The sequence below is a fragment of the Nomascus leucogenys genome, chromosome 1a, assembly GCF_006542625.1.
Source record: "Nomascus leucogenys isolate Asia chromosome 1a, Asia_NLE_v1, whole genome shotgun sequence".
Taxonomy (NCBI): Eukaryota; Metazoa; Chordata; class Mammalia; order Primates; family Hylobatidae; genus Nomascus; species Nomascus leucogenys.
The window spans coordinates 66297509-66552642 of NC_044381.1; the positions used below are offsets into that span (position 1 = coordinate 66297509).

At 42.1% G+C, this 255134-nt stretch overlaps 8 protein-coding genes and 1 non-coding gene across 17 annotated transcripts; 4 read left to right on the forward strand and 5 right to left on the reverse strand.

Annotated features, from left to right (window-relative positions):
• Window positions 1-59332: 59332 nt before the first annotated feature.
• Window positions 59333-59808, reverse strand: LOC100594475 (60S ribosomal protein L32). Its single transcript, XM_030810111.1, is given in 2 exon segments — window positions 59333-59649; window positions 59651-59808. Coding segments are annotated over 2 exon segments (405 nt in total). The 3' UTR covers window positions 59333-59402.
• RPS29 (ribosomal protein S29) lies at window positions 59342-68543 on the reverse strand. 2 transcript variants are annotated; one of them, XM_003267643.4, is made up of 3 exons: window positions 68421-68543; window positions 68077-68176; window positions 59342-59867 (listed from the first exon to the last, which is right to left on the reverse strand). In XM_003267643.4, the coding sequence occupies exons 1-3, from the start codon at window positions 68480-68482 to the stop codon at window positions 59826-59828; spliced, it is 204 nt and encodes a 67-aa protein (XP_003267691.1). In that variant the 5' UTR covers window positions 68483-68543; the 3' UTR covers window positions 59342-59825. The 2 variants fall into 2 exon arrangements, with proteins under 2 accessions (XP_003267691.1, XP_004087178.1); XM_004087130.3 differs by lacking the exon at window positions 59342-59867 and adding an exon at window positions 65677-65777.
• Window positions 68544-81369: 12826 nt separating this feature from the next.
• Window positions 81370-95958, forward strand: LRR1 (leucine rich repeat protein 1). Of its 3 annotated transcripts, XM_030810108.1 has the most exons (5): window positions 81370-81876; window positions 82903-83010; window positions 83717-83815; window positions 88716-89437; window positions 95542-95958. In XM_030810108.1, exons 2-5 carry the CDS (start codon window positions 83005-83007, stop codon window positions 95780-95782), a joined length of 1068 nt encoding a protein of 355 aa, XP_030665968.1. In that variant the 5' UTR covers window positions 81370-81876; window positions 82903-83004; the 3' UTR covers window positions 95783-95958. The 3 variants fall into 3 exon arrangements, with proteins under 3 accessions (XP_030665968.1, XP_003267694.1, XP_003267693.1); XM_003267645.4 differs by lacking the exon at window positions 82903-83010 and having other exon boundaries at window positions 81620-81876; XM_003267646.4 differs by lacking the exons at window positions 82903-83010; window positions 88716-89437.
• Window positions 95959-100513: 4555 nt separating this feature from the next.
• Window positions 100514-102490, reverse strand: RPL36AL (ribosomal protein L36a like). The gene is made up of 2 exons (XM_003267649.3): window positions 102382-102490; window positions 100514-100966 (listed from the first exon to the last, which is right to left on the reverse strand). The coding sequence occupies exon 2, from the start codon at window positions 100929-100931 to the stop codon at window positions 100611-100613; it is 321 nt and encodes a 106-aa protein (XP_003267697.1). The 5' UTR covers window positions 100932-100966; window positions 102382-102490; the 3' UTR covers window positions 100514-100610.
• Window positions 102491-102527: 37 nt separating this feature from the next.
• On the forward strand, window positions 102528-105279 carry MGAT2 (alpha-1,6-mannosyl-glycoprotein 2-beta-N-acetylglucosaminyltransferase). The gene is given in 2 exon segments (XM_030810125.1): window positions 102528-104120; window positions 104123-105279. Coding segments are annotated over 2 exon segments (1338 nt in total). The 5' UTR covers window positions 102528-103066; the 3' UTR covers window positions 104407-105279.
• Window positions 105280-107265: 1986 nt separating this feature from the next.
• DNAAF2 (dynein axonemal assembly factor 2) lies at window positions 107266-117595 on the reverse strand. Of its 2 annotated transcripts, XM_030810115.1 has the most exons (3): window positions 115530-117595; window positions 110272-110415; window positions 107266-108127 (listed from the first exon to the last, which is right to left on the reverse strand). In XM_030810115.1, the coding sequence occupies exons 1-3, from the start codon at window positions 117414-117416 to the stop codon at window positions 107621-107623; spliced, it is 2538 nt and encodes an 845-aa protein (XP_030665975.1). In that variant the 5' UTR covers window positions 117417-117595; the 3' UTR covers window positions 107266-107620. The 2 variants fall into 2 exon arrangements, with proteins under 2 accessions (XP_030665975.1, XP_030665976.1); XM_030810116.1 differs by lacking the exon at window positions 110272-110415.
• A 10556-nt stretch (window positions 117596-128151) lies between these two features.
• Window positions 128152-172176, reverse strand: POLE2 (DNA polymerase epsilon 2, accessory subunit). 4 transcript variants are annotated; one of them, XM_030810119.1, is made up of 19 exons: window positions 171931-172176; window positions 167390-167490; window positions 163293-163368; window positions 158432-158509; window positions 158203-158296; window positions 153591-153665; window positions 150105-150188; window positions 148872-148928; window positions 148391-148439; window positions 147097-147169; window positions 139735-139907; window positions 139063-139152; window positions 138843-138897; window positions 138222-138278; window positions 138057-138134; window positions 135498-135606; window positions 134493-134669; window positions 131873-131940; window positions 128152-128267 (listed from the first exon to the last, which is right to left on the reverse strand). In XM_030810119.1, the coding sequence occupies exons 1-19, from the start codon at window positions 171996-171998 to the stop codon at window positions 128249-128251; spliced, it is 1581 nt and encodes a 526-aa protein (XP_030665979.1). In that variant the 5' UTR covers window positions 171999-172176; the 3' UTR covers window positions 128152-128248. The 4 variants fall into 4 exon arrangements, with proteins under 4 accessions (XP_030665979.1, XP_030665982.1, XP_003267698.1 ...); XM_030810122.1 differs by having other exon boundaries at window positions 138222-138281; window positions 163289-163368; XM_003267650.4 differs by having other exon boundaries at window positions 138222-138281; window positions 171931-172093.
• On the forward strand, window positions 168345-168467 carry LOC115836070. Its single transcript, XR_004031077.1, has one exon. It is a non-coding gene; the product is annotated as a U6atac minor spliceosomal RNA (small nuclear RNA).
• A 4327-nt stretch (window positions 172177-176503) lies between the features above and the next one.
• On the forward strand, window positions 176504-240261 carry KLHDC1 (kelch domain containing 1). 2 transcript variants are annotated; one of them, XR_004029585.1, is made up of 14 exons: window positions 176504-176683; window positions 193553-193623; window positions 194095-194212; window positions 194657-194775; window positions 208586-208664; window positions 210712-210795; window positions 214140-214223; window positions 214695-214753; window positions 218333-218445; window positions 220229-220301; window positions 225735-225819; window positions 229369-229421; window positions 236474-236885; window positions 240150-240261. XR_004029585.1 is itself a non-coding variant. In XM_030810128.1 (13 exons), the coding sequence occupies exons 1-13, from the start codon at window positions 176588-176590 to the stop codon at window positions 236658-236660; spliced, it is 1221 nt and encodes a 406-aa protein (XP_030665988.1). In that variant the 5' UTR covers window positions 176504-176587; the 3' UTR covers window positions 236661-238032. The 2 variants fall into 2 exon arrangements, 1 of the variants encoding a protein (XP_030665988.1); XM_030810128.1 differs by lacking the exon at window positions 240150-240261 and having other exon boundaries at window positions 236474-238032.
• The last annotated feature ends 14873 nt before the right edge of the window (window positions 240262-255134 follow it).

A 255134-nucleotide genomic window follows, 5' to 3' on the forward strand; every position in this document is an offset into this window, starting at 1 on the left:
TAGTTGGAAGTAAAGCTCTCCTCAGCAAATGTAAAAGAACAGAAATTATAACAAACTGTCTCTCAGACCACAGTGCAATCAAACTAGAACTCAGGATTAAGAAACTCACTCAAAACCGCTCTACTACATGGAAACTGAACAACCTGCTCCTGAATGACTATTGGGTACATAATGAAATGAAGGCAGAAATAAAGATGTTCTTTGAAACCAATGAGAACAAAGACACAACATACCAGAATCTCTGGGACACATTCAAAGCAGTGTGTAGAGGGAAATTTATAGCACTAAATGCCCACAAGAGAAAGCAGGAAAGATCCAAAATTGACTCCCTAACATCACAATTAAAAGAACTAGAAAAGCAAGAGCAAACACATTCAAAAGCTAGCAGAAGGCTAGAAATAACTAAAATCAGAGCAGAACTGAAGGAAATAGAGACACAAAAAACCCTTCAAAAAATTAATGAATCCAGGAGCTGGTTTTTTGAAAAGATCAACAAAATTGATGGACCGCTAGCAAGACTAATAAAGAAGAAAAGAGAGAAGAATCAAATAGATGCAATAAAAAACGAAAAAGGGGATATCACCACCGATCCCACAGAAATACAATCTACCATCAGAGAATACTACAAACACCTCTATGCAAATAAACTAGAAAATCTAGAAGAAATGGATAAATTCCTCGACAAATACACCCTCCCAAGACTAAACCAGGAAGAAGTTGAATCTCTGAATAGACCAATAACAGGTTCTGAAATTGTGGCAATAATCAATAGCTTACCAACCAAAAAGAGTCCAGGACCTGATGGATTCACAGCTGAATTCTACCAGAGGTACAAGGAGGAACTGGTACCATTCCTTCTGAAACTATTCCAATCGATAGAAAAAGAGGGAATCCTCCCTAACACATTTTATGAAGCCAGCATCGTCCTGATACCAAAACCTGGCAGAGACATAACCAAAAAAGAGAATTTCAGACCAATATCCTTGATGAACATTGATGCAAAAATCCTCAATAAAATACTGGCAAACTGAATCCAGCAGCATATCAAAAAGCTTATCCACCATAATCAAGTGGGCTTCATCCCTGGGATGCAAGGCTGGTTCAACATACGCAAATCAATAAATGTAATCCAGCATATAAACAGAACCAAAGACAAAAACCACATGATTATCTCAATAGATGCAGAAAAGGCCTTTGACAAAATTCAACAACCCTTCATGCTAAAAACTCTCAATAAATTAGGTATTGATGGGACGTATCTCAAAATAATAAGAGCTATCTACGACAAACCCACAGCCAATATCATACTGAATGGGCAAAAACTGGAAGCATTCCCTCTGAAAACTGGCACAAGACAGGGATGCCCTCTCTCACCACTCCTATTCAACATAGTGCTGGAAGTTCTGGCCAGAGCAATCAGGCAGGAGAAGGAAATAAAAGATATTCAATTAGGAAAAGAGGAAGTCAAATTGTCCCTGTTTGCAGATGACATGATTGTATATCTAGAAAACCCCATTGTCTCAGCCCAAAATCTCCTTAAGCTGATTAGCAACTTCAGCGAAGTCTCAGGATACAAAATTAATGTACAAAAATCACAAGCATTCTTGTACACCAATAACAGACAAACAGAGAGCCAAATCATGAGTGAACTCCCATTCACAATTGCTTCAAAGAGAATAAAATACCTAGGAATCCAACTTACAAGGGATGTGAAGGACCTCTTCAAGGAGAACTACAAACCACTGCTCAATGAAATAAAAGAGGATACAAACAAATGGAAGAACATTCCATGCTCATGGGTTGGAAGAATCAATATTGTGAAAATGGCCATACTGCCCAAGGTAATTTATAGATTCAATGCCATCCCCATCAAGCTACCAATGACTTTCTTCACAGAATTGGAAAAAACTACTTTAAAGTTCATATGGAACCAAAAAAGAGCCCGCATCGCCAAGTCAATCCTAAGCCAAAAGAACAAAGCTGGAGGCATCACGCTACCTGACTTCAAACTATACTACAAGGCTACAGTAACCAAAACAGCATGGTACTGGTACCACAACAGAGATATAGATCAATGGAACAGAACAGAGCCCTCAGAAATGATGCCGCATATCTACAACTATCTGATCTTTGCCAAACCTGACAAAAACAAGAAATGGGGAAAGGATTCCCTATTTAATAAATGGTGCTGGGAAAACTGGCTAGCCATATGTAGAAAGCTGCAACTGGATCCCTTCCTTACACCTTATACAAAAATTAATTCAAGATGGATTAAAGACTTAAATGTTAGACCTAAAACCATTAAAATCCTACAAGAAAACCTAGGCAATACCATTCAGGACATAGGCGTGGGCAAGGACTTCATGTCTAAAACACCAAAAGCAATGGCAACAAAAGCCAAAATCGACAAATGGGATCTCATTAAACTAAAGAGCTTCTGCACAGCAAAAGAAACTATCATCAGAATGAATAGGCAACCTACAGAATGGGAGAAAATTTTTGCAACCTACTCATCTGACAAAGGGCTAATATCCAGAATCTACAATGAACTCAAACAAATTTACAAGAAAAAAACAAACAACCCCATCAAAAAGTAGGCAGAGGACATGAACAGACACTTCTCAAAAGAAGACATTTATGCAACCAGAAAACACATGAAGAAATGCTCATCATCACTGGCCATCAGAGAAATGCAAATCAAAACCACAGTGAGATACCATCTCACACCAGTTAGAATGGCCATCATTAAAAAATCAGGAAACAACAGGTGCTGGAGAGGATGTGGAGAAATAGGAACACTTTTACACTGTTGGTGGGACTGTAAACTAGTTCAACCATTGTGGAAGTCAGTGTGGCGATTCCTCAGGGATCTCGAACTAGAAATACCATTTGACCCAGCCATCCCATTACTGGGTATATACCCAAAGGACTATAAGTCATGCTGCTATAAAGACACATGCACACGTATGTGTATTGCGGCACTATTCACAATAGCAAAGAGTTGGAACCAACCCAAATGTCCAACAACGATAGACTGGATTAAGAAAATGTGGCACATATACACCATGGAATACTATGCAGCCATAAAAAATGATGAGTTCGTGTCCTTTGTAGGGACATGGATGAAACTGGAAACCATCATTCTCAGTAAACTATCGCAAGGACAAAAAACCAAACACCGCATGTTCTCTCTCATAGGTGGGAATTGAACAATGAGAACTCGTGGACACAGGAAGGGGAACATCACACTCCGGGGACTGTTGTGGGGTGGAGGGAGGGGGGAGGGACAGCATTAGGAGATACACCTAATGCTAAATGACGAGTTAATGGGTGCAGGAAATCAACATGGCACATGGATACATATGTAACAAACCTGCACATTGTGCACATGTACCCTAAGACCCTAAAGTATAATAAAAAAAAAAAAAAAAAGAATTCATTGTTAAAGCCAATAAATAATGTGGGCAACAAAGGTTGTTAAAACTACTTTTCTTTTTCATCCAAAATGACCATAAAGCAATGAGATTAAATTTTTAAATGTTTATGGTTCATAATACTAGTTCTGGAGGCAGACTAAGAAGAATTTTCTCTATGTTTTAGGGAAGGACAGCAGAAGAATAAATGTGTGTTATCGATCTTATGATCTCTTTAGAAGACAACAATTGCTTGGACAGAGAATCTCTAGTAAATGCGTATCATCAGGAATACAGGTCATATAAAGAGGGAACCAGGGCCCCCAACTTCCACTGCCAGCCCACTGACAAAGTAATATCCTGCCAAGCCCAGAAGGGGACATAACTCTTGGAACTGAAAGACATGCAATAGGATTTTCAAAACTACATGAAAATAAGTCCATAAATTGTGAAGTAACTTACAGAGTACTATAAATTTTATCCAACACAGGGCATTGAGACAAAGGCCATGAGCAACGTGAGTGCCATCTTGAGGCGAAAACTACCATTCACAATCACTCCAAAATCATTTGTTCCATCCACACCTGAGTAGAATATTCATTCAAAAATTTAAACCTCAGACTTTTTACTTTGTAGATCTCTCATCTGTTTTGTTTGTTTTAAGACAGGGTCTCACTTTCTCACTCAGGCTTGAGTGCAGCGGCGGAAACATGGCTCACTGCAGCCTCAACCTCCCAGACTTAAGCGATCCTCCCATCTCAGCCCCCCAAGTAGCTGGGACTACAGGCATGTGCCACCACACCTGGCTAATTTTTGTATTTTTTTGTAGAGACAGGGTTTTGCCTTGTTGTCCAGACTGGTCTTGAACTCCTGAGCTCAAGTAATCCACCTCGGCCTCCCCAAAGTGCTGGGATTACAGGCATGACCCACAATGCCCAGCCTAAGTCATCTTTAAGATATATGTAAAGTGCCTGGCACAAAGAAGGTTTTCAATAAATGTGATTGAACTCCTTCAGCTATATTAGGCTGGGCTGAATTACTAGCTCTGTTCTTAAGAGAGACTGGGTATGTCTAAAATTACCAAATTCTTCAATCTCAACAGTTGAGTTTAGCAAATTTATTCATAGCTTTCAACACATGGAATTCACTTGAGGTTAATCATGTATCCTTGTAGTTCTCAAAAAATGCTAAAGTGGGAAAGGACTGGAAACATTAGTGCCCTTTGCAGAATATGCCCTTTACTCTGTTGCCAACAGAGTAAAGCATCCAAGTCTCTGCCTTGTTGGTTTTCTTCCTATCTCTCCCACTCCTCTGTACTTCAACTAGCCACAAGGCTTCCCAAAAAAAGACCTCAGAAATATTGTTGCAATGGCTATGCCTCCAAGCAAGGGACATGAAAGGAAGAACAGTCCCAAACTGCAAGTTTCTGTTAAAATGTCTGCCTGTTAAAACCACAAGTTCCCATTCCAACAGGTGTAGCTTTAAAAAAAAATAAATAATAAAAACTTTTAAAACGGTAAGTTTAATGACTGAACTTGCAACCTTTCCCTACCCAATCAAAACCCTGACTCTGCTTCAGCTGGGGAGTGACCTGGTCATCAGTCTTCAGGTGCCCCAAACACACCACCTCACTTAGATTCTTTTCTTTTGACATCATTGTATGGCAGACGCACCTAATAGCAGTAACTTAAGCATACCCGGAGAATGACGCTATGGTCTAAGAAGAATGTGTGTTTGGAATTCCAACCTAAGGAATTCAGGAGTGGCCAACCCTGAGTTTCATTCCTTATCTATGAGGAACATCTGAACCCCAGCCCATCCCATGTAACACAGGCCATACAGGGGATCAAGGCCCTTTGTTTTGGATTAAATGAAGATTGCCAGTGGAGGCTGCTCAGGGGAGGGTGCTAAGTGAAAATGCTATATAAACTGCATGCTTTTTACAAACAGTAGCAGTTCTCCTGTCCAGCCTGCTGCCACTGGATAGGAGAACCACTACTGCTTGTAAAAAGTAATGTGGGCCAGGCATGGTGGCTCACGCCTGTAATCCCAGCACTTTGGGAGGCCGAGGTGGGTGGATCACAAGGTCAGGAGTTTGAGACCAGCCTGGCCAACATGGTGAAACCCTGTCTCTCCTAAAAATACAAAAATTCGCCGGGTGTGGTGGTATGCACCTGTAATCCCAGCTACTCAGGAGGCTGAGGCAGGAGAATTGCTTGAACCCAAGAGGCGGAGGTTGCAGTGAGCCAAGATGGCTCCACAGTACTCCAGCCTGGTGACAGAGCAAGACTCCATCTTGGGGGGAAGAAAAAAAAAAGTAATGTGTAAGTCCCCTTAATAAACCCTATGTCTCATTCACTGGCTCTGGGTCTCCTCTTTGGCTTCCCAAACATGGTACCATTCCTATAGAAGTCAATAGGGGTCTGGCATGGCAAACATGAAATTTATTTGTTCCATCACAAAAACTTAGGAACAATTTTATCAACAACAGCAAAAAAAGATTATGTTTTATATAGCAAGTGCTTGTGATTCTTCAGCAGCATTACAACTGTGAGTACCTGAGTCCACAGAAAAACCATCTCTCAACTTAGAGCCAGATGGACAGTCTCAGAGTCTTCCATTAACATTCACCTGCACTTTGGTCAGTGATTTGCTGGGTGCTTGAGTTTGCTTGCAATAGTAGATGCCAGTGATTTAAAAACTATTAGGAGGAGAGCTTAAAACAGAGATAATTCTATCTGTTCACTTATTTATTGTGGTCCTTGCCTTTTGTCAGAGGTAAAGCACCAGAGTCACAGGATCATAGCCTGAGAGCAGCTGAGGTTCATATACCATTCTCAATGTCTTCACTGGTTACATTTCCCAAATGGAGATCAGTGTTCAGAATGCAGTAAGGCAAAAACCAACCACAATTAACTCAAAAAGGATACACCTGGGGAGATGTAGCCAAACTCCGAAGACAATACATCTTCCCTCAACCTAATGAATAAAAGGGTATTAACTACAAAGTAAACATAGCCCAGGGCAAGGGATTAAGTGACTTTCCTGGGACTGAAGAGAGAGGGAGAATAAAGACAGGTTCAGAATAATGTATATGGGGATTAAGAACTATTAATAAAACAAGACAAGAAGTAAGATGTATTTTACTATTAACTACATTTTTGTTAGTATATTGGTAACTCTTTGTGCCACTGTAGTTCCTGTTGGAAAAGGTAAATGAAGGTAAAATTCTGCATACTAAGAGCCACGTTGACGATTCAAATTTAAATGCTAATTGGGTACAGGAAAGTTACCTCCTAGATCCTTAGTGACTCAAAGTTTGGATCTAACTACAGCTCTAACCCTTGTTCTGAATGTCAAAACCCTGCCTTGCATGGTGTCAGCAGCCTAATTAAAGAAGTACCAGGAGAGTAAAACCAATAACCTTTGTTAAATTACACTATTTTCCCAAAGCCTTATCAATAGCAAACAGCATAGCCAAATCCCAGGGATCAAGATGGGGGAATAAAATGTTCCCTGAGGCTTTCAGCGAGATATAACAGGTCTCAAGGAAGACTTCAAAGCCAAGCAAAACCTTCCTCAGTGCCCTACATAGAATAGCACTGAACTCATAATTTACTCTACTGAGCTAGAGCAAGAAATCCTGAGCCCTGTCTGTGGCTTCCTTCTCCCTCCCATGGCCTTCAGGCAATGGAACTCCAGGGGTACCAGAACCTTGAGGAAAGCATGCTACACTCTATTGTTGAGAGGTAAGAGGGACCTCACAGATAGAATGAGGTTTCTGTGAGCCTCTACTCATAGTCAGTGCTCTGCTGTCCCTGAGTCCAGAGCAAAAGCCAAGTTCTAAAGTTGGTGGGAGAAAATGTTGCTCTTTAACAGAGATGCAGTGACGCCACCACGCTCATACACACACCCCTCGGTGCACCTCTGGGCAATTAGCCAAGATTCTCTGGTCTGCCATTTATTGCAAACTATGGCTTTGTTAAGATCAGAGATCTCTGACAGCATGAAGACCAATCTCCACAGTTCTTCCTGCTCTCATGCCACTGGCCATGGAGAACGGTAGGGGCCTCCGTAATAACAAGGAGAGTGTTCACCCACGGGGCAAAGGCCTATCCGAAAGACAGGCAGCCCAGTGTGGAGGGGATCCCTGATGCCAGGATGTAGCTGCATGTCTGTCATGCATAGGACTTACAATTGGCTAAGTGATGGCACCCAACAGTATCAGGTCCTAATTCTTGGAATCTGTAGATGTCACCTTCTATGACAAAGACTTTGCAGGTAAGATTAAGAATCTTGAGATGGGGAGATTATCTTATCCTGTATTATCCATGTGGGACCTAAACACAATCACAAGTATCCTTTTAGGAGAGGCAGAGGAAGATTGGACACACACAGAAGAGGAGCTGACCCAAGGTGACCATGGAGACAGAGATGGAAGTGATACAGCCACAAGCCTAGGAATGCTGGCAGCCACCAGCAGCTGAAAGAAAGAGCCTGTGAAGGGCATACAGCCCTTCCAACATCTTGATTTGCATCCAGTGATACTAATTTTGGACTTCTGGACTCCAGAACTCAGAGGGAATAGATTCCTATTGTGTTAAGCCACCAAGTTTGTGGTAACTAGTTACAGTGGCAATATGTAATAGATTCAAATTATCTAACAGGAGTTTTCTTATGCAAAACTTAACTAAGTTTACTTCAGGCTTAAAGAGTACAATTCTTAATGAGAAAAATTACTAGTATGTCCACAAAGTGGAAAGTACTGAAACTACATCTGTGTTATCTGAATTGTGTCCTCCTAAAATGGAGGTGTTGGGCCAGGTGTGGTGGCTCACGCCTGTAATCCCAGCAGTTTGGGAGGCCAAGGTGGGTGGATCACCTGAGGTTGGGAGTTCAAAACCAGCCTGACCAACATGGTGAAACCCCATCTCTATTAAAATTACAAAAATTAGCTGGGCAGATCACAGATCAGGAGTTCAAGACCAGCCTGACCAACATGGTGAAACCCTGTCTCTACTGAAAATACAAAAATTAGACAGGCATGGTGGCAAGTGCCTGTAATCCGAGCTACTTCGGAGGCTGAGGCAGGAGAATTGCTTGAACTTGGGAGGCAGAGCTTGCAGTGAGCCAAGATCGCACCACTGCACTCCAGCCTAGGCGACAGTGCGAGACTCCGTCTAAAAAAAAAAAAAAATCAAGTGCTCAAGTCCTACTCTTAGTACCTCAGAATGTCACTGTATTTGGAGACAGAACCTTTAAATTAAAGAGACAATTGAGTTGAATGAGATCATATGGTAAACCCTAATCCAATCTGACTGTTGGCCCTACAAGAAGAGCAAATTTGGACACACACAAAGAGATATCAGGGATGAGCACCCACAGAGCAAAGACCATGTGAGGACACGGGGAAATGTAGCCATCTGTGAGCCAAAGACGGAAGCCTCAGGAGAACCCAACCCTGCCAGCACCTTGATTTTGGACTTCAAGCCTTCAGAACTGTGAGAAAATAAATTTCTATTTTTTAGGCCAGGCACGGTGGCTCATGCCTGTAATCCCAACACTTTGGGAGGCCAAGGTGGGTGGATCACTTGAGGTCAGGAGTTTGAGACCAGCCTGGCCTACATGGCGAAACCCTGTCTCTACTAAAAATACAAAAATTAGCCAGACATGGTGGTGGGCACCTCTAATCTCAGCTACTTGGGAGACTGAGGCAGGAGAATCGCTTGAACCCAGGAGGTGGAGGCTGCAGTGAGCCAAGATCACACCACTGCACTCTAGCCTAGGTGACAGAGCAAGACTCCATCTCAAGATATATAAATATATAGTTTAAGACACCCAGTCTGTGATATTTTGTTTTAGCAGCTCAAAAAGACTGATACAGTTAATGACCAAAACCTCTTGTCTCCCCACTTCCACATCCCTCAAGAAGTTTATATATAGTCCCACTCAAACAAGATTGGCCCAAGGAACCTGTGACAGGAGGCCAGTGTTCAACCTGTTTTTAACATAAACTCACTCTGTTTGTCTTTCTCTTTGTTGCCTTAGAAGGAGTCATCCTGCTCATTCTAGGGTATAAAGCAACTTTCCACAGAATGGACTGCAAGCACTTCTCCCTCTCTTCCCTTCTAAGGGAAAGAGCATTTCTTGCAGCATTTCTAAAGGCTACGGCCCTCTTCCAGGAAAAGTGGATGGGCACTTTTGTGGTTTCTGGGTCTAGGCCTAGCTAGAGGAAAACTCCAGTGCTTCCTGATGAGCCAGTAACCCCACTCTGAAAGAAAAAAATATGTGTGGGTGTTGCTGGGTAGGGTAGTAAACATTTTGCTAGACTGAAGAACAAGGCAGTGTATAAGGAAAAGAGTCATGACCCTAGAAAGCGGAGAAGAAAACAGAAGTTGCAGATGGAGACCTGTCATCTTGCTTAAGAGCAACTCCCCAGAGATGGAAAGGCCTCTTTATAAGAATGGACAATGGTGACCATAATGGACTTTAGCTCCATGGCACTCCAACCTAAGTGGAGGGCGGTAGCCGTGAAAAATGACTTTTTTAAACCTGTGCTCTTGATGAAAAGAAGGGCATCAAGAAGGACTAAGAACATAGAGACACCACTAGAAGGAGAGGCCTGAGTGGAACTTGATGAGGACCAGGCAGTGGTCCTAATGGGTGGCCGAAAGGAACATGCCAGCAAGGAAGGGAATCCTGAAAGAAAAGGTAAAGCTGTTACACCAAAGGTCACGAAGTTCACTATTTTGTTTCCCTGTAAGGGAATTCTAGGAAGGGAGCATCTATAAGAAGAAACTCTTTGCTGAGTATCTTAAGTTATATTTGGAAAATTTTCTGTATTAATCAGATTTCTCCACAGAAACAGAACCAATAGAATATAGATAGATAGAAAGAAATGTATTATAAGATATTGGGCCAGGTGCAGTGGCTCATGCCTGTAATCTCAACACTTTGGGAGGCTGAGGCAGGAGGATCACTTGGGGCCAGGAGTTCAAGACCAGCCTGGAAAACATAGCAAGACCTCAAAATTTAAAAATACTAAAAATTTAAAAATTAGCTGTGCACGGTGGTGCATGTCTATAGTCTCCGCTACTCGAAGACTGAGGTGGAAGGAATGCTTGAGCCCAGGAGTGTGAGGCTTCAGTGAGCCATGACTGTACCACTGCACTCCAGCCTGGTTAAGAGAGCAAGACCCTGTATCAAAAAAAAGAAAAATACTATAAGGTATTGTCTCATGAGATTATGAAGCCTGAGAAGTCCCACAATCTGCCATCTGCAAGCTGGAGGCCCAGAAAAGCCAGTTGTGTAGCCGCAGTACAAACCCAAAGGCCTGAAGACCAGGAGACCCAATGGTATAAGTCCCAGTCCAAGTTCAAAGGCCTGAGAACCAGGAGCATGGATGTCCAAGGGCAGGAGAGGATAGAGGTCCCAGCTCAAGAAGAGAAAACAAATTCCCCTTTCTTCCACCTTTTTGTTCTCTCAGGCCCTCAACAGATTGGATGATACCCACCCACATTGGTGAGGGCATCTTCTTTACTCAGCCCACTAATTCAAATACTGATCTGTTCTGAAACACCCTCGCAGACACAGCCAGAAGCAATGATTTCCCAGCCATCTGGGCATCCCTTACCCCAGTCCAGTTGATCTATAAAATTATGCATCATACCCTGTGTTATGGGTTGAATTATTTCCCACCTCCCCGCCAAAAAAGATATGTTGTAGTCCTAACCTTCAAGTATGTCCGAATGTGATTCATTTTGGAAATAGGGTCTTTACAGAAGTAACTGAGTCAAAATGGAGTAATCGGGGGTGAACCCTCATCCAATATGGTGGTGGTCTTATTTAATAAAAAAGGAGAGACTGGATGCGGTGGTTCATGCCTGTAACCCCAGCACTTTGGGAAGCCAAAGTGGGTGGGTCACTTGAGGTCAGAAGTTCAAGACCAGCCTGGCCAACATGGCGAAACCCCATCTCTACTAAAAATACAAAAATTAGCCAGGCATGGTGGTGCACACCTGTAATCCCAGATACTTGGGAGGTTGAGGCAGGAGAATCACTTGAACCCAGGAGGCAGAGGTTGCAGTAAGCTGAGATCATGCCACTGTACTCCAGCCTGGGTGACAGAGCAAGACCCAGTCTCAAAAAGAAAAAAAAAAAAAAGAAGAGGAAATTTGGGCACAGAGACAGACACAGAGGAAACATGATGTGAAGATGCACAGGGAGAATGCTATGCGAAGACAGAGGGTTAGAGTAATATATCCACCTACCAAGAAACTCCAAAGATTGTTGGCAAACCACCAAAAGCTAGGAAGAGGCAAAGAAGGAAGCCCTGCAGGTTTCAGAGGGAGCATGGCCCTGTTGGCAGCCTGCTTGGGACTTCTGGCCTCCAGAGCTGTGAGACAGCAAATGTTTGTCGTTTTAAGCCACCCAGTCTGTTGTTATGGCAGCCCCAGGAAACTGACACATCCTTCTTTTCCAAATGTATAATATATGCCAAACTTTTTCATTTTAACTCCCACACCATTCTCCAGCAATTCCCACCCCACCCAAACACACTCATTCCTCTCTCAATGACTCAGGAAGGTAATGACTCCAGTGGATTAATCACTTCAAAGTATGTAGTATCAAGGATTTTCAAACTTTTTTTTAAATGAAAGCAAATTCAACCTGTCAACAAAGTGAAAGAGATGTTTCTCCCACATGCTTTTACTTTGATTAAATATTTATTTTAAACAATATTACATTATTGTCATTTGACAGCCCCCTCACCACCCCACTTCAAACCTGGTACCAAGAGGAAATAATCCACTCTATATGCTCTAAAGATAAAAACCTGACAACAAGGCTTGTGACACTTTCTTCCTCCTGGGCTCCTGAGAAAAAGGGGCCTCCCACATTAGAAGTTTTATATGCAGTTTCCCATAGAACAGAAGGCCCAATGCCAAAGACAAAGAAACAAACAAACAATAAAAAACCCACTAAGCAGTCACAAATGATTGTTATGATCCTCAGGATATTTTTAATTTTTTGTATGGTGGTTCAAAAAATAATTACATTAAAAGCTAACAAGCAAAATAAGCAATAAATAAGAATATATATGTGTGTGTATATATATATGTATTTTTTTTTTTTGAGACAGAGCCTTGCTCTGTCACCAGGCTGGAGTGCAGTGCCGTGATCTCAGCTCACTGCAAACTCTGCCTCCAGGGTTCAAGTGATTCTTCTGCCTCAGCCTCCCAGTAGCTGGGACTACAGGTGCACGCCACCACACCCAGCTAATTTTTGTATTTTTATTAGAGACAGAGTTTCACCATGTTGGCCAGGATGGTTTCGATCTCTTGACCTCATGATCTGCCCGCCTTGGCCTCCCAAAGTGCTGGGATTACAGGTATAAGCTACTGTGCCCAGCCAAGAATATTTTTTAAAACTTAGTCTTTGACATGGAACACATGATTCTGAAGGTCAGAGATAAGAATTTTTTAGATAACTCACTCACTTGGGCAGAGTCATGTTTGTTCAACAACTAAGGTATGACTGTGTTAGGATTGAGTTTGGTTGCATGTAATAGAAATTTGACTACACTGTCTTCACAAATTATGGTTTATTTTTCTTACAGAACCAGAAATTCAGAGGCAACCCCACCATGATGGGAGCAGCTGCGCAAGGAAATCACAAAGGATCCAGGCTTCTTCTAACTTCCGGCTCTTCCACCTTTTTAGCATGTGACTTTTGCCCTCATTGGCACAAGATGACTGCTTAACCCCCAGTCACTGAATCTTTCTTCCAGGGAAGGGGAAAGGCAAAAGACCAAAGGTAAAGATATGTGCCTACTGAAACTTCCCCTTTTTTCAGGAAAAGAATAGCATTCCTGGACTTATATCCCACTGGCAAGAATTCTGTTACTCTGTAAGAAAGCCTTGGAAATCCACTTTTACTGTGTTGGTTGGTTGGTTGGTTGGTTGGTTTGTTTTTGAGACAGGGTCTCATTCTGTTGCCCAGGCTGGAATGCAGTGGTGTGATCCCAGCTCACTGCAACCTCTACCTCCCAAGCTCAAGCGATCCTCCCACCTCAGCCTCCCGAATAGCTGGGACTACAGGCCCCCACCACTATGCCGGACTAATTTTTGTATTTTTAGTAGAAACGAGGTTTTGCCATGTTGCCCAGGCTGTTCTTGAACTCCTGAGTTCAAGTGATCCTGCCTAGGCCTCTCAAAGTGCTGGGATTACAGGTGTGAGCCACTGTGCCAGCCTACTCTGTTCCAGTATTGCCCCAAACAAAATCTGAGTTGTTAGTAAGGAACATGGAGGTGAATGGCACTGGGTTGTGGGGACATTTAGCAGTTTCTGCCATGAGGTATGGAGAAGAAAAACCAAAAATGCTCTTTCTCTCTTAAACTGTAATATCTCTCCTACTCTTAGGACACAATTAAAGCAGTATGTGCCATCACTGAATCCTATGAGGGGAGGTAAAACCACCTACAAGATAAACGAGCTTAAATTGCTAAAAAGGAGTTCTAGACTGCAAATAAGCAAGAACTTCTTAACAAAGAAAACCAACAAACACAAACTCAACCAGCCATTAGCAATTGAATTCCTCCTTAGAAGAAATAAGAATCATATCCTACAGAAATTGTTGTACATGTACGTCAAATGTATGTACAAGGATCCGAAATGTTGCACTGTTTGTAAAAATTGAAAGTTGCAAACAACCTTAAATACAATAAATAGAGAAGCAATTTTAAAAAATATATATATATATGGTATGCCCGTATATTGGGAAGTCTAAGCAGCTGTTGGAAAATAGGTGGACTTGAATGTCTAACATGGAAGGGATTCCAAAATGTGTTGTTAAATGATGTAAGTGTACACATACCACACTGTAGAGGCTGGGTGAGGAGGAGCAGTGCGGAGGACAAAGAACGGGGTCAGTAGGACAAGGGAAATTACATTTTGCTCTTTCTACTTCTGTATTACTTGAAGTTTTACAACAAAAATACATCTATTACTTTTGTAACTCTTTAAAATAATAAAAACAAAGACTAAAATTATATGTTTTGTACAACATGACACTTTAGTATTAGGAGACCTAGACTCACTTCTATCACAAATTTTGAATATCAATTTCTTCATCTGTAAAAACAGGACAGATTGGATTGCCCAAATATAGGACAATTTTGAGAAACAAATGAGAATATCAAAGTTCTTTGAAAAACTAGAAAAGCCCTATATAGTAGTCCCTCCTTATTCAAGATTTTGCTTTCCAAGATTTGTTATCCACGATTAACCACATGGCCCAAAAATGTTACATGGAAAATTCAAGAAATAATTCATAAGTTTTAAATTGCATGTCATTTTAAGCAGCGTGTTGAAATTTCTCACCATCCCACTCCATCCCAACAGGGACATGAACTAACCCTTGGTCCGGCATATTCACACTGTCTACACTACCTGTTAGTCACTTAGTCACCTTCCGGGTTATCAGATCGAAAAAACATAATATATATATAGGGTTTGGTACTATCCTCAGTTTCAACCATCAATTGGGGGTTCTTGAAATGTATCCCCGAAAATAAGGGGGCTATTGTATAAGCAGATGTAAGATATCATTATTGCTCACTAAAAACCTTCCAGAACTCATTCATTCATTCATTCAACAAACCTTTTCTTTCTTAGGGAGGGGCCACTGTTCTACACACTAGGGTTCCAAAGATGAGTAATATATTATCACCACTTTCAAGGAGTAACTGAGAATCAATAATCACAGATATTATAATGGAAAAATAATGAAAAGACCTATGCTCCTCCATGAAAATTCTGTAATAGAAACTATAGATAGAGAGAAAGAATGTGAGGCCCATAGGATGGAGTGAGGGGGAGAGGAGGGCTAGTTAAGACATCTAGAGTCAGGCTTCCAAGCCACCTTCCTGGCAGGTATGTCCCTTTTTGCTCCAACCTGGCTCATTCTCAGTCTGCCCAACATGTTCACTATTGCTATTTTAGAAACCAAGACAGAACTTTTAAGGCTGATACCAAAACGTGCATGTGTTTGGGGAACAAAGATGTTCAGTGTAATCCTGGAAAACAGGGCCCTCATCTGATTCAAGAGCAATAAAATACAGATCATTGAAACAGCAACAACGTTGCTGACACACTTACAAAGAAAGGAAGCACCAAAGTCCCTCTCAGGCTTGGGACTCAATAATTAGAATCCTGTCAAATCACTGGAGTCATAGATGAGAGGGCAAAAGAGGTCACCAAAGTTCCATCCAGAGGACCATTGGTCATCCTCCCCTGAAGCCCCATTTTACAGGTGAGGACATCAAGGCTTCCCCCTAGTCCTCTGGACTTCCAGACCACTCATCTTCCCCTAAGCAAGATAAATACATCGTTGTCCATCAATCAGAGGGTCAATGATCCTTTATAGATATCAGTAAGTTTTCCAAATCTGGTTTCTTGGAACCGTCAGTACAGTGAATAAAACTGTGAGACACTACATCACGTTGTTTATTGCTTTTTGCACAATTCAAACTGGCATCTGTTCAGCCCAGGGTTATTTAAGGCCATGGTGCTGGAGTGTGCAGTGAAATAAATGGGGTTTCAGCTAATGAAATTCTGGCACAAAGCTGAGGTGTTTGAAAAATCTCTAAATCCATCTAGTGGCCTGTCCCTGAGCCAAGAGCTGCTGCTGTTATATGACACAATAAAAGAGATGCTGTGTAAATTTCAAATATTTTATTGAACATAAATAATTAGAATATCTAACCATTTGCTAAGGCAGAAATATCTAGCAGCTAATGTGCAGAATGCAGATGTTCGCAAACTACAGAAATGTCAATTTGCTTTTAAGTTCCTTTTAAGCAATTTTTTACTCTAAAGAAGTAAACATCTATAACTGGGAATAAATCGTTTGTGGTTTGGGCAAAATGTTTAGAAATATTCAATAAAGCAGCCATATAAATATTCAGTTATGGAGATAATTTGATTTAAATAGATGGTACTTTCAATAAATAAACATTTTTCAACATGAATCAACATTTTAAACAACCAGCAAGCATCAAAACCCAGCTGATGTTTCAGGCAAATCTTTGGAAAACATTTTATTTAGCAGTTCTTCTTATATATGCTCCACAATGTCAATGATTCCTTCATAGTCTTTATTCTCAGGAACATTTGCATGAAAGCAGTACCTTTTCTTAAGAGAATTCATCTTCTTTCAGCACCACATTTTATTACGATCTTTTCTTCTTTGCAGAGTTACATTGCAGTGTTGTGGAGTCCAAGGTTGAGAACAACAGCAGGAACCAGCCTAGGTTTAAATTGTCTCTGCCATTTAAAACTGTGTGATCTTGGGCCGGCCACGGTAGCTCACACCGATAATCCCAGCCCTTTGGGAGGCTGAGGTGGGCAGATCACCTGAGCTCAGGAGTTCGAGACCAGCCTGGCCAACATTGTTAAACCCCCATCTCTACTAAAAATACAAAAATTAGCTGGGCATAGTGGCGCGTGCCTGTGGTCCCAGCTACTCAGGAGGCTGAGGCAAGAGAATCGCTTGAACCCGGGAGGCGGAGGTTGCAGTGAGCCGGGATCACACCAATGGGCAACAGAGGGAGGCCCTATCTTAAAAAAAAAAAAAAAAAAAACTCTGCAACCTTGGGCAGTTTAACCTTGTTTAGCTTCAATATCATCATTTATGAAATGGAAATCATAATACTCACCTCATAGGAATAAGTATTAGATAAGATCATGTGAGTCAAGTGCCCAGAAAACACTCGACAAACTTACCTGTTACCATTTTATATTACTTGGTATAAATTGAGCTTTCCATTTGAATCATTTAAAACAGACTTTGGAGTGAATTAACGACATTCAGAGCGACCTGGATGAGATTGGAGACTATAATTCTAAGTGAAGTAAATCAGGAATGGAAAACTAAACATGGTATGTTCTCACTGATATGTGGGAGGTAAGCTACGAGGACGAAAAGGCATAAGAATGATACAAGGGAATTTAGGAACTTGGGGGGAAGGGTGGGAGGGGACAAGGAGTAAAAGACTATAAATAGGGTGCAGTGTGTACTGCTCAGGTGATGGGTGCACCAAAATCTCACAAATCACCACTGAAGAACTTATTCATGTAACCAAACACCATCTATACCCCAATAACCTATGGAAAAATAAATAGATAAATAAAAACTATATATCTGATTTTTTTAAATGACAGGGCAAGAGGCAAGGGGCAAACTGTTCCCCTGCCAGGCTGTTTGATAGAAAAAGGAATGGTTATCTTGGTTCTAAAGCTTCAATCACACTGGATCCTTGTGTTTCACATACCTTAAGTTTAGAGCCAACTTTCCAACTTTCCAAAAGAATAATTACAACAGGAAAGAAATGGGGTCAGCTGTTCTCGCAGTGCTTTTAAACAGGAAGTGTCGGAGCTTGTGCAGGGAAGCAGCTCATAGCACTTCTTTCCTACTCATCAACCCAAAGAACCGCTCAAACCCAGGAAGAAGATAGAGGAGCACGTCTCACCAAACACAAGTTGACCCTAACTCTAAATCATCCACAGTCAAAAAATTGATGCTGCATCTGGTTGACACTGCCTATAAAAAAATTTTTTAAGAAATGATTCTGCCTATAAAATGAAAAATATATAAAACAGATTTTGGACATCCATTGTTTTAACTTGTAACTACTTTTTTTAATATTGTTAAGGACAATAGAGATTGGTACGACATTCTTGGAGAGCAATTTGGTAATAGCTATCAAAATTTGAAATGCACATTTCCTTTGATCCAGCAACTACACTCCTGGAATTCACCTATCACTAGCTAGGTGGCAATATGTTATTAGATCAATGTCCCAGAATGTTCACTGCTACATTTCTATAATAATAAAATAAAGTGACAAATGCCCATCAATAAATGATTAATTACCATGAACCCCCAGTTATGGAACTTGTCACAGTAGGATTTTACCTTTGTATGTTTGGTTATGGGGTGATTTCTCTTTATTCCCTGTGCAAAGAGAACACTTGTTCCCTCTTCTGAATTTTCCTTTTGTATGGAGAGAATCCTGGCAGTGATACACTGCTGACCTCTCTCTGCCCCTTGAGGCGCTCAACCCAGGGGAGGCAGAGGGACTTGTGTGATTGGCGAATTTCGGAAGAATAACTGGACATGCTCTGCTCAGCAACTCCCTTTTACTTCTTTAGAGAGAGAAGTCCACAGGGAACAGGAGCTCTCTTCTCTCCAGGATATTCACCAGGCAGTCCCCAGAGTGGGGAAGTCAGCTATGGTCAGCCCTGCTGGTGACTGAGTGGGTACAGCTGCCCAACTCCAGGCATCCGAGTTAGGAAGTCCATGTGGTTTGCACACTATCCTATATCTTCCAACATAGCCTTTAGCAATAAAAGAGGTAAATGATGTAATCTGTCAATCTTTTCTTTTATATTTCAATTTGATCAGAACTTGGGAAAGGAAAAGGGATGCATTCGAAGGTCCTCATGAAGGTTACTGTATGCCCCACAAATGTAAACTCTTTGGAGATGGGAATTATATCTGCCTTGCTCATCAGTATATCCCTAAAACAGAACCTAGACCCAAAAAATGAATGAATGAATGAATGAATGACACAAACGATGTTATTTTAAAAGTATGTGATGTGTCTGTGTGTGATTATATAAATGTAGTTTCCTTAAGAGGGAGGGACTAGGAAAGGAGGCACCTTTTCAGTGTATGTCTACTGGCACTGTTTAGATTTTCTAACCACATTTATGTGGCAGTTATTTCATTAACGAAGTAGAAATGGAAACTGTCCACAAAAGGTTATTGTGAAGCATAATTATGAGCCCTTTTGTGTTCTCCTTTATATCTTCCTTTAATAAATAAATATTTTAAGAGAAAACTCCATTAGAAAAAAAAGAAGGAAGGAAGAAAAGGAGAGAGGAAGGGAAGGCAGGAAGTCCAGAAGGAGGGAGGGAGGGAGGCAGGGAGGGAGGAAGGAAGGAAAGAAGAGAGGGAGGGAGGAAAGGAGGAGGCGGAAAGGAGGGAGGGAGGAAAGGGAGGAAAGGAGGGAGGAAAGGGAGGAAAGGAGGGAGGAAAGGGAGGAAAGGAGGGAGGGAAGGGAGGAAAGGAAGGAAGTAAAGAAAGAAAAGAGGAAGGGAAACATGGAAGGAAGAAAAAAATTCCTTAACAAGACCTTTTTTAGAATGAGTGATCACTCCTCTACATGTCAGGGTTCTTGGTTGAAAAAAACTAGAAACAAACTAGCTACATTAAACAGAAAAGAAATGCATCTGAAGGCATCAAATGGCTAACAAAGTTGATGGGAAGGCTGGGGAACCAGCTTAAAAATGAGCAGGGTCCAAGGCAGCCCAGAGCACCACCATGATGCCACAGAAACTTATGGTGATGACCATGCCACCTAGGACATGCACAGACAGTGGCCACACTGATGCTCTCACTGAGCCATTGGGTCCTCAATTCTGCTGCCACAGTGAGTCTGCTCTGGTCCTTCTGTATCAAGGTTCAAAGTTCAGAGCAGAAGCAGCCAGTTAGCCAAGGTGAGGTTATCTGCCCAAGTGGAGGGTTGGCCTTTGGTAGGATGAGGGAGGGATACCTCACCCCCTCATTGTCTCTAGCAAGAGGGTGGATAGTTTGGGTACAGATGCTGGGAGGGAGGTGGTTTTGGAGAAGAGAGATGAAGAAATCTGACTGCTTGCTTCTGCTTTCTCAATGCATTATGACAAAGGACTATCATGCCCTTTGAAGAGAGAAGTGAGAAAGCACCGTTAGAGATTTGAAAAAAGAAAAGGTGTGAAATCGCACGTTTGGAGGGGGGTGGTCCAGTTATTTACTGCTACATAATAAGTGACCCCAAAACAGTGGCTTACAAGAATATAATAATTTATTTTACTTATGATTCTGGAAGTCAAATATGCCCAGCTAGGCAGTTCTCGCTTAGAGAACTCATAAGTTTGCAGTCAGATGGTGGGTGGGGCTGGGGTCATCTGGAAGGCCTATTCACATGTAAGCCTAGCTCCTGGGCTGGGGAGGCAACAGCTGGGGCTCCTCAAAGATGTCTCTCTCTTTCTCTCTTTATATATATTTTTTTAAATATTTATTCATATATATACATATACATACACATACATATACATATATACATATATATGATTTGTTTATATAGCTCTATATGTGTATTCACATGGCAGCTTAAGGTGTCCAATGTCCTAAGATAAGTAAATAGAATCTTCATGGCTTTTTCTAACCTAGTCTCAGAAGTTACCTGAGGTCCTTTCAGCTGTGTTCAAGTCATGAAAGCAGTCACAAAGAGCTGCCCATATTCAGAAAATGGGACATAGACTCTATCTCTTAATGGAAGAAATGCCCAAGAATTTGCTGAAATATTTTGAAATCACTGCAAGTGGGAAGAAAAACAAAAATATTAAAGAAGTATAATAAAACTGTTGGGCTATATCAAGCGCTCATTTGAGATAGGTACACATGAGTTAAAGAGAGACCCTTTGGCAGAGCTGTGTTTTTATCAATCGACTTTCGGCTGCTTGGGTACCAATCCAGGAAGGAGAACGGTTGGGTGTAACATGGACTTTGTCAACAACTCCTATCATCTCCATGAAGATGAAAGCACTAGGAGAGCAGAGACCTTGTCTGTCGCACTCATGGCAAGATCTCAGAGATTAGAATTGGGCTTTGTACAAAGGGGTCCCTCAATATATCTGTGTTATGGTTGAACCTGGCCCTTTTTTGCAGCTTTTGTTTAAGATGTTCTTTCCAATCAGGATGCCTCCCCACCGCCCCCATCACCAATTCACTATATGACTTTGCAAAGATCACTTAACTGCTTGGAACTTCTTTTTCGCACCTATAAAATGAAGATTATATGATATTTAAGGTTCCTTTCCGGTGTAAAAATCATATCTTCCTATCTTATCCCATTCATCTGATGACTTCCAACAATGATGCCAAAATACATCAGCTCAGATGAAGGCACCAGCTCAGGTGCCCTCGGGTTTTTGCCTTACAACTGATCCACTTAAGACACAGCCTCTGAAAACACATTGAATCTAAAAGCAAAGCCTCCTACACTCAATAAATCCTTGCTGGATTTCAGCAAGAGACTGCAGATAGAGAAGTATTGATGCTGGAGCTGTAAAGTGCCTTTGAGAAAAGACATATCTGGCCCATTCTTTGCCCTCTTGGGTGTTCACATCCTTTCTTAGCTATCACCCAACCCAGTTGGATAAATATATCTCTTTTTATCTTTCCACATATGTCAATCCCTTTCTTTCCTGAATCATTTCTGTTGCTTTACTCTCAACCTTCCCCATTCTGTCTCTTCCTTTTCAATGCTTAATGTCAGGACCATCCACAGGGTAGAAGGTAGGGGGGTATGCAGTGGAAATAGAGGGGTGGAGGCAATAGACAAATAACACTTAGTAAGACAGCAATATTCACTGAGCATTGTCTGTGCCCTGAAAGCTGCAGTACATCTGGGAGTGAGATTCGCAGAGCTGTCAACTACCTATGTGGTGAATTTGAGGGCCTGAAGTAGGGTCTCCTGCTAAAAAATGGCTAGCCTAGATTCAAATGCCACCTCCATCACTAACTAAATGTGTACGTGACCTTGAATATGTTAATCCTTAACCATTCCATTCTTCAGTTTCCTCCTCTAAAAAATGAAGATGATAGTACATCTGACTTCACAAAGTTATTGTGAAGACTGAATAAAACAATACATGTTAAGTGCTTAGAACAGTACCTAGCACATAGTAAGTGCTCAATAAATGTGAGATATTATCTATTATCTTTCATGGTGTCTGAAATTCTACCTATTAAAGACTTAACCCTTGTGATTGAGGCAGAGAATCTACCCTTGGTGTTAGTCAAGGATATTCTATTAAATATATTCTATTATAGTCTATTCATATTCTCAAGTTAAGACACCAGTTGTGCTCCTGCCTTACTCTGTGATAAATGAGATTACAACCTTGGGCCCCTGTAACTGTTCCTGCTTTTATAATCTGCCCAATGTCCAATTCCTCTACCACAGGCTCTATGCCTTTAGTCTCCATCTAGTTGCTAAAATCCAGCTTCTGAAATTCAGACCCATGGATGGAGTTCTTCCAGGTATGCAGTAGCTATACAACACATATTCATTGACTGACTGGCCAGCTACCTTCTACTGGTCTCCTTGATGCTGACCTAGAATGGTGCCCCATATACACCCTCCTCTGTGCTCTCTCACCTGCACTCAGCGGCTGCTTCCTTACTGCCCATATCTGAGCCCTCCTGCCACCCTCCGTGAGCAGACAGGTCCAAAATATCAGCCAAACCACCACCCTGTTTCCATCTTCTTGGCTGATTAAACTAGATCATTAAATCTTTGGGAGCTCTTCTCTTAAACACATATTCCATGAATCCCCTGCTCTAAAACTTCACTTTTCCAGGGTCAGACAACAAGGATCCACTAGTCACATTTAGCAACGTGTACCAGCTTCCTCCCTTTTCTGCATTGCCCTCTGCAGCTCTCCATGGGTGTTCCAGTGACAGCCCCCCACTCCTCCCCACTGCCCAGGATCCCTGCTGAGTGCAGGAAAAGAGTCAAAACTATGACAGAGGAGATAAGGCTACCAGATCAAAGGGTTCAGGACAAGAGATGAGTGTAAATTAAGGCTGGAAAAGTAGGATGGTACCAGATCAAGGGGACTTGAAAGGAAGCAGACAAGTCTGAATGGGAGATTGGTATTAGAGGGATGTTTCAGGAGGGGTTCTGGCCCAGGTACTCCATGTTGGGATGAGAAGGGTTTGGAGGTGAGAAGACCAGTGAGAGTAGCATAGACCCCTTTGAAACTCAGCAGAAAGGTAGACCTTTGGTCCAGGGAGAAAAAAATACTGAAAATTTTGCATAATATTTCAGGGAGTTGACAGATCTTAAAGCCCATTCATAGGACTCTCTGGGGCATCCCTGAACTTTTAAAAATCCCTGGAACAGAATCTTACAACCAATCAGCACCTGGCATAGGGTGATCACCCAGATGGTAGTTGTTATGCACTGAATGTTTGTGTCCTTCCAAAATTCATATGTTGAAGCCTACTGTGGTTTGAATGTGTCCTTCCAAAATTCCATAGTAAACTATGGTTACTAGAGCCTAACCTATTGGGGTTTATTAGACCTAACCAACCCTAAGGAAGGGAAACACCCAACTGCAGCACTCCCTAGCCATTCTGTCCAACCTCAGAAGGGAATAAACTGAGAAGCACTTGGGAAGTTCACAGTCCAAGGGCACAGGCTCAGTAAAAGCCCCAATCATAGCAAATCATAGCACCACAGATTGCTTCCCGTCCTCCCACACCTTACCACCACATCACTTAAGGCCTATTTACGAGAGATTTATTTTTACCCAGTGATATGGTTTGGGTCTATGACCCCACCCAAATCTCATGTCAAATTGTAATCCCCAATGTTGGAGGTGTGGCATGGTGGGAGGTGATTGGATCACAGAGGCAGATTTCCCCCTTGGTGCTATTCTTGTGATAGTGAGTAGGTTCCCATGAGATCTAGTCATTTAAAAGGCTGTGGCACCTCCATCCCAACTCTCTTAAAGGCTGCAGAAATTTGCATGAGTCAAAAGGAGCCAAGTACTAATATCCAAGACAATGGGGAAAAGTCCTTGAAAGCATTTCAGAGACCTTCTCGGCAGACCCTCCTGGAGACCTAAGAGGGAAGAATGGTTTCAGGGGCTGAGCCCAGGGCCCTGCAGCCCTGTACAGCCTCAAGACACTGCTCCCTGCATCCCGGATACTCCAGCTCCAGCTGTAGCTCAAAGGGGCTCAGGTACAACTTGGGCTGCTGTAGGCCCTTTAGAGGGTGCAAGCCATAAACCTTGGCAGTTTTGACGAAGTGTTAACCCTATGGGTTTGCAGAGTGCAAGAGTTGAGGCTTAGGAGCCTCTGCCTAGATATTAGAGGATGTATGGAAAAGCCTGGATGTCCAGAGAGAAGCCTGCTGCAAGGCTGGAGCCCTCATGGAGAACCTCTTCTAAGGCAGTGCAGAAGGGAAATGTGGGGTTGGAGCCCCCACACAGAGTTCCCACTGGGGCACTGCCTAATGGAACTGTGAGAAGAGGACCACCATCCTCCAAACCCCAGAATGGTAGATGCACTGGCAGCTTGCACCATGCACCTGGAAAAGCCACAGGCACTCAACACCAGCCCATGAAAGTAGCCACAGAGGTGGAGCTGCCCACAGCCTTGGGAGCCCACCTCTCACACCAGTGTGTCCTGGATGTGGAACATGGAATCAAAGGAGATTATTTTGAAGCTTTAAAGCTTAATGACTGCCCTGTTGGGTTTCAGACTTGCATGGGACCTGTATCCCCTTTTCTTTGGCTGATTTCTCCCTTTTGGAACAGGAGTATTTACCCAATGGCTATACCTCCACTGTATCTTGGAAGTAACTAAATTTTTTTTATTTTACAGGCTCATAGGCAGAAGGGACGAGCCTTGTCTCAGATGACACTTTGGACTTTGGACTTTCAAGTTAATGCTGGAATGAACTAAGACTTTGGGGGACTGTTGGGAAGTCATGATAGCATTTTGCAGTGTGAGAAGGACATGAGATCTGGGAGGGGCCAGAGTGGAATCATATGGTTTGGATCTGTGTCCCTGCCCAAATCTCATATCAAATTGTAATTCCCAGTGTTGGAGGTGGGGCCTGGCGGGAAGTGATTGGATCATGGGGGTGGGTTTCCCCCTTGGTACTGTTCTCATGATAGTGAGTGAGTTCTTGTGAGTTCTGGTCATTTAAAAGTGTGTGGCACCTCCTCCCCCTCTCTCTTGCTCATGCTCTGGCCATGTGGGATGCTTAACTCCCCCTTTGCCTTCCATCATGATTGGAAGTTTCCTGAGGCCTCCCCGAAGAAGCTGATGCTGTCATGCTTCCTGTACAGCATGCAGAACTGTGAGCCAATTAATCCTCTTTTCTTCATAAATTACCTAGTTTCAGGTATTTCTTTTTAGGAATGTGAGAACAAACTAATACACCCAGTATATCATGTCAACTTTCAATAACAACAACAACAAAATGACAAGGCAAACTAAAAGACAAAAGCCAAGTTTGAAGAGACCAGAGCAAACATCAGAACCAGACTCAGATATGGCAGAGATGTTGGAATTATCAGAGTGGGAATTTAAAACGACTGCGATTAATATGTTAAAGGCTGTAATAGGAAAATTAGACCTCATGCAAGAACAAATGGGTAATGTAAACAGAGAGAGGAAATTCTGGGAAATAACCAAAAATAAATGCTAAAGATCAAAGATACATTACAAAAATTAAGAATGCCTTAGACAAGCCTACTAGTAGACTGGATGCAGCTGAGGAAAGAATTTCTGAGCTACAGTGTATGTCAATAGAAACTTCTAAAACTAAAGAACAAGCAGAAAAAACATTTTAAAAAGAAAACTGGAATATCCAAAGAACTGTGGGACAACCACAAAACCCTTGGCTTTCCAAAAATCTCAGATAGATTCATAATATTTAGAAAGGACCTCACTTTTCCTCCAGCTCAGGCTCCAGATAAACGAAAATTTTCTGACACTGAGTTAGGCCACCAGCTGCCATTAGTATGGTATTAGAGAAGAGGTGAGTTCCCAGATTGGATCTCAGTGGCATATCCCTGGACAAAAGGGAGTAGAAAGGAAATAGAAGAAAACAGCATGGCTTCTGGACTTAAATTTTTATGAGGTCAAGAACCTTGTTAAATCCCTAAACCCTAGCAAGTGTCTAGCACATAGTCATAAAACTGTAAATAATTGTTGGGCACAGTGCTCACCTCTGTAATCCCAGCGCTTTGGGAGGCTGAGTGGGAGGATCACTTGAGCCCAGGAGTTTGAGACTAGCCTGGGCAACATGGTGAGATCCTGTCTCTATAAAAGAAAAAAAATTGTAATCAGCAGCACACCATAGTGTGTGCCTGTGCTCCTGGCTACTAGGGAGGCTGAGGTGGGAGAATCGCTTGAGCCAAGGAGGTTGTGGGTGCAGCAAGCCATGATCATGTCACTGCACTCCAGCTGGGTGACAGAGCAAGACCCTGTCTCAAAAAAAAAAAAAAACTATAAATACTTATTTAATGTGATTGTTTTAAACATATGTCCACAAATTCTTTGATATGCCTCTCCTTAAAAGGTAGAGTTTAATTTCCCTCTGACTGAGTATGGATCGAACTTACTGGATCACATATATTGATTAGAATATGGAAGAAGTGATAGAAATGTCACTTCCAAGATTAGGTTATCCAAAGACTGGGATTTCCACCTGCTATTCTCACTCTCTCTCTCCCTCTTTCTCCTGGATCCCTCACTGTGAGGGAAGCCATGTCATAAGCAGTCCTATAAAAAGGCCCACATGGCGTTGAGCTAAAGCTTCCTGCCAACAGCCATGAGAGAGTTGGGAATGGATCCTGGAGCCCTTCAGATGATGGCAGCCCAATAGCTTAACTGCAACCTCATGAGAGACATCAACCCAGTGTCTTGGTTCCCAACCTACAAAAATTATGAGATAATTTTTTTAATTTGTTATAAAATTTGAGGTAATCTGTTACACAACAATAAATAACTAATAATGTGGAAAGACAATAAAATTCCAGATATCAGTGGTTTGATTGAAGAATAAAGTCAAAATAGCAAGACTAGGAATAAGAGGGGTTACACTGGAAATGGAGTTATCTGTGTGAATAAAGGGCATTGGGAGAAGCAAACTAATGCTTCTCCAAATGTCAGCATGCCAATATAGAAAAAGCAGAAAGAAATATGAACTATGGCAAGCTCAGTGGAAACTGGATTCCTAAGTTCATTGAAGCCTCTGGTACTGTAGGGTACACTACCAATAGAAACTCGGTAACATTAAACAAATGCACAGTGCTATCATTAAGGAGAAAGTGAACAGAAACTTTTTCCCTTGGGGAAAGAGAGCAAAGGCAAATCATCAGACCATTAAAAAAGATCAAGAATTAATCTTTACTCTTCTGCAGCTAGAACAAGGAATACCAGATAACACAAACTCTTTGTATTCAGAGTCACTTTTTCTGGTCACCTGAATATAAATTAATGAAGTGTTTGTATAAATTCAATCTTAACTGGATGAATTTCAATAAACTTTCCATTATTATACATTAATAGATTCCCCAGAAATTTTTCACCACGTTCAACTTTTCCTAGGCAGCTCTTGCAGCTTTTTTCCCGAAGTTTGAATTACTATGTGACGACCCTGTTTGTCCTCCTGGCATTATGATGGGGGTGAAGTCCAGCAGGGCTAAGACTCGAGTTCTGGTCCCAGCTCTATCTAACCAGTCATAGGACCTCAAATAGGACCTTTCCTTTCTGAAACCTACCTCCTTATATATCAAACAGAGTTGATAATGCCATACTTCACAGCACTGATGTCAGAATAAATAATAGATGAAAAAGCACTTGGGAAACTGTAAAGTGCAGTACAAATTGAAAAGGTGAATTCCTTTTAGTGCCCATATTTTTCAAAGAAGGCCGCCTCTCAGCTACTGTCCTTTCCTCCATCATTTTAGATCTTTTATTAATAGGAAATGTTCTCTCCAGTATCTGCTCTCCCTTTGATTATAACAATAATGATCTATCCGTGCTTTCACCCACCCGCCCACCTCCTTTCCTCTCCTGTTGTTCACATTATTATTTCTGCCTTCTCAGAGCCTGCTCTCCATTTCCTTTCACTCCCTCTCTGCCTTCCTCCACATGGGAGACATTTCTCCCCAGTAAATGCTTCAGGCCTGCCCTTGAAAAAACCATGGTGGAGTCATTCTGTTACCTCTTTTCAGGAGAAAGAGCTACCCCAGCGAGGGCTTGTGCCACAACTCTAAACGTCAGGTCTGAATTACCTGGGCCAGCGCAGTCCAGGACTGCCTGTAGCCCAGGGATACTTACATTCTGACCAACACTTTCTCGCTTTCCTAAGGCACCAAATTCTCCAGTGTTTTAAATTCCAGGAGATCTTATCTCCTACCAAGTTGGCCTACACCGCTTTCCCATGGGGAGACAGTTGGTGATTACGAACACGGGCTTCAGGTCGGGCCAAGGCAGGCGGATAACAAGGTCAGCAGTGTGAGATCAGCCTGGCCAACATGGTGAAACCCTGTCACCACTAAAAATACAAAAATTAGCTGGGTGTGGTGGTGCACACCTGTAATCCCAGCTACTCGGGAGGCTGAGGTAGGAGAATCACTTAAACCCAGGAGGTAGAGGTTGCAGTGAGCCAAGATCACACCATTGCACTCCAGCCTGGGCAATAGACTGAGACTCCGTCTCAAAAAAAAAAAAAAAAAGAAAGAAAAAGAAAATGGACTTGAGAATAGAATGAGTCACCCTGGGCAAGTGACCTAAACTTTCTGGGCTCCGGTTGTCTCATGAGGATAACATCTGCCTCCCAAGGTCACAGGTATGTGTCAGACAGGACCCATACACAGAGTGCCAAAAAATGTGCCAGGCACAGAAAATGGCTCCATAAATGTTAACTCATCAGGGATCATTACTGTTCACAAGGGTTCAGTTCTTTTCTCAAGCTATCCTGGCCTCCTGCTGCCACATTCCCTTCCTCTTTCAAAGTTCTCATTCCCTTTCCTCCTGCTGATCCTAATAGGCCCATTAGGGCTCACCCCTCTGCAAAGTTCTTCTTCCCACACCAGCCTACAATGAGGTCTTCCTCATTAGAACTCTCATAGGCCTTGTCTTAACCACTCATTTACTTGTCATGTTCTTCCTAGTGCTGTTCATTACCTTTCTATACGTGATGCCATTTAGCCTGAGCAAGCTTTATTTGCTGATTTTATGACTTGTTATAAGTACTTTACCAAAAAGTACTTTACCTTTATATAGGCCCAGTCATGTGGATGCTGAATTTTGAAACAATATAAGGATACGCCAATGAGTAACACTGAACAGATCGGTGTCGGCCACATTTAGGGTCCAGCAGTGGGCCAGGCTTTCTTTGCAGCTCCCTTTGTATTTTCTAGAGATGGTCCAACTAATAAGAGGATACAGTTCCAACACTGCTTTGTCAGTAAAATCATCAGAAATGGAAATAAGAAAAGAGATATAGACTTGTGTTCTGGAGTGGTAGTGAGAAGAGTCTACAGTTAAAAGGTAATCAGATAAAAGTCATTAGATTCTGATTAAGGTCATCTGGCTGGAAATTGCAAAATGTACACCTGGAAGTCTTGATCTTTAAAACAGATAAAACCTGGGGCAAGGTTAGTAAAGTTGAAAAGGAGAGCCAGCAATAGACAGCAAGGAGGGGCAGTCAGGAGACAGAGATGTCCCATCACATCATAGGTGCCAGGGCAGGGCTTCCCAGGACCCGGGAATAGATTTCAGCAGCCCCTACAAACTGAGGATGCCCTCTGGGAAGACCACATATTCCTTAGCCTCTCCTCCTGGCCCTATCCAAAGAGACTAAATCAAGGCTATTCCCAAGGCCAATATTAAAGGGGGCCAGGATGATTTCAAGGATCCCTACCCAAAGAAATCTCTCCCCACCAACTTGCTGATTCTTAAAAAGCCTTTTTTCCTGCAATTAGAGACTGAGGTTAAAAGGTAAATGCAGTTCACCCATTGACTGAATAATCAACAACTGCAGACAGTGCTAAACCACCCTTTCTGGGTTTTATTTGGGTATGAGGGAATCAAAAACACCAGTGAAGGATGAGACTCCAAAGTGAATCAACCAACTGTGAACTTCAAAGCCAAAGAGAATTTGTGTTCCAGGATAGCTTTCTCCAGCTGTGCTGGTATGCACAAAGGCAGCTCTGCTACTTAGGACACTTTGTGACTCTAGTAAGGTGTAGAGTTGAACTGCAAGCAACTCTAAACCCTCCAAGAAGTAAAACATCTTAAGGCTAGACAAGGTAGAAAAAGGCGACCACTAGCAAACCACGTGGGCCTGCCCTGGAACTGTGCCACAGTCAAAGTACAGTGGTTAGTAGTCAGAATAATTTTTGAAGAGATTTTCTCCACACATGTCAATTAGCATTGAAGGGGGTTGATATGGACTGAACTGTGCTCACCATCCACCATCCATATGTTAAAGCCTTAACCCCCCATGTGACTGTATTTGGAGATAGGGCTTTTAAGGAGGTAATTAAGATTAAATAAGGTTATAAGGGAGGAGCCTTAACTCAATAGAACTTGTGTCCCTATTTTAAAAAAAAAAAAACAAGGGCCGGGAGCAGTGGCTCACACCTGTAATCCCAGCACTTTGGGAGGCCGAGGCAGGCAGATCACGAGGTCAGGAGATCAAGACCATCCTGGCTAACATAGTGAAACCCCATCTCTACTAAAAATACAAAAAATTAGCCGGGTGTGGTGGCGGGCACCTGTAGTCCCAGCTACTCGAGAGGCTGAGGCAGGAGAATGGCATGAACCCAGGAAGCGGAGCTTGCAGTGAGCTGAGATGGCGCCACTGTACTCCAGCCTCGGCGACAGAGTAAGACTCCGTCTCAAAAAGAAAGAAAGAAAGAGAAGATCAGGCACGGTGGCTCATGCCTGTAATCCCAGCACTCTGGGAGGCTAAGGCAGGCAGATCACCTGAGGTCAGGAGTTCCAGACCAGCCTGGCCAACATGGTGAAAGCTATCTCTACTAAAAATAACTTAGGCGTGGTGGCACATGCCTGTACTCCCAGCTACTCAGGAGGCTGAGGCATGAGAATAGCTTGAGCCCAGGAGGCAGAGGTTGCAGTGAACCAAGATCACACCACTGCACCCTAGCCTAGGTGACAGAGCGAGACTCTGTCTCAAAAAAAAAAAAAAAAGTAAAGGAAGAGACACCAGAAATACATGTACACAAAGGCACTGTGAGGACACAATGAGAAGGCAGCCATCTGCAAGCCAGGAAGAGAACTCTCACCAGAAACCAACTTGACCAGCACATTGATATTAGACTGGTAGCTTCCAGAACTATGAGAAAATAAACTTCTATTGTTTAAGCTCCTCCGTCTGTAGCATTCTGTTATGGCAGCCTGAGCAGAAAAATACAGGGGTCTAATTTATAACTGTCCAACACACACACGCACACACACACAGAGAAAGAGAGAGAGAGAGAGAGAGGAATACTTACCAGCAGAGAAGGCAATAGGGAACTAGGGCTGGCCCTTGCAGAATTCTTTCAATGGGCTCGAGGATAGGGGATGCAATGTCCGTGAATACTCCCTGATATGGTTTGGCTGTGTCCCCACCCAAAGCTCATCTTGAATTTCCACGTGTTGTGGGAGGGACCCAGTGAAAGGCAATTGAATCATGGAGGCAGGTCTTTCCCAAGCTATTCTTGTGATAGTAAGTCTCACAAAATCTGATGGTTATTATAGCAGGGAGTTTTCCTGCACAAGCTCTCTTTTTGCCTGCTGCCATCCATGTAAGGCATGACTTGCTGCTCCTTGACTTCTGCAATGATTGCAAAGCTTCCCCAGCCATGTGGAACCATAAGTTCAATAAACCTCTTTCTTTTGTAAATTGCCCAGTCTCAGGTATGTCTTTATCAGCAGCGTGAAAACAGACTAATACACTCTCACATTAGTAATTTTTACCCCATCCCAACATAGTTATTATAATAGAAAAGTTTTTTCATAGGGTATTAGTACATACAGTTCAACAAACACTTATGAGGCACCTACTGTGCCAAGCAGTAAGGCAGGGAGTACAAAGATGATGATATCTGCCTTCAAGGACCTTATAGCAGGCTCACCAAGATCCTGGGCTGAGCCACGCTCTGCCCATTCCTCCAGGCAGTTAGTTCATACTGTGCACCTGAACCATAAGTATTCCCTAATCCTACAGACCCCCAGCTCTCTGGATGGTTTGCTAGTGGACACCTTTTTCTACCTTGTCTTGCCTTAAGAGGTTTTACTTCTTGGAGAGTTTGGAATTGCTTGCATTTCAAAAAGAACCCAAGGTTCTTCATTTGCAGTTTTTCTTGTTTTTGGAAAGCAGAATGGTGGCTGGGAAGAGCCCTGGACATGGAGTCGGGTCTGGATGAGTTCCAGGCTCCCACTTCAAGCCGATGACCTGTCTGACCTAGTCTCCACCATAGGTAAATGAAGACAATAATACTTACCTCATAAAATGTTGTGAGGATTTAAAGAAATGTGTATACTTAAGTGCAAAGTTATATAAACAAAATGCAGTAGTACCGATAACTATCACATACAGACTGTTCTCTACACACCAGGAACTGTGGTTCTTAGAGATAGATTTAAAAAAAAAAGGAGTGTTTTTCCTTTTCTCACAGACTCAACAAAACATTCTGACACCAGGTGTGGGGATTTCTTCCCATACATCAAGCAATCAGTGTTCCAGCAGACACCAAATAGATGCCCTCTAATTCAATTCAACTCTGATGCTATCAACCTGGAGATAGCATCAGGCCCCAGAGGTTAAGGGCTCCTCCCACAAGACTGCCTCCCACTTCAGATGCCAGTTGCAGGCCCCAGGTTGTGACCTATGCTTCTGCCCAAAAGGCTGTAAATCAGGGTTCCCATGACTTCCTCCCAGGGTTCAATTAATTTGCTAGAGCAGCTCACAGAACTCAAAGAAACACCTTACTTACATTTACCCACTTATTATAAAGGATATTCAAAGGATACAGATGGACTGCTGGATGGAAGAGATGAATTGGGCAAGGTACAGGGGAGGGGCGTAGAGCTTTCATGCCCTTTTGGGCCAGCCAGGCTTCAGGCATCTCCACATGTTCAGCTATCCAGAAGCTCCCCAAGCTCAGTCATTCTGGGCTTTTATGAAGGCTTCATTGCATAGGCATGATTGATTGAATCATTGACCAGTGAAGATCAACCTAACCTTCAGCTTCTTTCCCCTATCTAAAAGTTGAGGGGTGAGGTTGAAAGTCCCAAGGCTCTAATCACATGGTTGGTATCCCTGGCAACCAGCACCCCCACTCCTAAGGCTGAGAGCCCCGGCCACCAGTCATCTCATTAGCATACAAAAAGACACTTACCACTTAAGGGATTTCAAGGGATTTAGGAGCTGTGTGCCGGGAACAAATGGCAGAGACTAAATATATATTTCTTATTATATTACAACATAACAGTGGTCAGTCTTCACAATAACCATGACAAGTCTATGACATGGTGCTCTTATGATCCTCATTTTTACTAATAAAAAAAACAGTGCTTTGAGAAGTTACATAACCTGGCCAAGGTCACAGGACTGAGAATTTGAAGCTTGGTAGTTCAACTCCTGATCTCTAGGTACCTATTAACTTATTATATTTTCCCCCTGGTTGCATAACCTTTTCATCAATTATCTTAGGTACTTTCAAGTCATTTGGATTTATTCCTGATCATCATAATGTAAAGGATTGATACATACTTTACAGATGAGAGCTGCAAAGAAAAGAAAGAAATATAATAAGTAGAAACTTAAGTAACAGGCTAATCATTAGAAAGGTTTAAGAGAGACTACTCATTCAGGCTGCTGCCAAGTCCACGCCTCTAAATGCACTCCATTACTCTTTTAAAGAACCCTAATGCATGAAGTTGGTTATTATTATCAAATCTCTGGCATAAGGGAAATTTTTCTGATTTTTTAACCTTAAAAATTGTTCCTTTTAAATCATCATATTAGACTACCTTTTTTTTACCATTCAGATAGGTAAGCAGGAATGTCTTTTTTTTTTTTTTAATTGAAGAAAAGCTTAGTTTTTCCCTGCAACTGCATATAAAGCCTTTTAACTGTGTGATTACTCTGCCATCTAGCTTTCTAAGCCTATACAGCTGTTCATGAGATACTCCTGGGGTATATTAGGGATAAGCACAGCTTTGGTTTAAAATGCCTTGGTTTAGATTACTTAAATGTTCAATGATCACACACACACACACACACACACGACAATAACAGTAATCATCATGTCTCCTCCCCAACAGGAAAAAGTCCTTGTTTGAAATGTCAATCTACAACGTTGTAAGGAACCCCTGAGCCAGTTGAAATTTCTTCTTGTTAAATAAAGGTCAACTGAACAGCGTTCTTTCTTTTCAAGTATCTGGAATGCAGATTTTGGACTTAAACTGTGTAAAGTTAACATGAAAGGCCAACAGATAAATCACTGAGCATTCATCCATCTGTTGTTTGACTAAATCTTATCAATGTAGATGAAAAGAGAAAGCTTTTTCTAGTTGTCTGTGTATGTCATGGGACATACCCTGAAGTTACCCAGAATAGTGTTTATTATAGAAATATTACTGTTCCAGGGCTAAGTGCAGTGGCCCATGCCCATAATCCTAGCACTTTGTGAGGCTGAGGCGGGCAGATCACTTGAGGCCAAAAGTTCAAGACCAGCCTGGTGAACAAGGTAAAACCCCATCTCTACTAAAAATTATTATTGTTCCTAGACAATAGTAACATATCCCTTAGGAAATGAAGAGAAATCTCTATTTTCGGCCTGAACCTGGGTTTGAGACCATATGAAATCACAGTCCTTAGAGCTGGACATGGTGGCTGTATTTGGAGATAGGGCTTTTAAGGAGGTAATTAAGATTAAATAAGGTTATAAGGGAGGAGCCTTAATTCAATAGAACTTGTGTCCTTATTTAAAAAAAAAAAAAAAGGGCCAGGCGCGGTGGCTCACACCTGTAATCCCAGCACTTTGGGAGGCCGAGGCAGGCAGATCACGAGGTCAGGAGATTGAGACCATCCTGGCTAACATGGTGAAATGCTGTCTCTACTAAAAATACAAAAAATTAGCTGGGCACGGTGGCGGGCGCCTGTAGTCCCAGCTACTCGGGAGGCTGAGGCAGGATAATGGCATGAACCCAGGAGGCAGAGCTTGCAGTGAGCCGAGATTGCACCACTGCACTCTAGCCTGGGTGATGAGCGAGACTCTGTCTCAAAAAAAAAAAAAAAAAAAAAAAAGAAATGGACCAAAAAGTCTACAGCCATACCATCCCAAACAAGCCAATCTCATCTGATCTCAGAAGATAAGCAGGGTCAGGCCTGGTTAATACTCAGATGGGAAGAATGAACCAAAAAGATAGCTGAGCATTTTCTGTAAACAAAAAATAAAATCCTAAGCCCCTCCACCAACTGAACAGATTCCGTCTGAGCCAAGGGAGCCACAGAAAAACCTGAAAACCTGACTTCGCAGCCATGACCAGGAAGGAGGTTAGATATGCCTCGTTACACCCTCCTCCCTTTTGGAGTTTAGGCACAACTGACAAGCATTAACATTAAAACACTGATCATAAGACTGACAAAACAGACTCTTTGTGGCAATAAGATACCAAATTCCAACCTGACACTAGTATAGCATCACATGACAGAGAGCAGACCCTGAAGAAAATGAAAATATTTTACCCCCAAATATATTTATTTGACATATTTTGAAATGGCCCTGAAAAGCTGTCTTTCATAGGGGAAATTTGCATCTTAGAGAATCTTTATTAATATAGTCAGGACTTTCCTGGATATAGAAGAGATTAACTAAGAGTCTGACACCTTTTATGATTCAAAAGGAGACATTTACTATCTATTCTCTCTGAAGGCTGTTACCTGGAGGCTTCATCTACATAGCAAGAACCTTGGTCTCTTCTGCTGAGTCATGAAAAGAAAATAAAAAGAACCTAGTCCCCTAAACCCCCTTTATCTTAACTAAAGCATTTCTTTCTATAGTCTTTAGACAAAGCTTAATTCTTCAATCAATTGCCAATTAGAAAATCTTTGAATCTAACTATGATCTGTAAGTTCCTCCTCTTCAAGATATCTCACCTCTGTGTGCTGAACCAATGTACACACTGCATGTATTGATCTATAATTTCAGCTATAATTCCTTTCTCCTTCAAATGTGTAAAACCAACCTGTAACCCAACCATTCTGGGCAAACTTTCTCAGAACCTCTTAAGGCTGTTCCTGGGCCATGGTCACTCCTATTGGCTCACAATAAACCTCTTTAAATCTTTTCCAGAGTTTGGTTTTTTTAAATCAACATTTCAGTGGGAAAAAAATGTATTGTTTCTAGCACTCTCTCCTGGCTTATCTGATTCTATTGATACAGGAGCTAGAAAAAATTTTTTAGGCAGATAGTGAGGGTAAGAGAGTCCTCAGCAAGATTTCCCTTTTAATAAAAATCAGCCCCAAAATCATTTCTTTTCTAACAAAGAGCAGCCTGAAAAATCAAGCTGCAGACAGATAAGCAAGCTGGAAGCTGCATAGGTAAATGCCGGCAGCTGTGCGAATAGAAAAGGGATACCTGGAAGCCAGGTATGTTCAACATGGAGGCTCCATCTTCCCTTTTCTTTGTCACCAAGTATGCAGTAAAGAAGCAGGCAACATGGTGCTGGCCAGGTAGAGAACCTATCTGCATAATAAAGGATTAGGTGGTGAAAGATTAGGGTGCAATGTAAATGGCACACCTGGTCCAAGCAATCCTTTGCACCCTATGTAAATTAGACACCATCTCCTCAAACTCATCTATAAAACCAACCACCTCTTACTGCAAACCAGGAGATCCACTCAGAACCACCTCCCTCTGCATGAGGGAGCTTTTCTCTTTTGCCTATTAAACTTCCACTCTTAAACTCACTCCTTGTGTGTCTGCATCCTTGATTTCCTTGGCATGAGGTACCTCAGGTATTACCCCCAGATGGATGATGCCGCTTCACTATTAGGTTTTATTATCTTTGGCCTACTCATAACTCTGTAAATAACTGATAGCAAAGCAAAAATTCTTGTCTACATACATGAAAGTAGATTCTGACTGCTTGGAAGAAACACTGATTTCCCTCCACCCGTAGTGTTAAAGAAAAAATTATAGGCCAGGCATGGTGGCTCACGCCTGTAATCCCAGCACTTTGGGAGGCCGAGGCAGGAAGATCATGGGGTCAGGAGATGGAGACCATCCTGGCTAACACAGTGAAACCCCATCTCTACTAAAAAATACAAAAAATTAGCCGGGCGTGGTGGCGGGCACCTGTAGTCCCAGCTACTCGGGAGGCTGAGGCAGGAGAACAGCATGAACTCAGGAGGCAGAGCTTGCAGTGAGCCGAGATAGTGCTCCTGCACTCCAGCCTGGGCAACAGAGCAAGATTCTGTCTCTAAAAAAAAAAAGAAAGAAAAAAAAAAAAAAAACAGTGGCTCACGCCTGTAATCCCAACACTTTGGGAAGCTGAGGCGGGCAGATCACCTGAGGTCAGGAGTTCGAGACCAGCCTGGTCAACATGGCAAACCCCGTGTCTACTAAAAAAAACAAAAATTAACTAAGTGTGATAGTGGGTGCCTGTAACTCCTGCTACTCAGGAGGCTGAGGCAGAAGAATCGCTTGAACCCAGGAGGCAAAGTTTGCAGTGAGTTGAGACCATGCCACTGCACTCCAGCCTGGGCAACAGAGCAAGACCTCATCTCAACAACAAAAAAAAAATAAAAGAGAGGGAAAGAAAGAAAGAGAAAGAAACAAAGAAAGAAAGAAAGAGAAAGAAAGTGAGAGAGAGAAAAAGAAAAAAAGAAAGAAAGAGAAAGAGAAAGAAAAAAGAAAAAGAAAGAGAGAGGAAGGAAAGAAAGAAAGAAAGAAGAAAGAAAGAAAGAAAGAAAGAAAGAAAGAAAGAAAGAAAGAAAGAAAGAAAGAAAGAAAAGAAAGAATTATTCAATGATACTTCTTAAAGCATGGTAAGGCACACTTTATTCAGAACCATTGAGATAAGTATAGGGACCACTACAACAGGATTTTGTAATGAGACAGAGAGATTGTGCCCAACTCCAAATACAGCATGGGCAAGTGAAAATTTACAGCCAAGAACCAGGGTGGAGGTCAGTGGATGGAAAATTACTAAGAGGAAACATCAAGGGTAAAGGGGATTCTGCATAAACCCACCTAACAGGAGTCTTGCTGAAGACAGGCCAGGGTGATCAGACATCACCTGGGGGATGATGGAGGATCGAAGGTCGAAGATGATCAGACATTGAGAGTAGGGGGTTTCTGTTCAAATGTCTTACCAGAGTTCTTGCTAAAATTGGATTTTACAAATGCATAAATGGGCCTAGGAGAAGTTTCAAGAGCCTGACTAAAGTTTGGTCAAGAAAAGAATCTTTGTCAGTAGGAAAAGCCGGTTTTACATTCATTTGTAAATTTATTTCACGGCCTATTTTTGTTTCTACTCTTTCAAGTTCTTCTTTGAAATAGCTGTAAAATCTTTCTGGTTCCTTCATCAATTAATGAGTTATGCCTGTAAGAAAGTCACGAATTTGCCGAATTTACTTTTTTTTTTTTTTTTGAGACGGAGTCTCGCTCTGTCGCCCAGGCTGGAGTGCAGTGGTGCGATCTCGGCTCACTGCAAGCTCCACCTCCTGGGTTCACGCCATTCTCCTGCCTCAGCCTCCCAAGTAGCTGGAACTACAGGCAGCCACCACTACGCCCGGCTAATTTTTTGTATTTTTTAGTAGAGACGGGGTTTCACCGTGTTAGCCAGGATGGTCTCGGTCTCCTGACCTCGTGATCCGCCCGCCTCGGCTTCCCAAAGTGCTGGGATTACAGGCGTGAGCCACCTCACCCAGGCCCATTTTTTTTTTTAATTATCCTCGAAGAGACCTTATTTTCTTACCAGCCAACTTAGGAGAGGAGTGGAAATCAGATAGCAAGAGAATAAAGGGCTAGATATTCCACTGGGTTTCTCTAAAGTCCCCAGACTCAGTTTAAAAGAGAAGGGGCAGCCAGGTGCAGTGGCTCACACCTGTAATTTCAATACATTGGGAAGCTGAGGCAGGAGGATCTCTTGGCCCAGGAGTTTGAGACCAGCCCTGGAAACATCTCTACAAAATGCCATCTTTACAAAAAATAAAAAATAAAAAATTAGTCAGATGTAGTGATGCACACCTATAGTCCTAGCTACTTGAGAGGCTGAGGTAGGAGGATCACATGAGTCTGGGAGGTTGAGGTTGCAGTGAGCCATGATCTTGCCACTGCACACCAGCCTGGACAACAGAGTCAGACCCTGTCTTAATAAACAAACAACAAACCAGGCACGGTGGTTTACGCGTGTAATCCCAGCACTTTGGGAGAGTAAGGCGGGCAGATCACCTGAGGTCAGGAGTTCGAGACCAGCCTGGCCAATACGGAGAAACCTCGTCTCTACTATAAAAATACAAAAACTAGCCAGGCATGGTGCTGCGTGCCTGTAATCCCAGCTACTCAGGGCGCTGAGGCAGGAGAATCCCTTGAACCTGGGAGGCGGAGGTAGCAGTGAGCCAAGATCACACCACCGCACTCCGGCGTGGGAGACAGAGTGAGACTCCATCTCTAAAATGAAATGAAATGAAATGAAATGAAATGAAATAATGAAATGAAATGAAATAAAAGCAACATGACAATCCAGCCAGGCTTTCAGCCTCAGGTCTGAGCCTCATAGCCTGAGTGTCATTGAAATGGTCACATCTAGGCTCAGGAATCCCTTTGATTTCCCAGTTTTCTAATTAAACCAGCTTGGATGAATCATGGCTTTTCCCAGAAGAGTCAGGAACCTCAGATATCACATTGTAGACAATGTACTGAGCACAATGATTACTTCCCTTTACCTTAAATAAGAATATTCCAAAAGCATATTCCTTACTTAACAAAGATATGACCATGACCATTCATACAATACAGTAACCAGAGTTTCCCAAAAACTGAGACAAAATTGAGAAAAAAAATACTCAATCTATTTAACATCCCTTTGTGCACTGTTGCAGGCAGTGTAATTAAGACCTTGAACTTTGAAGTCAAACAGCCTGAATTCAAATCCCACTTCTACCTTTTTTTGTAGCACTGTAGAAGTAATTGACCTAACTTCTCTGGATTCCAAATTTCCTTATGTGTTAAATGAAACTAATAATAATTCCCTCGCAGAGGTTTTGTGAGAATTTTAAAGTGTTTGGCAGGAACAGATGCATAGTAAATCCTCAACAAACGGTAGTTATTATTATTGTTATTAGATTCTACACTTCTTTTATATAAAACATATAACTGGCCGGGCGCAGTGGCTCACACCTGTAATCCCAGCACTTTGGAAGGCCAAGGCGGGCAGATCACGAGGTCAAGAGATCAAGACCATCCTGGCCAACATGGTGAAACCTGTCTCTACTAAAAATACAAAAATTAGCTGGGCATGGTGGTGCGCACCTGTAGTCCCAGCTACTCGGGAGGCTGAAGCAGGAGAATCGCTTGAACCCAAGAGGCGGAGGTTGCAGTGAGCCGACATTGCGCCACTGCACTCCAGCCTGGCGACAGAGCGAGACTCCATCTCCAAACAAACAAACAAACAAAAAAACATGTAACTATACTATCGTACAGTAGTAAATAGGATAGGAGTTGAGGCTGAAGGCTTTGTGATCAAAGACTTTTAATTACATTTTGAGGGCCACCCCTCCCCTGCCCCATTCCTAAGGTCCAGCCTCTGGAGCCTCTTTTATAAGGGCACTGCAGTAATTTGAATGTGTTCCCTAAGTTTAAGGGTTGGAAAGTTAATCCCCAACGTAACAAGTATTGGGAGGTGGGGCCTAATAACAAGTGATTAGGTCATGAGGGCTCTGCACACATGAATGGATTAATGTCATTATCAAGGGAGTGAGTTTGTTATGAAAGCAAGGTTAGCCCTCTCTTGCTTTCTTGCTCACACCCTCTCTTGTCCTTCCAGCATGGGATGGCACAGTGCAAAGGCCCATGCTATATGCTGGTGCCATGGTCTTAGACTTCCCAGCCTCGAAGACTGTGAGCCAAATAAACTTGTGTTCATCATAAATTACCCAGTCTATGGCATTCTGTTATAGCAACACAAAACAGACTAACATAGGCACTAATCCCATGACCTTATCACCTCTCAAATGCCCCACGTCTTAATACTGTCACACTGTATCACACCGCGGATTAGGTTTCAACACATGGAAGGGGGGAAGAGGGGGCTGAGAACAAACATTGAGACCATAGCAACAATAAAACTTCCAGAAGATAATACAGAAAAACATTCTCATGATCTTTAATGAGGGAAATATTTTTAAATGTTTTTTTAAAAACCATAAATATTGATAACTCATACTATGTTAAAATAAGTAATAACCGGAGGGTTTACCAGGTGATTACATATGAGATTTTTATGCAAAAATTGTATTTCTTTTCTATATCCAGCAACAAACAACTGGAAAATGTAATTTGAAGAAATACACCATTTAAAATAGAATTAGAAAAAATCAAGTACCTAAGATTCATTCTAATGAAAGATGTACAGGAACACTACAGGGAAAAATAAAAACTTATTAAGAGACATGAAAAAAGATCGAAATTAGATGCATACTATATTTGCTGATAGGAAGACTATCATAAAGATATTAATTTTCCCAAAACTGATCCACAGATTCAATGAAATTCCAAACAAAATCCCAACAGGATTTTTCATTGAACTTAACTAGCTGATTTTTAAATGTATATGGAAAAGTAAAGATTTTAGAATAGCCAGAATATTTCTGAATAAGAAAAGGCATGGGGAGACTTGCCCTACCAAATGTGAGGACTTATTATGAAGCTGTAGCAATTACAACAGTATGATCAAAAATAGACCAATTGACCACTAAAATAGAAAATAGAGCTCAGAAACAGACCCAAGCATGTTTGAAACTTCGGTATATGAGAGAGGTTGCATATCAGATTTGTTAAAGTATAATTTTCTAACGGATTCAAAAAACTTCTTTTATGCAAAAGATTTTATTCAATTCATTGACTAATGAGAAAATCTGTCAGATGCTAAAATTAGCCCAAAGAACATTTAATGCGTTAGATGTGTATAGAGGCAATGTAAAAAAAGAAATTTTAGGTAGTTTTGGATTTATGGAAAACCAGTTCCTATTTCTCTAAGAGTATTTGTTCTATTGGATAGAAATGATTTACATATCCAGTAGAAAAAAATCTTTAAGTTAATCTCTGTTCCTACAGAGTTGTAACTTGCTCAACCATTGCAGAGTCAAGCCCGGAACCTCACTTGAAGGATACCCAATAATCTCTTTCTTCTATTTCCACATTTCAATAATTATTTTGATACATGAATGGGAAGAAAAGAGACTATTTAATAAAATAAAAAGAACTATTTAATAAAATAAAAAAAACCATATATAAATGGTATATATACCATATATTCATATATGGTATTTCATCTCTTTTCATATGAATGACTACTTTCGTATGAATAACTACAAATATATATAAAAATAAACTCCAGATGAAGTAAAAATTTAAGTATCAAAAACAAACTTGAACACTCTAAGTATTAAATATAGCTGAATATCTCTTAGAATATGGGAAATTAAAGAATCTCTTTTTTATTTTTTCAAACTTTTACATTCAGAAAATACATACGCAGGTTTGTTACCTGGGTATATTGGGTAATGCTGAGGTTTGGGTTATGAATGATCTCATCACCCAGGTACTAAGCATAATACCCAATAGTTAGTTTTTCAACCCTTGCCCCCCTCCTTCCTTTCCCTCTTTAATGGTTCCCAGCGTCTATTCTTGCCATCTTTATGTCCATGAGTACCCAATGTTTAGCTCCCACTTGTAAGTGAGAACACGTAGTATTTGGTTTTCTCTTTCTCCATTAATTTGCTTAGGATAATGGCCTCCAGCTGCATCCATGATGCTGTACAAAGGACATGGCTTCATTCTTTTTATGGCTGCAAAGTATTCCATGGTGTATAAGCACCACTTTTTTTTTTTACCCAATCCACTGTAGATTAACACCTAGGTTGATTCCATGTCTTTGCTATTACTGTGAATAGTGTTGTGATGAACATGTGAGTGCATGTCTTTTTAGTAGAAAGATTTGTTTTCTTTTGGATACATATCCAGTAACGGAATTGCTGGGTCGATTTGTAGTTCTGTCTTAAGTTCTTTGAAAAATCTCCAAACTGCTTTCCATAGTGGCTGAACTAATTTACATTCCCACCAACAGTGCATAAGCATTCTCTTTTCTCTGCAGCCTCACCAGTATCTGCTAGCTTTTGACTTTTTAATAATAGCCATTCTAACTTGTGTGAGATGGTATCTCTGTGGTTTTAATTTACATTTCACTGATGGTTAGTGATGTGGAACATTTTCTCGTATGTTTGTTGGCCGTTTGTAAGTCTTCCTTTGAGAAGTGTTTGTTCATGTCTTTGCCCACTTTTTAATGGGGTTATTTGTTTTTTGGGGTTTGGTTTGGTTTGGTTTGGTTTGGTTTGGGACGGAGTCTCGCTCTGTTGCCCAGGCTAGAGTGCAGTGGCACGATCTCAGCTCACTGCAATCTCTGCCTCCCGGGTTCACACCATTCTCCTGCCTCAGTCTCCCGATTAGCCGGAACTACAGGCGCCTGCCACCACGCCCGGCTAATTTCTTTTTGTATTTATGGTAGAGATGAGGTTTCACCTTATTAGACACGATGGTCTGGATCTCCTGACCTCGTGATCCACCTGCCTCGGCCTCCCAAAGTGCTGGGATTACAGGCATGAGCCACGGCACCTAGCCTAATGGGGTTATTTGGTTTTTGCTTATTCAATTGTTTAGGTTTCTTATAGACTCTGAATATTAGAAATTTGTCAGATGCATAGTTGTGAATACTTTCTCCCATTCTGTAGGTGGTTTATTTACTCTGTTGGTAGTTTCTTTTGCTGTGCAGAAACTTTTTAGTTTAATTTGGCCAACTTGTCTATTTTTGGTTTTGTTGCAATTGCTTTTGAGAACTTAGTCATAAATTATTTCCCAAGGCTGATGTCCAGAATGGTGTTTCCAAGGTTTTCTTCCAGGATTCTTCTTTTTTTTTTTTTCCACTTTTTTTTTTAATTATTATACTTTAAGTTCTAGGGTACATGTGCACAACGTGCAGGTTTCTTACATATGTATACATGTGCCATGTTGGCGTGCTGCACCCATTAACTCGTCATTTACCTTAGGTATATCTCCTAATGCTTTCCCTCCCCCCTCTCCCACCCCTCTTTTTTTTTTTTTTTAAAGTTCCAGGATACATGTTGATATGGTTTGACTGTGTCCCCACCCGAATCTCATCTTGAGTTCCCATGTGTTGTGGAAGGGACCTGGTGGGAAGTAACTGAATCATGAGGGCAGGTTTTTCCCATGCTGTTCTCGTGATAGTGAATAACTCTCATGAGATCTGTTGGTTTTAAAAACTGGAGTCTCCCAGTTTGCCTGCTGCCATCTAAGTAAATGCAACTTGCTCCTCCTTGCCTTCTGCCATGATTGTGAGGCTTCCCCAGCCATATGGAACTGTAAGTCCATCATAAACCTCTTTTGTAAATTGCCCAGTCTCAGGTACATTTTTATCAGCAGCATCAAAATGGACTAATACACATGTGCAGGATGCACAGGTTTCTTACATAGGTAAACATGTGCCATGGTGGTTTGCTGCACCTATCAACCCACCACCTAGGTATTAAGCCCTGCATACATTAGCTATTCAACTTCTAGGATTCTTATAGTTTGGAGTCTTACATTTACATCTTAATCCATCTTGAGTAAATTTTTGTATATGGTGATAGGTAGGGGTCTAGTCTTTTTCTTCTGCATATGGCTAGCAAGCTATCCCAGAACCATTTATTTAATATGGAGTTCTTTCCCTATTGCTTGTTTTTGTCTACTTTGTCAAAGATCAGATGGCTGTAGGTGTGCAGCTATATTTCTGGGCTCGCTATTCTGTTCCATTTGTCTATGTGTCTGTTTTTGTACCAGTACCATGCCGTTTTGGTTACTGTTGCCTTGTAGTATAGTTTGGGTATACATCACATACTTGGGTAATGTGATGCCTCCAGCTTTGTTCTTTTTGCTTAGGATTGCTTTGGCTATTCAGCCTCTTTTTTTGTTCTATATTATTGTTTTTTTCTAATTCTGTGAAAAATGCTATTGGTAGTTTGATAGGAATCAAATCTATAGATTGCTTTGAGCAGTATGGCCACTTTAATGATATTGCACCCAGCTGGGATTGCTTCTTGATTTGCCTCTCAGCTTAAATATTGTTGGTATATAAAACGGCTACTGATTTTTGTACACTGACTTGGTATCCTGATACTTTACTGAAGTCAAGGATTTCTTAAACAAGACCCAAAAGTACAAACTATAAAAGACTGACAAATTTAGTATATTAAAACTACCACTTTCATTCATTGAAATACATCTTAAAGAAAGTGTGACATTATAAACTGGGAGAACTACTTTCAATAGGCATAACTGAAAAAGGATTAGTACTAATAATATATAAGGGGCCGGCACCGTGGCTCACGCCTGTAATCCCAGCACTTTGGATGGAAGAGGCAGGAGGGTTACCTGAGGTCAGGAGTTCAGGACCAGCCTGGTCAACATGGTGAAACCCCATCTCTACTAAAAATACAAAAATTAGCTGGGCGTGGTGATGCACGCCTGTAATCCCAGCTACTCAGGAGGCTGAGGCAGAAGAATCGCTTGAACCTGGAAGGCAGAGGTTGCAGTGAGCTGAGATTGTGCCATGGCACTCCAGCCTGGGTGCTCTATCTCAAAAAAAGTAATAATAATATATAAGGAACTCCTACAATTAATAAGAAAAAGACAAATAGCTCAATTGAAAACTGGGTTAACAACATGAATAGGCATTTCACAGAATAGGAAACACATACGGCCAGTAAAAATATGAAAGGATATTCAATTTTACTGATTATCAGGAAAATAACAATCAAGACTCTAATGTATCATTTTATGCCCATTTTACTGGCAAAATTAAAACAATACACTAACAATTGCAAGTGTTGATGAAGAGGTAGATCCATGAAATATCTTTAAGCTTAACAGTGGGTGTGTAAATTGATACAACCACTTTGGAAAAACATTTGACAATATCTACTAAAACTAAATATATACCCTAAAGTGCATTCCATCCACTATTAGGAATAGACCCAAGGCCGGGTGCGGTGGCTCACGCTTGTAATCCCAGCACTTTGGGAGGCCAAGGTGGATGGATCACTTGAGGTTAGGAGTTTGAGACCAGCCTGGCCAAAATGGTGAAACCCCCTCTCTAGTGAAAATACAAAAAAATTAGCCAGATGTTGTGGTTGGCACCTGTAATCCTCACTACTCGGGAGGCTGAGGCAGGAGAATCGCTTGAACTTAGGAAGTGGAGGTTGCAGTGAGCTGAGATCATGCCACTGCACTCCAGTCTGAGAAACAGTGGGATGCCATCTCAAAAAAAAATAAATAAATAAACTGGATGAATAAACTGGGATATATTCACATAATGGAACATTATACAACAGTCATAAATGATGACATATAGCAATACCCAACAAATATTAATAAATCATAGCAATATAAAAAAAAGTTGTCAAAATTGTTTAAGATGAAGACACATCAAATGTTTCTAATTCCAAATGTCTTAAATTACAATATAAGTAAAACTGGACATTTAAGCTGAGATGTAGCTGAAGAGTAGTTATGCCAGGTCACAACTTTTAGATAAACAAATTCATCTATTTTTTTGAAGTATAGGAGTAGGTTGCGTGCAGTGACTCACGCCTGTAATCCCAGCATTTTTGGGAGGCCAGGGTGGGAGGATCACTTGAAGCCAGGAGTTCCAGCCTGGCCAACAAAGTGAGACACTGTCTCTACTTAAAATAAAAATAAAATTAGCTAGATGTGGTGGTACACACCTGTAGTCTCAGCTCCTTGGGGGACTGAGATGGGAGGATTGCTTGAGTTCACGAGTTTGAGGCTGCAGTGAGCCATGATCATGCCACTGCACTCCAGCCTGGGCAATGGAGCAAGACTCTATCTCTGAAAAAAAAATTAAATGTACATTTATCACATGAGCCAGTGATTATACTCCTGGAAATTTATCCAAGAGAAATAAAGACATGTGTCCACAAAAAGACTTGGAAAAAAATCATGCTAACATCCCATCTCAGCCTCCCAAGTAGCTGTGACTACAGGCACATGGCACCATGCCCAGCTAATTTTTATATTTTTGTAGAGACAGGATTTCACCATGTTGTTTAGGCTGGTCTCAAACTTCTGAGCTCAACCAATTGGCCCGCTTTGGCCTAACTCAAATGTTTATCAGCAGAAGGCCAGGCGTGGTGGCTCACGCCTGTAATCCCAACGCTTTGGGATGCCGAGGCGGGCGGATCACAAGGTCAGGGGTTTGAGACCAGCCTGGCCAACATAGCAAAACCTCGTCTCTACTAAAAATACAAAAATTAGCTGGGCATGGTGGCACATGCCTGTAATCCCAGCTACTCAGGAGGCTGAGGCAGGAGAATCACTTGAACCCAGGAGGCGGAGGTTGCAGTGAGCCGAGATCGCGCCACTGCACTCCAGCCTGGGTGACAGAACGAGACTCTATCTCAAAAAAAAAAAAAAAAAAAAGTAAAAGGAGATGGTACTTGGAAATCTCCTGGTCCAGGAATTTCATCTAATGGGTAATCAAAAATGTTGGCTCTTTAAAACAAAGCAAAAAAAATTTTTTTAATGTTGGTTCCTTCTCTTTCTCTCTCTTACTCATTCTCTGTCTTTCATCCTAAATATGGAAACTCTTATGCTCTTAAGCACCTTGCTGGCATCTTTGTAGAAGATTTTAAAGGATATGTACACTGGAGAAGACAACAGTTTCTGGATTCTAATTGATTCTGCTTTAGAGAAATTTTTTGTACCTTACTGCTGTAGGAATGGGAGTCTATTCCAGTCAGCTAGGGAAAGAAACAAAATTGAACTTATAGAACAAACTGATGAAATTCATGGTTTAGGCAATGGTGGTCTATAGTATGCCAAGAAATACCTTCCTGGTATGGAAGCAATATGGTCCTATGCAGCCCTTGCAGATTTAAAGCATCAAACAAAAGACCAACAGATATTTACAGATTCTACAATGATACTACTCAGAAGGCTGAAGGGGGAAGATCACTTGAGACCAGAAATTTAAGACCAGCCTGGGCAACATAGTGAGATCTCATCTTAAAAAAAAAAAAAAAAAAAAAAAAAAGAGGCCGGGCACGGTGGCTCATAGTGAAACTTCATCTCTACTAAAAACACAAAAATTAGCCAGGTATGGTGGCGGGCGCCTGTAGTCCCGAGAGGCTGAGGCAGGAGAATCACTTGAACCTGGAGGGCAGAGGTTGCAGTGAGCCAAGACTGCACTGCTGCACTCCAGCCTGGGTGACAAAGCGAGACTCCATCTCAAAAAAAAAAAAAAAAAAAAAGGAGGCTGGGCACAGAGGTGGCTCAGGCCTGTAATCCCAGCACTTTGGGAGGCCAAGGCTGGTGGATCACCTGAGGTCATTGTTAGAGACTAGCCTGGCCAACTTGGTGAAACTCCGTCTCTACTAAAAATACAAAAAGTAGCCAGGCGTGCAGGCGTGGTGGCGGGCACCTGTAATCCCAGCTACTCGGGAGACTGAGGCAGGAGAAGCACTTGAACCTGGAAGGCAGAGGTTGCGGTAAGCCGAGATCGTGCCATTGCACTCCAGCCTGGACAACAAGAGCGAAACTCCATCTCAGAAAAAAAAAAAAAAAAAAGAAGGCCAGGCACGGAGGTGGCTCAGGCCTGTAATCCCAGCACTTTGGGAGGCTGAGGCAGGTGGATCACCTGAGGTCAGGAGTTCAGGACCAGCCTGGCCAACATAGTGAAACCCCATCTCTATTAAAAAAACAAAAAGTAGCCGGGCATGGTGCTGGGCACCTGTAATCCTAGCTACTCGGGAGGCTGAGGCAGGAGAATCGCTTGAACCTGGGAGACAGAGGTTGCAGTGAGCCAAGACCATGTCACCGCACTACAGCCTGGGCCACAGAGCGAGTCTCCATCTCAAAAAAAAAAGAAAAATTAGTCTGATGTGGTGTTGCATGAATGTAGTCCCAGCTACTGGGGAGGCTGGGCAGTTTGGTTTCATTCACTTTTGGTTTTCCCCTGTGTGCTGTCCTGAGACTGAGTAGTCCATTATCTCAGTGTTCTAGTCTGGTAAATGCTAAGTCCCTTTATTTGCAGACCTAACACTCTCGATCAGGAGCCTGGATGTTGCAAGGACCACTGGAATGAGAACAGCGGCAATGAAAATAGGAAGGCATCTCTGGAAAAAGTGTGACCTCTTGGGGTGACCGAGGCATTCATTCCACAGTGGGTTGAGATTGTGCTCCCTGAAGATGTGCCAGGAGGATCAACATACTCTTCAGGCCCCCAGAGTCATAGTAATTCCCATTCTAGGTGATTATCTGACAAAACAACAAGTGTGAGATGTTTGCTCCTAGTGTGTACGGCCTCCCCTTGAGTCCTCAGATGCCTGGAGATGATTTATGCCTCACGTCCCCAGCCTTCAAAGTCCTGCACCATCAAAACCATCCACAGTCAGCTATCTGTGCCCTTTTTACACAGTAACTCATTTGGTACTTGCAACACTTCGGTGCTTATTTTATAGATGAGATTATCTTCTAGACTGACCCACATTTCATTGACATTGTATTATGAAAACAACTATCCAATTGGGAATTTTTCACTAGGACAGGAAGGATTATTTTAGTGCTTAGATAACTGTAAACCAGCTAGTCTTCGTGTAAATACAGATCAAAAAGAGAAAAAAAGAAGTTAAGCCTTCAATATCAGCCAGGAGAGGGTTTTGTTTGTTTGTTTGTCTGTTGCCCAGGCTGGAGTGCAGTGCAGCAATCTCGGCTCACTGCAACTTCCGCCTTCCGGGTTCAAGCAATTCTCCTGCGTTAGCCTCCTGAGTAGCTGAGATTACGGGCGCTCACCCCTACACCTGGCTAATTTTTGTATTTTTAGTATAGACAGGGTTTCGCCATGTTGGCCAGGCTGGTCTCAGACTAACCAGGAGAGAGTTTAATAAATATTCTTGCCTGGAGGTTGCCTCCACTGGATCAGATGCTGATCTATCCTGCCTTACAGGAATTCAGGAAATGAGCTTCACTTATTGCAGCTCCCAACTCCTCTGTCTTCACCTCTCCCCATCTCTACCCTTCTCTCTCTCATCTCCTAGAAAGATTTACCTTCAGTCTTGCCCAAAAGCAGACCTACTAATTCCAGGCAGGCCTGAGGATTCTTCTTGGCTCAGGCATCCACATAATGCAATTAGGTTTAGGTAAGGTCTCAAAACCTAGCATCCCCTGCAATTATAACAAGGCCGAGCATGTGCACTTATGGGCCAATTACTCTCAAGAAACTTTACAGATATTGTCTCATTTTTTCAACATTGTATTGCATTGAAAGAGGTAGGGGCCAACTGCAGTGGCTCACACCTGTAATCCCAGCACTTTGGGAGGCCAAGGTGGGTGGATCACTCGAGGCCAGGAGTTCAAGACCAGCCTGGCCAACATGGCGAAACCCATCTCTGCTAAAAAGAAATACAAAAATTAGCTGGTTGTAGTGGCACATGCCTGTAGCCCCAGCTACTTGGGAGGCTGAGGTGTGAGAACTGCATGAGTCTGGGAGGTGGAGGTTGCAGTGAGCAGAGATCCCACCACTGCACTCCAATCTGGGTGACAGAGTGAGACTCTGTCTCCAAAAAAAAAAAAAGAGGTAGGAAGTCAACATTATCCTGTTTTTCACACAGAGGTTAAGAAATTGAGCGTACAAAGAGTAAATGACAGAGTCAGGAAATAGTGAGACCCTCAGAGCCCTTCTGTTCATTTGCTCTTCACACAGAGACAGAATAGAAAGGAGCAACATGATATAAACCAGCACAGAGTCCTAACTTTCTTACCTCAGAAAAGCCTAAGTTTAACAACTGCTGTTAGAAATCCTGATCAGTCACCTGGTTCTGCTATTCTAAATTTCGAAAAAGAGGTAAGAAATCTGGTATAGAGGAAGGAGGTATTATTGCATATAGCAAGTTAGCAAGGTATCTTGGTCTGTTTTGTGCTGTATAACAGAAGACCATAGACTGGGCAATCTATAAAGAAGAGAAATTTATTTTCTCGCAGCTCTGGAGTCTAGGAAGTACAAAATCTGGGTGCCAGTATCTGGCGAGGGCCTTCATGCCATGTCATCCCATGGCAGAAGGGTAAAGAGAGAGACAGTGCAAGAGGGGGCCAAAACCAGCCTTTTATAAGGAGCCCAGCCCCAAGATAACAACCCACTCCCAAGATAATAGCATTAATCCATTCATGAGGGTGGAGCCCTTGTGACTCAAACACTTCTTAAAGCTCTCAATACTGCTGCATTGGAGGTCAACATATGAACTTTGGGGGATACATTCAAACCATAACACAAGGCTTTGTAGAAAAAGACTTTTGTAGCCAGAAAGAACCTTAGATATTAAAGATCTAATAACCCTTTCATTTCACAGGAGATACAAATGAGGCTTGGTCAAGGTCACGCACCATGGTTATGACAGGAGTCTTGGGTATCCTGAATCCCAAGCCAGTGTTCTTAGTTCTTTCTATACAGCATGAATGCTCCAATGACTCCAGCTTCCAGACAAAGTACAGATGTATCCTGCACATCTACTGTTCATAAACGATTTTCCACCATAATGGCTCTTGAAAATATCTTCTTTTGGGCCACGTGCAGTGGCTCACACCTATAATCCCAACAGTTTGGGAGGCTGAGTCAGGCGGATCACCTGAGGTCGGGAGTTTGAGACCAGCCTGGCCAATGTGGTGAAACCCCATCTCTACTAAAAATACAAAATTAGCCAGGTGTGGTGACGCATGCCTGTAATCCCAGCTACTCAGGAGGCTGAGGCAAGAGAATCGCTTGAACCTGGGAGGCGGAAGTTGCGGTGAGCCAAGATCGCACCATTGCACTCCAGTCTGGGCAATGAGCAAAACTCCATCTCAAAAAAAAAAAAAAAAGAAAAAACCTTCTTTCTCTGTTACGCCATAAAGCGGTAAGTCAGCAGGCCCAGGTGGCTCAGGAACTACACATTCCAAAGAAAGGCCTGTCTTCGGAAGGACTGGCCATTGACCCACTCCAAGAAGATAACCTCTGGGCCCTTGGAATATCGAGCCTATTAAGAATGTTTTTCTATTGCTGAAGCCTTGGGTCATTTTGTATCCATGTGAGCTCTGGGGAGCAGTGTCTGAGGAGCTGAGGTCAGTGGGTGCTGCATGTCTATGTGACTGACCCAATAAAAACCCTAAACACCAAGGCTTGGGTTAGCTTCTCTGATTGACAACACTTTGCACATGCTGTCACACATCCTTGCTGGGGAAGTAGGTAGCGTCCGTGTGAGTCCACTGGAGAGGAAAACTGGAAGTTTCTACCCAATTTTTCCTGGATTCCACCCCATGTGCCTTTTCCCTTTGCTAATTTTAATCTGTATCCTTTCACTGTAATAAACCATATCGGTGAGTATAATAGCTTTTCTGAGTCCTTTGAGACCTGCTAGTAAATCATTGAGTCTGAGAGTGGTCTTAGGAACCCCCAGGATACCAATGTACATTTTTTTTTTTTTTTTGCTCTAAAACACTCTAAATAAATGTACTATGATAACTGATCTTTCAACACTACAACTTCAGGCAAAGAGACACCAATTTACACAACAAAACAGAGACCATCACATAGAACAAAAGTGAACTGTGTTTGGATGAACTCAAAATGTTTGTTTTAGGTACATGCACCAACTGAGTAGGAATAAAAGGAAACATCTTGAGAGACTTCATTCTGTGCAAATGAATGAGTACCATTTCCATGAGTTTAGCCTTTATTGTGCCCTAAAGAAGTTTTCCCGCACTGTAACTTTATTTTTAAGAGTAGTTTGAGTGCAAAACAGTAATAATCCCCAGAAAAGGTGAAAATTGGTCAAGAAAATAGTACAGAAAGAATACGCTTTGCAAAGAATGATGCCCTCAGACCTCTCCTACCAACCAATACTCCACCATTGGCAAGTTCCATAGACTTGTGTTTGTTGTGTGACATAGTGTGCACGGTATGTTTTCATATGCTTTCTGTTTTATAGTAAAGAATTTGACTGGCTTTTGTCTCTGGTTCCTAGGAGGCAGACTCAAAATAATTAGAATTCCCTAAGTAACAGGGATATCTTTATTTTTCATGAGCCTCTTGGATCACACCTGAATTTATTCTGGAAGATGAGATGACTCAAGATGGAGGCCACTTACCAGCGAGACCAACCATGTGATTAGATAGTTGGTGCTTTGAATCAGCCTGACCTCCAGAGTAAGGGGTAGGGGTGGAGATTTAGTTCAATCACTTGGCCAGTGATTTAATCAATTATACATATATAATGAAATCCCAATAAAAACTTTAGATACTGAAGCATGGCAAAGCATCCAGTTTGTTGAACACATCAATGTGTTGAGAGGCTGACACACCCAGATTCCGCAATGCAGGACATGAAAGCTTCGAATCCAGGGCCCTCCTAGACCTTACTTTATGTGTCTCTCCATTGGCTGGTCCTAACTTGTATCCTTCATAATAAAACATAATTGAAAATAAAGCATTTTCCTGAGTAATGTGAGCCATTCTAGCAAATAGGCAAACCTGGAGGAAATCTTCAGAAACCCCTGGGTTTTATTTATTTATTTATTTATTTATTTATTTATTTATTTTATTGAGACCTAGTCTCACTCTGTTGCCCAGGCTGAAGTGTAGTGGCACCATCTCAGCTCACTGCAACCTCTGCTTCCCAAGTTCAAGCGATTCTCGTGCCTCAGCCTCCCAAGTAACTGGGATTACAGGCGACTGCCACCATGCCTGGCTAATTTTTGTATTTTTAGTAGATACGGGGTTTCACCATGTTAGCCAGGCTGCTCTCGAACTCCTAACCTCAGGTGATCCACCTGCCTTGGCCTCCCAATGTGCTGGGATTACAGGTGTGAGCCACCGCACCCGGCCAAACCCCTACATTTGTAGCCAATTGACTGGGGACTCCCAAAGTGTGACTGGCATCAAAAGTGAGGACAACCTCGTTTGGGATCATGCCCTTTAACTAGTGGGGTCTTCTCTAACCCTAGTTAGTGCAAGAATTGAATTTCAATATACCGGTTGAGGTCAGAATACTTTCAAATATTGTACATTACTTTCATGAGCTTTTTTTCAAAGTTTAACTAGTATATTCTTCTTTTTGTGAAAATTACCCAAGTACCTTGTAGTGTCATAGAATAAATATTTTTTTCTGAAAACTTAATGGAATTTTTTCACTTAATAGCTTTTAACTCAGTGGTGGAGTTTTCTGGAACAAATTAAAGTCATTAACAAGGAGCAAGTGTATTTAGAAAATCTATAATGAAGGACACAAATGAGAAGTGGTCATTGTCATCATGCTTTGCCCCCTTGGCAATAAAGAAGCTATAGTACTCAGAAATCAGATAATGAAGTCTCCTGACCATGTAGAAAACTTTAAAGAAAATTGTGTTTAAAGAGATTACCCTGGCCTGGCATGGTGGCTTACGCCTGTAGTCCTAGCATTTTGGCAGGCCGAGGCAGGTGGATCTCTTGAGCCCAGGAATTTAAGGCCAACCTGGGCAACATGGCAAAAGTTTATCTCACCAAAAATACAAAAATTAGCCAGGCTGGTGATGCATGCCTGTGGTCCCAGATACTTGGGAGGCTGAGGTGGGAGGATTGCATTGAGCCTGGGAGGTTGAGGCTGCAGTAAGCAAGATCACACGACTTCACTCCAGCCTGCATGACACAGTGAGACCCTGTCTCCAAAGGAAAAAAAAAAGAAAAAAAGAAAGAAAAAGCGAGAGAAAGAGATTACCAAAAGAAAATACAAAAAATAAAAAAAATAGGCTGGGCGTGGTGGCTCATGCCTGTAATCCCAGCACTTTGGGAGACCAAAACAGACGGATCACTTGAGGTCAGGAGTTTGAGACCAGCCTGGCCAACGTGACAAAACCCCATCTCCACTAAAAATATAAAAATTAGCTGGGTGTAATGGTGCGCACCTGTAATCTCAGCTACTCTGGAGGCTAAGGCAGGAGAATCTCTTGAACCCAGGAGACAGAGACTGCAGTGAGCCAAGATCGCACCACTGCACTCCAGCCTAGACAACAGAGCTAGAATTAAAAAAAAAAAAGAGAGAGAAAGGTGACTTCTCCCCAAGAGTCCTGACAACACCAACGATTAAACCACACTGGGCAGAGGACTATTCAGAATTTCAGAAGCTATATTTGACAGAACTGGCCTAAGACAAAATTACACAATGGTAAAATTTGTCTCCTATATCCTTTTTACATTGGGTCAACACCCCTTGGATTTCTCAAGCATGTCAGCACTATTGGAGTGGACCATCTTTACCTTTTGGCCTCAGTTCCAAATATGCATTAGTTTTTATAAACCCTATCTTTTTATGGTTGTCTGAATATGTCATCTGTGCTAGAGGCCCACACTTAGTCTTCATGAATGTTAATAAGACTTAATTACCATCAAAGGAAGAACAGATGCACAAGTGTCATCATGAAATGGGATGTGTGGGTGTGTTAAAAGAAAATCCAGGGTGAACTAGACTCAGTCTATGAAATTCAACTAAACAGATTGCCAAGGGACAAGTTTCATTTCTTTTTATTTTAGCCTCTTATTGATTTGTCTGTGCTACCAGGAATATTTATCACTCCGCAACTTGTCCTTTAATATGTGATCTTGTTATTATTTAGGAAACGAAACGAAAACCTCCTTTGGCATTAAAATAATGAGATATTACTCCTTATGGGCAACTGTTAGGGGTTTTAGTAACCCACATATCTTTGGTTCCCTGGCTTATTGATTTTTCTAGCACTTGCTGTTAATGCTTGATGTTTGGCAATGGAGTCTCAGTCTACACGAGGGAGCTGTTTACACGATCAGCATAATTATTATTGGGTTGTACAATGTACATGAAGCTACTGGTACTTACACTCTTACAACATTATTATTAAACTAAACCATTTTTTGTATTTCATTGCTGTTACAGTTAAGGTCATAAACACACCTATGGTGATCCCATTCGAACCTAGATTATATACAGTAAGAAGTTACGAAGTCAGCTCCTGAATATGGACCTGTCCTAAAATGTGTTCGGAGAGATCAGTGGGATCCTGCATTACTGGTGGCAGAACCACTGTAAGATACAAGCAGGAAAAAGGCGTGATTTTTCTCTTAACACCAGTCTCTTTCTCTCCCTGCGTCTCCGGATACTTCACTCTCCTGCCTTTTTCCCAGACCTTAGTAACTCTAGCCATAGTCTCTATCAATGGAAATGCACTCCCTTTCCTATTTGTCAGTGATGTTATGTAAGTATTTCAAAGTTATGTGAATTAATCAAGGTTTTACAATAAACCTTTAGTGGCAGCCTGCTGGATCTGGTGAGCTGACTCGGAACAAAGCACTGGTAAGAAGGAGTCACCCACGAAGAAATTGGAAGGCCTGAGCAAAGAACAGAAATCGAGGAAGATGACCAGATGGAATATGTCCAAAGTGAAGCCAAGGTTGGTCATTTAGGCTTAGAGCACAGCTTCCTGAAATGTGTCCTTTGGACTCTTGGAACAGGGTCCTCTTGAGGTCCACACCAGCCACTTCTAGAGCCAGAGACTTTGAATCCTTGCCCCAGGATCAGTGGTTTTCAAACTACACAGGCAGTCAGGGATCTCTTTCTCTTTCTTTTTTTTTTTTTTTGAGACGGAGTCTTGCTCTGTCGCCCAGGCTGGAGTGCAGCAGCCTGATCTCCACACTGCAAGCTCCGCCTCCCGGGTTCATGCCATTCTCCTGCCTCAGCCTCCTGAGTAGCTGGGATTACAGGCACCCACCACCATGCCTGGATAATTTTTTTGTATTTTTAGTAAAGATGGGGTTTCACTGTGTTTGCCAGGCTGGTCTTGAACTCCTGACCTCAGGTGATCCACCCCCCTCAGCCTCCCAAACTGCTAGGATTACAGGCGTAAGCCACTGTGCCTGGCATCAGGGATCTCTTTCTAAGGGGCCTAATAGGAGCAATGAAGTGGGTGAGTGACAGAAGGAAGGGGAAGGCATTATGGTTCTACAGGCCTTCAATATTTCTGTCCCATAAACAAATAATGGGAATCCACCATTTGTTTATAGCAGTCAGAAGGTCCAGTCTGGAATCTGCTCAAAGAATTTTCACCAAAGGAAGCCAGTTCTGGCTTCTCTAAATTATTTTCTGGCTGAGCACAGTGGCTCACCCCTGTGATCCCAACACTTTGGGAGGCCAGGGAGGGAGGATTGCATGAGCCCAGGAGTTCCAGATCATCCTGAGAAACATGGTGAGACTTCCATCTCCACGAAAAATTTTATAAAAATTAGCTGGGCATTGTGGTGCACACTTATGGTCCTAGCTACTTGGGGTCTGAGGTAGGAGGATTACTTGAGCCCAGGAGGTTGAGGTTGCAATAAGCCATGTTTGTGCCACTGAACTCCAGTCTGGGTGACAGAGCAAGGCCATGTCCAAAAAAATAAAAATAAATTCTAATTTAGCAAATGACTTTATGTTCAAGACATTAAATGATAATTACCTCATCCAGATTAAGCTTGTGACTTTCTGCCTCTATTCTTTTAAAATTCTAAAAGATAGAAGATACCTGGAACTAGCACACATAATCTAGGCTAATTTTTGGACCCTGTATAGCTTTGATTCCTACACACACATATACTCAGTCTATCTACAAACTGAGATAGTTTTATGAGATAGATCTTTTATGTTCTACATTAACCTTCCAGCTAATAGTGCAGTCATTTTTTTTTTAAGTGGTACAAACATGACTCATTGAAACCCAGACCTCTTGGGCTCAAGTTATCCTCTCATCTCAGCCTCCTGAGAAACTGAGACTACAGACATGCACCACCACACCTGGCTAATTGTTTTTGGGTTTTTTTTGTTTGTTTAATTTTGGTAGATAGGGGATCTCCTGATGCTGCCCAGGCTGGTCTGGAACTCCTGGCATCAAATGATCCTCCTGCCTCAGCCTCCCGAAAGGCTAGGATTACAGGCATGAGCCACTGTGCCTGGCCTCTTTTTTTCAATTGTTGTCGATATCGAGGAAATTAAAACACTTTATTATACCCTTCTTAATCATACCACTAGAAGTGCCTTTTCTCTGCCTACCTAAAAACCCAAATCCCTAATACACCAATTACCATTAAAGATAGTTTTTAAGAACGATGTCCTAGCAGAGGTTATGCAAGCAGGCTGCTTTAAAACTGTTGAAGGCTGGGCGCAGTGGCTCATGCCTTGATTATGGTTTGTGGGCTCTGTGTCCCCACCCAAATCTCATCTTGAATTGTACTCCCATAATCCCCACATGTTGTGAGAGGGACCTGGTGGGAGATAACTGAATCATGAGAGCGGTTTCCCCCATACTTTCTCATGGTAGTGAATAAGTATCACGAGAACTGATGGTTTTGTAAGGGATTTCTGCTTTCATGTCTTCCTCATTTCTCACTTGCCGCTGCCATCTAAGAAGTGCCTTTTGCCTTCCACCATAATTGTGAGGCATCCCCAGCCACATGCAACTGTGAGTCCAATAAACTTATTTTTCTTCCCAGTCTTGGGTATGTCTTTATCAGCAGTGTGAAAATGAACTAATGCATGCCTGTGATCCCAGCACTTTGGGAAGCTGAGGTGGAAGGATCCCTTGAGGTCAGGAGTTCGAGACCGGCCTGGCCAACAGGATGAAACCCCATCTCCACAAAAATACAAAAATTAGCCAGGTGTGGTAGTGGGCACCTGTAATCCTAGCCACTTGGGAGGCTGAGACAGGAGAATCACTTGAACCTGGAAGGTGGAGGTTGCAATGAGCTGAGCTTGCAATGAGCTGAGCTTGCATCACTGCACTCCAGTCAGAGCAAGACTTCATCTCAAAAACAATACATAAAGAAAATTTTAAAAAATAAAACTGTTGGGGGCATTAGCCACACGAACAACTGTCCAAAAGCCAGGGTCTCTGGTTTTTGTTGTTTTTGTTTTTACAGTTTTATTGGTTTTATTTAAACCCCAATAAAACAAACACATTCACTGTCTATTCACTTTCTGCACTGTGCAGGCTGGCATTGGCATTGGTGACTCTGATGACCACCTGGGCTGTTCTTTCCAAGATGGCTTTGCAGTTCTTGGAGGAAACATCGTGAGTGATCTCAACACAGTAAGATTTGTTGCACACCAGCAGTACTTCCAGCTCCTTAACGTTGTGGACCAGGAACTTCCAGAAGCCACTGGGTAGTATGTGCTTTGTCTTTTTGTTTCTCCCATAACCAATGTTGGGCATAGATCTGGCCCTCAAACCTTCTATGAACCCTGTTGTCAATACCTCTGTGTTTCCACCAGTTACACTTAATTTTGACATATCAGTTTGACTGGTGCCCAGTGAACTTCTTGGTGCTCTTTTTGATGATCTTAGGCTTCACGAGTGGTCTCAGGATGGCCATGATGGAGGAGATGGGTGTCACCTCCATAGGCAGTGCCAAGGAAGACAGCTCAGGTCTTTCTGTAATGGTAAAAGAGGACCCATAAAAAGTGAAAAAGCAATGATGCCCAACCAAATTCAATAAATTTGTACTGCATGCCTGCCCTGTAAAACATGTTATGTCACTATCAGGATCTAGATTGAGTGGAATTAATTCAGAGAACACCAAAGATCACTCTAAATCATGTCTTAGAGAAACAGTTGAAATAATCAGAGATGGTTATACTGGAAATAAGAAGATTCTAGGAAAACATGAGAGCCTTCATGCCTAAATATTTAGCCCTTTTTTTCTTCAGAGATTAGACTTGTTTTGTACAGGACAACACAGAATTAATATCAATGAGTATCAGTCAAAATTAGTAGAATGAAATCATAGCAACCTAAGAAAAAACTTACTATCAAAGCAATCTAAAAATAGAATGAGCTGTTTTAGGAGGAGCAGAAGCCTCACTGGCAATATTGGTACCAGGGACATTATATACTGCAGTCTCTGGATACTCAGTCTCTAAGTGAGTCTTAATCAGACACTGCTACAAATCAAATCATAAATCACATTACCCAAAGTCAAATGCTGCTAACATAATGATATGTTTCCTTCTGATTTTTTTCCCTGTGTACTTGTTTTTTAACAAAATAAAATTTTAGCACATATACAATTTTTCACTTTTTATAAAAAATTATTTCTTTTGGCAATTTTGTAGACTACCAATATTTACCAAAGCTTTCACTTTTTTTTTTTTTTTTTTTGAGACAGGGTCTCACTCTGTCTCCCAGGCTGGAGTGCAGTGGCATGATCTCAATTCACTGCAAACTCCCTTTCCCAGGTTCAAGTGATTCTTGTGCCTCAGCCCCCCAAGTAGCTGGGATTACAGGCACACACCACCACACTCAACTAATTTTTGTATTTTTAACAGAGACGGGGTTTCACCATGTTGACCAGGCTGGTCTCAAACTCCTGGCCTTGTGATCCACCTGCCTCAGCCTCCTAAAGTGCTGGGATTACAGGCATGAGCCACCATGCCCAGCCAGCTTTCACTTTTTGTTGAACATTTACAGTTTAGTGGTAAGAGCAGTTTTCAAGACACACTACCTAGTTGAATCTCTCTTACTAGCTATACAATCTTGGGAAAGTTACTTATTCATGGTGCCTCAGTCACCTCATTTGTAAAATGGGGACGGTACCTCAGGGAGTTGTATTAAAGGAGATTCCATAGCCAAAATGTTTGTGTCCCCCATAAAATCCACATAATGAAACCCTAGCCTGTGGGTTCTAGGAGGTGGGGCATTTTAGAAAGAGATTAGGTCATGAGAGGTCAACCCTCATGGTATTTGTTCCCTTATAAAATAAGCCCAAGAAAGCTCATTTGCCCTATCCACCATGTAAGGACACAATGAGAAGGCACCATTTATGAATCAGGAAACAGCTCTCATCAGACATGAAATCTACCAGCACCTTGATCTCAGACTTCCTAGCCTCCAGAACTGTAAGAAATAAATGTCTGTTATTTAAGCCACTCAGTCTACTGGATTTTGTTACAGTGGCCCAAAGACACTAAGACAGAATCCAAACCTAAGAATATATCCTCTGCCAGAGTGGTGGCTCACACATGTAGTCCCAGCATTTTGGGAGACCAAGGCAAGAGGATTACTTGAGGCCAGGAGTATAAGACCAACCTGGGCAACATTGCAAGACCCTGTCTCTACAATAAATTTTGAAAAAGAAAGAATAGATCCTTTATGTTCCAGTGGTTGTTTGGGCCTCTCCTATAGCACCTACCATCTTTTGCCATCAACACTTATTGAGCTTTTACTAGGTAATTTAGTTCAATTCCCCAACAAATGAGGACCTATTCATCTACAAGGCATCTTGCTATGTGCTTTGTATGCGTGTAAATATGAAAGGAAACATTTGCTCCTGCCCTCAAGCAACTAAGTGATCTTTGGGAATAAGAGATGCACAGTCCTTTAACCATACAGTAAGTGTGTTGTGGATATTAAGGGCATAAGCACTGATGTCAGACAGACCCAGTTCCAGTCATTTTGTCTCTTTCTTTGGGAGACCTTGGGGAAATTACTTAATCTCTAAGCCTCAGTTTCCTTGGCTGTGTAATGATGATAATATCTACTGAAATGTACTCTAAGACTTGAAAAAGGCAATATGCACAAAGCACTTAGCATAATGTCTGGCACATAGCAAATTTTAAAACGGAATCTTTATCAAGTAAGCATTATTCAACCCCTACTAGAGAAGCCAGACCACCTATCCACAGCAGCCTCCCCACTCACTACCACCATGTATATACACAGGGATAGGACTGGATAGGAAGTGTTTCCCTTCCATTACCTGAGGCACTGCACGTCTCTTACAGAATTTACACCAGGCCATCACACTAGATAGACCAGAGCCCAGCTCACCCAAGAGACTCTCATGACCAAATCAAACACATCTCACACCCTTGTTGACCTAACTCACCACTACATGTGTAAGCTTCTCTCATCATCTCCCAAATTTTTTTACATTTGCTTAGCTGACACAGCTTCTCATCCACTCTATCTGCAATACCAGCTCATCCCATTACCAATAAATCTTTTCTACATCCTCAACCTCATCTCCCAATATTCTTCACACCTCCTTACCCAGACTGAAAACTAGCTCTTTCCTAGACACTTCCCCAACACCAACTTTATCATCACATACACCTGGGGTTCAGGGTTAGGAGCATAGGTGGATTTACTATGAAGCTTATGAAACTTAAGCTCCAGTATCCCTAACTTCTACAAGCTCCTTCTAAGGGAAGTATACTAGGAATGTGTTCAATCACATGTTTTCAAAAAATTGGCGGCCAGGAGCGATGGCTCATGCCTGTAATCCTAGCACTTTGGGAGGCTGAAGCGGGTGGATCACCTGAGGTCAGTTCGACAGCAGCCTGGCCAACATGGTGAAACCCGGCCTCTACTAAAAATACAAAAAATCAGCCAGGCATGGTGGCAGACCTGTACAGGCACACCTGTAATCCCAGCTACCTGGCAGGCTGAGGCAGGAGAATCGCTTGAACCCGGGAGGCAGAGGTTGCAGTGAGCCGAGATTGTGCCACTGCACTCCAGCCTGGGCGACAGAGCAAGACTCCGTCTCAAAAGACAAAAAAAAAAAAAAAAAAGGCTGGGCGCGGTGGCTCATGCCTATAATCCGAGCACTTTGGGAGGCCGAGGTAGGCAGATCACCTGAGGTCCGGAGTTCAAGAACAGCCATTGACCAGCACGGAGAAACCCCATCTCTACTAAAAATGCAAAATGAGCTGGGCATGGTAGCGCATGCCTGTAATCCCAGCTACTCAGGAGGCTGAAGCAGGAGAATTGCTTGAACCTGGGAGGCGGAGGTTGCAGTGAGCCAAGATCACGCCACTGCACTCCAGCCTGGGCAACAAGAGCAAAACTCCATCTCAAAAAAGAAAAGAAAAAAAAATTGGCAAAGATAATTTAGCTGCAACCAGTTAAGATGCTCTTTCCATTCCAGCTTCCCTTCTATCACACTTCCCCTCCTCTCAGATTAAACTGGGGTTACCAATTCTGTCTTAATCAAAGGCACACAATACAGTTGATCACTCACCTCTCTGCTTAAAACAGATCCTACTTGGATGTCTAAGACACGTCTCAAAGTCAACATGTCCAAACTGAACTTTCTATTCTTCCCAAACCTGGGAAGGCCTATCTCACCAGCAATTCTATCCTTCCAGTTGCTCAGGCCAAAATCCTTGGAGTCATTCTTAGACTGGGTCTCATTCTGTTGCCCAGAGTGCAGTGGCACAAGCCTCCCAAGTAGCTAGGCATGCACAACCACACCGAGCTAATTTTCTCTTTTAAATTTTTGCTATTCTCCCGCCTAGGCCTCCCCAAGTGCTGGGATTACAGGAGTGAGTCACTATGCCCAGCCCCTAGGAGTCATTATCTACTCCTATCTCCCATATCAGTTCCTTCAACAAACCATGTCTCCCACAGTAAGGTAAGGCTGGTTGTAGCGGTGCTCACCTGTAATCCCAACACTTTGAGAGGCCAAGGCGGGCTGATCACTTGAACCCAGGAGTTCAAGACCAGCCTGGACAACAAACCCCGTCTCTACTAAAAACACAAAATATTATCCTGGCATGGTGGTGTACACCATGTCCCAGCTACTCAGAAGGCTGAAGTGGAAGGATAGCTTGAGCCCAGGAGGTTGAGGCTGCAGTGCGCCACTGCACTCCAGCTTGGGTGATAGAGAAAGACCCTGCCTCAAAAAAAAAAAAAAAAACTTAGTGACTATCTCAACCACTCCCATCTGTCCTAATGCAAGCCAAAATCACTTGCCTAGACTATTGCAATAGCTTTATTTCTACCTCTGCCTCAGTGAAATGTTTTGCTCTTAAGAACTTAGTTCATTGCTGGGCACAGTAGTGCATACCTGTTGTCCCAGCTACTTGGGAGGCTGCAGGAAGATCAGTTGATCCCAAGAGTTCAGATTAACCTGGACAGCATAGTAATACCCCACCTCGACAAAAGTAAGTTTCCAAATGGATGCTCATCTCACAATATCTAACTATAACCTACAGGGCTACTACAGACCCTGGCCAGCTTTCTCACTCTTCAGCCACAACTTTGCTATTTCTCTGATTCCATCCAGGAATTCTCTTCCCCACAGAATCTATGCTGTAACCTCTATTAAGTTCATAAGCCAAATTTAAGTATGGCTTTCTTCTGACCTCAACATCTAGCACATATACCTCTTTTAACCTGCTTTTCTTCAAATAATGCACATTACGTATTGCTGCTCTATCAGCATATAAATTCAATTGAGAACTTTTCATTCACTACAGAATTCTGTGTCTGGCATACAGAAACTCAAGTATTTGTACAATTGTTATCCACAAGTAGTATAACACTATTCCAAACTTGGATAACGTAGCGGCTCTTGTTCAAATGTACACCAACTCAGGAGGCACAGGGTATACCCTAACAGGGCATTTCTAATAGGCTTCCAGATGACAACGTGTCAAATCCCAAGAATTTTCACCTACCTTCATTTATTCCATCTCATGTCAGCCACCTGCATTACCAATGTTAAAGCAACCACACACTACACCTACGCTTCTCCTTTTACTGAGTCCAACTTGCACAACCCCTCAAAGTGCTCCCAACTGCTTTTCTCCACAAATACGCACATGCACACATTGACAGATGAGAGACCCTGTATCTATTCAAAAGTGTGTGAACATATATGTATATAAATTCCTTAAAACATTTTTTTCTTTAAAGAGACAAGGTCTCAGTATGTTGCCCAGGGTGGTCTCCTGGGCTCAAGCAATCCTCCCACTCTGACCTCCCAAAGGGCTGGGATTACAGGCCTGAACCTGCCTGGTTTTGTAAAGTATAAAAATAAAACTGGCATTTACCAGTTTACTGGCTGGTATGATTTTATGTTAAATTCAGGGAAAATAAGCCACTGAGACAAGTTTATTGAGAAGGTAATAAAATTTAAGTTTTTAAAAGATTTCTTGCCAGGCGTGGTGGCTCATGCCTGTAATCCCAGAGCTTCAGGGGCCCAAGGCGAGCAGATCACGAAGTCAAGAGATCGAGACCATCCTGGTCAACATGGTGAAACTTCCATCTCTACTAAAAATAGAAGAATTAGCTGGGCGTGGAGGCTGAGGCAGGAGGCTTGAACCCAGGCTGCAGTGAGCCGAGATCACACCACTGCACTCCAGCCTGGTAACAGAGCGAGACTCAGTCTCAAAAAAAAAAAAAATTTTTTTCTATAAACAATTAACTATTCCAGTCACATTAAAACACTCACAAACTGAAGGGTTTTTCAAATGTTTATTTTATGTACAAAGAACTATCATGGTTTTTCATTGCGTAGATGCCTTGGATAATCCTTTGAAGGAAGATCGTTTAGTCCAACTGAAAAAAAAAGCAGACAATGATTTATTTCAAAACGCTTTAAATCTCTACTTGATTCTCACAAAAAAATGGCTCAGTGTATAATGTTATAGAATTACAGAACTGGACCTTTGACCTATCCAACCACACCAGGTTCTACGTAGTTTAAATATTTACTGAATGCCTACTCCAGAATCAACCATGTTTTAGAATGATTTTTAGTAACGCTATCCCGCTTCTTCAAAGTCATGTTTCCCAAAACACTAGTAAATGATCTTTACCAAATGCACAGGATAGTTCTTCAGTAGGCAACTATAATTACACAGTTCATTTTTTTTTTTTTTTTTTTTTTGAGACAGTCTCGCTGTTTCCCGGACTGGAGTGCAATAGAGCCACCTCCACTCATTGCAACCTCAGCCTCCTGGGTTCAAGCAATTCTCCCATCTCAGCCTCCTGAGTAGCTGAGACCACAGGCGAGGGTCACCATACAAGGCTAATTTTTGTAGAAACAGGTTTTCACCATGCTGGCAAGGCTTGTCACGGAAACCCTGGGCTAAAGAGATCTGCCCACCTTGTCGGCCTCCCAAAGTGCTGGGATTTCAGGTGTGAGGCACCTCACCTAGCTCAGTTTATCTAGGACACAGAGCTAGGGCGTGGGCCAAGGTCCATTTTCTTACGTATGATATACTACCTCTCGAATTAGGCGAACCTCCTCATTTTAACAAGAAGCATATACTGATGAAGTATTTGTTCAAGGCTGCCAAGCCTGAGTTTAAAGGTACTTTCTCTGTCCCTGCTGCACTGCAGAATTCATATTAACAATTTACAACAGACAGGGCGCCGTGGCTCACACCTGTAATCCCAGCACTCTGAGGGATCAAGGCAGGCCGATCTCCTGAGGTCAGGAGCTCAAGACCAGCTTGGCCAACATGGTGAAATCCCATCTCCACAAAAAAATAAAAATAGGCCGGGCGTAGTGGCAGATGCCTGTAATCCCAGCTACTCGGGAGGCTGAAGCAGGAGAATCGCTTGAATCCGGGAGGGGGAGGTTGCAGTGAGCTGAGATCAGGCCACTGCACTCCAGCCTGGGAAACAGAGGGAGACCCAATTTCAAAGAAAAAAAATAAATTAACATCATTATAGGACAGTACTATCCAATACAAAATAATTAAGAATCAGAAAGTTGGTGATTTTTATCTCAAAGAGCCAATAATAAATTCGTTTTCACCTTAAAAAAAAAAACCCAAACTACTATTTAAAAGATTTTTAGAAGCCAAAAGTTTCATATAGTCAAAAGTGTCACATAAACATTAGCTTGACTAAGATGATCAAGAGATAGAAGCACTAAATGCAGACCCTTGTTTGCTGAATCTTAACAATGTCTTTCTGGCCCCAAACTTTTAAGTTCATTCCAGTATATGATGCTATCAAACATTTTGGGTTGGCCGGGTGCGGTGGCCCATGCCTGTAATCCCAGCACTTTGGGGGGCCGAAGCGGGCGGATCACGAGGTCAGCAGTTCGAGACCAGCCTGACCAACATGGTAAAACCCCGTCTCTACTAAAAATAAAAAAAGTTAGCCAGGCATGGTAGCGGGCGCCTGTAATCCCAGCTATTCATGAGGCTGAGACAGGAGAATCGCTTGAACCGGGGAGGCAGAGGTTGCACTGGGCCGAGATCACGCCATTGCACTCCAGGTTCGGTGAGTGCGACTCCGTCTCAAAAAAAAAAAAAAAAAAAACAAAAAAAAAAAAAAACACTTGCGGTCAGCGGTTAATACATAGATTTGGTTAGAAAATATCTAGGTACAGCCGCGCGTGGTGGCAAGAGCCTTTAGTCCCAGCTACTCGGGACGCCAAGGCAACAGGATCGCCTGAGACCAGGAGTTCGAGGCTGCAGTGAGCCCTAACAACGCCACTGCACTTCAACCTGGGCGACAGAGGGAGACCCTGTCTCTAAAAAACAAAAAGAGAATAGGTACTTATAAGATTGATAAGTGAAATAAATGTAAAACAATTTTAGTGGCTTCTGTAAAGTGAATTTCACTCAACACAATACACGGCACCTAAAACTGGCTAAGCTATCTAGGTAAAAAAGGGAGTAGAAAAGACTAAGTCCTTCACCTTCTCCATTCTGTTAATCTGACTGCCCAAACCATCAACACCGTCACCAGCTACCAACTAAAGAGGAAAAGCTCCTGGTCGAATGCTCAGAATTACCACCCCAGGGAAGATCTGTCCGGTTGTCTTCCGCGGAAAAAATAAAGAACCCCCACAACCTTCTCTGCCCAAACAACATGGAGTACGCCTGCAGACGCCTACCTTAATGAAACCGATATCCTTCGCGTACTGACGGAAACACTGGCGGCACATATTGAGGCCGTATTTCCGGATCAGACCGTGCCGGTTTGAACAGACGCGACTGTAATAAAAGAGACAGCGGTTTTGCAGGTCACAGAAATTACAAGACTCCGCACTCAGACGGCTACTACCCGCATCCCGGGACTCCCGGGACTCCCAGGCCCCACTACAGGCCCGTAATGGCGGCACCAGTGACTCCCAGTTGGCGTGCTCCCTCGTGCCGCCCGTGGCCCCCTCTACTTGAGATTTTAAACAGCCTAGCGCTGCAGGGCAACGCTTCTCCAAAACCACAAACTATTTCTCACCAAGAGCGAGAACCCTGGCCGAATTTACGCGGGTGGCTCCAGTACAGCTGCTGATGGCCCATCTTGCTCTCAGCAGTGCAACGAGGTAAAAGGAAGAAGTTGGCCCACGCATGCGCTCTTCAAATTTTTGAGACAGTTTACCCAGAATGCAGTGCTGAAAGGAAACGCGTGCGCAGTGTGGTCAGGTTGTTTCGCTGGGTGAGTAAAATGAAATCTTAGAGGCGTTGAGGGCTGGCCCAGTTGATGACGTCACCATACCACAGCTTCTAGTGCTATTCTGCGCCGGTATCTGACCGCCGGGCGCGGTGGCGCGTGCCTGTAGTCCCAGCTGCTCGGGAGGCTGAGGCTGGAGGATCGCTTGAGTCCAGGAGTTCTGGGCTGTAGTGCGCTATGCCGATCGGGTGTCCGCACTAAGTTCGGCATCAATATGGTGACCTCCCGGGAGCGGGGGACCACCAGGTTGCCTAAGGAGGGGTGAACCGGCCCAGGTCGGAAACGGAGCAGGTCAAAACTCCCGTGCTGATCAGTAGTGGGATCGCGCCTGTGAATAGCCACTGCACTCCAGCCTGGGCAACATAGCGAGACCCCGTCTCTTTTGAACAATAAATACGTTAATTTTGGACTCTCAAGAAATGAGTATTCTCATAATCTCTTTTATTGATTAAACCTTTTACTTTCTTTTAATTAAAACGTTACACTTGGGAAAGGAGTTTTTTCCTCGACTCACTAGTGACACCTACTGGAATAAATTTGCAAAACAACTTAAAATCAGCTGTAATGATCACGAGTCAACAGTAGGGTTTGCTTTTATTCTGTTAAAGAGAGTACGTTTTCAAATTTATTTTTTTGACACACTCCTCCAAGAAATATATCTACACCATTCCAGAAAAAAATGAGATTCTTTGGCATTTAGTGTATTTGATTCTTAAATGTAATTGGCTGAATGTAAAGTAATAAACAAGTAATGTGCAGTGTATGTTGCTTTGACCAGATAATTTGGTGACAAAACAACTAATGAGAAGCAAATGCAAAAAGGCAAAAACCCAATGTTAATAAACGAATTTCTGCTGAAAGATGCCTACATTCCATATGGTCATTTATAATGCCTCCAGATAAAACTGCTCTGAAATCAAAGCTTTAACTGGATTTATAAAATGTAGCACAGGGTGCAACAATTCAAGAAACTTTTACATATAAACTTTTATAAATTGAAATACAACACTTCTTAAGGTATGTTATGTCAGGGTTCTAGTGGGGTCTCCCTACCCAATCATTAAGTTAGGCATTGTATTATATGATTAAGGAAGGAGGGGAGTCAGAGATTTGTAAACTAGATATAACTTGTTTCTTGCCCTCAAAATTTTCTAATCTAATCTGTGGAAAACAGGATTATCTCCAAGACTTCAACGTACAACATTTGTGCATCAACAACCCATATACAGCTAAGGAAAATATTCTGTATTCAATGATGGGTGTGCTCATGAAGTATGAAAGGAGCCAAGAAGAGAAATTAATTCCAGTTTGAGGTACATTTGAGAGACCTTTGAGGCAGACCTTGAAGAATGGGATTTCTACAGGCAGCATTTGACAGAAGGGAATGCCTGGTGAAAGGAAGCGCTTGAGCCAAGGTAAGGTGAACAACTTTGTGTAACTAGAATAGAAGATGCACAAAAGGCCTAGTGATAGGAATGAAAAGGTATTTTATTTTAAAGCCTCATTGGGCAAGATCCAATGTCAAGCTTTTACAACTTTCCTATAATTTATATCAGTCACTAATGTGTGGTTTCCAAAAGCTATTTGCCTCTCAAAAGCTAATCTAACATTTGTCCACACTTTCTTAGGCCTCTTCTAGTTGGTCTCCATAATATTTAAAACATTACAGTGGTTCTGAAATCAATTCCATAAATATTTTTAGTACTCTGATATATAATCCTTTGGGCCTAAAGAAGTGAATTCATTTAGGAGAGAAAAAAAGACAAATGAGAAGCAATTAGTTGCACTTGAACAATCTTAATCTGAATACTTAAGTAATTCTTTTTTTGTTTGTTTGTTTGTTTGTTTGTTTTGAGACGGAGTCTTGCTCTGTCGCCCAGGCTGGAGTGCAGTGGCACAATCTCAGCTCACTGCAAGCTCCGCCTCCTGGGTTCAAGCCATTCTCCTGCTCAGCCTCCCGAGTAGCTGGGACTACAGGCGCCCACCACCACGCCTGGCTAATTTTTTGTATTTTTAGTAGAGACAGGGTTTCACTGTGTTAGCCAGGATGGTCTCGATCTCCTGACCTCGTGATCTGCCCGCCTCGGCCTCCCAAAGTGCTGGGATTACAGGCGTGAGCCACCGCGCCCAGCCTTGAATACTTAAGTAATTCTTAATGCTTATTCTAGTCTATACATTATTCTCTTTGATAGAGATATTGCAAAAATGCAGCTAAGAAGTCGTACTTCCTTTCAGTTTTAAGATATTGTGACACCATCTATCCCAAACAATGAAATTATCCATTTCTTTTTCAATAAACTGAGAACACAGCTTTAAAAGTTCATTTTAACTCGGTGTTTATCAAGAGCTTTTATGTTTTTGTTTTTGTTTTTCCTTTTTTTTTGAGACGGAGTCTCGCTCTGTCGCCCAGGCTGGAGTGCAGTGGCACCATCTTGGCTCACTGCAACCTCCACCTCCTGGGTTCAAGGGATTCTCCTGCCTCAGCCTCCCGAGTTGCTGAAATTACCGGCACGTGCCACCACACCCGGCTAATTTTTTACATTTTTGGTAGAGAGGGGGTTTCACCATGTTGGCTAGGCTCGTCTTGAAGTCCTGACCTCAAGTAATCCACCCACCTCAGCCTCCCGAACTGCTGGGATTACAGGAGTGAGCCACCACGCCCGGCCTAAGAGCTTTTATCTTAATCCTGTAGTCTTCTTACAGTTTCTTAGTTCTTTTTTTTTTTTTTTTTTTTGAGACGGAGTCTCGCTGTCACCCAGGCTGGAGTGCAGTGGCGCGATCTCGGCTCACTGCAAGCTCCGCCTCCCGGGTTCACGCCATTCTCCTGCCTCAGCCTCCCGAGTAGCTGGGACTACAGGCGCCCGCCACCATGCCCGGCTAATTTCTTTTTGTATTTTTAGTAGAGACGGGGTTTCGCCGTGTTAGCCAGGATGGTCTCGTTCTCCTTACCTCGTGATCCGCCCGCCTCGACCTCCCAAAGTGCTGGGATTACAGGCATGAGCCATCTTAGTTCTCTTTTATACATGGGTTTGAAATGCTTCTTCTTTTAGAACACATTTTCCTTTAATAGGATATTTATTGGGTTTGGGTTCTTTGTTTTTTTAAAAATGTACAATGAAGTGCAAAGAAAAAGAAAAAAAAAGTGCCATAAAGTCCTTGCCCAGATAACCCTACTAATATTTTTCTTTTGAAAAACTAAAAATATACATGTAAGATTGAAGCATTCTAACACTACAGAGTATAGATCTTATTTTTAAGTACATTGGAATAATATGCATGTTAGGACACTATTATTCACGATGTCTTTAATTTTCTTTCTCAAATTATTCCTATAATCTTCTGTGATCATCCATCCAGAATTTAATCATTTAAAAACCTTCATCTTAGGCATATACACTGCTGATGGGAATGTAAATTACTTCAGCACTGTGGAAAGCAGTTTGGTGATTTCTTAAAGAATTTAAAACAGAACTGTCATTTGACCAGCAATCCCATTACTGGATATATATACCCAAAAGAATATAAATCATTCTACAATAAAGACAAATGCATGTGTATGTTCATCGCAGCACTATTCACAATAGCAAACACACTGAATCAATCTAAATAGCAATTTTTTAAGCAACAGTAGACTGGATAAAGAAAATGTACATATACACTATGGAATGCTACACAGCCACAGAAAAGAACAAGATCATGTCCTGCGCAACAGCATGGATGGAGCTGGAGGCCATTATCCTAAACAAACTGACACAGGAACAGAAAACCAAACACCACGTTCTCACTTATAAGTCAGAGCTAAACATTGAATACACATGGACTCAAAGAAAGTAATGGACAGCAGGGCCTACTTGAGGGTAGAGGGTGGGAGGAGGGTGAGGATTCGAAAAGTACCTGTTAGGTACTAAGCTTATTACCTGGGTGATGAAATAATAACCCCTGTGACACACAATTTATCTATAGAACCAACCTGTACATGTTCCCTTGAAACTAAAAGTTTTTTTAAAAACACCTGGCTGGGCATGGTGGCTCACGCCTGTAATCCCAGCACTTTGGGAGGCCAAGGCAGGCAGATCACAAGGTCAGGAGTTCGAGACCAGCCTGGCCAATATGGTGAAACCCGGTCTCCACTAAAAATACAAAAATTAGCCAGGCATGGTGGCGGGCGCCTGTAGTCCCAACTACTCTGGAGGCTGAGGCAGGAGAATCTCTTAAACCCAGGAGGCGGAGATTGCAGTGAGCTGAGATTGCGCCACTGCACTCTGGCCTGGGCAACAGAGTGAGATTCCATTTCAAAAAAAAAACAAAAAACCCTGCATCGCTCTTGAGTTACTTTCAGTTTCAGAACCTTTAGGAATAGAATCATACTTTTCCTCTAAACTTTACAAAACCTATTTTACCATAGACAGAGTCTAAAATACATGTTTTGCATGTTTGGTTATTACAATATGCACACTTCAGTATCATGCCCCGGTTTTTTCCAGTTGGTTAGAATTAGTTCTTTTTCGTTTTTTTTTCTTTTTGAGATGCAGTCTCACTCTGTCACTCAGGCTGGAGTGCAGTAGGGCCATCTCAGCTCACTGCAACCTCCACCTCCCAGGCTTAGGCGATTCTCCTGCCTCAGTCTCCTGGGTAGCTGAGATCACAGGCGTGTGCCACCGCTCCCAGCTAATTTTTGTGTTTTTAGTAAAGACGGGGTTTTGCCATGTTGGCCAGGCTGGTCTTGAACTTCTGGCGTCTAGTGGTCTTCCCCCTCGGCTTCCCAAAGTGCTAGGATTATAGGCATCAGCCACCGCACCCAACCAGAATTAGGTCTTCATTAATAATAATTAACCCTTCAAAAAAGCCCAATTGTTCAATAGTGTTATGTGTTTGTCCTTATCTATTTTAGCAAATATTAATATTTTAATTAACTGTACATATTATATTTTAAAGTAAAACATACATACTTCAGGAAAGGGGACTCAGAAAAAGGAAAAAAATACATACATACATGCATACGTTAAATATATTGTTAAAAGTCTTTCTCCAACCCTAGACCCCTATTTTACCAGTCTCCCTGTCCAAACCAACAAGTTAGCAGTTTTTAGAAGTTCTTTGTTTGTTTGTTTTGACAGAGTCTCACTCTGTTGCCCAGGCTGGAGGGCAATGGCACAATGCAATCTCAATCTCAGCTCAGGGCAACCTCCGCCTCCTGGCTCAAGCGATTCTTCTGCCTCAGCCTCTCAAGTAGCTGGGATTACAGGTGCATGTCACCACACCCGGCTAATTTTTGTATTTTTAGTAGACACGGGGTTTCACCATGTTGGCCAGGCTGGTCTCGAACTCCTGACCTCAGGTAACCCACCCGCCTCAGCCTCCCAAAGTGCTGGGATTACAGGGATGAGCCACCATGCCTGGCCCAATTTGATTTTTTTTTTTTTTTTTTTTTTGAGACGGAGTCTTGCTCTGTCAGCCAGAATGGAGTGCAGTGGCGTGATCTCGGCTCACTGCAACCTCTGCCTCCTGGGTTCAAAGGATTCTCCTACCTCAGCCTCCCGAGTAGCTGGGATTACAGGCGCCTGCCACCATGGCCGGCTAATTTTTTGTATTTTTAGTAGAGACGAGGTTTCACCGTGTTAGCCAGGATGGTCTCGATATCCTGACCTCATGATCCGCCTGCTTCGGCCTCCCAAAGTGCTAGGATTGCAGGCATGAGCCACCATGCCTGGCCCCAGTTTGATTTTTTAAAGTCCACTTAGCAAGATTCAATTTGATTTTTTGATGAGACAGAGCATATTTTCCTATGTTTATAAGCCAGACATATATCTTTATCTGGGAACTTTTTTGAGTCCAATTTTTTAATCCATTAGTAAGCTAGTTTATATATTTATAAATACTTATGTATAAGGAAATACACCTTTGACCTTCATATAAGATGCAAAGTTATTTTCTTTGCCACCATACCAGATTCTTACTTATTTTTTAAATTTGTTTATAGTATATTTTGCCATGCAAAAAGTTTTTATTTTTTTTTTAGACTAGTCAAGTGAAGCAGTGGAAGTGGAGAAGGAACAAATAAATCTGTAACTGGTTGTAATTAATTAGTTGTAAACTCCACTGCACTCGGACCAGCATCACGCAAAAAGTTTTAAAGTCTATTTTTTTTTTTTTGAGACGGAGTTTCACTCTTGTTGCCCAGGCTGAAGTGCAGTGGCGCAATCTTGCCTCACCTCAACCTCCGTCTCCCGGGTTCAAGCAATTCTCTTGCCTCAGCCTCCCCAGTAGCTGGGATTACAGGCATGTGCCACCACCCCTGGCTAATTTTGTATTTTTAGTAGAGATGGGGTTTCTCCATGTTGGTCAGGCTGGTCTTGAACTCCTGCCAGCCAAAAGTCTATGTATTAAAATTAACTTGCCAGGCGCGGTGGCTCATGCCTGTAATCCCAGCACTTTGGGAGGCCGAGACGCGCGGGTCACCTGAGGTCGGGAGTTCGAGACCAGCCTGACCAACATGGAGAAACCACGTTTCTACTAAAAATACAAAATTAGCCCGGCGTGGTGGTGCATGCCTGTAATCCCAGCTACTCGGGAGTCTAAGGCAGGAGAATCGCTTGAACCCAGGAGGTGGAGGTTGCAGTGAGCTGAGATTGCGCCACTGCACTCCAGCCTGGGCAACAAGAGCAAAACTGCATCTCAAAAAAAATAAAAATAAAATTAACTTGTCACAGTACTGCCTTTAGGTTTTGCATCAAAATTCTTTAAAGGTTACATGTGTTTTCCTGTGATATTTTTTAAGTTTTTATTTTAAATCTTGAAACCACCTAAAATTTATGTCACTGTTCCCCAGGAATGAGGGAGAAATTCAGCTTTTTTCCCCTCCCAAATGGCTACTTATCCCAACACAAGCCGTATTAATTGCATGTAAGGCTGCTGTATTCTAGCACAATGCATCCTTTCACAAATATTTGCTAAATGAATAAATGAAAAGCAGTATTTGTTTATTCTTTCTACAAATATGCATTGAGTACCGACTGCATGTAACCACCATGCTAGGCTTTGCATATAACAGTAGTGACTCGGAAGCCAGGAAGCATATCATCTAGCGGTGAAGATAAGCATTAAATAAGTAATTATATAGCAATATTTTGAACAGGATCAAATTCCTCTTACGGTCAACACTCAAATGTTTTGGATAAAATATGACATTTTGGTCGGGCACGGTGGCTCACGCCTATAATCCCAGCACTTTGGGAGGCTGAGGTAGGTGGATCACCTGAGGTTAGGAGTTTGAGACCAGCCTGACTAACATGGTGAAACTCCATCTCTACTAAAAATACAAAAATTAGCCAGGCGTAGTGTAATCCCAGCTACTCGGGAGGCTGAGGCAGGAGAATTGCTTGAACCTGGGAAGTGGAGGTTGCAATGAGCTGAGATCGTGCCATTGCACTCCAGCCTGGGCAACAGAGCAAGACTCTGTCTCAAAAAAAAAAAAAAAAAAACGCTTTAAAATGCAGAGGTGAGCTTACAAGAAAGGGGTATACTGGGGGCAGGTGCTAAGTGGGAACTGAAAAACCAGAGGCTGTCCTGGGGCAATTTGTCCTGCTAAGTAATATTAAATATAACCTGGATTCCAAAGGGAGCAAGAGACAAGCCTTTGGGCAACTGTATTTAATCAAACTGTGATGAGTAGAAATCCATGAAGGTTTTTGGGAGAAATTAAATACAGCATCTGAGACTTGAGTTCTAGTCCTGCTTATTCTAACATTGACTATCTATGAGGTCATGGTCAAATAGTATACCTTTACTCTTAATTTCATTCCCTTTTGTGCAAAATGAGAGAATTGAAGTAAAATATCTGTAAACGACATTTCAGCTCTAAAACTTGAGGATTCTATGATAGGATATCCGTCTACAAATTTAATTTGCCTGCAGTATGGATGGTGGATTATTACAACAGCTTCCTAACTGATCCATCTGCTTTCAGGCTTGCTCTACCTCCAAAACCATCTTTTTACTGACCACAAGAACCTTTCCTGATCAGGTCTAAATTTTATCCTGCTTAAAATTTTTCAAAGGTTTTCCAGAACTTTCAGAGCCTGGGGGACAGGGTGTGAACCTGTCTCAAAAAAAAAAAAAAATCCTAAGTGTTAAATGAATGAATAAATGTATTGAAGCAAGAAGACCTGGTATATTTAGCAACAGCTCTGTAGCAAAGTAATGCAGCTCTGAATTGATATGGCAGTGCTAAGAATGGAAAGGTGGTCATTCATTAGTAAATAATCGTGGAAACACAATCTGTAAGACATAATCAAAGAGTGTCACTGAAGAAAGGCAGCACTTAGAGGAGTGAAAGTTGCAGATACCAGGATGAAATCACTTTTGTCAGAACCAAACAAAATAGGGCCAGAAAGGCAGAAAGGAAGGGGCTCATGTTTGTATGTCTGAGATAAGAACTGTTTCTGGGCTGGGCGCGGTGGCTCACGCTTGTAATCCCAGCACTTTGGGAGGCCGAGGCGGGCGGATCACGAGGTCAGGAGATCGAGACCACGGTGAAACCCCGTCTCTACTAAAAATACAAAAAATTAACCGGGCGTGGTGGCGGGCGCCTGTAGTCCCAGCTACTCGGAGAGGCTGAGGCCGGAGAATGGCGTGAACCCGGGAGGCGGAGCTTGCAGTGAGCCGAGATCGTGCCACTGCACTCCAGCCTGGGCGACAGAGCGAGACTCCGTCTAAACAAAAAAAAAAAAAAAAAGAACTGTTTCTGAAGACTTTCTAAAAACTCGGCAAGAGATCACTTCACATCCTTCACACATGTCCTCCTTTGCACAGTTGGCAGGTTTCAGACATATACATATATTTCTATGACAAGGCTTATCATTCTTTAGGACTGCAGTAATTTAGATAAGAAGCTCTCAAAAGAACACTTGCCCAGTAACAGCATCTCCACCAATGAACTGATGACAGCTCTGGCTCTGAGCCTCTGGAACCAATGAACTGTTCATTGAACAGAACTCTTGCCTCTGTTTCCAAGCAGCTTTATTTGAACTCGCCCTTTTTGCCAATAAAAGCTTCTTTTACCCTTCCCTCACTGGACGTACTTTTAGCTTGCCATTTCATGCGTCCTGAATTCTAATATTCTCTTCCCATTTCTGAATAAATTCAACATATTTAGAGATACTTTTCTCCTTTTTTTTTTTCCTTTTTTGAGATTGAAAGAGGTCTGATTTTTAGGTGCATATTTTTTAACTATTTAGCTGTATTGAGTCTTAGATGATGTTTACCACTAAAAAATAAACTAACTCCAACATCTGGATCAAATGTGCTAGGGCAAGCAAGTCTACATTGTCCATAGATTGTGACCTCCTTCTTTAAGAATCTGACGTGGGCGGGGCATGGTGGCTCATACCTGTGATCCAAGCACTTTGGGAGGCTGAGGCAGGAGGACAGCTTGAGGCCAGGAGTTCAAGACCAGACTAGGCAACATAGCAAGAACCCCCATCTCTAGCAAAAAGTAAAAAAAACAAACAAAAAAACCACACACATCTGGCCATGGTGGCATGCACCTGTAGTCTCAGCTACTCAGGAGGCTGGGGCAGGAGGATGGCTTGAGCCTAGGAGTTTGAGGCTGCAGTGAGCTATGAATATTGCCACTGCACTCCAGCCTGGGTGAAACCCTGTCTCCAAAACTAAGCTAAACTAAAAAAACAATTCTGATGTGACTGTGATTTTACTAGCTCAAATATAGTGAGCTACAAATCGAGCAAAGTTCACTATGACTACAAATGAAAAGTTAAAGAAATCCATTGTCGGCAGGGCGCAGTGGCTCACACCTGTAATCCCAGAAATTTGGGAGGCCAAGGCGGGTAGATCACCAGAGGTCAGGAGTTCGAGACCAGCCTGACCAATACGGTGAAACTCCGTCTGTACTAAAAATACAATAATTAACTGGGCGTGGTGACGGGCACCTGTAGTCCCAGCTACTCGGGAGGCTGAGGCAGGAGCATCGCTTGAGCCAGGGAGGCTGAGGTTGCAGTGAGCTGAGATCATGCCACTGCACTCCAGCCTGGGCAACAGAGTGGAAGGAAGGAAGGGAGGGAGGGAGGGAGGGAGGGAAGGGAGGGAGGGAGGGAGGGAGGGAGGGAAAGGAGGGAGGGAGGGAGGGAACCATTATCTGCTGAATGCCTAGTATATGCCAGAAAGCCAGGGAAATAAATGAAAAGTGCTTGCAAAAAGGAAGGTCAAGATGCTAAGGAAGGTTTAGCGGAAACTGAACTGGGATTTGATCATATTAATTAATATGAACAAAAAGAGAGAAAAGAATGTAGTTTGTAGGCCAGGTAGAAGACGAACCAATTTTATAGAAAACAAATCTAAATGTTATATCTTTTATTTCTCTTGTCAAAGACTTGTAGCCCAATTATTTTTAACTCCTTATGTATTTCCATTTTCAGTCTGTCTACAAGGAAAACTAACTCGAGGTAATTAAGGATAGAGATCAAAGGGCAGATTTTATTTGTATGGTGGTAAAGTTCAAAAGGCTCTTTGCTTCACAAGCAATCCACTAAGACCAAAAACTTTAGGTGCACTCTAGAGTGTCAGATCCAAGTATTTAAACCATTAAATTTGGGTGGACAAAGGGGAGGATGTGGAAAGGGAAATGAGATATCAAAAACTGATAGATGTTTAAAAAAGAGGTAGTTTGGAAACTACCTTTTTTGAGACTGACAGGAAGATACGTTTTTGGCAGTATATACCACTGTTTCATTCTAAAATCAGCATTGAACTGTTATGTAACTTTCATCTATTTAATTACGGAATCCATGCTTCAACAACCCAAGCCTAAGTAACACCAAATAAAGGATTGAGATTGAGGCTTTTTTTTTTTTTTTTTTTGAGACAAGGTCTCGCTCTGTTGCCCAGGCTGGAGGGCAGTTCTTCGCTCACTGCAACCTCTGCCTCCCAGGCTCAAGCTGGGACTACAGGCGCGTGCCACCCTGCCCAACTAATTTTTTTTTCTCTTTTTTTTTTTTGAGAGTCTCGCTCTGTCGCCCAGCCTGGAGTGCAGTGGCACTATCTCGGCTTACTGCAACCTCCGTCTCCTAGGTTCAAGCGATTCTCCTGCGTCAGCTTCCCGAGTAGCTGGGACTACAGGCACACGCCACCACGCCGTCTAATTTTTGCGTTTTTAGTAGAGACGGGGTTTCACCATGCTGGCCAGGCTGGTCTCCAACTCCCGACCTCAGGTGATTCTCCCGCCTCGGCCTCCCAAAGTGCTAGGATTACAGGCGTGAGCCACCGCGCCCGGCCTAGTTAATTTTTTAATTTAAATTTTTTGTGGAGATGAACTCCTGGGCTAAGCGATCCTCCTGCCTCGGGCCTCCCAAATTGTTGGGCTTACAGGCGTGAGCCACCGCACCTGGCGGAACATTTCTACTCTAATGACAATTATAACAGTTTTTATAGTTTTCCTAGCTCCCAACTGTACTTACAAGTTCAGAGTCCATTTAATATACTTGTAATAATTTAGGCTGGTGTTTTATTATCTTTTCTACATTATTACCCTCTCAAAGAACAAAAGCAGGTAACTCCTATAAAGTCTAATAGTCTGAAAATTGTAGTGTCCGTTTTCTCTTTAGCCATAAAGTTAAGTTTTGCTTAAATGCTGAGTAGCGTTTTAATGCTCTACTAGATGTACATGAAAGTAATTTTTTTTTTTTTTTTTTTTTTTTTGAGACGGGGTCACTCAGGCTGAAGTGCCAGTGCGCGATTACGGCTCACCGCAGCCTCTCGACCTCCCCAGGCTCAAGTGATCCTCCCACCTCAGCCTTCCCAGTAGCTGGGACTACAGACACGCGCCACCAGGCCCGGCTAATTTTTTTGTATTTTTCGTAGAGACTGGGTTTTGCCATGTTGCCCAAACTGGTCTTGAACTCCTGGGCTCAAGCGACCTGCCTGCCTCAGCCCCCCAAAGTGCTGGGATCACAGGCGTGAGCCACCGCGCCCGGCCATAATTTTATTTTAATCACTATTTTTCAGGAACTGTTACGTTTTAAAGAATGAGGAATTAACCGACAACACTTCAGGTTCAACATGTAAATAGGGACGCTCATTTGAGAATAAATCACACTTTGTCACAGTTGTATTGAAAAATCGGTATTTCTGAACGTCATTTTACCATTACGGAAGTATAACTCAGACACAATAAAATGTTTAATATACGGCTAGGATTAGGTTAAGGTGAGAGGCGCCTAGAGCACAAATTTTAAGGAGGCAAGACTACGACCCCGACAGTGAGCGCCTCCTTAACATTTGCTCCCCAGGCGCTTCCCACTCCCCAGCCGGGCCCCGTCCTAGTTCAATCAATCAAGAAAATCAAGAGTACGAAGGCCTTGTGCGGTCTGGACGGTCTTTCCACGTCTTAGGTGCAGTTAAGCCAGTCACACTCCATCCACCCTACCCGCCATGGAAAATTATTTGTTCAGCAGGAATTGCCAAGTCAAATACAGCTATATAAAGCCCCCCTCCGACGTGCCAGGTATGCCTCCGGAAAGCAGCCACCAAAACCACCAGCAGCCCGTCCGCGCCGGGAAATGCGCCCTCGCTGACTTACGGGGCCACTCAGACAGTTCTAAGTGCCTTTCCCTGTAACGCAGAGGCACACCTGCCTTCCCTCGGGAAACAGCGGCCCGACGTGCGCCGGCAACGCGTAAAGCGTCAACAGCTGAAACCCTTGGAATCTTCCCCAAACAGAAATAACCGCCGCTGCCAGCTGCGCGCTCGGGGGAAAAGACGTTGCGCCCCCGCCGATTGCCGGTTTCCGGGGCGCTACCCCGGATCTCAGGTGGTCAGTCCCGGTACGCAACCACGGCGAGGACCCGGCACTGCTAACGGAGATGGGAAGCCGTTTCCCGCGGGCTTCATACAGACACGGTATTAAGACAGCCCGAGTCGCGGACCAGTCCAACAGGCAGGCGGATCAGTGGGCAGCCCGCGTGCGCGAGGACCCCGGTGGCGGCACCGGGTGGCGGGAAGGAGGAAGTTTCAAAGCCAGCTGACCTGGTTGTGGCCGTTGGGCAAGATGAAGCTACACTGTGAGGTGGAGGTGATCAGCCGGCACTTGCCCGCCTTGGGGCTTAGGAACCGGGGCAAGGGCGTCCGAGCCGTGTTGAGCCTCTGTCAGCAGACTTCCAGGAGTCAGCCGCCCGCCCGAGCCTTCCTGCTCATCTCCACCCTGAAGGACAAGCGCGGGACCCGCTATGAGGTGCGTGAAGTGGGCAGGCCCTGTCAGCCTCGCGTTCTCCTTGAAGCTGAGAAGCGGGCCGCCCTCGGTCCTCATGCGCCCGGCTGCTCCATAGACGAGAGCCCGCCTTGGGGGTTCCTGAACTCCCAGCCCTGAGACCTACCACCAGCCCGACTCCAGGGTCCTGTACGTCTTCCTACGGACCCCAAAGAAGAAAGCTTTGAGAGTGTACCTTTTCGCTATTTTTCCTCGCCACTTTTATGACTTTGAATTTACGGTGTTGCTATTTAGTAGTGGATGGCAATCCCGCCTGTTTCAAGTTTCTGAAATTTTGCGTGAAACAACTCTAAATGAAGCAGCTGTCCAGCTGTAAAATAACTGCACTTCTTTTCAGTGAATTCTTTCTCCCACAATATTTTCCCTAGCTTAAAAAAGCAGGTCATAGCATCCTGCACTTGCCTTGTCTTGATATTTGTTATGCTTATAAGTACTTGTTTAATAACTATCTCTCATCAGATTATTGACTCTTTAAGTGTAGTTACCCTGTCAGTCTTATTCATTGCTATGTCCCAAGCCCCTATTAGAGTACCTGGTACATAGTGGGTTCTGAATCAATAGTTGTTGAAATCTAAAGCAGATGCAACAGCAATCATTAATTTTTTTTTTTTTTTTTTTTTTTTTTTTTTTTTTTTTTTTTTTTTTTTTTTTTTGAGACGGAGTTTGCTCTGTCCCCAGCTGGAGTGCAGTGGCGCACTCTCGCTCACTGCAAGCTCCGCTCCGGTTCACGCCATTCTCCTGCCTCAGCCTCCGAGTAGCTGGACTACAGCTCCGCCACACCCGCTAATTTTTTTTTTTTTTTTTTTTTAGTAGACGGGTTTCACCGTGTAGCCAGATGGTCTCGATCTTTGACTTGTGATCCCCGCCTCGCCCCAAAGTCTGGATTACAAGCTTGAGCCACGCCCGCCTTTTTTAAATTTTAAATATGCCATTTATATAGATGATAATCATTAAATTTTTTTGAGCACCCATTGTCAGTCATCGTTCTAGCACTCAGGATAGAATAGCAAAGGAGACAAGATTCCTGCTCTCATGGAGTTTGTATATAACCTACGGGGAGGTGTGCCCACCCCAGGCTAGTGGACTGAAGTTATGAAGGCAAGTAACTGCTATTGGTAACTCTTCCTACAGTTACATAGTTGGAATGGGAGAAGAGGAGCATTCTCTCAAAACATGGTGATCCTGTTCTCAAAGGAGAGTTACTGGACAGACAGAGCAGTAACATCTACCACCAGCTAGATGAGGAGTATAACTTCCCAACTGCTAAAAAAAAAAAACACTTTAAAATTTGGCCAGGCGCCGTGGCTCATGCCTGTAATCCCAGCATTTTGGTAGGCCCAGGCAGGTGGATCGCTTGAGGCCAGGAGTTCTAGACCAGCTTGGCCAACATGGTGAAACCCTGTTTCTACTAAAAATACAAAAATTAGCCGGGCATGGTGGCACGCACCTGTAATCCGAGCTACTCAGGAGGCTGAGTCATGGGAATTGCTTGAACCTGGGAAGCGGAGGTTGCAGTGATGGCACCACTTCACTCCAGCCTGGGTGAGAGTGAGTGAGACTCTGTCTCAAAAAAAAAAAAAAAAAAAAAAGTTTTTTTTTTTTTTTGAGGGGTCTCTTTCTGTTGCCCAGCCTGGAGTGCAGTGGCGTGATAAAAAAGCTTTAAAACTTAAAATGAAAACACTCAGACTCAAGGACTAAAAGCCAAACCAAAGCCTGGCAAAGTAACTGGCACATTCTAGTTGTAATAAATGTTACTGAGTAACAATAATTAGTTTTGTTCTTTTTTTCTACTGGTTTTATGCAGCTAAGGGAGAACATTGAGCAATTCTTCACCAAATTTGTGGATGAGGGGAAAGCCACTGTTCGGTTAAAGGAGCCTCCTGTGGATATCTGTCTAAGTAAGGTATGGTATTAAAAACATTAATGATTAATGTTTGGCTGTATTTTCTTTATTTTTTAGAAACAGAGTCTTGTTCTGTCACCCAAGCTGAAGTACAGTGGCACAGTCATAGCTCACTGCAGCCTGGAACACCTAGGCTCAAGCGAGCTTCCTGAATATCTGGGACTACAAGTGTACCTCACCACTCCCGGATGAATTTTTAAAATAACTTTTTGTAGAGACGGAGTCTTGATATGATGTTGCCCAGACTGGACTCAAACTCCTGGCCTCAAGTGATCCTCCTGCCTCAGCCCCCCAAAGTGTTGGGATTACAAGCATGAGCCACCATACTTGGCCTGGCATGTATTTGCTTGCTTGCTTGCTTGCTTTTTTTTGTTTGTTTGTTTGTTTTTGTTTTGAGATGGAGTTTTGCTCTTGCTGCCCAGGCTGGAGTGCAGCGGTATGATCTCAGCTCACTGCAACCTCCACCTCCCGGGTTCAAACAATTCTCCCGCCTCAGCCTCCCGAGTAGCTGGGATTACAGACGCCCACCACCATGCGTGGCTGATTTTTTTTTTTTTTGTATCTTTAGTAGAGACAGGGTTTCACCATGTTGACCAGGCTGGTCTTGAACTCCTTGACCTCAGGCGATCCACCCACCTCAGCCTTCCAAAGTGCTGGGATTACAGGCATGAGCCACTGTGCCCGGCCTGGCCTGTATTTTCTTTAAAGAAGGCTGTTTGCACATTCTGATATCCCATATAGCTGAACAGGGACAGACTCTTGCAGGCTTGTTTGAAGAGGCAATGGCACAAGAGGCAGCTTCCCAAATACGCTTGTGTGCCTTCTCAAAGGGCAAAGTCTGCCTCAGTAAGATTCCCAGGATGGGAAGAAAACTGGGTTTGCTTCTGTGCTGAAGATGGAGCCCTAGGGTATTCTTAGACTGGAACTCTATATGGCAGCTGCACAGGTCTACAGTTTGCCAGCTAAACCACAGGTTACAAATCTAAGTTTGTTGTAATAAAAGAGGAAAAAATTCAATTAGAACCATCTTGTATTTTATTTACTGTAATCATTCTTCTTTCTTTTTTTTTTTTTCTTTTTTTTGAGATGGAGTCTCATTCTGTCACCCAGGTTGGAGTGCAGTGGGAAGAGCTTGGCTCACTGCAACCCACAGGTGGGTGCCACCACTCCTGGTGAATTTTTGTGTACCGCGCCCGGCCCCTACTGTAATCATTCCTTTTCTTTTTTTTTTTTTGAGACAGAGTCTCTCCCTGTCACCCAGGCTGGAGTGCAGTGGCGTGATCTCGGCTCACTGCAACCTTCACCTCCCGGGTTCAAGCGATTCTCCTGCCCCAGCCTCCCAGTAGCTGGGATTACAGGCACGTGCCACCATGCGCAGCTGATTTTTTGTATCTTTAGTAGAGACGGATTTCACCATGTTGGCCCAGCTGGTCTCAAACTCCTGACCTCGTGATCCACCCACCTCGACCACCCAAAGTGCTGGGATTATAGGCGTGAGCCACCGTGCCCGGACTGTAATCATTCTTATAAAAACATAAACTGAGGCTGGGTGCCATAGCTCACACCTGTAATCCCAGCACTTTGGAAGGCCAAGACTGGTGGATCACTTGATCTCAGGAGTTCAAGACCAGCCTGGGCAACATGGTGAAACCCTGTCTCCACAAAAAAAAAAAATTAGCCAGGCGTGGTTTTCACACCTGTGTTCCCAGCTACTTGGGAGCCTGAGGTGGGAGGATCACTTGAGCCTGGGAGGCGCAGGTTACAATGAGCCAAGATTGCACCACTGCACTCCAACCTGGGCGACAGAGCCAGACCCTGTCTCAAACAAAACAAAACAAAACAAAAATACCATAAACTGGCTGGGTGCAGTGGCTCACACCTGGGAGGCCAAGGCAGGAGGATCACTTAATCCCATAAGTTAGAAGCTGGAGGCCAGACACGGTGGCTCACACCTATGATCCCAGCACTTTGGGAGCCCTAGGTGGGTGGATTGCTTGAATCCAGGTGTTCAAGATCAGCCCGGGTGACTTGGTGAAACCCCATCTCTACAAAAAAATTAGCCAGGCATGGTGGTGTGCACCTGTAATCTCAGCTACTTGGGAGGCTGAGGTGGAGGGTCACCCGAGCCTGGAAGGTCAAGGCTGCAGTAAACTGTGATTGCAGCCACTGCACTCCATCCTGGTTGATAGAGCAAGACCCTGTCTCAAAAAAAAGTTCAGGGCTTTGGTGAACTATGATTGTGCCACTGTACTCCAGCATGGGTGACAGAGCAAGACCCTTTCTCAAACAAAAAAATATATATATAAACCATTAGAATTTTAAAACTGGTGGTTTTTTTCTGCCCTCTCCCCTTTTCCTCTTTCCCTTCCTGGTGGGTGGAAACAATGTCTCGTTGTTCGACCTTGTTTTTTTTTTCTTTTTTTCTTTTTTTTTCTCTGTCACCTAGGCTGGAGTGCAGTGGCACCATCACAGCTCACTGCAGCCTCGACCTTCCAGGCTCAGGTGATCCTTCCTTCTCAGCCTCCCAAGTAACTGGGACTATAGGGGCACTACACCATACCAGGCTAATTTTTTTGTCCTGGTAGAGACAGGGTTTCACCTTGTTGCACAGACTGGTCTCAAACTCCTGGGCTCAAGCGATCTGCCCACGTTGGCCTCCCAAAGTGGTGAAATTACAGGCATGGTCCACCACATCTGGCCCAACTGTGCATTATTCTTAACTCCAAGCAAAGTGCTCTGCAACATTAAAAGTTTGATAGCTAAAGAGTTTGGATTGAATGGAATAATTTTGTCCCATCTCCTCCTTGTGATTTTTCATTTTTTTCTTGACTTGCAGCTTATTCTTTCACTAATTCTTCCTTTCTATCTAAAATCAAGCTGAGATCTTACTGATTTTAAAAAAAGAAAAAAATTTCTAGAAAGACAAGGCTGAATTCATTGTCTCCACTTTTTATCTTTTGACCTTTACTTTTACTGGTTTACTAAAAACACTGTCTCAGAGATCAGTGATCTTTTTACTTGTCTATCACAGTATTATTATTTCTCATTATTTTTGCACTCTGTAGAATTTGACAATGATAATTACCCTTTTCTTAATAAAACTCTTTCTTTTCTTGGTGTCTATGACAGGGCACTATGGTTTACCTTCAGTTTTCTTCGTCACTTCTTTGTCTCCTGCTTCCAGCAACGTTTTTTTCTATCCCCAAAATAAAGGCTTTATTTCAGTCCTCTGCTGTTTTCTGTCATACTTGCCTTCCATTTGATAGTCCAGCTGTTACATGGGTGACTCCCAAGTCTGTGAGCCAGTATGCTTTATTGTACCTAGTTGACCCAGGTCTTCTCCAGACTTTTCCCTACTCTGGTTCATTGTGTACAGTGCTACCAAAATAGCATTTAGCTCTTGTCATGTAACTTTCATACTTAAAATCCCTCCACTTTACGTTGGCATCTGAGCTCATTTGCAATCTGTCCTCATACTATATTTCCAATCTTTTGCTCTACATAGCTTCCATGTTCCAACAAAAATTAGCTTTTTTTTTTTTTTGATATGGAGTCGCTCTGTCGCCCAGGCTGCCGTGCAGTAGTGCAATCTTGGCTTACTGCAGCCTCTGCCTCCCAGTTTCAAGCAACTCTTCTGCCTCAGCCTGCCAAGCAGCTGGGATTACAGGCGCCTGCCACCATGCCCCGCTAATTTTTATATTTTTAGTAGAGACGGGGTTTCACCATGTTGGCCAAGCTGGCCTCAAACTCCTAACCTCAGGTGATCCACCCACCTCGGCCTCCCAAAGTGCTGGGATTATAGGCGTCAGCCACCAGTCCCGGCCTTTTTTGTTTGTTTGTTTTGTTTTGTTTTGTTTTGAGACCAAGTTTCACTTGTGTCGCCCAGGCTGGAGTGCAGTGGCGCGATCTCGGCTCACTGCAACCTCTGCCTCCCAGGTTCAAGCAATTCTCCTGCCTCAGCTTCCTGAGTAGCTGGGATTACAGGCATGTGCCACATTGCCCGGCTAATTTTTGTATTTTTAGTAGAAAAGGGGTTTCACCATGTTGGCCAGGCTAGTCTGAAACTCCTGACCTCAAGTAATCCGCCTGCCTTGGCCTCCCAATGTTCTGGGATTATAGGCGTGAGTCACTACACCTGGCCTTAAACTCAAATTCTTTTTTTTTTTTTTTTAATTTTTCAGATGGACTCTTGCTCTGTTACCCAGCCTGGAGTGCAGTGGCACAATCTTGGCTCACTGCAACCTCCGCCTCCTGGGTTCAAGCGATTCTCCTTGCTCAGCCTCCACAGTAGCTGGGATTACAGGCATGCACCACCACACCCAGCTAATTTTTGTATATTTAGTAGAAACGGGGCTTCATCATGTTGGCCAGGCTGGTCTCAAACTCCTGACCTCAAGTGATCCACCTGCCTCGGCCTCCCGAAGTGCTGGGATTACAGGCGTGAGCCACTGCGCCCCACCTAAACTCAAATCTTAAGTGGAATATTCAGTCATTTCCTATCTTATTTTATACTCCTATGATTTCCCTTTTTGTTATTTTTTGTTTTTTGAGACAGTCTCACTCTGTTGCCCAGGCTGGAGGGCAGTGATATTATCATGGCTTACTGCAGCCTCTACTTCCTAGGCTCAGGTGATCCTCCCACCTCAGCCTCCCAAAGTGTTGGCATGATTTCCCTTTGAACAGTTTTATTTAGAATGTGTCCCTCCATGTAATTTTTTTTCAAAAACTTTTAAACTTGAAATTTAGTCAAAATAAAGTACTAAAAAAAGTTTTACAGCCAATTTCAATAAATCATTGTATCACATTCATAAGTAATGCTATAGAATTTGTTATGGGAAGAACTAGCATGTATGTATTATCTCCAGTGGAATTTATAATTCTACAACTTTTATTTGTTCAGGCCAATTCCAGCAGTTTAAAAGGTTTCCTTTCAGCTATGAGACTGGCTCATAGAGGCTGTAATGTTGATACACCAGTTTCAACGCTCACACCAGTGAAGACTTCAGAATTTGAAAACTTTAAAACTAAAATGGTTATCACATCCAAAAAAGACTATCCTCTAAGTAAGAACTTTCCATATTCCTTGGAACATCTTCAGACTTCTTACTGTGGGCTTGTCCGAGTTGATATGCGTATGCTTTGCTTAAAAAACCTTAGGAAATTAGACTTGAGTCACAACCATATAAAAAAGCTTCCAGCTACAATTGGAGACCTCATACACCTTCAAGAACTTAACCTGAATGACAATCACTTGGAGTCATTTAGTGTAGCCTTGTGTCATTCTACACTCCAGAAGTCACTTCAGAGTTTGGACCTCAGCAAGAACAAAATCAAGGCACTCCCTGTGCAGTTTTGCCAGCTCCAGGAACTTATGAATTTAAAACTTGACGATAATGAATTGATTCAATTTCCTTGCAAGATAGGACAACTAATAAACCTTCGCTTTTTGTCAGCAGCTCGAAATAAGCTTCCATTTTTGCCTAGTGAATTTAGAAATTTATCCCTTGAATACTTGGATCTTTTTGGAAATACTTTTGAACAACCAAAAGTCCTTCCAGTAATAAAGCTGCAATCACCATTAACTTTATTGGAATCTTCTGCACGAACCGTATTACATAATAGGTAAGATTTTAATAGTCATGTAATGTGATGTCTTTGATAGCATTCTAATATTCTCATCAAACTCAGAGTAATAAAATCTAACATTGCTTACAGTACTATGCACAGTCGGACCCTTTGCTATAATGGTCTTCTTGCTGTTCCTTACCTCTGCTTAGAATGATTTTTCTCCAGGAAGTCTCATCGCTCACTCCCTCACTTCATTCAGTTCTCTGCCCAAGTGTCATCCCAGAAAGGTCTTACCTGTCCATTATATCTAAATTTTATTTCTTACCTCCTTACATTGCTTGATCTTTTTTTTTTTTTTTTTTTGGTCATAGGATTCATTGCCTATTATATATTTTTAAACATTTTTTTTGTTTACTGTCAGTTTTCCCCACTAGAATGTAAGATCCATGAGCACATGGATGTTGATTTATTCTCCACTATTTCCCTAGGATCTGAACCATGTATCCCCTGCTCCTAGCATATATTAAGCACTCAATAAGTAGTTAAATGAATGAATGGCATTGTTTCTCAAAGTGTGCTCCCCTGACCAGCAGGATCTGCATTACCTAGGAACTTCTTAGAGATGCAGATTCTAACATTCCAGACCTACTGAATCAGAAACTGAGAATGGAGTCCAGCTATCTGTGTCTTAGTGAGTCTTCCAGGTGATTTTGATGTACTCTAAAATTAGAGAGTTGGCATAGTGATGAAGGGTGGTCTTTGGAGTCAGACTTAGGTTTGATTCCTGGCTTAACCTTTTTTTTTTTTTTTTTTTTTTTTTTGAGACGGAGTCTCACTCTGTCACCCAGGCTGGAGTGCAGTGGCGTGATCTCGGCTCACTGCAAGCTCCGCCTCCCAGGTTCACGCCATTCTCATGCCTCAGCCTCCTGAGTAGCTGGGACTACAGGTGCCCACCAACATGCTTGGCTAATTTTTTTTTTTTTGTATTTTTAGTAGAGATGGGGTTTCACTGTGTTAGCCAGGATGGTCTTGATCTCCTGACCTCGTGATCCGCCCGTCTCAGCCTCCCAAAGTGCTGGGATTACAGGCTTGAGCCACTGCACCCGGCCTTTTTTTTTTTTTTTTGAGACAGGGTCTCACTCTGTTGCCCAGGCTGGAGTGCAGTGGTCCAGTCTCAGCTCACTGCAACTTCTGCCTCCTGGACTCAAGCAACTCTCCTGCCTCAGCCTCCTGAGTAGCTGGGATTACAGGCACCCACTACCATGCCTGGCTCATTTTTGTATTTTCATTTTATTTATTTGTTTGAGACAGTCTCACTGTGTCACCCAGGCTGGAGTGCAGTGGTGCTATCTCAGCTCACTGTAACCTCTGCCTCCCGAGTTCAAGCGATTCTCCTGCCTCAGCCTCCTAAGTAGCTGAAACTACAGGCACCCGCCACCACACCTGGCTAATTTTTTTTGTATTTTTAGTAGAGACGGAGTTTCACTATGTTGTCCAGGCTGGTCTTGAACTCCTGACATCGTGATCTGCCCACTTTGGCCTCCCAAAGTGCCGGGATTACAGGTGTGAGCCACCGCGCCCGGCCTTACTTTTTTAATTTTTGAGGTGGAGTCTTGTTCTGTCACCCAGGTTGGAGTGCAGTGGCACAATCTTGGCTCAACTATAACCTCCACCTCCCGAGTTCCAGCAGTTCTCCTGCCTCAGCCTTCCCAGTAGCTGGGATTACAAGCGTGCGCCACCACGCACAGCTAATTTTTGTATTTTTAGTAGAGATGGGGTTTCACCATGTTGACCAAGCTGGTCTCCCAACTCCTGACCTCAGGTGATCTGCCTGCCTTGGTCTCTCAAAATGGTGGAATTACAGGTGTGAGGCTCTCAAAGTGTTGGGATTACAGGCGTGAGCCACCACACCCGACCTATTTAACCTCTTTGATTCCATTTTCTCAGCTGTGAAACAGGAACAATAATACCCACCTTATAGAGTTGTGATGATAAATGAGCTAATGTAATGCCAAAGCATTTGGCATATAGTAGGATTCAGTAGCTATTGGTTCTCTTCTCCTTGTCTTTGAACACTAACTGCATTTGGTTTCATGAGACCCTGAGCGCCAGATTCGTTTTGTTCCGGCTTTTTGTTGTTGTTGTTGTTGTTGTTGTTGTTGTTGTTGTTGTTGTTTTGAGATGGAGTTTCGCTCTTGTTGCCCAAGCTGGAGTGCAGTGCCCAAGCTGGAGTGCCTCCCGGGTTCAAGTGATTCTCCTGCCTCAGCCTCCCAAATAGCTAGGATTACAGGCTCCCACCACCACGGCTGGCTAGTTTTTTGTATTTTTAGTAGAGATGGGGTTTCACCATGTTGGCCAGGCTGGTTTTGAACTCCTGGCCTCAAGCAATCCACCTGGCTTGGCCTCCCAAAGTCCTAGGATTACAGGCATGAGCCACCATGCTCAGCCATTGTTCAGGCTGCTTTTTATTTTTTGAGACAGTCTCTTTCACTGTTGCCCGGGCTGGAGTGCAATGTCGTGATCTCAGCTCACTGCAATCTCTGCCTCCCGGGTTCAAGCAGTTCTCCTGCCTCGGCCTCCCAAGTAGCTGGGATTACAGGTGCCCACCACCATGGCCGGCTAATTTTTTGTATTTTTAGTAGAGACAGGGTTTCACTATGTTGACCAGGCTGGTCTCAAACTCCTAACCTTGTGATCCACCTGCCTCGGCCTCCCAAAGTGCTGAGATTACAGACATGAGCCACCATGCCCAGCCTGTTCAGGCTTCTTGAACGCATGTGTGGAAGTTAAGATGTGTACCAAAGTATTACTGAGAGCCTATGAAATGGTAGAAAGATCATATTTCAAATAAGAAATTCTTAACTTTTTTAGGGGGGAGGCGCTCTTAAAACTGACCAAAGTTAAGGATCCAGAAAACTGTACACATGAGTACACAGAATTTTGCATAAAAGGAACCTGGCTCCCACTGAAACCCAGTCCAGTCCTCTCTCCTGGCCATCCCCAATGTAAGAACTCTTACTCTAAACCAATGGTTCTCAGATGTTACTTCAAATTTAGAATAACCTGAGAAACATTTAAAACATCTGAAGGCCGGGTGCGGTGGCTCACGCCTGTAATCCCAGCACTTTGGGAGATCGAGGCAGGCGGATCACGAGGTCAGGAGTTTGAGACCACCCTGACCAACATGGTGAAACTTCGTCTCTACTAAAAATCCAAAAATTAGCTGGGCATAGTGGCATGCACCTGTAATCCCAGCTACTCAGAAGGCTGAGGCAGGAGAATCACTTGAACCCAGGAGGCAGAGGTTGCAGTGAGCCAAGATGGCACCACTGCACTCCAGCTTGGGAGTGCAGATTGAGACTCCGTCTCAATCAATCAATCAATCAGTTAATTAAATAAAATCACCAGAGGTGATACTGATGATTCAGGTTAAATCCACTGATTTGAGGGAACTCCAAATGGTATCTTTTGGCAGTGAGGTACACCTGAGGCTATTGTTTCTCTAAGACATACATAAAAGAAATTGTAAGAATTATAAGGCTGGGCGCAATGGCTCACGCCTGTAATCCCAGCACTTTGGGAGGTCGAGGTGGGTGGATCACTTGAGGCCAGGAGTTTGAGACCAGTGGGGCTAATATGGTGAAACCCTGTCTCCACTAAAAATACACAAATTAACCGGGTGTCATGGCGGGCACCTGTAGTCTCAGCTACTGGGGAGGCTGAGGCAGGAGAATTGCTTGAACCCGGGAGGTGGAGGTTGTAGTGAGCCGAGATCGTAGCACCTCACTCCAGCCTGGGCTGCAGAGTGAGACTGCGTCTCAAAAAAAAAAAAAAAAAAAAAAGGAAGAAAGAAATTGTAGATTGTGTTTATTCAAATTTGAAAATTATGTCCAAATGAGAAATGTTATAGTTTTGATTTGAAAAGACTATAACAAGTTTGGCTAAATGATCAGGTAAAAACATGCTGAAGTCCAACTCAAAAAAGTACAAAGTTGGAAGGAAAAAAATAGATGATCAAAATATGATATAATTGGCAAGGCACAATTTGGCAGAATAGTAATTTATTAGTGCTGAATGATTTCGCATTATAGCATTTATATTGCTTTTTAAATCTTACCCCTATTAATATAGCTTTCTTGTAAGATGACCGAACCTTTGTTGAAGTGTAATTTTGCATGTTTTAAGCTCCCTTGTTTTAAAAAGTATATAGATTTAAAGTTGTGACACCAATACCTATTATCTAGCTGTTGATAAATGGCTCTAACTACTGGTTACAAGCATACAGTTATGATCTATTAGGAAAATATGTGGGAATTTAAGTTATGTCAGATAGAAAATACAGTTTTTAACTGTTATCTGTTTCCTCAATCTAGAACCATCTATCCTGAAAGAGATTAATGTAAACATGTGGGAGACACTCCCTGGCAGAGTTTTTAAAAAAATGGTTACTTAAGCAACAGATTAATAAGTCTTTTTATGAAAAATTTAAAAATTGCAAATAGGGCCATCCTAGCTCCCGTACCAAAGGTAACCGCTGTTTTTTTATTTGAAATGTGTATCTTTTCAGACTTTTCTGATAGGGTTTTAAACTCTCATTTTAAGTTATAAGACTAGGCTTGTTTATTTGTTGAAAAATATCTGAGCACCTATTATGTGCCAGCCTAAGCTAGAGACTAGAGAAACAACAAAGAACAAGACACTGTGTGGGAGGCAAAGTGGCTGGAGGAGCATGGTTGTGTTTAGCGGGGAGGTTTGGGCAGTGGGCAGGCAATCTCAAGACTGTCTTTTAGTGTCTTGTAGATGATTTAAAAACTTGACCTCAAGGCCCAGCGCAGTGGCTCTTGCCTGTCATCTCAGCACTTTGGGAGGCCGAGGTGGGCGGATCACTTGAGGTCAGGAGTTCAAGACCAGCCTGGCCAACATGGTTAACCCCCATCTCTACTAAAAATGTGAAAATTAGCCAGGCCGGATGCGGTGGCTCAAGCCTGTAATCCCAGCACTTTGGGAGGCCAAGGCGGTGATCGAGACCATCCTGGCTAACATGGTGAAACCCTGCCTCTACTAAAAATACAAAAAATTAGCCAGGCATGGTGGCAGGCACCTGTAGTCCCAGCTGCTCGGGAGGCTGAGGCAGGAGAACGGCATGAACTCGGGAGGCGGAGCTTGCAGTGAGCCAAGATTGTGCCACTGCACTCCAGCCTGGGAGACAGAGCGAGACTCCATCTCAAAAAATAAATAAATAAATAAAAAATAAAAATTAGCCGGGAATGTTGGCGTGTGCCTGTAATCCCAGCTACTTGGGAGGCTGAGGCAGGAGAATCGCTTGTACCCTGGAGGGGGAGGTTGCAGTAAGCCGAGATTGCACCACTGCACTCCAGTCTGGGCAGCAGAGCGAGACTCCATCTCAAAAAAAAAAAAAAAAGTTTGGGCCAGGCTCGGTGGCTCACACCTGTAAGCCTAGCGCTTTTGGAGGCTGAGGCAGGCGGATCACGTGAAGTCAGGAGTTCGAGACCAGCCTGGCCAACATGGTGAAACCTCGTCTCTACTAAAAATACAATACAAAAAAAAATTAGCTGGGCGTGGTGGTAGGCGCCTGTAATCCCAGCTACTTAGGAGGCTGAAGCAGAAGAATTGCTTGAACCCAGGAGGCAGAGATTGCAGTAAGAGCGCGCGCCACTGCACTCTAGCCTGGGTGTCAAAGCGAGACTCTGTCTCAAAAAATAAAAATCAAAAGTTTGACTTGGGCACCATTGAAGGGTTTTAAGTGTGAGAGTGAAATGCCTTAAGCAAGGTAAGGTTAGCCTTACTTGCCCAGCCACTAAAGTAAAACTCATGTCCCAAGTAACATGTATTTTAAACTTGTCTTACAGAGTTTAAATTTCTCTTTTGAACAATTGATCCCTGGAAGAGCCTATTTAAAGGACAGGTGACTTTTTCATTCTATTTAGGGAGTTATGCTATTAAGTGGTTGTGCTGGAAGATATTTTATGGTGTGGTATCTGAAGTTTACAATATGTCATATGTTGTATTTTAGTATATTTTAAATATACTAATCACTTAATAATTTTATTTTTCATTGTTACAATTCCGTGTCCTAATAATTCATGTCCTGAATCTAGTAACATGTTATAAAATATTTTTATCATTCTTTCCAATAGGATTCCATATGGCTCTCATATCATTCCATTCCATCTCTGCCAAGATTTGGATACTGCAAAAATTTGTGTTTGTGGAAGATTCTGTCTGAACTCTTTCATTCAAGGAACTACTACCATGAATCTGCATTCTGTTGCCCACACTGTGGTCTTAGTAGATAATATGGGTGGTACTGAAGCACCTATTATCTCTTATTTCTGTTCTCTAGGCTGTTATGTAAATTCCTCTGATATGTTAAAGTAATGAGTGAGACCTGAAAAAGAAATTTCAATAACAGATCAGTTTGGGGTGCATGTATGATTTAGCAGCATCAAATTGGAGTAAGGGATGATTTCTGTATACTTGCTGGAGAGGAGGAATGTGTATAGTTACTCATTTAAATGACTCCAAAACTTTTATTAAAACCAATTTTAATTTTACTGTGGTGTTAACTTTTTTTAATTTATTGCACTTGTGTTTATTTCACCCTAAAGTTATCTTTTAATGTTAAACAGATATTGATCCCAGTTACTCTGTTCATAAGAATTTTATCAACTTTCTTCTTGCATTTCAGTTAAACACATCTGAGTTTCTGTACGCAGAAAATATCCGTTGGAGAACTAATATATCCTAAATTATAGTGAAAACTTGTTTATTATGAAATTATATGTAAGTTTTTAAGCATACCACTTTTTGTGTTTTTCAGATACATTATTCTACATGTGGAATTTACATTTACCAAGCAAAAAGTAGGAATTGTTTCAGGAAAGTCTTTAGGTTTTATAATTTTTTAAAATGTTCCCATAGTAATTGTTGTGATTTCTTTTTTTGTTTTTGTTTTTCTGAGATGGAGTCTCTCTCTGTCTCCCAGGCTGGAGTGCAGTGGCGTGATCTCGGCTCACCGCAACCTCTGCCTCAGCCACCTGAGTAGCTGGGGTTGCAGGCACACGCTACCATACCCAGCTAATTTTTTGTATTTTTCAGTAGAGACGGTGTTTCACCATGTTGGCCAGGCTGGTCTCGAACTCCTGACCTCAAATGATCCCCCCATCTGGGCATCCCAGAGTGCTGGGATTACAGGCTTGAGTCACCATGCCTTGGGATTGGGTGGGATGGGAAAGGGAACAGAAAATTGCTTTTTTTTTTTTTTTTTTTTTTTTTTTTTTGAGACAGAGTCTCACTCTGTCACCCAGGCTGGAGTGCAATGGCATGGTCTTGGCTCAATGCAACCTCCGTCTCCCAGGTTCAAGCAATTCTCCTGCCTCAGCCTCCCAAGTAGCTGGGACTATAGGCGTGTGCCACCACACCCGGCTAATTTTTTTGTATTTTTAGTAGAGACAGGGTTTCACTATGATGGCCAGGCTGGTCTCAAACTCCTGACCTCATTATATGCCTGCCTTGGCCTCCCAAAGTGCTGGGATTACAGGAGTGAGCCACCGTGCCCGGCCAAAAATTGCTACTTTTTGCTGATTACATTTTGTATTATTAGGGTGGGTTTTTAAATTATTTTTGTCACATAATATGACAAAAATGTCATATTATGTGACAAAATGTTTAATACATTATTTTTGTCATGTTAAATGACAAAATGTTTAATGTTTTTAATTTTAAAAGTAGTGGCAATACACCAGCTAAATGGTGATTTGGGCCTGGTGCAGTGGCTCATGCCTGTAATCCCAACACTTCAAGAAGTCGAGGCGGGCATATTGCTCGAGCCCAGGAGTTCAAGACCAGCCTGGGCATGAAGACAAAATCCTATCTCTACAAAAAATGCAAAACTTAGCATTGTGGTCTACGCCTGTAGTCCTGGCTACTCTGGAGGCTGAAGTGGGAGGATCACTTGAGCCTGGGAGATTGCAGTGAGCCAAGATCATGCCACTGCACACCATCCTGGGTGACAGATGGAGACCCTGTCTCAAAAAAAGATGACGTGAACTAGGGCATAATGGAAAAATAACCAACTTGAAAAACTCATGGAAAATAGAACCAGTATTAACTTTTTCATTCTGTTCATTCCCACTGACCTACCTCAAGTCAGCCTCTCCACCAGAACATAGCAATAACCTCAGCCTGGTGTTTGTGAACAAAGGAAAGAATAAAAGTTACTGGAGAAAAGCCCTCTCCAGTGTTAATGTAATCGCTGTTTTGGGCTTGTTAGCAGGGTCTCTGTAAGATTATTTCTTACAAAATAATTACCGCGCCCGGCCCCTACCATCACTTTTTAAAGAATGTTTTAATGCAGCTATTTTGTAATATTTATGGACAATCCCTCACCAACCTATGAGTTTAGAAAATTCTAAAATTTTACTTAGGGAATTCTTGGTTTTAAAGACCGAAAGTGAATTAACTAGAATACAGTAGCCTGGGCTTAAAATCTCATTTGGGTTCATGGTACTTCTCTCATAGGGTGATTTTTAAAGATTAAATGCTGCTTATAAAACAAATGTTTATTTGGGTCATTTTTTTTTTTCTTTTTTGGAAATTCAGATACTCCTGAGTAGATGCAGTTTTTTTTGTTTTCTGAGATGGAGTCTTGCTCTGTCACCCAGGCTGGAGTGCAATGGCGTGGTCTCGGCTCACTGCAACCTCCGCTCTGCCTCCCGAGTTCAAGTGATTCTCCTGTGTCAGCCTCCCTAGTAGCTGGGATTATAGGCATGTGCCACCACGCCTGGCTAATTTTTGTATTTTTAGTAGAGACAAGGTTTCATTATGTTGACCAGGCCGGTCTCAAACTCCTGACCTCGTGGTCCGCCCTCCTCAGCCTCCCAAAGTGCTGGGATTACAGGCATGAGCCACCACGCCTGGCCATCTGATTTTTGTATAGTGGAGACAGTGTTTCACCATGTTGGTTAGGCTGATTTCGAACTCCTGACCTCAAGTGATCCGCCCACCTCAGCCTCACAAACTGCTGGGATTACAGGCATGACCCACTGCTCCCAGCCATTCCAGGTGTTTTATAAGCAGCATTTAATCTTTAAAAATCACCCTATGAGAGAAGTACCATGAACCCAAATGAGATTTTAAGCCCAGGCTACTGTATTCTAGTTAATTCACTTTCGGTCTTTAAAACCAAGAATTCCCTAAGTAAAATTTTAGAATTTTCTAAACTCATAGGTTGGTGAGGGATTGTCCATAAATATTACAAAATAGCTGCATTAAAACATTCTTTAAAAAGTGATGGTAGGGGCCGGGCGCGGTGGCTCACACCTGTAATCCCAGCACTTTGGGAGGCCGAGGTGGGCAGATCACCTGAGGTCAGGAGTTTGAGACCAGCCTGACCAACATGTGGTGAAACCCCCATCTCTACTAAAAATAAAAATAAAAATTAGCCGGGCGTGGTGGTGCGTGCCTGTAATCCCAGCTACTCAGGAGGCTGAGGCAGGAGAATTGCTTGAACTCGGAGGCAGAGGTTGCAGTGAGCTGAGATCGCGCCACTGCACTCCAGCCTGCGCGACAGAGTGAGACTCTGCCCCCCACCCGCCAAAAAAAGTGATGGTAGGCCAGGTGAGGTGGCTCAGGCCTGTAATCCCAACACTTTAGGCTGAAATGGGTAGATAACCTTTGAGCCCAGGAATTTGAGACCAGCCTGAGACACAAGGCAAAACTCCGTCTCTATAAAAAATACAAAAATTAGCCAAGCATAGTGCTGCATGCCTGTAGTCCCAGCTACCAGGAAGGCTGAGGTGAGAGGATAGCTTGAGCCTGGGAGGCCAAAGCTGCAGTGAGCTGTGAGTATGCCACTGCACTCCAGTCTGGGCAACAGAGCAAGAACACTGTCTCCAAAAAAAGGAAAAAGTGATGGTGATTATTTAAAAATAAAGTTGTATACATGATTTTTACATTTTTTTTTACAATCAAATGCAGCTATAATAGTTATTGGGATTATGTGCAAACCATCTGTTACTCCTACACACCCTAGCCCTTTGCATTGCTCTATTCAGTCATTCCCATGTATCTTAGTCAACTTAAATTCATATACAAAAGGCAGAATTTGTCCTCTTATAACCCCTACCTTTTCCCAGTTTTTCATTTGATACTGAACTTTTCTTGCCTTTCATAATTACAAGGCTCAACTTTTTTCCATTGTGAATTTCAACCTTTTTGTTTTCAGTCATAAATCCTAAACCTTCCCAACTGTCAAGAAGTTCTGGCCAAGCACAGTAGCACACTGTAATCCCAACACTTTGGGAGGCTGAGATGGGAGAATTGCTTGAGCCCAGGAGTTGAGACCAGCCTAGGCCAACATAGTGAGACCCCATCTTTTTTTTAAAAAAAGAAAAGAACAGAAAATTAGCCAGGCAAATTCGCCAGGCATAGTGGTGCCCAACTACTCCAAGGCTAAGGCAGGACCTATAGAGCCTGAGAGGCCACAGTAAGCCATGAATGTGCCACTGCACTCCAGTGTGGGTGACAGTGACAGATTGTCTCAAAAAAAAAAAAAAAAATTTGAGTACCTCCCAGAGTGTTCTAAGAGGTTCAAAAAACAAAGTTTATACCATCTTGGACTTTCACTAGATTGAGAACTTTAGTTTGAAGTCAATTTTGAACTATCCTTTTATATTCAAGGCCACAGTCTGTAACAGTACTGTCCAAAAGAACTTTCTGCAGTGGAAATGTTTTACATCTGTGTTGTCCAATAAACTAGCCACATGTGGCTGTTGAGTACTAAATCTGACTAGTGTAACAGGAAACACATTACCTGGCCAGTGGCAGAATATTTGCAGTCAGCTCTTACTATCCCCCAACTTCCATCCTTTGCCCAACCCAGCCTGCTATACACAAGCCTAGCATATCTTGTTTCTTCTCTTGCAAAATCTTAAAGATCCTTCTAAGCTGCTCAATGTTTATGAATTCATTCAACATTTGAAATTGACCAGAAAACAAAAAGTAGTAAAGTAGTATTTTCCCTTCATATATATATAAACTTGTTAGTAAACTTTCAGGTGGGACTACACTAAACATGGAATTCTATTTATAAGTAAAAACCACAAAAGGTTTGCGTAAGAATATCACTGTATTTATTTTCCCTCAGGTAATTTTTCTATGGCTTCACCATTTTCTCTTCAAAATTAGAAGAAAAATATCCCAAAGTTTAGAACTGGATCACTTGGCCCTTTCTCTTCTTATCTCCTCCCAGTTCAAAATGCTTGCACCTCTTAATGGCCAGCATTCTCTTGGATCTGCAGTTAGGCTCAACACATTCCAGCCTTAGCACAATCTTCTTTGTGGTCTTAGCCTTCTTCCGGAAAATTGGCTTTGTCTGCCCACCATAGCCACTCTGCTTCCGATCATAGCGCCTCCTTCCCTGGGCATACAAAGAATCCTTGCCCTTCTTATACTGTGTCACTTTGTGAGGCTGATGCTTGCCACACTTCTTACAGAAGGTTCTTCGGGTTTTAGGTACGTTGACCATCTTTGCACAGGGCTGTTTTGTCTATATGATGAAAACTGTAGTAAAATATTTAAAATAAGATAGCAGACATTAAACATTCCGAAAAGTGAAAGTGCTAAACAAACATATACAGGAAAACCGTACACATAAATGAGTAATATAAAAATCCACCACGTACTCATTTTCCACATGAATAAACGCACGTACAAGTACACACCTTTTTGAAACACTTCGTTTAAATTACTGGAAGACTAATTTGTCGACCTAAAGAACTGAGGCAAGGCCGGGCACGGTGGCTCATGCTTGTAATCCCAGCACTTTGGGAGGCCGAGAAGGGCGGATCACCTGAGGTCGGGAGTTCGAGACCAGCCTGACCAACATGGAGAAACCCCGTCTCTACTAAAAATACAAAATTAGCCTGGTGTGGTGGTGCATACCTGTAAGGACAATCGCTTGGGCGGCGGAGGTTGCCGTGAGCCGAGATCGCACCATTGCACTCCAGCCTGGGCAACAAGAACGAAATTCAGTCTCAAAAAAAAAAAAAAAAAAAGAACTGAGGCAAAATTCATATAAGTAGTGTTTATTTGGGCCAAGTTTGAGGATTGCAACCCACAGCACAGATTCAAAATGCCCTGAATAGCAGCAGTTGCAAGTGGGTTTTTAGAGGAAAAAACGGCAGTTCCTAAATTTTTTACCAAGAATTTACATTAAAATAACACACGCGATTGATTGGCTATACATCATTCTTTTTATGACAAATTCCAGGAACGCGGACAGAATGGGTGAAGCAGCTAGTCAGGAATAAAATGCCAGGCATTAAGTGGGGGAGGCGTCTAAAGTCCCATACCGCTGTCTCTCTTGGCCCAGCAAATTTTGCACATCTCAAATAACTCACAATGCTCCGAGCCATTTTTCTTTTCTCATATAGAACAAGACTCACGAAAACCGACAACAGCAGCTTTAGGAGGCCCAATACAGTCAGTTTTCTGTACGAAATGGGTTTAATTTATTGTGACTGCCCCAAAAGAAAAGCGCGGTTCATCTAATTTTCTTCCGCAGAAAAAAAAGTTAAGGACCAGAGTTTCTTTGACTCCCTTCCCCCCACACATCCTCCTCCATTTTCCAGCTCTAGAGAATGGCTGGGGCAGTGCGCGACGTTGTAGCTACGGTTACGACCCGCCCCGTTCCTTCTCCGAGAACCACATCAGCGTGGTATCACTTTTACCCGCCGAAGCACAGTCACCCGTCAGCAGCCTCCAGGGCTGACGTGTCCTTCGCAAGCCGGCGCGCCTCGCGATCCTACAGCCGCCATACCTGAGACCTTTTCCTGAAGGGAGAAGCCTGCTCTCGAACTAAGGCCGGCAAGGGCCGTGGGTCTCGCCTTCCCTTTCCTAAGAAGGCCTAGTCCTACCCAGGATTCTGAGCAAGGGAGGCTCCTATTGGAACCGCTACAGCCTCGTTCTTAGCTTACCGAGAAACGAAGTCCGACACCCTCGCCTTTCGCAGCTCTAGCCAAACAGGAAAGGGAAGAAGGAGGCGGAAGTGGGAACTACACCTGAGCGACAGTACTGCGAACCAATAGGCAGCCGGCCACGGCGGCCAGGCGCCTTCAGTTGCGTCTAGAAAGCACCAACCAACGGTCTAAGGGGCGGGCCGGAGGGGTGTGGGCCGGAGGGCCGCGGTGTGCCGCGGGCAAGTTGCGGGTTGTCATAACGGTCCCCGTCGGAGTCGGGGGAGGCCGCTTCGCTCGGTCCTGGCCTCTGTAACGATGAGAGCGCAGAGGACGCAGGGCCGCTGGAGGCGCAGGTAACGAAGCTAGGGTGCGGTGGGACCGCGGCTGGGCTTCTTCCGGGACCTGTGGTGCTGAATGGAGACGACGGAGATGTAGCCGAGCCGCGGCTCCTAGCGGCGGCGCTGATGCTCGAGCTGTAGCTGCCAGGCGAGGATGTGTGGAGCGCAGGCGGCGCGGGGTAGCTGAGAGGTCTCGGGCCCCAGGACCCCCGGGGCCCGGGATGAGTTAGCGAGGGCAGCCGCGGGGGCCAGTTCCGACCGTGACAGGCCAAGGCGACGGCCGCCGCCCGCCCGCCCCTTCCGTGCAGAAGCAGCTACTCCTTTCCGCGCCCGGCCGCCCGCCCGCGCTCCCGGCCCTGGAGACCATGAGGTTCCGCATCTACAAACGGAAGGTGCTAATCCTGACGCTTGTGGTGGCCGCCTGCGGCTTCGTCCTCTGGAGCAGCAATGGGCGACAAAGGAAGAACGAGGCCCTTGCCCCGCCGTTGCTGGACGCCGAACCCGCGCGGGGTGCCGGCGGCCGTGGCGGGGACCACCCCTCTGTGGCTGTGGGCATCCGCAGGGTCTCCAACGAGTCGGCGGCTCCCCTGGTCCCGGCGGCCCCCCAGCCCGAGGCGGACAACCTGACGCTGCGGTACCGGTCCCTGGTGTACCAGCTGAACTTTGATCAGACGCTGAGGAATGCAGATAAGGCTGGCACCTGGGCCCCCCGGGAGCTGGTGCTGGTGGTCCAGGTGCATAACCGGCCCGAATACCTCAGACTGCTGCTGGACTCACTTCGAAAAGCCCAAGGAATTGACAACGTCCTCGTCATCTTTAGCCATGACTTCTGGTCGACTGAGATCAATCAGCTGATCGCCGGGGTGAATTTCTGTCCGGTTCTGCAGGTGTTCTTTCCTTTCAGCATTCAGTTGTACCCTAACGAGTTTCCAGGCAGTGACCCTAGAGATTGTCCCAGAGACCTGCCGAAGAATGCCGCTTTGAAATTGGGGTGCATCAATGCTGAGTATCCCGACTCCTTCGGCCATTATAGAGAGGCCAAATTCTCCCAGACCAAACATCACTGGTGGTGGAAGCTGCATTTTGTGTGGGAAAGAGTAAAAATTCTTCGAGATTATGCTGGCCTTATACTTTTCCTAGAAGAGGATCACTACTTAGCCCCAGACTTTTACCATGTCTTCAAAAAAATGTGGAAACTGAAGCAGCAAGAGTGCCCTGAATGTGATGTTCTCTCCCTGGGGACCTATACTGCCAGTCGCAGTTTCTATGGCATGGCTGACAAGGTAGATGTGAAAACTTGGAAATCCACAGAGCACAATATGGGTCTAGCCTTGACCCGGAATGCCTATCAGAAGCTGATCGAGTGCACAGACACTTTCTGTACTTATGATGATTATAACTGGGACTGGACTCTTCAATACTTGTATCTTGTCTTCCAAAATTCTGGAAAGTGCTGGTTCCTCAAGTTCCTAGGATTTTTCATGCTGGAGACTGTGGTATGCATCACAAGAAAACCTGTAGACCATCCACTCAGAGTGCCCAAATTGAGTCACTCTTAAATAATAACAAACAATACATGTTTCCAGAAACTCTAACTATCAGTGAGAAGTTTACTATGGTAGCCATTTCCCCACCTAGAAAAAATGGAGGGTGGGGAGATATTAGGGACCATGAACTCTGTAAAAGTTACAGAAGACTGCAGTGAAAATCACAATTACAAAAGCAAAAGTGACAGTCTTCTATTTTTGATATTTGTCCAAACAGGACATACAATTGAATAAAAGAGTTTAGGAACTGGTTTCTGCTTTAATACAAAAACAAAATCTTGTAAAAGGTGTCCAAATACATAGTAATCTTTTCCAGTTATATCTGATTAAGATTTAAAACTGAAGGTTTCATTTTAGGAGTAGGGTTTTAAAGCTCAATCTGTATCTGCTAAAACTGATTATTGTTGATTGAGAGAAGAGGGGAAATTTTATTTAAATTGCATCTATTAATCTTTTTATCTGAAACTTTGTACACTTTTCCACTTTCAAAACCTATTTTAAGTGCAGCAAAATTTATTTAAAACTGTCATAGCAGTAAAAAGTATTACGATGAAATTGTTAGGGTATTAATGGAACAAACCCAGTTTCACTCTCTTGACACACTTATTAGGAAGGGATTGCTTCACGGGTTTAATAATTAAAAAGTTATGTTTGTTAAACACCCTGTCAGAACAGTCATTTTCAGTATTAGATTCCTGTACTATTGTGTTTTGAGTGTGTTTTGGAACCTTCATAGAACACACTTTCTTTTGGAATGTATTTGATTAATAAGAAAGTTTAAACATCGTTTTCACCTCAATGTAGAAATACAGTGGTTTTGTTTTTTTTTTTCTTTTAGTGCTGACGAAATAAAATACTCATTTTTGCATAAAAAGATTCCTAATCCTTTTGCAGAATAAGTTTTGTTTACTCGTTATACCAAAATTCAGTGAAGGCATTCTACAAGTTTTGAGTTAGCATTACATTTTAATATTTACTATTGCTACATTGTATAATTGAGTTTGAAATAAAACCCAGTTTATGACAATGCATTCCCTGTGCAATAAACTGTTTGGCTTTCAAATTACCCAGGCATTGAAAATGAACGATAAAAAGTTGCTGTGTAAGGGAAATACAGCCTGAATTGTTTTTGAAAGCCAGAAATGATACAAAGTTCAGTCATGCCAAAGTGAAATACTTTCTAGTGCCAGCTTTAATTTAAATCATACTTTTTAAAAGGACAGATACAGAAAATTATAGGAAACAGGCTTAAATTTTGCTCCATATTTAATGTAGACATTTATGGAAGTTTCCCTTAATTTGTAATTGCATTCAACCAAAAATTTCTCATAAAAGACTAATTTCTGTGTAAAGATATTAGGGGCCAGGTGTGGTGGTTCATGTCTGTAATCCCAGCACTCTGGGAGGTTGAGGCAGGCAGATTGCTTGAACTCAGGAGTTTGAGACCAGCCTGGGCAACATGCGAAAACCCATCTCTACCAAAAATACAAAAAAATTAGCCGAGTGTAGTGGTGCATCTGTAGTCCCAGCTACTTGAGAGGCTGAGGTGGGAGGATCCTTTGAGTCTCGGAGGCAGAGGTTGCAGTGAGCCTAGAGCATGCCACTGCACTCCAGCCTGAGCAACAGAGCAAGGCTCCATCTCAAGAAAAAAAAAAAAAAGTTATAACTATTAAGTGGCAGTCTCAAAATTATTGCATCAATTTAAGATTCATAGTAGTTTAAGAGCACATATGCTTATCTAAGGTGAGGCAAATAGTTCTCTTGCTTTACAAGCTAGCTTTAGACTTACCCTCACAGCCCAATCTGGTGCAAGATTTTATCTGGGCGTTATAAATAAGGGTGAATCAGGAGGCTTTGTACCTATTTCTGGTACTCTGACCTGACATCACTAGTTCAAAGAACTAAAAAAATTAGGTTATTTCCAGGACTGAGCTAAGAAGGCCAGAGTCTGAAGTAGTAGCTGTTTTTGAAACAAATAGATCAGCTCCTGGCTTTGGGGTTAGTGATTAGATCAACAGATATTTCCCTTTCTGCATTTCCTTCCTTTCATTTTCTTTGGCTGCCCTAAAATTTTTTGTAAGAAAAAAACCTCTTAGGATCTTCTCTTTGCCTCACATTTTAGGTGTTATAAAGGAAATCGATTATGCAGGAGGCTGAAATGAGAGGATCACTTGAGCCTAGGAGTTTGAATCCAGTCTGGACAACATAGCAAGACCCATCTCTTAAAAAAAAAAGTGATTGGCTGGGCGCGGTGGCTCACGCTTGTAATCCCAGCACTTTGGGAGGCCGAGGCGGGCGGATCACGAGGTCAGGAGATCGAGACCACGGTGAAACCCCGTCTCTACTAAAAATACAAAAAATTAGCCAGGCGTGGTGGCGGGCGCCTGTAGTCCCAGCTACTCGGAGAGGCTGAGGCAGGAGAATGGCGTGAACCCGGGAGGCGGAAGTTGCAGTGAGCCGAGATTGCGCCACTGCACTCCAGCCTGGGCGACAGAGCAAGACTCTGTCTCAAAAAAAAAAAACAAAAAAAAGAGTGATTAGGAAACACTGGCTTTTTGTGTGTGTGTGTGTGTGTGTGTAATAATGTAATGAAAGCAATTTTCCTATCAGAGCAAATTGCCAGATTTTAAAACTTCCAGTTTTACTGTTTAATTTCTATAAAACCACAAGATGTTTTAATATTTCAATAACTTCTAAGAAATACTTCACAATTGAATTTTGAAAATCATTACTAAATAACTAAATCTATTATACTTTGTGACAAAAATATATATAGTTTGTGTGACAAAGTAAAATATAGTTGATGAAAAATACATTTTATCTTGTGAATTTGTATCGTAATTCTTTAGATTAATATTGGTTAGTAAAGTTCTTTCCCCTCTAAGCTCTATTTCAAGCTTAAATATGTCCTACTTAGTGAGACTGAGAAACAGTTTTGAAATTCTACCCCTCACACATGTACTCATAATTCCAGTTAATTGCATTCTTGAGAATTACTTTGTGTGACAAACACAACTTAGTATTTATTTTGAAATTTTATTAAAGTAATGACAAAGCAAAATTTCACACAGAAGTATATACACATAGGTTGTATTAAAACTAAATGTTTTAACTCTCAAATAGAAAACATACACATCCATTACAGGAATCACAAAACTTATCTCCACAAGGAAACTTTAAACTCCAGAGGCAAAAAAAAAAAATTATCTCCAATTTCCCCCATGAGAATAAAAATTACAATTTTTTTTTAAAAATTGCAAATTTTAATTTTATACTTTAATACCTTTAGTTTTAAGACAACAGTTAACAGAATCAATTTTAGATACAGGCATTTTTTAACCTTAATATTTAAAAGTCCAAAATTATATAGAATTAATCCAAATCATATAGCAAAGAATTCTGAAAACTGAATGCACAATTGGTCACATGATCTTTAATGACCTGCACACTACCATCCTGCATATTGGTTTCTTTTATGCTGTCAAATCCAGGTATATTGTGAACTGTAGTTTTGTTCAGTAATGAAGATAGGTGATCTCCATCTGTTTCTTTCTCTTCAGTTATTACTGACTCGTTTAAGTTATCTTTTTCCTCATTTGAACAAGTAGCACTTTTTTCTTTTATAAATTCAGATTGCATTTTTGACTCAGGTTGCTGAGATTTTCCAAGTATCATTTGAGAAACATCAAGAGACTCTTGTTGAAAGCACGTAACTGAACCAAAGCTATCTATTTGTAGTGCTTTAACTGCTATAGATGAATCAGAATCAGTTGTAGAGGTGTTACAATGTTCTATATATTCCTTTTCAGTTAGATGACTTTCTTCATTTACTCTTTCCTCCTTTCCTTGTAGGTGATCAGAGTTACTACATTCTTGCAACTGTGTCAAGAGAAACAGCAAATTAATAATTATTTTAAATAATACAAAATTAAATTGTACTACCCTCTGGAAATAAAATTTTTAACAGTTGTGAGGTAATAGCCCTTACAAACCTGCAGGTATACTTCCAGGCTTCCCTGTCAAAATTCATCCTCCAGGCTGGGCACAGTGGCTCATGCCTGGAACCCCAGCACTTTGGGATGCCAAGGCGGGCAGATTACTTGAGGTCAGGAGTTCGAGACCAGCCTGGCCAACATGGTGAAACCCCATCTCTATGAAAAACACAAAAATTAGCCGGGTGTGGTGGTGCACACCTGATAATTCCCTCTACTTGAGAGGCTGAGGCAGGAGAATCACTTGAACCCAGGAGGTGGAGGTTACACTGGGCTGAGATAGTGCCACTGTACTCCAGCCTGGGTGACAGGGTGAGACCCTGTCAAAAAAAGAAAGAAGGAAAAAAAAAAAGACAGGCAGCATTTGAAGGATGACTTTTTTTTTTTTTTTGAGATACAGTCTTGCTCTGTCGCCCAGGCTGGCACAGTCTCAGCTCACTGCAACCTCTGCCTCCAGGTTCAAACAATTCTGCCTCAGCCTCCCAAGTAGAGGGGATTACAGGCAGGCACCACCACGCCCGGCTAATTTTTGTATTTTTAGTAGAGACAGGGTTTCACCATGTTGCCCGCCTCAGATCCACCTGCGGATACCCATCTCCGCCCCCCCCCCCCCCCCCCCCCCCCTCCAGTTCAAACAATTCTGCCTCAGCCTCCAATAGAGGGATTACAGGCAGCACCACCCCCGGCTAATTTTTGTATTTTTTGTAGAGACAGGGTTTCACCATGTTGCCCAGTCTGGTGTCGAACTCCTGACCTCAAATGATCCACAAACTGCTGGGATTACAGGTATGAGCCATCATGACTAGTCTGCTGCCAGTCTTTTTTTTTTTTTTTTTTTGAGATTGAGTCTGGCTCTGTCGCCCAGGCTGGAGTGCAGTGGCGCGATCTTGGCTTACTGCAAACTTTGCCTCCCAGATTCAAGCGATTCTCCTGCTTCAGCCTCCCAAGTAGCTGAGATTACAGGTGCCCACCATCACGCCTGGCTAATTTTTATATTTTTAGTACAGACGGGGTTTCATTATATTGGCCAGGCTAGTCTCGAACTCCTGACCTCAGGTGATCCGCCCACCTCGGCCTCCCAAAGTGCTGGGATTACAGGTGTGAGCCACTGCACCCAGCCTACTGCCAGTCATTTTTTAACAATGTAAACCTGGCACTAATATCCTGATTATATCCTTTCACAACAATAATCCATACTTTTCAACATGGTCTACAAAACTATTTAACAGTTATAAGCACATTGAATTTCTTGAATTTTCCTGAATTCCTCTAATTTTTCAGAGCCGCCCTTCTAATACGTATTTCTGTCGATTGTGGTAGTTACTAAATCATTTGCATCTTCAATACTGAAGACTATAAAAATGACCAAACTTAAGACTGAATTAGAACGTACAAATTGTATAACATAGTCCCCATGGTCTGAGAGTCAAAAAAGATTGTATGTCCCTGGACTAATACTCAAACTTCCTAAGTGTTAGTTTCTCTTTGTTCCTCATTGTAGGGTTATTTTGGGATTAAATGAGATAATGTGAATATGAATAGCAAAGTGTTTAGCACATAATAAATACACAGACAAAAGGCTTTTCTTGGCTAGGCGCAGTGGCTCATGCCCATAATCCTAGCACTTTGGGAGGCCAAGGTGGGTGGATCATGAGGTCAGGAGATCGAGACCATCCTGGCTAACACGGTGACACCCAATCTCTACTAAAAATACAAAAAATTAGCCGGACATGGTGGCGTGCTCTTGTAGTCCCAGCTACTTGGGAGGCTGAGGCAGGAGAATCGCTTGAACCCAGGAGGCAGAGGTTGCAGTGAGACAAGACTGCGCTACTGCACTTCAGCCTGGGTGACAGAGCAAGACTCCATCTCAAAAAAAAAAAAAAAAAAAAAAAAGACTTTTCTTCTCTTAACATCACTCTGCCCAACCATTATGTAAATTTTGTTTAAAGTTATGACATTAAGAAATCAATAATTTGTTAGGTTTTAACTCTGTGCTTCATTACCCTCTATAGAGCCCACCAACTTCCTTACCTTTGCATTAATTTCAATCTTATTATCAGTAACTTGAAGAACTTCAATTAATGGTGGGGTTAAGGACATAGACTGTTTGAATGGAGAGCTCAGGACCTCTTCAAGAAACTCATTAACATTTTCTTCATTGACAAATAACCTTTCCTAAAATAAAAAGGGAAGAAATATTCTGCCTTATAAGTCACACTTGACAACAGTTGTATCTCAAAGCAGCTCACAAAAATTCTCACATTGTTCAGGGTTACACTTTTTAAAATGTTTATTTTAATGTTATTCCTATGAGCTGTCTTGGAAAAATTTAAGTTTGGTATTGTATGGAGCAATAAGAGTTGTACTGAGAACAAACATAAATGTATAGAAAAAGAACCTAAAAGAAAGAGGTCTTGGTACTTTTTCTGTCTATTAAATCTGACCTTTTAGTATTTCTTTTCTTTCTTTTTTTGTTCCTTTTGTTGTTGTTTTGAGACACAGTCTCACTCTGTTGCCCATGCTAGAGTGCAGTGGTACAATCTCGGCTCACTGCAACCTCTGCCTCCCAGGTTCAAGCAATTCTCTTGCCCCAGACTACCGAGTAGCTGGGATTACAGGCGACTGCCACCATGCCGGGCTAATTTTTGTATTTTTGGTAGAGATGGGGTTTTATCACGTTGGCCAGGCTGGTCTTGAACTCCTGACCTCAAGCTATCCACCTGCCCTGGCCTCCCAAAGGGCTGGGATTACAGGGGTGAGCAATCAAAGCTGGCCTCTTTTAGTATTTCATAAGAATAACATCATCGCTGGGGCTATAAATGGGATCCCAGATACAAAATATAATTCAGCTTTAAAACATTTCCTAATGAGGTGGCTAAGAAATACACATGAAAAGATCTATTCAAATTTTGTGTGACCAGTTGCCTCTTAGTTCTTGGGCAGGTAAGAGCCAATTACAGTATTTTATTTCAAAGAAGTGGTGTGTTTTTTTGTTTGTTTTTGTTTTTGAGACAGTCTTGCTCTGTCACCCAGGCTGGAGTGCAGTGGCATAATCATGGCTCACTGCAGCCTTGACCTCCCAGGCTCAAGTGATCCTCCCGCCTCAGCCTCCACAGTAGCTGGGACCACAGAACATGCCACCACTCTCGGCTAAGTTTTGCATTTTTTTGCAGAGACAGGTTTTTGCCATGTTGCACAGGCTGGCCTCAAACTTATGGACTCAAGTGATCTACCTGCTTTGGCCTCCCAAAGTGCTGGGATTACAGGCGTGAGCCCCCCCCCCCCAGCGCCCCCCCCTTTTTTTTTGGCCTTGAGACAGGGTCGCACTTTGTTGCCCAGGCTGGAATGCAGTGGCACACTCATAGCCCCCTGCAGCCTTCACCTCCCTGGCTCAAGCATTCCTCCCACCTGTGCCCCCAAGTACCTGGGTACCCCGGACTACAGGTGCATGCCATAATGCCCAGCTAATTTTTACATTTTGGGGGCCCAGTGTGGCAGCTAACACCTGTAATTCCAGCACTTTGGGAGGCCAAGGTGGGTGGATCACTTCAGGTCAGGAATTCGAGACCAGCCTGGCCAACATAGTGAAACCCTGTCTCTACTAAAACTGCAATCACTTGAACCAGTAAGACGGAGATTACAGTGAGTCCAGCCTGGGCAACAGAGTGAGACTCTGTCTCAAAAAAAAAAATTTAACATTTTTTATAGATACATGTCTCACTTTGTTGCCCAGGCTGGTCTCCAACTCCTGGATTCAAGCTGTGCTCCTACCTTGGCCTACCAAAGTGCTGGGATTGCGGGCGTGAGCCACTACACCCAGCCAAGTGTATTATATTTTTAAGCACTAGGATACTCCAGCGTGACATTAGCAAAGTGTATAGTTATTAAAAGAATGAAGTGGAGAGCATATATTCAGGGCATTTTGAATCTATGCTCCAGAGAAAAAGGAAATTATGAAAAAAATTAGGCTGGGCACAGTGGCGCATGCTTATAATTCCAGCACTTTAGGAGGCCAAGGCGGGTGGATTGTTTGAGCCCAGAAGTTCGAGACCAGCCTAGGCAACATGGCAAAACCCGTCTCTACAAAAAATACAAAAATTAGCCAGGAGTGGTAGCATGCACCTGTGGTCCTAGCTACTCCAGAGGCTAAGGTGGGAGGATCACTTGAGTCTGGGAGATTGAGGCTGCAGTGAACCATGATCGCGCCACTGCACTCCAGCCTGGGTGACACAGAGCGAGACTCTGTCTCCCAAAAAAATAAATACATAAATAAATAATGAGGTAGATTTTGAGATGCTGACATGAAAAGATTTCTAAACTATTACTAGGAAATGCAAAAATCACTCTTTTACCTGAATCCCAAACACAAAGCAGTTTGTTCATGTCAAGTAAATACAGGTATATAGTTAGGGTGTGGGGAGAATAACCATATTAACCATATTTTAAATTACTTAATTTATAAAAGCAGTTCATTGTTGCCCCAAATAAAAATGTTTTCCTCTGTAGTTTTATATAAGCAAATTTTGTAATTACAAAATAAACACAGCTCATTATTTGGTCCAAATAGGTGGAAAATATCAGAAAGAAACAAGTTTCAAGTTATCTTATATTGGGAACATATACTCAGGGCAACGTGAATATGTGTCTCCCAGGTTGCAGTCCTCTATTTTGGCCCAAATAAACTCTCTCTCTCTCTCCGCGCACACACACACACACACACACACACACACACACACACACACACAAACATATTTCTTTTTTTTTTTTTTTTTTTTTTGAGAAAGAGTCTCGCTCTGTCGCCAGGCTGGAGTACAATGGCGTGATCTCAGCTCACTGCAACCTCCACCTCCCGGGTTCAAGCAATTCTCCTGCCTCAGCCTCCCAAGTAGCTGGGACTGCACCACCACACCCAGCTAACTTTTGTATTTTTAGTAGAGACGGGGTTTCACCTTGTTGGCCAGGGTGGTTTCAATCTCCTGACCTCGTGATCTGCCTGCCTCAGCCTCCCAAAGTGCCAGGACTACAGGCGTGAGCCGCCACGCCTGGCTATGTATTTCTCTTCCATTAAACAGTATTTAAAATCGTGAAAACCTACCAAACAAAAGTGAACCTTGGGAATAGAAAAATTTTACATTTAGAGTAATTGGCTTTGCTATTATTTGAAGATCCAGAATAACACAGTGTTACAGAAACATCCCCATCGAAAGCATTTCTAAGGTTCATGCCTCTGGAAAAAGACATCATCTTTGACTCATTGCAAATAATACACCAAATATTTTAATTTTTAGTTATCCCAAGGAATATATAACGGAAATGGTTATGATTAAAACACAGAAGATTTGCAGCCGGGCATGGTGGCTCACGCCTGTAATCCTAGCACTTTGGGAGGCCAAGGCGGGTGCATCACGAGGTCATGAGATCGAGACCATCCTGGCTAACACGGTGAAACCCCATCTCTATTAAAAATACAAAAAATTACCCGGGCGTGGTGGCAGGCGCCTGTAGGCCCAGCTACTCGGGAGGCTGAAGCAGGAGAATGGCATGAACCTGGGAGGCGGAGCTTGCAGTGAGTGAGCCACCCCACTGCACTCCAGCCTGGGCGACAGAGCCAGACTCCATCTCAAAAAAAAAAAAACAACCAGAAGATTTCCATAAACCTGCCTTCTCACTCTAATGACTGATGAAATGACTAATGAACTGAAAAAGTTACTGACCTCATAGGCTCTGAAGATTTAGGAAAATTGTCAGTGAACACTGAAAACTTCAGTACATATATTTAGTATTTATTTGTAAAGTTCTGACCTTGAAAGCCACAAAACGGTCTCTTTATGATTATTTTCATGTAATGCATATAATATTATCATTATATATGTTCCACTACTCATGATTTTTTTCCGAAAATTTAACACTGAGAGCCTGGTCCAGTACAAAGTAAAGCAAAAGAGTTACATGCTGTTGTTCCATCAGCCGTAGAAAAATGTGATGATTAGTGAAGTAATTACAAATCTATTTCAGGCTTCAAAGATATAAAATACAGTTGCCCTAATCCCATTTTTGTCAAGTTTATTTTCTAAAATGTTAGCATACTTGAAAATCGGATTAAAATGTATTATTGAATATTTTCTTAATTGCTTGTCTACAAAGTTTTCTTCCCACATTGTGGGTTATTTTCATATTTACTAAAACAGTTACAGGAAAACAACTGCCCTTTCCTAAATGTCCCACTTCTGATGACATAAACAGATACTCAGTTTCATATTTTATATTCTAACAAACTACCTTAGCTAGCCCAGCTATTTATTTTATCAGTTTTGGAAGGTTTCCAATTAGCCACTTCTCATAGAGATACCCAACTCAAAAATTACACATGTAACTTCCTAGCAAATTTCTAGAAAAACAACAGGGAAAAGTAAAATTTTCTGGTAAGTTAAAGCCCAAAGTCTAATACTTAATTTTTCTTTTTTTTCTTTTTTTTTTTGATACAGAGTTTCGCTCTTGTTGCCCAGGCTGGAGTGCAGTGGCATGATTTTGGCTCATTGCAACCTCCACCTCCTGCGTTCAAGTGATTCTCCTGCCTCAGCCTCCCAAGTAGCTGGGATTACGGGTGCCCGCCACCACGCCCAGCTAATTTTTGTATTTTTAATAGTGACGGGGTTTCGCCATGTTGGTCAGGCTGGTCTCAAAGTCCTGACCTCAGATGTTCCACCCGCCTTGGCCCCAAAAAGTGCTGGGATTACAAGCGTGAGCCACCGCACCCAGCCAACTAATACTTAATTTTTAATATATAATCTGTGCAGCTAGTGTTGTTTCTTAGCACTCAACTCTCGTTTATGTTAAAAGAGCTAAAAAAAATTACATGTAACATTAACAAAAACCACCAATTGTTCATTTATGAGTTTAAAGAGTCTTTAGAACTTCAAAGTTGTTTTTTTTTTTTTTTTTGAGACGGAGTCTCGCTCTGTCTCCCAGGCTAGAGTACAGTGGCGCGATCTTGGCTCACTGCAAGCTTCGCCTCCCGGGTTCAAACGATTCTCTTGCCTCAGCCTCCCGAGCAGCTAGGACTACAGGCGCCCGCTACCATGCCCGGCTAATTTCTGTATTTTTAGTAGAGACAGGATTTCACCATATTGGCCAGGCTGGTCTAGAACTCCTGACCTCGTGATCCGCCCGCCTCGGCCTCCCAAAATGCTGGGATTACAGGCGTGAGCCACCGCGCCCGGCCCGTAATAGCAAATTTTTAAAGTGAGATGGGATATTTCAAATATGACGACTCTGGAAAGAACTGTTACCTCCAAAGAATCGTTGTTTACACCATAATACCACTCTCTCCAATGTCCACGGCTCTCTGGAGATTTTGCCAGTTCTATCACTGCATTGTTTGAAGAAACGCTAATCACAGGTTCTGTGGTACTCAATTTATTCTCTGGAGCAAATTGCAAAAAGAAGGAATAAACTAAGTCTTGTGTGGAGAAGCGTAATTTGTACCAGAGGGGATTCAAATCTCCTTGAAGACTTTGCGGCTGGATCCGAGGCACCTGAATGAGCAGAGTCAAGGTTTCTTTGTCCTGATTACACAGTAACGGAGGACACAAAGGCTCCCCGCTCTTGGTCCCGGGACCACCCATGGCGCGGGCTGAGCGCTCGCCGCCTGCGCCCTCCGACTTCTCGCGCGTTTCCACACTGCTATCTCCGCGCCCACTCTCTCTTACCGCAGAAGACTGCCAGGCCAGGCCCCGGGGGGACAAACAAGGGGAGCCTCCGCCACCAGGTGAGTTTTCTCCTCCGGGAGATGGCTCCTCCACGCTGCCCGGCGGTGACCCCGCGTGCCTGCTCAAGTCCTGCTCCCCCGGCTTGGGGGCACGCTCCTCTCCAGCGCCGGCCGGCGGAGGCGCCACCTCGGGGTCGCCCAGGGTGGTGACCCCGGAGCCCGCAGCCCCAGCCACGCAGGTATCGCGGCCTCCGTCCTCGGCGCGACTCCCCGTGAGTCTCGTCTCCCCCTCGCGAGCGGAAGCGCAGGCCTGGCCGTCAGTTCCGGACCGGTCCGCGGACTCTTCCGGCGCGGCGGCGGCGGCCGCGACGGCGACGGCGGGCTCCCGGCGTGCGGCCGGCAGCACCACTGGCAGCGTAACCACCAGCTGCCGCCGGGCCTTGTTGAATTGTGCCTTGCCACGGCCATCGTCCACTGGGTACGGGAGCGAGAGCCGCAGCCGGTAGTCGGGTTTCTTCGAGTCGAGGCACAGCAGCTTTCCTGTGACCTCCAGCGCCGCCTGCTCGGCCGAGCGCAACAGCGGCAGTTCGATGGTGACCACCAGCTCATGGGGCACGGGGCTTGGGGCTGAGTCCCTTGAGCAGCGGTAATCCTGGAGGTCCACGTGGTGGCGCTGCACCACGCTGTAGCGAGGCTCGGTGGGGGCGGGCTGCAAGGCCGCTTCCGGAGGGGAGGGCACCCGGGGCCCGGGGGCTGCAGAGTTCCTGGCGGCTGCCGGGTACTGGTAAGGGTAGGGGAAGTCCGGGAGAGGACCCTTCGGCTCCCTCTCAGGCTTTGCCGGGATGAACCCGGGCAAGGGCGTGCGCAGCACCGCAGCCTCCGGGGTCCCCTTATACTTCGCCTTCAGGGTCTTGGCATTCCTGCGGTCCAGCTTCACGCCGAACTGCTTCTCGACGGCCTCCAGGGCCGTAGCGTCCAGCATTTGGCGGAAGCCCTCGTGCCGCCGGGCCAGCGCGAGCGCGTCTGGATGGAAGACCACGTCGTAGACCATGTAGCGGCTGCTGCTGCGCCCCGCGTACTCGCGGCCGGGCGCCAGGCTGTAGGGCAGGGACCAGTGGCTGCCAGGAGCTGCGCCCCGGTCGCCACCGGAGCCGGGCTGGCTGCTGGGCGCGCCCACTAGCGCGTTGCTGCAGACGTTCACGAAGCAGCGCCGTGTTCCGTCCAGGCTGGTGCGCAGCACGTGGCCCGGCTCCGGGTGCACGAACCGCACCTCCACCCCGCGCTCACGCTCTAGCGCAGTGATCTCCGCCTCGTAGCGCCGCCGGTTCTGCGGGTCGGTGAGCTCCTCGGCGTACTGGGAGAACATTCGCCGGAACTCCGGGTCCTGGAAGGCGGAGGTGAGTCGCTGGACCTCCTCTCCGCTTAGGTCCAAGTCCTCCAGCGATGAGGAGGCCGCCGCTTTGGCCATACTGTCCTGTGGCTCCTTGCCCTCGGGCCAAGGGGGATCAATCTGAGACTGGGCTGGGGGATCCGCCTCAGAGTCTCTGGGCAGCGGACAGTGACGCGGTGGAGGTCAGTAACGGCTGGAAAATTGAGCCTTGAGCAGCGCGTGCTTGTTGTCATAGTTACACCAGTAACATTCGGGAGGAGGGGTAGAGATCATGGTGGAAAAGGCCAGGCGCGGTGGCTCAGGCCTGTAATCCCAGCACTTTGGGAAGCCTAGGTGGGCGGATCACGAAGTCAGGAGATCGAGACCATCCTGGCTAACACGGTGAAACCCCGTCTGTACTAAAAATGCAAAAAATTAGCCGGGCATGGTGGCAGGTGCCTGTAGTCCCAGCTACGCGGAAGGCTGAGGCAGGAGAATGGCGTGAACCCGGGAGGCGGAGCTCTTGCAGTGAGCCAAGATCGCGCCACTGCACTCTGGCCTGGGCGACAGAGCAAGTCTCTCAAGGAAATCATGGTGGAATAGTGGAAATGCCAGAAATAGCCCTCTTAGATTCTTCAAACCAACCCACCACCGTACTTTCTCTGTTTTGTTTTGTTTTGTTTTTCTTTTTTTGAGACGGAGTGTCGCTCTGTCACCCAGGCTGGAGTGCAGTGGCGCAGTCTCGGCTCACTGCAAGCTCCGCCTCCCAGGTTCACGCCACTCTCCTGCCTCAGCCTCACGCCCCCCGAGCCCAGCTAATGTTTTGTATTTTTAGTAGAGACAGGGTTTCACTGTGTTAGCCAGGATGGTCTCGATTTCCTCACCTTGTGATCCGCCCGCCTCGGCCTCCCAAAGTGCTGGGATTACAGGCGTGAGCCACCGTGCCAGGCTTCTTTTTCTGTTACATAGATTCCTATGCCATAGTGCAGTTACTTCTGCAGAATGACTATTGTAACTGTTATAATTTCCAGCATTACGTACATTATCCCATTCATTGTTCACACCACTTGAAGTTAAAAACCTCATCCCCATTCCACAAACAAGAAGATGGGACCTGAGAAGTGGGACCAAGGTCACAGAGCCAGTATATTCAACAGGCGAATCCAAACCTAAGTTTATCTGCCTTTTTTCACTTTGCTAAACCAACATTTCAATCTTTTTTGTTGTTGTTGAAATAGAGTCTCACTCTGTTTCCCAGGCTGGCGTGCAGTGGTGGGATCTCGGCTCACTGTAACCGTGGCCTCCCGGGTTCAAGCAATTCTCCTGTCTCAGCCTCCCGAGTAGCTGGGATTACAGGCGCCTGCCACCACGCCCGGCTAATTTTTGTATTTTTAATAGAGATGGGGTTTCACCATGTTGGCCAGGCTGGTCTTGAACTCCTGACCTCAGGTGATCCGCCCTCCTCGACCTCTCAAAATGCTGGAATTACAGGCGTGAGCTACAGCGCCCGGCCAACATTTCAATCTCAGTGTTCCTCCTTTGCATTTTCTGGCGATTCCACTACCATACTTACCCAGTTAAAACTCATTTGGAGGCCGGGCACGGTGGCTCACGCTTGTAATCCCAGCACTTTGGGAGGCCGAGGCGGGCGGATCACGAGGTCAGGAGATCGAGACCACGGTGAAACCCCGTCTCTACTAAAAATACAAAAACATTAGCCGGGCGTGGTGGCAGGCGCCTGTAGTCCCAGCTACTCGGAGAGGCTGAGGCAGGAGAATGGCGTGAACCCGGGAGGCGGAGCTTGCAGTGAGCCGAGATTGCGCCACTGCACTCCAGCCTGGGCGACAGAGCGAGACTCCGCCTCAAAAAAAAAAAAAAAAAAAACTCATTTGGGCCAAGTCATATGGGCAGGCTATTCATAAGCAATTACCAGTGGCCCGTGAACATATAAAACTAACTTCATTAATAATAAAAATGCAAATATACCACATTTAAACTACCAAAATAGCAAAGATTCTTAGTTACTGTATTTCCTTGGGGTGGGAGTAGACTTTAATAAAATCTTTCTAGAGAGCAGTTTTGCAATTGTATCAACACCATTTATTCATTTATGTATGTATTTATATATTTTTGAGACAGGGTCTCTGTTGCCCAGGCTGGAGTGCAGCTTCAACCTCCGGGGCTCAAGCAGTCCTCCTGCCTCAACCTCCCAAGTAACTGGGACTACAGGCATGTGCTATCATGCCTGGCTAATTTTTTAAGTTTTTGTAGAGATAGGGTTCTCACTACGTTGCCCAGGCTTGTCTCCAACTCTTGGATTCAAATGATCCTAACACCTCGGCCTCCCAGAGTGCTGGGATTATAGGATTACAGGCATGAGCCACCACACCAGGTCCAAAAGCTTTTTTTTTTTTTTTTGAGGCTGTCTCACTGTCACCCAGGCTGGAGTGCAGTGGTGCAGTCTTGGCTCACTGCAACCTCCGCCTCCCAGGTTCAGGCAATTCTCCCTGCCTCAGCCTCCCAAGTAGCTGGGATTACAGTGACTCACCACCACGTCCGGCTAAGTTTTGTATTTTTAGTAGGGATGGGATTTCACCATGTTGGCTTAGGCTGGTCTCCCACTCTTGACCTCACGTGATCTGCCCACTTCAGCCTCCCAAAGTGCTGGGATTACAGGCATGAGCCACCGTGCCCGGCCTAAAACCTTTCTAATGTGCATATTTTTTTGACCCAAATGCCCTTAGAATATTTGACACAATACTCTTAGAACATTCTCAGGGTGACATCATTTATGATTCTAAAGGTTTGAGAAGAATCTACAAATTCAACAATGGAACTGATTGAACAGGTTTTGGTAGAGCCACACAACAGAATTTTGTGCAACCATTCAAAATGATCATATGGAAGTATATTTATTTACTGGAGTAGTTACTTATTCATTGGTAATTGGTCAATTCAGTGATCATTTTTCTATTCTCAGCAACATTTAACACAGTTGATGTTGGCATTACCTCAGTGACAAGACACTTTCCAGATTTCTCTTCTATCTCATCAGTCACTCTCACAGTTTTGCTCCATAGGTATCTACTTCTTTTCAACTTCTACATGGAAATGCCCCAAAACTGGGACCCAATCTCTTACCCATCTATACTCTCCTTCAGAAATATATTTACACTCACAAATACTGGTCTTGCACTCAGGTTTTACACTTCTATATCCAGCTGCACGTTTGAGGTGTCCATCTGAGTGGATTAATGCATAAGCTACTCAGGCTTGAAATGACCAAGATCAGAACTCCTGACTCCTCTTTTCCCAAACCACTGCCTTATCTTACGGTCTCTTGGAAACATTCAAAGCAGTTGACTGCCCCCTCAAAACACATTTTTCTCATGTTTTGCAGAACTCCAAGCTCTTCCATTTTCCTCCTCCTTTATGCTCCTGCCAGTTCTGCAAATGTGGGAGTCACCCAAGGCTTTGTTCATCAGCCCTCTTACCTAATCACATTTCTTCCAAGATGCCCATAGTTTTAAATGCCATCTGTGTTCAAATTAGTCCTCTCAACAGATATTTATTGTGTGCTTATTGCACTTATTATATAGGTAATTAACAAGGATGTGAAGCAGTTGCATTGCTTTTTTTTTTTTTTTTTTTTGAGACAGAATCTTGCTCTGTCACCTAGGCTGGGGTGCAATGGCGCGATCTTGGCTCACTGCAACCTCCGCCTACTGAGTTCAAACAATTCTCCTGCCTCAGCCTCCCAAGTAGCTGGGATTGCAGGCGCCCACTACTGCACCCAGCTAATTTTTGTATTTTTTAGTAGAGATGGGATTTCACCATGTTGGTCAGGCTGGTCTCAAACTCCTGAGCTCAGGTGATCCACCCACCTCAGCTTCCCAAAGTGCTGGGATTACAGGCACAAGCCACCATGCCCAGCCAGCAATTGCACTTTCATATCCTGGGAGTATATATTGGATCACTGTTAACATAAGGCTTATGACAATGAAATTCTCCTCCCAGATACACATTCAACAGAAACACATATCCCCACCAAAGACATGTACTACAATGTGTGTATTCATAGTGGCACTATTCATAATTGACAAATTCTGGAAACAACCCAAATTCTCATTCATAGTAGAATGGATAAATGTAAATATCCACCCACACAATGCACTACTCAACAGTATAGATGAGTATCATCTTGAAAGAAACCAGATGTAAAATAATACATATGACTCTGTCATATAATAGACAAAACATGGCAAAATAAATCTGTTAAGCCAAGCTAGTGATGGCCATGTTGGGAGAGCTTCTGGGTGAGGGTCTGTTAATCTTGGTTACATTGGGTGTGCAATTTGTGAAATTCGTTGTGCTGTACACTGACAGTAGATGTTATGTGTCTTTTAAAGTTAAAAAAATGTACTTTTTTTTTTTTTTTGAGACAGTCTCCCTGTTATCTAGGCTGCAGTGCAGTGGCACAATCTCAGCTCACTGCAACCTCCGCCTCCCAAGTTCAAGCAGTTCTCCTGCCTCAACCTCCCAAGTAGCTGGGATTACAGATGCCCGCCACCACGCCTGGCTAATTTTTGTATTTTTAGTAGAGACGGGGTTTCACCATGTTGGCCAGGCTTCTCTCAAACTGCTCACCTCAGGTGATCCACCCTCCTTAGCCTCCCAAAGTGCTGGGATTACGGGAATGAGCCACCTTGCCCAGCCTAAAAAAAAAAGAAAAAAAAAACAACTTTGCCTTCGTGGATCTCATCTGGGGTAAGACTAGTGACTCCAAAATGGTGTCTCCAGTTCTACCTGACCACTGAGCTCTAAGAGACTCACATGCCACTGCCCCGCAGAGTTATCCACCTTGATGTTTGATGGGCATCTCACATTAACAATTCTACATAGAAATCTTGATTTTTACATCTCAAACTTGTTCTTTCCCCAGTTGCACTAAATAATACCGCCTACCCAGCTACTTAAACCTAAAACGTAAGCTGATTCCTTTCCCTCACCCTGTTGCCGTTCAGTTGCATAGTCCTGTTGTCTCTTCTTGTACACTCCAAATATATCCACTTCTATTTCTGCTCTGAGCCACCATCATCTCCATCGCGGACTTGTGCAATAGCTTCCAGTCGGTCTCTTCAGCTCTTCCCTTCTGACAATCTCTTTTCCACACAATTACTTTAGTGATCTTTAAAATCAAATCAACTTACATCATTATCTGCTGAAAACCTAGTAACTTCTTATCCAAGTTCCTTACATGTATCTACAGTTAATCCCTAACACACTTCGTATTCACCGTCTAATTTTCTTCCCCAGATCAGTCTAATGTCAATACTCTTGACTCCTGTGCAGCCTGGGCACAGGCCATTGAACTTCAAGACCTTAAATGATGTCACCTTAGTGACTCCCTGCAACATGCTTCTCCCACCTCCAATGCCTCATATAAAATGGCCAGCATCGTTTTTTGTTGTTCTTGTTTTGAGATGGAGTTTCACTCTGTCACCCAGGCTGGAGTGCAGCAGCACGATGGCGGCTCACTGCAACCTCTGCCTCCCAGGCTCAAGCAATTTTCGTGCCCCAGCCTCCAAGCACCTGGGACTACAGGCACGCACCACCATGACCAGCTAATATTTTTTTTTTTTTGTATTAGTAGTGGTGGGGTTTTCTCCACGTTGGCCAGGCTGGTCTTGAACTCCTGACCTCAAGTGACCTGCCCGCCTCGGCCTCCCAAAATGCTGGGATTACAGCCATGAGCCACCATGCTTGGCTTTTTTTTTTTTTTTTTGACCATGGTTTGTATTTGGTATTTTCTTGTTATAGGGTATGGCTCTCCCCATTTGAAAAGGTAAGCATCATGAAATCTAGGACCTTGCCTTTCTGGTTTACCACTGGATTCTCTGATGCCTAGAACACTACTGGGCAGGCAGATGAATGAATATAGTAAAGAAAAAAGCAAGTTTAGTATGTATAGTATGATCCCAAAATATTTTTATAGGAAAAATGTATACATAGAGAAAAATCTGGAAGCATATTTACCAAAATACTAACAATATTTCTGATAGTGGAATTGTAGGTTGTTACAACTTTTCTTTATGCTTGCTTACATTTTATAATTTTCTATGAACTTGTTTAGTAAAAAGTCTTAGAATACCCTACCATTAGGTTTTAAAGCTTTGCATCTAAAATGGCTTTGAGACATAAAGATGAGTTCCAAAAGGTTTAAAGCACCTGAGGGATGTGTAAAATTGCACTCTTTTCTATTATAACCCTGAGGTCAGTGAGCATAACCAAGGATTAATTGTCAACTTATTTCCACTCACCTTTGTAAACATCAAAATTCTGGATGTTTGACCTTAAAAAAGGCATTTCCAAACATGAACACATGAACACACCGTACTTCTCAAAGGACAACAAACTACAACTGGTTGTTTAGAAGTGATAATGGCCTTTAGGGTTCCTGAACCCTCTGAAATTATGTGTAGGGGCAGGCTCATGTGGGGCTGGGGGACATGGGTCTCAGTAGAGGCCCATAGGGCCCGTAGCTTTCATTAGATTCTCTGAGGGTTCCTGCCCTCTGCTTTGCCAAGTTTCTTACTATGTGATGTTCTCTTTCCCAGAAGAATCTCTTTGGGAAAAGACAGTGTACAGTTGTGGAAGAGCCCCCTTGACCAAAACAAATGTTCTGTTGCCTAAAATTCATCCATTAAGGAAAGCTATCCTTAAAAAAATAATGGGCCGGGCGCAGTGGCCCACACCTATAATCCCAGCACTTTGGGAGGCCGAGGTGGGTGGATCACCTGAGGTCAGGAGTTCGAGACCAGCCTGGCCAACATGGTAAAACATAACCTCTACTAAAAATACAAAAATTAGCCAGGCGTGGTGGCGGGCACCTGTAATCCCAGCTACTTGGGAGGCTGAGGCAGGAGAATCTCTTGAACCCGGGAAGCTGAGGTTGCAGTGAGCCAAGATTGCACCATTGCATTCCAGCCTGGGCGACAAGAGTGAAACTCCATCTCAAAAAAAAATGCCTTTTGGAGGGAGAAGGTCCTAGGTATTGAGCCATTATGAGTTATTAACCCCTTTGTGCAAACTGTCTTATCCTATCCTTCCACAAATACTGCATTTGCTCTCTTCAGATGCCATGTGCTCTATTTGTTGGGAAGTAGAGGTCCAGAGTAGATGGCTGAGACCTACTGACTTAAGTGAGACACTGTGATAGCACATGCCAGATCCTAATACATAACAGCTTTATGAGACAAAACTTAATGCACTGGAATTTTCTATTCTGCTATGACCCATTAATATTTCAACCCACTGATCAGTTTGACCTTCAGTCTGAAACACTGCTCAAGATAAATGATCTTGTATAGCTTCAGTAGCATGTTCAGTAAGGAAGTAGACGAAGGCAAGACAATACCATGCTGGTGAGGCGCCTGGACTCGTCAGATAACCCAGCATCAACTCTGCTGTGACCCTTACCAGCTGTGTGACTTTGAGCAACTTATTTAACTTCCCTATGCCTGTTTTCTTCATGTATAACTAAAGGTAATAGTGAACCTAATGAGGATTAAATTGTGCAACGGATAAGCACTTAGCACAGTGTCTAGCATAGTAAACATTTAATACATGTATTAAGGAATTGGAGCAATGGTCTTGCAACCTTTTCCGCAACCCCCCCAGCCCTTTAATTCAGAAAACCTGCCTAAAAAGCCCAAAGTGTGGCCGGGCACGGTGGCTCAAGCCTGTAATCCCAGCACTTTGGGAGGCCGAGGCGGGCGGATCACGAGGTCAGGAGATCGAGACCATCCAGGCTAACACGGTGAAACCCCGTCTCTACTAAAAATACAAAAAATTAGCCGGGCGTGTTGGCGGGCGCCTGTAGTCCCAGCTACTGGGGAGGCTGAGGCAGGAGAATGGCTTGAACCTGGGAGGCGGAGCTTGCAGTGAGCCGAGATCGCGCCACTGCACTCCACCCTGGGGGACAGAGCAAGACTCCGTCTCAAAAAAAAAAAAAAAAAGCCCAAAGTGTAAGCACAATAAAAAAAATAAAAGTGGGGCCTTTGAATAGAGCGGGTAGGAGCCTTGGCTCCAGAGAGAACGCATATATGTGCATAGGATCAGAATGAAATGTCCCATTTTAAGTTTACCTTCCCTGCTCTGAGCTACCACCACCATTACAAGAGGACACTAAATTTCACAGATGGTGGTGAACGATTGGGGCTCACTTGATTTTGCTTAATAGGGATATCTTATGGACCACAAAATTAAATTCCTGTGCTTATAAGGCAGGGAAAACAGTTCATGAGCACAATCCAATCTGTAAGCACGTCTTCTTGGTTGCAAACTGCAGTTTAAATTAGTGCTTGCGAAGTCAGGATATTGTACCGAAAAATCCAGATTTCTCTAAAATGGCCCCATAGGCCTGGTTTCCTGCATGGCTGCCCCTGGCGGAAGAATGCTTCATTCAGTCTGTCCAGTCTCTGGCATTTTATGGTTGCCCTACAGAAACCACGTGTTTGCTTTTCTTATAGTAGAGAAATCTTAACACTACCTTTGTGTGTTAACAATCTGGCTCCTGCTTTGAGGTGCACGTTCACTTAATGGTCCCTCGTAAACAGATTGCAGCAGTGAGATCAGCCGGGCTTCAGCTGATTAAACACCCAGTTGGGAACACACTGTCTCTGTTCTTTTTTTTGAGACAGAGTCTCGCTGTGTCGCCCAGGCTGGAGTGCAGTGGCGCAATCTCGGCTCACTGCAAGCTCCGCCTCCCAGGTTCACGCCATTCTCCTGCCTCAGCCTCTCCGAGTAGCTGGGACTACAGGCGCCTGCCACCACGCCCGGCTAATTTTTTGTATTTTTTTTTTAGTAGAGACGGGGTTTCACCGTGGTCTCGATCTCCTGACCTCGTGATCCGCCCGCCTCGGCCTCCCAAAGTGCTGGGATTACAAGCGTGAGCCACCGCGCCCGGCCTCTGTTCTTTACTAAAGCGAAGTCCAGACACTTTCACACCGGCTCCTCTGCTGTCCCATCTTACAGACCTTGGCTTTCTTTTCCATCTCTGGACGATGTTGATCCTCACCTGGTTCTAGCTCCTGCCTTACCTTATTCTAATACTGATGGCCTGCTTCTGGCAATTTACTGCTCTAACTGCCTTGTTTCACTTCACTTCATCTTGTTTAACCCCTAAATGTACCCTACTTTCACTGTGTTCTTGAAAAGGTCTCAAAATACCTCTGCTTTAATTATAGAAGCAATTATGTATCCAGTGAATGAGAGGACACCTTGATTTCAATTTCCATTTATAAACTTCTGCCCATCATGATGCATATTTAGCTCTGTGAGTCTCATAACTGGACCAGCAGCCTTGCATGTCTATTTTACTGCGACTTTCTGTGCCCAAACTGTTTAAATTTATGTCTTGATTTCATCTTTAAACTTCGATTTTACCAGGTTATTCTTGAAATTAAAGTTAAACCTTGCTCTTCTAACATTAGGCCCCTTCTAACATTCTTCCAATTTTCCATCCCCAAACCACATATCAGATTGTCATGTCCTCTTTGCTGCTAAATTCACTTATCACTGCATTCATATTAAATTTCCTTGAGGAATTTCCCTTTCACTGTGTCATTTTTATATTTTTTTATTAGTACCTTTTCTCTCAAAAGCTAATTCTCTTTGAAAGCAATGTCTTCCAGTCCATGCTCTTCATAATTTTTTTTTTTTTTTTGAAACAGAGTCTCACTGTGTCGCCAAGGCTGGAGTGCAGTGGCCTGATCTCAGCTCACTGCAACCTCTGCCTCCCAGGCTCAAGCGATTCTTTCATCTCAGCCTCCCAAATAGCTGGGACTACAGGCGTGTGCTATCACGCCTGGCTAATTATTGTATTTTGGGGGGTTTTTTGTCTTTTTTTTTTTTTTTTTTTTTTTTTTTTTTTTTTGAGATGGAGTCTCACTCTGTTGCCCAGGCTGGAGTGCAGTGGCGCAATCTCGGCTCACTGCAAGCTCCGCCTCCCGGGTTCACGCTATTCTCCTGCCTCAGCCTCTCCGAGTAGCTGGGACTACAGGCGCCCGCCACCATGCCCGGCTAATTTTTTTGTATTTTTAGTAGAGACGGGGTTTCACCGTGGTCTTGATCTCCTGACCTCATGATCCGCCCGCCTCGGCCTCCCAAAGTGCTGGGATTACAAGCGTGAGCCACGGCGCCCGGCCTTTTTTTTTTTTTTTTTTTTTAAGATGGAATCTCTCTGTCGCCCAGGCTGGAGTGCAGTGGCGCAATCTCGGCTCACTGCAACCTCTGCCTCCCAGGTTCAAGCAATTCTCCCTGCACTCTAGCCTGGGTGACAGAGCTAGACTCCGTCTCCAAAAAAAAAAAAAAAAAAAAAAGTATATCTTTATACATATCCACATATTTTTCTTTCTTTCTTTTTGACAGAGTCTCGCTCTGTCACCCAGGCTGGAGTACAATGGCACAATCTTGGCTCACCGCAACCTCCGCCTCCCAGGTTCAAGTGATTCTCCCTGCCTCAGCCTCCCGAGTAGCTGGGATTACAGGCGCCCACCACCACGCCCAGCTAATTTTTGTATTGTTTTTAGTAGAGACAGGGTTTTGCCATCTTGGCCAGGCTGGTCTCGAACTCCTGACCTCAGGTGATCCACCCGCCTCCACCTCCCAAAGCACTAGGATTACAGGCATGAGCCACCGCACCTGGCCCCCATATATTTTTCTTAAAAGACTATGCAGAAAATATTTTTCTTAGAAAACTTTCTCAAGTATACCATCATATTTATCACTTAGTATCAAAATTTCACAAAATACAAATTTAAGCAGAACATCCTAAAGTTTACCATAATTTTATTGTAATATCAAAATCACATAACATATAGAGTTAAGCAGAAAACTGATGAATTTTCTTCAGATGGTCTTTAAGAATCTCAAAAGCCTTGAAGTTTGCTGAAAATAGAAAAAAAAAATTAAATATTTGGAAGCCTAAGTTGTATACTTACTAATACTTAGTTGTAGTTAATTTTTTTAAATAGGTATAGTTAATTGATTTTAAAAAATAGGTCAGTACATACATACTGTTTCAAATTCAAAAGCAGACTCTAAAAAAATAAGTCATTCTCATGCCCCTTTTTCTGCTCCCAAAAAGCAAATGTATGTCCTTTTTTTTTTTTTTTTTTTTTTTTTTCCGAGAGGGAGTCTCACTCTGTCGCCCAGGCTGGAGTGCAATGGCGCAATTTCGGCTCACTGCAACCTCCGCCTCCTGGGTTCAAGTGATTCTCCTGCCTCAGGCTCCTGAGTAGCTGGGATTATAGGCATTTGCCACCACGCCCGGCTAATTTTTGTATTTTTAGTAGAGACGAGGTTTCACCATGTTGGACAGACTGGTCTTGAACTCCTGACCTCAGGTGATCCATCCGCCTCGGCCTCCCAAAAAGTGCTAGGATTAGAGGCATGAGCCACCGTGCCCGGCCGACAACTGTATGTCCTTATAAAGGTAGACTAATTTAAAAAAAAGGTAGCCGGGCGCGGTGGCTCACGCCTGTAATCCCAGCACTTTGGGAGGCAGAGGTGGGTGGATCACCTGAGGTCAGGAGCTCGAGACCAGCCTGACCAACTTGGAGAAACCCCGTCTGTACTAAAAATACAAAATTAGCCAGGTGTGGTGACGCATGCCTGTAATCCCAGCTACTCGGGAGGCTGAGGCAGGAGAATCTCTTGAACCGAGGAGGCGGAGGTTGCAGTGAGCCGAGATTGCGCCACTGCACTCCAGCCTGGGCAACAAGAGTGAAACTCCGTCTCCAAAAAAAAAAAAAAAGTATTCTAATCATATATAAGCACATGTATATGTGGGCTTATGCTTTAAAAACACATACAGAAGTGATAGGATATTATGCATACTTTCTACACCTTTTTTCCATTAGTAGTAAATACATTATATTTATATTTAATTATTTGAGGCTTGGAAATTTAAGTAAATCAGAAAGTTCTGAATAAGTACAAATATTTAGATATATATACATTTTTTAAATTTCTTGGTATAAAAACTGCAGTAAAAAGGCTGGGCGCAGTGGCTCATGCCTATAATCCCAGCCACTTTGGGAGGCCAAGACCGGTGGATCACCTGAGGTCAGGAGTTTGAGACCAGCCTTGCCAACATGGTGAAACTCCGTCTCTACTAAAAATACAAAAATTAGCCGGGTGTGGTGGCATGTGCCTGTGATCCCAGCTACTTGGGAGGCTGAGGCAGGAGAATTGCTTGAACCCAAGAGATAGAGGTTGCAGTAAGCCGAGACTGTGCCACTGCACTCTAGCCTGGGCAACAGAGCAAGACACCGTCTCACAAAAAAAAAACTGCAGTAAAATTGTACCTAATTCTACATGATGTACCTACTTGTATGCATAGGCTTAAGGATACCTATAGGATAAATTCCTAAAAGTGGAGTTGTTCGTGTAGGCATTAATAAATCTTGCCAAATTGCCCTCTATAAAGGTTTTTGCCATTTTTCATTCTGACCAACTACATGTGAGAATGTGTATTTCCTCCAAAATATCACCAATATTGTGTTTTTAAATAAAACTACTTGAAAGTCATGTTGAAACAGGGTTAATTTTATCAACTTTGACTACATTTCTGTGATTAATTCCACAATATGATTTCACAAATATTCTAACAGAAGGCTTCTTAGGAGAAACTAAGTGGCAAGAAGACCAGATTATTTCAATATATCTTGAAACTTTTCTGTTTTCCTAAAACATAAACTTACATCAGTTTGTTTGATCTAGCATTGAAAGATTCTTCAGTTACCAATACAAAATTATAGTTTGGAAATTATGTCAAGGCTTTCAGCATCTGAGGCCACAGCAGATAAAGGAAGCAACTATTTCAGTTCGACAAAGAGTGAGCATCAACTACAAGTACCATGAGACAGGGTACTTGACAGCTGTCACCCAGGCTGGAGTGCAATGTGGACCAATCACAGTTCACTACAACCTCCGACTCCCGAGCTCAAGTGAGCTCAAGTGATCTTCCCACCTCAGTCTCTCCAATAACTGGGACTACAGGCGTAGGCCACCACACCCAGCTAATTTTTTGTATTTTTTTGTAGAGAACAGGCCTTGCCATGTTGCCCAAGCTGGTCTTAAACTCCTGACTTAAGCCATCTGCCTGCCTTGGCGTCACAAAGTGCTGGATTACAGGTGTGAGCCACCACGAATGGCTGCAGACTGTTTTATGTCTACAAGTTTTATGCCAAATCTTATTTTAGTAAAAGACATTCTAACAGTGGACAAGACCGTATGCTCCAGGCTGACAGCCCTCAGAGTTGACTTAGTCCTGGGGTCACAAAATCAAGCGCCCTCAGGATATCCAGCGTAGACAAGTGGGCTGGAAAAGAGCCACAGCATCTGGCCTCCTTTTTAATTTTATATTTATAAGCATTGTTTTGAAAATTTTCTTATTCATTTTGTATTCACTTTTATTTTAAATAAATATGTTAATTCCAAAAAGACAATTGGGCTGTGTTCAAGATTATATTCTCTGACAATAACCTGGTGGGGAGTTACTTGATTTGGTCACTTGTTTTGTTTTTTTTTTCTGAGATAGAGTCTCACTCTGTTGCCCAGGCTGGAGTGCAGTGGCGCCATCTCTGCTCACTGCAACCTCTACCTCCCAGGTTCAAGCAATTCTTCTGCCTCAGCCTCCTCCTCCTGAGTAGCTGGGATCACAGGCACATGCCATCACACCCGGGTAATTTTTGTATTTTTAGTAGAGACGGGGTTTCACCATGTTGGTCAGGCTGTTCTCAAACTCCTGACCTCGTGATCCACACACCTCGACCTCCCAAAGTCCTGGGATTACAGGTGTGAGCCACTGTGCCCTGCCTGGTCACTTGTTCTTAACCAGTGGTGGGAACTTTTTCAAAATATAGTTATCTGAGAAATCACGTTAGGATGCCTGAGATTACGGGAAATAATATCTTAAATGCCTATTCTTTACAATTAGAAAGTCATTTGATGAGTCTGGGGCAAAATCCTAACTTGACATTTTTAACAAGGACCCCAGAGGATTCTGATGTGGGTGATCTATGTAGATCACCCTGTGAAAACTACTACCCACTAGGTGATTATTTTCTTCTTTCTCAAGACCTTTCTGTAACTCCAACCCCATACCATCACCAAACTCACACACAGCTCCCTCACTGTCAATTTAAGGGAAAGTACCTAAGAAGCAACCATACGGAGGGCAGGACCGACCTCTCAGAAGAATGAGACCATCGTCAGGAGTCAGCCTGTAAGAGAACTAGCCCACCTCCACAGCCGGCCTGAGATTTCTCCCAGAAAACGGTTTCTTGATCTATTTCAACATAAACGTACCGTCATATACGCACAATTCTATGTCACACAGCATAACCATGATAAGCTCAGCCAATAATATTTCTTATGGGCCACTGTAGACATTTTCAAAAATCCCAACACACTGATAGAACATCTCATTTTCAGTAATTTAACACCTAGAGAAAGATCTTTCTTGCTGTGTCTGTGCACACACTTACCTATCTTCTACTGTCTTATTAGAAGGATAAAAAACTTTGAATGAAAATCCACTTCTTGGAAAAGAGCCCTTTGGGGGAGAAAAATGCCTGTAAGTGAATGCTCAGACTTTTTTTTTTTAAATAAATTTTTTTAAACACTATATATATTTTATTTTTTATTTTTTATTTTTTTTTTTGAGACATGGTCTCACTCTGATCACCCAGCCTGGAGTGCAGTGGGGCAATCTCACTGCAACCTCCATTTCCAGGATTCAAGCGATCTTCCCATCTCAGCCTCCCAGGTAGCTGGGACCACAGGCATGGGCCACCATGCCTAGTTAATTTTTGTGTTGTTTTGTAAACATGGACGGGGTTTCACTGTGTTGCCCAGGCTGGTCGTGAACCCCTGGGCACAGGTGATCTGCCCACCTCGGCCTCTCAGAGTGTTGGGATTACAGGCATGAGCCACTGTGCCCAGCCGAATACTCAAGTTTTATAAAATAATCCCTGTTTTTTAAAATTCCTTGGTCATGACTTAAAATGACAAGATGTGACTATAAAGTAACACAACAGATTTTTACATGATCTTTGTACAGAGTTGTTACTATATCTCCACTTGAAGCAAAAGTCTTTGGAGTTGGTTAGACAGTCTTAGGCTAAAAGATGAGGTTGGAAATGCTTAGGAGGAGCTCTACTTAGTGTAAGAAATAAACAGACTGTGTAATGCCAAATATGCATGTGAGACAATCAGCAAGTTCAAGAAGTCTTTCCTGCCCCTCCCTCTAATGCAAAACTGATTTGCATTCCTATGTGCCTGTTTGATTCCCTTCCTATGTGCCTGTAAAGCAACTGAGCAATAATCACACATACAATTGTTTGTCTACTATGAAACTCTCAAGTGGCTGAGCAGAGGCCCTGTCTTTTCAGTCTTTGTGCCCCAAGCACTGAACCCAACACCTAGCCTATGGCAGGCATTCGTTAATGTGAATAAATATCAAGAAAGGATGAAGTAATGTCTAAGGCTAGTTTTGAGCTTGCCCAAAAGGTATAAATAAGGTAAAAAAGATATAATGATGGTGTGGAGGTGGTGATTTACTCACAGGAATGAAAAAGTAGAAAAATTCAGAAATAAGGTGTATTCAAACAGAGCATTAACTACGAGAATGCCCAAAGTTTAAGTAAGGAAATAGCATCACCATGAAAGACTATTTCAATGTGAATAAAAATCAGGTCATCAATTTCTAAGCAATAAAACCAAATCAGTTAACTGTGTTCATTCTTAAAGCAGAGGTTCTTAACCAGGGTTACTTTGTCCCTCAGGGGGCCATTTGGCCAATGTCTGGAGACATTTCTGATTGTTACAGCTGGAGGATACTACTGGCATTTAGTGGATAGAGGCCAGAGATGCTGCTAAACAGCTTACGACGCACAGGATAGCCCCCACAACCCAAAATTACTGGGTCCAAATGTCAAAAGTGCCAAGGCTGATAAGCCATGTCTTAGAAGAAGCCGGACAAACTGTGTGTTTGAGGAAAGCAAAGTAAGTAGAGACAGGCCCTTTCTATGTTGCCCATGCTGGTTGTGAACTCCTGGACTCAAGCCATCTTCCTGCCTTGGCCTCCCAAAGTGCTGGGATTACAGGCCCAGCATCATGCCGAAAATAAGGCATGATGTTTCCAGAAATTACTCAGATGAAACAAAAAATAAAGTCTAAAATTCACAAGAATCAAGGAAGCATGCATATCAAAAATCTCTAGTGGAGATATTTTGACATAACTGTGTTTATGTCATTGTTTATGCAGTATTTATTCTCCAAGTACAAAAAGTTAACTATATTTCTTTACTTTTCTTTTTTTTTTGAGATGGAGTCTCGCTCTGTCGCCCAGGCTGGAGTGCAATGGCATGATCTCCGCTCACTGCAACCTCTGCCTCCCTGGTTCAAGCAATTCTCCTGCCTCAGCGTCCCGAGTAGCTGGGATTACAGGTGCGCACCACCACGCCCAGCTAATTATTGTAAATTTTAGTAGAGACGGGGTTTCACCATGTTGGTCAGGCTGGTCTTGAACTCCTGACCTCGTGATCCACCCGCCTCGGCCTCCCAAAGTGCTGGGATTACAGGTGTGAGCCACCACAGCTGGCCTAAAAGTCAATTATATTTCTGCAGAAATTCTGAAGCAACCTCAAGATTCTGAAGCAATTTCAAGGTTCTACATAAAATTAAGTAATAAAATGTGTACCAATGAGGTTTCTACATTAATCAGGCTTAGATTTTTGGGACCTGTGCAATTTCCAAAAATCAGAATCATTCTCAAAGGACGAGTACCACCAATATGCAGGCTCTGAAGCAATTCCCAGAAAGGAATCCCAAGATAAGTTCTGAAGAGGAGAAAATTACTCTTTTGGATTTATGTTTTGGTATGCTTTTTTTTTTTTTTAAGTCATGTTACTTTATAGTCACTATACTGAAAGTTTAAGAACTTTTTGTGTATACCAACTTTCTGTGTATAGAAACTTAATTCAATGTTTCACTAATAGCATGTTTTTACTTCAACAATAATTTTATTAAATATATATTTTTAAATTAAAAAATGCACTCTAATCTTGATAAATAATGACTATATAAGATTAACTACATTCTTACAGGGTTTATGCAGAGGCATTCAGTATTTGTCATAGTGAAAGGATCGTATTTATCTGCAATGACAAGTAGATCGGGCACAGGATACACTCTCAAAGCATAGTCATATGCCCAATAAACTGGGCAGACATAAAGAGGTAGGGGAGTCAGATGTCCTTGGGATAAGATAGTCTTTACAAACTACAAAAAAGCACAAAACAAAGCAAACTTCAGTTCATTTGCAAAAGTGAAAATAGCTAAACAAATAATTTCAAATTAAATATTAATTACCAAAAGGAACCAGAAAATTTGAGAAACTAGGAAAGCTTTGACTCACAGAGCTTTGGGAGACACTAATTTAAAAATGAAATGAACCATTCTGTATTTTAGGAAAAAAAATCTAGAGTTTTCATTTAATAACATATACATCATTATGCTGCCCAGGCTGGTCTCGAACTCCTGGCCTCAAGCAAGCCTCCCAAAGTGCTGGGATTACAGGCATAAGCCACTGCACCTGGTTGGTCCATAAACTTTAAATATTATAAAATGAATAATAAAAATGCTCTGTAACATCTATATCCGTACTTCTCAAATGGGGGTATATGTAACCTGGGATTGACAACTATTGTCAGGGAACCTCGAAGCTACAAGATAAATACTGCATATTCTTGTGATATGGACATACTATATAAAATATGTAACCAATGTGATAAGTAAGAACAGTTTATTAAAACAAATGTACATATATTTTCAAGTATAATTTAAGAGTTTAAAAGGCAAAACACGAAGCTTGAAAGAAATTTCATGCTTATTCTCAGCTTTTCTCTGTCCTTTAGGGTATACACTTCGGTAGAAAGCTGAGAAACACTGACTTCACTAACAAAAATTAACTTACTGACAAAAGTATGTTCAAACTATTTTGAACCATAAATAAATGTCCTAACCCAAGGACAAATTATTAAGTGGCTTAATAAAATTTTATATAATGCAACATGTAAGGCAGTTTAATAAAATAGGTGTTTCACTTACGTGATTAGGAATAGCCAAATTGCTGCTAGGAAAACGGACGCAGTTTCTGCACATTTTATTTACTAAGTCTTCACGGAAGACAATAATTTCCTGTGTACAGTACTGAATTCTGAAATGAAAACAGAAGTTGAATTTGACTTCTCAGAAAAAAATGAGATTAATTTTAAAGGTAAAATCTCTTACAATACAACCCCATTCCCACGTTCACTGTTCACTACACAAAACTTCAACCAGAGTCTGTCTATTCATCCATTCATTTAACAGCTATGTATTGAGCTCTTAATATATGCCTACCCCATTCTAGGGATTAGCGAACAGAACCAAAAGATCCCAGCCCTCATACAGTTTACATTCTAGTAGGGGGTGGGGCTGAGAAAATAAAAAGCGAACATAACCATATAGTATGTTTTAAGATAAGCATACGAGAAAAAGAAAAAGACAGGCTAAGAGGGATAGCATATGTGGTAAGAGAGAGCCTAGAAGGCGGGCATATTAATAGGATGATCAGAACAGGCAGGGCTCATAATTTAGTGTGACTTGAGCACAGGCTTGAAGTGGAAGAGAGACTTAGTCAAGCAGATATCCAGAGGAAGCGCACTGCAGGCAAAGGGAACAGATGGAGCACAGGCCCTTAGACTGAAGCTCGCCTGGCATCCTTGAGGAACAGAAGGGAGGCTAGTGTGGCTGGAGTAAATGGGGAGGAGAGGACATCAGAGAGGTAATGGAGCCAGATCACACAGGGCCTTGATTACCACTGCAAGGATACGGCTGTCACTAAATCACATGAGGGGTCCCTTTTTCCAATGAGGGTCCCTTTTTCCAGGATCAGGAAGGTGGATGGGATATGCCTTATGCTTTACAGGATCACTTTCACACTGCATTAAGAATAGAATATGGAGGGGAAGGGGTAGAAGCTGGAGACCAATTAGGAGGCTATTTAATAATCCAGGCCGAGAAGATGGCAGAGCAGGGCTCTTCAACCTCCAGGCCATGGACTGGTACCAGTCCATGGTCTGTTAAGAACTGGACCACACAGCAGGAGGTGAGCGGCAGGCTGCAAGCGAGCAAAGCTTCATCTGTATTTACAGCCACTCCCCATCGGTTGTATTACATCCTGACCTCTGCCTCCTGTCAGATCAGTAGGGGCATTAGATTCTCACAGGAACACGAATCCTGCTGTGAACTGCACATGTGAGTGATCTAGGCTGCACACTCGTTATAAGAATCTAATGTCTGATGATCTGTCACTGTCTCCCATCATCCCCAGATGGGACCATCTGGTTTCAGGAAAACAAGCTCAGGGCTCCTACTGGTTCTATATTATGGTAAGTTGTATAACTGTTTTATTATATATTACAATGTAATAATAACAGAAATAAAGTGCACAATAAGTGTAATATGCTTGAATCATCCCAAAATCACCCCCACCCCCCTGGGGTCTGTGGAAAAACCGTCTCCCATAAGACCAGTCCTTGGTGCCAAAACGGTTGGGGACCACTGTGGTAGAGGGTTGTGGAGGTAGAGGTATAGAGAGGTAGCAGATTCTGGATATAATTTGAAGTTAATAGGACTTCCTGAAAAAAACATATGTGAGAGAAACCCCAAAGTGTTTGGCCTGAACAACTGGAATAATCATTGTTCAGACCATGAAGGTGCCATGAACTAAGATGGAGAAGTCTACAGAAGAGGTTAGAGACACTGGAGGAAGATCAAGAGTTCACTTAGGTTGGGATGGTGATAAGTAGGCAACTGGATACCTAAGTCTGGAGTTTGGAAGGTAGGTTGAAGTGGAAATATAAATGTGGAAGGTGTCAATACACAGATGATACTTAAAGCCAGAGGACACTGGATAAGGCCAGCAAAGGAGTGAATGTAGGCAGAAAAGAGGCGAACCAAGGCTGATTCTGATGGTATTCCCACAGGAAGAACTTATGATTACAATGAGCAATACCAACAGTAAATAAGTAATCTTTGTATTCTTCCTTTGTAACCTTTCTTAAAGGATGTGTAATAATAATATCTATTTTTAAATTGCTATCCATTATTCAAGAGTCTGAATTGACTACCAATAAATTATTTAAATATAGTTAAACTATTTTCAAAGTTTTGAGAAACCTAAAACAAAAATAAATTTTCTTCTTATATTTATTTCATAACAGTTGAAATTCAGAGACACATTTTAGGAATCAAGTTAGGTTTTTTTGTTTTTTGTTTTTTGTGTTTTTGAGACAGGGTCTTGCTCTGTCACCCAGGCTGCAGGCTGGAATGCAGTAGTGCATTCTCAGCTCACAGCAACCTCTCCACCTACCAGGCTGAAGTGATCCTCCCATCTCAGCCTCTTCAGTAGAACCACAGGTGCGTGCCACCAAGCCCAGCTAATTTTTGTATTTTTTGTAGAGATGGGTTTCACTGTGTTGCCAAAGCTGGTCTCGGAACTCCAAGCAACCTGCCTGCCTCGGCCTCCCAAAGTGCTGAGATTACAGACATGAGCCACCACACCTGGCTGAGTTAATTTTTAAATGAAAGGAAAAATGTATAACACAAAATACTAATTCTTACCTGCAAGGATTAGTAGTAAAAACTGAAAATGGTACCCTTTGTCTAAATTCATTAGTGATGCTTTCAGCAAGTGGTGGCCTATAAAAACAATTTATGTGATATAGTTTATCTTTTTAAATTTTACAAAATGTTCTACACTGTTGCAAAAATTTGAACAAAACTTACCTTGGTAAGATGGAACCAAATTCAGGATCCTCTGGACCAGGTACAAACACAAAACGACTACTGTAGCAAAATTCAATACAATTCATTTAAAAATATTGTAACACTATCCAATAGCTTAAAAGCAAGTTATTCCCTTTGTTTTCACTTTAAAATTAAAAAACGTTTAAATTTCATGCATTATAATAAATGAACTATTAAGTCTTCAGACCAACACTCTCTAGTAATGTCATGATAGAAAAGTTCTATATCTGCACTGTCCAATTGAACACTTGAATTGTGGCTAGCATAGCTGATGGACTCAATTTTATATTTTATTTAACTTTAATTAAATTTAAAGAGACATGTGGCCAGTGACTATCATATTGGAGAGTGAAGCTCTAGACTCTTAAGAGTAATGCCACGAAGAAATTCCAAGTATGGCTGAAATTACCTCTATCCCTTTCAATACTTTTCATTATAAACCTCTAGTACAATGTGAGGATAACTTTATCTCTTAGCTCTTTTAATTTTCTCAACTTTATCTTCCTTAGTTTTGTAATAATTGCTGATATAACAAAATTCATTTTGTTTTTTTTTTTTAAGCAAAACGGTGAAAAAATATATAGTGGTAGAGATCATTACCTTTGGTGAATATCTGGGTATTCACATATTATATCTGCCAAAGTTTTTAGGGAATCTAAAATTTTAAAAAGGTATTGAATTAAATTTGCATATAATGCCATAAAATTATATTTTATTAGATACAGTCCTGTATATTCTTAATTAAAATATTATGGATAATTTCTTATTACTTTAGTTTATATGACTATAGAAACACTTCTTATTAAATAGATCTTAATACCTTTCAAAGCTTGAACTTGATTTTTTCCATATGGTGCAGATGAAAAATTACCACACAGAATAAAGCAGGTTGGAGGTGCTGGTGAATAACCTAAAGAATAAAAGAGTAAATGAACAATACTTTTCTAGTCTACAAATCAAGTTAAAAACCCTTTAACCATGACTTTCTAATAATAAAAATTTATTTTAATTAAAATGACATTTTAATAACATTAAAATAATACTAATAACGGTACCCATTTATTGAGCACTTACTATAGGCCAGGCCTGCATTGGCTTAATTACTCCTCAGAACATCCATAAAATCTGAGACTTAGGTTAAGTAACCTGCCCAAGGTAATAGGCTCACACTGAAACCCAGTTTGTTTTTGTTTTTGTTTAGAGATAGGGTCTCACTATGTTGGCCAGCTGGTCTTGAACTTCAGGACTAATTCTTATTTATCATGACTATAAACACACACACGCACACACACACACACACACACACACACACAGGTTTTTTTCTTAATGTAAAAATTTAAGTCTTTAAAATGAAATCTAATTTAAATTATCTCATTGCTAACTCAGTGTTTTTTTTTAATTGAATACTCAAAAAGATAAATAGAATACTCAAAAAGTTTTAAAACATGAACCCTCATAAGAGTTCAAGAAAGAAGAAAAAAATAAGACCTACCAGCAAACATTATGCGAAGCTTTTCCAATACTTCCACTTGGTCCAACCAAACATCAGATAAAAACACAAACATAGCATCTTTATTCTCCTCTTCTAGTTGTTTTAGTTTTGCAGAAGTCTTCACAGATGTATTAGAAGGACCTCCAAAAAAATTAATATTTCCATAGTATGCCCTAGATAATTATAACATAATTATCTTCTATATACTACCAGAGATATTTTTCTAATAATTGTATACATTTAGCTTCTTTGTATCTAATGAAGTTATTTTCCAGTGTAAATAGGTGAAAATGTACTCTTTGTAACACTTTAAAAGTACAAAGGTTATCTAAATATTCTAAAATAAGACAAGCAATATGGAAGCAGTAAATAAAATAGGCTATATCTGTGTCTTAAAACTGACTAAAGCAAACATTAAAATAATAATTTCCTATGTCACTGAAAGTAGGAGAAATTAGTACACCATTTGAACAATATCTAATAGAAACTTCAAAATATGTGCTAACCATCTGCCCAAGTAATTCCACTTCTGGAAAGGCTAATTGTAAGGAATTAAGGATATATACAAAGACTAGCCTATATCCAAGAACTTCGAAAAAATTATTCAACGGTTCCTTCAAAGCTTGGTTTTATTCAACGCTCACCAAGCAAGGGTCAGTAGGAAAGTGGGTAATCTACACACTCCCAGCCTCCACCACTCTTGCCCACTCTACACTGACATCCTGCAGTTCCCAGCTTAAATGCAAATACACCAGAGGCCTCCTCTGAGGATCCCAAAAGAGGTTAGATTTTCCCATTATACACTCTCATAGGAACCTGCGCTTCTCCTTTGCAGATCTTATCAAATTTGTAATCAGGCCAGGGTGGCTCACACCTATAATCCCAGCACTTTGGGAGGCCAAGGTGGGGGGATTGCTTGAGGTCAGGAGTTCAAAACCAGCCTGACCAACATGGTGAAATCCACCCCGTCTCTATTAAAAATATGAAAATTAGCCGGGCATGGTGGCAGGCACCTATAATCCCAGCTACTCGGGAGGCTGAGGCAGAAGAATCGCTTGAACCTAGGAGATGGAGGTTGTAGTGAGCCGAGATCATGCCATTGCACTCCAGCTTGGGCAACAAAGCAAGATTTCGCCTCAAAAAAAAAAAAAAAAAAGGAATCGGCCAATTGTAATTGGGTGATTGTTTCATGTCTGTCTCCCCCACCTAGTGGCAATACAGTATGTGCTCAAAACATATTTCCTGAATGTCACAAATCATGATATAAAACAATATTTCACAGTAATAGAAAATGTTGATAGCATATTATTAGATGAAAAACACAGGTTACAAAGCAAGGTACAGTATGTATCCATTTATAGTGCCAAAAAAAAGGGAATAGATATAGACCTGTGCATTCATGCATAAAAAGAAACTCTCCAGATATACATATCTTGTTATAGTTGATTCCTTTTTTTTTTTAGACGGAGTCTCGCACTGTCTCCCAGGCTAGAGTGCAGTGGTGCAGTGGTACTATCTCAGCTCACTGCAACCTTCGTCTCCCGGGTTCAAGCAATTCTCCTGCCTCAGCCTCCCGAGTAGCTGGGATTACAGGCACGTGCCACCACATCCAGCCAATTTTGTATTTTTAGTAGAGATGGGGTTTCACCATGTTGGCTAGGCTGGTCTTGAACTCCTGATCTCAAATGATTCACCCTCCTCGGCCTTCCAAAGTGCTGGGATTACAGGCATGAGCCACCACGCCCAGCAAGTTGATTCTTGTTATTAGTGATAGTTATGTTCTATAAAATCTCCACAAACAATGAATTGGCAAACACTGAACCACTGCTCCTTGGGAAAATTTGTACATAGATATACATGGATTGATTATAGTCTTAAGTCCTAAAACCAATTTATCCTGGTAGATTCTATTTTTACAAATGAGAAAAGTTGGTTCAGAAATGTTAAGTGTCTTATCTGAGGTTGCTCCAAAAACAGGTGCCAGAGCTGAGATTCAAATGCCCCCTCCCCACACACAACTGGCCCCAGGGCCAGAGCTTCTTGCACTACCCTGTACTGCTCCCTGCAGTCTCTGTCCTCTGGTCATCTCTTTTTTTGTTGTTTTTTTTTGAGACACGGTTTCGCTCTGTCTCCCAGCCTAGAGTGCAATGGCATGATCTCGGCTCACTGCAAGCTCCGCCTCCCAGGTTCACGCCATTCTCCTGCCCCAGCCTCCCAAGTAGCTGGGACTACAGGCACCCGCCACCACGCCTGGCTAATTTTTTGTATTTTTAGTAAAGACAGGGTTTCATTGTGTTAGCCAGGATGGTATCCATCTCCTGACCTCGTGATCTGCCCACCTTGGCCTCCCAAAGTGCTGGGATTACAGACGTGAGCCACCGTGCCCAGCCCCTCTGGTCATCTCTTAATGAGGCTGAAACAAGAGGGCAGTGTGGCCTTGTTCAACTTCAGCTGGGAACATGCATGCCAGGTGACTCAAAATTTTTTGCTGTTTTGCTGAGCAAAAATGACCACTAAAGCACCTTTAGTATTGACTTTAGGAGGTACAAAAACATTTTAGCACAAATCTGTAAATGAAGATCTACTATATATGGACAGTCATGCATGGCATAACAACGTTTTGGCAATGACGGACTGCATATATGAGTGGTTTCATAGAATGATAATGGAACTGAAAAGCTCTTATTGCCTAGTGACATCTTAGCTGTCAAAATGTCCTAGTGCCACACATTACTGTGTCTGTAGGGACACTGGTGTATACAACCTACTGAGCTGCCAGTTGTAGGAAAGTACAGCACATATAATAATGTACAATATGTAACACTTGATAACAATAATAAATGACTATGTTACTACTTTATGTATTTACTGTACTTTTAATCATTATTTTAGAGTGTAGTCCTTCAACTTTTTTTTTTAAGTTAACTGTAAAACAGCCTCAGGCAGGTCCTTCAGGAGGTCCTTCAAGAAGAACGCATTGTTACTACAGATGGCAGCTCCATGAATTATTGCCTCTGAAGACCTTCCAGTGGACAAGATGTGGAGGTGAAAGACAGTGATACTGATGATTCTGTGTATAGGCCTAGGTTAATACATTTGTTTTAGTTTTTAACAAAAAAGATTTTTAGAAAATATAAAGATGGAAAAAAGTGGCTGGGCATAGTGGCTCATGCCTGTAATCACAGTACTTTGGGAGGCTGAGGCGGGAGGATTGCTTGAGGCCAGGAGTTCGAGACCAGCCTGAGCAACATAGTGAGACCCCCCCCACCAATCCCTACACAAATTTTTTTTTTTTTAATTAGCAATCTTAGCTACTTGGGAAGCTGAGGCAGAAGGAACACTTATGTCCAGGAATTTGAGGTTGCAGTGAGCTATAATCGCATCGCTGCACTCCAGCCTGAAGAGAGAGTACGATTGTGTCAGTAAATCAATTAATCAATAAAAGAAAAAAGCTTACAAAATCAGGATATAAAGAAACAATTTTTGTGCAGCTATACAATGTGTTTGTGTTTTAAGCTGTTTATAACAAAAGAGTCAAAAAGTTTAAAATTTTTTAAAGCTTATAAAGAATGTTAAACTAAATTTTATTACAAAATTTTTATTTCAAGACAGGGTCTTCCTTTGTCACTCTGGCTGAAGTATAGTGGCACAATGATAATTCACAGCAGCCCTGAACTCCTGGGCTTAAGCAATGCTGCCACTTCAGCTTGCCAAGTAGCTAGGACTACAGGTACACACTGCCACACCCAGCTAATTTTGTTGTTGTTGTTGTTGGTAGAGATGAGGTTTTGTTATGTTGTCTAGGCTGGTCTCAAACTCCCGGCCTTAAGCGACACTCCCTTCAGCCTCCCAAAGTGCTAGGACTGATTACAGGTGTGAGCCACTGTGCCCAGCCTAGGTTAATTTCTTACCAAAGGAAGAAAACTCTTTTTAAACAAATTTAGTGTAGCCTAAGTGTACAGTGTTAATAGCCTACAGTAGTGTACAGTCATGTCCTAGGCCTTCAAATTCACTCACTACTCACTCACTGACTCACCCAGAGCAACTTCCAGCCCTGCAAGTTCCATTCATGATAAGTGTTCCATATAGGTGTACCAATTTTATATTTTATACCATATTTTTACTTTATCTTTTCTATATCTAGAAAGACAAATACTTATCATTGTGTTACAGTTGCCTGTGGTATTCAATACAGCAACGTGTCATACAGGTTTGTAACACAGAAGCAATAGGCTGTACCATACAGCCTTGGTGTGCAGTGGGCTATATCATCTAGGTTTGTGTAAGTACACTGTGATGTTTGCACAATGACATAATCACCTAACAACACATTTCTCAGGACGTATCCCCGTTGTTATGCAATATACAACTGTATATACTTATATAAAGTAATGTCAACAGTTTTTTTCTGTTTAGTAAAATTACAGGTGATTTTCCTTTCCTTTTGTGTGCCTTCATATATTTTCTAATTTTTTTTTTTTTTGCAATCATGAACCACATTATTAATAAGAAAAAACTTTTCTTTTTTTAAAGATTCAACTACTTTTCCAATGCAGCATACTGGCTTGAGTTGGAAACCTTGGAATCAAAGCACATCTCTAACAGTAAAAAGTTTGGGCCAGGTGCAGTGGCTCACACCTATAATCCCTGCCTCCCTCTGGGAGGCTAGGGTGGGTGGATCACCTGAGGTCGGGAGTTCGAGACCAGCCTGACCAACATGGAGAAACCCTGTCTCTACTAAAAATACAAAATTAGCTGAGTGTGGTGGCGCATGCCTGTAATCCCAGCTACTTGGGAGGCTGAGGCAGGAGAATCACTTGAAACCGGGAAGTAGAGGTTGTGGTGAGCCAAGATGGTGCCATTGCACTCCAGCCTGGGCAACAAGAGCAAAACTCTGTCTTAAAAAAAAGTTTGTGACTGTGGATAAATTACCCAACCCTTCTTTTTTGGGGGGTAGGAGGACAAAGTCTCAGTGTGTCGCCCAGGCTGGAGTGCAGTGGCAGGATCTCAGCTCACTGCAACCTCCGCCTCCAAAGTTCAAGCAATTCTCTCGCCCAAGTAGCTGGGACTACAAGCGCATGCCACCATACCTGGCTAATTTTTGTATTTTTAATAGAGACAGGATTTCACCATGTTGCCCAGGCTAGTCCTGAACTCCACAGCTCAAGCGATCCACCCACCTCAGCCTCCAAGATCGACACTTCTTAACCTAACTCTTCAAATGCAAAAAAATCTAAACTGGTATCTACTGCACAGGGTTACTAGAAGAAATACAAGTGATAATGTACAGAAAGCCCATAGGGCACAGTGCTCAGTATGGTGTGAGCCCTTAGACATGGTAACTGATACTGTTATTGTTCTCACCAAATGGACCAACTAGCATTTTCAAAGGTATAGTAATAATTTTGTAGTTGCTAGAGGAATGCAGTAAGTAGACATAATTGTATGATGATTTCGGTTAAGCATATACCCAAACATAAATCAGAGCATCACAGAAAGAAACACCTATTAAGCTAAATATTGAGAAATTAAACTTCAGAAAAACCTTACTCACATCTTCCATTTTAAAAAAAATTATTTGCATTAACTACACAATGGTAGGGAGGGTATTGAGTCAGTGTAAATCTCTTTAGGATAGGACCATGCTGTAGATCTATTTGCACTTGTTTGTAAAACAGTATTTTACACATAAAACATACTCAGTAAAATATTAGTTGTTGAATTGATTGACTACCACCAGATTTAGCCCCCTGAATTTTATATTTTGAAGGCATTTTAAAAGTAATTTATAATCCTAACAAGAATAAAATGATCATTTTATTTTAATGTACTTTATTACACCTCACACCAATCCTTTGGTTTACTAAGCATATACTAAACAGTTGGATTTAGAGAAAATGGTATAATTTAAGTGGAAAATTATTTGAAACATTATAATAATGATCTCTTGGCTAAAGAGAAACGAATGGTAAACTCACAGCCAGCCAATTCTACTATACCTCTCATTCCAAAGTAGTAATTTTGAAGCTTGTACAAAACAAAAACACCACGACAATGGCAATTTTGCTCTAAACATATTCCAAAGGAAACTTACCATATTGAAAAAAGCCACAAACTGCACCAAAAGCACTCAAATAGAGGTGAGCTTGGCTTGATTAGGGCTTGTGTTCTCCTTAGCAAGATCAGCACCTTTCCCTCAGTTACTTCAACAGGAAGAGTAGATGCTCTGCAAAGGCCGCCCTGCCAGTAAACTCCCAGCCAGAAAATGTTGCCTTTGCACCTTGAATTTATACAGGCATACTAAAACTAAAATCTTTGTTGTTGTTGTTGTTGTTGTTGCTGAGACAGAGTCTCGCTCTGTCGCCAGGCTGGAGTGCAGTCGCCAGGCTGGAGTACAGTGGCGCGATCTCAGCTCACTGCAACCTCTGCCTCCCGGTAAAACTAAAATCTTAATCTTTATGCTTCCTTTTGAAATCATCACCATTATACAGAATCTCATGGTTAGAAGGCAACTACTTTAATTCCCCCAGAGGTGGCAAACTCAAATGCTTACAGGCTCCAGGAAGATAACACTAAATAGCAAAGCAGCAGTCCACTGACACTAAGGCACACATACATGCCCTGCCCAAAGTGGGCAACCACTGCGGTTTAGTTTTTGCAGTGTGAGAATTCAGGCTCTGTACTGCCAGATCCTCCTTTTAAGAGAACTCCAAAACCTAGACCTTTATGAGAAATCATCTAATTTTTATACACTGGAAACTAACTCAAAATGTTTTTAAACACCTCAAAGTGGGGAGAAGAAAAGAAAGGTCTATAAACTACTTTCAACCCATGGGCCACCAAGTACAATTTTTATACTATCATTCAGGCTCTGCCCAAATAATTCAACTGAGAGGGAGCTCAGCTCCTCTAAGGGAAGGCCATTTTGGAATAGCTCTAATATTATGATGCTTTTACTTATATTAAGGAGCTATAAGCTACCTCACATAACTTTCATTCATTAGAATATAAAAATGAGAATTTTATATGAACATGGAATTATATTCGTCTAAGTGTTATCCTATCTCTCTTACCTCACTTGAACTTCTCATCAACCCCAAAGATAAATAAAACAGATAGACTGGAAATCTTTCCTAGTTAAAGCCGAAGTACAAAGACGGTATTGCAACTAATCTTTGGCCAATCTGCTAGTTTTCACATTACATATAAAACCTAGTCTTCTAATTCTCATTTTCCATTGCTCTTTCCATTTTGACACAAAGCCTGACACCTTGTAGTAACTGAGATATGATGTACTATCTTACATTCACTCCTGCCAGTATTACCAAATTCCCATAGAGTATAAACCAAACATTTTAATACCTAGTAGTACTAGAGGGCTCAGTGGGTGGAAATCCAAAGGCATTGACATGAAACACTTGATCTTCAAACCAACCTGAAAAAAAGTAACGTCACTTTCATTTGTCTAATCCTCTGTGTTTGAAAGGACAAAATTATGTTACAACAAAGCAATAATGCCAGGCTAGTCTCACGCCCTGTGAACTAATTACAGAGGTTGCCAACCTCAATGAACCACACAACAACTTTAGATCCACAGAGAGTCTCAACTTATAAAGTTCATTAAATAGAAATAGATTCAGAACTTTCACTTTTCAGTTTGGCACTACGTGTTGAAATACAGATTAGGAAATGTTTCATTTTATGGCCCTATATAAAATTAAGTGTTTTTTTCAACTTTATTGAGGTATCATTCACATACTATACAATTCACCCTTTAAAAGTATATAATTCAGGGCCGGGTGCAGTGGCTCACACCTGTAATCCCAGCACTTTGGGAGGCTGAGGCGGGCGGATCACAAGGTCAGGAGATAGAGACCATCCTGGCTAACACGGTGAACCCCATCTCTACTAAAAATACAAAAATAAAAAAAAATTAGCCAGGCGTAGTGGTGGGTGCCTGTAGTCCCAGCTACTAGGGAGGCTGAGGCAGGAGAATGGTGTGACCCCGGGAGGCAGAGCTTGCAGTGAGCCGAGATCATGCCATTGCACTCCAGCCTGGGTGACAGAGCAAGACTCTGTCTCAAAAGAAAAAAAAAAAGTATATAATTCAGGCCGGGCATGGTGGCTCACGCCTGTAATCCCAACACTTTGGGAGGCCGAGGCGGGTGGAGAGCCTGAGCTCAGGAGTTTGAAACCAGACTGGGTAACACGGTGAAACCCCGTCTCTACTAAAATACAAAAAATTAGCCAGGCATGGTGGCATGTGCCTATAATCTCAGCTACTCGGAAGGCTGACGCATGAGAATCACTTGAACCCGGGAGGCGGAGGTTGCAGTGAGCCGAGATCGCGCCACTGCACTCCAACCTAGGTGACAGAATGAGACTCTGTCTCGAAAAAAAAAAAGGTGTGTAATTCGGTGATTTTTAGTATATTCACAAGTTGTGTAGCCATTACTACTATCTAATTTCAGAACATTTTCATCACCCCAAAAAGACTTCTATTAGCCCATTAACAGTCTAAGAGTTATTTTGCCAAAAATATGCTCTTCTAATTAATGGTATCCCAAATTATATCATGTTAACATATTTTACCCAAAGCAGAAATAGTTTTACTGGAGAATGAGAAGAAGGACAGTAACAAAGTATACTGACTTACCTTCTGCTAAGACAAAGCATGCCTCTGTGTATAAACCACTATGGAACTGGTACACAACAGTTGAGGAAAATAATTCTATTCTTGAGGCAGTAATAAAGTCAACATACATTTTGAGTCCAACAAGGCTTCTAAATAATAAATTCAAAGACTTCCCATTTGAAACTGTGAATAGACCACAGCTTAGAAAAGAGCTTTAAAAATGTAGGTTTAAATGTCCTTATGTTTAATTCTTGGTAATACTGACAGGGTGGATCATTCTTACCATGATATAAACTTCATCAGTGATTCGTCTAGATTCTCCAAATAAGAGAAAATTAAAGTTGTTCTGTCTCTGTTTATGATTATATCTCTACATTCCTACACCAGCAACACAGAGAAGTTACATTGAGAACCCAAATAGGTAAATTTTAAAAGGATATATAATCAATTTCCCCAATTCATGTAATGCAGATTTTAAGAAATACAGACAAGCAAAGGATATAGCTTTACTAAGGTCTAATTGTACTGTTCCAGTAGGATCTTCCAGAAAAAATTTTCCCTAAAAAAAATGAAAAGAAATAAATCCACATTTATGTAACAATGAAAACCATGACAAAAAAATTAAACTACAAGTTTGACAACAGAATACAGTAGGGAGAAAAGTGGATTTTAAAAATCAGCTATTATTTCTAGTCTAGGCTCTTCCATTTACTAGTCTGATAACCCCAGACTAATCACTTAACTGAGATTCTGACTCCTCACAGGTACAATGGAGAATGACTCCTACAGATAAGAAATGGCAAGAGGGACACTCAATGTCTGCCATAAGGAGGGTCTCCCCAGGTACCTTCTAAGACAGCCAACAGCATCTCCAAGGGAGCAGGACATACTCTGCAGCTTGCTTGTTCAGAAACCCAGTACTCTCCGTTTATCCAAAGGTCACTAGGGGCCTAATTTCAGGCTATGCAAACTGGGTTCCTGGACAAGACACTCTGTCCTGATGTCTTCTCAGGAAACCAAACACAGAAGAAAAAGACACTTGGTGACCGAGAAAAGGTTTTTGTTTTTTCTGGTTTTTTTTTTTTTTTTGACTATTACAAAACAAAAAGTCTAATATGAAAATATACATGACCTAATTTTTATATCATTGTAAAACAGGCCCTATGGAGAGAGGAAATGGGTTTCTCTGCTGAACAGCCATTATTATTTTATCTATTTATTTATTTATTTATTTATTTATTTATTTATTTATTTATTTTTTGAGACAAAGTTTTGCTCTTGTTGCCCAGGCTACAGTGCAATGGCACCATCTCGGTTCACCTCCCGGGTTCAAGCAATTCTCCTGCCTCAGCCTCCCGAGTAGCTGGGATTACAGGCATGCGCCACCACGCCCGGCTAATTTTGTAATTTTAGTAGAGACAGGATTTCTCCATGTTGGTCAGGCTGGTCTCGAACTCCCAGCCTCAGGTGATCCGCCCACCTTGGCCTCCCAAAATGGCTGGGATTACAGGAGTGAGCCACCGTGCCCAGCCAACAGCCATTATTTATCCTTGTTCCAAGGCTTCTAACATGATGATACAATTTCCTCGTATTACCACTATTCCAATATTGTTCTGTTGGTGAGGCAAGTTTTCAATAAAAAATACATTCCTGTGCCTGCTACAAAAATGTTCTATGTAACCGACATTTCATCAATCCAAGGCCAAAAATAAAAGTTTGATGCTTATTAAGTTACCTCTTTTAACTGCGTTATCATTCCAAGAACAATCACATCTCCAATTTTGGTTGTACTACCCAATAAGGTTTCTATTGTTTTAAGCTAAAATAAAACAAAATAAATTTTAAAGACTGTAAATATATTCTTTCAAGAAACAAAACTTTTTATAAATAAGTAAATTTGGGGTACACATTTCAGCATTTATAGCTACTTTACAGTAGAAAATCAAATAAAATGAAAATAAAGTTGTAAAATTAAATTTAAGATGTTTAATTTTGTCCTACAAAAAGGCTGTAAGATCAAGTGTATGATGCCTAAAGAAACACCACATCAACTCAGGCTCTTACCAATGACTGAATCCACACCATAACATTCTGAATAATGGTAAGTACATTTATTTTTTAAATATAGAAAAGAATATCAATTTTATTTTATTTGAACAGTACCTTTTGAAAATTAGCAAGCTATTTAAAAATATATATTCCAATTTTACTTAGTATTTTAAAAGGCTCTCATTATTATTTACATTCTCAATCTGATCTTTTTTTCTAATCAGAAAGTTTAAGGTAGTAAAAATTGGGACACTATTGTAAAAAATCCTTTCTGGCCAGGTGCGGTGGCTCACACCTGCAATCCCAGCACTTTGGGAGGCCGAGGTGGGCGGATCACGAGGTCAGCAGATCAAGACCATCCTGGCTAACACGGTGAAACCCCGTCTCTACTAAAAATACGAAAAATTAGCCGGGCACAGTGGTGGGCGCCTGTAGTCCAAGCTACTCAGGAGGCTGAGGCAGGAGAATGGCATGAACCCAGGAGGCGGAGCTTGCAGTGAGCCAAGATCATGCCACTGCATTCCAGCCTGGGCAACAGAGCAAGACTCCATCTCAAAAAAAAATAAAAATAAAAAATAAAAAAATTCTTTCCATCTTTTTCTATATGTAATCCTAAATATATGTAAATACATACATATATAATTTATAACACACACCTATACAGTTTATTTACAAAGATGAAATCATAGTATATGTACTATTCTGCAACTATTTGAAGTTAATACTATCTGAGACATCTTTCCATTTTTCTACATATAGATTTCCTTCTGTTTAAAGAATAGAGATATCTATATTATACATATGACCATTTATTTCACCAAACTCCTATTAAAGGACATTTAAGTTGTTCCCAGTTTTCCACTAATAAAAACAATGATTAATATTTCTGTGCACTTTCTTGGCCCACTACACAGAAACATTTTTTTTTTTTTTTTTTTTTGAGATGGGGTCTCACATTGCCCAGGCTGGAGTGCAGTGGCGCTCTCGTACCTCACTGCAGCCTTAAACTGGGCTCAAGTGATCCTTCCACCTAGCCCCGAGTCACCAGGATTACAGGCACTAGCCACTGCATCCAGCTACACATAATAACTGTTGAATAAAGTTCTACACATTCTAGAAACATAATTGCTAGATAAAAAGATATGTAAGTTTTCATACTTATAGAAATTACCAAGTGGAGCTTCTTTTATCTTTAAATTTTATCTTTATGTTTTCTTATAACAAATAATTCATGTTTACTATAGAAAAAAATTTAAAATATAGACAAGAAATAAAAACTTATATAATCCCATCATTCCATAATAATCACATTAACATTTAATACTGGAGTTACTCTTTAAAAATATGAACCTAGGCCGGGCAACAGTGGCTCACACCTGTAATCCCAGCACTTTGGGAGACCGAGGAGGGTGGATCACGAGGTCAGGAGATCGAGACCATCCTGGCTAACACAGTGACACCCCATCTCTACTAAAAATACAAAAAATTAGCCGGGCGTGGTGGCGGGCGCCTGTAGTCCCAGCTACTCAGGAGGCTGAGGCAGGAGAATGGCGTGAACCCTGGAGGCAGAGCTTGCAGTGAGCAGATATCGTGCCACTGCACTCCAGCCTGGGTGACAGAGTGAGACTGTCTCAAAAAAAAAAAAAATGAACCTAGGGCGGGGCGTGGTGGCTCACGCCTGTAATCCCAGCACTTTGGGAGGCTGAGGCGGGCGGATCACTTGCAGTCAGAAGTTCAAGACCAGCCTGTCCAACATGGCAAAACCTCATCTCTACTAAAAATACAAAACAGTTAGTTGGGCATGGTGGTGTGCATGTACAGTCCCAGCTACTCAAGAGGCTGAGGCAGAATTGCTTGAACCTGGGAAGCGGAGGTTGCAGTGAGCCAAGATCGCACTATTGCACTACAGCCTGGGTGACAGAGCAAGACTCTGTCGGAAAGAAAGGAAAGGAAAGGGAAGGGGGAAGGGGGAAGGGAAGGGAAAAGAACCTAGCTAAGTGTAGTGGTGCACACCTATTGTCCCAGCTACTCAGAAGGCTGGGCAGGAGGATCACTTGAGGCCAGGAGTTCAAGACCAGCCTGGGCAACATCACGAGACCCCATGTCTCTATCAAAAGAAAAAAAAAAGAACCTAAAACAACACAGGAGAAGTAAAAATAACAGTATTTTTTAGCACATCATTTTTGTAATCTGTAAAGGGATATTATCATACAGATAGATAAATGTAATTTAAGTAGGGAATGTGCCATCACAGATACAGAATTAGACAGTTTGAAAAGAATAGTTAAGCATTAAAATTACTTTGTCAAAGAGGAGAAAAGGGAAAAGGCTCCTGCGCTGTGGGCATCACAGTTGCCAGAGAAAACCTAATATAGAAAACATATAGATGATCTTTGGTAGGGAAATATAAGTAATGTCAATTTCTAAAACCTAATTTATACTCCAATAAAAGTTTTGTTTGTTTGAGATGGGTCCTTACACTGTCACCCAGGCTGGAGTACAGTGGCATGATCTCAGCTCACTGCAGCCTCAACCTCCCAAGCTCAAGTAATCCTCCCACCTCAGCCTCTCAAGTAGCTGGGACCACAGGTGCACGACACCACACCTGGCTAATGTTTTTTATTGTTTGTAAAGATGAGGTCTTGCTATGTTGCCCAGGTTGTGGGAGCCATTTGTGTTCTCTCATTCATTCTATAAATGTTGTTTCCTTAGTACCCTAAGTAAAGTTTTCACTTCAACCAATATAACACATTCTAGTTCAATAACTGTGTGTCGTGGTCACTGAGGGATGAGTTGGGCAAGGAACCAGCATTTGAGTTCCTTAGTGTTACGGTCACTAAGGGATGAGTGAGGGCAAGAAAAGAAATGTTGAAAAATTCTCAGAAAGCCAGTGTAGTATCCAAATGGGCTAGGAATCCATCTTGGAGTCCAGAGTGTATCTGGGGCTAGCATCGTATCAGGGCCTTCTCAAAGGAAGCAGTAGCTTGTTAGAGATTTGTGGGACACAGGACTCTAGGAATGGACTGTATCAAATGTGGGCATGCAGCCAGTACAGTTAGCTAAACAGTTACCAGTAGTTTATTTTCATTTAAAATTCAGTGAATTAGAATTAAGCAATAAATATTAAACTTATACACTTATACCCCCTACATAACTAGGATAATGTTCTAACCTGGAATTTGCTTCCGCTTTCATCAGGGTGAGAACCTATCACCGGAGGAGTAAATAATTCATGCCTGTGGGTCCTCTATAAAAAAGAAAGATTCACATGAATTCCTGAAACAGACATTTAAACATAAGATTCATTAAAATAGTGCCCTGATGAAACATCGTCCTTAAACTAATGTCACTATTACCTATTCTCAACAAATTTGAAAACCCACATAATTTAACATACAAATATCTAGTAAGTTTTAAAATTAAAAAAAAAAAAAGTAAAAATTTTTAAAGGTCTATTGTATGTATGGCAGCAGCACATTGTGGGCTGAGGATATGAAGAACAACCAAATGTCACCCTGACAGCACTGGGGCGAGTGAAAGAGAAGTGCCACCACACAACAAAGTACTGTGAGGGCTGACTGTACCCCAGGCCAAAGGGGCCACTGAACCACAGCCCAGATGATAAATAAGATTTGGGTAGTAAGAAACAAAAGGAGGCTGAGATAAGACATTTCAGGGCCAGGCGCACTGGCTCACGCCTGTAATCCCAGTACTTTGGGAGGCCGAGGAGGGCAGATCACCTGAGGTCAGGAGTTCAAGACCAGCTTGGCCAACATAGTGAAACCCTGTCTCTACCAAAAATACAAAAATTAGCTGGGTGTGGTGGAGGGCACCTGTAATCCCAGCTACTCAGGAGGCTGAGGCAGCAGAATTGCTTGAAACTAGGAGGCAGAGGTTGTAGTGGGCCAAGATCGTGCCACTGCACTCCAGCCCAGGGAACAAGAGCGAAACTCTGTCTCAAAAAAAAAAAAAAAAAAAGACATTTCAGGCAGAGAAATTATAAGAGTTAGAGTATTTAGGAAGCTATGCAAAGTTTAATACAGTTGAATTATGGCGTGCACAAGGTAGAACATGAGACAAGGCCAGAGATTAGTAAGATCCATGTGGGGATACTTCCCTCCCAAACTCTCAGTCCATATAGTTTAGGTAGGATTGATACCCCTTCCTCCTTCTATAGATAGGAATTCAAGGCCTAGAAAATGAAAGTACTCCATCCTTTGGCCAGTGATTGGTTCAAGGATGAGCAAGTGCTTCAAGGTAGGCTCAAAAGAGACAGATTCAAGACTTTTGCTAGAACTATTAGAAAAGAGGAACTCTCTTTCCAAGAGTTGCTAAGGCTACTAGTGGAGATCTTTGTCACTTTATAGGGAGAACCTATTTGAAAGTAAAATCAATTTTTTTAAAAGAGCTGGGACATGGAAAGAGACAGATGCCTGCTGATATTGTGTGAGCACCTGAATCCAGCCAGGCTTGAAACTAGTGAACTTCCAGACTTCACAATACAAGCTAAGCCAATATATTCCTTTTTCAGCTTTAATCAATTTGAGTTTCTGTAACCTCCAACTCAAAAAGCCCTAACAATACGAACTTTGTCTGCCCAGCCAACAAGTTTATCCTATAGACAATGAGAAACAAAGATTTTGAAGTAGGATAATGATAACATCAGATTCATTTTCTGGAAGATAATTGCAATGAAAATATGGATGGACTGAACTTCAACCTGTTTATTTCACAGATGAATAAATGAGGCTCAGAAGGGATAAGTGGCACACCCACAGTAATCGAGTAGACTTCAAAACATACTTAAGAAAAAAGAAATGTGGTGTTTACTGAGCACCTTCTCTGTATAAAGGACAGTGCCAAATGTGGCACAGGAGATAAACAAGGAATCCACAGTCTGATCACAGGGATAAGCACCTCAAATGCAAGGCAGGGCCAAGTCCAGTCAGTGACATAAAACACGTACTACTCGGCTGGGCGCGGTGGCTCACGCTTGTGATCCTAACACTTTGGGAGGCCGAGGCGGGTGGATCACAAGGTCAGGAGATGGAGACCATCCTGGCTAACACAGTGAAACCCGTCTCTACTAAAAATACAAAAAATTAGCCGGGCGTTTTGGCACATGCCTGTAGTCCCAGCTACTCAGGAGGCTGAGGCAGGAGAATCGCTTGGAGGCAGGAGAATCGCTTGAACCCAGGAGGTGGAGGTTGCAGTGAGCCGAGATTGCACCGCTGCACTCCAGCCTGGGCAACAGAGTAAGACTCTGCCTCAAAAAAAAAAAAAAAAAAAAAAAAAAAAAAAAGATGTACTACTGGGTTCGAGCAGAAAGAGATTCAGCTGGGCATGGTGGCTCATGCCTGTAATCCCAGCACTTTGGCAGGCTGAGGTGGGCAGATCACTTGAGGTCAGGAGTTCGAGACCAGCCTGGCCAACATGGTGAAACCCCGTCTCTACTAAAATAAAAAAGTTAACTGGGTGTAGTGGTATGTGCCTATAATCTCAGCTACTTGGGAGTCTGAAGAAGAATCACTTGAATCCAGGAGGCAGAGGTTACAGTGAGCCAAGTTTGCACCACTGCACTCTAGCCTAGGCGACAGAGACTCCATCTCAAAAATAAAAAAGAAAAAGATTGCATCCAACTGAAGATCAAGAAGGGCTCCAGAAAGGAGGAATCTGAGAAAAGCCTTCCAAAATAGGACGGTTTCAACAGTGGAGATAAGAGGGAAGAGCAGTCAACAGGATAAACAAAGTCACAGAAGTAGTGAAACAGAAACAATAATTCCATATTTCAGTTTTGGCTCCAGCCCAGAGTATGATTAGAGGAAAAGCAGAGATTAGGCCAATTATGTGTGAGAGAAAATCTGACATATTAAGGATAATCTGCATTTAATTCAATAGGCAGTGAATTTCCTTGAAAGACTTCTGTGCAAAACCCAAGAGGTGGTCAGAGCTACACTTGGGACAGATTAACCTGGCAACACTATGTCAGCAATGGAAGCAGCAGAGGATGCTGGTTCCTCAAGATCATTCTCTTCAACCTTTATTTAACCTACTGCTGACCATCTGCTCCTCCTTGAAGCCTTCTTGTTCTTCTGCCATATAACACCATCCTCGCCTGGCCCCCAAGTTCTATCCTCTTCCCCTCTTTTTTTTTTTTTTTTTTTGAGACGGAGTTTCGCTCTTGTTGCCCAGGCTGGAGTGCAATGGCACCATCTCGGCTCACCACAACATCCACCTCCCGGGTTCAAGTGATTCTCCTGCCTCAGCCTCCCGAGTAGCTGGGATTACAAGCATGCGCCACCATGCCCAGCTAATTTTGTATTTTTAGTAGAGACAGGGTTTCTCCATGTTGGTCAGGCTGGTCTCGAAATCCCGACCTCAGGTGATCCACCCGCCTTGGCCTCCCAAAGTGCTGGGATTACAGGCGTGAACCACTGCGCCTAGCCTCCCTCGTCTTTTTATCACTTTTCTTTCTCCGAGGGTCTCATCCTTGCAGTTCCATTTTTTACTCTATGCAGATGCTCCCAAATCTCTCTCTTGCTACCAACTCTCTTTCCTTAGCTCCAGATGTACACTTCACTTGATACTCTCCTGGCAATCTTAACTCAAATGCTTAAAACAGAACCTGCCATCACCTTCTACAAACATTCTCTTTTTCCTGTTTAACATATTATTCTATATTCTGCTCTCTCAGACTCTAGGCCTTACTCATCTCTGATTCTTCACCCCCTCCCTTCTCCTTCACATCCAGACGGTCACCATGTGTTATAGTTTCTGCTGCTTGAGTGTGATGCCCTCATTCTACCACCCCTTGCCACTTCCTTCATCCAGGCTATAATTTATGCCAAGACTAATACCACAGACTCCTAGAAGACTTCTCTCACACTCTAAGTCATCCCCATATCTGCTGGTGGAGGAAGCACTCAAAAAACCTGGCTGTGACTGAGTTTCTCTGGTATTCCAAAACACCTCACATGAGGACAACAGTCCCAACTCCCAAAGGTGGCATCCAAAGTGCTCCTACAATGTGGCTCCCACTTGCCTTTCCAAACTGATCCCACGCTACTCCTGATTTTCTCATCATTTCCTGCACAGAGTCCATTTTTTGCTGTACCTTTATTCACAATCACCACCACCTTTTCCCCACTTCCACAAGATTAAAGCAATCTAGGTCCATGCCAAATGCCATCATTTCCTTGAAGCTGTCCCTGATTTTTCTATTGAATACATTGTTTGTATCTCTTTTATAGCACATATAAAATTCTACTTTATGTATTTGCACAAATCTCTATGGCTTCATAGACTGTAAGCTACTTGAAGGTAGTAAAGTATAGTAGGCAATGGTTGGGCTTTAGAGTCAGGCTGGATTAAAATCCTGTCTTACTATATGCGATCTATGGGCAAATTACTAAACTTCTTTAAGCCTCAGTTTCCTCATCTGTAAAATGGGGATAATAATAGCATTTACACATTATTAGTATTATGAGGATTAAACGAGGTAAATAATGTATGTTAAGTGCTAACTGGCAACTGGCATATCATGTATTAAATGGTAACTACTATTTTTACCATCATCATTGTTGTTAAGGGGAAAATAGCTTTTTCATCTCTGTATCTTCTACATGGTCTCAATCACAGAAATCTTAATAACAGTTTATTGAATGACCAACTTTGGACCACAAAATTCCATTCTTTCAATATTCCTGAGATTTCCCTAAACTGAAACAGTCTCCTTTTCTCTCAGTTTACCTAGTATCCTCCCCTCCGCCCCCTACCAAACTTACCTGGTGCAAAATGGTATATCGCTCACGAAACATCTCTGCCTTATCTCTTGCTGTTCCAAATAAATTTGGTGCAGGGTGGTTGGTCATTAACAGACTAGAAAAAAAGAATGCCTATTTTTGAGTATCATAATACACAAAGGTGAGCCAAAAGTGAAGCAAGAGTCTATACCTTCTGAAAAAAAAAAAGTACATTTGAAATTAATTTAAAATCAGTGAATGACATACTTACGGAAGAAATTTTTTTCTTTCTGAATTGTACACAAAGCGTGGAATATCAAATGCTCCTATGATATTGAAAACGTGCTCTCTGAAAAACATCCCACAAAACACAGACCTGATTTACTAAAACATAAGTACTCTAGGTGAACATGATAACTTGCATTGTAAGTCTTTGTAATAACACACTTTTCACATTTTCTCAGGCCAGGCATACAATTTCTTTCTCTTTTTCTTTTTTTTTTTTTTTAAGACAGAGTTTCGCTTGTCGCCCAGGCTAGAGTGCAATGGCAGGATATCGGCTCACTGCAACCTCCGCCTCCTGGGTTCAAGCGATTCTCCTGCCTCAGCCTCCCAAGTAGCTGGGATTACAGGCATGCACCACCATGTCCAGTTAATTTTGTATTTTTAGTAGAGACGGGGTTTCTCCATATTGGTCAGGCTGATCTCAAACTCCCAACCTCAGGAAATCCACTCACCTCGGCCTCCCAAAGTGCTGGTATTATAGATGTGAGCCACCATGCCCAGCCCATAATTTCTTATAGTGTCAAAAATACTATGGGGGTAAAATGTTTAGCTTGTGCATTTTCATCTCAAGGGACAAGAATGCATTGCCAAAACTCACAAGAAAAAAAAATTAAGTTAACTTCCAGTTAAGAATTTCATCTGTTGAAAAAGAACAATTATATAAACAATAGTCACATCTTAAAGAAATCTCTCCCTATATGTACTACTCTTATGAGCTACAGTATTTTTTTTTTTTTTTTTGAGACAGAGTTTCGCTCTTGTTGCCCAGGCTGGAGTGCAATGGCTCGGTCTTGGCTCACCACAACCTCCGCCGCCAGGGTTCAAGAGATTCTCCTGCCTCAGCCTCCCGAGTAGGTGGGATTACAGGGATACACCACCACGCCCGGCTAATTTTGTATTTTTAACAAAGACGGGATTTCTTTATGTTGGTCAGGCTGGTCACTGACTCCCAACCTCAGGTGATCTACCCGCCTCAGCCTCCCAAAGCGCAGGGATTACAGGCATGAGCCACCGCGCCCGGCCATGAGCTACAGTATTATTAAAGGATATGATTAAGTTCCAACAAATTTTATTTTTTTGTTTTTGTTTTTGTCTTGTTTTTTGAGACAGTCTCACTCTGATGCCCAGGCTGGGGTGTGATCTTGGCTCACTGCAACCTCTTCCTCCCAGCCTCAAGCAATTCTCCTGCCTCTCAAGTAGCTGGGATTACAGGCATGTGCCACCACACCCAGCTAATTTTTGTATTTTTAGTAGAGACAGGGTTTTCATTTTGGCCAGGCTGGTCTCAAACTCCTGACCTCAAGTGATCCGCCTGCCTCAGCCTCCCAAACTGCTGGGATTATAGGCATGAACCACCATGCCCAACCCCAACAATTTTAAAAATCTAAAATGTTTTTTGTTTGTTGTTTGTTTGTCTGAGATGGAGTCTAGTTCTGTTGCCCAGGCTGGAGTGTAGTGGCATGATCTTGGCTCACTGCAACCTCTGCCTCCTGGGTTCAAGTGATTCTCCTGCCTCAGCCTCCCAAGTAGCTAGGATTACAGGCACCCTCCAGCACGCCCAGCTAATTTTTGTATTTTTAGTAGAGACGGGTTTTCACTGTGTTGGCCAGGCTGGTCTCAAACTCCTGACCTCATGATCTGCCTGCCTTGGCCTCCCAAAGTGCTAGGATTACAGGCGTGAGCCACCGCGCCCTGCCAAATCTAAAATGTTATGCAAAAGTGTCCCAGGAAAAGTTATACAATGGAAAAAGAACTCCCCCTACCCAATTCTGGCCATACCTTTCAGACTTATACTATATATATATAGTGTTAGAGATGGAAGACCAAAAAAAAATATTTAATTTCAGATACTTTTAATAATATAACCATGTTTAAAAGAAGTTAAAAATTTCCACAGCACTATTGTGGTGGAATATCCCAACCCAAAAATCTTTCCTAAAATTACATGTTTATCTCCCAAATTGAAAATGATCAAAAAAGATTCATGCTACCCTAGAGGTAACAAGTATAGAGTAGCTGAGAATCACTTAACTTGAGGAAAACCTAGACTCCAGACACTGCTCCACTATTTTCTAGTGGATCAGTCTGAGTAAGTTATTGAACTTCTCATGCCATCTCTTCATCTATGCGAACAAGAGCCTCTATTGTGGTATGATATAATGACTCTCTGACAATTGAAGGTACAAAAATCCTTTAACCGTTCAGTCCCCACTGGACCTCCATGTAGGCTGGCTATAACATATAAACAGCCTGACAGAAATAGCCGAGCCAGGTCAGTGAGGAGTGCAGGCTGGCCGACCCAGGCACTGCGCACTGAGGCCAGGGATGGGCCTGAGCCTCGCACCTCCTCTGAAACTACCCTGTGCCCTGCCTTTGAAGCCTGACAGGTGTGGGAGCAGGAGCTGCCCAAAGGTGGGCTGGGGTTGCAGGAAGCAGCCTGGTCATCGCTATGTGCCCTGAGGCTTTACGGCACCTGACCCCACCCTTGTTGGAACTGGCGTCACCAGGACCTGTTTACTCTAGATGAGAATCATGATCCCTGGGCGCTTAGTGCATTGCCTGGAAGAGCCCACTCACCCTGGACAAGCCCTTTGGGAGCCTCAGACAGTCCTTGAGGAGGATGACTGAGACATCATAGGCCACGCACTGTGTGCCTGCTCTTAGGGAAATATCATCGACCCAGCGACCCAGCAGTTCACCATCTCCTACTAAGCCCTAGAGCTCTTCCCTGAGCAGTCACTGTGTCACCGATGAACAGACTGATGTCTGGTCCCTGGGCTGTGTGATATATGCCACAATGTTTGGGGAAGGCCCTTACGAAATGGTGTTCAAGAAACGTGACAGTGTGGCCCTTGCTGTGCAGAACCAACTCAGCATCCCACAAAGCCCCATGCATTCTTCAGGAGTGTGGCAGCTCCTGGACTCAATGATGACTGTGGACCTGCAGCAGCACCCTCACAATGCTTACCTCCTCAGTTAGCTGGAGGTACTGCAGCCCCCAGCTTCTGGCCAGCACACTGCCCAAATCTGAACAAAGCAGTGGCCATGTTGAGAAGGTGGCCCCTTGTGCCTTAGAAAGAGGCTCCCATCCCTCACTGGAATCTCTACCCATTTTTTCTTTCTTTCTTTCTTTTTTTTATTTTGAGAGACAAGTCTCACTCTGTCGTCCAGGCTGGAGCAGAGTGGCACAATCTTGGCTCACTGCAACCTCTGCCTCCCGGGTTCAAGCGATTCTCCTGCCTCAGCTTCCCAAATAGCTGGGATTAAAGGTTGCACCACCATGCCCAGCTAATTTTTGTATTTTTTAGTAGAGACCGGGTTTCACTGTATGTTGGCCAGGCTGGTCTCGAACTCCTGACCTCAGGTGATCTGCCCACCTCGGCATCCCAAAATGCTGGGATTACAGGTATGAGCCACTGCGCCCAGCCTGCTTTTCTGCTTTCTTACCCTCAACAGCAACACCTGGACAAGGGGCTTTACTGAGTGGGGGTGGAATAGGAGTTGGGAAAAGGAAAACTGATGGGATATGATACATGGCTCTGTGCAGGACTGTTGAGCTCATATTACGTTCTGCCTCCAAATCTGGGCGCAAGAGAATGTATAAACAGAAGAATAAAGTGAATGCAGATTGGTGTGGGGGAAAATAAGTAAATAAATAACAGGTAACTTTAGGGTAAACAACAAGTAAAGTCCATTTTAGAATAATAATCAAACTTTAGTACAATCATTTTGAATTTCTATTGATGGCTTTAGGAACATTCATTACACTGTAGTATTTATTTTATTTTATTTATTTTTTTTGAGACAGAGTCTCACTCTGTCGCCCAGACTAGAGTGCAGTGGTGTGATCTCAGCTCACTGCAACCTCCACCTCGCAGGCTCAAGCAATTCTCCTGTCTCAGCCTCCCAAGTAGCTGGGATTACAGGTGCACCCCACTACCACCCGGCTAATTTTTGTATTTTTAGTAGAGATGGGGTTTCACCACGTTGGCCAGGCTGGTCTTGAACTCCTGACCTCAAGTGATCCACCCACCTTGGCCTCCCAAAGTGCTGGGATTACAGGAATAAGCCACTGTATCTGGTCACACTATAGTATTTTAAATGAGTTTCCAAGGGTAAAATTAAAAGTCTTCAATTTCTCTATTTTGTTTTTAGCAGTTATAAGTTCTGACAGGGAGAAGATTATAACTTCTGACTAAAGATAATGACTCCTTTCAATCATCTCCATTGCCCCAAATAGGAAAGAAGTGGCAAGGTTAAAAATGTCTCTCAGCCCATTTTCCCCAGTGTTTTCCTTCCAGTTCAATGCCATGAATTTGTATAGAAGTATCATATCAAGAGGAAAGAGGGATATTCAGAGAAATAAAACCCAGAAGAATTACTGCCATATAAATTCTTAAACCTAAAAACATGACATAGTGGAGTCACAAAACTGAGGTCCTACCCTCATTTGCCATTCACCATGTGACCAAGTAAAGTTGCTGAACTTCTCTAGACATGGTACTTTCCTAAAAGCAAAGTAAATTATACTTCTGAATATTCATTTCAATTCAACTCATTTGTAGCATACAGAATAAAAAGTCAGATTGACCGGTTGGGTAGGCAGCAAAAGTTAGTAATGAATGGTACAAGCAACACTGTAACCTCAAATCCTAGGAAAAACCAGTAAAGATGAGTCATTTAATAATGAGGTTTGCAAAGAAAGCCATTATTTAAAAAGACATACAGAAATAACAATAGTAACCACTGTGGAAATGTTGATCACTAATAATTTTCCAAGACAATAATTAAAAATAAGTGCTCAATAACACCTCCAAGGAGGAAAAAAGTTAACTGTATCCACATACATAGTTTCATCAACAGACTGACTGCATTCCTGGACTGCTGCTTCCACCACAGATCGTTCAATCATGTTTGATGACACTGAAAAGAGAATTTCAAAGTCAAAATTTAAAAACAAAAAAAATTAGTTCTTTCCACAGACAGCTCTTTTCCCAAAAATAATTTGCAAATATTAATACTGAGATTCTCATTATATAGTTTTTGGAGAAAAAAAGTGTTATTAGGTCAGAACAATAACAAAAGCCTTATCTCAAATACCTTAATTTTCCATACTCAAAGTTACAATACCTTAATATACAGTCAAATGCCTTAATTTTCTAAACCCTGGTTAGTTATAAGAACATTTCTGAGCCACGGTCGGTGGCTCACACCTATAATCCTAATACTTTGGGAGGCCGAGGCAGGAGGATGGCTTGAGCCCAGGAGTTTGAGACCAGCCCAGACAACGTGGTGAAACCCCATCTCTACAAAAAATACAAAACTTAGCTGGGTGTGGTGGCACATGCCTGTAGTCCCAGGTACTCAGGAGGCCAAGATCACCTGAGCCCAGGGAGGTGGAGGCTGCAGTGAGCTGTGATCATGCCACTGGCACTCCAGCCTGGGCCACAGAGTGAGATACTATCTCAAAAAAAAAAAAAAAAAAAAATTCCCTAAGCTCCCAGTTTTAATAAGGTTACATTAGTATAACATTATCATCATAACTGCTCAATTTCAATGAGCATGATAGTAACAATAGCAGCTACCACTTATTAAGCATTGAGTAAATGTGTGGCACCATGCTCAGTACTTTATTTACAAGTATTATTCCATTGTGTAGATGTCCTGTAAGACTGATGTTAATATGCCCATATCTTATAGATAGGGAAAATACAACTTTAAGAGGTTGAAAATTTTGCCCAAAAACTAGAAGAGATAGAAAGCAACAAAAACCCAGGACTGATTCCAGAGTGGGCTCTTTTAATCACTTTGATATGTTGTCAAGCAAAATACCACGTGCCATCTTAAATCAATGTACACAGGGACAAGTATCATTTTCTTTTTTTTTTCTTTTTTGAGACGGAGTCTCGCTCTGTCAGCTAATTTTTTGTATTTTTAGTAGAGACGGGGTTTCACCACGTTAGCCAGGATGGTCTCGATCTCCTGACCTCGTGATCCGCTCGCCTCGGCCTCCCAAAATGCTGGGATTACAGGCGTGAGACAAGTACCATTTTCTAAATTTTCAACTGTAAAGGAATTTTTTAAGCAAAGGTATATGTAAAATTCTGCCTTTAGGAATGACAATGAGATATAATAACCATTTATCCTGTATCACAGAGTATGTTTCTTCCTATATAATTGAAGTGACTAGCATCTATATAACATTAAGAGTGAACTCGGCACTTCTCAGCCTTTTGGCTAAGATCAAGTGGAGAGTGAGCCATACCCACTTCTATCCTCAGGGTGCTATAAATATCAGACTTTTTTTCCGAGGGGAAGAGCATTTCTTCTTTCCAGGCCCATGCTTGTGGTATTAAGTATTTAACAAAAAGGTCCCTGAATCCCTATGGCAGTGTGGCAGTGGCAAGAGGAAACATGCTGATACAGTTTTACTGACAGGTTGAATAGAGAGGTGTCTCAGAAAACTCCCCCAAGTATACGGCTGAAATGGACTGCAAATCATAAAACGGTGGAACAGCGGTTTAGTTCATGTATTGGTGGCCCCATTCTAGCTTCTTTGGGAATGTTTCAGCAGATGTGAATTTCCAAAAAAGAACATGAAGAAGGAGAGGAGGGGCCGGGCGCGGTGGCTCACGCCCGTAATCCCAGCACTTTGGGAGGCCAAGGTGGGTGGATTACCTGAGGTCAGGAGTTCAACACCAGCCTGACCAATATGGTGAAACCCTGTCTCTACCAAAAATACAAAATTAGCTGGGTGGCGCGCACCTGTAGTCCCAGCTACTCAGGAGGCTGGGACAGAAGAATTGCTTGAACCTGGGAGGCAGAAGTTGTAGTGAACCGAGATGGCACTGCTACACTCCAGCCTAGGTGACAGAGTGAGACTCTGTCCCCCTCTCACCAAAAAACAAAAAAGGGGGGGCGGGGGAGAGGAGGGAAGCAGTGTGTAGAAAGGAAATGCCTTGAAGGAGTCCCAAACCTCTACCTTCCTGGGTCACCTTATGTTTCATAACTTTGGTATACTCAAGAAAAAAATGACCATCTTTTATAGAATGTGCTTTTCTTGAAATCCACTTATTCTTTTTTTTTTTTTTTTTGAGACGGAATCTCACTCTGTCACCCAGTCTGGAGTGCGGTGGCATAATCTCAGCTCACTGCAACCTCTGCCTCCCGGGTTCAAGCGATTCTCCTGCCTCAGCCTCCCAAGGAGCTGGGATTACAGGCGCCTGCCACCATGCCTGGCTAATTTTTGTATTTTTAGTAGAGACAGTGTTTGCCATTGGCCAGGCTGACCTTGAACTCCTGAACTCAGGCGTTCCCACCAGCCTTGGCCTCCCAAACTGCTGGGATTACAGGTGTTAGCCACCATGCCTGGCCCCACTTATTCTTATCACAAGCATTATATAACTTTGTATAAATGTCTATTTTCACCGGGCACAGTGGCTCACGCCGGTAATCCCAGCACTTTGGGAAGCCGAGGTGGGTGATCACCTGAAGTCGTGAGTTCAAGACCAGCCTGGCCAACGTGGTGAGACTCGTCTCTACTAAAAATACAAAAATTAGCCAGGCGTGGTGGCGCATGCCTGTAATCCCAGCTACTCGGGAGGCTGAGGTAGGAGAATCGTTTGCACCCAGGAGGCGGAGGTTGCAGTGAGCCGAAATCATGCCACTGCACTCCAGCCTGGGTGACAGTGCAAGACTCCTTCTTGGAAAAAAAAAGTCTATTTTCTATAGTCTGCTTTCAGTAAAATGCTTTCCAACTCTGTTTAGTATATTCATTATTAGTGCATTAGTAGAATTGCTTTTTATTGAAAAGTTACTGTCTCTGCCCTTTAACTTAGACTTACAAAATTAAGTTAAAATGACTAGCCATTCTATTAAAAAAAAAAATCCCTGAAGAAATCAAGAAGAGATGGCAGCTCTGCTTACTTTACTCTTCTTTTTTTCCTCCCAAACATCTAGGAGTACCTGACTTAAATAAGACATGGTAATAGCCACTAGGAGAGACAAAGTGACCGTAAAGGACCAGATCAAAATCAGAAGCCAAGTGCAGGAAACACAGTGGTGACACCTCCACCGGGGGAGAGGAACTATAAAAGGGCCCTTGGGGATCATCCTGAGGTTCCAGCTAAACTGAAGGTTTGGATGTCATCAACAGTTAAAATAAAAAAGAAGGCCGGGCACGGTGGCTCACGCTTGTAATCCCAGCACTTTGGGAGGCTGAGGCGGGCGGATCACGAGGTCAGGAAATCGAGACCACAGTGAAACCCCGTCTCTACTAAAAATACAAAAAAAATTAGCCGGGCGTGGTGGCGGGCGCCTGTAGTCCCAGCTACTCGGAGAGGCTGAGGCAGGAGAATGGCGTGAACCCGGGAGGCGGAGCTTGCAGTGAGCCGAGATTGCGCCACTGCACTCCAGCCTGGGCGACAGAGCGAGACTCGGTCTCAAAAAAAAAAATAAAAAGAAAAAAGAAAAAAGAAGGCCGGGCGTGGTGGCTCCCGCCTGTAATCCTAGCACTTTGGGAGGCCGAGGCGGGTGGACTGCGTGAGCCCAGGAGTTCGAGACCAGGCTGAGCAACACAGTGAAACCCCATCTCTACTAAAATACAAAAAATTAGCCTGACATGGAGGTGTGTGCCTGTAATCCCACCTACTCAGGAGGCTGAGACAGGAAAATTGCTTGAACCAGGGAGGTGGGGGTTGCAGTGAGCCAAGATAGTGCCATTGCACTCCAGCCTGGGCAACAGAGCGAGACTCCATCCCAAAAAAGAAAGAAAAAAAATTAAACTAAAGGTATTACCCCTTGGGAAGAAATGCTACCATGCATACATCTTATAACACTGGGACATTTTAATACTGAAGCCTCAACTTCAATTTAAATCTATATATCTAACTGAAGATGCAGAACTATATTAACAATTTAGGAGTTATCAGAAAATATTACTTACAGGGTTGCTTCTCAACTGCATCAATTATCTTTTCCAGTTTATCTTCAAGCTCTAATTCACTGATAGACTGAAGAGCTTCTGTGAGGTACTTAATAGCTTCACTAAGAAAAGGAAAGAAAAAATGAGGCAGGTAATTAGTAATTAAAGGCTAAAAGTTTTCTGCGAAAAAGCAGCAAACACTCATCAATCTGGCATTGAAAGGAAGAACCACTAACTTCTCTCTTCAAGTAGCACTCATCTTTCCTGTGCTTTCTGAACAAAATCATCCTCCTATGCCTTGCTAACATAAAGCCTCAAATCACATCCTCCCTCTAAGAAGCCTTCCTAGACCAGCTCTACCTGCTGCAATCTCCCCTTTCTTCTGAAATTGTTAAAAATCCCATTTACATATACCTTAGATCTGATATATCACATTAGCCTTGTATTACGTACTACCCTACATTTAAGGCAAGAGTCCATCTGTCTCAATGTCAAGCACCATATCCTGAACATAACAGATGCTCATATATTTAATTTGATAATGCACTTGTTCAAAGTAAATTCCAATAATCACTGTTTTCAATTGTAAAATAAGAAAAAAAATAGGCTTGGCCGTGCGCGGTGGCTCACGCCTGTAACCCCAGCATTTTGGGAGGCCGAGGCAGGCGGATCACGAGGTCAGGAGATCGAGACCATCCTGGCTAACACATGATGAAACCCTGTCTCTACTAAAAACACAAAAAAATTAGCCAGGCATGGTGGCGGGTGCCTGTAGTCCCACATACTTGGGAGACTGTGGCAGGAGAATGGCGTGAACCCAGGAGGCAGAGCTTGCAGTAAGCCGAGATCGCGCCACTGCACTCCAGCCTGGGCGACAGAGCGAGACTCTGTCTCAAAAAAAAAAAAAAAGGCTTTAAAAAACTATGACATTCGAATATAATCATAGAAGCAACACTCATTAAAATCACATGAATTTGTGTTATACGAAAGGAGAGGTTGGCACTCCACTTGACAAAGATGGAAGAGGCCCTCGGGCCTGACAATACTGCATATGGTAAGGCATTGCCACCTGCTTCATGGAGTCTGACCATCATTTAAAAAAAAAAAAAAAAAATCATGGCTGGGCATGCAGTGGCTCACGCCTGTAATCCCAGCACTTTAGGAGGCCAAGACGGGCAGATCACAAGGTCAGGAAATCGAGACCATCCTGGCTACCACGCTGAAACACCATCTCTACTAAAAATACAAAAATAAAATTAGCCGGGCATGGTGGCGGGCGCCAGTAGTCCCAGCTACTCGGGAGGCTGAGGAGGGAGAACGGCGTGAACCTGAGAGGTGGAGCTTGCAGTGAGCAGAGATCGCGCCACTACGCTCCAGCCTGGGCGACAGAGAAACTCCGTCTCAAAAAAAATAAATAAATAAAATAAAATCACATTAATTCCTTACTTAAATCCCAATAATGATCAGAATGAACATTATTAACTAGTTACATGCCATTACATGCCATTCTGTATTTGCAGCACACAACTTTACACCTCACATCAATATTATTGCTGATTACAATATGAAACAATTAGCTAATTACATGCCATTCTGTATTTGTAGCACACAACTTAACATTTCACATATTATTGTTATAGTCATAACACTAATTGTTCTATATATTGGGTTGCTTATTAGTTGTTTTGTGTGTAGGTGTTGCATCTCTCCAATTTATTATAGATAACTGAGAACTGAGTTATTATAGATAACTTTAAAACTGTAACTTAGAACTCTGTGCCATCCTTCCACAGAGTTCTAAATACACTTGAAGGTGGTCCATAAATATTTGACCACTGAGTCCCCAAAATCATATACATTTTGGGTGCATCTTGGGACAGTTCTTAGCATAGACCAAAGCCTGCAAAGCCATACAGGATCTTGCCCCTGCCAAATCCCATTAAGCTCATACCATGTCCCTGGCCTTCCTGGCACTCTCCTGCTTCAGGGTCTTTATATGGCCATTTCCTCCCACTCTTCTCTCCACCTAGTCGGGTCCTGTTCTTTCCTTTTCTTTCTTTCCTTCTTTTTTGAGACGGAGTCTCGCTCTCTTGCCCAGGCTGAAGTGCAGTGGCGCAATCTCGGCTCACTGCAACCTCCACCTCCTGAGTTCAAGCGATTCTCCTGCCTCAGCCTCCTGAGTAGCTGTGATTACAGGTGCGTGTCACCACACCTTGCTGTTTTTGGTTTTTTTTTGTATTTTTAGTAGAGACAGGGTTTCACCATGTTGGTCAGGCCGGTCTACGAATTCCTGACCTCGTGATCCGCCCACCTCAGCCTCCCAAAGTGCTGGGATTACAGGTGTGAGCCACTGCGCCCAGCCAAGTCCTGCTCATTCTTTAACAGTCAGCCCAAACCACTTCTGCAGTGAAGTTCTTCCTTGACTCTAGGGCACTTTATACACCTTATCATACACTCTCATAGCACTTCTTTCCTGGAATCCCCTTCACAATTGAGATTAAATAGCTGTAAAATAATCATTTAATATCCATGGTAGACAGACTTCTAAGATGGCACCTAATAATCCATTACTCCTGGTAGTTACACCTATGTAATCCCCTGCCCTTAAGTGTGGGCTGGACCTAGTAACTTGTTTCTAAAAATAGAATATAGCAAAAGAGATAGAATAACTTACTGTACTATAATTTTGAAAGTAAAATTTAAAAGTAAAAAGAAAAAATTTAAAAATAACAAGATGTCACTTCCTTCATTAGGTTACTTCAGAGTTACTAGCAGACTCTCTCTCTCTCGATGAAGCCATGCTGGGGGCACACATGGCAAGGGACTGAGGGTAGCCTCCAGCCAACAGCCTGCCAGGCAATCAGGAACTGAATCCTGCCAACAACTGAATGAGCTTGAAGCGAATGCTGCCTGGGCAACATTTGAGATGATCCCTCTTGACTGCAACCTTGTGAAAAGACCCTGAAATTGAGCACCCAACTAAGCCACACCTGAATTTCTAACCCACAGAAAATGTGAAATAATGTGTACTGTTTTAGCCTCTAAGTTGTAGGGTAATTTGTCACATAGCAATAGAATACACTATCTGCCCCCTACAAAGCTCTTGCTCTCTCTTGCACCCCCTTACCCCAGCACAGTGCTTTGCAGCTAACAGATTTAAGTATACTTATGACTGAAATAATTAATGAACAAAAGCTTAATATTAGGTCAAATTATCAGCGAAAAGAAAGTTAATTCATCAGTTGCTCATGCTTTCAAAATGTCAAGGACCAATTGAACAAAATTCATTATTTTCCCCCCAAGGCATATCCACTACTAACCCAAAGTACAGTTAAAAGTCTCATAAAACTCACAAAAAACAACCAAAAATCTACACACACAAAAGCAATAAAAACTGATACAGAGAGGTATATCCAGTCCAGCAGGTATTTCAATATGTATAAAATATTGTGTTCTAGGCCAGGCGCAGTAGTTCACGCCTGTAATTCCAGCATTCTGGGAGGCCATAGCGGGAGGACTACTTGAGCCCAGGAGTTCAAGACCAGGCTGGGCAACATAGCCAGACCCCATCTCTACAAAAAATACAACAAAAAATTAGCCAGGTATGGTGGCCCACGCCTGTAGTCCCAGCTGCTTGAGCCCAGGAGGTTGAGGCTGCAGTAAGTCAAGTTCGCATCACTGCCCTCCAGCTTGGGCGAGAGTGAGACTATGTCTCAAAAAAAAAAAAAAATACACACACACACACACACACACACACACACACACATAGAACTCTAAAACACGGAGCACATTTAATGAGAGAAATCTTGGAAAGGTTCATATGTTCTATAGGTCCTCAAAAACACGGATATGCCCAGGAAACCTGACTTTCACATAAATTGGCAACTGCAGACGTGCAAGTAGGCTTTCTCGGGTCTCTGATCTTACGTCTCAGCAACCCTCCCGCGACCCTGAGAGCTGTCCAGGTCACAATGCTAATAACTGGCTTCCATAGACAGGTTGCAGCTTCTCGGGCTCAGTTTGACATGTGCAGAAGAGCCTCGGCCCGCCTAGAAGAAATATTAAACTCCTCGCATGAGTCGGGGAAACCAAAGAAGGCACGGCAGCCTCAAGATCCACCTCGCTTCTTAGAACTTTTTTTTTTTTTAATGGAGTCTCTCTCTGTCGCCAGGATGGAGTGCAGTGCCACGAAATCGGCTCACCGCAACCTCCTCCTCCTGGGTTCAAGCGATTCTCCTGCCTCAGCCTCCCGAGTAACTGGGACTACGAGCGCGCGCCACCACGCCTAGCTAATTTTTGTATTTTTAGTAGAGACGGGTCTTCACCATGTTGGCCAGGATGGTCTCGATCTGCTGACCTCGTGATCCGCCCGCCTCGACCTCCCAAAGTGCTGGGATTACAGGCGTGAGCCACCGCGCCCGGCTGCTTCTTAGAACTCTGTCATTTAAGGTCAAGCCCCATCTCTGCGCGCGGGGAGCCGCCGCGGTGCGTCCCTCTGCCGCACGAGGCAGCCAGGCCCCAGCTCTTCCCTTTCGCCCCTCAAGCTGCCCGAGCCCACTCACCCACGGAGTAGCAAGCCCCGCAACTTGAAGGCGGAGAGCGCCCGGCTCCGCAGCCGCTCCGGCGCCATATTCGCGATTTGGCGCCACCGCCGCAGCTCCGCCTCTTCCCAGGCGCGCCCCGGCCCAGCTCCGCCCCCGGCCCTGGCAAGGGTCGCGTTCGACCCTGTTAAGATCCCTGCTTGCTGCCCGCCGCCTGCGCCTCAGCAACTCAGACCTAGCAGTTCGCATCCCCGGACTGAGTAGGCTGAAAGGGGAGACCACCTCGCGCTCCTTTGCTGCGGGGAAACTGGGGGCCAGAGCGTCTTCCCTGGTGTCGGGCTGCGTTGAGCCAGCCACAGCGCTCTCACCGCTGCCCTAGACATTGCACGACTGCGGCCGAGCTTCCCGGACACAGGATCCCCCTTCTTTCGAGGCCATGAGAGCTGTTGGGTTCCCTACTTCGCACAAGCCCTGGAAATACTGTGCCGCGACATTTACCGGAAGCTGTTATAAATCTCCATCGCTCCCACCTACCCCGATTTTTATTTAACTTGAGGGCTTCGTTTGCGCCATGCACTATCATAAGCACTTTAAATGTGTGAATTGATGTGTTGCTCATGACAGCCCAATGAGCTGTCTACTGTCTTTTCCACAACAGCCTCATTTTACAGATGAGAAAACTGACACACAAAAATGGTAAAGGACTTGCTCAAGATTAAACGACGAGTTAAGTGGTGGAGTCAGGATTTGAACTCAGTTATTCTGATTTCAAGTAGACTGTCAATCTGCCACACTTCAAAACGCTTGCTCCAATGAGTTGACTAAACCATGGAGTACTTGTAAGTAAACACGCGGCTTATAAAACAGGAGGATGATTTCACAGTACCAATATAAAGTGACCTCCAACGTATACGGGTTTTTTTCTTTTTTAAAAAAGAGCAAAGTTTAATGAAGGAAGGGAAACAAAAATACATGTATTTGTTTTTGCATTTTAAAAAACCTCTGGGCCTGGGCGCGGTGGCTCACATCTGTAATCCCAGAACGTTGGGAGGCCGACGCTGGCAGATCACTTGAGGCCAAGAGTTTGAGAACAGCCGGGCCAACATGGTGAAACCCCATCTCTACCAAAAAAAAAAATACGGAAATTAGCCAGGCGTGGTGGCACGCGCCTGTAATCCCAGCTCCTGGGGAGGCTGAGGCAGGAGAATCTCTTGAGCCTCAGAGGCCGAGGGTGCAGTAAGCCAAGATCTTGCCACCATTCCAGCCTGGGCAACAAAGCAAGGCTCTGTCTCAAAAACAAAAAAAGCTGGGCGCGGTGGTTCACACCTGTAATCCCAGCATTTTGGGAGGCTGAGGTGGGCGGATCATCTGAGGTCGGGAATTTGAGACCAGCCTGACCAACATGGAGAAACCCCGTCTCTACAAAAATACAAAAAAATTAGCCGGCACATGCCTGTAATCCCAACTACTCGGGAGGCTGAGGCAGGAGAATTGTTTGAACCCGGGAGGCGGAGGTTGCGGTGAGCCGAGATGGCGCCATTGCACTCCAGCCTAGGCAACAAGAGCGCGACTCTGTCTCAAAACAAAAACAAAACAACTCTGGAAGGTTAAACCAGAGACCACAAAAATGGTTAACTATAAAGAGGTGAGGGGATAGGGATGAAAGTGGAAACTTTCTTTACAGTGAGACTTTTAATCCATGTGTATGTTTTACATATTCAACAAATAGAAAATAAAAAGGTGAGCTTAAAATTGAATGCATACTAAAACTAATACACCTAATTGTATATTAAATTGGTAACATAACATCACAAGTGATTTTTGAACACAGTTCTTTTTATTTAGTGAAATATTTTTCAAAGACAAAAAGTACAAAGAAAGTTTTAATTTTTATGTAAGAAAGGATAGGAAATAGGAATAGAAAGACATATAGTTAATTCTCATTACTGTACCTGTGATAGATTTTATAAGTAGCCACCAACAAATAATTATTGAATACTAAACCATTGTTACTAGGGGAAGTACAGAATTAGGTTCCTGTGAGCCTCTGGTGACAATGTTTGCATCAACTGAACAATATATAACCTTGTTTTATGTGTGTTTTTATTTCAAGACATCTTTATATTGTGATTCGTTAACACTGAACTCAGGGCCAAAAGCCCTATAACTCATAGCTGAAGGAAGCTTATTTATCACATGTATTTTCTCCATAAGGCACTCCCACTCTCAAATAATTTAACAAAATGAAAAAGACACATTCCAACAAACATAAAGCTAGTATGGTATTATTAATAATTATTAACCTGGAGTGGAAGATACACAGGTACTCCTTGAACTATTTTTTCAACTGTTTATGGTTTGCTATTTTTTATATTAAGAAATTGGAGAGAAAATAATTCCAGTTGCCCAGCTTTCTCTCACAATCTGACCTCACAATTCCCCTTTTCCCATAAATTTTCCCAATCATAATTCTCTTTCTCTCATAAATTTTCAACTTCTTCCTCTATGGCTCCTTCACCTGGCCAGCTCATAAAGTCCCAATACTTAAATGAACAATTATACGCTGATGACTCCAAAATCCCTATCTCTAGCCCTTAGCTCTCTTAGACTTCAAATCCAACTCAATATGCCTCCAAATGAACTCACCATTGCCCCTGCCCTCCCCCCGCCCCACCAAAACCTGTTTCTCCTCCCATGTTCAATAACCTAGTGAAGGGCTCCACCCACCTTCCACCCAGTGACCAAGCTGGTAAACTAGGCATATCCTTGACTCTTCCCTCTCACGAATGAAAGTTCCCTGAACAACTTCCATTCATCTTTCAGTTCTTAGCTTAGACTCTACTTTCTCTCAGGAACCTTCCCTGTCTCCCCTCAATCTGAGTTAAAGGGTCTCTGTAGACCCAAGGTGCCCTGGACGTTTGCTATTTTCACACTTACTGCACGGTATGGTAATTGTGTGTTTGCTGGTCTGTAGACTCCACCAGACTCTACAGTCCAGGAGGACAAGTGCTCCATTTCAAAAATACAATACCAATATTACTAGTAACAATAAAGTGATGGAGTGAGAATTATAATTGACATATAGTTTACACTAAGTAAAATGCACATATCTGTATGCAGTTCAATGCATTTCGATAAATGTATACACCCACGTAACCACCACCTCAATCAAGATACAGAACATTTTCATCACTCCAGAACACTTCCTGTACTCCTTTCCATCAATCCCCTCCCCCTCCCTACTCCCAAATAACCACTTTTCTGCTTTCTATTATCATAGATCACTTTTGTCTATCTTGAATTTCTTTCTTTTTTTTTTTTTTTTTTTTTTTTGAGAAGGAATCTTGCTCTGTCGCCCAGACTGGAGTGCAGTGGCGCGATCTCGGCTCACTGCAACCTCCACCTCCCGGGTTCAAGTGATTCTCCTGCCTCAGCCTCCCAAGTAGCTGGGATTACAGGCATGTGCCACCGCGCCCGGCTAATTTTTGTATTTTTAGTAGAGACGGGATTGCCCGGGTTGGCCAGGCTGGTCTGAAACTCCTGAGCTCAAGTGATCCGCCCACCTCATCCTCCCAAAGTGCTGGGATTACAGGCGTGAGCCACTGCGCCCGGCACAAAACTCCTATTGAGGGAAATCCAGTTACATTTGTAAAGTTAAATATGCATTTATCCTCTGACCCAGCAATTCCACATCTAGAACTCTACTCCAAAGGTAGGCTTGTAGAAATACAAAATAACATATGCATAACGTTATTCATCGCAGCATTATTTATAATAGCCAAAAAACCTGGAAATAAGCGATATGTCCATCAATAAGAATCTGTGACACATCCAATCAGTGGAGTGCTATGAAGCTATAAAAAGGACTGAGGAGACCGCTGTACCCTGACATGGATCGTCAAGTGAAAAGAGAAAGTTAAGGAACACTGTATATACTTCCTTTTGTGTAAGAAAAGGAGCAGATACTCTGTTTATTTGTATCGTCAAAAATAAACAACAGAAAGTATCATTAAAGTGCACCAGACTTAAGTGCCTTCTAATGTGATGCAATATGAAGTATTTTCCAAAAAAAAAAAAAATCTGAAGTAGAATCTAATAAAGCTTTTAGATACAGCTTCCAGCCTAAAAGAAATACGGGGAAAAGGTGCACAAGTTAATGGGAAACGACATTGAGGAACCAAACCCAGAAGGTGGTATGGCTGTAGGAAAATAAGAAAACTAATCCATATAACAAACCAATGGCACAAGAGAGAAGGGAGAGAAGCTAGAGTAAAAAAGACGTAGAGTCTTAAGAGGCGTTAACAACGAATTACAGTGCTGGACAAATCAACTGGAGAAAAGACATTTTGAGATAATAAAGGAATCTGACTACAGACTGACTACTAAATGAGGCTGTACTGCCAAAACACAATTTCAACAGAGAAGGAATCTGCGCGTGGGAAGCCCAGGCCCCTTCCCCACCGCTAGGAAGCCAGAACGTCCCTCCGCAGCCGCACCGCCCCTGGCTCGACTTCCTGGGCGAGAGCCGCGGGACGTCGCAGACGCACTGGCTCCGCCTTCCCCCCAATCTCGACCCTCGCCGCATTCCGTTCGTGCGTGGAGCAGTCGGGACTGGAGGCGAGGCCGCCGGGCGGGCAGGGGCCGTGGCGCTGCAAGCGGCGGGCCAGCGACGGCGGGAATGGCGGACTCGCAGCTGTTCTGTGTGGCGGAGGAACGCAGCGGCCACTGCGCCGTGGTGGACGGAAACTTCCTCTACGTGTGGGGGGGCTACGTGGTAAGGGGAAGAGGCGGGACGGGGCGGACTCGCGCCGGGAGACAGTCGGCCTGAGCGGACGCAGCGCCCGCCACACCCGCTCCCGAGGCTGCGGCACAGGCCTGGCGCGCCCGGCGCCTGCAGCCCCCCCCAGCCCCTCCGCTGGCCGCCGCCCCCACAGCCGCGCCAGGGCTTGACGTCGTCCCGCCGTTGCTTCTTCTGTTAAAGCCTCAGACCCGGCTCCGGGCCGCTTTCCACTCCGCCCCCCTCCCGCAGCAGTTCAGTAACCCCGGTTTGCCCAATGCAAAGGCAGTTACAGCGCGATTAATTATTATCGTTAAATACTGGCGCAGACTTAGAAGGATCCCAGGACGCCGTGCTGTATCATTTTGTATATATTTCCTTATTCCCACGGCGCGATTCGAAATAAAATATCGAAATCACTGAAGCATTTAAATATTTCTTTTCTTTTTTTCTTTTTATTTTCTTTTTTTTTGAGATGGAGTTTCGCTCTTGTTGCCCAGGGCTGGAGTGCAATGGAACGATCTCAGCTCACCGCAACCTCCGCCGCCCGCCCCGGGTTCAAGCGATTCTCCTGCCTCAGCCTCCGTAGTAGCTGGGCTTACCGGCATGTGCCATCATGCCTGGTTAATTTTGTATTTTTGGTAGAGACAGGGTTTCCCATGTTGGTCAGGCTGGTCTTGAACTCGCGACCTCAGGTGATCTGCCCACCTTGGCTTGCCAAAATGCTAGAATTAAAGGCGTGAGCCACTGTGCCCGGCCTGCATTTAAATATTTCTAAGCTATTTTTAGTGGCGTTTCTTTACTAATGACTATGAATATTTTTTCTAGTCTCAAAATAGATCCATGTTAGCAATAATATGCTAATGAGTATTATGCTTTAAAATTCTTATTATAATGGAGGTTTGAACGTATGTGTGTGTTGTGTGTCCATAATCACAGAATTATAGAAGCAAGAATGGTAAAGCTGGAAAACAGGAATACTATATACCAACCCTCTTAGTTTACAGATTTTTTTTCTTAAGCCATCTGGAAGTTCTACTGATAGTAGAACCTACATCTTCTGTCTCCCTACCATTATGTGACAGACCTGTAACATGACTGCATCATGTTGAAATGACCAACATACAGGCATACCTCGAAAGTATTGCGGGTTCTGTTCCAGACCACTGCAATAAAGCGAGGTCATACGAATTTTTTTCATATCTCAGTGCATATAAAAGTCATGTTTACACTGTAGTGTGTTAAGTATGCAATAATATTATGTGTAAAACAAATGTACATACCTGGCTGGGGGCGGTGGCTTACACCTGTAATCCCAGCACTTTGGGAGGCTGAGGCGGGTGGATTACCTGAAGTCAGGAGTCCGAGACCAGCCTGGCCAACATGGTGAAACCCCGTCTCTACTAAAATTACAAAAATTAGCCGGACGTGGTGGCGGATGCCTGTAATCCCAGCTACTCGGGAGGCTGAGGCAGGAGAATCACTTGGACCCGGGAGGCGGAGGTTGTAGTAAGCCAAGATCGCGCCATTGCATTCCAGCCTGGGCGACAGCGAGACTCCGTCTCAAAACAAAACAAACAAACAAAAAACTGTACATACCTAATTTCAAAATTATTGCTAAAAAATGCTAAGGATTATCTGCGCCTTCAGTGAGTTGTATTCTTTTTGCTCATGGAGGGTCTTCCTCCATGTAGATGGCTACTGACTGATGAGGGTGGTTGTTGCTGAAGGTTGGAGTGGCTGTGGCAATTTCTTAAAATAAGACAATGAAGTTTGCCACATTGAGCCTTCCTTTCACAAAATATTTCTCTGTAGCATGCAATACAATTTTGATAGTTTTGCGTGTGTGTGTGGTTTTTTTTCTTTTTTGAGACGGAGTCTGTCCTGCAACCTCTGCCTCCCGGGTTCAAGTGATTCTCCTGCCTCAGCCTCCTGAGTAGCTGGAATTACAGGTGTGCACCATCATGCCTGGCTAATTTTTGTGTTTTTTACAGGTGTAAGCCACCATGCCCAGCCATGAAATGTATTTTCTTAAATAATAAGGCTTGAAAGTCAGAATGATTACTTGATCCATGGGCTACAGAATGGATATTATGTAGCAGGCATGAAAAGATAAATCTCCTTGTAGATCTCCCATCAGAGCTCCTGGGTGACTAGATGGGTTGTCAATGAGCAGTGAGTGATATTTTCTGAGCCGTAGTTCTCAACAGTACACTTAAACTACTCAGTAAGCCATGCTGTTAAAGAGACATGCTGTCATCCAGGCTTTCTTGTTCCATTGTTAGAGCACAGGCAGTGTAGATTTAGCATAATTCTTAAGGGCCCTAGGATTTTCAGAATGATAAATGAACATTGGCTTCAACTTAAAGACAGCTACTACATTAGCCACTAACAAGAGAATTAGCTGGTCCTTTGAAATTGGGCATTGACTTCTCTCTAGCTATGAAAGTCCTGGATGGCATCCTCTTCCAATATAAAGTTGTTTCATCCACATTAAAAATCTATTGTTGGCCAGGCACGTTGGCTCACACCTGTAATCCCAGCACTTTGGGAGGCCAAGGCGGGCAGATCACGAGGTCAGGAGATTGAGACCATCCTGGCTAACACGGTGAAACCCCGTCTCTACTAAAAATACAAAAAAAATTAGCCGGGCGTGGTGGCAGGTGCCTGTAGTCCCAGCTACTCGGGAGGCTGAGGCAGGAGAATGGCAGGAAGCGGAGCTTACAGTGAGCCGAGATCGCGCCACTGCCCTCCAGCCTGGGCGACAGAGCGAGACTCCGTCTCAGAAAAAAAAAAAATCTATTGTTTAGTGTAGCCATCTTCATCAGGTATCTTAGCCAGATGTTCTGGATAACTTGCTGCAGCTTCTACATGAGCACATGCTGCTTCACCTTGCACTTTTTTTTTTTTTTTTGAGACAGAGTCGCCCAGGCTGTGGTGCAGTGGAAAAGTCTCAGCTCACTGCAACCTCCGCCTTCTGAGCTCGAGCAATTCTCCTGCCTCAGCCTCCTGAGTAGCTGGGATTACAGGTGCGTAACACCACACCTGGCTAATTTTTGTATTTTTAGTAGTAATTTAGTAACTTTTGCATTTTCACCATATTGGCCAGGCTGATCTCGAACTCCTGACCTCAGGAGATCTGCCCACCTTGGCCTCCCAAAGTGCTGGGATTACAGGCATGAGTCACCGTGCCCGGCCTTACCTTGCACTTTTATGTACTGAAGAACAGCTTCCCTCCTTAAAACTCATGTTAGCTTCAAACTTCGGCAGTTTCTCAATTCTCTCAGCCTTCATAGAATTGAAGAGAGTTAAGACCCTCCTCTGGGTTAGGCTCTGGCCTAAGGGAATGTTGTGGCTTTTATGATCTTGTATCCAGACCGCTAAAACTTTCTCCACGTCAGGAATAAGGTTGTTTTGCTTTCGTATTACTCATTTTTCATTAGAATAGCACTCTTGATTTCCTTTAAGAACTTTCTGTGTGGATTCACAATGTGGCTAACTGACACAATAAGCCTAGCTTTTGGCCTGTATTAGCTTTTGACATGCCTTTTTCACTAAGCTTAATTGTTTCTAGCTTTTGATTCAAAGTGAGGAACATGCCACTCTTCCTTCACTTGAACACTTAGAGTCCATTGTAGGGTTACTAACTGGCCTACTTTCTTTTTTTTTTTTTTTTTTTTTTTTTTTGAGACAGAGTCTCGCTCTGTCGCCCAGGCTGGAGTGCAGTGGTGCAATCTTGGCTCACTACAAGCTCCGCCTCCCGGGTTCACACCATTCTCCTGCCTCAGCCTCCCGAGAAGCTGGGACTACAGGCGTGTGCCACTACACCCAGCTAATTTTTTTGAATTTTAATAGAGATGGGGTTTCACTGTGTTAGCCAGGATGGTCTCAATCTCCTGACCTCATGATCCGCCTGCCTCAGCCTCCCAGAGTACTGGGATTACAGGCGTGAGCCACCGCGCCCAGCAAGGCCTACTTTCAGTATTGTTGTATGTGAGGAAATGAGGAGGCCCAAGGAGAGGGAGAGAGACGGGGGAATGGTTGGTCAGTGGAATAGTCTGAACACACACATTTATCAGTTAAGTTCGCCATCTTATACGGGCACAGTTTATGGTGCCCCAAAACAATTACAGTAGTATATCAAAGATCATTGATCACAGATCACCATGACAGATATAATAATAATAATGCAAAAGTTTGAAATACTGTGAGAATTACCAAAATGTGACACAGACACCAAGTGAGCATCACATGCTGTTGGAAAAATGGTGCCAATGGACTTGCTCAGTGCAGGGTTGCCACAAACCCTCAATTTATTTAAAAACTGCAGTATCTGTCAAGCACAGTAAAGCAAAGCACAATAAAATGAGGTATGCCTGTACCGTGTATGTTAAATAATTCTCAGATTCAAGTTGGTTTTTGTTGTTGTTTTTGTGTGTTTATTTTTAATTTGGTTCAGTACCAGTGGGGGAAAATTAGAACTAACTTTTGAGTGCTTACTACATCTGGCATGTGCTAGGTACTGTCACATCCCTAATCTTACATATTCTTACTATATTCCTGAAAAGTAGGTAATATCCCTATTTTATAAATAAGGAAAAGGAGTCGATTAGAGTAAGTAACTTTAATGGCCATTTCACCTCAAGGGCAGCAGATACCAACCGACATGTATAGGATTTCCAAAGGCAACTTTGTAATGATAAACTAAATTAGGTGATTGTGCTTTATTAGTGTCTCATATTTCCACCATTTATTCTTGATGCAAAGAGTCTAGATATAAAAGTGGCTATATGCACAAGAAATAAATTTTGATTGTTTTGAGTTCTGCCGCTTGTAGAGGTGTCAGACTTCATCTGCTGTGTTCTTGATGTTGTAAAAGTTAAGTGAAAAATTCACGTAAAACAGCAATCTGTAATATATCTGTATAGATTTCTTTTGAGCCCATAAATAAACACTTTTTTCCCCCCCGAGACAGAGTCTTGCTCTGTCGCCCAGGCTGGAGTGCAGTGGCACAATCTCGGCTCACTGCAACCTCCGCCTCCTAGGTTCAAAAGATTCTCCTGCCTCAGCCTCCCTAGTAGCTGGGATTATAGGCACACGCCACCACACCCAACTACTTTTTGTATTCTTAGTACAGACGGGGTTTCACCATGTTGGCCAGGCTGGTCTCAAACTCTTGACCTCGTGATCCACCCGCCTCAGCCTCCCAAAGTGCTGGGATTACAGGCCTGAGCCACCGCGCTTGGCCTTTGTTTTTTGTTTTGTTTTGTTTTTGAGACAGAGTCTCCCTCTGTTGCCCAGGCTGGAATGCAGTGGCACCATCTTGGCTCACTGCAACTTCCGCCTCCTGGGTTCAAGCAATTCTCCTGCCTCAGCCTCCCAAGAAGCTGGGATTACAGGCACACGCCACCATGCCCAGCTAAGTTTTGTATTTTTAGTAGAGACGGAGTTTTGCCATGTTGGCCAGGCTGGTCTCAAACTCCTGACCTTAGGCAATCAGCCTGCCTCAGCCTCCCAAAGTGCTGGGATTACAGGTGTGAGCCACTGTGCCTGGCCTAAATGTCTGAATTTTTTACATCTCGTTTTATTCTTGAAAATTGTATAATTGATAAGATCACACAGTTTTTACCAGGCGCGGTGGCTCACGCCTGTAATCCCAGCAGTTTGGGAGGCCGAGGCGGGCGGATCACGAGGTCAGGAGATTGAGACCATCCTGGCTAACGCGGTGAAACCCCGTCTCTATTAAAAATACAAAAAATTAGCCAGGCGTGGTGGCACACGCCTGTAATCCCAGCTAATCTGGAGGCCAAGGCAGGAGAATGGCTTGATCCCAGAAGGCAGAGGTTGCAGTGAACCAAGATCATGCCACTGCACTCCAGTCTGGGTGATAAGAGCAAGACTCTGTCTTAAAAAATAAAAAAAATAAAAAAAATCACAGTTCTTCAGGTGACAGTTATTGAATTGAAATACTTCTTTTCCTCCTGTTTATTAATTCAGTCAGTAGAGATGCTGTAAGAACCACTCTGGAAAATACAACACAGATGTAGATCCTGAGTCTACCACTTTTTTAAATTCCAGGGATTATCAGCAGTCAAGAAGTGTCTAAGGCATTAAGTGGAAGGAAAGGGAGACTAGGAGGCAAAAAAGAAGCCATATGGGTAGCATAGGCTTTTAAAAAAAAAAAAAAGGAAGACATGGCATATCAGGAGAAAAAGTAGAATTCTTCTAACAATTATCTTATTCCAGTCATTCTAAACAGAAGATAGTTAAAAGGCCCTGGAATCTGGTGGTATTCCAGTACTCAGTAGTTAAGTATAATGATCAGATGGTTCCAGATTATATATTCCAGTCACAATTTTCCTCTTCATTGATACAAACAGTGTATTAAAATGGACAAACATGTTCTAAAGCTCACTGATACTTGTCTCAATTACTACTTGCTCCATTGTCAAACATATTCTGAAGGCTATTATGTTAGTATCTGAAAATAGCCCCCCCCAGAGGTAAGAGTGATAATATCAAAAAAGTAAATGGTCGATTCTAATTGGTGTCAGGATATGATTTTGCTCTTAGTTCTACATCCTTTCCACATTACAGAAATTCACACAGACTTTGGTGCTACTGCAAGGAACATTAAAAGTTGTGAATAGCTTTTCCAAATTTAGGGGAAAACCTCGGTATCTTGGCATGTTTGCAGATACTATGGTTTTCCTATTATGGCCCTAATCATTTGAACAGTATTATTTCTGTAATACAATTTATATTAATACGTTTTGCTCTGAACCTTTTTTTTTTTTTTTTGACATGGAGTCTCGCTCTTGCCCAGGCTGGAGTGCAGTGGCACGATCTTGGCTCACTGCAACCTCCACCTCCCAGGTTCAACCGATTCTCCTGCCTCAGCCTCCGGAGTAGCTGGGACTACAGGTGCTTCCCACCATGCCCAGGTAATTATTGTATTTTTAGTAGAGACGGGGTTTCACCATGTTGGTCAGGCTGGTCTTGAACATGTGCTTAAATACATAAACATGTGCTTAAATACATAGTTCTGCTATGGATATGGACTTAAAGGGAAGAAGGATCAATTTAGAAAATGTTTGAAAAGAATGAAGATGGAAGGCTTACCGTGTCAGATATTAAAACATATCACAATACCATAATAATTAGTTGACTTGATGCCAGTAGAGATAGTACAATGAAATGCGAAAGGAATTACGGAAACAGCCGGGCACAGTGGCTCACACCTGTAATCCCAGCACTTTGGGAGGCCAAGGTGGCTGGATTGCCTGAGCTCAGGAGTTTGAAACCAGCCTGGGCAACATGGTGAAACCCCGTCTCTACTAAAATACAAAAAATTAGCCAGGCATGGTGGCATGTGCCTATAATCTCAGCTACTCGGAAGGCTGAGGCATGAGAATCACATGAACCCGGGAGGCGGAGGTTGCGGTAAGCCAAGATCGCGCCACTGCACTCCAGCCTCGGCGACAAAGCGAGACTCCATCTCAAAAAAAAAAAAGAAGAAAAACTACAAAAACAGCCAAGCATATAAGGAAAAAAGAAAGACCATTTTGTATTTAAAAGGTAGCATTTCAAATCTGGGAAAATGATCACTTATGCAATAAATGATCCTAGGATAGCTAGAGGAAAATATTATTGGTGCCTTCGGATTGAAGGGTTAAATACAGAAAAATTAAGCTATATAATACTGGAAGAGAATACATGACTTCTAATATCTTGAGGAAAAAACTATAATGGAAAAAATTGGCAGATCAGACTTTTAAAAAACTGATTTTTGGCCAGGCACGGTGGCTTATGCCTGTAATCCTAGCACTTTGGGAGGCCGAGGTGGATGGATCACCTTACGTCAGGAGTTCGAGACCAGCCTGACCAACATGGTGAAACCCCATCTCTACTAAAAATACAAAATTAGCCGGGCGTGGTGGCGCATGCCTGTAATCCCAGCTACTCAGGAGGCAGGAGAATCGCTTGAACCTGGGGAGTGGAGGTTATGGTGAGCCAAGATCATGCCATTACACTCTAGCCTGGGCAACAAGAGCGAAACTCCGTATCAAAAAAACAAAAACATACCAAAAACTGATTTTTAAACACCAGAAAATGAGGAGGCAAATGGCAAAGGAGAAAATATTTGTAACCAAGGTCGGGCGTGGTGGCTCATGCCTGTAATCCCAGCACTTTGAGAGACCGAGGCAGGCAGATCACCTGAGGTCTGCAGTTCGAGACCAGCCTGACCAATATGATGAAACCCCATCTCTACTAAAAATACAAAAATTAGCTGGGCATGGTGGCTCACACCTGTAATCCCAGCACTTTGGGAGGCCGAGGTGGGTGGATCACCTAAGGTCGGGAGTTTGAGGCCAGCCTCACCAACATGGAGAAACCCTGTCTCTACTAAAAATAAAAAAGTAGCCAGGCATGGTGGCACAGGCCTGTAATCCCAGCTACTCGGGAGGCTGAGGCAGGATAATCGCTTGAACCTGGGAGGCAGAGGTTCTGGTGAGCCAAGATCATGCCATTGCACTCCAGGCTGGGCAACAAGAGTGAAACTCTTTCTCAAAAAAAAAAAAAAAAAAAAATTAGCCGGGCATGGTGGCATGTGCCTGTAATCCCAGCTACTCAGGGGGCTGAGGCAGGAGAATCGCTTGAACCTGGGAGGCAGAGGTTGCAGTGAGCCAAGATCACACCATTGCACTCAGCCTGGGCAACAAGAGCAAAATTCTGTCTCAAAAAAAAGATAAGGATAACATACCCATTGAAAAATGAGCAATGGATAAGTGCAATTTACAAAATAAATACAAATATACAAATAAAAGAAACCCAAGTAAAAATTACAATGAGGTTTTTCTTCTCCAATTTGTGAAGATTAGAATTCTGGCAAAGAGTGTGGAGAAATGAATTACTAGTACACTGGTAATAAGAGTACAAGTTTGTATAACCTTTTTGAGGAGAAATTTAGCAATGTGTATTAAAAATGTAAGATGTGTTTTCTCTTTAACCTAATAGTTCTACTTTATATATTCATAAATGATCACATTGGTCATCTATGTCATATGGAAGACATTTATCATTCTTTTTAAATGACCAGAATATAAACCTTCTTTCTCTATTTGTGGTATTCCCCTAGTGAGTGAATATTGTCAGGGTATTTATTCTAGTTGTCTCCTACTTATCCTCATAAAATATAAGATATATAACTTGTTCTCTGTTGTATCCTCAATGTCTAGAACTGGTTACAGCTCATAGTAGGTACCCAATAAAAATACTTGAAAGTCAGGTACTAACTTTTCCTGCCTCACTTGCAGCTAGGTTGCAGGCAAGTGGCTAGGACTCCATTGGTTAGATGAATCTGTGCTAGATTTGGACTTGGGAATACAGATATAAAAAACCACAACCTGGCCGGGCGCGGTGGCTCACGCTTGTAATCCCAGCACTTTGGGAGGCCGAGGCGGGTGGATCACGAGGTCAGGAGATCGAGACCACGGTGAAACCCCATCTCTACTAAAAATACAGAAAATTAGCCGAGCGTGGTGGCGGGCGCCTGTAGTCCCAGCTACTTGGAGAGGCTGAGGCAGGAGAATGGCATGAACCCGGGAGGCGGAGCTTGCAGTGAGCCAAGATCGCGCCACTGCACTCCAGCCTGGGTGACAGAGCGAGACTCCGTCTCAAAAGAAAAAAAAATCCATGACCTGTAGAAGATTCTTAGCCTGCAGTACAGTTTAGGAAGATCAAGTTTCCTTGCATAAAAGGCAGCAGTGTGGTGTGCACCAGTGACCACAGTCCTGCTCTCTTGGCATGGTTTCAGACCTCGCCCTTCCTTACATAGACCAGAGGCTGGTTCTCCAGCCTCCCTGATGATTCTGTGAGCTACTTAATATTCATTTCTTAAAATTTTATTTAGTTAATTTTTGAATTTGAAATATATATACAATAGACTGTATAAAATAAGTATTATTTAAATGTAAACAACTGTTTGGTTTCCAGATTAAGAAATAAACAATACCTTAGAAGCTTCCTTTTATCCTGCGTTGATTACATTGCTCCCACCACCTCCACTCATACAGGTTACCACTATCTTAAATTTCTTTTCTCTATAGTTTTACCTCACATATATCTCTAAACAATATATTACTTGGTTTGGAATCATAGCATATGTTTTCTTTCATGAATTTTTTTTTTTGAGACAGAGTTTCGCTCTTGTTGCCTAGGCTGGATTGCAGTGGCGTGATCTCAGCTCACTGCAACCTCCGCCTCCCGGGTTCAAGTGATCCTTCTGCCTCAGCCTTCCAAGTAGCTGGGATTACAGGTGCCTGCCACCACACCAAGCTAATTTTTGTATTTTTAGTAGAAACGGGGTTTCACCATGTTGGCCAGGCTGATCTTGGACTCCTCACCTTAGGTGATCCACCCACCTCAGCCTCCCAAAGTGCTGGGATTACAGGTGTGAGCCCAGCCTCTTTCATGAATTCTTTTAGTTTTTAGATTCATACATTGCTTATAGTCAACTGTTGTGTACTTGTATGGCTGTACCTGTTGTTGTTTGACATCTATTCTGATTGGTCAATGCCTATGCTGCCCAGTTGTTAAATAATTTGAAAATCATCATCTCTAGATCCATTCATTTGATGTATATTCTGTATAACATTCTACTGTATGAGTTTACTGCAATTTATCCATTCCATTATTGGTGAATATTTGAATGTTTCTAATTTTTTGCTATTGTAAGCATTCTTATAACATGCTTCCTATTGTATATTCACAAGGGCATGTACATTCCCTAGGGAATCTACCAATGAATGAAATGTTGGATCACTTGATATGCACATCTCTAAAATTATTTGGAAATGTCGGACTGTTACCAAAATATTTGTATCAATTTACACTCCAACCAGCCACTTCCTTGCCCCATATCCTTGACAACACATTTGGTACCATCTGGCCTTACATTTTTGCCATTCCAGTGAATGTGACATGATAGTTCATTGTGGTTTTTGTTTTCATTGCCCTTGGTTACTGATAAAATTGGGTGTCTAACTTTATGGACTATTTGTGTCTTCTGTAAAAATGCTGGCTCATGTCTTTCGCTCATTTTTCTATTGGATTATTTGCTTTTTTTAAACTAATTTATACAAGTTTTAAAATACAAAATTGTGTGAGTTGAATATGTCTTCAATTTATAGCTTGTCTTTTTATTTTTTTTCCTTTTCTGTTTCTTCTTCTTTTTTTTTTTTTTTTGAGACGGAGTCTTGCTTTGTCACCCAGGCTGGAGTGCAGTGGCACAATCTGGGCTCACTGCAACCTCTGCCTCCCAGGCTCGAGCAATTCTCGTGCCTCAGCCTCCTGAGTAGCTGGGATTACAGGCACCCGCCACCACACCCAGCTAATTTTTTGTATTTTTAGTAGAGGCCGGAGTTTCACCATGTTGGCTGGGCTGGCCTTGAACTCCTGACCTCAGGTGATCTGCCCACCTCGGCCTCCCAAAGTGCTGGGATTACAAGCATGAGCCACTGTGCCTGGCCTTGTCAAACATATTCTAACCATTCCTAGAAATAGGAAGAGAAGGAGTCAAGGGAGAATTTTTTTTTGAAAGATGAAATGAGGCATGTTTGTATATTGATAGGAATAATCCAGTAGAGAAGGAAAACTTGGGCTGGGTGCGGTGGCTCACTCAATCAATAAATATTTTATTTGTCTTTTATGTGTGAAGCACTGTAGTAGGCTCTGGGAGCATAACAAGATAGACAAGATCCCTGTACTCATGAAGCTTACAGTTTAGCAGTATTGGTGGTGGTGAGGGTGGGTGTGATACAGACAAAGAACTTCAAAGGGAAAGTACAGGACTATGAGAGCCTTTAATAGGGGACCTTAATAATTTAAACTATTTTAAAGAATAGGTTAGAGAAGTACATTTAAGATGATTCCCAAAAAAGGAGGAGTTAGGCAAACTCTGAAAGAGCACTATAAGAAGAAAAAGGAGAATAGATGAATGGTCCTACCATAGCAAGGAACTAGGAGATGTTAAGTACCGAAAGCGTACTGTGTGTGAAAGGCAACTTGAAGTTTTGAGGGATAGCAGGTACCATATAATATAGAATCATAAACATTTTCGACTATGCTAAAAGCAATAGGGAGCCATTGAAAGGACTTAAACACAATAATGACAATTCATTTCTTTCTTTCTTTTTTTTTTTTTTTTTTTTTTTGAGATGGAGTCTCGCTCTGTCACCCAGGCTGGAGTACAGTGGCATGATCTCAGCTTACTGCAACCTCCGCCTCCCAGGTTCAAGCAATTCTCCTGCCTCAGACTCCCAAATAGCTAAGACTATAGGCGCCCGCCACCACGCCTAGCTAATTTTTTTGTATATTTAGTAGAGACAGGGTTTCACCATATTGGCCAGGCTGCTCTGGAACTCCTAACCTTGTGATCTGCTTGCCTCGGCCTCCCAAAGTGCTAAGATTACGGGTGTGAGCCACCGTGCCCAGCCTATAATATTACTTTCATAAAGGAGTACACGTGAGGCTCCTGGAAACTAATGCCATTAAACCTTAGATTCGTACAGTAGCTCCCCTTCTTATAATTATTTGTTTACTTAGCCATTTAATATGGATTCCTCAGTCAGACATGAGTGTAAGTTTATGTTTTTTCACTGTCCGAAAATTTTTTTTATTTTAATTTTTGTGGGTACATAGTAGGTATATATATTTATGGGATGCATGAGATGCTTTGATACAGGCATGCAATGCATAATAGTCACATCATATAAAATGGGGTATCTATCCCCTCAAGTATTTATCGTTTGTGTTACAGACAATCCAGTTATATTCTTTTAGTTATTTTGAAATGTACAATTATTATTGACTATTCACCCTATTGTGCTATCAAATACTAGGTCTTTTTTTTTAAATATACAAATATAAATTTTTAGTATCTTTCACGTCAAATTAGAAACACATATTTGGAATTTACTGCTACAGTCTCACCTGTGCTTATCATGGTAGTGGCTGAAACTGGAAGACATTTTTTTTAAACCCTGAAGTCATCCATACTTGCTACTTCTTTAGTCTTCTTGCTTGGAATGAAAAGTATTCACAAATACCACCACCTAAGCATCTGTTTCAAATGAAACTCAGCCTTCAGCTTGCAAAATGATGTCTTTATAATTAAGCAAATAGCAGAAGACCCATGCGAGTTGCTTCTTTCTTCCTGGAGATCTTAGCAGGATAACTGGAATCCTAGGAGCTCCTCTGTGTTGAATTTGAGAGGCAGAACAAAAAGAAAAGTGGCGTTTTCCATTCCAAATCATGGAGGTAATGTGTAGAGAAGTGATAGCCACATTTCAAGAATAGGGAAAGTAACTGGGTAAAAGAAGCAGGACTACCCACTCTAGGAGACAACATAGAGACACTTGCCAAGTCCTGAGTTCAGAATTTTGTTTTCGAGATTAATAAAAAAACACCTAAAGGTCAAGGAAAATTTTCTTCCTGTGCTGAGGAACACAAAGCCTGTTTGGTGGTCTCTTCGCAGGGACGCGCGTGACACTTTGCTTTAGTGTAGATGACCACTCCCCTCTGTAAGGTAGGGAGGAAGAATGTTCGGTTAGTTCCTTCTTCTGGCCGATTTCTTTTTTTTCTTCTCCTTGCAAGGTCCGACAGATGCACTTGGCCTCCCGGGGGCTGCCCGCCCCCGGCCCAGAGGCCAACTTACAGCGGCACGCCTTACTCCGCCATCTTCGCAGCTTCCTCAAATACTAGGTCTTATTCTTTCTATTTTTTGGTACCCTTTAGCCATCTCTACCCACCCACTCCCACCCTCCCACTACCCTTCCCAGCCTCTGGTAACCATCCTTCTGCTCTCTCTCTCCATGAGGTCAATTGTTTTGATTTTTAGATTTCACGTAAGAACATGTGATGTTTGCCTGTCTGTGTCTGGCTTATTTCATTTAGCTAATGACCTCTAGTTCCATCCATGTTATTGCAAATAACAAGATCTCATTCTTTTTTATGGCTGAATGGTACTCCATTGTGTATGAGTACCACATTTTCTTTATCCATTCATGTGTTGATGGACACAAGTTGCTTCCAAATTTTGGGTATTGTGAACAGTGCTGCAACAAACATGGGAGTGCCGATATCCCTGCGATACACTGATTTCCTTTCTTTTGCATATATACCTAGCAGTGGGGGTGCTGGATCATATGGTAGCTCTATTTTTAATTTTTAAAGAAATCTCCAAACTGTTCTCCATAGTAGTTGTACTAATTTACATTCCCACCAACAGTGTATGAGAGTTCCCTTTTCTTCACTTCCTTGCTAGCATTAGTTATCGCCTTTCTTTTGGATAAAAGCCGTTTTAACTGAAGTGAGATGATATCTCACTGTAGTTTTGATTTGCATTTATTTGATGATCAGTGATGTTGAGCACCTTTTCCTATGCCTGTTTGCCATTCATATGTCTTCTTTGGAGAAATGTATATACAAATATTTTGCCCATTTTTAAATTAGATTGTTAGATTTTTTTCCTGTAGAGTCGTTTGAGCTCCTTATATATTCTGGTTATTAATCCCTTGTCAGATGGGGAGTTTGCAAATATTTTCTCCCATTCTGTAGGTTGTCACTTCATTTTCTTGATTGTTCCCTTCACTGTGCAGAAGCATTTAAACTTGATATGATCCCGTTTGTCCATTTTTGCTTTGGTGGCCTGTGCCTGTGGGGTATTATTCAAGAAATTTTTGCCCAGACCAATGTCCTGGAGAGTTTCCCCCATGTCTTCTTGTAGTAGTTTTATAGTTTGAAGCCTTAGATTTAAGTCTTTAATCCATTTTGATGTGATTTTTATATATGGTGAAAGATAGGAATCTAGTTTTATTCTTTTGCACCATCTATTGAAAAGACTCAGACATGAGTGTAAGTTTAATTTCCTTGGAACTAATACAACGGTTTTCTATTTTTACGTGTGTGTGTGTGTGTGTGTGTGTGTGTGTGTGTGTGTGTGTGTATGAGAGAGAGAGAGAGAGAGAGAGACATGGTAGACAAGATACTCTTTTTTTTTTTTTTTTTGAGACAGAGTCTCAAAAGACAGAGTCTCATCTGTTGCCTAGGCTGGAGTGCAGAGGCACAATCTCAGCTCACTGCAACTTCCACCTCCAGGGTTCAAGGGATTCTCCTGCCTCAGCCTTCCGAGTTGCTGGGATTACAGGCGCACGCCACCACACCCAGCTAATTTTTGTATTTTTATTAGAGACAGGGTTTCACCATGTTGGCCAGGATGGTCTTGATCTCTTGACCTCGTGATCCACCTGCCTCTGCCTCCCAAAGTGCTGGGATTACAGGCATGAGCCACAACACCCGGCCTATTTTTTTTTTTTAAGAAACAGGGTCTGCCTCTGTCACCGAGGCTGGAGTGCAGTTGTACTATCATAGCTCACTACAGCCTCAAACTCCTGAGCTCAAGTGATCCTCCCACCTCAGCCTCCTGAGTAGCTAGGACTACAGGCATGTGCCACCAGGCCTAACTAATTTTTTGGTGTTTTTTTTTTTTTTAGAGACAGGGTCTGGCTATGATGCCCAGGCTGGTCTTAAATTCCTGGATTCAAGCGATCCTCCTGCCTTGGCCTCCCAAAGTGCTGGAATTACAGGAATGAGCCACTACACCCGGCCTATTTTTAAATTTAAAGAAGATACAATGAGAAACAGCTAAATCTTCTTAGCATGTTAATAACTTATGTATTACATAGTTTTAGAAATTCTTAAAGTGCTATTTTAAAACTAGCTTTTTTTTTTTTTTTTTTTTTTTGAGATGAATTCTCACTCTTTTGCCCAGGCTGGAGTGCAGTGGCATGATTTCAGCTCACTGCAACCTCCGCCTCCCAGGTTCAAGCGATTCTCCTGCCTCAGCCTCCCAAGTAGCTGGGATTACAGGCATATGCCACCATGCCTGGCCAGTTTTTTTGTATTTTTAGTAGAGGTGGAGTTTCACTATGTTGGCCAGGCTGGTGTCAAACTCCTAACCTCAGGTCATCCACCTGCCTGAGCCTCCCAGAGTGCTGGGATTACACTGTGCTGGGATTACAAAATGCTGGCTGAGCCACTGCGCCCAGCCGGTTATTTTTGAATTATTATGTAGATTCTGAGAACTATGACAGATTTATGTAAAAATTTATTTTAACCCCTAAGTTTGTTTAAGCTCAAAATAAGTAAGATTGTTATACAAGTCTTATTTATCTTTTCATCATGAATGTCAGAATGTGCTATTCTATTTGTGATCAGCTTCTTTAGAGATTATTCAAGTTCAGAGTTGTCATTTTAACTAGTTAAATGTATTGTGAGCCTTATATTCTAGATTTAATGAACAACTAATACTATGCCTTGCATATAGTAGACACTCAAAAAATATGTTCAGTGAATTAAAGTACCTGAGATATCTTAATAAGATATTTAATTGTATCTTTAAAAAATTTCCTCCATTAATACTTCCTGTCACCCAAAATGTATTGCCCTTTTTTTGATGATCTTTTTCTTCCTGGCTTTATAGTCTTTAATATTCTGCTCTAAATCTTATTGTTTTGCTATTTTCTTTTACATAAAGCCCCTTTTAAAGGTTTAATTGCCCTAATTATTTTCTTGAGACTTATATACTTGCTGTGTTTTATTTTGATCCTTTATTGTTTTCCCACTTTCTCTTAGAAAATCTTCTTTCCTTTTCTTTTGATATATTTTATTTTATATTGAAAAAAATCCTTGAGCCTTCTTTTGTGTTTTATAGTATTTTACTAGCAATTTTTCTCATCCTAAGAAGCTGTGTAACTGTTTGCTATGTAATTGATAAACATAATTTTATGTATTCTGTATTTTTAGTCTATTGAAGACAATGAAGTATATTTGCCTAATGATGAAATTTGGACCTATGATATTGATAGTGGGTTGTGGTAAGTAATTTTAAATTGCATACTGTCTGATCTTAATATCTATTATAAATGTTTCTGTAGACTTTTAGGGAATCTGAGACCATACTTTGAACATACTGCAGCATTTTTGAAGTCTCCCTTTCCTTTCAATGCTTTTATTTTCTGACTCTTTCATTCCCCTGCTGTCTTCCTTTCTCCATTTTTTGTCTTTTAGTATTTCTCTCAAGACCAGTGCTGTCTCTGAAGATTTCGTTTTATTCTGCAAATTTCCAGTTCTAGTGATGTGTGAAATTTTTGTGATTTTTTTTTCCTAGCAGATTGAAAAATTTTTACCCTGGATCTTCTTAGAGTTTTTACATTATTGGCCACCATTACATTGTAACTGTAATTGGCAGTGACAGTTTTCACTGACAAAAGTAGTCATGGAATTTAAAGAGAATTTTAATTTGCCTTTCTGGAAAGTTATGGGATTCCATGTTATTCTTGCTGCAGGAGAATGCACCTCATGGAAGGAGAACTCCCAGCCTCCATGTCAGGAAGCTGTGGTGCTTGCATTAATGGAAAGCTGTACATTTTTGGAGGATATGATGACAAAGGATACAGCAATCGAGTAATAATTTCTTTAATTCAAGAGTGCAGCAAAATGTAATATTTAATGTATCATTTCATCTCACAAGTTACAAATATTTTAAAAAGAAGATATATATAGAAAACCTTAAACTTGTAATTAAAGATTTTAAAGCTAGATTGAAAATGCAGCAGTCCTGCTCTTCTCTTCTTCTGTGTCTTTCTGCTTCAGAATTAACTGCATATTTAATTGATATTCATAGGATAAGAGCAGGATGGGAAAGACCCATTTTAATATGTTTTATATATCATTTTTACTCCTAAAACAGTCTCATTTTTATTAATTCTACAATTTTTAATTTTTAATAGGTAACAAGCTTACCTATTAAAAAGAAAAAAATAGTATTAATTCTTGGATCACATTCCCTCTGATATAGATTTAATTTTTAAATGCCCTGTCTGCTAATAGTGTTCTCATCTTTTAAAGCTTTATTTTGTTAATTTACGAACAAGAGATGGAACCTACATTTGGGAAAAAATCACCAACTTTGAAGGACAACCACCTACACCACGTGATAAACTTTCCTGCTGGGTATACAAAGACAGGTAATGCAGCAGTTGCACTTAATGCATTATATCTACCTAAGCAAAGATAATAGCTTTTGGCTAAAATACAGAACGCTTAAAGGTATGAGTTTCTTCAGGATAGCAATTGATTTTCTAAATAATCAATATCTGACAATGCCTGTTTTATTTCTTCCTTTCTAATCTTTAAACTTTTTGTTGCCTTATTGCACTGGGTAGGACCTTGAGTAAATCCAGTGCTTATATTTATACTTTCATATATTACTCATTCTTTTTCTCTGAACAATATCTATCATTCCCCTACTCTGAGCGTCAATAAAACTAGATGGTAGCCTCTTCATCCCTCTCTCCTTCCTATTCCTTCAATGCCAGTTTTTGTGAGTTATGTTTTTAATCCTTCTGTTCCATTTTTGGGAAGAAGGGAACTTTAGTTATGAACATTTTAGCTCCTCACTCCCTGCTTATCATTTCTTGCTAATTCTTTTTAACTATTTTTTGTGGTTTTTCACATTTTTACTCTTTATGTCCTCTACTGTATTTTCTGTGATAACTGTCTCTTTACTATTTGTAACATTGTCTTCATTTCTGAAATGAGTTTTTCTCCCCTTTTATTTCTTTCCTAAATTTTTTTGTTTGTTTTTTGTTTTTTTGGAGATGGAGTCTCACTCTGTCGCTCAGGCTGAAGTGCAGTGGCATGATCTCTGCTCACTGCAACCTCTGCCTCCCGGGTTCAAGCGATTCTCTGGCCTCAGCCTCCCAAGTACCTGGGATTACAGGCGCCTGCCACCATGCCCGGCTAATTTTTGTGTTTTTATTTTATTTATTTATTTATTTATTCATTTATTCATTTATTTATTTTTGAGACAGAGTCTCGCTCTGTCGCCTAGGCTGGAGTGCCATGGCACGATCTCAGCTCACTGCAACCTCCACCTCCCAGGTTCAAGCAATTCTCTTGCCTCAGCCTCCCGAGTAGCTGGGACTACAGGGGCGTGCCACCATGCCGGCTAATTTTTTTTGTATTTTTAGTAGAGACAGGGTTTCACTGTGTTAGCCAAGATGATCTCGATCTCCTGTGCTTGTGATCCGCCCATCTCAGCCTCCCAAAGTGCTGGGATTTCAAGTGTGAGCCACTGCACCTGGCCCTAATTTTTGTATTTTTAGTAGAGATGGGGTTTCGCCATGTTGGCCAGGCTGGCCTCGAACTCCTGACCTCGTGATTTGCCTGCCTCAGCCTCCCAAAGTGCTGGGATTACATGTGTGAGCCACTGCGCCTGGCCTTCTTTCCTAATTTCTAACAATTCTGTTTCAGCTCCTCATATTTTCTGGCCATCAACTCTGTTATTTGAGTTCTTATATTTTTGTTTTAAGGGTTTTCTTCATTGCTAATTATTAAATTTTATTTGTGTTTTAAAATATCATTCATTATTTGATTTCCAGTTTTCAGATTTGCTTGTTTGTCTCTTAAATGTTTTTAAACAATTTGTTCAGTAGAGGACTAGATAAGGTCTATACATTATAATCGATTTATATGTCTTTTTCTTTTCTTTTTTTTTTTTTTTTTGAGGCAGAATCTCGCTCTGTCACCCAGGCTGGAATACAGTGGTGCCATCTCGGCTCACTGTAACCTCTGCCTCCCGAGTTCAAGCAAGTCTCCTGCCTCAGCCTCCCAAATAGCTGGGATGACAGGCGCATACCACCATGCCTGGCTAATTTGATTGTATTTTTAGTAGAGACCGAGTTTCACCATGTTAGCCAGGATGGTCTCGATCTCCTGACCTTGTGATCCACCCGCATCGGCCTCCCAACGTGCTGGGATTACAGGCATGAGCCACTGCACCCAGCCAATATGTCTTCCATATATATAGTTGCTTTTATTCTAGAGATTTCCTTTTGGTCTTTTTTGTTGTTTTCTTCTTGAAATTTATTTGATAAAGAAACCATGTCATTTGGCTATAGAATCCCAATAGTCTACACTGTGTTCGTTGTATCTCTGTGATACCATTTAACATATTCATCTACACCTTCTATTTTCTGTAAATTGGTACTTAGATCTAGAAACTTAAGCAAATTCATGTTCTTGTATTGGTTGTTGGTTTGGGAGCAAATAAAAAGTACTTCATAGCTTTTTTTTTTTTTTTTTTTTTTTTGAGACGGAGTCTCCCTCTATTGCCCAGGATGAAGTGCAGTGGTGGAATCTTGGCTTACTGCAACCTCCGCCTTCTGGGTTCAGGTGATTCTCCTGCCTCAGCCTCCCGAGTAGCTGGGACTACAGGCGTGTGCCACCACGCCTGGCTAGTTTTTTTTGTATCTTTAGTAGAGACAGGGTTTCACCATATTGGCCAGGCTAGTCTCGAACTTCTGATCTTGTGATCTGCCTGCCTCCGCCTCCCAAAGTGCTGGGATTACAGGCATGAGCCACCGCACCTGGCTTAATTTTTGTATTTTTTAGTAGAGACGGGGTTTTACCATGTTGGTCAGGCTGGCCTTGAACTCCTGACCTCAGGTGATCCACCCGCCTTGGCCTCTGAAAGTGCTGGGATTACAGGCACGAGCCACCACGCCCGGCCCATAGCTAACTTTTTTTTTTTTTTGAGATGGAGTCTCGCTCTGTCACCCAGCCTGGAGTGCAGTGGCGCGATCTCGGCTCACTGCAAGCTCCGTCTCCCAGGTTCACGCCATTCTCCTGCCTCAGCCTCCCGAGTAGCTGGAACTATGGGCGCTCGCCACCACACCCAGGTAATTTTTTTTTTTTGTATCTTTAGTAGAGACAGGGTTTCACCGTGTTAACCAGGATGGTCTCTATCTCCTGACCTCGTGATCTGCCCGCCTCGGCCTCCCAAAGTGCTAGGATTCCAGGCATGAGCCACCGCACCTGGCCCATAGCTAACTATTTTTAGATATTAGTGGGCACATAATGTTTGCTTGTCTCTGTATGTTAGCAAGCACCAATGATTGTTGCCTAGATCCATTTTTGTACGAGAAGATGCAAAGTGATGATATTCTAATTCTATTATTTGTTCTTAATTTATTAGTGGAATACTTCTATAAAAAGAAACTTTAACTGTGTATTAACCCTAAGGTACTGTTTGTATAGGAAAATCAGGATAAATGCTTGATTCTTTCCCCTTTAGAATCAATTGAGTCATTTCTCTAGTATCCTTCAAAGTGGTCAGTAAGGTTTTAAATTACCATTTTAAAATCATGGATTTGAAATATTTGATGTCGGCCTGCCCTAGTGGCTCTTACCTATAATCCCAGCATTTTGGGAGGCTGAGGTAGGAGGATCGCTTGGGGTCAGGAGTTCAAGACTAGCCTGGCCAACATGACAAAACCCCATCTTTACTAAAAAGACAAAACATTAACTGGGTGTGGTGGCGCACACCTGTGGTCACAGCTACTCAGGTGGCTGAGGCAGGAGATATATATATATATATTTTTTTTTTTTTTTTTTTTTTTTTTTTTTTTTTTTTCTGAGACAGAGTCTCACTCTGTCGCCCAGGCTGGAGTGTGGTGGCACGATGTTGGCTCACTGTAACCTCCACTTCCTGGGTTCAAACAATTCTCATGCCTCCCAAGTAGCTGGGATTACAGGTGCATGCCACCATGCCTGGCTAATTTTTGTATTTTTAGTAGAGACAGGGTTTCACTATGTTGGCCAGGCTGGTCTTGAACTCCTGGCTTTAAGTGATCCACCCGCCTTGGCCTGCCAAAGTGCTGGGACTATAGATGTAAGACACTGTGCCCAGCTAGAATATATAAATATGTTTTAAATAAAGTTTAAAAATCTAGGCTGGGCTGGGCGTGGTGGCTCACACCTGTAATCCCAGCACTTTGGGAGGCCGAGGCGGGCAGATCATGAGGTCAGAAGTTCAAGACCAGCCTGGCCAACATAGTGAAACCCTGTCTCTACTAAAAATACAAAAAATTAGCCAGGCGTGATGGCAGGCACCTGTAATCCCAGCTACTTGGGAGGATGAGGCAGGACAATGGCTTGAACCCGGGAGGTGGAGGTTGCAGTGAGCTGAGATCGCACCATTGCACTTGAGCCTGTGCGACAGAGCGAGACTCTGTCTCAAAAACCAAAAAAAATCTAGGCTGGTTGTAGTGGCTCATGCCTGTAATCCCAGTACTTTGGGAGGTCAAGGCCGGAGGATCCCTTGAGGACGGGGGTTTGAGATCAGCCTGGGCAACACAGTGAGACCTCATCTCTACAACAAGTAAGAAAAAAAAATAGCCAGGTGTGGTGGTATGCTATGCACCTGTGGTCCCAGCTACTTGGGAGGCTGAGGCAGGAGGATATGTATAGTATAGTATTTGACTCATATACTCATGTATAGTATAGTATTTGACTCAAATACTCTGACTCATATACTATACTATACTATACATGTATAGTATATGTTATATAACATATATTTTAGCGTATACTTAACACATAGTATATATAATATAAAATATGTCTATTTATATATTATATATACTTTTACATATATACTTAATATATATTTATATATACTTTATTTCCATATATATGGAAATTACATATATACTTTATTTCCATATATATGGAAATTATATATATATACTTTATTTCCATATATATGGAAACTTATTTTTATATATTTTATATATACATATGTACTTAATATATATTATATATATTTTTTGTATTATATATACTTACTATATTATATTAAATGTATATATATTTACATATATTTTACTTTTTTTTTTTTTTCTGAGATAGAGTCTCATTCTGTCACCCAGACTGGAGTGCAGTGGCATGATCTCGGCTCCCTGCAACCTCTGACTCCCTGGTTCAAGCTATTCTCCTGCCTCAGCCTCCCGAGTAGCTAGGATTACAGGCACTCACCACCACACCCAGCTAATTTTTGTATTTTTAGTACAGACGGGGTTTCACCATGTTGGCAAGGGTGGTTTTGATCTCTTGGCCTCATGATCCAACCGCCTCAGCCTCCCAAAGTGCTGGGATTACAGGCGTGAGCCACCGTGCCCGGCCTACTTTATTATATTAAGTATATTATATTAAGTACATATAAAAGTATATATAAACTATAGGCCGGACGTGGTGGCTCATGCCTGTAAGCCCAGCACTTTGGGAGGCTGAGGCGGGCGGATTACTTGAGGTCAGGAGTTCGAGACCAACCTGGCTGGCATAGTGAAACCCCGTCTCTACTAAAAATACAAAAATTAGCTGGGTGTGGTGGCAGGCACCTGTAGTCCCAGCTACTTAGGAGGGTGAGGCGGGAGAATTGCTTGAACCTGGGGGGCGGAGGTTGCAGTGACCTGAGGTTATACCATTGCACTCCAGCCTGGGTGACAAGAGTGAGACTCTGTCTCAAAAACAAAAACAAAAAATGTATATATATACACACACACATACATATATATATACACATACACATATATATACACATATATATAACATAAAAGATAAAACATAGCCTTACCTTTTAAACCTAGATGTTTATGAGCAATGAATATTGATTTTTATTAAATACTTTTTCTTTTGAAGTCGTTTGAGGTTTGTTTTCTCATTTAAGTACTGATGTCATTAAATATTTTCTAATATGCTATACTCGTGTTTCTGACATAAATCTTACTTGGTTGTAACAAATATTTCAATGTATTGTTGATTTTTATTCACAGGTATATACAGAATTTTTTAGGAGGAGTAACTGATAGCTTTGTTGATTTGCCTCCTGGTTACGCTTAATTTTTTGTCATTTTGGTTTGCAAAAAGCATTTTAAGGGCTAGAGGCAAACATAGGACTGAACTCTTATCTCTGAACCTAGCGTAGGCTTGTATAAAGGGAGTATCTTTGAATGCTTATGGCAATGACATGTGTTTCTGTAAACCACTATGGTTTTCTGTCTTTGTTTTTCCAGGTTAATCTACCCTATAAAGTATTTTTGGATCTTTAAAGGTTTTTTTGTTATTGTTAGTATGTAAAAGAAACCAGTAACAGTGATTGCCCTAGGCAAGGGAATTAAGTGACTGAGAGTAGGAGGGAGACTTACCTTTTGCTACGCTTTTTTTTTTTTTTTTTTTTTGAGACAGTCTCACTTCTGTTGCCCAGGCTGGAGTGCAATGGCGTGATCTCCACTCACTGCAACCTCCGCCTCCCTGGTTCAAGGGATTCTCCTGCTTCAGCCTCCCAAGTAGCTGGTGTTACAGGAGCCTGCGACCATGCCCAGATAATTTTTGTATTTTTGGTAGAGACGGGGTTTCACCATGTTGGCCAGGCTTATCTCAAACTCCTGACCTCAGGTGATCTGCCCACCTCAGCCTTCCAAAGTGCTGGGATTACAGGCATGAGATACCACGCAGGGCTTGCTATACCTTGTTGAAAGGTTGTGGTAAATACATAAAACATAAAATTTTTCATTTTAACTATATTAAGTGTACAATTCAGTGGCATTAATTACCTTCATAATGTGCAACCATCACCAGTACCTACTCCCAAACTTTTTAATTACTCCAAACAGAAACTCTGTACCCGTTAAGCCGTATCTCCCCATTCTCTCTTCTTTCCAACCCCTGGTGACCTGTAATCTTTCTGTCTATAATAATTTATGAATAAGCAGATAATAGGTATTTCATAAAAATTGAATCATAAAATGTTTGTTCTTTTTGTCTGCCTTATTTCACTTAACGTTTTCAAGGTGCATTATGTTGTAGCATATATTATTCCTTTTTATGGCTGAGTAATATTCCACTGTATGTATATACCGCATGTTGGTTAGCCATTTATATGTTGATAGATGCTTGGGTTGTTTCTACCTTTTGGCTATTTGTGAATAATGCTGCCATCAATGTGGCATATAACTTCGTGTGATTCAGTTTTCAATTCTTTTGAGTATATACGTTAAGAATAGAACTGCTGGGTCATTTGGTGAGTCTATGTTTAAGTTTTTGAGGAACCACCAACTATTTTCCATAGTGACTATACCATTTTATATTCCCACCAGCAAGGAACAAGGGTTCCAGTTTCCCCACATCCTCACCTATGCTTATTTTGGGTGTGTGTATGTGTGTTTTTAATAATAGCTATACTAGCAGATATGAAATGGTATTTCACTGTGGTTTTGATTTGTATTTTCCTAATGACTAATGATGTTGACTTATTGGACATTTGTACATCTTCTTTGGAGAAATGTCGTTCAAATCCTTTACCCATTTAAAAAAAATGAGTTGTCTGTCTTTTTGATGTTACGTTACAGTAGTACTTAATGTATTCTGAGTGTTGATCCCTTATCAGATATATTTAATTGTATTTTATTTGTCTTGCTTTGGTATCAGGGTAATGCTAGCCTCAAAGTAAGTTAGGAAGTATTCCCTCCTCACTTTTTTTTTTTGGAAGAGTTTGAGTGGGATTGGTGTTAATTCTTTTTTAAATATTTGGTAGAATTCGCCAGTGAAGCCATTCTTAGGCTTTTCTTTCTTGGGAGGGTTTTGATTACTGATTCAATCATCTTACTTGTTATAGGTTTATTCAGATTTTCTATTTCTTCTTGAGATATATTTTATTTTTGTTTTTATAAGAGTCAGGGTCTTTCTCTGTTAACCAGGCTGGAGTGCAGTGGTGCTATCATGGCTTACTGCAGCTTTGAATTCCTTGAACCCTCAAGCAGTCCTTCCATCTCAGCCTCCTGAGTAGCTGGGACTACAGGCATGTGCCACCATCCCTGACTACGATTTTTATTATTTGTAAGGATAGGGTCTCATTATGTTGCCAGGCTGGTCTCAGACTCTTGGCTTCAAGTGATGCTTCCACCGCAGCTTCCCAAATTGCTAGGATTACAGGCGTGAACCTCTGGCCCGGCATTGAGGGTGTGGGTCTTTCCAGGAAGTTTTCCATTTCATCTAAGTTATCCAACTTGTTGATACACCCTTCTTGATGGTATTCTGGTGGTTTTGTTGTTGTTGTTTGTTTGTTTTTGAGACAGGGTCTCACCCTTGCCCAGGCAGGAGTGTAGTGGCGCTATCTTGGTTCACTGCAGCCTCTACCTCCTAAGCTCAGGTGACTCTCCCACCTCAGCCTGCCAAGCAGCCGAGACTACAGGTGCATACCACCACGCGTAGCTAATTTTTTTTGTACTTTTAGAGACAAGGTTTCACCATGTTGGCCAGGCTGGTCTTGAACTCCTGGACTCAGGCAATCTGCCTACCTCCACCTCCCAAAGTGCTGGGATTACAGGTGTGAACCAGCATGTCCAGCATAGTATTCTTTTGTCATCCTTTTTATTCTGTAGTATCAGTAGTAATATTTCTTTCTCACTTCTGATTTTAGTAATTTGAATCTGCTCTCTTTTTTCTTAGTGCAGCTGTCTAAGCATTTGTCAATTTTGTTGATGTTTTCAAAGAATCAACTTTTGTTTTGTCGTTTTTCTTTCTTTCTTTCTTTTTTTTTTTTTTTTTGAGTCGTAGTCTCAGTCTGTTCACTTTGTTGCCCAGGTTGGAGTGCAGTGGCGCGATCGTAGCTCACTGCCTCCTGGGTTCAAGCGATTCTCCTGCCTCAGCCTCCCAAGTAGCTGGGATTACAGCTGCCTGCCACCACACCCACCTAATTTTTTTGTATTTTTAGTAGAGACAGGGTTTCACCATGTTGGCCAAACTGGTCTCGAACTCCTAACCTCAAGTGATCAGCCTGCCTTGACCTCCCAAAAGTGCTGGGATTACAGCCATGAGCCACCTCGCCCAGCCTGTTGTTTTTCTTGATTGTTTTTCTATTCATTCTTTTATCTTGTCTCCAACCTTTATCATTTTCTTCCTTCTGCCCTCTATTAAGTTTAGCTTGTTCTTGTCTAATTCCTTAACTTGTACAGTTATGTTATGGATTTGAGATTTTATTTTTAATGTAGGCATTTACAGCTATAAATTTCCCTCTGAGCCCTGCCTTTGCTGCATCTCGTAAGTTTTGTTATGTTTTTATTTTCCTTTATCTCAAGATAATTTCAAATTTCCGTTATGATTTCTTTGACCATTTGGGTTGACAGGATTTTTTTTCTTTCAGCACTTTACAGGTTTTATTTATTTATTTATTTATTTTTATTTATATATATTTTTTGAGACCGTCTCACTCTGTTGTCCAGGCTGAAGTGCAGTGATGAGATCGCAGCTCACCACAACCTCTTCCTCCCGGGTTCAAGTGATACTCCTGCCTCAGCCTCCTGAGTAGCTGGGACTACAGATATGCGCCACCATGCTCGGCTAATTTATTTTTATTTTTTATTTTTTGTAGAGACAGGGTTTCACTGTGTCGGCCAGGCTGGTCTCAAACTCCTGACCTCGTGATCCACCTGCCTCGACCTCCCAAAGTGCTGGGATTACAGGCGTGAGCCACTGCACCCAGCCTACAGATTTTATTACATTGCTTTTTGGCCTCCATTTTTCTTTCTCTTTTTTCTTCCCTTCCTTTCTTACTTTTTATTTCTTTCCTTTATTTATTATTATTATTTTTTTGTTATAGAGATGGTCTCACTCCATCACCCACCCAGGCTGAAGTGCAGTGATGCAGTCATGGCTCACTGCAGCCTCAAACTCCTGGGCTCAAGCGTTCCTCCTTCCTCCTCTCAAGTAGCTAGGACTACAAGTGCATGCCACCACACCCAGCTCATTTTTTTTTTTTGGTTTTTTTTTGAGACGGAGTCTCGCTCTGTCGCCCAGGCTGGAGTGCAGTGGCACAATCTGGTCTCACCACAACCTCCACCTCCCAGGTTCAAGCAATTCTGACTCAGCCTCCCTTGTGGCTGGGATTACAGGCATGCACCACCAAACCCAGCTAATTTTGTATTTTTAGTAGAGACGGGGTTTCTCCATGTTGGTCAGGCTCATCTCAAACTCCTGACCTCAGGTGATCCGACCGCCTTGGCCCCCCTAAGTGCTGGGATTACAGGCTTGAGCCACAGCGCTCAGCCTTTTTTTATTTTTTGTAGGGATGGGGATCTCACTATGTTGCCCAGGCTGACCTGAAACTCCTGGGTTCAAGCAGTCCTCCTGCCTCAGCCTACCACATTGCTGGTATTGCAGGTGTGACCCACTGTGCCCAGTCTGGCCTCCATCTTTTTTGTGACAAATTTACTCTCATTTGTGTTTTTGTTTCTCTGTGTCTTTTTTTTTCTTTATCTCTTCTATATTTTTGCTCTTAAATAATTTGATTAAATATGCATTGGTGTAGTTCCTTTGTATTTATCTTACTTGGAGTGTGCTGAGCTTCTTGGGTTTGTAGGTTGATAGCTTCCATCAGTTTCTTAGTAATTATATTATCAAGTATTTCTTCTCCATATTTCTTTGTCTCCCCTTCTGTGACTCCCATTACATGCATGTTAGGCCATTTTGATACTGTTCCACAAAGCTTTGGCTACCTGTTTCTTTTCTTCCCATTCTTTCCTTTTCTTTGTGTTTTAATTTGGATATTTTTTATGAATCTATTGACTTGTCTTCAAGTTTACTAATGTTTTCCATTGCCATGTCAAGTTTGCTGTTAATTACCAAGTTCCAGGAAGGAAATTTTTTCTAAAAGTTTGCTGTTTAACCTATATAATGAATTCCTTAGTTCTGACATCTTATTTTCTATTTTTAGCATTTCCATTTTGTTCTTTTTTATGGTTCTCTTTGCTGAAATTACCCATTTATTCCTGCATGTTGTCCATATCTTTCTGCTATTAGTATCCTCATCATAGTTTTTTTTAAAGGCCTTTTCTGATAATTCCATTATCTAGACCACCTCTGAGTCTATTTATATTGAGTCTTTTCTCTCATCATCATGGGCCACTTTTTTGTGCCTTTTTGTGTATTTTGTAATTTTTATTTTTTTGAGACAAGGTCTCACTCTCACTCAGGCTGCAGTGCAGTGGTGTGATCATAACTCAGTACAACCTTGAACTCTGAGTTCAGGCAATCTTCCCACCTCAGCCACCTGAGTAGCTGAGACTACAGGTATGCACCGCCACACCTTTCTTTCCTTTTTTTTTTTATTTTATTTCTTGTGGAGACAGGTCTCCTTATGTTGCCCAGGCTGATCTCAAACTCCTGCCCTCAAGCAATCTGTCTGCCTCAGCCTCCCTGTAGTTTTTAAATTATATGCCAGATCTTCTGTCTGAAAGAACAGTAAAGATTGGAATAAATTATATTTATCTTCAGAAAGGGACATGCCCTTTCTTCTTTTTTTAGGTTGCTAGAGTAAGAGTTGAGTCAGTCTAATTTGTAGGTGATTTGTATTTGGGCTTTGTTGTAGCTTTAGTTTGATTGAGTTTTACCTCTGGCTTCAAATGTTTTGGGACAGTACTTTCCTTTACTAGGGCCCCTTATTTGAGCACTGAGATTTTCTAGAGATTTGCAGCTGTGCTTCACGGCTGCGTTCCTACCTCTCAGAACTGTGGGAGATCTCTCTGTGTTTTATAGTCCAATTGGTAAGTCATTGGCCACAAGGGAGTTCTCTTTGCTCTCTGATCCCACTTTATGCTTTCTGCACCCTGGAAGACCTCTTTCAGCCTTGCATCTCCTCCCCCGGCCTTTGGAGGGCAGGTACTCTATACGGTGTAAAAGTTTGGCATGCCCCTGAGGTGTTTCTTTCAGATCTCCTGTTTGCATCCCAAACTTTAGTAGTCCAAAACTCAGATTGCCTAAAGGGGATTTTCTTAGCTCTCCTCTGCCTCCAGCTGTTGGTGACTGACCCTGATCCCTCCCTGCAGATTATGCGAAAGAGTTAAGGAGTAGGTTAAATTCCCTCTACTGGGTTTTCTTTTTTTGTTGTTATTATTATACTTTAAGTTCTAGGGTACATGTGCCCAACGTGCAGGTTTGTTACATATGTATACATGTGCCATGTTGGTGTGCTGCACCCATTAACTCGTCATTTACATTAGGTATATCTCCTAAGGCATCTGCCACCCCACGACAGGCCCCGGTGTGTGATATTCCCCTTCCTGTGTCCGATATTCCCCTTCCTGTGTCCAAGTGTTCTCGTTGTTCAATTCCCACCTATGAGTAAGAACATGCAGTGTTTGGTTTTTTTGTCCCTGCGATAGTTTGCTGAGAAGGATGGTTTCCAGCTTCATCCATGTCCCTACAAAGGACATGAACTCATCTTTTTTTATGGCTGCATAGTATTCCATGGTGTATATGTGCCACATTTTCTTAATTTAGTCTATCATTGATGGACATTTGGGTTGATTCCAAGTCTTTGAGGCCGGGTTTCTTAAGATGCTAATTTGGGGCCAGGCGCCATGGCTCAAGCCTTGTATTAGGCCTTTTTCACACTGCTGATAATGACATACGCAAGACTGGGCAATTTACAAGAGAAAGAGGTTTATTGGACTTACAGTTCCATGTGGCTGGGGAGGCCTCACAATTATGGCAGAAAGTGAAAGGCAAGTCTCACATGGTGGCAGATAAGAGAAGAGAGCTTGTGGAGGGAAACTCCCCTTTTGAAAACCGTCATATCAGCGGGCACAGTGGCTCACGCCTGTAATCCCACCATTTTGGGAGGCCGAGGTGGGCAGATCACTTGAGGTCAGGAGTCCGAGACCAGCCTGGCCAACATGGTGAAACCCTGTCTCTACTAAGAATACAAAAATTAGCCAGGTGTGATGGCAGGCGCCTCTAATCCCAGCTACTCAGGAGGCTGAGGCAGGAGATTTGCTTGAACCCGGGAGGCAGAGATTGCCTTGAGCAGAGATCACGCCACTGCACTCCAGCCTGGGCGACAAGAGTGAGAGACTCTGTCTCAAAAAAAAAGAAAAAAGAAAACCATCAGATCTCATGACACTTATTCACTATCATGAGGTCAGGGAAACACCTGTCCCCATGATTTAATTACCTCTCATTGGATCCCTCCCACAGCACATGGGAATTCAAGATGAAATTTGGGTAGGGACACAGCCAAACCGTATCATGCCTGTAATCCCAGCACTTTGGGAGGTCAGGGTAGGAGGATAACTTGACCCCAAGAGTTCAAGACCAGCTTGGGCAATATGGTGAAACCCCATCTCTACAAAAATACAAAAATTAGCTAGGCATGGTGGCACGCACCTGTAGTCACAGCTACTCAGAGGTCTGAGGCAGGAGGACTGCTTGAGCCCAGGAGGTGGAGGTTGCAGTGAGCCGAGATCATGTTCATGCCACTGCACTCCAGCCTGGGTGACAGAGGGAAACCGTGTCTCAAAAAAATAAATAAAAAAAAATCTAATTTGCCATGCCAATATAAATGTAGCTGTTAAAAATTTGGGTAGTTTCTTCTTACAAGCCCTGTATGTGCTGGATTCTTCCTCTTGCTGTTACACAAGGGATGAAAGCAGCTATGGGTCTCTTCTTTCCCATTGAGAGCTCATCACTTTCTGGAATTGTTTTATTTAGGTCTCTTTGTTCCCTCAGCTCTTTATTCTTTTTGAACTGTGATTTTGTGTTAGGGTTGTTAGGGTGAGAGGATCTTTTTCAGCTTGCTTTTTTTTTTTTTTTTTTTTGAGACGGAGTCTCGCTCTGTCACCCAGGCTGGAGTGCAGTGGCGCGATCTCGGCTCACTGCAAGCTCCGCCTCCCAGGTTCACGCCATTCTTCTGCCTCAGCCTCTCCAAGTAGCTGGGACTACAGGCGCCCGCTACCACGCCCAGCTAATTTTTTGTATTTTTAGTAGAGACGGGGTTTCACCGTGGTCTCGATCTCCTGACCTCGTGATCTGCCCGCCTCGGCCTCCCAAAGTGCTGGGATTACAAGCGTGAGCCACCGCGCCCGGCCTTCTTTTTCAGCTTTCTATGAACAAACTGGAAACAGAATTCCTAAAGTGTGTCATTTCGTATTTGTTTTTCAGACTAATATATTTTGGTGGTTATGGGTGTAGGCGACACAGTGAACTCCAAGACTGTTTTGATGTTCATGATGCATCTTGGGTAAGATAGTAATCACTGTTTACATTTTCCTCCAATTCAGTATAGCCTTAACATCTTAGAAATAATGAGTCTAGTCTTTCTCATTTTTGGAGCTACCAATTTGTCGTAATTTACACTATGAAAAAATGTGTTTTTTCTCTTTAACATTTGGATCCATTTGGCAAAAGGTATCTCTCTAGTGGTATTAGCCTTCATGGCTATTGGCAGAGTAATTTCTTTTCTTATATCATTAATCAGATACCTGCTTCTGTTAGACAGGTAGAAGCTTTAGCGCAACTTGGAAAAATTATGTTCATATTTAACCACAATAGCTATTGTTGACATACACCTCTTTTTAGATATGTCCACTAGAATTATTCACAGGTCAGACTGGCCTCTAGATAAGAGTCAGTTGGTAATGATATTAATTTTTCTACTTATTCTTACTGATTAGACAATAAATCATTATTAATGAAAGAAGTCATGAATTACAAAAATGAAATTTTTAAACAGATAATTTAAAAAACCATTGATCCTACCACCAAGATGCAGTCTTATTAGTTTTACCTTCTACTAGCGTATATTATTCTACATTAGTGTAAATAAATATATACGTATATATATATGTGTGTATATATCTATACACACACATTTCATGTATATTGCTTTGTATATGGATATTATTGAAAATTCCCTATGTTTCTATGTTGTTTTTGAGTTTTTTTGTTTGTTTGTTTGTTTTTTGAGACGGAGTCTTTCTCTGTCCCCCAGGCTGGAGTGCAGTGGCGCGCTCTCGGCTCACTGCAAGCTCCGCCTCCTGGGTTCACGCCATTCTCCTGCCTCAGCCTCCCGAGTAGCTGGGACTACAGGCGCCCGCCAACACGCCCGGCTAATTTTTTGTATTTTTAGTAGAGACGGGGTTTCGCCGTATTAGCCAGGATGGTCTCGATCTCCTGACCTCGTGATCCGCCCGCCTCGGCCTCCCAAAGTGCTGGGATTACAGGCTTGAGCCACCGCGTCCGGCGTTGTTTTTGAGTTTTAAAAATGATATATCATTAAAGCTTTGCTACTTAAAGTATTGCTGAGAATTTTCAGGAATATAACTTCTATTTATGTCTAGTTATTTTTATTCATCAGTGAAATAACTCAATTTTTTTCTCCTACAATACAGTTACTAAGCTAATTATCATGTCCTGAAGTTTCTGGAACACAAATGGGTTTTTCATTTAGACTCTGAATGAGCTGGGTGTGGTGGCACATTTCTATAATCCCAGCTACTAGGGAGGCTGAGGCAGAAGGATCACTTGTACCAAGGAGTTTGAGACCAGCCTGGGTAACATGGCGAGACCCTGTTTCAATTTAAATAAAATTTAAAAATAGAGTCTAAACTAAGTAAATTGTTTAGCTTATTTTACTTGCTTAACAAGGCCTGACAAAAAAAAAAAAATGATGTCTTTCTGACACACAGTATAAAACTGGCACAGAGATCATCTAGAGTAGTGATAGAGGATTTCAGCACCCTGGGAGATGCTAAATATGGTGTAGCTGCTAAGTCTTTGCCTTGCTGACCAAGAATTTTATATCTTAGGAGATAAAGAAGAGAGTGGTCATAAGTTTAATCTATAAGAACAAATTGCTTGGTGAAGTAGAAGTGATTGGAAGTTTTTGGAAACAGGAACCATGACCCACCCTCTAAAGTTTATTACGGCAAAAATGAGTTCTGAGCATGTACTTGAGGAAAACAGACTTAAAAATGTAAACATCATTCCACCCTCTGCAATTTTAAAAAAGATAATCCTTTGAGAAAATATAAAGATTGTCAACAAATAAAATTATGATTCACTGCAAACTATACTATGAGAAGAAAAGTTGCCAGGTGGTGCTGCTACTGGTCTGGGGACCACGCGTTGGGAGGTACCCGTGTATCCATTGGCTTTGTGACTATGGTAACACTTGACTCTTATTTTTGTAAGGTGTCTATTATTTTACCAGTAAATATGTGATAAGACTGTAATAATAATGTAAAAATTATTAAAGCTTTGAGATATTTAAAACACTTCTCTTTTAGGAAGAGCAGATATTCTGGGGATGGCATAATGATGTCCATATATTTGACACAAAGTCACAGACTTGGTTTCAACCAGAAATTAAAGTAAGTGTTGTAAAAAGTCATCTTTATATATTTGTATTTAAAAATCAATTTTTTTACTGTGGATTTTGGGGTTTTTTTTTTGTGTGTGTGTGTTTTTGAGACAAAGTCTTGCTCTGTTGCCCAGGCTGGAGTACAGTGGCACAATCTCAGCTCACTGCAACCTCCACCTCCCGGGTCGAGTGGTTCTCCTGCCTGAGCCTCCTGACTAGCTGGGACTACAAGCGCGGACCACCATGCCTGGCTAATTTTTGTATTTTTAGTAGAGACGGAGTTTTGCCATGTTGGCCACGCTGGTCTCGAACTCCTGACCTCAAGTGATCTGCCCACCTCAGCCTTGCAAAGTGCCCGGATTACAGGCATTATAGGTCACCACACCCGGCCTGTTATTTGGATTTTTGTAATTAAGTTTGTAATCACATACCAAGTAGTTCTCTTGAGTACTTTTATTAATAGCATTAAGAAAAACATCAGAACCGTAGATGGCACTTGTAGTCCCAACTACTCAGGAGGCTGAGGCAGGAGGATCACTTGAGTCCAGGAGTTCAAGGCTGTAGTGTGCTACAATCACACCTGTGAATAGCCACTGCACTCCACTGCATTCTAGCCTGGGCAACATAGTGAAACCCCATCTCTCAAAATAAATAAATACAACCAAAAAAATGCATATTCTTCTCCTTGTCAGCTAAGGTTTTCTAGAAAAAAAGTCTTTTAATGAGGTGCCATCATCATTCTTCACCCACGAGTGTCATGCCCTGATTTAATAAAGGCCTATTTTTAAAAATCCTTTTATAACAAAGCCCATGTTTTATATACCCTTGAATTCAGAGGTACATGCAATCATGGCATGACAAAAAATACATTATCAGCATTCTTTCATTTGTTAGTGACCAAACACAAATTCAAAGTAGTTTAAGCAATAATGAATTCTCACATAGCTGGAAAGCATATTGGAATGGCACACAAAGTAGAAGGAAGAGCCGCAGGGACCATGGCCTCAGGAACCAGAGCAGGTTACTCAGCATCCTCGCAGTACTTTCTGTCTTTCTGTCTGCTTTTCTCTGCTTCTCTTTGTGTGCTTGTTTGATTCCGTCTCTGGGAGACACACTGGCTCGTTTAGGAGGGAATATGGTCCTGGATACACACACAGTTATTTGTATTGTACTCTCTCAACGTCTATATATTAGTCTTAGAAAAGGGCTGGGCTTGGTGGCTCACGCCTATAATCCTAGCACTTTGGGAGGCCGAGGCGGGCAGATTGCCTGAGCTCAGAAGTTCGAGCAACTTCTGGGCAACACGGTGAAACCCTGTCTCTACTAAAAATACAAAATAAATTAGCTAGGCGTGGCAGCATGCGCCTGTAGTCCCAGCTACTCGGGAGGCTGAGGCAGGAGAATTGCTTGAACCTGGGAGGCGGAGGTTGCAGTGAGCAGAGATTGCGCCACTGCACTCTAGCCTGGGCAACAGAACAAGACTCCGTCTCTACAAAAAAAAAAAAGAAAAGAAAAGAAAAGAAAAGGACTCTGCCTCTACTTGGGCATGTTCCTACTCTTTACAGCAATTCCTGATGCCAAAGGGATGATTGGCCAGTCTTGAGTCACATGTTCATTACTAGGAACAGCAGGGTATTGTGACTGATAAGCTTACCAGAATTGAAGAGTGGAATGCTAAGCAGGTCATATATGTGCAGTTACGTATGTGTCTACTAATACACATATATGACCAGAATTCCTTACAGTCCAGCTTCTGTTCATGGAAATGATGGGAAGGTCTATGCAAAATAGTAAGTGTTAGAGTTTGGTCATTCTCTGGATCCTCTTTTCCAGGCAATAAATTTCAGATTTCCAGTGCTCTTCTATTCTCTTCTATATAGTAGAAGAATTCTTCAAAATTTCAGATCAAGCCTGGGATAATAATAAAAATTTTGTTTTGCTGGAAGGGCTGGGAACCAAAATTCTTAAATGGTTCTCATTTAAGTGTTATATAGGCAATATCTGAATTATTTCTTACCAAGTTGACCTCAGCACAGTTATTCAAATAAGCCTGAAAAGTTTAGGAAGTTATGATATTGGATGCAGAGCTTTAATTTCCTATTCCCACTTTGAGTAGCCAGTGAGCTGAAAATGTCAGGTTCTTTCAGAACTTGAAATTAAAATACATACATAAAGGCATCTCCCATGAAAATATGGAAATTATGCAGAAGATTCTTCCCTCAAATCTTATTCATTCATCTACTCATGATACTCACTTTTTCCACCAATTAAAAACCTCTCTAGGGTGGCGTAATGGCTCACGCCTGTAATCCCAGTACTTTGGGAGGTCAAGGCAGGCAGATCGCTTGAGGCCAGGAGTTTGAGACCAGCCTGGACAACAGAGCGAAACCCCATCTCTACTAAAAATACAAAAATTAGCCGGGCCTGGTGTTGCATAACTGTAATCCCAGCTACTGGGGAGGTTGAGGCAGGAGAATCGCATAAACCCAGGAGGTGGAGGTGGCAGTGAGCCGAGATCGTGGCGGTGAACCGAGATCGCGCCATTGCACTCAAGCCTTGGCGACAGAGCAAGACTGCCTCAAAACAAAAAGCGAAACTTCTCTAAAGAAAAGATCCGCTGGCCGGGTGCGGTGGCTCACGCTTGTAATCCCAGCACTTTGGGAGGCCGAGGCGGGCGGATCACGAGGTCAGGAGATCGAGACCACGGTGAAACCCCGTCTCTACTAAAAAAACTACAAAAAAATTAGCCGGGCGTGATGGCGGGCGCCTGTAGTCCCAGCTACTCGGAGAGGCTGAGACAGGAGAATGGCGTGAACCCGGGAGGCGGAGCTTGCCGTGAGCCGAAATTGCGCCACTGCACTCCAGCCTGGGCGACAGAGCGAGACTCCGTCTCAAAAAAAGAAAAAAAAAATTGAAGCACCAAGAGTTTTGGGTCCATTTTTAATTTTACAGAGTTTCTGAGATAATCGCAATATGCACTGCTCACTTCTAATAGGAGCTCTGTGTGTGTGAAAGAGAGAGGAGAGAGAGAGAACATTTTAAAATTTGATTTTAAAATCTTTATACAGTATTTCAAACAAAAATTTACACGAAACCTTATTTTGCTAAATAGCGTCAGACGTATAAGAAAAACATTTTCAAAAGTAAAGATCAGGGAGAATAAGATTTATTCTGACGAATAGTATTTGTCTACAATTAGTACTATTTAGAATAAACTTTTGCATTAGCGTTTTTAATTGAATTACATAGGTAATGATAACTTAGTGATTAAGACTTTCTCATACTGAGCATAGAAATGTAACTTTATTACAGATATTTCAAGTCTTTGCAATCTGTTCTGATGTCTACTTGCAGGGTGGAGTTCCACCACAGCCACGAGCCGCGCATACGTGTGCAGTTCTTGGAAACAAGGGTTATATCTTTGGCGGACGTGTTCTGGTTAGTGTTTTTAATGGAAATGGTATTTTTATGTGCAATGCTCCTTATAAAAATTTATCCTCTGATTTTGTGGAATAATTGAACATTCATGTAATCTAGAGATTAAAATGGCATTCCATACTAACTTTTATTTATCTTCTAATTTGTAAACAGACCATACGTGAACAATCATAGATGATTATAAATCATATTTTAATGAGGAGAATCTTTCAGTGCAGTATCAGAAAAAATTAATTTCTTGTCATCTAAAGCCTGTGAATTTAAACCTATTTCTTCCTTTCCCCTTTGACACATTGATTTGGGAGCTCTGTGTCAGTCTTATTAATGCTTAGCATCGTTTTCCAATATTTAAACTTCTCATGTGAAGTAAAATAGAGATAGTCTATTTTTAATCTGAACTTACTTTAAAAGAAAAATTTTAGCTGATAAAAGATGTGAAATACTTACCAACGTAACACACTTTTCTTTTAGCAAACTAGGATGAATGATTTGCACTATCTAAACCTAGACACCTGGACTTGGTCTGGAAGGTAAGTTTGAAGTCTTAAGTACGTTTTAATCTATAGGCATGGGTGTGTGTCTGTATGTGTCCATAATCCAAATGTGGGTCTTTAAAACTGAACTGGTATTTTTTTCCTTCAGATTATATGTCTAAGCAAGGACTATATAGATTTAAATAGAGTTTGTTCCTTAACCAAACAAGATAAAACATGAAAATACTAACAGCTGAAATTAGATTATATAAAAGTACTGGTTTTATACTAAGTATTTTTTTGAGGATTGATCAGTAGAAGAAATGAAGAAGTGGTTGAATGGGGTCATCTCAGGTGAACAGGTAATAGAGTAAAGTCAGATTTTATTTGTAGCTCATAATATGTATTTAACAATAGAACAAATATATTTAGCTATCAACTTAGCAATTTGTATAATGAGATGGAATCAGAGCGATATATTATTCCAAAGTATAAGGACCATTAAATACCATAAAACCATGGAAGTCTCAGAAGAAAATATAGCAGATTATCTTTAAAATCTTGGCATGGAGAAAGCTTTGTAAAGATGATATGAACTTGGCCGGGCGCGGTGGCTCACTCCTGTAATCCCAGCACTTTGGGAGGCCGAGGCGGGCGGATCACGAGGTCAGGAGATCGAGACCATCCTGTCTAACATGGTGAAACCCCGTCTCTACTAAAAATTAAAAAAAAAATTAGCCAGGCGTGGTGGCGGGCGCCTGTAGTCCCAGCTACTCAGGAGGCTGAGGCAGGAGAATGGCGTGAACCCGGGAGGCGGAGCTTGCAGTGAGCCAAGATCACACCACTGCACTCCAGCCTGGGACAGAGCGAGACTCCGTCTCAAAAAAAAAAAAAAAAGATGATATGAACTCAAAATTCATAAATGAAAAGACTGATCGATAAGACCACTTAAAAATTAAATATTTCTCTATAGAAAAATGTACCACAAAAAATTAAATGGCAAATTGTAAAATGCAAACAAAAAACTGGAAACAATATTTGCAGCTTTTTTTTTTTTTTTTGAGACAGAGTCTTGCTCTGTCACCAGGCTGGAGTGCAGTAGCATGATCTCAGCTCACTGCAACCTCTGCCTCCCGGGTTCAAGCAATTCTCCTGCCTCAGCCTCTGGAGTAACTGGGACTACAGGCGCGCACCACCATGCCCAGCTAATTTTTGTATTTTTAGTAGAGACGAGATTTCACCATGTTGGCCAGGATGGTCTCGATCTCGTGACCTTGTGATCTGCCCGCCTCGGCCTCCCAAAGTGCTGGGATTACAGGTGTGAGCCACCGTGCCCAGCTGATATTTGCAAGATTTTTAACAGAAAGATGTCAGGGCAAAGATCCACAAGAACTCAGTAAATCGGTTAAAAAAAGACAAATAATCCAATAGAAAAGTGGACAAAGAACATGCATGAACAACTCACAGAATAAATAATAATAGGTAAAAATTATTTTTAAAAGATGTTCAATCTAGGCCGGGTGCAGTGGCTCACACCTGTAATCCCAGCACTTTGGGAAGCCAAGGCGGGTGAATCACCTGAGGTCAGGAGTTTGAGACCAGCCTGGCCAACATGGTGAAACCCTGGCTCTACTAAAAAATACAAAAAAAGCAAGGAGCGGTGGTGGACGCCTATAATCCCAGCTACTCAGGAGGCTGAGGCAGGAGAATCGCTTGAACCCAGGAGGTGAAGGTTGCAGTGAGCCAAGATCGTGCCACTGCACTCCAGCCTGGGCAACAAGAGGGAAACTCTGTCTCAAAAAATAATAATAAAAATAAAACCAGGCATGTGCAGTGGTACATGCCTGTAATCCCAGTACTTTGGGAGGCCGAGGCCAGTGGATCACCTGAGGTCAGGAGTTCTTAACCGGCCTGACTAACATGGTGAAACCCCGTCTCTACTAAACACAAAACAATTAGCCGGGTGTATTGGTGCATGCTTGTAAACCGAGCTACTTGGGAGGCTGAGACAGGAGAATTGCTTGTACCTGGGAGGCGGAGGTTGCAGTGAGCTGAGATCACGCCATTGCACTCCAGCTTGGGAAACGAGCAAACCTCTGCCTCAAAAAAAAAAAAAAAAAAGTTTCTTATAATCAACACAAACAGTAAAAATATTTTCGTTTTGTAAAAAACAAATTGTATCTTCCAAAAATGGCCTGTGATATTCTGGAACATTCCAGACTGTGGAAGAATGGTATCTTCTCACCTCCTAAATTAAGTTCTTTTGCTTCTAACTTATGCTTTTTTATTTTATTGTATTTTTTTTTTTTTTTCGAGATGGAGTTTCGCTCTTGTTGCCCCGGCTGGAATGCAATGGCGCAACCTTGGCTCACTGCAACCTCCACCTCCCAGGTTCAAGTGATTCTCCTGCCTCAGCCTCCCTAGTAGCTGGGATTACAGACACTTGCTTATGTATTTATTTTTCATGCCCCATCTCTTTTAAATGTCCGTTTTATTATTATGATTATTCTTGTTGTTCTGTTTTCTTTTGTTTTAAGAGACAATGTCTCTATTTTGCCAGATGTCTGTCCACTTTTTTTTTTTTTTTTTTTTTTTTTTTTTTTTTTTTTTTTTTTTTTTTTTTTTTGAGATGGAGTCTCGCTCTGTCACCAGGCTGGAGTCATGGCCATCTCGGCTCATGCAACTCCTGGGTTCAGCCATCCTCCTGCCTTGGGCCTCCCCAAAGGTGCCGGGTGGATTACAGAAAGGTGAGGCCCACCTGGTTGCCTGGCATTGTTTGTTATTTTTATTTTAATTTTTTTGAGAAATCCTTAGAGGTTTACCCTGGATCTGGAATGGCTTTCATGCTTTTATTTTGAAGTTAGAATAGCTAGCATTTTCAGAGGAAGATAATGTTTTGGGAAATTCTAGAAGTAGATCAAAGTAAAAACAACAATATAAAAACCCGTAATATCCTTGGGGAAATCAGCTAAAAACACAAAATTAACTATGAAACAACAGTAAAAAGTTACAGACATGAAAAAAATTGTGTTGAAAAACTAAGGAAGCAGCTGATTAACCAATAAGAATGATGCTGAGTATGCATTGTGCATTAACGGAGAATTGACTTTTTTTATTTTTTCTTGGAGAAGCAGTCTCACTCTGTCACCCAGGCTGGAGTGCAGTGGTGCAATCTTGGCTCACTGCAACCTCCACATCCCGGGTTCAAGCAATTCTCCTGCCTCAGCCTCCTGAGTAGCTGGGACTACAGGCACATGCCAGCAGGCCCAGCTAATTTTTTGTATTTTAGTAGAGACGGGGTTTCACCGTGCTGCCCGGTCTGGTCTCGAACTCCTGAGCTCAGGCAATCCACCTGCCTCGACCTCCCAAAGTGTTGGAATTACAGGCATGAGCCACTGCATCCGGCTGAGAATTGACTTTTATTTTCACTGTGTAGCCGGGTGGAATGGTCATTAAATGGAAAGATTTTTAAAATTCATCTAAGAATTTAATAATGTTTTTCAAATATTCATGTAGGTGGGACTAGTAAAAGTTTTTTGGAGCAGTGAGGGCAGATTTTTTTTAAGATCTAAGATGATTAAAAACCTTTTATTTTGATTAATATAGTACCTAGACTTTTTTTTCTCCTTGCCACAGGATTACTATTAATGGAGAAAGCCCAAAACATCGGTCATGGCATACTTTGACACCTATAGCTGATGATAAACTTTTCCTATGTGGTGGACTAAGTGCAGATAATATCCCATTAAGTAAGTTGATTAAGGTTTAGCCTATAATTATTGTCTCATTCTTTTTCCTTAATTGTATTTCATACTTACAGTGAAGTAAATCTTTCTTTTTTCCTGTTTTTTCTGGTTTGCCTTTATCCTCAACTATTTTCTTGCATGAATTATGACCTCCTTGCTTTTGTACCCTTGGCTCTCCACATTCCCCTGTTTTCTAGGGAAAGAGAAGAGGAAAGGGTGATTGAAGCTAGATGAAATAAAGCCCCTTTCTACTACTATATTCTGTGATTCTGTATCTGCTGATTTTTGATCCAGCTGCTTGTACTGTAGGGTAGGATGCTTGCACTGTTCGCTTTTGCTGTACTCCAGGCTAGGGGGTTAGAAGAGCAGCCTTTCTTAGAAGGCCCTGGAAATACAAAATGGGAAGCCTAGTTGCTTCTCTTTTTGTTCCAGAGCTGTAGAGGAAAGTGTTTAGCTAGGTTTTTTAAACTCCTGTCATTGCTGGTCCCAGTGGCTATGCGTTTTGGAATGCAGTTTTTCTTTCAGCAGTAGAACTGTGGCATCAGGATAGACAGATGACCAAGAATATTGACTTCTTAATTTGGCATGTTAGATGTTTTATGTTTTCTATTTTCTTTCCTTTTTTTTTTGAGATGGAGTCTTGCTTTGTGGCCCAGGCTAGAGTGCGATGGTGCAATCTCGGCTCACTGCAACTTCCACCTCCCGGGTTCAAGTGATTCTCCTTCCTCAGGCTCCTGAGTAGCTGGGATTACAGGTGCCCGCCACCATGCTCAGCGAATTTTTGTATGTAGAGGTGGGGTTTCACTATGTTGGCCAGGCTGGTCTCGAATTCCTGACCTCGTGATCCACCCGCCTCAGCCTGCCAAAGTGCTGGGACTACAGGCGTCAGCCACCGCACCCGGCCGTTTTCTATTTTCTTAACCCAGAAGTTTTCTCTGGCTAGAGATGTTTTCATTAAGAAACATTATACACTATTAAAACATTTATATAATTATATATTAGGGTCTGGAAACAACTATTTTTCAACAAAAGTTTATCAAGCATCAGCTGTGTGTCTGGCAGTCAGCTGGCCACCAAACAAATTCCAGAGATTAGTTGGAGAAACAACAGTTCCTAGTAGGAGATGTTAGTTATTCTTGCATATTATTATACTTCTCCAATTTGTGAGATTTTTAATTAAAAGAGATTTGGAATCTAACAAAAAACTAACATCTGTACATTTCACTAGGGGCTGTTGAATATCATATCTTCATGATCTCTAGTGTTTTTAGTTGCTGTTTTCTGTTTTTGGTCATTGACCTATGGGAAATTAAATGTCCTAACTCATAAGCTAATCAATTTCCTCCCTTAAAGATTCTGTTTCAGTCTAAGATTTGGTCATATGGATATTAGATGATCCCAAGACATTTTTTTCAGTTTGGTTGACTGCGATAATGGCATTGTGGTTATGTAAAAAATGTCCTTTTATTTTCAGTAATGCATACTGAAGTATGTATGGAGAAAATGATAGGAGATCTAGGATTTCATTTAGAAAAATTAAGCAATAAGAATAACAAAAAGATAAGTGGAGCACATGTAGCAAAGTCTTGATAGTTGTTGAATCTGCGATATATGGAAGTTCATTGTCATGGTCACTCTATTTTTGTAAATGTTTGAAAATTTGTATGATAAAATAGGTGCACTCAGAAAAGATAGTCATTTAAATGTAGCATGATAAATTTGGGGGAAAATTAAAATTGTATCCCAAAGACCTAATCTTAATTTCTGAACTGTCATGATATTACAGGTGATGGTTGGATTCATAATGTTACAACAAATTGTTGGAAACAACTTACACATTTACCTAAAACAAGACCTAGGTAAGTCTAGAAATTGACAAATAGTAAAATAGTTAAGAATTTTTAAAGTATTAAAATATAGTACTGAATTTATAGTGTTTGCCATTGAAACCATAAGCCATTGAGAAGGATGTCTTTCAAATGAGCTTGATGTTACCTAAATAATTTAATTATTACTTTAATTATATCTGATTGTTAGAAATGATCTATCCAGTTTTCACCCATACTTGCATATTTGAAAATGTTATTCTTTTATGTAAATGCATAATCTTGCCTGATAACTGTGAAGATTAACATAATTAAAAGCATCATATGAGATTAATGTTTTTAATGTTAATATTTTTAATAAGCAGACAAAAATGGGGTTGGCTTTAATAGTAGTTATTTGTTTTTGGAAGAGGTTTAAAGCAAATTAGTCAGGAAATTTGCTTCCATGTTGATCCAGTGGATGGCAGGTTATTATTAATCTTTATTAACTGCATAATATATTCATTGATGGGAATTTTTTGAAAACGAAAATATGTTATTTATTTATGGTATATTATAGGATTAAAAATTTTAGAAGTTATATACTATTATTAGACTACAAAGAAAACCACATTTGTACTATAATTCTTATTTTTTTCTAATTTTATTGAATAGTAAAATAATATCTTCATAGGAAATTCAGATTCAGCACATTATGATCATTATAACTGGTAATTCTTTTTTATGCTATGTATTTTAGAATTTTAAAAATACAGATTATTTATGATAGTGTGAAATCAATTTAATGATATATATTTTGTTATTTAATAAATGACAGCTTACTTGAGAAAAAGGCCTGAAAATATTTATATTTATTTTGGTATATGTATCTATATTAATATTCACAGTACATTTAGAATTCGTAATTGCATTTGTGATTCTTATGTCTTCATGTATAAAAATTCATTGGAATGTATTACTTTAACAATTCTGGCTCTTTTGAAATTTTTTTTTTTTTAATGTAAAGAGTTTTGTACTAAGACATGGGAGCTCAGAGTTCTAGTCCTTGCTCAGCTACTACCTACTTTTTTGGCTTTGAAAAGTCACTTAAGGAAACTGAGCATTGGCCAGGCGTGGTGGCTCACGCTTATTAATCCCAGCACTTTGGGAGGCCGAGGCAGGAGGATCACTTGAGTCCAGGAGCTTGAGAGCAGCCTGGGCAACATAGTGAGACCCCATCACTACAGTTTTTTTTTTTTTAAATGGCCGGGTGTGGTGGTGCATACCTGTAGTCCCAGCTACTTGGGAGGCTGAGGTGGGAGGATCACTTGATCCCAAGAGGTTGAGGCTGCAGTGAGCTGAGATTGCACCACTGCACTCCAGCCTGGGCAGCAGAGCCAGACCCTGTCTCAAAAAAAGAAAGAAAGAAACTGAGCATCGACTTTTTCATCTCTGAAATAAGAGAGTTGGACTAGATAATCTCTTAGTTTATTCCAGTTGTTTGATTGTATGAATGTATTAATTATAGACCAAAGTATTAGTAAAAATGCTTAATTTTAAAATTGCTCCTATTTTATATTTCAACCCTTAATGAGTAATTAGAGCAACACAACTATTATCTATAATATACTATTAGTTAGAACTAGAGCTATGTAAAAAGATTTCTTTTAATTCAGCTGATGTGTCATGTAAATAATATGCTTTATTAGAATGTTTAGGTGATAAGTTTAGAGCAGCTGTGAAAGGACATAAACTATCAGTCTGTAGAAAAAACATCAGGTTGCAAGCTAGATGTCACCAAAATCAAGGCAGGAAAGGCTTTCCAGTGTTCTTCGATGATGAAATGGCCAGAGTTTCCCTAAGGCAGATAAGACAGAGGCAGATCTACAGGTATAAGGTGAGGAGAAGAACAGGTGGGATACAGTTGAGTGTAAGGAGAACATATATATGTGTCTATATATATATACTAATTTTTATAAAAGTGACAATTTAGCTAAGATCTATAAGCATTTTGTACAAATTTTTCAAGTTGTAATTTGAAATGTAAGCTGCCCAATTCTCCTCTTAGAACTGTACAGCTAGGTTTCTCAACCTTGGCATTACTGACATTTTGGACCACATAATTCTTTGTCATGAGGGTGTCCTGTGCATTGTAGTATGTTTAGCAGCATCCCTGTCCTTTACCCAGTGGATGCCAGTTGTACTACCTTTTCTCTCCCCAAGTTGTGACAACTAAAAATATCTCCATATACTGTGAAATGCTTCTTTAGGGGACAAATAGCCCCTGGTTGAGAACGACTGTTCTACAGTGTAGCACTCCTATTCTCTGGGTCTCACCTTAGGTAAACCTATGGCTGAGAAGCCATATATGTAGCCAGATCTGATAGCCTATATAGTTGGCTATCAGCAAGGACCCTTTTTTATGTGTCTGAAAAAGATGTTAGAGAAAATATTAGTGTATAGAGCCCCAAGTACTGTTGGATCTCATGAGTATCACCAAGGTTACACATACATAGCCTTCTCTCCAGGAAATTAATCTGTTCCTTCCCATGTATAAGGGCATTTTTTGTATTCTCTCTCCTTTACCTAACCCTCTTCCAGTCCACATCCTCAATCCCACCACGTAATCTGGGTTCTTGTTGAAGATTTTTATCAATGTATCTTCTAAGATAAGAGTTGGAGAATTGGGCAGAGTATTTCCCAAACAACATCTCTAATGACTTAGTTCAGTTTTGGGCCACAAGTGCATTTGTCATTGAATGTGTACATGATTGTTTGAGGAAAGTATTTGGTTTAACAAATTGTGCATAATTCTACTGTTTGCACTTGTGAAATTTAAGTAAAAGGGATTAATGTACTAAAAATCAGTTATGTGTCCCAGTTCCTGGGAAGTAGAAAAAATAAAATAAGTTGTGTGGTAATAAAATAAGTTATGATTTATAATTGTTTTAGGTATCTGTTGCTTCAACAGTTGGTATATTAAGAAAAGTAATCAAGGCCAGGTGTGGTGGCTCACACCTATAATCCCAGCACTTTGGGAGGCCAAGGTGAGAGGATTGTTTGAGCCCAGGAGTTCAAGACCAGCCTGGATAATACAGTGAAACCCCATCTCTGAAAAAAAAAAAATTAGCTGGGTGTGGTGGCATGTGCCTGTAGTCCCAGCTACTCAGGAGGCTGAGGTGGGAGGATCACTTGAGCCTGGGAGACAGAGGATGGAGGAACCAGAGATTGTGCCACTGCACTCCAACCTGGGTGACAGAGCCAGATCCTGTCTCAAAAAAAAAAAAAACAAGGAATCAAAGTACTCTAAAAGTCAAAGCAATGACTATGTAAAAATCCCTAATTTACCCCCTAAAATTGGGAAATTTTTTTGAGAGTTCTCTTACTCTGGAAATAGTCAACTTTGTTAAACTATAAAATTAGTATTTTTTGTTTGTTTGTTTGTTTTTTGAGATGGAGTCTCGCTCTGTCATCAGGCTGGAGTGCAGTGGCATGATCTCGGCTCACTGCAACCTCCGCCTCCCGGGTTCAAGCGATCCTCCTGCCTCAGCCTCCTGAGTAGCTGAAACTATAGGCAAAAATTATTATTTGTTAATAATGTGATATTGGAAATAGATGTGAACTATCAGACCACTTCCAAAAGAATATTAGATGCTCTACTCCTTTATGAAATAATTTGTATATCTAATGACTGAATATATCATGTTTTTTTTTCATGTTCTCTTTTGTTTGTTTGGTTTTTTTTTTTTGAGTCAGAGTGTTGCTCTGTCGCCGAGGCTGGGGTGCAGTGGTGTGATGTCGGCTCACTGCAACCTTCACCTCCTGGGTTCAAGCAGTTCTCCTGCCTCAGCCTTCTAAGTAGCTGGGATTACAGGCATGCGCCAACACGCTCGGCTAATTTTTTTCTTATTTTTAGTAGAGATGGGGTTTCACCATGTTGGCCAGGCTGGTCTTGAACTCCTGACCTTGTGATCTGCCCACCTCAGCCTCCCAAAGTGCTGGGATTACAGGCTTGAGCCACCGTGCCCGGCCTCATGTTTGCATTTGTTAATCACAAGTTTTTGAGCAGCTACTGGGTACAGAACACCACATGAGGCATTTTTAAGAAGCCATAAAATTAGATTCCTCAGGTTCCCATGGTGTGCTGATAATGGCCAACAACCACTCTCCAGGTGGGAGGGTGCCCTAATTTGTAGCATTTGCTGATTTCCAAGGTGTAAATACTCCCACCATGGCCGATTTCAAGCTTCCAACGTGATGTCACTGCACGTGGAATTGGATGCAGATATGTACAATCAGCTTCTGCTAGCCAGTAAGGCAGTTCCAGCACACCACTGTGACAGTTTCTTACCTCAAGGACCTCATAATCTTAGTTAGCTAGTCGAACAGCTAAAGTAGCATGCAGAGCAGTTCTTCCTCAAATGTAAGTGAGGCAAGTGTAAAATGAGCACATAAACATTAAAGGGTGCTGAATAAAGATGGTGACAGAACCAGTTTTGGGTGGGTATTTGGAATACTTTCTGGGTGTTTGGAGCCTGTTTTTAAGGCCCAGTAAGAATGGCTTATTATTCTAAGCATAAGAAACAGAGTGAACAAAAGCCTAGAGATAGATAATAAGCTTTTCTCATAGGGGAAGCAAGGAAATGAATTTAGCTAAGTAGAGGGCTCATTTGGGAAAAGCCAAGAATTAAAGATTTGTGGGAAAAAGAAACAGTGGTTTATCACAAATATTAGGCTAGGAAAAACAGCTATTGGTAGTGCAGATACTTTGTCATCAGGAAATTTCCATGGTTAGAGACAATATTTGAAAAATATTTGTTATTAGTCATATGTAGCTGGAGGAGATGAGAGACTGAAAAACTAGGAACATATTATGGTGTTCTGTACTCAGAGTGATGAGTAGTGTGACAATGGAAATGTGAAGGAGTGCCAAATTGGATTTGCTGGGTGATGGGGAACATAGAGTAGGAAAAAAAAAAGACAAAAATTATAAGAACAGTAACATGGCAGATAGTAATAAGAAAATGGGAAAGTGCCTGTTTCAGCAATAAGGTGATCAGTTCCTTTTTAATTTATTTCACTCCAGGGATAATATGTATGAGAGAAAAAGGTTATAAAAGTATTGAAGGATATAGTAGAGTTATTAAGAGTCATTTCTGGCTGCGTGTGGTGGCTCATGCCTATAATCCCAGCACTTCAGGGGACTGAGGCAGGAGGATTACCTGATCCCAGGAGTTCAAAACTAGCCTCGTCTCTTTAAAAAACAAAAACAAAAACAAAAAACAGAGACAGTCATCTCTTTAATGGTGTGATTTAATGAACTCTAGAGGAATCTTTATAACCCTTTTTAGGATATTCCAAAGGTTCAAGTTCAATCATGTTTCTTTTAAATAGATTACATTTTAGAGTATGAAATTTAGAATTGATTTATATATAATGTACAGTTTCTCCCATGATAGTGTTTCTGTTTATAATTTTCAATCATAGGTTATGGCACACAGCCTGTTTGGGAAAAGAAAATGAAATAATGGTATTTGGTGGGAGCAAAGATGATTTACTTGCCTTGGATACAGTAAGAAAATCTTATATCTAACTATTTCCTCTGAGTATTTGTGTTATTCACACTAAATGGCTATTCAGCAAGAATGTTGATATTCTAACATTGCAAAATATGAAGGGCATGAAATGTTACTCTGTGGTTTAATTAATCTTCAGGATGACTGACTTTTTTTTTTTTTTTTTTGAGACGGAGTCTTGCTCTGTTGCCCAGGCTGGAGTGCAGTGGTGTGATCTCGGCTCACTGCAAGCTCCACCTCCCAGGTTCACACCATTCTCCTGCCTCAGCCTCCCCAGTAGCTGGGACTACAGGGGCCTGCCACCATGCCCGGCTAATTTTTTGCATTTTTAGTAGAGAGACAGGGTTTCACCGTGTTAGCCAGGATGGTCTTGATCTCCTGACCTCGTGATCCGCCCGCCTCGGCCTCCCAAAGTGCTGGGATTACAGGCGTGAGCCACTGTGCCCAGCAAGGATGACTGGCTTTTATGAAGCCTTTCTGGATATTTTGGATTTACAAATCAAAATAGGTCTATTAGTTTGATTAGCAAAATTATTAAGTAGACCTTTTAAAGGATGTCTCCTCTTTCTCTTTTCTCTTACATGGGTTTCTCTAATATTATTGAATTAAAATATTTGTATGTAGGCTGGGTGTAGTTGCCCACGCCTCTAAATCCCAGCACTTTGGGAGGCCAAGGCAGGCAAATCATTTGAGGCCAGGAGTTCGAGACCAGCCTGGCCAACACAGCAAAAACCCATCTCTACTAAAAATACAAAAATGACCCAGGTGTGGAGGTGCATGCCTGTAGTCCCAGCTACTCGGGAGGCTGAGGCACGAGAATCACTTGAACCCAGGAGATGGAGGTTGCAGCAAACCAAGATCATGCCATTGCACTCCAGTCTGGGTGACAGAGTGAGACCCTGTCTCAAAGAAATATATATTTGTATCTAATATTTGATACATAAAAAGAATATTAATAATGTAGATGCTAAGTGTAATAAATACCAACAAATTTTGTTAGCTAATTTTAGAGTTAGAACATCATCAGTACTGTTGAAGCCACCTGATTATTCCTTCTGAATCTTACCTACTAGCTTGCCCCTTCAAGAGGAAACTACTTTGTTGAAATATTCCAAGTATATTCTTCTTTTTTTTTTTTGAGACAGGGTTTCGCTGTTACCCAGGCTGGAGTGCAGTGGCATGATCTCGGTTCCCTGCAACCTCCACCTGCTGGGTTCAAGCGATTCTCCTGCCTCAGCCTCCCAAGTAGCTGGGATTACAGGTGTGTGCCACCACGCCCAGCTAATTTTTTGTATTTTTAGTAGAGATGAGGTTTCACCATGTTGGCCAGGCTGGTCTTGAACTCCTGACCTCAAGTGATCCACTCACCTCAGCCTCCCGAAGTACAGGAATTACAGGCATCAGCACCGTGCCTGGCCTATTCTCTTTTTTACTATATATCTTTTACGACTGCTTTACTCAGCTGTTTTACATTCAAGTTTAAAGCATTTCAATTTTAAAATTTGATAAAACTAAGGTCAGAGGTATAAATGAGTAGCATTTGGAGAGTATGGTTCTTTCACTCCTAGCACCCTGGGAAATTCAGAGCAGGGCGGCCGTATTTATACACTATACACAATGGGACAGGAGTTCAGGAATGATTGATCTGGTTTTGTGTAGGACACTCAAAAATAGAGGATTCTGAGCCATCAGGGATGGGGTACGGTGAGCCAGAGCCTAACCCAGGGGGCACTAGCTCCCTTTTATCTCTTCAGGCGCAGTTATCTCCAGAGCTGCCCCTATGGAGTGACAAACTCCAAAATAGGATGGCTTCTCTCCAGGGAATTTGCTTTATTTTGTAGTTATGAAGCCCCTAACTTAAATGTTTTGGATATTCAAAGTTTTAGAGCTTTCTTTGGCTGAGAATTCAGTGCTTCACTAAAAGATTAAAACTACAACTTTGCATTTATTAAAAAAGCAAATTTTGTGGTTTGTCTTCTTTTTCTTGGCACTAAAATCTTCATTTAGGATACAAAGTTTATCATGAAAACAGGAATTCTGATTAAAAGCATGATCATAAATTATGAAATTCTAAAGAGCTATTTGAAAGGATTAGATACATTTTCTGTGACTTTTCTACCACATTAACTTTTAGATGAGAGACTCATTATTCAAATAATCTTCCAAATCTTGACTTTCAAATTAAGAATTCCCGGGGAGGGCTGGGCGTGGTGGCTTACGCCTGTAATCCCAGCACTTTGGGAAGCTGAGGTGGGCGGATCACCCTGAGGTCAGGAGTTCAAGACTAGCCTGGCCAACATGGCAAAACCCCATCTCTACTAAAAATTACAAAAATTGGCCAGGGTGTGGTGGTGTGCACCTGTAATCCCAGCTACTCAGGAGGCTGAGGCAAGAGAATCACTTGAACCTGGGAGGCAGAGGTTGCAGTGAGCCGAGATCGCACCACCGCACTCTAGCCTGGGCAACAGAGCGAGACTCCATCCTAAAAAAAAAAAAAAAAAAAAAAAATTCTCAGGGAATCTTGAAACCACCTGGAAAAGGAGGACAAGATAAAGAGGAAATTTTTACATATGAGTTATTTGAAAGAAAAAGTTCAACTTAAAAACAAAAAAAAGTGCCAGGCATGGTGGCTCACACCTGTAATCCCAGCACTTTGGAAGGCTGAGGCCGGCAGATTGCTTGAGCTCAGGAGTTTGAGACCAGTGAGGGCAACATGGTGAAACCCTGTCTCTACAACAGCTGGACGTGGTAGCCTGTTCCTGTGGTCCCAGCTACTTGCGGGGCTGAGATTGGAGGATGGCTTGAGCCAGGAAGGCAGAGGTTGCAGTGAGCTCTGATTGCGCCACTCCATTCCAGCCTGGGCAGGAGAGCCAGACCCTGTCTCCAAAAAAAAAAAAAAAAAAGTTTGAAAACCACTACTGGGCTGGGTGTGGTGGCTTACACCTGTAATCACACTTTGGGAGGCTGAGGGCTGAGGCGGGTGGATCACTTGAGGTCAGGAATTCGAAACCAGCGTGGCCAACATGGTGACACCTTGTCTCTACTAAAAATACAAAAAAAATTAGCGGGGCATGGTGGTGGGCACCTGTAATCCCAGCTACTCAGGAGGCTAAGGCAAGAGAATCGCTTGAACCTGGGAGTTGGAGGTTGCAGTGAGTAGAGATTGCACCACTGCACTCCAGTCTGGGTGACAGAGCGGGACTCTATCTCAAAAAAAAAAAGAAAAGAAAACCACTACTGTTATTTTTTAACTCACTTCTCGGTGAAGAATGTATTTCTTATTTTCAAATTTGCAATTATGTAGGCTATTGGTTAGGTTAAAATTTGGTCACTGAAAATTGGAAACCACAAACTCAAAGTTTGTAGGTAGCAGGTATATGTATGTACGTGTATGTTTATGTGTGTGCATGAATTTATGTGTGTGTGTCAACAACTAGATTTATTTGCTGCCTTATACAATACCTTTTACATTTATAAAATTAAGAAACATTCAATTATTCATTGTTATTTTTATCAAAAAACAATGCCTTTTTTATGTTGATTAGGGTCACTGCAATGATTTATTGATCTTTCAAACACAGCCTTATTCACTACTCAGGTAAGCAAATTTAATATTTTCTGTATATTTGCTATGAATATATGATAATTTCCTTCTCATTTTTGGGAAGCATTGAAATATTTTTCAGGTTGTTTATTACATGAATTCAAGAATATGTTCACATCTTCCTAAGAGTATAATCAAATTTATAATGGTGAACTATACACCAATGTGAGTTTTAAAAATTAAAATATACATGCTTGGCGTGATGGCTCACACCTGTAATCGAGTGCTCTGAGAGGACAAAGCAGGAGGATCACTTGAGGTCAGGAGTTCAAGACCAGTGTGGGTAACATCGTGAAACCCACAACTCTACAAAAAAAAAAACTAGCTGGCGTGGTAGCTTACGTGTGTAGTCCTGGCTACTGTGGCTACTAGGGAGGCTGAAGTGGGAGGATGGCTTGAGCCCAGGAGTTTGAGGCTGCATTGAGCTATGATCATGTTTCCTGTACTCCAGCCTGGAAATAGACTGAAAGCCTTCTCAAAAAATAAATAAATAAATAAATATATATAACACACACATATATACATATGTGTGTGTATATATATTTTGTGTATATATGTGTGTGTGTGTGTGTGTGTACACATACAATACAGTCACTGTTTTGTTTGTAAGATTGCCTTTAGTTTATATGGTAATATTAAACATACTATATTTCCTTAATTCTAAGCCTGACATTTTTCACATTTTAACTTTTTGGAAATTGGAATGTGCCTAATAATATATATCATATATATGTCATATACAGTCATTCCTTGGTATTTGTGGGGATCAGTTCCAGGAAAACCCCCACTCGGATACCAAAATTCATGGATGCTCAAGTTTCTTATATAGGGTGATGTAGTATTTGCATATAAACCTATGCCCATCCTACTATATACTTTAAATAATCTCTATATTATTCATAATTCCTAATACAATTTAAGTACTATGAAAATAATTGTTACACTGTATTGTTTAGGAAATAATTACAAGAAAAAAATGTCTGTTCATGTTCAGTACAGATGCAACTGTCATAAGCCTAACTACATTTTCAATCTGCAGTTGGTTGAATCCACAGAGGAGGAACTTACAGATACAGGGGGCTGACTGTATATACACACATACACAGACATTTAATATAGAATAATTTCTTTTTTAACCCCAAAGCTAGTATTAAGTTGGTGATATGACTTATAGTGTCTTAGCTCATACATTCTTGCTCTAAAAAGAATCTATACAAAGTTTAGTGGGAGGATTATGGAAGAAGCCCCTATTTCTACCTGTGAGAGTTGGGAGGAAGGATTTGAGAGATGTAGAAATTGCCCAGTGAACAAGTGTGGGAATTTTATGCAGAGGGAATAACATAATCGAAGACATATGAGGAAGAGAGAGATAAAGAGAGGGGACATGTTATATTTCAAGGAGTATACTGTAACATTTAGATGTTCTATAACATGAACCACCTGAAAACCATTAGAGTAGCTCAAACTGGACCTTTCTGACATCTTTCTTAACTACCCCTTCTCTTAGCACAGTAGTTCTCAAACTAAACTCTCATGAGGGGCTTCAAAAAAATTAATGCCTGTGCTCTGCCCCCACAGATGGTGATTTAATTAGTCCAGGGTGTGGCCTGCACTTTGGATTGCAAGTTCCTCATGTGCAGGGATCAAGAAACACTTGAGTGCCTACTTGGGAAGGCACTGCGCCATGAAATAAGAAGGCATGGCCTTTCCCTAAACTTGCTAATAATATAGAAGGTAGACTTTCAAGCTTCCAGACTTTTTCTACAATAGAAAAAGGAAATTGCCTTAAGAGAAACATATACAAAGTTTATGAGAATACTGGAGAAGAAGGCCTTTTGTCTGTCTATGATTAAGATGGCAAAGGTTAGGGAAGTCTTTGCAGAAGAAAGATTTGAGCTAAGAATTTGCCATGAACAAACAGTGCAAGGGTGTTAGTGTAAAGATATATATAAAAGCATAGTGTGTTCTGGATGCTGAATTCTTGAGCATTCCTGGAATGTAGTGTGAGGCAGAGAGTTGCAAGAAATGATGTTGGACAAGAAATCAGAAATCATATGTCATCTAGAACTTTATCTCTCTTTTACACTATCTGGTGTAAAAGAAATCAAGAGCCATTGAAAAATTTGGAGGAAGAGGATAAGATGATCATATTACAAGTTAGACAATTCCTCTGGCAACAGAGTGGATGAAAAATTGAAGGGATGTGTGACTGGGTAAAGAAAATCGGTAAAGAGACTATTACAGTGGTCAGGTACAGAGTGAATGTCTGATCTGGAAAGTATCAATGGGGCTGGAGAAGGAAGGGAGATGGAGACATTTAGGAGGGAGAATGGACTTGGTAGTTAAATAGATGCCAAGGAAAAGGAGTGGGAAGAATTAATGATAGGAGGGATGTGGAGAAAGGCAGCAGTCTGAAGATGGCATAAGGGTAGAAATGATGAGTTTGGTTTTGGACATGCTAAGTGTTTGTGGGAACTCTAGTGGAGCTATCCATTAAATGCTTAAATATATGGAAAGAGGTCTGGGCCAGACATAAAATTTCAGAATCATTGGAGAATCAGTAAGTGTGGATTAGCTCTGGCCAGGAGGAGTTTTAGGAGTAAGGAGGAAGCCAACAATTCAGCATTAGAAACTTAACTACATTTGAGGGGTAGGGAGAAGAAAAGGAGGCAGCAAGAGAGTGACCAGAGAAGTTGAAGGCTAGCCAGGAGATAATGGTAGCACAAAAACCAAGAGAAGGGAGATCTGAACAAGGAAAGACTACTGTAAAGAGATCCTAGAACATTTGGATTGAAAAGCACTGTGGATAGTATGTATTTTCCCTCATCTCCATTTTCACAGTCAAAGATCCAGTGTCTGTAGTCTCACTTCTCACCACTGCTTCCAGGTTTTATCGTTTCACATGCAGGTGTTGCCATCTACTAACCTCCGGCTCATTTTCCCCTAGTCACTGAGGACTTTGGCCCTGGCTCACCACAGTCCCTTTTCTTGACTGATTTTAGCGTCTGTGTGGAGAACTCTTTTCATTCTTTATGACCTTGCTCAGCACAGTTACACCTGTGAAATCTTAAACTCCCATCATCCTCTTGGACCAGAAACCTCTTACCCTTTTAATTCTTATACTGCCTTACTCCTTGGACTCTTCTCAGTTTTCCAAATAATAAGACCCTTCCACCCTTCCAGTTTTAACTTTCTTTCTTTTTTTTTTTTTTGAGATGGAGTCTCACTGTGTCGCTCAGGCTGGAGTGCAGTGTGCCATCTCGGCTCACTGCAAGCTCCGCCTCCCGGGTTCACGCCATTCTCCTGCCTCAGCCTCCGGAGTAGCTGGGACTACAGGTGCCCGCCACCACGCCCGGCCAATTTTTTGTATTTTTAGTAGAGATGGGATTTCACCATGTTAGCCAGGATGGTCTCAATCTCCTGACCTCATGATCTGCCCGCCTTGGCCTCCCAAAGTGCTGGGATTACAGGCGTGAGCCACCGCACCTGGCCTTAACTTTCTTTCATATCCAGCCTAGTTCACCTGCACTTCTTTCTCTTGCCAGCAATTTTAATCCCCTTCTCCACCATTTCTCTGTTGGTGAAGGGTGACTTCTGGGGAAGAGCACCAAGACCAAGGGAGGATGAATATGTTTGTTTATATGCCAGTTGGGCAGCAGAAGCCAATGGAGAGTAGGTTGTTAGAAACACAAGAAAATGCAGGAAAAGCGGGTAGAGCAGTGTCTTGAGAAGGTGATTTTAGCAAACAGATTTTTAAATTAGTCCTTGACTGGAGAAAGGATTCTTTTCTTTAAAATAGTGGAGAAAGAAGGAAGTATAGATATCTAGATAGAAAACTTTTTGGGTTGGGGCAGGACATTGAGAAGTTCTAGTTGATAGTGAGGTCATCTGATAAGAGAAAAGAGAGGTGAGGATAAGAACTTAAGATGAATGGTGAAGATTTGAAGTAGCTGCCTAGGTGACTGCAGGAAGATGCTGACGTCTGTCTGTGGGATATATAACAAAGTAGCACGCAGCTGAGGTAGAATATCATCAATATATAGTGGCATCATAGCTGAGAAACATGACTTTCCCCAGTAGCACTAAACAGCTGGGTCGCAGGTGCGGAAAGGAGATGACCAGCTGAATTTATCCATCATTGCAGTTTGGCTGGGATGGGTAACAGAAACGGTGAAGGGGATTAAAATTGCTGGCAAGAGAATGAAGTGCAGGTGAACTAGGCTGGATACAAAAGAAAGTTAAATACATATACTGAGAGAGAAATTTTTTTTCTTTTTTTTTTCTTTTGAGACAGAGTCTCACTCTGTCACCAAGGCTGGAGTGCAGTGGTGCGATCTTGGCTCACTGCAACCTCCACCTCCCAGGTTCAAGCGATTCTTCTGCCTCAGCCTCCCGAGTAGCTGGGATTACAGGCACGCACCATCACACCCGGCTAATTTTTGTATTTTTAGTACAGACAGGGTTTCACCATATTGGCTAGGCTGGTCTCGAACTCCTGACCTCATGATCCACCTGCCTCGGCCTCCCAAAGTGCTGGGATTACAGGCGTGAGCCACCCCGCCCAGCAGAGAGAGATTTTATATATAAATCATTTATATAATGACCAATATATAACCATATATACATGATTTTAATGATTTTATTAAATGATTAGAGTGAACTTAATCATGCTAAGAGGTCATTGGAAACCTCAGCAAGAGCAGTAAACATATATGTATATGTGAGTGTGTATAAAGGATCAAATTATGCAGGCTGTTTTGTAATATCTTTCTTGTAAATAATCATTCAGTGTAATAAATCTATACTTAAGTTAGTAATGGCTATATAGGTTCTATCTTGTGGAAATAAAATTTATTGGCAATGGCTCAAACCTGTAATCCTAGCACTTTGGGAGGTCAAGGCAGGTGGATCACCCAAGGGCAGGAATTTGGAGTTCAAGACTAGCCTGGCCAAGGTGGTGAAACCATGTCTTGACTAAAAATACAAAAAAATTAGCTGGGCGCGGTGGCACGCGCCTGTAGTCCCAGCTACTCGGGAGGATGAGGCGGGAGAATTGCTTGAACCTGGGAGGCGGAGGCTGCGGTAAGCTGAGATCACATTACTACACTCTAGCCTGTGCAACAGAGTGAGACTCCGTCTCAAAAAAAAAAAAAAAATACAATTTATTAACTAGTCTGTTAATAGATATTTAGGATATCTGCAATTTAGGAATTTGGGGCTATTATAAAAAAGTTAGGCATGAGGCTGGGCACAGTGAGGCCTGTAATCCCAACACTTTGGGAGGCCAAGGTGGGCGGATCACCTGAGGTAAGAGTTCAAGACCAGCCTGGCCAACATGGCGAAACCCCATCTCTATTAAAAATACAAAAATTAGCCAGGCGTGGTGTGGTGCACACCTGTAATAACAGCTACTCAGGAGGCTGAGGCAGGAGAATTGCTTGAACCCAGGAGTGGGAGGTTGCAGTAAGCTGAGATCAGGCCACTGTTACTCCAGCCTGGGTAACAGAGAAAGACTCCATCTCAGGAAAAAAAAAAATTAGTTATGAAATATTCTTATATATTACTATGGAAAGCTGACGTATTACATGTTGTGTTGTGATGATTCCTGCTTGGCTCCCACTGCCAGAGACAAACTGCAGATTCCTTCGCATGGTACTCAGGGCCTCCATTTATCTGTCTCGCTCTGGCCAGGCCCCACTCTCATGCTCTGCCCTCCAGCTGTATTTAGACAATAGAAGCGCAGTTTCTGTAATCTTATTTCTCATCTCTAGGGCTTTGCAAATGTGGTTCTTCTAGCTGGAATATCTTTGTTTCTTTAATTTGTTAAGGATCTCAAGGTCTCAGCTTGGACCTCCCATCTGGAGAGTTTCCCCTGGCTTGCTAAGGTTGTCTTAGTTATTCTCCTCCTCTGATTCCCACAGAACCCTGTACCTGTACTTCAACCTCCCAGGACATTTTAACTCACTTCTTGTTTAGAGTTGTTCCAGAGTGGAGGGAAAAAACTTCGTAAGAGTATGGAAGAACATCTAAATCTCTAGAGTATAAGTGCTTGTAAAAATGACAACTAAAGTTAACCACAGCAGAATCAAATGAGTCTGTTAAAAAAATTTTTAACACTTATTTTTTTGAATTAAAGTTTATTAATTGAAACAGATGCTTTTTTGATAGTTCTTAAGTTTCTTGTGGTTTTACAGTACAAAACCCTCTTCAAAATAGCATAAGATTAAAAAGGGCATTGTACTTGGAAGGATACTGCCCTCTAGTCTAATGGAATCAAAGGGGAAAAGAAATGAACACCCAGGCCCCAAGAAGAGTAGAAACCCAAGTGGTCTCTTGGCACTTTCTGTATTGCTCCGTTCCTGTCTTTCACCCTGCTCTCTCTGGGTCAAATAAGTCAAGTGTGTAACCCCCGTGCAGTTGTTTATGGAAGAAACGTGGAGCAGATATAAAAACAGATGTTTCATCTTGAGGTGACAGAAGCAAAGGACAGTTCTGGGAGAAGGGTATATGGTTATTGGGCCGACTGAAAGGATAACATAAACAGGAGCTGCTACAGACTCATCTGGTTTGAAATTAAGTCTTAATCATTTTTACTTAAAGAACATTATGCATGGTAAGCCATATATTCTGTTTCCATTGGATTTTGGTCAGATTTAGTCTCTATTCTATAAAAATATATGATTATTGTGGTGCACTGGGAAAAAAATCCTATCATGTTCCAAACAAAACATATGAATACATTGCCATGTAAAATTTTTATGATGATTTTAAATTTTAGGAATACTTAACTATAACAAAGGATAAATGTTTGAAGGGATAGATACCCCATTTTCCATGACATGATTATTATGCATTGCATGTCTGTATCAAAACATATGTACCACATAAATATATATACCTACTATGTACTGACAAAAATTAAAAATTAAAAAAACCCATGAAAGTCCAATACTACAATGTTAAAAAAGAAAGAATTCTTCACTATAAATGTTTTATTTTATAACCTCAGGTTCAAGACTAATAATTCTGTTATGTTTTATTTACAGGTCATGTCTTGACTGCATTGGTAAAAATTCTATCATGTTAGAAAGTCAGATATCTTTATTACCTCCTAAACTTCTGCAACAAGTACTCAAAAAAATAACATTTTGGGCTGCAGCTAATCACCGAGAAGAACAAAGAGTCCAAAAAGAAGAAACAGAAAATAAATATCAGTGGATCAGTAGCAATTAAATTGTTATATACTGTACATATTTAGTATGTTTTAACATTTTAATCAGACTATACATTTACACTCCCAAATTGCAGGCTTTATTTAAAGGATAAAATTTGGAATACAAATAGTCTGTTAAGTGACTATATGCCATGGAATGTATGGAAAAACGATGTTAATGCAGATTAATTTATATTTGTAAACAAATTGCCTTACAAGCTGCAGAACAAATGTTCTTTCTGAAAGTAAGTACAGTTATAACAGATTTTAAGTCAATGTGTATTCTTTACTGGAAAGATTACATACATTTGAGAATAAGAAATTACTCTCAAGAACTTCAGAAATCCGCAACATAATTTTATAAATATATAAATACATGTATGTATGTCAAGACACTACAAATACACTTTCAGAAAGAATAAAGTTTCTCAAGTCATTTTAAAATTACCTAAGGTTCTCCTTGAATAACTAATACAGTGGGCCAAATATTATAAAATAGGCAAACACGAGAATGGTATTAAATATTGAACTCCTGCCCTTTTCGACACTTACCTAGTAAAGTATTCTTAGGCATCATCATAACTTTTCCTCACCTTTATTCGAATAGAGGAATAAATGTCTTCAGTTGTCTCTCCATTACCCCTAAGTTATTAGTTTGTTTAGTTTATATAGAAAGACCATGTTTTAAAGTACATAAAGTGGAGGTTTATCATACAGGCTTTGAAACATTGAGAAGCAGTATTTTTATTAACTTTTTGAGACATATTAAAATACATTTTGCCTTAGAAGACTGCTTCTATAGTAATTTTTGTAAGTAATGAGATGGGATGGTAATCTAGTAATTTGACTTTATAGAAATCCCTCAGTTTGGCCCATACCATTCTACAGAGTTGTGCTCAAGACAGATACTGAAAAAATCTAATACCTTCCCTTTTATTTTCAGCATTACCATCTATACAGAAATGGAACACTGTATCTTTATATTCCTAAAAATGGTACTTTTGGCATAATTAAGAAATTTTTCTTTATATTATCAAAATCATGCCCTTCCATTGAATTATTAATTACAATTAATTACTAAAAAGCTTGGTGTATAAAATTATTCTCCACAATATTACCATGCAAGTTATCTCTGAAATTTAAAATGTTAAAGAAAAATATTTCTATATTGAAATATATATAATTTATAATGAAAATTATAGTAGTTTGTAGTATTTCATTGAATTTTAGAGAGATATTTCATATATGTGTACTGTATTTTGGATGTGTAAAGCTTCTATTTATGTATTGAAATATTTTTTTACATTTTATTTATTGTACAAAGTGTATATAATTACTGTTATCGTTTTTGTCAGTGTAAAGCAGTCATTAGAATTGATTATACAAAAAATATTTCATTGTCAGTTTTCATTTTTCTCACTATTTTTAGGCTGAATAACAGATTTAGAAAATGAATCTCACAAGTAATTCACATCTTAGAAATAATTACCTTATTATGCTGTGATGCTGATGAACTTTAGCATCAGCTTTTATATTTAAGGCAAAAATATATCAAGACCTAATTAGGTAACTGATAGATAACATTGAGCAGAAGGAACACCGTTTTAAAATGGCTTCTGGATTATGTGAATGCCTTGTCCCGCCTCTTAGAAGAGCACCTCTATTTTTAAATGGTGTATTTGGAACATTAAAAGTTGGATTAGCCCCCTCAAAATACACACTCTCATGGGCTTTAAGAGAATGAAAATCTGGCCAGGTGCAGTGGCTAACGGCTGTAATCCCAGCACTTTTGGGAGGCTGAGGCAGTAGGCTTGCTTGAGGCCAGGAATTCAAAACCAGCCTGGGCAACATAAAGAGACCCTATCTGTTAAAAAAAAAATAAAAATCTCAGAATATTCTTACCATTGTCAGAAAGGATTCTTTTAAGGTTATTATTATTTTTAATGTGATAACTAACATCAAAATTAGTGTACTTTTTTTCCAAATAGTATTTTTGCAAAAGCACCTTTAAAAATATTTTTTAGAGGCCGGGCATGATGGCTCATGTCTGTAATTCCAGCACTTTGGGGGACCATGGTGGACAGATCACTTGAGGCCAGGAGTTCGAGACCAGCCTGGCCAACATGGCGAACCCCTTTCTCTACCAAAAATACAAAAATTAGCTGGGTGTGGTGGCATGCACCTATAGTCCCAGCTACTCGGGAGGCTGAGGCAGGAGTATCACTTGAACCTGGGAGGCAGAGGTTGCAGTGAGCCAAGATTGCACCACTGCACTCCAGCCTGGGAAACAGAGCGAGACTCCATCTCAAAAAAAAAAAAAAAAATATATATATATATATATATATACATACATATATATATGTATACATATACATACATATATATATATGTATACATATACATACATATATATATATATATATACTTTGGAACTTTGTACTGTCAGCTGACACACACACTGATGTTTTCACCAATGTGGGTTTTTTTTGTTTTTTTGGGTTTTTTTTGTTTGTTTGTTTGTTTTTTGAGACAGAGTCTCACTCTGTGGCCCAGGCTGGAATGCAGTGGCGCAATCTCGGCTCACTGCAACCTCCACGTCCCAGGTTCAAGTAATTCTCGTGCCTCAGCCACCCGAGTAGCTGGGATTACAGGTGCACGTCACCACGCCCAGCACTAATTTTTGTATTTTTAGTAGAGACGGGGTTTGTTGGCCAGGCTGGTCTCAAACTCGTAACCTTAAGTGATCCGCTTGCCTTGGCCTTCCAAAGTGCTGGGATTACAGGCGTGAGCCACCACACCCGGCCACCAGTGTGTCATTTATACATGTATGTGAGAGAAATAAAGTCACCGTGATAGAATAATTGTCAGGGTAGTGCATACTATTGATGAATTAAAACTTAGATTTCAGAATTTCTGGGAGGAAAAGAAGCAATTTTGAGGAGCAGATGATCCCCCTACTCATGTTTTTTGTGCCTCTCTTTCCATTGTATTAATTTAATTCTTTTGGAATTTCCAGTTTGATGAAGTTGCCATACAGTCCAGCCTGTGGGCACAGCATGATTTTTTCAAATGATTCAATGTCTGTTGTTACATTATGGCTCATTCTTGGTGTTGTATATTCTGTGGGTTTTGACATGTATATAAGTACATGTATTCACCAGTGTCGTATCATACAAAATAGTTTCACTGCCCTAAAAAATCCTCTGTGCTCTGCCGTTCATTCCTCCCTCTTCTCTAACCCCTGGAAACCACTGACCTTTTTACTGTTTACATAATTCTGTCTTTTCCAGAATGTCATATAGTCATACTGGCTTCTTCACTTAGCAGTATGCATTTACTTTTCTTCCATTTCTCTTCGAAGCTTGATAGCTCATTTCTTTTTAGCGTTGAATAATATTCCATTGTCTGACATGCCACAGTTTATCCATTCATCTACTGAAAAACATCTTGGTTGCTTCCAAGTTTTGGCAATTATGAATAAAGTTGCTATACATATGTTTTATTTTCAGTTCATTTGGATCAATACCAAGTTTTCAGTTCATTTGGATCAATACCAAGGATCAAGATTGTTGGATCATATGGTAAGAATATATTTAGTTTACTAAGAAACCACCAGACTACCTTCCAAAGTGGCTATACTCAATGAATGAGAGTTCCTGTTGCTTCACATCCTTGCCAGCATTTGGTGTTGTCAGTGTTTTGGGTTTCTTTGTTCTACTAGATATGTAGTGGTATCATATTGTTTTAATTTGCAATTTCTTAATGACATATGATGTTGACATTTTTCATATGCTGACTTGCCATCTATATACTTTGGCGAGGTGTCTGTTCAGGTCTTTTGCCCATTTTTCAATAAGGTTATTCATTTTCTTATTGTTGAGTTTTAGGAATTCTTTGTATATTGTAGATAACAGCCCTTTATCAGCAGTGACTTGTAAAATTTTCTCCCAGTCTGTGGCTTCGGTTAACATTGTCTTTCACAGAGCAAGTTCATCTCATCAGTTCTTTATTTCATAGACGGTGCTTTGGTGTTGTATCTGAAGTCATCACCAAACCCAAGATTATCCAGGTTTTCTCTTCTCTTCTACAAATGTTACAGTTTTATGTGTTACATTTAAGTCAGTGGCCCATTTTGAGTTAAGTTTTTTTAAAGATGTAAGGTGTTTGTCTAGATTCATATTTTTGCATGCCAATGTCCAGTTGTTCCAGCACCATTTGTTGAAAAGACTATCTTTGTTTCATTAATACTGCCTTTTCTCCTTTATCAAAGATCAGTTTACTATATTCATGTGGATCTATTCCTGAGATCTCCATTCTGCTGCATTTGTTTATTCTTTTGCTAGTACTATGCTGTCTTTAATACTGTCACTTTATGGCAAGTCTTGAAGTTGGGTAGTGGCAGTCCTCTGATGATGTTCTCTTTCAATATTTTAGATCTTTTGCATTTCCATATTAATTTTAGAATCAGTTTGTCAATATGTACAAAGCAACTTGCTGGAATTGTTATTGGGATTGCACTGAATCTGTAGATAAAGTGAGGAAGAACTGATATTTATTTATTTATTTATTTATTTGTTTGAGATGGAGTCTCACTCTGTCGCTCAGGCTGGAGTGCAATGGCGCGATCTTGGCTCACTGCAACTTCTGACTCCCGGTTTCAAGCAATTCTCCTGCCTCAGCCTCCTCAGTAGTTGGGATTACAGGTGCGCACCACTACACCCGGCTAATTTTTGTATTTTAGTAGAGATGGGGTTTACCATGTTGATCAGGCTGGTCTCGAACTCCTGACCTCTTGATCCGCCCACCTCGGCCTCCCAAAGTGCTTGGATTACAGGCGTGAGCCACTGCACCCAACCAGAACTGATATCTTAACAGTAAATCTCCTGTCCATGAATATGGAATATATCTCCAATTATTTAGATGTTCTTTGAAGATTTTCATCCAAGTTTTATTCATATTTTGTTAGACTTATACCTGTGTATTTCATTTTGGGTGTTGCTAACATAATGCTAATGTGTTTTTAATTTCAAATTCCACTTACTCATTACTGATATAGGAAAATGATTGGCTCTTATATATTAATTCTGTATCCTGAAACCTTGCTATAATTGCTTATTAGTTCCAGGAGGGATTTTCTGGTCAGATTTTCTACATAGATGATCATGTCATCTGCTAACAAAGACAGTTTTATTTCTTCCATCCCAATCTGTATAAAATTTCCTTTTCTTATTTTATTGCATTAACTAGGACTTGTAGTATGATGTTAGAAAGCAATGGTGAGAGAGGGCATCCTTGCTTTGTTCCTGATCTTAAGGGAAAGCTTTGACTTTCTCACCATTATGTCTTATGTTAGCATAGGTATTTTGTAGATGTTCTTTATTAAGTCGAGGAGATTCCTGTCTATTCCTAGTTTGCTGAGAGTTCTTATCACGAATGAGTGTTGTATTTTGTCCAGTGCTTTTCCTGTATCTATTGATATGCTCATGTGATTGATTATGTAAATTGATTTTTGTTGTTGTTGTTGAGACGCGGTCTCCCTCTGTTGCCCAGGCTGGAGAGCAGTGGTGTGATCTCGGCTCACTGCAACCTCCACCTCCCAGGTTCAAGTGATTCTCCTGCCTCAGCCCCCCAAGTAGCTGGGATTACAGGCTCCTGCCACCACGCCAGGCTAATTTTTGTACTTTTTAATAGAGACAGGAGTTCACTACGTTGGCCAGGCTGGTCTCAAACTCCTGACCTCAAGTGATCCGCCCACCTCGGCCTCCCAAAGTGCTAGGATTACAAGCATGAGCCACCACACCTGGCTGTTAATTGATTTTCAAATGTTAAACCAGCCTTGCATATCTGGGATAAATCCTACTCAATTGTGGTATGTAATTCTTTTTGCACAGGATTTGCTAATATAGATGTTCCTCAACTTTTGTTGGTGTTAAGTCCCAATAAGCCCATTGTAAATTGAAAATATAAATAAACAAATGCATAGTACACCTAACCTACCAAACATCATAACCTAGCCTACCTTAAACAGGCTCAGAATACTGGCCAAGCACGGTGGATCACATCTGTAATCCCAGCACTTTGGGAGGCCAAGGTGGGCAGATCATAAAGTCAAGACATTGAGACCATCCTGGCCAACATGGTGAAAACGTGTCTCTATTAAAATACAAAAAATTAGCCAGGTGTGGCGCCGGACGCGGTGGCTCACGCCTGTAATCCCAGCACTTTCGGAGGCCGAGGTGGGCGGATCACGAGGTCAGGATGGCTAACACGGTGAAACCCTGTCTCTACTAAAAATACAAAAAAATTAGCCAGGCGTGGTGGTGGGCACCTGTAGTCCCAGCTACTCGGGAGGCTGAGGCAGGAGAATGGCGTGAACCCGGGAGGCAGAGCTTGCAGTGAGCTGAGATCGTGCCACTGCACTCCAGCCTGGGCAACAGAGCGAGACTCCATCTCAAAAAAAAAAAAAAAATTAGCCAGGTGTGGTGGCGTGCTCCTGTAGTCCCAGCTACTCAGGAGGCTGAGGCAGGGCAATTGCTTGAACCCGGGAGATGGAGGTTGCAGTGAGCCAAGATTGGGCCCCTGCACTCCAGCCTGGTGACAGAGCAAGACTCTGTCTCAAAAAACAAAACAAAAAAATGCTCAGAATACTTATATTAGCCTATTGTTGGGCAAAATAATCTAAGACAAAGCCTATTTTATAATAAATTGTTGAATATATTGAATACAGTATAGTATAGTATTGGTTGTTTGCCCTCATCATTGCATGGCTGATTGGGAGCTGCAGCTTGCCACAGGTGCCCAGCATAAGCGAGTATGATATTGCATATAACTAGCCCAGGAAAAGATCAAAAATCAAAATTTGAAGTACTATTTCTACTTAATGGTTATTACATTCACACCATCATAAAGTCAAAAAATCCTTAAGTAGAACCATAGCAAGTTAGGGACTGTTTGTATTTTGTTGAGAATTTTTGCATCTATATTTATGAGGGGTATTAGTCTGTAGTTTTTTTACCCTGTCTTTGCCTGGCTTTGATATTAGGGTAATGTTGGCCTCATATAATTAGTTAGGATTTATTTTCTCAGGCTGGGCACAGTGGCCCACGCCTGTAATCCCAGCACTTTGGGAGGCCGAGGTGGGTGGATCACTTGAGGTCAGGAGTTCGAGACCAGCCTGGCCAACATGGTAAAGCCCCGTCTGTACAAAAAATACAAAAAAATTAGCCAGGTATGGTGGCAGGCGCCTGTAATCCCAGCTACTCAGGAGGCTGAAGCACAAGAATTGCTTGAACCCGGGAGGCGGAGGTTGCAGTGAGCCAGGATCGCATCATTGCGCTCCAGCCTAGGAGACAAGAGTGAAACTACGTCTCAAAAAAAAAAAAAAAAACAAGGAAGAAGAACTATTTTCTCTGCCTCTAATCCTCCGAAAGAGATTGTAGAGAATTGGGGTGTTAAAAATCTCCAGCTATTATTGTATTGGGGGTCTATCTCTCTCTTTAGCTCTACTAATATTCGCCTTAAACATCTGGGTGCTCCAGTGTTGAGTGCATAGATATTTAAAATTGTTGGCCGGGTGCGGTGGCTCATGCCTGTAATCCCAGCACTTTGGGAGGCTGAGGCAGGTGGATCACCTGAGGTCAGGAGTTTGAGACCATCCTGGCCAACATGGTGAAACCCTGTCTCTACTAAAAATACAAAAATTGGCCGGGCGCGGTGGCTCACGCTTGTAATCCCAGCACTTTGGGAGGCCGAGGCGGGTGGATCACGAGGTCAGGAGATCGAGACCACGGTGAAACCCCGTCTCTACTAAAAATACAAAAAATTAGCCGGGCGTGGTGGCGGGCGCCTGTAGTCCCAGCTACTCAGAGAGGCTGAGGCAGGAGAATCACTTGAACCCGGGAGGCAGAGGTTGCAGTGAGCCAAGATGGTGCCACTGCACTGCAGCCTGGCGACAGAGCGAGACTCCATCTCAAAAATATAAAATTGTTATATCCTCTTGCTGAATCGACCCCTTTATTATTGTATAATGACTTTGTCTTTTCTTACAGTTTTTGTCTTGAAGTTTATTTTGTCTGAATAAGTATAGCTTCTCCTGCTCTTTTGTTTGTTTGTTTCCATTGGCATGGAACATCTTTTTCTATCCCTTTATTTTCAGACTGTGTGTCTTTATAGGTGAAGTGCATTTCTTCCAGGCAACAGATCATTGAGTCTTGGTTTTTTTTTTTTAATTCATTCAGCCACAACATGTCTTTTGATTGGAGACTTTAGTCCATTTACACTCAATATTATTATTGATAAGTAAGGACTTACTCCTGCCATTTTGTTATTTGTTTTCTGGTTCTTTTGTGGTTTTCTCTTCCTCCTTTCCTTCTTATCTTCCTTTTAGTGTAGATGATTTTCTCTGGTGGTATGATTGAATTTCTTGCTTTTTATTTTTTGTGTTTCCATTATATGTTTTTTTGATTTGAGGTTACCGTGAGGCTTACAGATACTATCTTAAAACCTATTATTTTAAGCTGATAGCTACTTAACACTGCTTGCATAGACTAACAAGCAAAAAGAAAACTAATAAAACCTCTACATTTTAACTTCATTCCCCGGCTTTTTAACTTTTTGTCATTTCTATTTATTATTGTCCTATATATCTCTTGAAAATTTGTTGTAGTTATTATTTTTGGCTAGTTCATTTTTAGTCTTTCTACTTAAGAGTAGTTACAGTGTTATAATAGTCTGTGTTTTTCTGTGTATTTACTATTACCAGTGAGTTTAGTACTTTCAGATGATTTCTTACTGCTCACTGACATCCTTTTCTTTCTGATTGAAGTACTCCCTTTAGCATTTCTTGTAGGACAGGTCTGGTACTGATGAAATCCCTCAGCTCTTGCTTGTCTTGAAAAGTCTTTATTTCTCCTTCATGTTTGATGGATATTTTCACTGGACATACTATTCTAGGGCAAAAGATTTTTTTCCTTCAGAATTTAATTTTTTTTTTTTTATTATACTTTAAGTTCTGGGGTACATGTGCAGAACGTGCAGGATTGTTACATAGGTATACACGTGCCGTGGTGGTTTGCTGCACCCATCAACCCATCATCTACATTAGGTATTTCTCCTAATGCTATCCCTCCCCTAGCCCCCCACCCCAGGACAGGCCCTGGTGTGTGATTCCCTGTGTCCATGTGTTCTCACTGTTGAACTCCCACTTATGAGTGAGAACATGGTGGTGTTTGATTTTCTGTTCTTTTGTTAGTTTGCTGAGAATGATGGTTTCCAGTTTCATCCATGTCCCTGCAAAGGGACTCATCCTTTTTTATGGCTGCATAGTATTCCATGGTGTATATGTGCCACATTTTCTTTATTCAGTCTATCATTGATGGGCATTTGGGTTGGTTCCAAGTCTTTGCTATTGTGAATAGTGCCACAATAAACATGTGTGCATGTGTCTTTATAGTAGAATGATTTATAATCCTTTGGGTATATACCCAGTAATGGGATTGCTGGGTCAAATGATATTTCTGGTTCTAGATCCTTGAGGAATCACCACACTTGTCTTCCACAATGGTTGAACTAATTTACACTCCCACCAACAGTGTAAAAGCATCTCTATTCCTCCACATCCTCTCCAGCATCTGTTGTTTCCTGACTTTTTAATGATCACCATTCTAACTGGTGTGAGATGGTATCTCATTGTGGTTTTGATTTGCATTTCTTTAATGACCAGTGATGATGGGCTTTTTTTCATATGTTTGTTGGCCACATAAATGTCTTCTTTTGAGAAATGTCTGTTCATATTCTTTGCCCACTTTTTGATGAGGTGGTTTGTTTTCTTCTTGTAAATTTGTTTAAGCTCTTTGTAGATTCTGGATGTTAGCCCTTTGTCAGATGAGTACATTGCAAAAATTTTCTCCCATTCTACAGGTTGCCTGTTCACTCTGATGATAGTTTGCTTTGCTGTGCAGAAGCTCTTTAGTTTAATTAGATCCCATTTGTCAATTTTGGCTTTTGTTGCCATTGCTTTTGGTGATTTAGTCATGAAGTCTTTGCCCATGCCTATGTCCTGAATTGCCTCAGTTTTCTTCTAGGGTTTTTATGGTTTTAGGTGTTAACGTTTAAGTCTTTAATCCATCTTGAGTTAGTTTTTATATAATGTGTAAGGAAGGGGTCCAGTTTCAGTTTTCTGCATATGGCTAGCCAGTTTTCCCAACACCATTTATTAAATAGGGAATCCTTTCTCCATTGCTTGTTTTTGTCAGGTTTGTCAAAGATCAGATGGTTGTAGATGTGTGGTGTTATTTCTGAGGCCTCTATTCTGTTCATTGGTCTGTATATCTGTTTTTGTACTAGTACCATGCTGTTTTGGTTACTGTAGCCTTGTAGTATATTTTGAAGTCAGGTAGCATGATGCCTCCAGCTTTGTTCTTTTTGCTCAGGATTGTCTTGGCTATATGGGCTCTTTTTTGGTTCCAGATGAAATTTAAAATAGTTTTTTTCTAATTCTGTGAAGAAAGTCAATAATAGCTTGATGGGGATAGCATTGAACCTATAAATTACTTTGGGCAGTATGGCCATTTTCATGATATTGATTCTTCCTATCCATGATCATGGAATGTTTTTCCATTTATTTGTGTCCTCAATTATTTCCTTGAGCAGTGGTTTGTAATTCTCCTTGAAGAGGTCCTTCACATCCCTTGTAAGCTGTATTCCTAGGTATTTTATTCTCTTTGTAGCAATTGTGAATGGAAGTTCACTCATAATTTAGCTGTTTGTCTATTATGGGTGTATAGGAATGCTTGTGATTTTTACACATTGATTTTGTATCCTGAGACTTTGCTGAAGTTACTTATCAGCTTAAGGAGGATTTGGACTGAGATAATGGAGTTTTCTTTTTTTTTTTTTCTTTTTTTTGAGACGGAGTTTTTGCTCTTGTTGCCCAGGCTGGAGTGCAATGGCACAATCTTGGCTCACCGCAACCTCCACCTCCCGGGTTCAAGCGATTCTCCTGCCTCAGCCTCCTGAGTAACTGGGATTACAGGCATGCGCCTCCATGCCCAGCTAATTTTGTATTTTTAGTAGAGACAGGGTTTCTCCATGTTGGTCAGGCTGGTCTTGAACTCCCGACCTCAGGTGATCCACCCACCTCGGCCTCCCAAAGTGCTGGTATTATAGGCGTGAGCCACCACACCTGGCTGACAATGGGGTTTTCTAAATATACAATCATGTCATCTGCAAACAGAGACAATTTGACTTACTCTTCTCCTATTTGAATGCCCTTTATTTCTTTCTCTTGCCTGATTGCCCTGGTCAGAACTTCCAATACTATGTTGAATAGAAGTGGTGAGAGAGGGCATCCTTGTCTTGTGCCAGTTTTCAAAGGGAATAGTTCCAGTTTTTGTCCATTCAGTATGATATTGGCTGTGGGTTTGTCATAAATAGCTCTTATTATTTTGAGATATGTTCCATCAATACCTAGTTTATTGAGAGTTTTTAGCATGAAGGGGTGTTGAATTTTATCAAAGGCCTTTTCTGCATCTATTGAAATAATTATGCGGTTTTTGTCACTGGTTCTGTTTATGTGATGGATTACGTTTATTGATTTGTGTATGTTGAACCAGCCTTGCATCCCAGGGATGAAGCCCACTTGGTCATGGTGGATAAGCTTTTAGATGTGCTGCTGGATTCAGTTTGCCAGTATTTTATTGAGGATTTTCACATTGATGTTCATCAGGGATATTGGCCTGAAATTTTTTGTTGTTGTTGTTGTGTCTCTGCCAGGTTTTGGTATCAGGATGATGCTGGCCTCATAAAATGAGTTAGGGAGGATTCCCTCTTTTTGTATTCTTTGGAATAGTTTCAGAAGGAATGGTACCAGCTCCTGTTTGTACCTCTGGTACAATTCGGCTGTGAATCCATCTTGTGCTGGCCTTTTTTTGGTTGGTGGGCTGTTAATTCCTGCCTCAATTTCAGAACTTGCTATTGGTCTATTCAGGGATTTGACTTCTTCCTGGTTTAGTCTTGGGAGGGTGTGTGTGTCCAGAAATTTATCCATTTCTTCTAGATTTTCTAGTTTATTTGCGTAGAGGTGTTTATAGTATTCTCTGATGGTAGTTTGTATTTCTGTGGGATCAGTAGTGATATCCCCTTTATCTTTTTTTATTGCATCTATTTGATTCTTCTCTCTTCTTTATTCTTCTGGCTAGTGGTCTATCTATTTTGTTGATCTTTTCAAAAAAACAGCTCCTGGATTCATTAATTTTTTGAAGGGTTTTTTGTGTCTCTGTCTCCTTCAGTTCTGCTCTGATCTTAGTTATTTCTTGCCTTCTGCTAGCTTTTGAATGTGTTTGCTCTTGCTTCTCTAGTTCTTTCAATTGTGGGCCGGGCGCGGTGGCTCACGCTTGTAATCTCAGCACTTTGGGAGGCCGAGGCGGGCGGATCACGAGGTCAGGAGATCGAGACCACGGTGAAACCCCGTCTCTACTAAAAATACAAAAAATTAGCCAGGCATGGTGGCGGGCGCCTGTAGTCCCAGCTACTCGGAGAGGCTGAGGCAGGAGAATGGCGTGAACCCGAGAGGTGGAGCTTGCAGTGAGCCGAGATCGCGCCACTGCACTCCAGCCTGGGCGACAGAGCGAGACTCTGTCTCAAAAAAAAAAAAAAAAAAAAAAAAAAAAAAAAAAAAAAAAAAAAAATTGTGCTATTGGAGTGTCAATTTTAGATCTTTCCTGCTTTCTCTTGTGGGCATTTAGTGCTATAAATTTCCCTCTAAACACTGCTTTAAATGTGTTTCAGAGATTCTGGTACGTTGTGTCTTTGTTCTCATTAGTTTCAAAGAGCATCTTTATTTCTGCCTTCATTTCATTATTTACCCAGTAGTTATTCAGGAGCAGATTGTTCAGTTTCCATGTAGTTGTGCGGTTTTGAGTGAGTTTTTTTTTTTCTTTTGGAGACAAAGTCTCGCTCTGTTGCCTAGGCTGGAGTGCAGTGGCCCAATCTTGGCTCACTACAACCTCCACCTCCCGGGTTCAAGTGATTCTCCTGCCTCAGCCTCCCAAGTAACTGGGATTACAGGTGCCCACCACTATGCCCAGCTAATTTTCGTAGTTTTAGGAGAGACGGGGATTCACCATGTTGGCCAGGATGGTCTCAAACTCCTGACCTCGTGATCCCACCCACCTTGGCCTCCGAACGTGCTGGGATTACAGGCATGAGCCACTGCGCCCAGTCTTGAGTGAGTTTCTTAATCCTGAGTTCTAATTTGATTGCACTGTGGTCTGAAAGACTGTTATGATTTCCATTCTTTTGCACTTGCTGAGGAGTGTTTTACTTTCGGTTATGTGGTCAATTTTAGAATAAGTGTGATGTGGTGCTGAGAAGAATGTATATTCTGTTGATTGGGGGTGGAGAGTTCTGTAGATGTCTATTAGGTTTGCTTGGTCCAGAGCTGAGTTCAAGTCCTGAATATTCTTGTTAATTTTCCGTCTCATTGATCTGTCTAATACTGACAGTGGGGTGTTAATGTCTCCCACTATTATTGTGTGGGAGTCTAAGTCTCTCTGTAGGTCTCTAGAAACTTGCTTTATGAATCTGGGTGCTCCTGTATTGGGTGCATATATATTTAGGATGGTTAGCTCTTCTTGTTGCATTGACCCCTTTACCATTATGTAATGGCCTTCTTTGTCTCTTTTGGTCTTTGTTGGTTTAAAGTCTGTTTTATCAGAGACTAGGATTGCAACCCCTGCTTTTTTTGCTTTCCGTTTGCTTGGTAAATTTTCCTCCATCCCTTGATTTTGAGCCTGTGTGTGTCTTTGCACGTGAAATAGGTCTCCTGAATACAGCACACTGATGGGTCTTGACTCTTTATCCAATTTGGCAGTCTGTGTCTTTTAATTGGGGCATTTATCCCATTTACATTTAAGGTTAATATTGTCACGTGTGAATTTGATCCTATCATTATGATGCTAGCTGGTTATTTTGCCCATTATTTGATACAGTTTCTTCATAGCATCAATGGCCTTTACAATTTGGTATGTTTTTGCAGTGGCTGGTACTGGTTTTTCTTTTCCATGTTTAGTGCTTCCTTCAGGAGCTCTTGTAAGGCAGGCCTGGTGGTGACAAAATCTCTCAGCATTTGCTTGTCTGTAAAGGATTTTATTTCTCCTTTGCTTATGAAGCTTAGTTTGGCTGGATATGAAATTCTGGGTTGAAAATTCTTTTCTTTAAGAATGTTGAATATTGGCCCCTACTCTCTTCTGGCTTGTAGGGTTTCTGCAGAGAGATCTGCTGTTAGTCTGATGGGCTTCCCTTTGTGGGTAACCCAACCTCTCTCTCTGGCTGCCCTTAACATTTTTTTCCTTCATTTCAATCTTTGTGAATCTGATGAATATGTGTCTTGGGGTTGCTCTTCTCAAGGTGTATCTTTGTGGTGTTCTCTGTATTTCCTGAATTTGAATATTGTCCTGTCTTGCTAGGTTGGGGAAGTTCTCCTGGATAATATCCTGAAGAGTATTTTCCAACTTGGTTCCATTGTCCCTGTCACTTTCAGGTACATCATCAAACGTAGATTTGGTCCCATATTTCTTGGAGGCTTTATTCATTCATTTTCATTCTTTTTTCTCTAATCTCGTCTTCTTGCTTTATTTCATTAAGGTGATCTTCAATCTCTGATAGCCTTTCTTCTGCTTGATCGATTCTGCTATTGATACTTGTGTATGCTTCACGAAGTTCTTGTGCTGTGTTTTTCAGCTCCATCAGGTCGTTTATGTTCTTCTCTAAACTGGTTATTCTAGTTAGCAATTCATCTAACCTTTTTTCAAGGTTCTTAGCTTCCTTGCATTGGGTTAGAACATGCTCCTTTAGCTCAGAGGAGATTGTTGTTACCCACTTTCTGAAGCCTACTTCTGTCAACTCATCAAACTCATTCTCCATCCAGTTTTGTTCCCTTTCTGGCAAGGAGTTATGATCCTTTGGAGAAGAGGCATTCTGGTTTTTTGAATTTTCAGCCTTTTTGCGCTGGTTTCTCCCCATCTTTGTGGATTTATCTACCTTTGGTCTTTGATGTTGGTGACCTTCGGAAGGGGTCTCTGAGTGGACGTCCTTTTTGTTGATGTTGATGCTATTCCTTTCTGTTTGCTAGTTTTCCTCCTAACAGTCAGGCCCCTCTGCTTCAGGTCTGCTGAAGTCTGCTGGAGGTCCACTCCAGACCCTGTTTGCCTGGGTATTACCAGCAGAGGCTGCAGAACAGCAAAGATTGCTGCCTATTCCTTCCTCTGGAAGCTTCGTCCCAGAGGGGCACCCACCAGATGCCAGCCGGAGCTCTCCTGTATGAGGTGTCTGTCGGCCCCTACTGGGAGGTGTCTCCCAGTCAGGAGACACGGGGTCAGGAACTCACTTGAGGAGGCAGTCTGTCCCCTAGCAGAGCTCAAATGCTGTGCTGGGAGATCTGCTGCTCTCTTCAGAGCTGCCAGGCAGGGACGTTTAAGTCTGCTGAAGCTGCGTCCACAGCCACCCCTTCCCAGGTGCTCTGTCCCAGGGAGAGGGGGGTTTTATCTATGAGCCCCTGACTGCGGCTGCTGCCTTTTTTTCAGAAATGCCCTGCCCAGAGAGGAGGAATCTAGAGAGGCAGTCTGGCCACAGCAGTCTTGCTGAGCTATGCTGGGCTCCACCCAGTTTGAATTTCCCAGTGGCTTTGCTTACACTGTGAGGGTAAAACTGCCTACTCAACCCTCAGCAATGTTGGGTGCCCCTCCCCCTACCAAGCTCAAGTGTCCCAGGTCCACCTCAGACTGCTATGCTGGCAGCAAGAATTTCAAGCTAGTGGATCTTAGCTTGCTGGGCTCCATGGGGGTGGGACCCACTGAGCCAGACCACTTGGCTCCCTGGCTTCAGCTCCCTTTCCAGGGGAGTGAACGGTTCTGTCTTGCTGGCATTCCAGGTGCCACTGGGGTATGAAAAAAAAAAAAAAACTACAGCTAGCTCAGTGTCTGCCCAAATGGCTGCCCAGGTTGGTACTTGAAACCCAGGACCCTGGTAGTGTAGGCACCAGAGGGAATCTCCTGGTCTGCAGGTTACGAAGACCTTGGAGAAAGCACAGTATCTGGGCCAGAGTGCACCATTCACAGTCCCTCATGGCTTCCCTTGGCTAGGGCAGGGAATTCCCCGACCCCTTGTGCTTCCTGGGTAAGATGATGCCCCACCCTGCTTCGGCTTGCCCTCCATGGGCTGCACTCAATGTCCAAGCAGTCCCAATGAGATGAACTGGGAACCTCAGTTGGAAATGCAGAAATCACCTGCCTTCTGCATTGATCTAGCTGGGAGCTGCACTCTGGAGCTGTTTCTATTCGGCCATCTTTGAAGCTTTCTTGTAACAACCTATTTTGTTTTTTGAAATGGAGTCTCCCTCTGTCACCCAGGCTGGAGTGCAGTGGCGCAATCTTGGTTCACTGCCACCTCCGCCTCCCGGGTTCAAGTGATACTCCTGTCTCAGCCCCCTGAGTAGCTGTGATTACAGGCACGCGCCACCACGCCCGTCTAATTTTTGTACTTTTTAGTAGAGATGGGGTTTCACCATGTTGGCCAGGCTGGTCTTGAACTCCTGATCTCGTGATCCACGCACCTAAGCCTCCCAACATGCTGGGATTACAGGCGTGAGCCACTACACCTGACTTCCTTCAGAACTTGAAATATTTCGTACCACTCTCTTCTGGCCTGTAAGGTTTCCAATGAAAAGTCTGTTGCCAGACATATTGGAGGTCCATTTTATGTTGTTTCTTTTCTCTTGCTGCTTTTAGGATCCTTTTTTTACGCTTGACTTTTGGTAGTTTGATTATTAAATGCCTTGAGGCAGTCTTCTTTGGGTTAAATCTGCTTGGTATTCTATAACCTTCTTGTACTTGGACGTTGATTTCTGTTATCCCTTTGAATAAGCTTTATACCCCATCTCTTTCTCTACCTCCTCTTTAAGGCCAGTAAATCTTAGATTTGCGTTTTGTGGCTATTTTCTAGATTTTGTACGCATGCTTCATTTTTAATAATTCTTTCTTTTGGTAGGGCGTGGTGGCTCACACCTGGAATCCCAGCATTATGGGAGGCCCAGGTGGGTGGATCACCTGAGGTCAGGAGTTCGAGACCAGCCTGGCCAACATGGCAAAACCCCGTCCCTACTAAAAGTACAATTAGGCATGGTGGCACACACTTGTAGTCCTAGCTACTCAGAAGGCTGAAGCAGGAGAATCACCTGAACCCCGGAGGTGAAGGTTGCAGTGAACCAAGATCACTGCACTCTACTCTGGGTGACACAGTGAGACTCCGTCTCTCTCAAAAAAAAAAAATTATTCTTCTGTTTCCTCTGTGTATTTTCAAATAACCTGTCTTCAAGCTCACCATTTATTTCTTCTGCTTGATCAATTCTGCTATTAAGAGACTCTGATGCATTCTTCAGTATGTCAGTTGCATTTTTCAGCTCTGGAATTTCTATCTGATTTTTTTAATTATTTCCATTTATTTGTTAAACGTATCTAATATTATTCTAAATTCTTCTTCCGCATTATTCTGAATTTCTTGAATTTCGTTGAGTTTCATCAAAACAGCTACTTTGAATTGTCTATCTGATAGTTCACATATCTCTGTGTCTTCAGGATTGGTCCCTGGTGCCTTATTAAGTTCATTTGGTGTGGTCACGTTTTCCTTGATGGTCTTGATACTTGTGGATTTTCATCAGTGTCTGAGCATTGAAGAGTTAGGCATTTATTGTAGTCTACACAGTCTGGGCTTGTTTGTATTTGTCCTCCTTGGGAAGGCTTTGCAGGTATTCAAAACGATGTGGGTGTTGTGATCTAAGCCGTTATCTGCATTAGGGGGGATTCCGTGCCCTGTAAACTGTGGTTCTAGCAGACTAATAGAGGTGCCACCTTGGTTGCCTTGGATAAGATCTGGAAGAATTGTTTGGATTAACAGACAGAGACTCTTGTTTTCTTCCCTTACTTTCTCCAAACAAATTGAGTCTCTCTATTCTGAGCTACCTGGAACTGGGGGTATGGTGATGCAAGCACTCCTGTGGCCACCACCACTGGGACTATGCTGGGTCAGACGTGGAGCCAGCACAGCACTGGGTGTCACCCAAGGCCTACTGTAACCCCTACATGGCTACTGCATAGGTTTCCTGAAGACCCTAGGGCCAGATGGCATAGTCAGCCAGGCTTTTGTCCTTCTCTTCACAGTGGACCTTTCTCTCTTTCTAACCCATTACACTTAGGTTACACCTTTTGTGATTGTGCCACAGTTATTGGATATTCTAGGGGAGTCTGAGGTGCTTTTTTTTTTTTTTTTTTGGTCTTTTTTCTCTTTGCGTTTCAGTTTTGGAAGTTTTATTGACATACCCTCAAACTCAGAGATTCTTTGCTCAGCTATGTATGTCCGGCCTACTAATTAGTTCATCAAAGGCATTCTTCATCTTTGTTACAGTTTATTTGATCTCTAGCATTTCTGTTTGGTTCTTTCTT

Coding starts and splice junctions, on each gene's coding strand:
- RPS29 (XM_003267643.4), bottom strand. CDS start 68,482: ATGGGCCATCAGCAGCTGTACTGGAGCCACCCGCGTAAATTCGGCCAG. Junction 68,177..68,420: donor GGCCAGGGTTCTCGCTCTTG/GTGAGAAATAGT, acceptor CTTTTATTACAG/TCGCGTCTGTTCAAACCGGC. Junction 59,868..68,076: donor AGGATATCGGTTTCATTAAG/GTAGGCGTCTGC, acceptor TTACCATTACAG/AAAGACCTGAGCTGTCTTCC.
- LRR1 (XM_003267645.4), top strand. CDS start 81,694: ATGAAGCTACACTGTGAGGTGGAGGTGATCAGCCGGCACTTGCCCGCC. Junction 81,877..83,716: donor AGCGCGGGACCCGCTATGAG/GTGCGTGAAGTG, acceptor GGTTTTATGCAG/CTAAGGGAGAACATTGAGCA. Junction 89,438..95,541: donor CGAACCGTATTACATAATAG/GTAAGATTTTAA, acceptor TCTTTCCAATAG/GATTCCATATGGCTCTCATA.
- RPL36AL (XM_003267649.3), bottom strand. CDS start 100,931: ATGGTCAACGTACCTAAAACCCGAAGAACCTTCTGTAAGAAGTGTGGC.
- DNAAF2 (XM_030810115.1), bottom strand. CDS start 117,416: ATGGCCAAAGCGGCGGCCTCCTCATCGCTGGAGGACTTGGACCTAAGC. Junction 110,416..115,529: donor TAAACAACGATTCTTTGGAG/GTAACAGTTCTT, acceptor TTTTTATTTTAG/GAAAGGTTATTTGTCAATGA. Junction 108,128..110,271: donor AGATTGAAATTAATGCAAAG/GTAAGGAAGTTG, acceptor CTCTTGACACAG/TTGCAAGAATGTAGTAACTC.
- POLE2 (XM_003267650.4), bottom strand. CDS start 171,998: ATGGCGCCGGAGCGGCTGCGGAGCCGGGCGCTCTCCGCCTTCAAGTTG. Junction 158,510..163,292: donor CAGTCTGTTGATGAAACTAT/GTATGTGGATAC, acceptor GATGTTTTTCAG/AGAGCACGTTTTCAATATCA. Junction 147,170..148,390: donor ATGCTTTGTCTTAGCAGAAG/GTAAGTCAGTAT, acceptor ACTTTTTTTCAG/GTTGGTTTGAAGATCAAGTG.
- KLHDC1 (XM_030810128.1), top strand. CDS start 176,588: ATGGCGGACTCGCAGCTGTTCTGTGTGGCGGAGGAACGCAGCGGCCAC. Junction 210,796..214,139: donor GGTTTCAACCAGAAATTAAA/GTAAGTGTTGTA, acceptor GTCTACTTGCAG/GGTGGAGTTCCACCACAGCC. Junction 214,224..214,694: donor TCTTTGGCGGACGTGTTCTG/GTTAGTGTTTTT, acceptor CTTTTCTTTTAG/CAAACTAGGATGAATGATTT.